The sequence below is a fragment of the Balaenoptera borealis genome, assembly GCF_965194805.1.
Source record: "Balaenoptera borealis genome assembly, chromosome: 5".
NCBI lineage: Eukaryota > Metazoa > Chordata > Mammalia > Artiodactyla > Balaenopteridae > Balaenoptera > Balaenoptera borealis.
Window position 1 is genome coordinate 124,434,277 of NC_138862.1, and position 266,025 is coordinate 124,700,301.

The following is a 266,025-nucleotide window of genomic DNA, read 5'->3' on the forward strand; positions in this document are numbered from 1 at the left end:
CAGGTTCTTCTGAGGAATAGAGATGAAAGCATCTGGCACAGGGCCTAGCTCAGTTTTAGCTGAATGCTGTGTGTTTTGCAGTCCTTATGACTGACTTTATTTTACATCAATGTGTCCTACTAGTAGAGATTATGAGTGTCAACCATGATGTTGGATGTCCTGGGTTTGAATCCAGACTCTGATGGTTGGGGGAGGTTATTGTTAGAAATGTCTTTGCTCTTTTTGAAGACTTTTTTGGGGGGAGGAAAACTTTATTCCATTCAGCATGGACATCTTTACCATCAATTGCAGAGAACCAGCCTGAGACTGAAGCCAGAGGAAAGTAGAGCAGAGAGAAAAGAGAGAGAGAGAGAGAGAGAGAATATAACTTTGCCTGAGCCCTTGGATCCAGTTTTGCTTAAAGCCAACTATTCTGTCTATGGCAATTGAGAAGATCCTGACTCAGTTTCTTTGTTCTTGTGTTGAGACGTAGACATACAATGTACTAGAAACTAAGTCTTGTATTTCCCACCCACTCAGCCCCCGCTGCTCCCCACATGGTCTGAAGGTAGGGTTGAGGAATAAAGGATTGAGGGGTGGTTTCTAAAGGAAGTTCAGGTGCTTTAACGATAAAAATAGAAAGGGACTCAGCAGGAAAACCCATCCACCCCACTTGGAAGGACAGATGGGGGACTCGGGGTGGGGTGGGAGGGGGAGGGAGAGAGGGCTGGGAAGACTGAGGCAGGCCATCACTTACCCTTAGAGTGTACTCCACGAAATGCCTTGTGTGGGCATCTGGAAGCTGCGTGATGAGCTGGGTTCCCCAGAAGTTTCTTCAGAGAAACGAGACTACAGGGGGTCTTTGTGAAATAACTAAAGGATTTTAGTAGGAGTTGCCCCTACTAAAATCCTTTAATTCTTTAAATTAAATCATTTAAATGAATAATTTAAGTATTAAACGGTGGAAACAACACCTTCTTTCAAGGTTCTTCCAAGGAATAAAGATAAAAGCATCTTTAGCCATGCTTGCGCCTCCGTTCTCCCAGCCCAGACCTGCACAGCCTGGCTAGGTTTCTGTGTGGTCTAGAAGTTTCCTCGTGGCTGAGGGGTGGACGGTGGAAAGTCAACAGTCCCATTAATTGTTTCAAACTGAAATTGCCACTTTGTTCTCCTCGTGTCCTGGCCGCTGATGCCCTGTTTCTTTCTGAACAGCTTCTTCCCCATGGGGGTCACCAATCAGCCCGGTTTTCCCAAGACTGTGTCGGTTTAGCACTTCGAGTCCTGCATCTGGGGAAAACCCTCCTTCCTGGATGCACCGGGAGGGCTGGTCACCCTAGAATGGGGACTCGGCGCTCCTCATGTTTGAGAGCGCCGTTCTGACGCTGGAAACGTAGAGCTAAATGAGCCAGCTCTGGGCTCAGCCTGGAGGGGCTGGTTGTCTGATAGCAGGGCTGGAGTTGAAAACGAATGATCTCAGATTGCTGTGTGGGACTGAGGCGAAGGCCAGCAGAGGTCTGAGGGGCTGGGGTTTTGGACCTAGATATTGAGAAATGATTATGCCTGTGGATAAGGCGGGTGGTGGCGGTGGGGATGGACATTTCAATATGGCCCAGAGCTTGTACACAGACAGTGTGATGGAAAGCCAGGCATTTTGAGGAACGGTGCCCAAACATTTGCAGGGTTGAGGGCAAGCACATAGATGGAGGTGTATATATCATATATCAAAATATTTAAAAGTTATAAATCAGGCTAACAAGTTCTTAATTAAATACACTCTACTCTCTTCCCTTGACAAACATACTTTCATAACGAACTGAAAGGCCAGGTTTGAATTTGGAATTCCCATCTCTTTGGTGTTCCGGGCTGGAATGAGGCAGCACAAGAAGGGCTGGGCCCTGGTCTTCCTCCCATACCTTCCTACCCTCAACTCTGCTCCTTCCCACATTGCCGGGGGCCTCATGTGGACCTGAAAACTACATCCCAAACTCTGTCCAAATCCCCTTCAAACAGCTGCCCCTTGCCATCCCTGGGACCTGGCAGAGTGACACTGGCAGAGAAGAGGCCTGAGCAGGCCCCGGAAGGGGACAGGGAATTCTCAGGTCCTGGGTACTCTGAGTGCGGTCTGGGGAATGGCACAGATTCTGGGTGGGCCCATCTCTGCTGGCCCTGCAGACTCTTTGTCCCGAGGGGAGGGGACCTCTGGAGGAGGCCAGGACGGGGCCCTCTCACTTGGTGTCAGAATGATGCTGAGTGGTGAGCAGTTCCCAGTGGCTGGAACGTTGTCACATCAGCACGAGCGATAGCAGAACAGGAGGCTGGTTCTCACTGTGACGAGACATGACAGAAAGAGTGGCCCCGAATTCTCACCTTTGCTCTTTAGGAGGAGAAACGTCAGAAAATACCTGGGAAATGGCTCGCCACTCTTCCCACTCACCACAAGTACACAGGAGCTGGGCACATCCAAGTCAACGTGCGGGACCTGGCCTTTTGACCCAGTAAAACTGAGAAGCTAGAAATTAACAGGACCTAAACTATATACTCTCTCAGGTTGTCAGGGTGAGGGAAACAGGCCACTTGGGAACGAGTCAGCTTCTCTCTGGCAACACCCCATTGCTCCAATGAAGTGAGTAAGCTTTTTGAAGTAGAGATGTCCTTTCCTTGTCCTTCCGTAGAGGGCCAGGACCTGCCTAAAGTAAGCGACGACCCAGACTTTCAGGGCTATGACATTGTACAGCAGGGGGCGCTGAAGGAGCTTGAAAAACCTTTCTGAGGCTGCTCTACACCTCAGTTCTACCTCTCCTGGTCCAGCTACAGGCTCCCCCCATGTCTGACCCTTTTGAGCAGATGTCTAAAAGTTTTAGATTTTAATTACTTATAGGAAAAACAACACACACACAGACACACGTGCGCACGCACGCACACACACACACACACACACACAATTCCATTTCCTGATTGGAGAGAGACAAGCAAAAGTATGAAGTCTTCCATTTGCCTTGGGGCACACAAGGCCGTATTTTCACCCCCAACATAAAAAGAGCCTTGTTTAGATCATCCTTGAAATTTGGCCCAATTTGTACTCTCCTCATTTCTTTCCATTCATAGTATTTTTAGAATTTCTTCCTCTCTCCCAAACTCCTGATAGATAACCCCAGGAACTCTCTGGTTCTACTACGGATAATGCTGTGCTCTTCACCACCACAGCTTTGCTATGAGAGGTTGTGCTGTGCTCTTGGGCTCCGGAACCCTTTTGCCTCTCCTATCAGGCTCTGGAGCTCAGATGCCTGGGATTAACTCCACAGTGGGTAAGCTGTAGGACCTTGGGTAAGTTATCTAACTTCTCTGTGCCATGGTTTTCTCAAAGGAATTATCCCTTGCAGTAGCTTGTCTCTAAAGATGCCTGCGATGGGACTTCCCTGGTGGTCCAGTGGTTAAAACTCTGCGCTCCCAATGCAGGGGGCCCGGGTTGGATCCTGGGTCAGGGAACTAGATCCCGCATGCATGCCTCAACTAAAGATCCCTCATGCCGCAACGAAGATCCTGAGTGCCACAGCTAAAACCCAGTGCAGCCAAATAAATAAATAGATATTAAATAAAAAAGATGCCTGGGGGCTTCCCTGGTGGCGCAGTGGTTGAGAATCTGCCTGCCAATGCAGGGGACACGGGTTCGAGCCCTGGTCTGGGAAGATCCCACATGCCGCGGAGCAACTGGGCCCGTGAGCCGCAATTACTGAGCCTGCACGTCTGGAGCCTGTGCTCCGCAACAAGAGAGGCCGCGACAGTGAGAGGTCCGCGCACCGCGATGAAGAGTGGCCCCCGCTCGCCGCAACTAGAGAAAGCCCTCGCACAGAAACGAAGACCCAACACAGCCAAAAATAAATAAATAAAAAAAAGATGCCTGCCATCAATCCCTTCCCTCCCCGTACGTGCCCGCCTCGCCCCTATCGAGAAGAGGACTCCGTTCCTCCACCCTCTTGGATCTGGGCTGGCTGCGACTGCTTTGATGCCCAGTGCAGTCAAGCCCTTAGTTGACTCCACCCCACCAGCATCTGACTACAACTGCATGGGAGGCCATATAAGAACAGGTTGCACTGGTCATTTCTTAAGTAACTTTAATTCAAAATAATCCATGTGCCATTGTGGCATATTTTGGGATGGCCTGCCCTGAGCCCAACAGTGTATATTGCAAAATGATCACCACGAGAAATCTAGTTACAACCCATCACCATACACAGTTATAATTTCTTTTTTCTTGTGATGAGAACTTTTAAGATCTACTCTCTTAGACCATGTTCTAAGCACTGGAGACACAGCAGTGAAAAAACCAGAGAAAAACACCTAGATAAATATTAGAACCTGGAAACTGCTGCAATTCTAAGCCTTCACTATGCGGAATGTAGATCCTTTAGCCTTTCCTGAGACACCTCATGTCTGACCCTCCCTTTGTGTCTGTCAGATATCGAGGTCTGCACTTCCTTACATTAAACCCAGGCTCCACAATTCTTGGCTACAATCAGTCTCCCGCTAGTACTCTCAACTCCCTTGCCTCCTCATCCTCTGTTCCGCCCTGTTCCACCAGGTGGAATCCCAACCTTCAAACCCTGGTTGCCTTTGTCTGTCTTTCTTCTCCCCTTCAGAGCTAAGCTTCTTGAAAGAAGAGTCTCCCTCACTCTCTCCACCTCCACTCTCGCATCCACCCCTCAGTTCCCACCTGCACCACCACGCTGGAGCCACTCGTGCCAAGATCACCAGCTGAGTCACTAGGGCAGGCACATACCAGCTCTCATGAGCCCATTGGATGCCTCTCTTCCCAACTTCATGTTTACTGACACCATGTTGTGGCTTAAAATCATCTAGGGTGGGAGTATTCACACCACAGACACTGGCACACACTATAAATCGGGCTTTCTCCCCCTACAGGGCTGGGGGTAACCATTTACCAGCACCCCACTACCACTCACCAGTTGCTGAGGGCGAAAGGGCATTTCCCAGACTTTCCCTACTTGGTTTTATCTCCACTCGACACAACTGATCATTCTCTCCTCTCTTAGAGGTTCTTCATCTCTGGCTTCCTAGGCCGCCACAGCCCCCATTTTCCTCTAACTTCTCGGCCCCGTCTCTGCCTCAGCCTTTAAAGGCTTTTATTTAACTCATCTTTCAAAAACTGGTGTTTTCCGGGATTCTGTCTTCTTTTCCTATACAAGCTTCATAGGGGACACCTTACATTCCCATAGTTTCAACAATTCTGAAACCAAAAGGTCATTCTGGACCCTTCCTAGCCCTCCTTCCCATATCAATCCAACATCAAGTCCTGCTGATTTTTTTAAATAGCTCTCAAATCCTCCCCCTTCTCTCTATGTTCACTGCCTGTACGCAATCCACACCATCATCATCTCCAGCCTGCAGTAGCTTCCTAACTGCTCTACTCCCGGCTACTACCGTCCTCTAATTCATTCTCTACATTTCAGCAACAGTGATTTTTCACAATACAAAACTGATGAAAATACCTCTTTGTGTCCCAAACTGCTTGAAACAGTTCAGTGGCTTTCTGTTGCTCTTAGTATAAGATCCAAGTCCTCAGCATGACCTGGGAGGCCTGCATAACCTGGCTCCTGTGCTCCAGTCTCATCTCAGACCTCTCTCTCTTGCACTCTCTTGCACCACTGATTCCAGGGCACTGTATTCCCTCTAGAAGCAGACTTTTGTACATGCTATTCCCTCCACCTGGAAACCCTCTCCCCTTTCAACTCTCATTCATCCCTTAGCTCTCAGCTCAGAAGTTACTTCCTCAAGGATGTCCCTTGGACTCCCAGACTGGGTTAGGTCCCCCCATTAGATGTTCTTATAGCACCATGTAACTCTTCTTCACAGCGTCTATTGCAGTTGTAATTATTTAGCTTTTTATGTTCCCCACTAGATCACAAGCTCCAGGGACTATCTGTTTTGCCCACTCTTGGATTCCCATTACCTAGCTCATATATGTTTTGAATGAATGAAATATAAGTTTCAGATCTATACCTGAAGCCTGTCCCCTCTTCTGAACTTCTGATCCGTGTATCTAGTTGTCTGCTGGTGACTCCATCCTTCCAATTCCTCTGGCCCAAAGCTTGGAGTTATCCTTGACTCTTCTGTTTTCCTCACCCCCTGGGACCTAAACCACCTGCACGTCTTATCAGATTTATCTTCAAAGTACCTCTCCTATCTCAGCTAAACTGTATGTGCCTCCTGATGGATGAACATAACCCAACCTAGCAAGTTGTCTTGCTACTTCTCAGACCGTGAGAAACTCTCCAGGACCTAATTTCCTCAAAAATAAATTGCAAAGGGGGGGGGGGGAAGAGATGTGAGGAACTGAAGATTAAAAGACACTCAGCTGTATCAACCAACTGTAGTGTGGGACCTTATTTGGATTCTGATTCAAATTGCAAAAAAGATTATGACAATTATGACACAATCAGAAATTTTAACGGATGGATTTGATAATATTAAGGATTTATAAGGGGTTATAATGGTACAGTTATATTGAAAACATTTACTTTTTAACAAAGGTACATTCTGAAATATGAACGTATTTACAGATGAAACAGTATGATGTCTGAGATCTACTTCAAAATAACACAGTACAGAGGGGAAGCAGGTGAAGGTACAGATAAAACAAAATTGGCTGTGAATGGTTGATTGTTGAAGTTGGATGACGGGTTCACTGGGGTCCACTGTACTATTCTACTTCTGCATGTTTGAAATTCTTTAAAGACTTAAAAATCATCTATCCAGAACGTGACCTAGTCTTAACGCCTTCGTTATGCCCACTGTTAACCAAACCACTGTCATCTCTCACCTGTACGGCCCCAGCCTCCCATCTGATCTCCCCACCCACCCTTGCCTCGTCCTGTGGTCTCTGCACTGCAGTGAGCGTGATGCTTTAAACACATCAGATGGTGTCCTCTCTGCTTAAGCCCTACAATGGCTCCTCATCTTGCTTGGACCTGTGGTACACCTCTCTGACCTCATCTCCTAGCACTCAGCCTCTCATGCTCTCCCCCCAACGCCTGCCACGGTCCTTCTACCCTCAGGCTAGAGAGCAGGCCCACGAGGCCCTGGTGATGTGTCCTTAACATGCCTCTCCTGATTCACCACCCCACACCCCAGGCTTGCGGGGTCTACACTCACTTGTGGTTTCTTTGTTTTAGTCACAGCTACCTGGACCTGTCCCCACTGGGAAGCCCAGGCTCCATCAGCCCCAGCTAGGAGCTTTGGTTCTGAGCCCCTAGGAGCTCAGGGCTTATCTTGTAATCATCTGTTGCCTCCTTTCCTGGACTCAAGTTCCTTGAAGTCACAGGCTACCTCTTCTATCTCTGTAGGCTTGACAAAATTCCCGACACTTAAAATTCAGCACATTTTGAGTAAATGAATTAAAATTCTTTGTAAGTTAGCATGTTACATCTTTTAAATATACGTACCAAAGTTTCTTGGAACAGGAATAAAATACTCATAATTACACAGAAGTCATCACATAAAGATTATTGAAAAATGTTTTTGACTTCTCAGTATAATATTCTAAATAGAATTACTTGATATCTCAGATGTCAAGAATGAAATAATAAAAATGTAATCACATTTCTGTTATAACCAGTTCTTCCATTAGTTGTCTAAATTTGGAGTGTTGAGTTTTAAAAATTGCACACTGAGTCAACTTGCCTGCTCCCTTGACCATCTTGCTTGAAGAACCAGGGTCAAAGGATGCAAACTGGGGAGGGAGGGAGGGAGGGGTCAAAGGAGTTTGATTAATAGATGTCCAGGATGTGGGGTGGGAGGTGAGTTCTTAGGTAAGGAGGAACTTGAAATGGAAGAATCGCTGCCCCTGCAAAAAGGAACTGATAAGAGACAGGAAGTGGAACCAAATCAGTCAATAGGGGATGAAGAAAGAGGAAGGTGAGCGATAGGAAAGAAAAGACCTGAAATCATTAAAAGAATATGTACAAATAGGACTGCTTTGCGTGATGTTTTTATGCTTTTAATCCAGTTAGTTTCCCAACTGTTACAAATTCTTTCAATATTAATTCTGTTGTTTTGATAGATAATTAAGTTCCTTTTAGCAGAGAGTAGTTAAGAGAATTTTTGGAGAATTCAGTTTGGGTTGCTCTTCAAACACAAAATTGATGCTATGGGCCAGCCATTAGGGCTGGAAATTTGAGTTATTTTCCCTGTGCTGCTGATGGGTTGTGCTGCCTGAGCCACTGGCCCTCCTGTCACATCACCCATCGTGACTGCCTGTATTTGCAGATAATTAGCTAAGGTTGCAAGTGATGACGGCACAGATTGTTTTATGTGAAAAATGACTAGTTTATAATAGCATTATAATTTCACCCTGTATTCAAAAAAAAAAAAAAGGTGTACAAACTCTTACAAACTGAGTTCATAGGGCAATATCCTCAAATATAAGAGAAACCAAATGCCCAAAGTACAGAGGCCTCAGTGAGTAAATGAGAGCTGAGTCCAGGGAGGCTGAGCCTCTTTACAGCTGTCATCGTGACAACTTCCATCACAAGCTGCATCACAAGCTGTCTCTTTTCCTCACTCTCCGTTGAGTTTGCATTAAGCATTTCCCTCTAGGACGCTGAGAAGGAACAAAAACATGGGCTCTGGAGTCAGGCAGCCCTGGGTTGCGATCCTGGCACTGCCTGGCTGTGGGATCTGCTCAATGTCACTATAAAATGCAGACAATGAGGTCTACTTCCTAAGGTTGTCGGGAAAGGACTGAATGAAATAGCCCATGGAAAGAATGTTGTCGAATACCTGGTAGTTAATAAGTGTAATGTGTTTTCTGTGGATGTCTAGAGCAGAATACTTCCAACACTCTGATTTATCGTAAGATCAGGCCTATCCAAAGCACTAAATGATAACAAGAGTTCAGTCTCTTTTATTCTGCTTTTTTTTTTAATGTCATATTCCATTTGAGTCCTAAGCATGTAAGCAGGTACCATGGAATGTAAACAAGAAAGGAAACAGAAATATATCGTATGACTCATATGTGAAACAATGCTGTGACTCACACAGATGAAATAGCTGCTTGGCTGCACAAAATAATTAACACTAAAACGTTTAAAAAGAGACAACATAGGAATAAGCTATTTTAATCAAGCAAAAACAAATTTATATCCATTAGTTCTAAAAATAAAATTAGACTTTTCCAACCCTTAACATCTGTATTTAATAATATCTTCTAACCAAAATACAGATGCTAAAACAGCAAATTACAATATATCTTGTACAGCATACAGTATGTTCACTGTTCACACTTACTTTAATTCTAGTTGGTCGTTATGTACTCAATGCATAAACAGCACTTAGAATAAAATTTTCACAATTAACAAAAAATGCGACAAGGCTGTCTTAAAACGGCTCTGCTATAAATTGTATAGAATATACAGAATTACAAAGTCAAGTATTTTTTTTATCAAAATATACACCCCTCCCTGAAACTAACACAAGCTATCAACATTTTAAACGAATAATACAATTATAGAAAATATTTGCAAAATTATTTTTTCATGTATAAATATTCTGCCATATTTACTTTGGTCTAGAATTATCAGCATACAAGTCCACTTAAAAAATATCCACATGGAAGGGCTGGGAGACATCAGTAGAAGTAATAATTTTGTATTTGGAGTTACCTCAAATCAAAATGACTGAAACACACAGTAATTCTCCTTGATTCATACGCCTAATTGAGATAAAACAAATTAGTAGATCACAGGGTTGCTTATTCAATTTTCTAATTATCAATTCAAATATTCATAAGCCCTTTGCAACTATCTTTTTAACAAAACCCAAATGAATAGTGCAGATATACATATATACAATGTATAAAATAAAGTTGAACTCGTTTGCATTTTTCCATTTTCCTCTATTACATAATACTGTTTGTAAGTGAAAGCAGATGAACAAAAGATAAATGCAAATACAATATTGGGGTTATTTAACAGCAAAGTACTATAGTATAAAAAGGTCAGCTTTGATCATGTCCTTTTCTGGGTGTTTAAATGCTTTCTTGCCCACCCCAATCCTTATTAAGTCTTCTTCATGGAGATATCACAACGCTTGAAGAGAGAATCTGGAGTCCTCTGAGCTACTTCTTCACAATGGTAACCTTGGAACCTTGGGTAATCTTGGGTTTCCAGCTATCACATCCCATGAACATGAAAGGCTGCAGGTCATCCTTGAAACGGGTTCCAGATTCTGCTCATACTGGTCATCAAAGGGTAAGAATGTTCTCTCTCTCTCTCCTATTCTGGCAGTTTAAAAAGTAAGAATCATGACTTCCAGCCTCCCAGGAACCTAGTCCACGTGACGGAATATCCTATAGGGCAGTTAGATTTTGAGGGCAGTGTTGATGGTGTGGGTCAGCATAAAAGAACATTAAAAACGGAAGTGGTTTTTAGCAAGCGGGCTAGATGCCTGCAAACATTAAGACAAGGCATCATCTGGTTTGTGGATGTATTTCTGAGCCATGTAAGTAAGTGATGGAACCTTGTCACTCCACATTCTATCTCCCCACCCCCCAAAGACAAAGCTCTGTTCGAGGCAAGGAAGGTCATCACTCCCTCTGCCCCCTCAAGTCATTAATGGGTGGGGTGGGGGTGTGTGTTTCTCTTGTCCTTTTTTTTTTTTTTTAAGTAGTATGTATTTGTGGGCTGCATAATCTCCAAGAAGGGTAACAATTGTAGGGATTGGGTTCTCTGTCACTTTCAAGTGCCTGGGAATTCACCACCGTACACATGCTTTGCGCTAAATTTCCTGGACACTCCTTCAGTGGCAATGGAAGGCGTCAGGTTTTACTTGAACCCTTGAGACTGGTTAAATCTATCTGGAAAGACCTCCATGTCCATGGCCTTGTGACGGATGGAAGACTGCAGGGAGTTTCAGAAGAATTTGACCTTTCTTCATTTTCTGAAGTGAGGCCACTAAAAAGTAATATACAGCACAGCACAGGTAACCACAGGTAACTTCTGGGAAGGCTCTCCCCCATGGATAAGGCATGACCTATGTTTTCTGTGACTTGAGTAGACCAGTTCTAATAACAACTCAGCCATAACTTCAAGAGAACAGCATTCCATCTAAAAGCATACACATGCTCTTAAGTAATATTCAAGATGCTTTCTACTGATTTTTACATCAGTCCTCATTATTTGCAGATCTATTGCTCATCATTATAATTCACTACAGGGGACATGGACAGTTAAAAGTTAGAGTGATTTATATATGTATTTTACAAGGTTTGTGTTGCAGAAAAGTAGTTCTAGATAATGTATGAATGTCCTACTCGGGTTACTCATTTCACACATATTTTCAACTATATTATTTCATATGTATCCATTAATTTAAACAATTTTAATAGAAGCTGGTTGGGAATAATGACTGTCATAGCTCATTTACCTTTGAACTTATTTATGAAGATGACATTTTCATGACATCTGACCCTTATTTTCTCCAGTGACTAAAGACAGTTCAGCAGCCAGTTCCTATGAGCACTTAGCAGAAAGTTTTAAATTACGCTAAAATTAAACTCTTTTCTTTCCCCCGACTGGCAGAAATATCATAGCTGAGAACTTCATAAACTTTCACAGGACACCTGGGATATTGGAAGATTCAGCTACTTTGTTTTTGTGTACTTTGCATGAAGTTAATGCTAAAACCCAAAGTAGATATTAGGATCCTTTTTCTGGAATTTTCACAAATGAGATTTTCTTTGTTACATTTCACTCCTTCATGACTGTTATGTGAACAAAATTAAACAGAAACAAAAGAAAACGGCTAACTTAAAAAAAAAAAAAAACAAAACGAAAAACTCAAACCCACCAACTTATAGTTTCGAAGATTTTTCTAAGTATCACCATTCAAAGGACATTATCAACAACGGTTTGTCCATTATCCTTTTGGTCATTGTCTTCTGAATCAATGAAATGTGGATTCTCCAGGGGATTTGAGTTTTCGTGGCCCGTGTCACCTTCTGTTTTCTCCCGCTGACTTGGGCTTTTGAATAAGTGTTTCTTCTGGTGCATTCCAAGGGCAGCGGCTGTTTTGCAAATTTTGGGGCACTGGAAGCAGGCATAGCCCTTCCCATTATGCTCCCGGATATGCCTCTGCTCATGATTCCTTTTCGTGGAGAGATACAAAAAACTCTGAAAGCAGAACTGACAGTGGTATCGCTTTTCACCAGTGTGGATTCTTTCGTGGATTTTGAGGGTCTCATTCAACGTGAAGGCCTTGTTGCAATACTGACAGACGAACTCCTTCACGCCCAGGTGGATGCGCTCGTGTTTCTGTAGGTTACCTTGCACCGAGAAGCACCGTCCGCAGGTCTTGCACTGGTACGGCTTCTCTCCCGTGTGACACCTCATGTGCATCTTCAGGGTGGAGGGGCTCTGGAACTGCTTGGAGCAGAGCTCACACGCATAAGGCCTGGCCGTGAGATGCCGGTGGGGCCTCCCTTGATTCCCAGCCCCCGAGGCTTTGTCGCCGTCGCAGAGCTCACACTGCAGCTTGGGCATCTCTTTATTTTCTTCTTCCTCGAAGGCCTTCTCCTGGGGAGCCTTCCCCACCGCGCAGTCCAGTTCGGCCGGGTATTTACATTTGCTGCTCGGGCTCCTGTTTTCATGCTCCTTCCTCCAGTTGGCTTTCCTCATTTTTCTCAACTGTCGGGATTTCTTTTTGGGTTTGTAGTTGTAGTAAGGGCGCCATGGTTTGTCCGTGGAATCCTGGTCACTGGCATCGTCAAACATCTCACTCATCTCCACGCACTCGGACTGGCAGAGCCCGATCGGGCTGTCTCCGTTGGTTTCCTGTTCACTCTCTCGCGGCGGAGTCTCCTCCTGCATTTGGTACTTGGGCCTCCTCCCTCTTTTATAGAACAATTTAGATCCTAGGATGTGCCTTTTCACAATGGCTTCGTTCCCGATTTTCACCGTTATCTGGCAAAGGGGCGCCACGTTGCTGTTTGTGGAGGTTCCCGGGAGAGCAGGCTTTGCGATGTAAGTTTCAATTTTACTAGTTTCTTTAATGATGTTTGTGGTTTTGCTCAATGACCCTCCAGGATCAGCAATGTATCTGGACTCCTCTGGTACTTCTCCCCTGTTACACAGGATGGTTTTCTTTTTCTCCTTCATGCTCTTGGGTCTGCTGACAACCCTCCCCACTTTGTCCGGCTCGGGTTTGCCATCGTCTTTCGGGGTCTGACTGCCAGCCAGGTCTGAAGGGGCTCTGGGGTTGTGGCTGCTTGTGGCAGCAACGGCATTGCTGTGCATTATCACCGATGAAAACTGGCTGCTGTGCACGATGACCGAGGGGGCTGAGCCACTGTAGCTGATCACAGAGGTGGAGTTCTCACTGCCATTACTCACAGACAACACGGGCGCGTCCCCTGCCCGGAGACCTGAACCGACGGCATTTTCAGTGGAAGAAACTGACACCTCCGTTGAATAAAAGTTGTTGTCCAGATCAACTTTCAACTCTCCCCTCTCTCCCCATTTGGTACCCTCTGCGTTTTGCACACTGGTGGAAGTGGGTACATCCTGACGTGCTGGTGTTTCCAGTGGGATGGCTGGACTGCTGGTCAAAGTGTTTACACTGTTCTGGAAATTCAGAGTAGGCAACTCAGAGTCGTGCGGATTCTGAATAACATAGGGGCCGGGTGCAGACTCGTTCATCTGACTGTTTTCTCGAGTATTTTCATAGGAAGAATGTCGGTAGCTCTTGTAAGGAGCCCGCTTGCATTTCATGGGCAGGAGCCTATAAAGCTTATATGGATAGACACTAGGCTTCAAGCCCCCGTTTGCTGTTTTTTTACTGATGGAAAGTCTATGATCGATGGCATGGAAAGACTTCTGGTGGTTTTTGAGTATATAGTAGGTCATGAACGTTTCCAGGCAGAAAATGCACTGATACCGCCTTTCTCCTGTGTGCCAAATCTCATGTCTTGTCCTGTACTCAGCCAATGCAAACACTTTGTTGCAGTAATGGCAAGGATACGTTCTTCTCCACGAGTGAACATTGGCATGTCTTCGGAGGCTGGATAAAGTCACATAACTACGTTTGCATACTACGCAGCTGTAGAGCATTTGCCCGTTAACAAATTTAACCATGTGTTCTGTTTCTGGCAAGGTACTTCCGGGACTGGAAAATTCACCAATCCTATTCTCAGATAATAAAGGTTCTGGACCTGTGAATGCACCTCCATTCTGCCCAATGGTGGGATAGTTTTCTAAGAAGCGCTGATTCCCTCCAGGAACGGGCATGTGGCTTGACCTCATACAGATCTGCTCGTGCCGATCCAGTCTGTTGAGGGTGCTGAACTGTTTGTTGCAATGCTTGCACACCAAGGGCTCCTGGGTTGGCTTGTGAAGCTGCATGTGGGCGCTGAGCAAAGTGCTACTGTCGAAAGATTTGGAACAACAGCTGCAATTGTAAATGAGAGGCGGCACCTCTGTGGCTGGCAGCGTGGGGACATCAGAGGATTTATTTTCATCTGCCCTGGGAAAATGGACCTCTCCTTCGCTGTTGTTGGGAGATTTTGAAAGGGAAAGAATTGCAGCCGGCTGTGGACTTCCTTCTTGATTCATTTCCAAGTTGGTTGCTGGAGGAGGGGGTATATTTTCTGGAGGTGAATCCGAATCCTGGGGTACGGAGAGTGTCTTTGGCTTTCGGCATGTTTTCGGTTTTGCTGCAACAGCTTCGCAGTTTTCTTTACCTGTTTTCCCAGGTGAACTGCTGTCCCGTTCCCGTACAGGCAGACTTCTGTAAGCCTCGGCCACGGAAGACACGGCGTAGGAGTGCTCGGCGAGGGTGCGCACGGGCTCCACCTCGTGGCAGACGTCAGTCCTCTCCAGGCAAAGGCTGGTGGTTCTCATGGAGTCGGAGACCTTTTTGAAACTTGCCCTCAAGTCCAGTGGAGAAAACATGTTATTACTATTTTCTGTTTCGATGATGGAAAATGCATTTGTGATCCTTGGCCCATTAGTGATGGCTGGTTCTTCATGCCTTTTTTCATTTTTTTCTTCTTTAACCACTCCCTTCTCGGTAATGCAGAATACATAAGGACCTGGGGAATTTGAAAAGTTGCGATCGGTAAGATCTTCCAAGAAGGATATTCCCAGCTTTTTTCCTGCAGCTGCAAGATCAGTGACTGTTTCTTGTCTCTTGACGACGACTGTGGAGCTGTAGATATAATTAAGGATTTCTGTAAACACTTCGGCTTTGAGATCATCCAGCTCCAGGACGTGGCTGGAAATACAGATGGTGTGGCTCCAAAAGATATTTTTGAAATAAAGGCTTGAGGCAGCCAGGACATTGCTGTGGGCTTTAAATTTGGTGTCTTCCACAATGATAGTGACATCACATAAAATGCCCCGAATGCGCTGCTCATTCAAGATGGAGAGCACTGTGTCGCTGTGAAAGTCGTCCTTGAGGTCCCTGGAAAGGGACATGACTGTCATCTGAAACAAGAGGAGAGAAATGGTCAGAGACCCTTCCACAAGGAGCTCCTTTATTTGTAGGCTGTTTTCAGTTTCTTTGAAAAACGTTTTTTCTATGAAAATGAATGTTTTTTTTTTAAATCTCATTCTGTTGCTGCTCCCAAGACTTGGAGTCAACCTTAGAAGCTTAATCTTTATCTTGCCCCAGCCTGTTCCTCATACCACTGCTAATAGTTGTTATAGTTGGAAATCCTCCCAGAACTTTTTCTCCTTCTTTCTCCAAAGTTGTAGCTTGGAGAAAGGTTCCCCCGCCAAATGTTAAAGGTCTCATCATCACGCAGGGCTGCTGCATTGAACTCTTAGAGTCGGGCAATTGCCATGGTCCTACCACAAGCCTCCTTATCTTATTTCAGAAGATCGCCCTGATGATCTGATCCAAACGTAATTCATGAAGCAGGAAAACGATTTTTTAAAAGTTTTCCCTAAGTAAGCAGTACCTGTGAGTAAAGGCATTGGCTGCTCGGGAAAGAAGCAAAAACTGGAGGAGCCATTCCTGATTTGTGGCTCTGAAGGGTTTCTCAGCGTAAAGTCTCAGTCTGCATGACCAAGTCTGACCACTAGGGGCACCCTGCCCTCTGGCCCCTCCTTGTGGGGACCCATCCCGTTCCTTCTGATTTCGCTTTTATCACAGCCAAAGTAGACTGGGGTGTTCAATCGAAAAGGAAACAAAACAAAACAAGGAAAGTATATTTCTGAGTTTACAATACCGTGTCTAGTCACAGGTTCCTAAATTAGCACAATTTAAAGGCACTGTGGCTCTTGTTCTGGTCTGAGGATCCTACCTCGGTTGTTCCCAGAGCCCGGGTCTCGTTATCCTCTATGTTCTATAGTGAGCCTAGAACGGCCAGAGCCTACCCACTAATATTCTAGTGAGGGACAATCCAAAGCAGTGGCTTTCAGAGTTACCCACAGTAAAAAATACGTGGTACACAGTGACTTAAGACAGAAATGAAACAAACTTACCCTTACTGTGTGTGATGCAGTCTGTTCTGTCCTGTTCTCTTTCACTTAAAAGATGCTAACAGCAACTCACGAAACTAATTCCACTACACGCTAATGAATCACTCCTGCACTTAAACTGTACCCCACCCCCCACCCCCCAAAATACCCCCTTTGGTCTAAAGGATATACTACCCAGCTGTTCATCAAGTCTATCTCTAATCACATGATGTCCAGAAAGCCATATATCATGCTGCTATTTCTTTCACTCCCAGTGGCAATGTCTTCCTAGCACTGGAGTATAACGTTTAGCCCACGGCATTTATTCAGTTGGAAAAGACCAGATGGCCACATAAAGGATCTCTTTTTACCTTTTTGTAAGGATTATAAGCTCTGCCCATTATGTTATTTAGTGTCCTTTATACAAGAATCCATTCGATAACTTCTTTTTATCTCATTCAGCCATTGGAAAAAGAGCATTTCTACTAACAAATTCTTTATTATTCAGATAATGAGAACAATGTACTCACCACGTTTATTCTCTCTTAATTCTCCAGACGAGGATGCTTAGAACTAATGTTTACCATTGCCTGTTGTAGCCACTGTGAGCCTGGGTTTCTGGTGTGACTACTGTCTCACTTTCTTGATTTAGGGATAGCTCTTTTACTCTTGTTTCCCCTGCCTTTAAGTGGAACCTTCCATGAATCTTTTCTAGGGATGTGGGGGATTAAATCTTTAAATAAAATTAAATGAAAAGGGATCTTTGGGACTTCCCCGGTGGTCCAGTGGCAAAGAATCCAACTGCCAATGCAGGGGACTTGGGTTCGATCCCTGGTCGGGGAACTAAGATCCCACATGCCTCGGGGCAACTAAGCCCAAGCGCCACAACTACTGAGCTCACACGTCTCAATTAGAGTACAGAGCCCCCGCGCTCTGGAGTCCACGCGCCACAACTACAGAGCCCACCCACCCTGGAGCCTGTGTGCCATAACTAGAGAAGAGAAAACCCGCACGCCACAACTTGAGAGAAGCCTGCACGCCACAACTAGAGAGAAGCCCGTGCTCCGCAACTAGAGAGAAGCCCGAGTGCCGCAATGAAGATCTCGCAAACCACAACTAAGACCCAATGCAGCCAAAAAAATAAAGAACATAAACTTTAAAAAAAAGGGGATCTTTATGGCTTCCTCTGTGCCCTGAAGGGAGAAAGGTTCACCCCTGAATGGATCGCAGGAGTCTATCCTTCACTGGCTTATAGATCAATAACATACTTGGCTGGTGGTTGTTTGGCCTTCCTTGAGGTCTCTCTGTTCTGGGCCCCCTGTAGCATCTACTTTCTCTCCTGACTCGTACCTTCTCCTGTTTGGAAGGGTCAGACCGGACCATAACGGGCTCTAGAGGACCCCCCACAGCAAGTTTTATATTGCAAGTACTAGTTATCATTAAAAGTTATCATCAGATTTGGGTTTAAAACAAATCACTCAGGATCACTTAGGCTGCAGTGTGTGGAAAGGATCAGAGGGAGGCCAGCTGGCTGCAAACCAGCTAGCGAGGCCGTCCTAGTGGTCCAGGTAAGAATTAATCCATCCACCCCAGACAGAGTGAGAACCTGGGAAGGAGTGGGTGGCTCCACCCACACCTAAGAAAGTGAGACTGAGGGAGTTAGTATCTGAACTCAAAATTTACTTTAATTCCCTCGACCAATATTTATTGAACAACTGCTAAGTACAAGGCATCAGGCTAAGTGCTACAGGAAGACAAGAGTTCATTTCTCTGTTGAACAGATGTTTACTGAATACCTACTTTATGCTTTGGGACAGTAGTTCCCAAACCTGGTTATGCATCAAAATCAGTTGGGAATGGGCCCGTGAGCCACAATTACTGAGCCTGTGCGTCTGGAGCCTGTGCTCCGCAACAAGAGAGGCCGCGATAGTGAGAGGCCTGCGCACTGCGATGAAGAGTGGCCCCCGCTTGCCACAACTAGAGAAAGCCCTCGCACAGAAACGAAGACCCAACACAGCCATAAATAAATAAATAAACAAATACTTAAAAAAAAAAAAATCAGCTGGGAAGCTTTAAAATAGTACAGGTTTACAGATTCCCCCTACTTTGCCCCTGCAGAGATTCTGGTTTGGAACAGATTCAGCTGGGGTGAGACCCTGGAATCCATATGTACTTTTGTACCTTATTTCGTGAATAAGTAATACATTCATATGATAACAAATTGGAAAGGCACACCGAGTAAACATTGACAAGCCTCCTTCCCACATTGTCTCAGAGGCTCTTCAGGTGGTTTTTTATCAACCAGCCAGAAACAGGCCTGGGAGCTGACACTAAAAGCCAGGGCTGCTAGCAGAACAAAAATACTGCCCCCAAAGGTTTGGGGTATAGCAGGGAAAATAAGATGTGTTCATGAAAAGCCGTAAAACAAAGATTCCCAGGGAAGGTGAAGGATCAAGAGCGCTGGGAGAAGGTTTCAGGAGTCAGGGGAGAATGGCTTGGGAACGGGTGTGAGCCCAGCAAAACCTTGCAGATATGGACAAAGCTGAGGAAAAGGAATTTCAGTCAGAAAAAGGCACACTCGAGAGTTTTACGCCCACAAGAAGCCTGTAATCTAGGAGTCAGTGTAACACTTTATTTTTATTTTGTTGTTGTTGTTGTTTGCTTTTTGTTTTTTGCCACACCACGCGGCTTGTGGGATCTTAGTTCCCCGACCAGGGATTGAACCTGGGCCCTCAGCAGTGAAAGTGCGGAGTCCTAACCACTGGACCGCCAGGGAATTCCCAGTGTAACGGTTTAGGACAAGGAATCCAAATCCGCAAATGTGAAGTGAAAAAGCAGTGAAAGTTGTTGAAGATGCAATTTCAAGCCATATTCTGCCTGTCCAAAGTGCAACAAAGAAATAAGTTAGAAGTCTGTAGACCACAGGGGACCCACCATAGGCCACAAGCACAGCTGGTCCCCACAGGCTGTGTTTGACCCACATGGTTTTTGGAACCATGTTTTTGAAAAACTGAGCTCCTGTTGAAAACCAGTAAGATTTAACAAAAAAATCAACATATCTTTTCTTGAGAAATAGGAAGACTGGACAGCGAAGGGGTTGTTGGCTGCCTGGCAACCGTGTGGCTGTGTCCCTGTGTCACTGTCACCTGCACGCACGTGCCACCTGTCCAAGTACTTACCGCCAAGCGGCTTCTCTCGGTAAAAAGCCCAGCCCGGCCCCTTTAGGCAGTTTGGTTTGTGCAACTGATACAAACATTAGGCAGAATCACTTTGCACCCACAGTTCTGAACAGACATACTTAACGATATCCCTAAAATTAGAATTAAGACATAAATGAGCTCGTGGGGGGGGAGGCAGTCATTCTCACCAAAAATAGTATTCTTTGACTTAAGAAAAATTAAAGTGATCTTCTCCTCTGTTATATTTCTTCACTGAGAGTAAATGAAAACAGAAGTCTTAGGAGTTCCTGCCAATGGAAAGCCCACAACAGACTTCAGAAAAAGAAACAGAAGTTGGAAAGCAGATGAGATTCAATTTACACGTAATCTTCTAAAACGTGTTCAAAAAAGCAGGTTTCGTGCAGTATATTTATTATTTTCAGTAGTACAGCTGAGATGGAATAAATAAGCATGAAAAAGGCTAACAAAAATGATGTAAATGCAAAAATTTTGGTAAGCCAATAGTTTAAAAAAGTAAACTAATTTGTAATTAGATAACTGTGGTCATCTGACTTATGTTACTATTTTCTTGAGTTGGTATTTTAGCTGTAATAGCTTTTAACATACACCTTCTAAACACATAAGTACACATACATATATATCCACGTGCACATATCAATAAATCTATGACTATATAACTATATGAACATATGCTGTATGTAAATATATTTTATAAGCACATCAAACAGGCTGAACTTTTAATTCAGCATCTAAAAAACAGGATACTTGGACTTCCCTGGTGGCACAGTGGTTAAGAATCCGCCTGCCAACACAGGGGACACAGGTTCGAGCCCTGGCCCGGGAAGATCCCGCATGTTGAGGAGCAACTAAGCCCGTGCGCCACAACTACTGAGCCTGCGAGCCACAACTACTTAGCCCACATGCCACAACTACTGAAGCCCGTGCGCCTAGAGCCCGTGCTCCACAACAAGAGAAGCCACTGCAATGAGAAGCCCGTGCACCGCAACGAAGAGTAGCCCCCGCTCGCCGCCAACTAGAGAAAGCCCGCATGCAGCAACGAAGACCCAATGCAGCCAAAAATAAAATAAATTTTAAAAAATAAAAATAAAAAACAGGATACTTGAGAGAGAAAGGGGGTGCAACTAAAAACTATGCCAGGGCAACAGGTATACATTGGGACTGTACCCTGGGAAATGAGGATGAATGATCATCCTGTTTTCATATACATAAATATATAAACAAAATATATATCTCTATATAAATTAAATATAAAATTCTAAAGTTATAATTACATATATGTACATTTATATAAAGTATACTTTATAAATATGTAAATGCTTTTAAGAATTTTATAAATATATGATAAACGTACTTTATAATTATACTTCATATAAATGCCACTGGGAAATTCTACTTAATTAGCATATTTAGAATCTGCTGCTGCTTTTGTCTCCTGCCATATTCCAGCCTTATACAATACACATTCATCTCATGCAAAGGTGGGCCCTTAAATAAGATGCTTTTGATGATTAAAATGACTTTTCTTCACCTACTTTTAGAATTAACTAGTTTTAGAAAAGTAAAATAAATCTATGCTGATGGTAAAATATTCAAACAGTACAGAAGTGGATTAAGGTACAAGGCAGAAGCCCCCTTCCCCATGCCAGCCTCCTCAATACACCCACAGCACAGGGACTCCCTATACAGGTCCTTTCCTCATGACTCGGAAGGATTTCTACGCTCTGTCTGTATGAAGCTTTAGAAGAAAAACTGTATTTCCTCTTGAGGTTCTTCTATCCTCGCCCCTAGCTCCTGTGCCGGGCAATTCCTATCATTCACTCATCTCAGATGACACCTCCTCTGGTCAGCCTCCTTCCTCACGAATTTCTAGTTTGGGGTTCCTACCTTTATAGTCGCGTGTAATGTTGTGCGTCTGTCCACATTTCTATCTTTCCCTGTTTGCTCCTTGAGCGCAGGGACAACCTAGCTCATCTTGGTACCCTCTGCGGCTGTAGGGCGGGTACAACGTACTGTTGATGTTGACAGTGAGCAGAAACGCACTGGCTCCTCAAACCCCGAGCAGCAAATGGCTTAAATAACATATTGTGCTTAGAAAGCTTTCTGGTTTAAAGCTTTAAAAATTAGACCTAGGTGAACCCAAATTCTACTCTAGAGAAAGCAAAATTACCAGGAAAATAAAAATAAATTCCTGTTCTTTTTTTCCCCCCTAGTTTCCTTCTAACCTGGCGGTTCTCAAAGTATGTTTCATGGACCTCTGGGTCTCCCAAGACCCTATCGACAAGTTCTTGAGGTCAAAACTATTTTCATAGGGGCAGGACAGGAATAAAGACGCAGACGTAGAGAATGGACTTGAGGACACGGGGAGGGGGAAGAGTAAGCAGGGACGGAGTGAGAGAGTGGCATGGACTTATATACACTACCAAATGTAAAATAGCTAGCTAGTGGGAAGCAGCCACATAGCACAGGGAGATCAGCTCTGTGCTTTGTGTCCACCTAGAGGGGTGGGGTAGGGAGGGTGGGAGGGAGACGCAAGAGGGAGGAGATATGGGGATATATGTATATGTATGGCGATTCACTTTGTTATAAAGCAGAAACTAACACACCATCGTAGAGCAATTATACTCCAATAAAGACGTTAAAAAAAAAACAAACGATCTTCATGACAACACTAAGATGTCATTCATCTTTTTTATCATGCTGACATGTGCATTAATGGTGCAAAAGCAAAGATGGGGAAAACTTCCGGCAACTTAGCAAACATCAAGCCAATAACACTTGGATTAAGGAGTAAAAATTATTCATTTTATTAAATCTTGACCCTTGACTATACGTCTTCTTACTGTTGTGCGATAAAATGGGAGGTACACATAAAACACTTCTGGTGCATACTGCCTTGAGAAAAAGTACTTGGGTGTTTCTTTGAGTTCTGAGTTGAACTAGACAATTTTCTTTTTCATGTAACACCATTTTTACTTGAAAAAAATGGTAAGACAAACCATGGCTATTCAAACACGGGTATTTGGGCAAACACTTCCCTGAAAATGAACTAAGTGAGTCTGTCCTTTCAAGTAAGTAGCCACTTTGTTGCCAGTAACAGAAGACTTTGAAGCAAGAACAGAATTTTGGAAAACCTGCATCCACCACAATGAGCTCAGCACTCCTCAGTACACAATGATTTTTCTGATGATGTTGGTGGTGATGTAATGAAAGTGGTTTCTGGATACTGAGTAATGAATCTGGAAGATATGCATGGCTCAGTGAACCAACATTTTCCAAATGACCAATGCATATTGCCAAAAAAAATCATGCAGGGGCTAAAAGGTGTAAGAGAGAGCAGTGGATTTAAATGTAACAAAGTACAGAAAGTTCATTGGTATGGATTCCATGTTGCAATTAACCTTTAAGAAATTCCCACTGGTAAGTTCTGGTGTAGTATCAAAGAATATCCACGATTAACTGAAAAGATTATTAAAAAACTTCTCCCTTTTCCAATTACCTAGTTGTGTGAGGCTGGATTTTCTTCGTATAACTCAACTAAAACAACACATTGCAGCTGAATCCAGAAGCAGATTTGAAAGTTCAACTGTCTTTCTCTGAAGTCAGATATTAAAGATACAGTGTACCCTTGAACAATACAGGTTTGAACCACTCAGATCCACACTAATTTTTTTCACTAAGTACATACTATAGTACTACACGATCCGCGATTGGCTGAACCCACAGATGCAGAACTGTGGATATGGAGGAGGGGAGACTGTGCAAATTTTCGACCACATGGAAGGTCTGTGCCCCTAACCCCTGTGTTGTTCAAGGGTCAACTGTATTTGCAAAAACATAAAACAATACCATTCTTCTCACTATATATAGATATAGATATATATATAGATAGATAGATAGATATAAGATATTTTTCATGTGGACCATTTTTGAAGTCTTTATTGAATTTGTTACAATATTGCTTCTGTTTTTTATGTTTTGGATTTTTGGCCAAGAGGCATGTGGGATCTTAGTTCCCTGACCAGGGATCAGACCCACACCCCCTGCATTGGAAGGTGAAGTCTTAACCACTGGACCGCCAGGGAAGTCTCTCACTATATTTTTTGCTTTAGAAAATAGTTATTTTTAAAATACATCATTTTATCATGTAACTGGGTTTATCATAGTTAATTTTCATAAGTTAATAGTTTTTAAATTCTCATTTAAATTTTTGAATATGATAAATATTGATAGATATAATTCAGATAAACAAAAGCTCTTTGGGTCCTTAAAGATTTATAAGAGTGTAAGGGGGTCCTGGGAATAAAAAGTTTGAGAACCACTTCTCTAACCTATAAGACAATGCTCAAAATCATTTTTAAAGAAACTATTTAGAAATTATTTTACTCAATAAAATGAATCATATATAAGCCTAAAGGAACTAAAGACAAAATAAATGAAAGCGTGTTAAAATACAAAGCAGAAACACCCAGGAGACAGAAGGAAAAACCAAGGGATAGAGAAACACAGACAGACACACCTTACAGTCACACATATACACACCCTCTACAGCTGTGTTTAATTTTGCAAGCGTGAAGTGATTGCTATCTATCACTTGAGTTTGAGCAGGGCTGAAAAACAGGTGGACCAATTTGCCTAGTGTGGTCCTTCCACACTACACACTCAGGTGAAAATTGTTCCTTGATTTGCAGGGCTGCCGCCTATATTCTGTTTGCACAATCTATCATTGCTTGAATCCTTGCCTTCTGAGTCTCAAAGGTTAGCTTGGTCACAGCATTCCGTTTGCCCTTACAATTCTATCCATTCATCTACTAAATGAGCCCCTCCCCATTATATCCTGGATACTCATCCTGGGTTTGAACTTGAAATCAAAGGAAACAATTCTTGGCAATGATCCAACCAACAAATTCCAGTATTTCCACCTTAATTAAATCTTCCCTCCCCAAATTTGACAAGGCAATTTTACTGAAATACAGAGAAGTCAAAAAACTTAAAAATGATAGTTTCCATAAAAATTTTAACTCTCACAATGTCAACCAAAAGAAAAAAAAAAAATTGAAAAACCTCAAGTTGTTTAACCAGTGTAACTATTATGTAGAACTTTACAGACCTTGTTAATAAAATCTGGTGTACTTTTATTAGCAAATCTTTAAGACATGACAGATGGAAGGTGAAGTAACCCTGTCCAGCCTGCATTCTTAGTGAGAATTCAAAGTCACTTACTCAAGGCCGCTCTCCAGGGCCAGAATGATTCCCACTTTTCTGTATCTTCTGATCAGAGAAAAAGCCAAGAGCCCTCTTGCAGCACCTTGGCCACTCAATTCCTAACGTACATAATAACGAAACTAAATCAACAGAGCAACTTTCTCCTCTTTCTGCTACAAGTCTTCTATAAAAAGACACTTAGAAATAAAACCCAACTGGAAAAGAACACACTGTATTAGGATACCGACCTGGAATCCTGCAAAAGTCAAACTCACAGTCCGTTCTGGGCCAGCGCGGGGCCCATACTGAAGTGGAATCTACTGCATGGATCTGCTATTCTCTGCAGAAAGTGTTCTGACAAAGGACACTGCTTCAGTGATCTGGCTCCACCATCCCACACACATCTTTGCAGTGCATTTTCTCATAGTCATGTTGGGTGGCTACGTCAGACCTCCTCACGTGACGGGGTGTTAGAAACACACGCATCAGATCTCGAAAACAGATTACAAAACAGTAGCCCTTTATAGAGTTCAGCGACGTCTAAGAAAAGGAAAATCCTCCTGATGTGCCTTCTAAATGCAGCCCAAAAGGAGCAGAGAAGAGCTGCATTTATCAGACTTTCACGCATTTAAGCTATCAGATTCAAGAAGGTGTAGTATAACAAAGGAGGTTTGTTTTTCATCTGAAATTCAGGTGGTTGGAAAGACTAACATCAGGAAGCTGCTAGAGTCCATCCAACAGAGAGGGGGACTGGCTTGAAACACCTTTACTGAATACATTATTTTGAATAGGTAAATGTTTGGTCTCCAGACTTGCAGTTGCATGCATATAGACTGTGAGAACGAGTATTATCAGATTCATGGGTGATGTAATGTGCCCAGTTAAATATTTCTGGTTGCTAGTTTGGAAAGATGAAAGGGGGAAAAGGTGCTTTGTTTCTTTTTTTCTTTTTGAAACACAGCAGTGTTTAGGGTAGCCCTTGGGGTCACCTCACCATCAAGCTTGCCTGGACACCTGCTTGCTTACGAAAGCTGGCAAACGGGCTTAGGGAGTCTATCTCTGAAGCCCTGAAGCGCTGCGTCCATTTCTTGTCTCCACCAAATTCCACTGACATTTAGAGATGCTAATGTGAAAAGGCATTTTAAATTTGAATGCTGTGGGAACTGAGTTACCAGAATGACCGGGACAAGGGGTCTTGTCCCCTGGAACTTCTCATTTTAGGGGTGAGCTTATCATCTAGAGTTGGTTTCAAAAGCCAAATACCATTTTCTTAAAGGGCCAGCTGATCGAATGGCCCTGTTCCTCTCAGTTGACCTCTACCTGTCAGGGAGGGTGGAGGGAAGAACTGTTGTACATTCTGGCTTCTGAACAACAATGAACCTCCTGCGAGTCACAAGATGGGTTATCCTAAAAAAGGACAGAGACCAACTGCTGCTTTGGTGTTAAACCACCTAAATCCACCTGCCATTGCATCCTTGTTCTCCACCCCCGGCTCCCCCTGTACCCCAGCTTTTGGGGGACTCCTGCAAGACAATGAATCACAGTTTGCATGGACTCTTTCTGGACAAATCAGAAATCGGGCAGAGAGGAGTGAACCAAGAAATGCACATGAAAAGCACCACACACAGTGCTTGGCACACAGCAGGGGTTCGATGAATGCGGGCGGGAATCAGCTTGAGAACTGACGGCGTCCTCCTCACCTGTGACTACGGAGAGAACTGCTTAGGCACACAGCGCGCAGGGCGGCCTTTCAACAGCACAAAGGAGATCCAAGTCAGGCCCTACTTAGAGCCCTTCAGTGGCCACCCCCAGATGTTAGGGTAGAATCCAGACCCCTCGCTGTGGCCTGCGAGGCCCTGCACTGCCCACGGGTCCCAGCCACTCTCCCCAGACTCACCGGTCCCTCTGCCCCGTGCTCTGTGCTCACACTCAGGCCTCCCTGGGCTGACTCCACCTTCCGACTCTCTCCTGGCCCTGCTTCCGGTCCTGCCCCGGGGCTGGCTCACTCATACTTCAGGCCCAGCTCAAATGTCAACTCAGAGGCCCACCCCATCTCTCTATTTGCTCCCGGCTTTACCTGCCCTCGCATCGCCTGGTTTATTTCCTTCACGCCACACAATTATCACAAGGTACTTGCCTGCCTGTTAACTGTCCACTGTACCTGCCAGAAAGTAAACTCCAGGAGGGAAAGGACCTTATTCGTCCCATTCACTGCTGTGTCTCCAGGCCACAGGGCACGGCAGGCACTCGGGAAATGTTTGAAAGCACAGAGACTCACCCTGATGAGAAAAGCGACCTGCACTCCTGGCCCCCCTTATCTGTTCTGCTTGTTTCTCGTGCACAGCACTCCTAACAACCCCAAACACTACGCAATGCGCTCATTATTCATTATCTGTCTGCCTGCTAGAACTTAAGCATCACGAGGGCAGCGATCTTTGATTTTCTGTACTGATGTATCTTAAGCACCTAGAACAGTGCCTGATACATCGCAGGCCCTCAGTAAATATTCATGTACTAAATGAACGATCTGTACTATAAACAGATACACGTTTGTGAATCAGCACTATAGATGGACAGGCACTGGAGTACTGCGAATGACAATTTTCATCTGTGTGAATTCCGCCCAATCAATTCTGAATAAAATTGCTTTCATCTGATACATTTCAGGTTGTAAAGCACTTCACATTAACTTAATCCCCTTCATAATCCTGCGAGGAAGGCACACAAGATGGAGATACTACTACGAACTCACAGGGTTAAATGAGTTAACAGAGTCGGTGCTCACCATATGGAAGCTGTTACTCTCATGCCCACAGTATAGATGTGGAAACTGAACCCAGAGAAGTGCCTCGCTTACAGCCGAGTTGTAATTTCTGAGGGCGGCACCGCGCCCAGCCGCCTGCACTCTGCTGCGTCAGGAGCGTACGCGCACACACAGAGCAGGAGGGGAGTCAGAACAGCTGACTCGCTGTCTCCGGCACAAAATGGCTCTGCACCAAGTTCAAGCTGCAGGCCGGTTGTACAGGATCCCCACTGCGGAAGCCCGCGGCCGGGAACAGGCCCAGGTGAGATTCAAGAGCTAAGGCCGTCGGCGGCAGCCTGCCTGGGTCCCATGCCGAGAAGTCACTGGGAAATGTTGCCTGACATGAAGCAGAATCTGCCAGAGGGGTCCCCAAAAAAGGGCAGCTGAGGATCAGAGTTCAGGCAAGCAGACCCCTGACCACGGGCGGCAGTTCCCGGGGCAACCTGAGCATAGCCAGATGATGGGCCGTGGGCTTGGGGCCCATCACGGCTGGCCGGGTGTACAGTAACGGGGAAAAAGGCATTTACAGGGTGCCAGCCGAACACGGAGTCAGTCACGGTGTTTGCCCCACAGCCCAGAATTTGCTAAACACCCAACGCCAAGGCCTTTACGCTATACTCACATGTTGCCAACTTAAAATCTTTAGTATTAAAAAAAAGTTGATTTTTAACAGTTTGTTGCCAATTCAGTCCAAGCACTCGAGAGACAAAAGCCAAGGACGTGCGCTGCCAGGATTTACTAATCTGAAGCGAATGCATCAGGAAGATGAGTTTTCATTTTCATTTCATTTGGGTACTCACCCACCACGAGTACTTAGATTTACCCTTTCATTATGGGCCTGGGGATGATACGGCCTCAGGGATCACGAGGCTCATGCCGGGGACTTGTCAGGCAGGAGGAAGCATGAGACCAGTGGGGATGAAGCATCAGGGGAGCTCTAGAGGAAGAACATCTCCAGGGTGGGGCCAGCTTTGGGAGCGAGCCTTCTCCATGACAGAGAAAAGAGTCTCCTGGCCGACACGGAGCTGAGGCATGGCCAGTGAGGCTCATTAAGACCCTAAGCCCCAATTCCAGTATCTTTACTAAGGCATATAAGGTCCTCTGTGATTTGACCTCATTTCCTGCCACTCCAACCCACACCAGCCTCCTTTCTGTTCCTTGAATGTGTGAGGATCTTCCCACCTCAGGGCCTTTGCACATGCCGCTTCTGAAGCCAAGAATGCCTTTGCAGCAGCCTATCCGGATCTCTATCCAACAATCCCTTCCCCCTCAATCAGGTGCATCTGTCCTATACTCTCAGCATACTCTTCTTTCACAGTACTTACTACTATTGTAATTAAGTATTATTTGACAAATGTGTGCTTTACCACAAGAGTATAAATTCTGTGAGGGCTGTGAGACTGTTTACCACAGTCTCCCCTAGCTCCCAGTACCACACGTGGCACATAACAGTGCTGATAAACCTTTATGAAATAAATGCAAAAACAAAAACCACCCAAACAGTAAGCTCTCTAGAGCCCACCATACCTGGCACTATTACCAAGCTTTCTGGATCCAGCATTAGGTCAACGCGAACTGCCCTACTATTTGTCACCTATGCTAAAAGGGAGAAACACCTTTGTTGAACATTAAAAAAATCAAAAAGGCTGTTCTGACATTGTAAAAGGAAAAAAGAAAAAACAACCACACACACACACACACACACCCCAACTCTGCTGGCCTGAAGCTGAGCTGGATAAGACAAGCCAGGGCCATCCACTGCTACAAAGTATTTACTGCTCACACAAGTTAAAACAATGAAACACAGCTTTGAAACACTGCAATTGCTTACTATTATTGCTTTGGCTCTAAGACAGGAAAAGAACACTCCTTTAAGCTCTAATGATATGCTTTGTTCTGTTAAAGACAAAACAACAGGCCCAAAATGGAGTTGCTTATGCTAAGCCCCATGTCACCAAACGGAAACTTAACTTAAAGTTTTGGCTCTTCCTGCAAAACAATCCTAAACTAGGTATCAGCTTAAATCAGGAATAGACTGATCGGCACGAGTTAGGTAATCTGCCTGACAACCCCCGTCATCCCCTATAAGGAAAGGAACCTTGCAATAATCAACCCACCTTTTTGCCTAGTATAATTTCCTTGTTCTGTTCCCTTCTTCCAATAAAATCTGTCACCTTGTATAGCTCTTTGCAGCTCCATTCTATCTGCTAGACTGCATGCTGCCTGACTCATGAATCACTAAATAAAGCCAGTAAGATCTTTAAAATGTACTCAGTTGAATTTTGTTCTTTCGCCTTTAAGCTCCAGGGATTTGGCCTTTTGTCTACTGAGTGCTTGGACTGAATTAGCAACAAACTTTAAAAAAGTTAACTGTTTTTTTAAATACTAAAAATTTAAAATTGTCAACATGTGGGTATAGCATAAGGCCCTGGGGTTGGGTGTTTGTAAGGACCCTGCTTCTGTATCTGTCCTCCCTTCAAGCACTCCCAGAGGTGTCCACTCTCTGTAACCACTTTTCAGTTCCTTCCAGTGTTTCCCTCACTCAGCCTCCTCTCGTGAGAAGCTGATCTGGAGAAGGTTCTGGGCTAAGTGAAGCACAGCTGGGCTTGTGGCCTGCTTCTGGGTCCCCAAACTGTGGATGCTTGTGCTTCCTGGTACACCGGTCTGTGACCCACTCCAAAGGCATACACAAGCCCTCTTCCCCCATCAGGCAACCAACAGTAAGATGGAAAAGGCATTGTAATGTGAGCTTATAATGGTGGGTCTCAGCGGAGCCGCACCTCAGGCTCACCTGTGGAACCTCAAGAAGAATATGCGCCAGGTGACACTGTTGACACTGAATCAGTTTCGGGAACAGGGTCTGGGCAGGCAGGCTTGTTGCATCCTGCTGAAAATTACCCAGGTATGTTATGCTCACGAGCTGGTCCACGACTTCTAATTACACTTTGAAGAATCAGGTCACTGTGTCCCCTGCTCGTGTTGGAGCCCCTCTGGGCAGCCTTCCTGAGGACTGCTTTAAAGTGACATCGACAACCCGCCACAAATGCGCCAACATCCCCAACTCGACGCATTCTGTGAAGGAGGAAGTTCACCTAAATATGCCAGCCACGTGCCATGCCCGCAACACCAGACGAGCGCATCCCTGTGCCCGGTACTGTTCTACACACTCCGTACACGCCATCCCGAAGAAACCTCACAGCAACCTTATTCTGCAGATGAGAAAACGGAGACTCAGAGAGACCGTGCAACTCGACCAAGGTTATTTAGCCAGTGAGTGGTAGAGCTGGGATTAAAATCCGGGCAGGGTGACCCCAAAACCACACTCCTCACTGCAGATTCAGGAGCACCAAGAAAGAAAGCACTTAGCTTTTCCAGCTCTTTCTTGGTGTCAAAGGCTCCTATGCTCATGACCCCAGCCTACCTACCAGTGTGTGAGCGCTCTGGCAATCGGTAGCCTGGACTTGAGCAGGGCTGCCATGTGCAGGGGGACAGGTCATGTCCTGCGGTACATTGTGAGGGTAAAGGGCGGGGCTGAGAGCCAGTATGCACTCTGCTCGGCCAGGCATGTACCCTGGTGAGGGCTGCATCCCCCTGCCAGGAGAAGCCATTTCCCTGATATGCACAAAGACTCCATATGGACCACCAGATGGCCCTGGGGTGAACACTTCAGGGAAATTCAGAATTTTCCATAAATTTCTACTTTTATTTTCTCAAGAAAAGTAAACTTCAAAGCAATAGCTGGCACTCATAAATATTATCATTTTGATCCACTTCCATTTCAAGGTAATATTTATCGAATGCCTTACCACCCACCAGTTATTGAGTGTAACACAGGGGCTACCACGAGAAGTGGGCACAGAAGGGGCGGAGGGGGGAGATTAAAGCTACTGAACTAAGAGAGCTGAGGGACCCCAGAGTACTGTATTAGTCCACTCCTGAAACAGGGCTCTCCCAAAGGATAATCTGGGACAAGGCAGCCAATGTCCAGTCTGGCACCATGGCTAAGAGCCTGAACTCTGGTGTCAAGTGGCTCTCGTCACATTCTGGCTGTGACCTTGGGCAAGTTTCTTAAACTCTGCACTTCAGCTTCTTCATCTGCAAAATGGAGCTAATAATAGAATCTACCAGGTTAATGTGAGGATTAAATGATAATACCTATAAAGTGCTTGGCTTAATGTCTGACACGAAATCAAGCTTAATAAACATTCGCTATTATGAGTATTACTATTACCAATTAATTATTATTAGTGGTAAATGTCAGCAGGAGCAAGTATTACCAAGTCTTGGCCCCCAGGCCCCAAATCTAGGGAATGTGAAATTCCTCAACGGCAGGGACAAGTATTCTATTTCACTGTGCGCCCAGGGTTCCCCAGTCCCCACCCCAGTGTTTAATACCCCAGAGGGGCTCATTAACTAATCATTCTTCTTTAATGCAGAGAGCAGTTATTACATCTGAGCCTTAGCTCATAGGTGGGCATTTAGTTACCAGTATCATTGAAATGATTTTCTTTTTTTAGTTGCATCATTTGTTAGCATTTCTTCTAAGCCTATGGAAGAAGGCATTAAAATTTTAAGTAAAAATTATTCATGTTGGCTATTTGCAATTTATTAGCAATTCCAGTAAAAAGCTTGATAGAAAGGAAACTAAAATAATGTTTAAGACAAATACTTAAATCATCTATACATTTCCAGTCTGTGCACTTGTCCTTTTAAGTCAGAAGGTCACTCAAATTTGGCTATGTAAACACGGCCAGGTGCTGGCCGTTTATGGGGTCACGTTCCTATTTTAGATGGCGATATTCTTTTATTTCATAAGAAAGCCTCCCCTGGGGCTTCCCTGGTGGCACAGTGGTTAAGAATCCGCCTGCCAATGCAGGGAACACGGGTTCGAGCCCTGGTCCGGGAAGATCCCACATGCCGTGGAGCAACTAGGCCCGTGTGCCACAACTGCTGAGCCTGCGCTCTAGAGCCCGGGAGCCACAACTCCTGAAGCCCACGTGCCTAGAGCCCATGCTCTGCAACAAGAGAAGCCACAGCAATGAGAAGCTCACGCACCACAATGAAGAGTAGCCCCCACTCGCCACAACTAGAGAAAGCCCGCGCTCAGCAACAAAGCCCCAATGCAGACATAAATAAATTTAAAAAAAAAAAAAAAAAAAAAGAAAGCCTCCCCTGTGTTCTGCTTCATCACCTCTCCTGTCTCTTTAGACTCCTGGCAGACCACATTTGCTCCTTTGCCCTCACACCAAGGAGGTTTTGCGGGGATAAAGTCTTGAGACCTCCTCTCTCTTATTTTAAACTAGGGACCTAATAATATGTCAGTTTGGTTATGATTTATTTTAGAGAACATTTTGATGTTTCAGTATTTTGATTTAAAAGTCTTTATAGTTTATGCCTCAGTTTAATGGATTCATTAGGTTGTGGCTTATTCAGTAAAAAAATTTTTTTAAATTTGGGTTCAGTCTGGGGTTTTGCACATTTATGTGCTGATTTTGGATTCTGGTTCAAGCTTCCACTGAAGTCCCTGATTAAAAGTTTTGACAACTGTCAGAGGTAGTCAGTTGTTCCAAGCTTTCCCCTTCCTGTTCCCGGGGGCCGTCCTTTCTCCTCCTGTAGAGATATCTTTATCCTCAGAGGGTAGAGCAGGGCCCCTGCTTACATACCCCTGGGTTCAAACTCCAGCTCTGCCACTTAGTAGCTGTATGAATTTGAACAAGTTAATTAGCATCTCAAGACTTGTTTTTTTTAAATCTATAAAATGGATATAATAGTGCAACTTAATTCTTAATAGGATTAGAAGAGACAGTCCAGATAAAACCTAGTATCTCATTCTATTGCTCTTTTTCGCCCTGATCATTTCCCATGAAAATTCCAGAAAACAAAACAATTCCTACAACCCTTTTCTCTGGCCCACCTCATTATGATAATAGCAACCAATTTAACGCTTGTTGGTTGAAAGGGTGTTGGAAGCAGGGTAAGTGGGTATTTCCCTGGGGCTGAAGTGGCGAGATGAGTGGCCTGGAGTGTCCCCGTCTTCCAGGGAGCCCAAGCAACTTAGCTCTGGGCAGGCTGGACGGTCAGGAGCTATGGGGCTCAGGCCAGGCTGACGCCCAAAGAAGGGAAGTTAGAAGAACATAATTATGGAAGGTAAGTGCAAAAATAAATATTTAGCAAAATAAGGGACTGTGGGGTAATTCACTAAGCATTCCTATACTAAGGTCTTGGGAGCATATGTTAATAGGGGTACGGTAATGTCATTGAAAGAACAAATAACTCACTTTTAAAGAACAGGTACATGCATCACGATGTAATATAATATCAATAGAGCCAATAACTGTGTATGAACAAATGCAAAATCAGTGACTCTATTATCTTGGGGAGCCCTGCATGCCTTTACACATATTCCCCCAACCCCCTTACCAATCCCACTGTGAAGGATAAGCAGAGAAGAAGAGGCTGGGGTTCTGAACATCCAGAGAGAGCTTCTACCCTCGAGTGGCCTCTCTAGGGCCACAGGTTGCTCTTTCCAGTCTGGTAAAGGCACTGAGCAAGACTGCCCTCGACCGTCATCTTAGCCCTGGATAAGATTATTACTCAGTTTCTTCCCACACAGAAATAGCAGGAACATGGATGTGGCTAGCCTCACCAGTATGAGGAGACAGGGTGGGGGAAGGCAAAGCATTTTTCAGCCCGAGTGCTCTGTTCCCTTCACACCTTCAATCTGTTCCATCCTCACCTCTTGGGGAAGGGGGCCTTGAAGCACCATAAGGTAAGTTATATGCTCTGAGTGGCAATCAATACCAGCAAGAAGGAGAGGGGGCAGGGCAGAGTCCTAGACCAGGAGAGGTGCGGCCGGATGCAGGATACAGGGGGAAGGAGGCCAGAGGGGAAGCGGCTCGGGGCTCCCTCTTGAGGCGGCCTCTGTACTGATGCCCCCTGTCCCCCGCCCCGGAAACAGGACCCTGGCCGTACAGTACCACAACTCTGGGAAGGTCCGGCTCACTGTGTCACTGAGCCTGTCCACTCTGCTCTCCCAGGTGTCATGGGCATAATAATAGGGTTAGAGTCATAAAAGTAAACTCCCCAAGGCAGATCCTACCTTTGAAAGCAGGCAGCCTGTCCTCAAAACATGATCCCTAGACAGAGCCTTTCCCAGGCAGCAACTCTTTCAGGATTGTGTCCTGAGGTTCCTTTACATTTGGTGACCAGAGTCCATTCCCAGTTCACAGTACCATGTCCACAAGACGGTGCTGAGTCCACACAAAGAGATGGTCTTGGGTCTTGAGTAACTGGGAATCTAGTCCCCCAAACCTTTCTAAAAATGGCAGATGAGGGAGCCTCCCTTCAAAACAAACAGACCTTGGGTGTTTTAGATAACAAAAAGCAAAGGGAGCAAGCTTCTTCGTGGAGCGCGCCTTCTAACTCCTTCTTAATTTGCCACAGATGGTTTCTAGAGATCCTGCAGACCAGGGGTGAGGACCACTCCACCCAGCGTGGGAATTTCCTCCTCAGGGGAGCAGTCCTCACGGGGGGCCCTCAACTGTAAACTCTGCCACGCGACAGCCCTTGGAAGGTTTGCATGTCCCTTTCCTGGGCTAAGCATCTCCCATTCCTTTGCTATTCCCTAGCAAAGAGAGTTTTATAAGATGAGGAACTTTAGATTGTTTAGTCCAACCCTCTCATCTTAGATATGAGAAAATGGAGGGACGGAGAAGTAGAATGACTTGCCTAAGGTCTCATGGTGTGACCAAAACAGGTTTCTACACTTCTGGCTCCGCACGCCTTACAATGCACCATACTCCTCAACTGGCAGCTGCTGGGACCCGCTCACTGACAGCAGGACTTCAGAAAGTACCTGACCTCCCTAAGCCTCAGTCTCTTCACATATAAAATGGAGCAAATCCTACACACCTCCTGGGGTGCTGGGGGGATTCAATGGGTACAGGAACACCCATTCAGTGCTAGTGCACAGCAAATAGTACGTGCACGATAACTGATTTTATTTATAATATACAGCATTTTTTTTTTTTGGCATGGAGTTCTTCTTTCTGTTCTCGTGTTCTTCTCCCTCTTTGGCTTCCCAACTTCCAAGACTGAATTTTTTTAACTGATACTCAAAAACTCACTCATTCTGGTCAAATTTAATGGTGTTCACTTGGTCCCTTACCTCTAATCTGTGGGAATATTTTAGAACAATTCCATCTTAAAATATACCTACTGATTCCTTAAAAATGATATGCTGACTCCTGCTCCAGAAACTTTCAGGTAAGTTTAGGGTGGTGATGTCTGTGACAAAAAAGCTGTTTCCTATGTTCTCCTCTGGAGAGTGGCAGAATGTGATTCAAGATCACAAGTGTTATACTGATGATGACTTAGAAAATATTCTTCAATCTATTAGAATAAAAAAGATAAAGCGTCAGCTTCTTCTTTAAAGAGGAAGGAGGTTGAAGCCACACAGTCACGAAGTCACCTTGACCCTGTGAAGAGAAACTCTGGTGTCTTAATACATTAATATGTTTGGAATGGAGACGCTAGGACCTCAGGGTAGGTGAGCTTTTGCTCTGAGACCCAGAAAACCTCAGAGTTGCTGGGGGTGAAATTGCTGGGAATAACCTACGAGTAAAAGAACAAGACATCAAGCCCCTGGAGCTGATCTGTGGTCCCTGGGTTGGTCCTTGGTTACAGGTGACCCAACGCAAAACCCTGACCATTACATTCTCTCAGCTCCATTGTATCAATAAGCACAGCAAGACTAATTTCCAACCATCCTTCTCCTTCCACATTCTCCCTAACTAGCCTGGGCCACTTGTTTTTTCCCATCCCAGCATCCTCAGACCCTGCCGCACTGGGGAATTCAGCCAGCCTGCAACTGTTCCAGTGCCCATATCCGCTCACCCAGAAAAACACCGCCTTCCCCGTCCTGACTGTTCCCGAACGCCAACTTTCTGGACCCAAACGCAGCACAAAGACAAGAACTCCTCGCCTTAGTCCTGTTTAGCCCTATACCATTTACAAATCACTTCCATACACACCATCTCCTCTCCTTTCTCATAACACCCCTGTGGGCTGTGAAATAATATTTCCATTTCAAAGATGAAGATGCTAAAGCTCAGAAAAGTTAAGCCAAAATCCCAACACCACATGGCTTGTAACTGGCAAGGTTGGGTTTTCAACCCTGATCTTGTGACTCTGGGTCACAAATTCCTTCTAGCACACTTAAAAGGAAGACTATATTTATGTGATTCCAAATGTTAGTAAATATAAACCACCATCTCATTTATGATTGATATGTTTAGTGGTTGTGTATTTTTTATGCCAAATTCAGCATCGAATGTGTACTTGCCACTCAAAAAACTACACATTAGCTATTTTTACCAATAAAACCAGTTTTTCCTGATCAGTCGATATACCAGACATACTGCTGACCAAGTGGTCATCTACACGTTCTACTTCATATTCTCTGCCATTTTGCATGACCTGACCACACAGCATCTTGTTTAATTCATTCGGTAAAGTGGGAATGATACCTGAGATGATTATCATGATAGTTAAACGAGGCAATGACTATAGAGACCTCAGCTAGCAAGTGTTCACTTAATGGAATTACATACTGCTACCACCACCACTACTGCTACAACTGCATTACATTCATTAAAACCAAGTAGTTAAAAAAAAAAAAAAAAACAAGTAGTTTTGTTTGCTAAAAAGTGCCTGACGAACCATAAGGCAGCGTGGATACAATGATTCAGAGAAACAGAAGAATGATTTTGTCCCCTCGGCCTTTTTTAATCCTTTCTTTCTTTCCCTTTTCAGCAGCCTCCTGGAGCCCACAGTCCGATGGAGGAGACAAGACATGCAGACAAATAGCTCCTCCATGATGACAGCAGTGCTCTAGTGAGCATGACCAGGGGTCTGGAGCAGGCAGCCTTAAGTTGGGTTTGCGGAAGGTGAGTCAGGGAGGGTGAGGTGGAACCGAGTCTTGAGAGACATGGAGCATTATTTTGGAATCCAAGAGGGAAAAAGGCATTCTATTCTAGGGAAAGGTCGAGCAAAGGCAAAGAAGCAGGAAATGGAATGACGCATTTGGGGAAGGGCAAGGAGGTGGGATGTCTGTGGCATGGGGTGTGGGCAGGGCCGGGTGGGAGATGGAGAGCGAGAGACTGGCAGGGACCCAGTCGTGAAGAAAGCATCGACTTTGGACTCGATCCTCTAGCCCAGTAGTTCTCAACCCTTACCTGCATATTGGAATCACCTATGGGAACCTGAAAACATACCAACAGTCAGGCTCCAACTCGAGATTCTGATTTGTTTGGTCTTGGGTGGATGCTAGGTATTGGGATTAAAAAGAAAAAAGAAAAAAAACTCTCCAGGTGATTCTAACGTGCAGCCTGGACAACGGTGAGTCATTTACGAGATTTGAAGCAAGAATCATGTGACACGTTTGCAGACAGGTCATTCTGGGAACAGTCTGATGAGAAGGATGTCTGGAGGGGATCTGGAAAGAAGGTAAGGAGACAGGTGGGGATGACAAGGAGAGAAAGAAGTGAAAGCGATCTGGATGGAAGCATCAACTAGTTGGACATTGGAGGAGAAAGAAAGAGGGGAGAATGAAGGTTGACACACCAGTTCTGTTGCCCGCATGTGCTATTAACAGGCAGGGAACCGGACCAAAGAGCTGGTTTGGAAGGAGGAGAACGAGTCTGTGCTCCCTCTGAGGAGCCCGCGGAAGACGCAGCTGGCGCTCTCCACCAACCGGCCTCCACGACGGGCCGTGATGCTGAAAGGAAGCTGGGGTGGAGATTCATTGGTGCCGTGCACTGACACATCGGAGGTCGCTGCACACACAAGCGTGGCTAATGCCCAAGGAAAGCGGCTAAAAAGGAAATAGGGCAAAAGAAGGAACTTGAGGACTACCAATACTGAGAGGGTAAATGGATCTATCAGAATCACCTGGAGGCTCTTACTAAAAATTCAGTTTCTTGGTGCCACCCCAGACTGACTGCATCAGAACAGCCACAGGGTAAGACCCCAGGAACTGATTTTTCACAAGTTCCCAGGCACTTCCGAATCAATGCTAGGCTTGACACTGTATCCGTTTCCAAACACTGCCGTAACAAACTACCACAAACTTGGGGACTTAACACAACAGAAATTTATTCTCTCACAGTTCTGGAGGCCAGAGGTCCAAAATCAAGGTGTTGGCAGGGCTGAGCTCTCTCTGAAGGCTCCAGGGGGGAGAGTCTTTCCTTGACTCTTCCAGCTTATGATGTTTCCAGGGTTCCTTGGCTTGCGACTGCATAACTCCAATCTCTACCTTCATCTTCACATGGCCCTATCCTCTTTATGTGTCCCTCTTCTGTGTATCTCTTATAAGGACACTTGTCATTGGATTCAGGGCCCACCTGATAACCCAGGATGAACTCATCTCAAGAGCCTTAAAAAATTTCCATCTGCAAAGACCTTTTTTTCCAAAAAAGGTCACATTCACAGCTTTGGGGATTTAGACATAGCTTTGGGGATTTAGACATATCTTCCAGGAGGCTACCAGACACCACAGCAATAACTCATCTGGGTGGATGGGAGAGGGGACTGGGGGCCAGATCTCCAAGCTAAGTTCCCCAACAGTGGCAGGAAGAGGTGGAAGAAAAAAAGAGAGAGCCATTTCAGGAACTGCTAAGTATACAGTTCCACTTCCGAGTCTCATGTAGCCCTAAGGACCCCAGGCCACTAAGTGTCCAGTGCCTCAGGCCATCTGAAAGTACAGTACAGAAAGGAAAAAGAATCACCACAGTCATGAATTAACAAAATGCTAGACCACATTACCCTCAAAATACAGGCGAGAGCTTTGAGGGGCTGAAAAGGCTTTTAGTTAATTCACTTTCTAAACTAAATGAATTTGATATGAAGCTAGGATTTCATCTCTAAGGTCCTGTGGCCATTTTCTCCTCACCACCTTGGTAGCTTCCAGTCCAAACAATAAGCCACCATGGCAGCATGGGATCGGTTATTTCTACTTTTCAAAATGTTTCCTAGGAGCAGGCAATACTCTCGGTCACCAACATTAAAAAAACATTCAGCTACACCTCCCTTCTCATCACCTACCAGGGTCCCAAAATCTTCACTGAGACTGGCTTGCCCCTCATTTTTACACCGATACATGTTCTACCTTTAAGTTCTACATTTTTACTATTTGTGTCGGCTCCCTGATGCACAAAGGTTGTCTGTCCTCTAACATAGGAATTTCCCTTCTTGGCAACAGGGTTTGCATGGCCAGAAGGTCAATGGGGTTGGGGGGTAGGAATCAGGTACTTTGTTGAGGTTAAAGTCACAGCCAGGGGACCGAAGCCTTCAGAATCAGATTCTTAGTGTGGTCAAAACCACCCCATCATACATCCCTACCGTATAATGTAAAAGGCACATCCCTCCCCAGCGTCCACCCCTGAGACCGTCCCAAAGTACCCCGCCTAGTTAGCAAGTCCACAAGGACCAATCTCTATGCAAGCCTGTCTCTGTGCTTCACCACGGTGCCTACAGCAGTGCTCCCCAAACATTAGCGTGCAGGAGTGAGCTGGGGATCACGTGAAGCGCATTTTCCGACACAGTGGGTTATGTGTGCGGGGTCCGTCTTCCTTTATGTCAGGGTGGTGGTGGCAGAGGTACACAACCAAGTTTAAGGTTTAAGGAAACCAAGTTTCCGTATCCACTGGGGAAATGACAAGAGTTATAATGGCGGTGATGACGATGCCAATGACAATAAGAGCTGGTATTTACTGAGCACTTTCTACATGCCAGGCCCTGTGCTAAGTAAGTGCTTTGCAGACATTATGACTCACTTAGCACCAAGAGAGCTGACGAAAATGAGAGTGATTAAAAGATGTTTAGAAAAAAGGGAAGGCATTATAAATTCCAGGATGTGCGGAAGGTCAACAGAGTGTCAACGGAGAGAGAGGACAATTCTCACACTGTCCCAGCCTAGGACGAGTTAGGAAGTTGCTAACTGCCTGATATTTCAGAAAGCAACCTTGGGCCAAGCAGGTCAATATCAGAGACCAGGTATATCAAGATATGCCCGCTGTCCTCTGCTGTCACCCCATGGCCCAATACCATCCAGGTTAGCCTCTGCAGGCTTGGCTCCATTCAGCTGTCCTGGGAGTGACATGGCCGGGTAAGGAGGGGCTTCCATTGGTGGGTCCTTCCTGTTCCATCCTGAAATGGGCACACTGAGCGCTGGGCAGCTTAGTCAAGGCTGTTCTGTCTGATGCCTCTCCAGGTGTCCTCCGACATACAAGGTGTGTTCTGCTACTGCAAATCACTTTGCCTGTATGAGACGGACACGCTTCATATCCAGAGTAGCTCCTTTATTTGCTGTGACATGGAGAAGGTTCAACAGCCATGAATTTTTCTTGGGCTGGGTCTTGGAGAGCTCCACGCCCAATGCTCTGCAGGAAGACTGGGCAAGCTGCCACTGAGGAAACCCAGCCTGGTGGATGGAGTCAGATGGTGTAGCTCTGTAACTGCCGTGCAGAGCAGCAGTCCAGAAGCTGAATTCGGCCTGCAGACCTGTTTCATTCAGCCCCACAGTATTTTAAAACGTTTTAATGCCCTCCAGTTTGCCACGATCTAACCATTCTATCTTCTTATACCCAGCCCACACTGAACATTCATATTACCTTCCTGCCCCTGGATGTATCTGAATTTTAGACCCTAATCTATAACATAAGGATAGATCACTTAAGCCTGGAACATATCAATCTCCATACAGTGATTCATAGCCCTCCTAAAATGTAAATGGTGAGATATCAGTATTCAAGCTTTCAAAACTACCGAAGTACTCCATCTCAATGAAGAAGAGGTGGTGGGAAGCCTCAACACGGAATATATTTGGGTCACATAATATTTCTTCAGGATCCCTCCAGTTTGTTCATTCCCATGTGGGAAATTTCCTACTGAGTCCTGGGGGACAGAGGGGCAGGTATCAAACTCTCCACTTTGCTTCAAAGTCAAATTTGTTTAAAATTTTTATTTATTTTTTTGGCTGTGCCGCACGGCTCGCAGGATCTTAGTTCCCTGACCAGGGATTGAACCTGGGCCCTGGCAGTAAAAGCACTGAGTCCTAACCACTGGACCGCCAGGGAATTCCCTAAAATCATTTTAATGATACAGTGTGCTCAAGCTTCGAGAAGGAGAATGATAACTCCTAATCAGCCCTCCACACAATCAGACTCACACTCTCAGAGGCACCCAGCTCTCCATTTTAATAGAGCGTTCGGTTCCATATTCAGCAGAAGCAGGTGATGTAACGAGGGAAGCAGTAACTGCTGAGAATGCACAGCTGCTCAGTGGGTCAGAGTATTCTGAATTGATACCATGCTCCGTCACAGCGTCACAGAGACAACAACGGTTCGAGAAACTAGATCACAGAGATGGAGCCTGGAGGTCAAACAATGGGGTCAACACAATAAAGCATATCCAGCAAGATCACAAGTGTCCTCAGGGAATCTCAGAGAACTATTCAATGGAACAATGGCGGTCAAGCCAAGGAAGCAAACCCCGCTCTAGAGACGTTGAGGGGGCTGGTGCAGAGCCGACCCAGTTGGTCTGGAGAGCGGTCTAAGCATCTGTCACGCTGGGGGGGACCCTCCTGGAGAAGAGCTGCTAACGCTCTTTTTTTTTTTTTTTTTTTAAAGCTATACTTTATTTTTTTATTTTATTTCCTTGTTGGCCACGCCATGCGGCATGCAGGATTTAGTTCCCAGACCAGGGATCCAACCCACGCCCCCTGCAGTGGAAGCAAGGAGTCTTAACCACTGGACTGCCAGGGGGAGTCCCGAGCTGCCGGTGCACTTGCCCAGCTCTACCACGCCTCTTCCCCACCATCAACAGACAGCCCCACATTCACAGTGGTTCCCCACCTGGATCCAGACACAAAATGCCAATGCACAGAGATCATTTTTATAGACCTGGGCTCTCAGATATTTACTTGAGTCCACGTACATACTTTCCTTGCACACACATTTCCTTCTCCTCTGTTTTCCACAATCCCTCCTCCCATGTTTTCCATCATTTCTCTTCCACCTCCCCTTTTTCCAGTTTGAAGCCACTGCTGGCAATACCGCAATCTCTGGAAAGAGGCCAGGCATGACAGCACAGATCTCTGAGGCAGCACGGGATTGTGAAAGTCACCTCAAACTAGGATTCAGGAGATGCAGGTGACTGGCAGGGGTGTCAAGCTAGCCCACCGGCCAGTTTGACATACAACCAGAGGCAAAGAAGCTTTTCTGTACTGCGGAAAGGCCACAAAAACTCTGGCCAGACACACAAATGGATGCACGACGGTTTAGACAAAAGAAACTGACTGGGGAAAACTGTTGGGCAGGGATGGGGGGCGGGGGAGGGAAGAGTATGAAAGGAACTAAGTTCCAGTTGGCTTTTGCCAATTTTACCCCCCAAAGAAATTTGATTAAAACTAAATGAAGGTTTCTGGCAGTAGATATCCAAATAGTTTCCCTGCTCACCTGTTTCAGACTGAAATTATCTGGGGCTGAGGCGAACAGGGAGCAATTACATCAATAAATATGTTGTCTGCATTTAAAAAAAAAGTAAAATTCCCCAAACAAACCCAAACCCACTGTAGATAAAAACCCACAATAGACTGTTTAGAAAAATTATGCTTTAGATACACTGATCTAAAAAAAAAAAAAAAAAAAAAACATCTAAAGAACAGGCTGTTCTGTAGAACAGCTCGAGTTTCTGCCTGTGCTTTCATTTTAGAAAACAAATGCTCATAGACTCCACAGGGGGAGGAGTTAACACAGGGATTCAAACTCACAGAAAATGGCCACCGGGTTTTAGAAACCTGAACGCAACAAACAGGGGCACTCTGGGGACCTTCTGGGAACACAGGGCACTTACCTTTCACAAGAGTCATTGTCTAGAGACAGATATAACCTCTTTTTCCGACCAGCAACATAAATCATGGCCTCCGAAGTATTTGTTTGCTGAACGCCACAATGACTAATCACCCGACTTTTATTTTCCTCCCTGAGTCAGGAAACCTCATGGGGGGAAAAATAGGTCATTTTTAATGGAAGGTAGCTGCTAGGATTGGATGTAAGACTCCCGTTTAAGCTTCATAAAAGAGAAAAAATTAAAGGCCTCGAAAAGTATTTCCTAAAATAGAGAGACGCGCAAATCATCTTATTGCAAACGCCTATCATTAAATAGAAAAGAAAGTCTTAACACAGATCATTCGAACATGGTACAAAGCTCCTGAGTGATTTCCTGAAAAAAACGTCAAAAAACAAAGATGAATATTAAGAATATTAAATAAACAACAAAACAAGGTAAGAACTCACTTCGTAGTGCATATTCATTTAGAGAAAATAACGTTCTCCCAGGTAATTTCTGAGAGAATATTTCACTCTTTTTCTGTGCAAAAAGTCAACTTGCAGGGTACAGGGGCTAAAGAAACTCCAGAATTGCTAGACCTTGAAAGGAAAAACTTTAAAGGTCAGGGTTTTTTTTTGTTTTTTTTTTTAACCTGATTTAACACAGCACCCGGGGTAGGCCAGTTCTCTAACATCTGAGTAAAACCCCATTCGCGGCTTCATTTCACTGCCACGTCATCACTTTTTCCATGTATCCCAGTGCCTTCTGCTTCCTCAAAGTGGTCCTCCCACCCCTTCCCGTTTTAAAGCAAAGGTGGAACGTGCATTAGTGCAAAGGAAAGGGCAGAACACACGACACGAGGAATCTGCAGCAGGCACCCGGGACGCAGCTGTGACTGGCTACTGCCACTCGCATGAGCACCAAGGGCCACCCGAGACCTTGGCACCCCTGCTCTCCGAGTTCGGGTCAAGGACCACAAGACCAGAATAAATAGGTCTATGCAGGGACAGACCAGAATGCCGAGTAGGTTTTGAAAACAGAAAATCCTCACTTTGGTCTAGAAGCGAATCAGCATTCTATCAGAACTAATCAGAAATCTCCATGCTTGCATGAAAAAATGCTTATACGTTTGGGGAGACTGATTCTGAACGCCAGTCTCTCTTGCCTGGTAAGATAATAAATTCAGCTTTGTTTTTACTGAATCGCTGCTCTTATTATCTAGTGGTAATCAACCCTGCAAATAATCAGAAGTTGTTCTAACACACGAACAGGAAAACTAACACAAACAAAACGGGACCTAGAAACAACATCCAACTCACAAAGCAGGAAGTGGCAGCTCCTATCTCTCTCACCTGGCACAGAGCCGGCCTTCAGGGGTTACTGAAATAACCCCAGGATGTCCCTGTAGCATTTGTACAGCCACTGGATTTCTCATGACAACAGGGCACCCTGCGATGAACACGCACATAGGCATGGCCAGCAACATGGGGTGTGCGAGCTGGGTCTTCCTCTTCATACTCCCTGAGAAAATGTTTCATTCCTCTCGAAACTACATTATGGTAGACCTCAGCGATTTTCATTTAAATGAGAGAGGGAAAATGCTTTAAAAAACAGGAGACAGGGCTTCCCTGGTGGCGCAGTGGTTGAGAATCTGCCTGCCAATGCAGGGGACACGGGTTCGAGCCCTGGTCTGGGAGGATCCCACATGCCACGGAGCAACTGGGCCCGTGAGCCACAATTACTGAGCCTGCGCGTCTGGAGCCTGTGCTCCGCAACAAGAGAGGCCGCGATGGTGAGAGGCCCACGCACCGCGATGAAGAGTGGTCCCCACTTGCCGCAACTAGAGAAAGCCCTCGCACAGAAACGAAGACCCAACACAGCCATAAATAAATAAATAAAAGAACGTGAATTTCTTTAAAAAAACAAAAAAACAAAAAAACAGGAGACAGCCTTCTGCCTCTCCCAGATCAAAAAGAAGTGTTCTTCATTACCTTAGCTGACAAGAATCCAAGGGCTTCGATGGGACGGAAAGTGTGCACTGTAGTGTCCTTTTAGCAATGTCTGTGAGAAGCCCAGCAGGCACGATAGGCTGCTCTCCCCAACAGAATAGTCGTAGAGTGCCGGTGCCTCCTTAGGCTTTGCTTACTGACTGCCGCCTCCTGCTCTCCTGATAATCTGCCTTAGGACAGGACCTACCTGTTTCTGCAGACAGCGTACCAGACGGGCAAGGGACACTGGCTTCTGTTCCCTGTCTGCCACTAGCGGTGTGACCCTGAGCAAATCCTATGACTTCCTTGCACTTCCGTTCCCTTATGTGGAATGCGAAGAGGTTGGGCTAGTTTATTTCTAAGGCTCTTCCTAGCCATAAAATTTCAAACCGTGATTCCCTACCTCCCATTTTGTCACCTTTTGATTGATTCCCAGCCAGTAAAAATCCTTATTTCCTCCAAAGCAGACAATCTCTCTCACTCTTAAGTTCATGCACTTTCCTCAAAAGCGTATGGGGTAAAGGCAGAACCTGAGGTCTGGCCAGTACTAGTATCCCTTCGAGGACAGTCGGAAGAAGCTCTGCAATCCGGGACCCCTGGCATGCCTCAGACATGGAGTTACCATATGCTCGCTTCAGCACCTCTGCTTAGGGGCCTTTGCCATCATTGAGCCAAACCTTCTCCAGTTACAGCTGAGGAAATCAAGCCAGCAAAGTTACATGCCTTTCTTTCCCAAAGTTGCACAGTGGGTCACGGGAAGAACTGCCAAGCCTCCAGACCGGTCTCGTACACGGTGGTCTTTTGACCTCTCCCCAGACCCCCTCTGCAGGGCTCTGGGCTCCTTCCCTCACCCCCTGTAGACTTCCTCAGGGTCTCAGAGGGTAATCAACAAACACTTATTGTGCACCTCCGGGCAATCCCCTAAGGAACTGTTTTAAACTTCCAAAGTGACAGCGCACTCTGGGAACACTCAGCCCCACACAGGGACAGGGATAGCTATAGCAAGACACAAATCTTGATCTTATCAGTGCAGAAATCCATTGGTGTCTTCACTCTAAAAGAAAAGCCTGCAGCAGCACTTGGATGGTAGATAAGAATAGGTGACAAAGATAGGGAGGGCCCACGAGGGTGGAGTCCTGATCTGATACCTGGCACACAGTTCATATTTGTTGAACTAACTCAAGTTTGCACGTTACCTTTGTCCATTTGCTTCTTGTCAAAAATTCTGAGGTTACTGTAATACCAGGGACAAGGGTCTCTAAGCCACAATCAGGAACAATGATCTATTTCATACTCTCAGTATGTGTCTGGGGAAACTACCCGGGGTGTGGAGAGAGGAGGCTGGACTTTGGAGCCAGATAAGAGCCCAGGGTGTGAAAATCTCATCTCTACAACATCTGCCACATTACAGAACCTCTTTGCCTCAATTTCTACCACACCAGGTTATTTGGAGATTGTAATAAGATGGCTGAGATAAGGCACATAAGGTATAGAATGGACTTCATGAAATTCAGTTCTGTCTTCTCTCCTCAAGGGCTATGGGTATAGACGGAGAAACCCTGATTCTAGGCAAGGCTCCAGGACATTGGCATCCTGCTCCAAAAGAAGCAAACCATCAATGGAATGCCAACAGTTATAAAATGACTCAGTATAGTTTTTTAATAAACATATCCCCATTGAGTCATCTGATTTGTAAATTACGTACAAGGAACGTAAAGCGCAATTTACTATACACAAGTCAAATATGTTTTATATTCTCCATACATAGCTTAACATCAAGCATGTATATATGTCTCAATCCTTTCCTGTGAATAAGCAAAGAAGAGAGCTGGGACTAGGAGGTGAAAAAAGGATAAATTATTCTCTCATCTATAAAATGAGGTTGGGAACAACGTGAACTAAAAATTATATGATTCCAAGATGCGGAGAACAAAGGATATATAATGACACAGATGTTTATCAACCAGAAGACACAGAGTCAGATAGACAAATGCATCAAAATATTTTAATGGCGTGATTGTGCACTGTTACTGCCATTAAATATATTATTGGTAACAACATTTAAAGTTACACTGGTTTTGCAAACTCTGGGCATAGCGACAGGGTGTCACCACTTACTCTGCAGGGAAAAGAAGATGATTTGGGGGCTGTATGTCACCCAGTACTGCCGCGGATATACCGCGGATGGCGATAGTGGGGTGCGATAAGACCACCGTTCCTTGACATCTGGGATCCATGTGTTTTTATCTCATTGCAAATATAATCCGTAAACATGAATAACACAAATATAAGAATTCTGAGCACAGGCATATCTCTACGAAATTGAAATCAGCCTATCAAGTCTCAGGTTTACACCCTTCCTCTGCTTCCTAGAAACTGGCATTTGTTAACCTTCATCACAGCAGTGCTTGTTTAAAATGAAGATTCTCAGGGGTCCCACCTGAAATTTACTGAATTCGAATCTCTGTGCTAGGGACCTGGGAACCTACATTTTAATAAATTCCCCAAGGGGATTCTTATCCGTACGAAATTGCTGGTCACTTGAACTCTCACAGGATAGGTTAGCTATCGTGGGAGGTATGTTCTTTCCATGACAAAACTAACACACTAAAATAAATCATAAAGATAAGGCTTTGGGTATAGATGAATATTATGCAAAAATATATATACCTAAAAAAAGTTGTAAGGGGAAGGGAATCAGCATTTATTAATTGCCTACTACGGTATAGATCCTGACCAAATTATATATTACTCAATCTTCAAAATAATCCTATTTGAGTTATGGATGGAAAAAGTTAGGCTTAGAGAGTAACTTTTCTGAAGTCACAACCCTGGAAAATGGCCCAGCTAGGTTGTGAAACTAGATTTATCTAACCCCAGCCTTCTCATTCCATTGTACTAAGCTCATATGCCCATGAAAACACACACACACACACACACACACACACACACACACACACACACACACACTCTCTCTCTCTCTCTCTCTCTGTCTCATGTCATACAACAGCCATATGGTAAAAGGCAAAATACAAATTTAATTACTGTTAGAAACCTTTGCGTCAACAGAAATGTAGTTTTTAAAGAGCTTTCTATCAACGGATCGTCTTTGGTCGATCTGTTGACAACAGAATAAAGTGGATGACTACCATTAAAACCACATTTAACAGCCTGAATTTTAGTAATCAGAAATGTGTTTTGGGGCTTGCAAGGATCAAATTTAACAGTGACTCTTAATTTGCACAAGCTACAAATTTTTTGCAAATGAAACCACTTGATATTCATTCTGCAAGGAAAACACCAACAAAGGAAAGGAAAACACCAACAAATGTGTGATCTACCGCTTGTCAAACCAATGGCCCTCCTGGGCCTCATCCCGCCTCCTCCTGCGTCTAACACTCCAGGCTCCCTCCTCTGGGAAACACCCTTCTTCTGGCTTCTGGAGCCCTCTTCTCTTGTTCTTCCTCACTCTCTTGCCAGACTTTTCTCTAGGTCCTCCCTAGGTCCTTCTTTTCTCATAAGGCTCCACCCTCAAGCTTTGCCTCCCTATAGTCTCCCACCGGAAAAATCTCTTCTCTCACCTCTCGACTTTTTCTCACAACCCAGTGTCTCCCAAACTAGCCCTGGCCTTCCTCCAGGGTACAAAGTCCCTGATCGTCTGGGGGACATCATACTTCAACACTTCAAACTCAGCCCCTCACCTCCTTCCAAGTATCTTCATGGGTACCGCTGCTTTGGAAATCTCAATGTCAACTTTAGCTATTTCTTCTCTACTCAGATTTCCAATTGAGTAGATTGGAAATCAGATGTCAGATTGTGTCAGTTTTTCCCTTTGCGTCTGTTCCTTTCCTGTTTCACTGCTATCACCCATTTCCGGTCTTCCCTGAGTTCCCCCCAACCCTGTCTTTTCCTTGGTGGACGGTGGTACTTGTCTTAACTGGTCTCCCTGTCTCTCGTTTCTGCCCTGCCTTTCCTTCCGATCTCATAGTAGGTACTCGATAAATATTTGCTGTAACATTTATAGAATTCCTAGAAGTTTGCAAAGCACATTCATACTCAACATCTCCTTTGTTCCATTTGGAGCTTAAGTTTATTACAAGTAGCATTCAAGGCTTACAATCTGATTTCTGTTACTTAATGCAATCATTGGAGCTACCTCTAACTCTGTACCTTGTAAATTAAAGTATCTCTTAAATTGCTTTACTTCTGAACATTCAGTGTCTTGTGTGGCCTACAAGCTAAAAGAGGAGAGCATTTCAAGTCAAAGAAAGCCCCCTTGCCAAACTGCTTTCTCCTCTGCCGATAGGTTAAGTGGACAAAGAAAAGGCCTCTATGTAAAGGTGACAGTAACAGCAGAATCAAAAAATTAAAAGAAATTCCTTTCTGAAGATTTTAAAAAAGATTTTCCTACTTATCCAGTTGGAATCCTATTTATGGGTTAATCTCCAACATCCTTGCAGCCAATACTCTAGCACGTTAACAGAAAAATTCTAATAGTTGAACGATAATTCCTTGCTAAGAGAATGCGCATGACCATTATCTTGACTGTAAAAACATAGTCATATGTTTGGTCTTGAATACCCAAGTAAGTGCCTTGTAGGAGCTCAATAAACATTTGTTGAATGAACAAATAAACAAATGAATTCAGAGAAGCCCTTTACTATTGTTTATAAATTGAAAGCGTATGTATTCACAGGTGGATGGAAATGTATGTCAAATTTGAATAAAATGAAAACTTGCATTGAAGGGCCAGAACTATGATGTATCAACTACTCTGGTCTCTTCTGGATCCGCTCCAACTGACTGCCGGGGAAGCAGGTGAAGGGGAGAGGAGCTAATATCAGGCATTGCCCACCTGACTCCACCTCTCTGGAGTTAAGGTTATAAGCTCCTAGAGGGCAAGCACTTTCCCTTGAACTTCATGGTCCTAGCGTTGTGCTTTACATACCGAATGTGCATCCTAAGTGTGGTCTGAGATACAAAGCACTCTATGACCTGCCTGCATTTTCACATTTCAATCCTTCACATCTCTTCTTCCTTATTTCACAGGGGTATTGTGAGGAGTGAGTAAAAACACAGCACTTAAAGCCCTTAACACACTGCCTTGCACTCACACACAGAAGTGCTTGATAAATGGTAGTTGTTGTTATCACTATCTGGGGCCCTCTCTATGCCTCAAAGGTGAAGTTTGGTGTTCTGGGCTGTCAATACTCATCTGTGCAAACAGTGTGTGTCCCGGGGGCGGGCCCTTCACGCTTGTATCCTCAGCGCCTAGCACAGTGGTCACCTGCAGCAGGCCCAGAAGCTGACTGTATGACTGAGCAATCGAGATGCGAGCTCCAGGCCTGTCCCCACCCAGCCCACTGGGTCTCTCTGAAAAGTCATTTAACCTCTCTGGGCCTCAGTGACGTCGGTGGGTCCTTCCGGCCTGAAGAAGAGACCTACAGAAGCTCCCACGACAGTCACTGGCAGAACTGGAATGAGAAGCCCTTAGTTCCCCCTTCATGTCTCCTTAACAACAGCTTGCCTAAATGTCACTGTCACTTTGTAATCCCCAAACCTGGTGGATCGCTGGCAACAAATCATAAGCTCCTTGGGAGTGGTTCAGTCCCTCAGAAAAAAAATTTCCTATTTCATGTAGAGTACGGAGAGATGCAAATTCAGTTACCTCAGTTAGAACAGAGCAGGCTTAACAGAGTTAGTTTCTCGTGCTTTGGAAGAAATCACTTGGAAATCCTTGGTTCTGAGTCCTCCATCTCCACCACATCGAGATCTAAAACGAAGAAAAAGAGCAGTGTCCCATAACTGGGTGCCAGGACTGAATATATCAGCAACAAAAGTGATTGCAATTAGCCTGTGTACTGAACACCTACTGTAAGTAAAGCACTGGGCAAAGTGATTGACACATGCGACTTCATATAGTCCTCACAGGAGAAATTCCCCCATTTTTACAGCTACGTAAAGAGGCTCTGAAAGGTCACGGAATCTGTTCAAGGTCACAGAGCTAGTTTATGTTAGACCTGGGACTTAAATGCAGGTTCAACTGATTCCAAATCCTGGGTTATGAACCTGTTAGTCAGGGTTTAGAAACTTTTTGACAGTGACCCACCGTTTTTAAAAATCATGTTATATAAACTGAAACCCCAAAGCCTAAAAAACAATGCTTACTCTTATTATGTGCAATGCACTCCGATATTTTCTATTCTATTCTATTATTTTTTATATTGCATTATATATTCTATATCTTCAAAAAAATCCGGTAGTAACCCACTAAACTAATTTCACAATCTCCTAATGGGTCTCTACTCTTGTTGGAAAAACACTACACTCAGAGATAGTACCTCACCAGAAGTTTCTCTGAAACGGCGGACTTAATCCTCCTATGCTTTTTAACCATGAGAACCTGACCTAGCAGTTGAGCTTCATAATTAGGAGAAAACTCTTTAACCTTTAAAATATGTATAAAGCACCGTAATACGTATCATCCATAATGGATCCTTAGAAGAGATATTCAGTTTGGGCCAAAGTCCAGAATGGAATTAGTCACTTACCTATAGCAGAGGAGTTATAAAGTGGCACCGCGGACAGACTAAAATCTCAGGTGATTTATAATATACCCTGCAAAGAAGTGGCTAACAGCGGGCGGTCGTGTTGTACCAATAGAAGAGACCTAACTACTGCCGAAGTAGGAGGCTGAGATTGCAAGCCCCTGGGGGCAGGGCCCTGCCTTTGCACGTCCCCTTCAATGCCAGGGGCTCTGGTGTTCGACCAAGTAAATGCTCAGGTTCCCGATGGGTCAGGACCGGGGTCCAAGTCGCAGTCCGGGAGAGGGGAGATGCGGCTGTTAGCGCAGTTCCCGAGCCTGCTGGACCGGCGCCCGTCACGTCCCCAGCCCTTGGGTGTGCATCTGTCCCCGGCCCCCCGCCTTCCAGCACAGCCGCGCAGATGGGCCACTCGCTGCGGCGTAACGTGCCCGACCCTGCGGCTGGACCCCCTCCCCCAGGGCGCGGGCCCGGGCGTCCCGGCACCTGCGGGCGCCGGGTCGCCGTAGCAGCTCGGCTCTCCGACGTCCGCGGAGCTCCCAGCCCCGCGCCAGCGTTTCCCGGCCGGGTTTCGAGGCTCCCTCCTGGGAGAAGAGGGGTCGGGCCGGCCGCGTCTCGCCCACCCGTCCCGCATACGGCCCCTGCGGTGGCACTTACAGGGCTCGGCCGCTGCCCCGCGAGCGCGTTCCCCGGGGGTCCATGGCGCTTCCGGACCCGCGAGTCAGGCCGCGGCGTCTCGCAGCACCGCCCAGAAAATGGACGCCGGCGGCTCGGCTCGGCCGGCCCGGCCCGCCCCCGGCGCGGGGTTGGGGACGCAGCCTGGCCGGGAAGAGGGCTCCCCGGCCTTAGCTGCGGGCCGGATGTCGGAGCATCAACGCGCCCAGGACCCGGCCTCGGGAGGACACGGCGGGGCCGCGGCGGAGGGACGCACCACGGCCCCGCGAGGCCTCAGACCCAACCTGGGTGCGACTGGGGGCGGGGTGGGGGGAACCCACGACGGCCCCAGACGCCAGGAAGGGAGCAGCGGCCTCCGCCTCCGTCTCATCGGGGGAGAACACAATTCAGAACCTGCCGCGAGGGCAGCCGAGTTGGGGCGTCTACGGCCACAGAGCCTAGCCACTATCAGAACCAGGCCTGGGTCCGCAGAGGGGGCCCTGGATTCTGCACCCAGATCCCAGAGAACATCCAACCCTTGCACATTTAAAAGAGGCAGGCTTCAGAGAAGTCAACTGCAGTTTTAATTTAAATTCTCGGGAATCGAGTGTCACCTGCGCTTTCCCACGGCTGACAGGAGAGGCCTAGATTGATTTTCCTAACGTGCTATAAAAGCTAGTTCACGCAAAAGACCCGGGCCTCTTCCTTAAATAAAGCGCACTGACTGCCTGCTGGGATCTCTCGTCCAAGATTCAGGGACTGCTCATTGAGAAAGTATTTACTGAGGCCTGCCACAAACTCGCCTTGCGGAGGAGCTAACAGTCTAGTGCTCTAATGTGCAGGTTTTGTTTGCTTGTTTTCTACAAAACCATCCATGTTCCCTGCGTTTTGGTAGTATGAGTCTTATTTTAAAATTTTCTTTTGAAAAGATTCATTCCCAGGTTACAATTTATAAAGGATAAGAAGTAGGTTCTTTGCACGCCTTACATCCTGTTTTTAGCTTGGAATACAGTGTACACAATTCTGCATCCTAGTTCCTGATCACGTTTTAAGATTGTGATCATTCTGATGAATAAAGGAGATTCCATTAGTGTATACAAAGCAGTTAGAACATTTTAATAATCACAGAGAAATATACTGACTTAAAGTCAAATTAAAGCATCATGTAATTTAAAAATAAAGACAGGGTTTTGAAGGTTGATAGATTGGGCAACCTGCACACACATGTACACGAGCAGGTCGCAATCTCCTCAAAGCCAAGTGCCCTTTATTCTTTCTCCGTGGGCCACGTTCAGAAAGAGCTATTCCACTAAACTGCATTTATTAACTAATGATTCATCTTCGTACTTAAAAAAAACCAACAATCCTGCAATGTTTTTGTATACGTAATTGCCAATCAGAGCTACAAAACCTGAGCGAACACGTTGTTAATCATGGATTCCAAACTAAGGAAATTTGTGGTCTGATTGCAAGTTTATGTGTTTCCACTGAGGCTTTTGGGAAAACTAAGGCATGGGGATTAGGAACTTCTAGCTGGGAAGTGCCAGTATGAGGTGCTGTTCTCTGTGCTGCCCAGCGATTGGAAGGTGGGAGGTGGTAGAGTGAGGCAATTTGGCCTTTGGATTCTGCCTGCCTGGGTTTAAAGCCCAGCTTTGTCAATTACAAGGCTGCTCACTGTGTGACTTTAGGCAAGTTACTTAACCTCCCTGAGCCTTGGCTTGCTCATCTGTAAAATGGGGCTGATTTTCATATTACGCTTATCTCGTAGGGCTTTTTGACAGTTAAATGGGATAACACGCGTGAAGCATCTGCATATGGCTGTCGGTGCTTGAGGTCAAGTATTCAGAGTTCTAAGTTCCTACCATCCAAGCAGTAAGAATCGTAGTTCCCGTATGTAAAGCAACTTTTATACCATGGAAATTTTCCATGGGGAGGCTGCCAGGGTCACATGGTGAGTGACATAAAGGGATTTTAAATATAGGTCTGACTTCACGGTCCACTTTCTGTGCTGCTAACATGTTCCAGGTGGTACCTTGGTCAGATGCTGTCAACAGCTTGTTAAGGGTGAAATCGGCTCTGGCTTTCCTAAGAGGCTTAGCAAGTGAATGGCTCCTTACATCCACTTGGGAATTCATAAACAGTGGCATTTCTTTCTCACTAGGGCCAAATGTTTCTCCAAAAGCGAGTAGATTTCCCCTAAATTGTTATTAATAACTAAAATATCACGGCAACAGTTTTAAACACCACAGCCTAAAACTTACATAATCAGACTGTCCTTCAAAATTTTCCACCCTTCCTCATAACCGGTCACAGATTCTCTCTCTTAATCATTCTTCTTAGTATGGGGAATTATCTGGAAATTTCCAAGAACGTCCCAACTTGTCATAATTTTATTCTTTTCTGTAAAAATTTATTCCTTTCAAAACAACTAAATGTGATATATTTTCATATCCTTATAATATTTTTCATTTCAATGCATTTGCAAATAAGAAAAAAATATCCTAAGACTTTTAAGATTCTCTCCTCTCTTAAATTTCTACTAGTTCTTCAACATCTCCCCAGCATGGCTCCTGATCCTTTTCTAGCGGCCGTTTCTAGGAAGCTGTCCTTGATTTGTACCTCATTTCATTTAATCCCCACATGATTTCTGTTATGTTACAACTGCCTGTTTCAGCTTTCTGACTGAAGACTCTTGGCCAATTTATTTAGTGCCCCCCTTCTTTCTCTTTTTTAAGGTTTCAATGTTATCATTATATAGAAAACAATCTAAGGTGTGTCCCTTTGAAACCCACTTGCTTCCTTTGTTTCCCACCATGGGTTAGGAATCTGTAACTCATTCCGCCTCGCATTCTTCACACACTATTAATTTAATTTATTGTTTTACTTCTCTCTTCCCCTCATCCTGGGTACTCACTCACCAAGTTCTGTCGCTTGGCTTCCTCTTATATGGCTGCTTCTCTCTTTGCCTTTAAGCATTTTAAGAAAGTCCCTGTCCAAATCATCTTCTCTGATCTCCACCACATTCCTGAAAAGCCTCCTGTGATGTCGTGTTGAAAAGTCTACCAAGGGCCTTGCAGAGGCAGTGGGTAGAATGCGGGTGGCAGCTTCCCGCCCCTAGGAGCCAGGCAGGAAGTAGTAGGAACTGGGGTCTGCAGGATCATTCATGTCCCACCTAAATGGGGAATGGGGTTGTCACTACCCAGCCCCAGACCAATTGTTGCCAGGTGGGAATGCCAGATCTGCAGGATTTTCCAATGAAGCCCAAATCAGGATTTTTATATAAAATATATTCTGTATCTTGATCAGGTCTCTAGCTGTAATGACCAATTTACAGAAAGTCTTTGAGACACAGGAACATGTAAAGCAGTTGGGGGGTGGTGGTGGGATGAACTGGGAGATTGGGATTGACATATATACACTAATATGTATAAAATAGACAACTAATAAGAACCTGCTGTATAAAAAATAAATAAAACTAAATTTAAAAACAAAAAAAACAGCACCAAGGAATGTCATCGGAAACTTCCGATTTGAGGAAACTCTATGAGTCAAATTGTTTCTTCAACAAAATGTTTATGACAATAGCAAGGATGAAAGAAAGAGGGGGAAGGAAACCTATAGATGAAGTGAAATTTAAGAGAATATTAATTGCATTGTGTGGACCTTATTTGGAATTGTGCTGTGAACAAGTTTTTTTTTTTTTTTTTTTTTTTCCAAATGACCTAACTGGACAAATCTGAATGCTGACTATGATATTTGAAGTTATTAAAGAATTCTTGTTATTTGTTGGTGTGATAATGATGCTGTGGTTCTTTTTCTTTTTCTTCCTTTTTTTTTTTTTTTTTTTTTTATATAAGCAAGTGTGTACATGTCAATCCCAAACTCCGTAACTCTCCCTACCCCAACCCTTCCTCCCTGGTAACCGTAAGTTCTGAGTCTGTTTCTGTTTTGTAAATAAGTTCATTTGTAAAGCGATATCATGTGGTTATTTTTCTTTCTTACTAATCGACATTTTTTTTAATGTATTTTTTTAGGATTCCATATTTTTAAAACTTTTTATTTAGAACTATTTCAAAGTTATAGAAGAGTTGCAAGAATAGTACCAAAAAATTATATACACTCCAATCATATCTTTTTATCTATTTTTTTTTCTTGAATCATTTGTAAGTTGAAAACATTCTCTTCCACACCTAAATACTTTAGCATTTATTTCCTCAAAAAAAAAAAAAAAAGCGTCTTCTCTTAGTATCCTTGTCTTTTAGAGAATCATACTAAAATATTTAGCAATAAAGCGATATGATCTGGGATTTGCTTTAAAATAATACAGGAGAGGATTTACATGAAACAAGATTGGCCAGCCATTGAGAATGGTTGAAGCTGGGCGAGGACTGTACAGGGGTTCATTAAACTAGTTTTTTCATATTGTACGTGTGTTTAAGATTTTCATAATAAAGTTTTAAAAGATTATGTTAATGAAAGACTTTACAATGATATAAAATGCTTATGATATGATATTAAGTAAATAAAAAGAAGATACAAAATTGTCTATATTATCTCAACTATTAAAAAAATCGCCAGGCATAGATAAAGGACTGAAGGAACGCACGCCAAAATGTTAACATTCCAAATTATTTCAAAGTAGATATATACTACTTTTATAAGTAGAAGTAAAAAATACAATTCAAAAAATAGAAAACAAAGTTGGCAATGGATTCAATTAAAATTCTTGTTAGAAGTCAAACAAAGTACATATATGGGTTGGACTGACCAATGGTCCCCCGGTTTGCAGCTTTTGACTTAGAAAATGGGTCCACAAACTACGTCCGTCCTACAGGCCAATTTCGCCTGCCACCTGTTTTTGTACAGCCTTCAAGCTGAGGATGGTTTTGACATCTTTAAATGACTGAAAAAAAAATTCAATAGTAAAATAATATATCATGACATGAAAATTACATGAAATTCAAATTTCATTGTCCATAAGTGAAATTTTATTGGGACACAGGCACGGCCAATCATTTCTGTATCTATGGCACTATGTGTGTATATATATATATAAAATATATATAATTATTATTATACTTCGTATTATATATTAGTATGTTTTTAATTTCATCAATAAAGAGCTCATACAAATTTGTTTTCTTTGTTGTTATATAAATACCTACATATCATCCTCAGTTTTGCCTTGATCCACAGAGCCTAAAATATTTACTATCTGGCCCTTTACGGAAAAAGTCTGCCAACCTCTGGCTTAGAACTGGGCTTCCCATGTGACCTAAAAGCAGCTTGGTTTAGCAGAAAGTGCACTGGACTGGGAGTTAGGCGTGGCCACTTAACTCTCTGAGTGACCTGGAGAAATCACAACTTCTCTGGGCCACAGTTCCCTCAATGACAGAATAAAGTGAGTCTAAGTTTCACACAGCAACTGAAGTCTGTGCTTCACGTTCCCGTAAGAGCTAAGCAAGAAGTACAGGATGATGGCAGCATTATGTGCTGGTGTGCCAGCAGGGGCGGTGCTCCTGGAGACCAAGGAATTCAAACAATCAGAATATCCACTGGGGATGGTTTACCGGGCACTCAGACCAGGGCCTGGAAAGGTGGGTGAAGAGCAAGGAAGACAGGCTTTGGGGGCTCCAAAAGCAGAGCAGCACACCTGTGAGGGCAACATGACTTCGGGCAAAAGAGTTTCTAAAGTCTGCTGCTTAAAATGGGTATTTTGGGTCTATCTCCAGGCTGAGCTTTGTGGAAAACCAAAAGCATTTGGTCACAACCCATGTAAAAATCTGCTCATTTAAAGTTTAATCCAGATCTAGTCAAGTGACGGCAGCAGGGCTGGGGGGTGGTCTCTGGCATCCTCAGCATGTAGAATAGGAGCCTTGGGATAGAGACTTCATAAGCTTCTGGGATAAATCACCCTTAAGGATGCCAATCTGCGGGCTTTTCATAACAGTCAACGTGGGACAGTTAAGCCCTAAGGCCAACATTGCGGCCGAAGCCAGACAGAACATGAGAGCACCCAGTCCTTACACAGCAGGCCCGCAGCCTGCATCTCAGGGGCTCTCCCAGCCTCCTTTTACTCGTTGCAACCCCTCCCACTCTTTTTCCCTTGTACCCCACGCCCCCAGCTTCAGGGTGCAGCACAGCAGCCTGCTTTCTGACTGCCTGCTTTGTTCCCTCTTTCTGATTTTCCGCACACCCCTCCCCGCCTCCTTGCTGCCCTCTCCCCACTTTGCCTCCGAGATGGCCCTTCCACAGTGTTTCCCCAGTATCCTGCATTTTCTGATCTTTCAGTGATGCCCCTCTCTCTCCCTACTAAAGGTCCCCTGCTTCCCTTCCACAGCTCAAGAAACAAGAGAAAAGGGGAAAAAATTACAAGGGCACTGCCCTTCTGGGATTTAACCACATTCTCAGCTGGTGGCTTTTGTTTTCTCGTCTCACTGACTTGTAAGGCCCTCGGGGCAGGGACTCTACGTCATGCTCGGTGCTGGGGAAGATGGGCAGGACTGTGAAGCCTTAATTAGAGTAAGGCCTCAGACAGGGTAGAAGATTTGAGCAGGCAAAAAAAAAAAAAAAAAAAGGAATTTCAAAATATCTATTTGGCAGCAATGACCACGGGGTAAGGAAGAGGTTTGTTTAATCATATAAAAAGAATCATGAAAGTCTTCACAGCATTTTATGAACGCAGAAAAAATATTTATAGTGGCATTTTAAAAACAAAACCGAACCAGAAAACAAACTTCCTCCACAGGCCAAATATAGTGACTGTAGACACAAATGCTAGTCTCGAACCCTGAACAGGAATAGCTGCAGAAGCAAGAAAGTCATTAAAGGAAAAGATGCAAAATGAATTACAAGATCAAAAGAGCCATTTTCTGGTCAATGAGATGTTTGGGCCATGGCAGTGCCATGCTGGGATCACCTAACAAAGACAAGGGCTTTGGCAATTGGTCTTTGATTTACCTGCTTCCCACAGAAGCAGAACGGCCAGCAGGGAGACCCCCACTGTCTGTCAGGGAAGGTAAAAAGGCAGAAGCATCTTGCCTGCATCACGAATTCAACTTTTTGCATTCAAGGCCTTCTCAACTTAACATCTGCTCATGAATGCGAAAGAGTGGCAGCCGTTATGGAGGTCACCTGCTAGGGCAGGCAGACCAGCTTGGAGAAGGGCAGCCAGACACACGGTGGCTTATTAGGAACCAAGACATTTTGGGAAGGTGATTGAGGATGAGACACAGAGTCCCAGGGAAGAACCATCTTCTCCATTGGGTGAGATGACCCCAAACTGAAGGCTAGCCTTCAGGAAACAGTATAAAAGGCCACTAAGAGAACAGCATGCCATTCATTTCTTTCTGGAACAGAGAGGATATACAATTGTACCTGTCCATACAACCCCCTAGCCTTGTGAAAGTGGACGTGAGCTTCACAGGGAATTTCGTGTCACATTTCCATTCTGCCTGGGTTGTAGTGGTGCCTGTCACAGAGTAGATGCTCAACAAATATCTGAAGAAGTGAACTGAACAGTTGAAGCCCCTCCCCACTGATGGGCAATATTCTACTACAAAGAACTAGAACATTCTTCATGCAGTGGAATGTTTCGTGGCTAGTCAAAACCAAACAAAATGTAAGGAGTCAGCCAGGCCACTTCTAACTTGTGATAAGCAAAGCCCACCAAATGGTGAATCAGTGTTAGAAGGTGCTTCTGAAACATTGAGAAGACTTTGAAGGGTCTTATAGTTTCTAAGGTGTAGAGCAAACCTATCCCTTTGTTCTTGGAGCTTCATTAGCAGACGAACCTAAAAGGCATGAAAGAGTTCTGGTTCTGAAGGATTTCCTTAGTATTATTTGTTCAAATAGAGAAAGAACACTCCAAGCAGTGAGGTCTTTAGAAAGCCACCAGCAGACAGAGTTCTGCAGAAACTGAAGTGTTTGAGGTGTCAGAGGTCAAAGACAATTTACTGGCAAGATGGGACAGACCCTTCCACCTCCTGCCTTTGAAAAAAAAAATTAAAGGAAGTGGCTCTCTCAATGTTTTGCCATGAATTGAAGTTCTGGAGTTCTTAAGAAAAATGAAGCAACAGGCTTCCCAGAAATTTCCTTGCTCGGGGATTCCTTTCTTCTGTGGATTTCTTGGGTTAGCACTGAATCTGTGCCCAAATTTCAATACCACCTAGGACTGCAAAGTCCAGAACTTCACTGCACCTTCTGAGACCGTGTTGCGGTGGGTCTGGGTCAAAGGAAGTGACTCTGCTGGCACTGAGTCCTGGGAATTTGACGAAAACCAGCCATGCGGGCCTGGCCCACCGTCTTGCTTCGCGGGCAGCTTACCTAAGTCAGGCTCAACGCACCAAGTCCTCAGAGCTGGCTCTCATATAATGGCAGTTACTCGTAGAAAGGAGTTTGTGGTCTGAGCATGAACACCCCTCTTCCTGGTAACACTCTCCATCAGCCCTCCACCTGTCTGGATCCATCTCACCACCCAGGTCTCCACCTAAATACCACTCCTCTGGAAGGCTTTCCCTGGCCAACCATTCTAAAGTGGCTCTCCGCCTCCCAACAACACACCCTTGTTTTTTTTAATTTTGTCTTCTCTTTCTCCTTTGCACTTGTCTTCTCCAATTAATTGTTTACATATTTATTTTTGTGCCCCTGGCCCCTACCACTCCACCACACTAGGCGTGGGTCTATGAGAGGCAGGCCCTGGTCTCTCTTGCTCATGACTGTATTTCTAGCCTCTGGAATATGCCTGGTATGTAGTACGTACTCAATATATTTGTTGAATGTTTAATTACCAAGAAAGCCATTAAGAACAGCATTTCCCTTGGAAGGGAGCTGCTAGAATGAACCATATGGTACCAGGGAACTCAAAGGCTTAGCGTATTAAAGAGAAGATCGTCTTTCTAGATCCATCTCCCCATATCAACCAGCCCTAAGACGTGGTCTGGGTACCCATTTCCTCTATGGGGGATCCATGGAAATTGCTGAGGTAGATCAACATCCCTCTAGTAGCAAGAGATGCCATCTTGGTAATCTCACTGAGTTAAGGTTTGGAAAAACAATTCCTATTCTCCGAAAAAAGAGTTGAGAATTTTAGACTACAAATCATTCAGGCAGAAAACCACAGATTTGCCCATTTTGTTTTGGTGAGAACAAGGCAGTTGTTTGCACATTCTTCCTGTCGCACCTGCTCTGGCCTGCCCAGTGTAAACACCTTAGCCAAAAAGTATAAATGGGTTAAGCACTGCCTTTTCAACAATGAGAAGGGATAAGTGCCATCCTCTACAATCGGCAGGAAATCCAATGATAATTGTAAGTGGGTAAGTTTAGAAAAGCTTTGTGCCTGGTGAAATATGAAGGCAAAGCATTAAGGCGAAATACAACAAAGTAATAAATAATAATTATTCTTCCACTCACTGGTCTATTAATTACAATGACAGTGGTACAGTATACTTCCCAACAGTCTTATTTGGCTTTCAAGCTCCTTGACTTGTGTTTAAAATTCTTTTAGGAGAGACCAAGAGCCACATAAATGAATAATGCCACAAAAAATCATGAGGTATGGAAATCTACAAGGTAACACAACCATGCTTGAGTTAAAAACAAAAGGATCGACATTTTACAGAGAAGAAATACACTGTTGAATCTCTCAGGCATTCAATTGTAGGGTAAAACAATTCCATTGAATCCATCTAATCTTGTGATTAAGATTCAAACGGGTTCAAAATGATTAATTTGTACCGGCCTATCAGAATAGAAGACATTGAGTTGTAATCTTTCCGAACAGCAATAGTGTTTTAATTACAAATGCTGGGCTCATTATTTGCTCAAGACCGAATGACAATTAGCTTGATCCTACTGCAACTGTTAATGCTACTGATACTAAAATAAACAGGCAATGCTGAATCAGGGTTCCGACATTTCCCTTCAGTTTACGATCCTCTGATTGATGCTATATGCAAAATGTACTTAGTCTTTTTAAGTCACAGGCAAGAAGGAAAATGGCTCCCAAACAGCAAAAAAAAAAAAAAAAAAAAAAGGTACTGCAGGAAGGCTATTTCATGGCAAGCCCAGAGAGCAAAATCACTGTGAGATGAATCATGTTCTAATATAATTGAACCAGAGAAAAAACTCCAAGCAAAATATTTAAGTTGGCCTCAAAACAACAATACCACCACAACAACAAATCTTTAGTCCATTAGAGGTTTGATTTTATAGACAGTGCTTTGGAATATTAGACAAATTGCTAAGATAAAGCAACTGTTTACACAGATGGTTGTGCAGCTCAATGTTCTACACACTGGAGCAAACCTCAGGGAGGTTTTGGGTTTGGCAGCACCTCCCTCCTAACACACCTACAAAGATGGTTGCCCAGAGGCTCCATGTGCACTTATAGTTGGGGCTGGGGTGGGCTTGGGTTTGGGTCCTTCTCTACTGAGAGCTCGGCGGTTACCAATGGAGGGATCAGGCAAAACAAAAGCATAAGCATTTTCTGATTCTCAGAATTTCTGAGATACCTATTGTTTCAGTGGCGCTGGTGAACTCGTGATAATGAAACTACACCTTTGCACACAAGCCTTGACCAGCATTCCGGAGCACATGACAAAGAAAACCTTAATTTTGAAAGTGCTGAACACAAAGGGGAAAAGAAAAAGCTCTTACTGTGCAAGGTTTCTATGTATAGAAATATGGCTTAATTTTTAAGGCTGGAAGACCGCATGTATAAACGTCTAAAACCAGTTCAGACTCTACATGAGAGGAAAAAGAACTGCAAAATTTTCATGAAACATTTTTTTTTAAAGACTATCTTTTGCATATCTGTTACTGCATTTAAAAATAAGATGTGGTTACTAAAGAAACAGGTTCTGGCCCAGTGTTAATTTGAAACTAAAATATATTTGAGAAGTTAAGCTCAAAGGAAAGAACCCATGAATTTATTTTGAAAAGTGCCAGAATTTGGTGCTTACAGAACCACAGCTGTATGGTTTGCAATGAACCATTCTAGGGACTCTGTTTCATTCAGTGAGGCTATTTTTCTTCTAACAGAGCCACCTATATTTAATATTTCCCCCTTTAAAATTGGAATTCCTCATCTCCCCAAATAATAGATATACAAATAATGCATTTATTCTTGTACATTATCTAAAATTGATTTTGGAAGCCTCTAAGTTTTTATTTTCATCTTTCATATAACACGTTTAAAGACCGCTTCTTAAAATTTAAATATTTTAAATGTTTCTTATTAAGCTTATTTGCGCTATTCAAAATTATCTCCAGAAACCCATTTATTTTTAGTTTCAAGCTAAAATGGAGCTGAATCCACAGACTTTTCAAAAAATTCTTTTGTGGTCTAATGGCGCCACACCTATCATATATATGATTTTTTAGGAGGAATCACCTCACTTTTATAGCAGAATCATTTTATAAGTTTATAAAAGCTATATATTTGTATAGTATCTGAATAGTAAAGGCCATCCAACTGAATACCCTCCCCTCCCAATTACAACTGTCTTATTTAATTTGTTTTAAAAGTCATATTTTAATCTATTTAATGTTCTTGCTACATGGCTCAAAAAAAATCTATAAAACATGCAAATTTCAACCTACCTGTATGTATCACTTAATGCAGTGCTAGCATCACAAGACATTCAGCCATTTTTATGTAAAGCGATGGAGACCAACTGATTTCTCCGTCTTCTTGCTCTCAAGTTTTAGATGCAATTGTCACACACACACAAAACCATACGCAGAACAGCTTGAATGTACTGTGATCACGAGAACTGAATTTATCAACAGGAAAACAGGTTTGAAAAAAGAAGTTTCTCATCCAAGGTTTCTCTGAGGCTGCAACCAAGGAAGTAGCGTGTTGAATTTTTTTCCCTTCCTCCTCTGAGAGTTCAAAGCCTGGAGCTGACCACTGCAAAGGCCACTGTCACATCTGCTGAAAATCAAACCACTGATACCAGCACTGAAAATACAAATTTGAGAACCAAGTTGTTTGTACACCATGGAGTGCATAAGAGTTAAAAATAGATTCCACCTTGCCTCCTACCCGCATAATAAACATGTAAGTTTCAAGTGTTTAATTTGATATTCACATTAATTAACAATACAACATACATTATTTAAAAGACAGCAAATGCAAGAAGAAAGGGGAGACACCATCTGGTAGCAGAGTTTTGTTGTTGTTTTTGTTTTTAGGGGTTTTTTTTTTTTTTTTTGGCTTTGTTAGAAAAAAAAAGGTAAAATCCTATTTTGAATGTGATGAAAAGCAAACATCCAGAAGCAAATGAATCGGAGCTGAAAGGTGATGCTGAAATAGCTAAGGCTGTAATGAGGCAAAAACAAGTCTTCGCTACCAGATGATATGGCATCCCGAGCATTTACATACTCACATCTGAAATACTAGGCAACGTGTAATGAATTCTATACACAGCATGCACACAGAGCACAAGCACGGCTAATCCTGCCTGCCATCTTAGGCTCGCAGAAGCAAGATACGCACTGCAGGCAGCACACGAGCACTGGGGAAGGAGGAGGCAAGGGACAGCTCACCTTAAATGCAGTGTCTGATTAATGTTGTAAGTGACATTGCATATCAGCCTCAGAGTCTTGGTTCAACTGGGTAGGAGGGAACAAAGAAAAATGTCATCAACTGGTGATGCAAGATGAGCCCAATCACTAAACACTGTTTAGCAAACTCCAAATTCTGCAACCAGACAGTAGAAGGCATTTCATACAGTTCAGCAGAGCTGCTGCACAATGAATGTGCCCTTCTGCTTCTGAGAATCAAACAATCCTTTTGCTAAGGAAGAAAATAAGCTGGAACGAACACTGTCATATCTTCTTCTTGAAGAAAGCTTTCAATACAGTATGTATCTGGTTCGGGATGCATTTTATAGACTGTTAATTTCATAGAATGGCTAGCAACAATGACAAACACAAACCTTTTAAGCTACTGCAAAGTAAAGAATAATATTATAAAGGGTGTAGCATTTCTAGATTATTTTTCAGAATCCTAAATGGTGCCGGCAGGCTTGTAGAAGAATGCATGATCAGCTGTCTGTATCTGTGCTATAACCTCTAACCACAAGCCGTGTAAATGTATTCTGCTAAATGTATCTGCAGTACAGAACGGCAGACACCTCCCCAGTCGGAATGGTATTAAAATGTGAATGAATTTGCTTAAACTTAAAAGCAGAATAAAAGCACTTACAGAAAAATAAACTGATGCTGAGTTCCTTTCAATGTATAGCTGACCATCACGAACGATAAAATAAAAGCTGTCCTTAGGACACTGACCTAAATAATGTTAAGTCTCGCAACAGCATACTGTACTTGCTCAGAACCTAGGAAATGCAGAATGATTTTTCTCCTTCCTCCCCCTCCAAAAGCTAGAACGTAAAGTAACAAGCCATTAACAGAAATACCAAATGGCTTTGTGTATATATATTGTACATACTGTAAGGGAAGAAATGGTGTTGAGCTGACATGCAATGTTTCTTTGTTTTACTTTGAGGCTTAGCTACGCTCCCACGATGACATTGACATCATGGAGGTCAGGGCTGACACTGGGGTGCTATCTGTTTTATGAGTGAAATGTTTTCCGAAAATTAAATCTCATCTACTCAAACACCGAATTTCATGTCTTCTTCAATATCCCCTCCCTGCTGCCGCTGCTCAAGATTGATGGGCTTTACTTTGGCTGTATGTAATAAATTGGAATCACCTTCTGTAGAGACTCCAATACATAATCGTAGGAATTAATTTTTTAAACAAAAAACCTTCAAGAATTCTTATACATCCCCTTTCAATCTTTCCTATCAACACACACACACACACACACACACACACACGCACGCGCGCGCGCGCGCACACACACACATAGACAAAGCTCAAATTGCAATGAAATGTTTAACATGTGGAACAAAAAATGTGGAAAGAGCTGCTTATTCAGGATTTTGAAGAAATGCCTAATAAGCAAAGACTGTTTTGCTACAAAACCAGTGTCACCATGTTCCCAAAGAGAGGAAAACAGCATAGCTTGCTAGGAAAATTTCCTCCAGATCCTGCTGGCAGGTAAAAATCAGAAAAGCATTTCATTTACCATGCTGTATAAAACATGAAGTCTTTTATTTTTAAGGAAATGGAACAGATTCTTTTCTACTCTTTCTTCAGCTACAAAGAAACCATACCCACCCCCAGCCTTAGATCCTGGACATAAGCCAACATTTTTAGAAAATGTTATGAGACTGATTTTGAATATATAATACGTACGTTTTTCTTCTTCTTATTTCTCCAAAAGTCTTTAATTGCCTATTGCATCACTAAATATGCTAATGTAAATTAATTTTAACACGTGCAAAAATGAATTAATCTTTTCTGGGGTTGCCTCTTTCTTCTATAAGAACTGGCTGCAAATAATCAGGTTAGCAAAACATTTAAGTTGCCCAGAATTTTTTTAAAGGAGAAAATGTATTTGAACATCTGAACTTAGGTACTAGGTTTCACAGCCGGATCTTTTGTTTCTAGCTCTCATTCTGTCTCCTTCCACCGAACCCAAGTGATTTTTTAGCTCAATGTATGGAAAGTATACAGCCCACCTCTATCCCGTACACTTTAGAGTCTCTGAGCTGGGTTGTCCAGATGGTCGGTCATACCTGAACCACTCCGAGTCCTCTTCGCTTTGGAGCACATCTCTCTCCCACAACTATTCCAGAAATAGACGTGGCTTTAACGGAAACAGTAGCTCCTGGTCTAACCCCGATGGTGGACCCATCTTCCCCGCCCCCACCATCATTGCTCTATGAGCTCTGGTTAGCATTGACAGCGACAGAAAATTAGGATGGAGTATCCCTAGGCTAATTCCTCCTTTACCATGGAGGTTGAGAATTAGTGAGCTTATAACGCTCAGTTGCAAGGTACCAATTTAATATATGGTCGTCTATAAAGCGGGGTCCTTAAAGTGGGGTTGGAGGAGGTTGAAGTGAACACTTAGACATTTGATGCCCTTGGTGTCTGTCCAGATAGTCCTCATTAATAACACTCGAAAGCTAGACATTCACATTAAAATACAAATTATTATCATGCAAGCTAAAGATACACGATATGGAATCTACTCTGACCACATAGAATGAAGTCGCTGCCTCCTCTGCCTGAGATAATAAATGACAGTGACAAGGACAGTAATCCAGATCAGGCTCCCACAAGATGAGTGAATAGTGTTATGTCCGCTTTACAGGGGCAGGGTGGCGAATGCGGTCAGGTCCCTTACTGGTGCTTGTAAGTCGGATGCCAGGGCAAGTGGTTTCCAAACCTCCCAGTGGGGTTCTCTGTCTACCGTCTGTCAAATCGAGCCTAAAAGCCACGTATCGCTTTATGTTGTGATGTTCCAAAATATTCAACGAGCAAATGTGGCTCGTTTACCGAACCTGCTTGTATTAAACAAATTTGAGCTGTAGTTGAAAGCATTTAGATGCATGAGCTTGTTTAGACAGACATTCTCGACTAGTAAATCCTGTTTTGCACTTAAAAAAAAAAAACCATGCTCATGCCCGAATTACTTAAGCTTTGTCGTGATTACAAGTGGCAAGGGTATGCACTCATTTATGATTTTTAAAAATTGTGTGCTCATCAACCTCCTCAGGGCATAGGCACAAACGTTCATTTAACAGACAAATCCTTTTTCCGTGATGAAAATTTTAACCTGTTTTTGCCACTTTGATGAGTCAAGCACAAGGAACCCAAAATAATCCGGCAGGAGCAGGCTGGAGAAGGACAGAGCTAGCAGTAAGGGCTGCCTCTTTCACTTTGATTAATGCCCTTACTTGCTTACAGTCTCCTTCTGCAATCTGAGCTCATTTTATTTTCAGTCCTGTGGGTTAAAGTTAAATTGCATGACTTATGCAAAGTACATAATTCAAGTATGAACAAAGCTTGACTCTCTGTTTAAAAAAAACATAAAGTCAGGGCACTGAGTCCCCAAGGAATCCTTGGTTTATAAACATTTGGATTGGTTTGCACATTTCTTTGCTCCATTCACTGCATTAAAAACTACAGCTGGTTTCCGTTTATACCTAATATAGATATTCAACCTTTGTGGGTAAAATTTGTTATCAGGTTCGGCTATTCTAATCTTGATTTTTTTTTCCTAATCTCAATTTTTAAAAATAAAATGTTTACCAGATGTAACATTTTTGTTTAAGTTCTTAGAATTTAAAAAGTTTAAACATTTTTATGAGGTTGGTTATTACATTTGTTTGTGGGATATTCATGGAAACAACATGGTGACTTAATTTATCAATGACTAAAAATGCCTTTGGATGATATTTTAGCCTAAATTTTTAGGAAAGTCTAATGCTACTTTGAACATCTACATTTTGCCTAGATATCTGGGCAGGGACTTCTGCTTTCTACTTTGATCAGAGCTAAGTCTATAGTAGCTACCATTTATTGAAAACCTACTATGTACTCAATATTTTAGCTATATTATATTATTTAATTCTAACCCAATAATCCTGCAAGGTGGGTATTAGTTATCATCAACTTTAAGTGAGGAACTAATTGAGATTACCAGTCACACATAGCAGAGCTAGGATTCAAACCCAGTCCAATTGATTCCAAAGTCTGGGTCTTTCCAACAATCCTAAAAGGATAAAACCTCCTCCATCCACATTCTGTCCTGATGTATCAATAGGAATCTTCTGATTGTGCAGACTCCTGGTAGAGGGGACCCCTGCTCCCTGGAGCCAGGACTACCCCTGTTTAGATGAACCAGCCTCAACTCTCCAAGCCCTGGGAATTGTGGGTACCAACTGGAGACAGTTTGGACCAGCAGGTGGAAAAGAATAAGAGAAGAGGAATTAACTAGACCATGTTGGAAAGTTAAGGATAGAAAGCAGGATAACAGTTTTGGTCAGAGATTTGTTATAATTTGGAAATGTTTTATCAGGTGAGATAAGTGGAAAAGCTTACATATCCATTTGAGCAAACTACTTCACCTAATGAAGTCCAGTCTTTTCATGGTACAGATGAGGAAACTGAGACTATGCCCAAGATCACACACTTAGTAAGTGAGTTTACCCATTTGCTGTATTAAAATTCTTCTACAAGCCTGCATTTGTGAATAAACTTGTTATCCAGTTGTTAGATTATTCTAATCTAAATTATCAAAGAGGGATTTCCCTGGTGGTCCAGTGGTTAAGACTCTGAGCTACTATTTCAGGGAGCACGGGTTTGATACCTGGTCAGGGAACTAAGATCCTGCATGCCGTGCGGCCAATAAATAAATAAATAAATAAATAAATAAATAATCAAAGAAAACTCAGTATAACAATCAAGACTGACCTGGTTCCAAGTACCATATGCTAACATATATATATGAAATCTAAAAATAAAAACTGGTCATGAAGAAACTGGGGGCAGGACGGGGATAAAGACACAGACCTACTACAGAATGGACTTGAGGACATGGGAAGGGGGAAGGGTAAGCTGGGACAAGGTGAGAGAGTGGCATGGACATATATACACTACCAAATGTAAAATCGATAGCTAGTGGGAAGCAGCCGCATAGCACAGGGAGATCAGCTCAGTGCTTTGTGACCACCTAGAGGGGTGGGATAGGGAGGGTGGGAGGGAGACGCAAGAGGGAGGGGATATGGGGATATATGTATACATATAGCTGATTCACTTTGTTATACAGCAGAAACTAACACACCATTGTAAAGCAATTATACTCCAATAAAGATGTTAAAAAAATAAATTAAAAAAAAAAAAAAGACTGACCTGGTTGCTACTCACAGATAGATTTCTGTCCTGAACAGACAACTTAAGTCCGTATGATGAGTTCCTTCCCCAACATATTTTAAAAATGGACTTTTGAAAAGCCTAACTTTTGAGTAAGAGATTTTCCAAGCTTAGTGTTTCAAATGAATCATTTTAATGATTGCCTCTCTATGTGAACATCTGTACATTCTGCCCCCATTTAAGATCCCTTCCAGCTCTGAAGGTTTGTGATTCTAAAAAATCCAGCCCCGCTTGCTTGCTTTCTAGGTTGGTTAGGCCAAGAGCTGGACTCCAAGTCTCCTGCCTCCTGGCTAGGTGACCAGATGACTGTCTCACTCATTGGCAGTAATGTTAGATGCCAGCCAGATGGCTTGCAAAGGGGGCTTTCAAATCAACTCCATCAGCTCCACCCTGCTCGGAATGTGAGAGGAGGATTATCTCTCTCAGTGGTCCTGAGGCAGTAGAACAAAGGGTCGGGTGAATGGACATGCGTGAGGAGTTTGAGCTCCAGGAAGCCTGCTCCAATTCTTAGACATGAGGTTTCTCCCTTCCATCCATCAGCACTTGTGTAAGATGAGGGCAAGGAGTACACACTTGATGGCAAGGACCGGGCAGCAAGCCTTGGGGACCAAACTGAGGTTACCCTCGAGGAAAGAGTTGGAGGGAGAAGGGAAATGTGAACCATGTGGTTTTCAACCGAGAAAAAGTGGTATGTGACTTAGGGTTGCCAGGGAGACTGTGGTGGACAACATCCCACCCCAAGCTAATTCAGCTCAGACTGTCCCGTGGGAATATCCTCAGCATGGCTCACCACCATTTTCGATGTCACTACCTCAGCTTTAGCAGCAGAATAGTCCCTGCTTTCATTTTGCAGTGCATTGGAAATGTGGCACTAATAAAGACCTTGCGTGCCCATGGAGATCAAGAGCATTCCTGCATCTCTAGTCACACGTTCATTCGCAGCCGTCACTGTTTGCCACTCCCCAGATGGAGAGCAAATGAAACAGCAGGGTCTTCTAGATCCTGAATTGGCAAAAGACATTCAGCAAGAAGGCTGAGTTTCTTCTTTCTAGAGAGATTAGCAGGCAACTAGGTTGAAGAGGGAAGGTGGTGACGTAAATGAAAGTGGAGAAGGAAGAATTCTTACAGATGGGTAAAATCTACCCCACGTGAGAACATAATCCTCTCCTCATACCTTTCTTCATCCTGGGCAGCAAATATTCCAAGACAACCTGGGAACAAATTCATTTGCTTTCTCTTCTCTCAGATGAATGAATTTGTGGTTCGGAAAGGTCACAACCATGAACCTCTTCTCACCAGAGCAGCCTAACAAACCTCAGTGAATCTTCACTTCCTTTGGACTAAAGATAAAAGCACAATATGTTTTTGTTGTGTTGAATTACCTGCCTTTACTCACGTCTCTGGCTGGCATCCTGTGAGATCTCTGTATCTCCCACAGCACCTAGAGCATTGCCAGGTGCAATGGAGGGGCTTATATGGGTAGGATCTTGATTAACCAACACCAAATTAGGGGTCCTTTCTCAGCTCCCACCACTACCAGTGGAATCTTCAGCTTTGTCCTTTGAAACCACTTCCTAAAATTAGAGAACTTGTTCCATGAGTTAAGGAACGGATCTGGAGACTAAAAATACCTATGGAAGTCTTTCAAGTTCGTAATCACTTGTTTACCAAGTCAGGGGGGTGGGGGGACAAGTTGTCTGGCAAGCAGACCGCAGGCTTTGTTTACATCTGTCCCTCCTATAACAGGGAAAGGGGACACAGAAATAAGGGTGGCTTGACGACCACACCACTGTCTCCAAAATGTGCCTCAATGTTTCCTCGGGCTCTCAATGGCATAGCGCATTTCACAGAGTTATAGGATGGGCAAGGCACTTCAGATGATGTCATCTGAACCCCTTCTTTCTTTTTCTTTTTTAAAATAAATTTCATTTATTTATTTATTTATTTTTGGCTGCGTTGGGTCTTCACTGCTGCGCGCAGGCTTCCTCTAGTTGCGGTGAGCGGGGGCTACTCTTCGTCGCGGTGCGCGGGCTTCTCATTGCCGTGGCTTCTCGTTGCAGAGCACGGGCTCTAGGCGCGTGGGCTTCTGTAGTTGTGGCTTGCATGCTCTAGAGCACAGGCTCATTAGTTGTGGCGCACGGGCTTAGTTGCTCCGCGGCATGTGGGATCTTCTTCCCGGACCAGGGCTCGAACCCGTGTCCCCTGCATTGGTAGGCGGATTCTTAACCACTGCGCCATCAGGGAAGCCCCTGAACCCTTTCTCTGAGGGAGGAGAAAATCAGATTCAAAGAGACTGTGATATCTGAAGACCTCAGCAACCAGCATAAAAGCCGTATTCCTTAATTACTAGTATTCTGCTCTTTTAATTCAACACACTGGCTCAATTTTAAAAAAAAATCCACTTTTCACCTAAATAGGTGCCTGACAAATGGTTATAGAATAAGTGAATTAATGAATAGATTCCAGTATAGAGGGTTTATAACTTCTTTACCAGTTCCTCTCAGAAGAAAATGTTATAGAATACTTAATTTTTTTAAAGCTCAACTAAATATAATTTTTAGCAAAATAGTAAATATTAGGCAAAATATCACCTGGGACCAAGTGTTATTTGAGAAGTATCAGAGGTGATAGGCTTGATTGCTATATTAAGTCATTCAGATTAAGTTCAGCCAGCTGAAGTAGGCTTTTGTCCTATTTGGTTTGCAAAGAAAAATCTCATGAGTTAGCATAAGCAGCTAAAAATAAGTTGCAGGTTTCATTTTCTGTTGTTCAGTATGGTTTTGAAACCAGAAGGTGCAAAACTAGGAGATTCACCAACGCCCACTGAAGAGCAACAATTCGAATAGTCCCCGTTCTGGCCCAGCAACCTGATTACAGCTCACAACCAGGCCTAAGACACGTACACCTATGTCCCTCTCACCACGGTCTCTTGAGATGGCTGCCCCTGATGAATAAGGCATGGCAGGAAATTAGGGCCTGAGGCCAGTCCTGGGGGACAGTGGCTTGTGTGTGTGTGTCTTGTCATATCCGGACAGGATGTCACATAGACATCAGTCTCATGTGCGCAGCCTCAATCTTAGGTGGTGCTGGGGACCCCACCACAAAACAAGGGAATAAATAATGCTAGAATTTCACTAAGATGAGGCCCTGAAGGTAGTGAGCACAGCAGGTACACCTCGACCTAAATGCCCAGGGTCTTGTGCGATTCCATACTGCAAACCCAGGGGGCTCACGATAAGTTTAATTTCAAAACTGTCTTCCCAGGGCCAAGTCTGGCAAAAAGGTGTTTGACAGAGGCATAAATGCTTCAAAGGGAAGGCAGCCATCTCACACTGGAGCGTTCAGCTGTGGGCACGAGGCCCGGAGAGAGCAGAGCTGGTGAGAGAAAGCCCTCAGCAGAATGAGATTGAGAGGGGGCAGAGAAGGGTTAATCTCCTTCCATTAGAGGAGGGGCCATTTGGTGAAGGTGAAGAGAATAATCTGTATGAAGAACAGGGAAGACATAGAGCCATTCCAGAAAAGAAATGACCATGCAGGGGTGAGAAGGATGATTTGTCCTCGATTTTTCACCGTGAGACCATTTCTTAGATCTGAGTCTTTGAAGTTACAGTCTCAGGGTGGAGGAGGGGAGAACATTCACACTCAGTGCTGGAAGACGAGCTTTGATTGGGTCTGAGATGGGCTGACTCTGATTGACTCTGAGAAGCAGAGGGTGAGGCCAAAGCCACCAGGATGCCGCCGTAGACGCCTAACCATAAATTAGAAAGCGGCAAAATAAACAATAGGAGTTGCTCATAAAAGAGAAGCCAGGGGAGTGGCTGAATCCCCCTTCCTTGGGGTGAGGAACAACCTCCCCCTTTTTTTAAACCTAAAATAAAACTTTTAAAAAGTTGCTTTTAGTAATTTTTGGGGAAAGAGTTTAAGATTCACAAGAAGTTGCAAAAATAGTACAGTAACTGTATGATGTCATCTGTCTTCCCAGAATGGTATTATCTGATACTACTGTAGTACATTCTCTAAACCAAGAAAGTAATATTGGTACGACACAGTTAACTCAGGTACAGACTACTACTTCAGATTTCACCAGTTTTTACATGCATTCTGTGTGTGTGTATGTGTCTGTGTGTCTAGAGCTCTATGAAATTTTATCACATGTGGAGATTGGAGAAGCCATCAACACAATCAAGATACAAAACTATTCCATCACCACAAAGAAACTCCTGTGCTACCCCACCATAGTCCCACCTTCCACCAACCCTAACCCCTGGCACTGATCTGTTCTCCAACACTGTAATTTTGTCCCTTTAAGAATGTTATGTAAGTGCAATCATGCAGTCTGTAACCCTTTGGAACTGGCTTTCTTTCACCCAGCAGAATGCCCTTATGATCCGTTCATGTTGGATGGGAAGATGTGCCTTTTTACTGCTGAATAGTAATCCATGGTATGGAGGTACCACAGTTTGTTATCCACTGAAGGACACGTGGTAGGTGTCCAGTTTTAAGCTATAACAAATAAAACTGCTATGAATATTCATGTACAGATTTTTGTGTGAACCTAAGTTTTCATTTCTCGCCTGTAAATACCCAGGAGTGGGAATGTACGGTAAGTGTATGTTTAACTTTATTAAAAACTATCAAACTGTTTTCCAGAGTGGCTGAACCATTTATACTCCCACCAGCAGTGTATGAGCAATCTGGTTTCTCTACATTCTCGCCAGCATTTGGTAACATCAGTATTTTTTATTTTAGCCATCCTGATAGATGCATAGGGGCTCCTTTTGATGGTTCCCAGTCAAGATGGCAGTCAAGTGTGGGGCCTTCAGGGCTTGAATGGCATGGCTTCAGATCTCTTTCACTGTTCCAGCTTTCCTAATACTTGTCTACACAGCAGTGTGGGCTGTCTGGCATTTTGATGATGGAAAATGGGGCTCTTAATACGGGGTGAGGTTTCAGGTTTTTCTGGTTCCTCTTGACGGCAGTAGTGGGACATTGCCATCTGGGAATGTTGGGCTTCTTTGAGGCAGTACCTCTTGGCCCAGCAGGCAGACTTGATACCAGTGATACTTGCTCCCATGGGGTAATAAGAAGGCCATGATATGACAGTCAAGGGGCAGTGACGGACTTTGCCTGGGCTGGCGTCCTCCTGCAGCTTTGGCCAGAGACTGTATAAGTGCTTTTTATTCCTAAAGTTGGTAACTTATTAGCAGGATGTGTGTCTGTTCCGGCAGGGTGGTGGTGGGGCGGACATGGAGTCAGCACAGACAGGTAAGGATGGGACCACCAGTGGCACTTGTCAGATGTCACAGGCCACACTGAACAGTTCTTGCCCTTGGACCTCATACTCTGTTGACCACTCAAGACTCTCCAGCAGCATGCGGACACTTTGTCTGGATGTCACGGAACTCTGACTTCCACCTCCTGGGAGTTAGATCTGGAGGCACTGCTGTCACCACCCCATGGATCTTCCTAGCCTAGGGATCCAGGTCCTGCCAGCAATTAGAATTCCATGTGCATAGCAGAAGGTGTCTCAGCCAAGGAAGTTGCTCAGGACACCAGGGAAATGGGCTTTGTAAAGGGCCAGCCTCATAGCGATGACTCGAGTTGGCCCAGCCATGTCTGGAAAGTCACCTTCCATCTGCTGTACCCCTGATTCAAGGGAGGCTGTGGACCTTCCCAGAATCCATACCCATCATGACCCTGACTCCACAGGTTTGGACCAGGAGGCCAAGAATCAGGAGGGCAGTGATCCTGCATGGGGACAGCCAAGAGATAACGGAGATCGTGCACAGAAGCAGGGAAGCTCTGTGATCCTAGGCAAATTCCTTCATGCTTCTGTGTGTAGGATGGGTGCAGTGAATGAAGGCGCTCCTTTGACTTTTGGCTCTTGTGCTTTACCTGGTGTATTCACAGGACATGGACGTGAACTTGGGCATGGAGGAACCTAAATGGTGATATATAGAACCTGACCGTGAACTGGGGACTGTTGGGGGCTGAGCAGTCTGTGGAGGCTGAACCCAAAAGTCAAATGATACGATAGTGACCCTCCAGAAGTTGAGGTAGTATTGATCAAATGAGTGGAAGGGCAGCCAGATACTATCAGGTGACCAGTGGGTATGGTCTGATGGCTTTGAGCAGAGTTATACAGATAAGATGGATAGTTACACTTCCTCTTAGAAGGTGGTGAGAATTTTCAAATTTGGTTGTTGTTTGTTCACTACGTTCTCTGGTGTAACAGAGGATTTTCCAAGTTTCCATTCTTGGGTACCTCTTCTCTGGCCCATTGTCCTCGTTCGGCCAGGTGCTCCTACTTATCTGCTGTCAGAAGGCAGCCCAGCCCACAGCACCTTTCGGATATAATGAGGCAGGCACAGACTGGGGCAGTACCTTGCCTGACCGTGAGGTTGGGTAATGAGACTCCATCCTCCAGGCTGAATGCACGGCAGCTCCCCCCGGCTCTGGCTCGGTCTTTTCAACTCACGCTGCTGCGACCTAACTTTTGCCACAGTATGAGTCTTGCCCTTGCCTGCCCCTGCACTGTTCTCTCGGCTTCTGATTCTGGACCCAACCTCATACTCAGCCCTCATGGTCTGGATCCGTGTGGCTATCCTGTGTCCTCCTTGGTCTAAGTATTACCACCTCGGGGTTCAGGGCCCAGAGTGGTCTCATGAGGTGACCCTTGCAGGGTCTGGGCCGCCCACACATGTCCTGAGGTATGCCCTGCCTATCAGAAGGCAGATAAAAATTCCCTGGTGGAAGCAAGCGCTCACTTCAGGAGTCGGTCTTCTCTCGGTGCCTTGTCTCTACTGCTGTAACAGAGAAGAACAAACCTGACTCCATAGTGGATCTATTCCTTTAGCTCTAACCTTTGTGCTCTGTGGCCTGTGCTTAGTCATGCTGGCTCTGCACGTTCTGTAAAACAGTGTTGCCCATAGCCTGAAATATAAGTGATAGCCCATTCTCAAGGCTCTGACCTTTAAAGGTATAACACTTCTCCATTCACATAGAGATAAAAAGTTGCAGAACAGAGAATAACATTTGTCTTGTTGGAGGTTTATAGGAACATTGTGACCAGACCTACTTGGACAGCTGCAGGACCAAAGGATTCTGACACCAAGAAGTTTGCAACGACTAGCCACACCTCCTCCCCTTTTAGTATAAAAGATGCCTGAATTCTAACTCTGGTAGGCTGGTTGTTTGGGACCCTAGTCTACCATCTTCTCAGTCTGCTGGCTTTCTGAATAAAGTCACCATCCCTTTGCCCCAACACCTCCTCTCTCGATTTACTGGCCTGTCGTGTGGCTACTACTACTGAGCTTGGACTTGGTAACACTACCCAGAGGTTGGGTGGATCCGGGCCCTTTGTTTATTCAAGTTCTAGTTCTACCTTTGCCACTAAATCTTTGGGTAACAACCATAAGTGAGTAAATTAACCATTCTGGGGCTCAGTTACCTCATATTTACGATAAGGTTTCCTAACTCCCTAGCTGATAATCTTTCAACTATACCAAACCACGATTAAGGAGAAATTAAAATTAAAATTCAGAAGCCAAAAAGAGCCTTTAAGTTAAATTCTGGTTTAGATATATTAGCTTAGGGTTAACTATTTTCTGTCTAATAAGTGTTGCTGAAAATGAATGTTTATTGAATTGAATGCAGCATTAACAATAGTTCTCAGGCCTTAATGTGCATAAGGATTGGGAGGGTATATTAAAATGCATATTCCTAGGCCCCCTCCTCAGAGCTTTTGATGCCACTGGGGCCTAGGAGCATGCATTTTAACATGAGAAACTGAAGGGGACTTAGGTTTTGAAATAGACATTGGTAATTTTTTAGAGGCTAATTTATCAATATGCATTAGGAACTTTAAAAATAGGTCGTTTGACCTACTGATTCAATTCTAGGAATTTTGCCTAAGGTGTCCACCAAGATTTATCTACAAGAATATTTTTGTGTTTATAATAGCGGAACACTAGAGGCAATAAAAATGTACATAAAAAAAGAATGGATATATTAAGATATATCCATGCAATGGAAACACAGCCATTAAAAATCAAATTTTCAAAATCATTTAGTGACTTGAAAAAATGTTTACAACATAACGTTAAGTGGGGTGAAAAAAAGCATATAAAATACCATTTCAGTAATGTTTAAAAGAAGAAAAGAATATATATGAAAAATGGAAAAGAAATACATTGACATGTTAATATTGAATTGTTGCTTGGTTGTTGGATTACTAGAGATTGTTGGTTTCTTCTTGATATTTTTCTGTATTTTCCAGATTTAGATTTTGTATAGTGACTAGTTATGGCTCTTTTTACAAATTTTTTAAAAGTAAAGAAAAGGAATTTGCCTCACGTAGAGTGAAAAGAGAGGGAAGAGTGGCCTCTTAGGAGCCCGGCCCAGCCATGGCCTCGCTGCTGCAAGAGGACTTGGAAGACAGATAGACTGAGTCCGGTGCTGGGGTGAATTTTAAGCTACATCCTCTTTTGCAAAGTACCTTGATATAGTCGATGCCAAGGAATTTGGGTCAATGAGAAAGTCCTTTTCACTAGATACTACTTTCCTGCTGCATTTGAAGATAACAGACTATAGGAACTGGAATGTGGAAGGGAATTCACAGTTTCCACAACATCTTTACTGCTCTTGGGTTGATCTCATGCTTGTTGCCTCTGTGTGTAATCCCCCCGGCCCCTACCCAGAACACCAAGCAGAGAGACTGCACTCTGCTTACGGGCTTCTGGACAGATGATGGGCTCTGTTCCGGCTTGGGAGACGCCACCCAGGGCCAGTGCTTCTGTGGAGTGCTTTCAAAATCTCCTCTGGCCAGTGCACTGGGAGCCCCATCGAATGCCAGGAAGCATCTTTTTTTGGCAGAGAGATGGCCCAAATACCCTCCCTCATGGATCTTAGTGAGTCCCAGGTCAAATGTCTCTGAATAAGATTAGAAGCTTCGTGGTTAGGCCCCTGGCCTAGAGTCAAAGCTTTTCAAATGTCCTTGAAATTTTTACACCACATGCTTTGGCTAGTCAGGAAGTGGTGCGGGGGCTTCCCAGGTGGCGCAGTGGTTAAGAATCCGAATCTGCCTGCCAGTGCAGGGACATGGGTTTGGTCCCTGGTCCGGGAAGATCCCACATGCCACGGAGCAACTAAGCCCGTGCGCCACAGTTACTGAGCCTGAGCTCTAGAGCCTGTGAGCCACAGTTGCTGAGTCCGCGTGCCACAACTACTGAATCCCGCGTGCCTAGAGCCCGTGCTCCGTAACAAGAGAAGCCACCGCAATGAGAAGCCCGCGCACCGCAACGAAGAGTAGCCCCCGCTCAGCAACGAAGACCCAACGCAGCCAAACATAAATAAATAATTTATATATATATATATATGTATGTATATATATAAAGGAAGTGGTGCTAAGGATTCCAGATGAAAGTCAATTTAGAGAGACCAATAAATAAATAAATATGATACTTACAGTATTAATAGCAATATCAAAAGCCAAACGCCAATGCTGACCATAACTATGGTACTTGTTTTCATCAACAACTCGAGTTGCCACACATTTTCCTAAGTTGCCCAAACCATTTCACATATATTACCTTACTTATTCTGACAGAATCTCAGTTTTACATTTTTTAAAAATACCATTTCGGAAGCAGGAGGAAGCTATAAAGTTCTGATGAAAACCAGAGGCTTGAGTTAAAAACAAAACCCTGAAGTCTTCAGTGTGGTGTTTTCCAACTGCGTTCTTGACAAGAAGTCAGGGGATTTCAGCATGAGAAATTACGAAGCCCCATTACCGTGAATTCTTAGCTTTGGTGTCTGTGACGTGGCCTGATTGCAAAATCCTCCAAAGGGAGTAACACGACATTCATAATGCTGACCCAGAGCAAGAGGGGAGCTTGTACTTCTGTGCCATGAAAAGTATAAAACCTCTGGGGTTAAAAATAACAAACTGGTCCAGGCACTGCCTACGTCAGCCAGTTGTGCCCAGACCACATCTGCGTATCACAAATCAACAGGGATGACCTAAGCTCTGAAAAGACTATGAGTCCCCAGATTTGAATTCTATCCCTCATATGGAATTAAGAACGGGAAAAAAAAATTTATATATATAAAACTGAATCACTTTTCTATACACCAGAAACAAACCCAACACTGTAAATTAATAATACTTCAACAAAAAAAATTTAGAAGTAAAATAAAATATAAAATTATAAGTTAAGGAAGCTCAAGAAAGTCTAACTTTCCCCGTAATGTCTACTTGGACGCTTTTTTGAAAATGTCAAAGATCAAAATATTTACAAAGTGTGTATTTGTTACCGCTGCCTTGCTGGTGGGTCCGTGGTGTCACCCAGTGTGCTGTACCAGTTCCCTGTGGAGGGTTCGTGCTGGTGGCAATGAAATTTTGATTTGGCGGCCGCACTCCTCTCTCTGCCATGCTAGGCAGCTAGACATTAAAAATCAGCAGGTTGACCCCAGCTAACCCCTTCTACACACACTCATTTGCCAATTCCTGCATACTTAGTGCTTTGAGGAGTCATTATCACATGGCAGTTGAAATTAACAAGCTATGACTAAGAGTCTCCCCAGTGAATGGACCCTGACTCCTTTTCCTCCTTGACCATGGCCTTTGGCCCTGCCCTTCCTGGCAGACTCCTTTAGGCTTGTACATGCAGCAACAGATCGTCCCCACTTGGCTCCAGCTTTTGAAACCTGGTACTTGTTCTCAACTTACTCCTCCTGGCTGCTCCCTTGTTACAGGCACTGTACTCTCCCGTTCAAGCTGGTCTTATCTTTAGTTTACTCCACTAGCCCAGCCAGCTCTCTCCGCCCAGTAGACACTTCTGGGACCCACCAAACCAAGAAAATGGACTTTCAAAGGTTGAAGCACTTTTGCAATAAGTAACTTGTTCTTCTATTCCACTCCTCCTTAGCCCACTCCAGATGTGAGGGGGCTGGGCAGAGGCGAGGCAGCAGTAAGAGGAGATGAGGCCAGACGTTAGGCTCCAAGAGAGCCTGAGAGCTGTGTTAAATCAGCCAGTAGCTGGCCTTCCCACACAATGGACAATGTATATTCTTCAGGGTGTGGGTGTGAGTGCCAGAAGTGTCAAGTCCAGGGGTAAAATATAATCAGAAAACGGACTGTCTAGTCAGATATTGACAACAAAACTAGAGAAGTAGGTACCAGGCAGCTCAGGCAAGGACTGGAGTCCATTTTTATAGTGTGTGTGCTGTTGAAGTGAGCACATATAGTCCATTTTTATTGGAGGTCTTTATGATGCCTTGGGACCATCATAGAGGTACCACCATATGGTTTCTGATATTTACCAGCGAGGGGGATACTGCACTAAGACCAACAATGGTGAAAAGGTTACATAAAATATCAAATTAATTCAGGGTTCTTCAGACAGGGCTTATAACCTTACCACTCATTATTTCAGTAAATGTTTTGCAACTTTTGCTGAAAAGAAAAAGCTAGAATTGTATATCAAATCCTTTGGGGAGCATTAATCTCCCCAGCCAGAGCCATTTTAGTCTGCTTTTACATGTTTCTCTAATAACTTGATTTGAAGATTCCATCTTGTCAGGAATTCCCTCCACTACCTCCCACTATTAAAAAGTATGCCAAGATCTGGAGGAGGGTAGCTTCCCAACACCCACAAGAGCAGACAGAACCATGAGTTAAAGAAACTATGAGCTTTCCTAGTGACCACTGGTGGAACAGAATTCTGTTGGACAATTCCAACAACCATGACTACACCCAGGACCAGGAAACTGAGCCAGAATGGTCCTAGACCAAGAGGACCTTTTGGGGGGTGGGGAAGGGGGAAGAATGTCCTTCGTGGTTCACTGGCCAGTGGTGGCCTGATGGCGCTCATGTAAATGCTTAGGGTCAGAATGGACAGAGGCATCTTGAAAAATCTCACCCACTGCTCCTTGCCCACTCTTTACCTAAGAGTGTCTGTTAGAGAATTCTAAATATCTGATCACTGTTTATTTCTCCCACTGCTTCATTCTGCTGTCCTATCCTTGAGCATCTCTAAGTTCCTTATTATGCTGTACCAGACAAGACTACCTCTTTTCTCCAGAAGCTCTCCTGAGCTGTCACTGGCAAGTGGCTTCTCCCCACCCCAGGGACTACATTTCCCAGACCTCTTTGCAGTCAGATGTGGTCATGTGACCGGCATTTTAGCCAATAGCATATTAGTAGAAGTGTTGCGCACCACTTCTAGGCAGGGGCCATGAAAGTCTCCATGTGCACCTTTTCACACTTTTTTTTTCCTCCTCCACTGGGAAGTGGAAACAATCCCAGGTGACCTTGGAAACCACATACTGCAGAAGGTGGAGCCTCTCTCAACCCATGTCTCTGAATGAATGCATGAAAGAGAGTTGCCCCACTAACCTCTACTGTTACAAGACCAAGAAATAAACTTCTATTATGTTTGAGTCATTATACATTTTTCGGTCTATTACAGCAATTAGCCTATCTTAACTATTCCTATTACCCTCTTTGATACAGCTGTTATCATTGTGTGCAGAAGTCCCGGTGCCTTCTCCCCTTTCCTTAAACCTTACTGCAAAGCAAAAGAATAGATTTAGTAAACTAAATTTAAGCAGCCATTAGGGACAAATGACACTCACCAAATTAATGGTCACAGCATTCAGCTCTTACAGCCAGAAGAAGAGTGGTTTAGCAGAGCCTCACTTCAAGACAACCTGATATATGAAAATAAAACAAAAAGTAAAATGTAAGACCTACAAAACAGATATATTGGTGTGCCATGGTTAATTTCCAAAGGGTGTTTTCAGTTTATAAAGAAATCTGCCACTCTTTTTCAGTAAGCAACGAGCTTCCCTATTGCATTCATAACATAAGATACATTTTAAAATATCCTCCCACCCCATCATTATAAAACTGAATTTATAAAGAACAATTCTTCTCTGCTAAGTAAGCTGTACAAAGACTAGATAGTGACTCAGGAGATGTCTTTGGAAGCCAGGAGAACTGGGTATGATTTCTATGTCTGTGTGCTCTGCAGTTCTTATGTACACGTTAAAACTTTTCTCTCGGGAATTTAACTCTCTTGGGTAGAAACTTCCAGAGCTTGTAAAATTACAAGCTATGCAAAAACTTAAGATTTCTTTAGGTGAAATTAAAACAGACACCAAAGATACATTATAATCTGTCTTTGTGTTTAATATCATCCCAGATGCGATGGCACACGTAGGAATGAAAATAAGCTCTCTGTAAACAGGGCAGTGAGACAGTGGAGGTGTACACACCAGAACAGCCACAGGCAACCAGAAACACGCTGGGTAAAGGCAGCTGGTTGTGGTCGTTTTCTTACCAGAGCTGCCATCTTTTAACAGGTTAGGTGCGAAAATACCATTTGACGGCCCAGGGCACGTATTTGCCTAGAACAGGGTTTATTTTTGTGTCTGATTACTTGGTATAAGATCCAGGAAGCAAATAGTTCAGAACTGAACAAACATTCTGGCTGTCCAAAACAGAGCACTAGGGCAGAAGGAGGAAGAGGAAACAAAACAAGAGGAGTGACGGGGTGGAAGGCACGACATGGGCCATTTTCCCCAGAATTCAGCCTTTTTGTGTGTGTGTGTGTGTGTGTGTGTGTGTGTGTGTATACACAGATACACACACACACACACAGATATATATATATGTGTGTGTATATATATATATATATATTTTTTTTTTTTTTTTTTTTCGAGAGGAAACGCATTCTTGTCTGGTCCTGTGGAGAAGAAAAAGATCAGAGAGATCCCTTTGGTGCCGTATTCGGAGGGTCTCCCAGATGCAGCCCCCATTCCCTCCCTCCGGGCTGGGGCCTGCCAGGCACAGGTGTCAGGGAACAAGATGGCGCCCCACAGTGAAGGGCGCTGAGTGAGGGGGTCTGGGGGTGGCCTTCACTTACGCGGAGGCGCTGGCTCCTCTGAAACCCAGACGCTGCCAACTCCCTGGACTCAGGAGTTATAACCGCCTTCTTGCTCTGGGTTCTTCACTTCTTGTCGAGATCAGCTCCACATATCTTTCTGATGATGTCACCCATTCTGACTTCCTACATTTTGAAAGTTGATCTATAAGTAAAACCTTCCGTGAGGCTTCAAAGAAAAAAAGCAGCAGCAGAAAAGGAAAGAAAGGTGTGCTGTGGGGCGATGGAGAGGAGGAGGAGGAGAGAGGCAGTCGCCTCCTTATTTTGAGATTTGCTGCAGTCTGCGAGTGCCACTCCCCAGCCAGTTTCCTGGCTGCAGAGGGAGGCCAGTGGCCGGGCGTGGGTGACGTCAGGGCCAGGCCTGAGTCATCGCCAGTGGCCGGTCTGCCCTGCCACTCGGTAGGGGACAAAAGGAATCTTTGATGTCCAGAGGCCCTCCTCTCGGGACACTCGCCTGGACGAGCAGCAGGCCAGAACATTCCTGCCGCCTCCCCACCCCCGGCCGCCCTTCCTACTTCCGGAACCGTCCCAGGCAGATTCAGCAAGGCCTCCCCAGGGGACATCGCCCTCCTGCATGGCAGAGGCATGGCCTCTTTCTGCCGAAGAAGAAGCAGGGGAGGGTATTTCTCTGGGGATTTCTCACCTCACCCTCCGGCATCCCCCCGCTTCCCTGTGGTGCCACCTTACCCAGGGAGTTGCTGTGGTACTCAAAGAGATCTGGAAAGGTGGCAAGTGCCCTTGTCACCCACCCTGGGCAGCAAGCAGTGCTCAGTGTCTATTCTCTGCCTTCGTACCATGACCCTGGGCCTCCGCTCTCTGCTCTCTGGGTACCAGTGTAAGCTTGCACATCCTGGATTGAAGGGGGCCCCTCTCTTTAAGAGGGGTATTTATATCCCAGTGCCTGCCACGGGGCGCAGTAAACACATGATGTATAAGTGAATGATCATTTTAAAATAAAATAGTAAAGAACATGTATCGAATACTTGCAGTGAATGTTGGAGCCTCTGTGCTAAGTGCTTTAGAGATTATTTCGTTTATTTTTATCATGACAAAGCTATGAGGTAGGTACTATTATTATTCCTAGTTCTACAGATGAGGTGCTCAGAGACATGAAGACACTTCTCTAAAGTCTCATAGCTAGTTAGGGGCAGAGTCTCCATCATCTGATCTCAAACCCTGTGTTCTCAACCATGTTGCTGAGTGGCTGAGCGAACGAATGAATATTGACCAAGAGTAGCCTGTCCAGGTGAGGGGAAATGAGGGTGATGATGGGGCTTGAAACCACATCCTATGAGGAAATAGTGGAGCAATTAGGGATGATCTGTTTAGGGTAGTAGGCCTCAAGCTCTTTCGATGGGTCAACACGATGTCTGAAGCTTGGATACTCAGAGTGGCCGGGGGGTGGGGCAGGGGGAGGGCAAGTCTGGTCGGGTTCAAGGCGCGGTGAGGAGCTAGAACCAGAAGACAAAGCTAGGGAGGTCTGGTGGTGCGTGGTGGATGCAGGGTCTGAGGGCACAGTGGACAGAGCAGCTCAGAGGCCCAGACTTATCTTCATTGCCCCCTGGCCTCAGGGGTGTGGGTGGGAGGGTGAGTGCAGCTAAAGGCACAAGCCTGCGGCAGACGTGAAGACAACGGGGAAGAATGACACGAGCGCGTTCTCAAAGACCCCGAGACTTGGAGAAAGAGCTGGAACTGCCATGTGGTTTCAAAGCACCAGGAGGGGCTGGAAGTGACAGGAAACGGAGCTGGACCTGACAACGGCAGTCGCTGCCCTGAGCGCTGCCCTACCAGGAATCGGCTGCCTTTCTGGGACGGAGTGAGAGTCCCGTCAGGGGCTGTGCTCAAGCCAAGGTGAGGAGGGTTGGCAAGGGGAGAACATCCGTTTATGGGGGTATCCGGGCCCTGGATAAGAATGACCTTCGAGGTACCTTCTCCCCCTATGGTTCATGATTCTGTGGTTGTACTTTTCCATGATTCCAAGAGGAAGACAAAAGCCAGGACTTTCCAACCCCTTGTGGCAGTGGGCAGAGAGGTTCTGGCCTCCTCAGTGATGCCACTCCGCGGCTCTCCTTTCCACCATGGGGCCGGGTGTCTGGTCACGGGATCCCTCTCCTGGGCTCAGGAAATCAATCCCTCTGATCGTTGGGGACGTCGTTGCTTTGTTCCTGGAACTGCTGCCAGTTGCCACTCTGAGGAGTTACACTTGTGCTGTGGGGTCTGACTCCCCAGGCAGGAGGAATTAGCAGAGGTGAGCTTCAGAAGAGAGAAAGCCACATGCTTTGGATCAAGGCAGCAGCAACCCGGGTCACTGTCAACGTCTGCACAGAGCCTGACCTTGGGCTGAGGAGAGCGCTTTAAGTTCCAGGCATTTCTGGCAAAGGCTTGTTGATTCTTTTCTTCTCTGTGCAGAAAATGCCCCTGGGCACCTCCCTGCTGTTTCCCCAAAGGCTCCATGGCCTTGCTTGCTTCATATACATGGGTATTTATTTCTCTAATTAGATGAACAGAGGCTGATTTTTTTTCAATCTACCTTGTGGGACCAGGATAATGTGAAGAGAAAGATAAAGCAAAGAAGGAGAAATGACGAATAAGCTTAAGTGAGACACAGCTCCTTGCATTGTATGCTCTGGGGTTGATTCTAACAGTGAGGATAAAATCAGAGAACTGGGCAAAACATCTATTTGAGGACACAGAGATGTAAGTACAGCGACACCCCTAACCTCTACGCCATCTGGAGAACCCTCCTCTTTGGTACAACAAATGCAGTTATATACTGGAAATCTAAAAAACAACAACAAAGACTTAGAAGACTTGTCTGTACTTGCTGCCTCCAATTTTTCTCATCTCAATCACTTTTAAAAAAACAATTTATTATTATGGTATAATTTATATGCCCTAAAGTTAACCCACTTACAGTGTACAAGTCAATGGATTTTAGTCTATTTATAGAAGTGTATCATCCAAACCTCATGTTAGAACATTTTTATCACCCCAAAAAGAAACCTTGTGCCCACTAGCAGTCATTCCTCATCTGCCTCCACCTCCCCGCAGTCCTGGGCAAACATTAATCTTCTCTCTGTCTCTGTAGATTTGCCTCTTCTGGACACTTCGTATAAATGGAACCATGCAATATGTGGCCTTTTGTGTCTGGCTTCTTTCATTCAGCATAATGTTCTTAAGGTTTGCCCATGTTGTAGAGTATATCAGTACTTCATTCCTTTTTATGCCTAAATAATATTCCATTGTGTAGCTATAACCACATTTTGTTTATCCATACATCAGCTGATGAACACATTGTTTTCATTTTTGGCTGTTACAAATAGTGTTGCCATGAACACTTGAGTACAAGTTTTTGTGTGGACATATGTTTTCGTGTCTATTGGGTGGATACCAAGGAGTGGAATTGCTGGGTCATAAGGTAACTCTATGTTTAACATTTTGAAGAACTGTCAAACTGTTTTCCAAAGAGCTGTACCATTTCACATTCCCATCAGTGATGTGTGAGAACTCTGATTTCTCCACATCCTCACCAACAATCTTATTGTCTGTGTTTTAGATTCTAGCCATCCTACTAGGTGTGATGTAGTATCCATTTTGGTTTCGATTTGCATTACCCTAATGACTAATGATGTTCAGTATCTTTTCATCAACTTATTGGCCATTTGTATACCTTCTTTGGTGAATTAGACAATTCAAATCCTTTATTCATTTTTTAATTAAATTATTTGTCTTTTTATTTTTTACTTGTAGGGGTTCTTTATATATTCTGGATACAAAGCTTTTGTCAATTATATGTTTTACAAATACATCTCCCTGTCTGTAGGTGTTTCATTTTCTTTATGGTAGTCTTTGAAGGAGAAAAAAATTTTAACTTTGATGAAGTCCAACTTATCTATCTTCTCTTTTATCATTTGTGCTTTTGGTGTCACATCTGAGAAACTGTTGTCTAACCCAAGGTCATAAAGATTTACACCTGAGTTTTCTAAGAGTTTTATAGCTTTAGTTCTTACGTTTAGGTCTATGATTCACTTGAAGTTAATTTTTATGTAAGGTAAGGATCCAAATTCATTCTTTGCACATGGATATCCAGTTGTTCCAGAACCATTTGTTGAAAAGACTATTCTCACAAGAATTCTGTACATCTAAAACTGATCTAGAATTTTAAAAGTTATTTAAATATAGTCTATTCTTTCCCCCAACGAATTGTCTTGACCCCTTTGTCAAATCTCTACTGACCACAAATATTAGTTTATTTCTGGACTCTTAATTCTATTCCATTGATCTAGATGTCTGTTCTTACACCAGCACCACACTGTTTTGATTACTGTAGCTTCATAAAAAGTTTGGAAATTCAGAAGTATGAGTCTACCAACTTTATTCTTTTTCACAGTTGTTTTGGCTATTCTGGATCCCTTGCATTTCCATATGATTTTCAGGATTATCTTTTCAATTTCTGCAAAAAATCCAGCTGGGATTTTGACGGAGATCGTGTTCTACCTATAGATCAACTTGGGGAGTATTTTTCCAAATTTATTAGCTGTATGAGTTTAATGTTACTTAGCCTATACCAGCCTCCTTTTCTAGTCTGAAAAAAAAAACCCCAAAACCAAAAACAACACCACCTCATGGGTTTGTAATGCGGATTAAATAAGATAGTGCTTATGTAACCCTATTAAGACCATGACCCACCTGGGCCAGTGTCAGGATGATGTTATAGTCTGAGAAATCCAGCCCAGTCGTCAAAAAGTAACTTCAAATTAACTTATATTCAATACTTGCATTTCTCAAACGTCATACAGAGCCCCCTGCAATTCTTCTTCACAGCCTTTTCCCCTCATATGCAAGCCCTTTATACCCCACAGCTTTAGCCTCCCCTTCTTTCTCCCAAGCTCCCTACAAAGCTTTTTCTCCAGCCCTAACCAGTGTTCTTCCAGTCCCTCTACTTCTGTCCAGTTCTTCTTCTGATGGGGCAGGAAAAGAAACTGGACAGGCAAAGCCAGAACTCTTCTTAGTGAGCAGGAAGAAAGGAAAATCAGGGAGCACTCAAGCTTAATTTTTGTCCCATCACTCATATAAAGTGCTTAGTGCAATGTCTGATGTATAAGAAGGGCTCAATAAAGGTAGGGTTTTTATTTTTTGTTGTGGTGGTGATTACACCACGCCCATCCAGACTTTACGTTAATGGTGTGGGGTTTCGAACAGGACCTCTGAGAATCGAGCCTGGCGGCTACTGCTCAGTGGCCCATCCTCACTCATTTAGGTGAATTTGGGATTTTTGCTCTTTTTTCTTCCTCCTCAAAGAATTAGCCCCTAGAAAAATGTAAAAAGTTCATCTTTGAGGCTCCCTGAGTCATGTTTGGGGGCCATATCTCTGTTTCTTCCCTTACCCAACACCAGGACCCTATGTTTCCTCCTCTTCTCCCATGAAAACTTCTGGTACAATGCTTTTAAAACTGAAAGTCAAGACCCACTGTCTATTGTGTCAAAATGAGCATTGGTTTCCAGTGACAGAATAAAAGAAAACAGAATAGAAAATTTCCAAGTGCATTACACGTAAGACTTCTGTTTCAGTTTTATAACGTGTGTGAGCTGGGTCTCTCTGTGAAACCTATTTCTTACTGTGGTTCAGGGTTTTTAAAAAGTTTAAAAATCAGTGTTGGAGTAGATTTTTTTTTTAATTAATTAATTAATTAATTTTTGGCTGCATTGGGTTTTTGTTGCTGCGTGCGGGCTTTCCCTAGTTGCGGAGAGCAGGGGCCACTCTTTATTGCGGTGCGGGGGCTTCTCACCGAGGAGGCTTCTCTCGCTGTGGAGCACGGAGCTCTAGGCGCACGGGCTTCAGTAGTTGCGGCACGTGGGCTCAGTAGCTGTGGCACGCGGACTTAGTTGCTCCGCGGCATGTGGGATCTTCCCGGACCAGGGCTCGAACCCGTGTCCCCTGCATTGGCAGGTGGATTCTTAACCACTGCGCCACCAGGGAAGTCCCCTGGAATAGATTTTTCACTTTCATTAAGGTGTATAAATATCTCATAAGAGCGTAAAGTAATACCCCTCCAAGTGGCCTGTTCATTTTGATGGGGATTGAAACCTTATGTCCTGTCAGTAGTAAAAGATTTGGGGACATTGAGGCCTTTTCCTGTAATTTATAACACTTTGATGGAGGAATATCTTCTGTAACCTGTTTGGACCTACCCTCACCCAGTTCCCTGCCCCCATCCTCCACCCCTGCCAGGCTATCTCTTAGCTATCACCTCTTCTCACTCCCACAGTATCTGCAAATGCACACCCTGAACTTGCATGGTGGTTTCTATTTTTCAAAACTCTTTCACCTACTCCGTCTCATTTGATTCTCACAACTATCCCATGAAGTTGACAGGTCAGATCCAAATCCATGCTTGACCATTTAACTCAGTATTTAACCTTAAGTAAGTAACTTCTCAGCCTATCTCCTCAGCTCTCTTATATATAACCAGAAAGGTTAAGAGACTTGGCCAACATCACACAGCCTGGAAGTGGCAGGACCAGGAAGAGAACTAGATCTTTCACCTTTTAGCCTCGTTGTTGCACAGACTCTCCTCATGGAGATGCACAGCTTCTTTTTTGTGGTATGATTCATCTAACTGCCTTACAAAGAATGTTGAAAAAGTAAAGAACATTTTGCACTCTTCCACCATATCTAAAACAACGACTTTTATGGCACAAATCACAAGACAAATAGCTCTTCATGCCTCGTGGTTAAGGGTTATCATCACTCAACATCAAAGGCTATTTATTAAAGGCTGGGGCGTTGGGAACCGACAGCAAAGTCCAAGGAGGAGGGGCAAACAAGTTCCCCCAGGGCTCTGTTTTGGCCTTTGTATTGCAGAGTGCTCCCCCTAGTGGCTATGGAGGAAAACAGCTTCTGGAAAGCACATTTCTAGATTCCATCCATGTCGACGCCATCAGGGAATGCTGGTGCTTCAAGGGATCGTGGAAAGCACTTGGTTCAAGGTCTCCCGTCACTGATGAGAAATTGAGGACTAGAGCAGTGGTTCTCATCCAGGGTCATTCTGCCCCCAGGGGACATTTGGCAACGTCTGCAGACATTTTTGGCTGTTTTTTGGTTGGGGCTGGGGGGATGTTACTGTCAGGGATACGTAGAAGCCAGGGATACTGCTAAACACCCTACAATACACAGGACAGCTCCCCCATACCCCCAGCAAAGAATTATCCAGCCCCAAATGTCAATAGTGCTGAGGTGGATTAGAGAAATGGTGTGACCCTCCCAAGAACTTGCATTTTTTCCTCCCCTCTCCCCCCACCCCAGCTTTATTGAGATATAATTGACACATAAACAAAGACTTGCAGCTTATTCACAGCTTTTGACAGCTCAGGCTAAGTGCTCTCATTCATTCCTTTTAAAGTGTTTTTATTAGAATTGAGAAAAATTCAAAAGCAATACATGCTTATAATTAAAAGCAACGTAATAAAAGATTTTCCATCACTCCTTCACATAATCAATGTTAACATCCTTAGTGGTTTATTAGGTGGGACTATATTAAAATGCCAACTTTGGATCATTTTTGACTTACAAAAATGGCAATGTCCTGTGGTAATACTTAAGATATTCATGGGACTTCCCTGGTGGTCCAGTGGTTAAGACTCCATGCCTCCACTGCAGGGGGCAGAGGTTCGATCCCTGGTCAGGGAACTAAGATCCCTCATGCCGAGAGGCCAAAATAAATAAATAAATAAATAATCATATTTTTAAAAAAAGACATTCATCCACTTCTCCACGTGCTCACCAAGACAAACTTCAATCCATATACGGAGGGTTCTTTTAACTTTGCTTGTTGTACAAAAGCTGGAATTGTCAACAATTTGCTTTTTTTTTTAATTTAGAAAATTGTGAATCTCTCTTCAGATCCTTCAGATAAGGATCTCCTGTATGTTTCCAGAAGTTGGGGCTGCTCGGTACTGTGGGCTCCAAGGAGATTAGATGGCCTATAACAAGGCATTAAATGACACTGCATCACGTGGTGTGTGTCTTTAATATCTCTCTGACACTTGAGAGTTCACTTTTTTGCAGAGAGCTTGGCTCAGGATTAAGATCTTCTGTAGGCCATGCTATCTAACTAGAAATGAATAACATCCTTTTGTTGTTGTCGTATTAATTATTATAGATACTTTCTAGTTACAGCAAGTAATACTGGTTTTCTATTGACTATGGTGCTATAAAAACTTCATTTCATAACAAATTCCCATGTACTGGTCAATTTAATGTGTCAGCTTGACTGGATCACAGGGTGCCCAGATATCTGGCTAAACATTATTTCTGGGTGTGTCCGTGAGAATGTTTCTGGATGAAATTAGCATTAGCATTTGAATTGGTAGACTGAGTAAAGCAGATGGCCTTCCCCAGTGTGGGTGAGTATCAGACAATCTGTTGAGGGCCTGAATAGTACACAAAGGCAGAGGCAGGGAGAATTTGGCCTCTCTCTGCCTTTCTGCTTGAGCTGGGTCATCGATATGCTCCTGCCCTTGGACTGAGACCTATAGTATGGGCTCTCCTGGTTCTCAGGACTGTACCACTGGCTTTCCTGGGGCTACACCTTGCAGATGGTGGAACATGGGACTTCTCAGCCCCCATAATTCTGTGACCAGTTCCTTATAATAAATTCTCTCTCTCTCTCTGTCTCTCTCTCTATATATATGATACTATAACTCCTTTTAGTTCTGTTCCTCTGGAGAACTCTGAAGCCAACTCAAATAAGAATGTTTTAATGGTATAAGGTTGATCCAAGTTTGGGAAAGAGTGATCTAATTCTTGGTATGGCCAATCATATGTTGCTCAATCATTCTGATAGACAAAGAGGGTTTTTTTCCAGATATTTTTGTTCATTTGTTTGTTTTGCCATTAGAGTAATGCTGCAATAAATATTCTTGCACTTATATTTTCATATTTTATTCCTATGGAATAGATTGTCCAAAGTGAGATTGTTGACTCAAATTTTTTGTGTGTATTTTTAATTTTATAGATATTTCCAGATGGTTTTCAAAAAAGCTGAAGCAAGTCATACTCCTACCAGCAATATATGAGACTGAACATTCTCTCACGTCTTTGCCATCACTGTGTGTTATCACTCTTTTTAAGTTTTACCAATCTGATGGGTAAAAATTGGCATCTTGCTTTTGTTTTAATTTGCGTTTCCCTGACTCTAAGTATAGTGGTTATAAGCACAGAGTCTGAAGCCCAAAAATTGACACTTAATGGCTGTATTTCCTTAATCAAGAGTCTTAAGATACTTTTCACATCTGTCAAATGGAGATAATCAAGTACCCCCTTACAGGGTTGCTATGAGGATTACGTGAGTAAATAGATGTAAAGCTCTATGAAAAGTGCCTGGCTTATAATGAGCACTGTATAGGGGTTAGTATTATGGGTGAGTTTGAATAACTTTTAGTAAGTTTATTGACCATTTGTATGTTTCTTTTGTGAATCGCCTTTCCATATCTTTGCCTATTTTTCGATTGATTTGTTTGTCATTTTCTTATCAATTTGTAGGTGCTTTTTGATACCTAATATAGGTATCTTTAGGCACATATTAGCTGTGTGTTGCAAATACGCACTTTTCTCTATCACTGGTCTTTTGACTTTGTGTGTTGTATATATTTACATATACAACACATTTAAATCGGTATGTAGTCAAACACTTTCCTTTATGGCTTCTGTGTTTCATGTCTTGCCTAAGTTCCCTTTTGCTTTTAATGTTAAACAAATGTACTCCTAATTTGGAAATATATTTTTAATTATTTATTTTACTCCACTATTTAAATCTCCATGATCATGACCTATGGTAGTGAGAACAAAAACCACAAATTAGCATCTCAGTAAGTTATCTTGTTATCCACAGGAATCTTCCCATCTTGAAAAACACTTTTCATTTGATCCTGTTGCCCGATTTCTCTCCTGCTTTCTCTTTAAAAGGTCCCATTCTTTTTTTGCCATCTATCTCTTCTCTTCTCAAAACTCTAATTTACTATCTTCTTCGTTCCTGTTACTGGAAGATAGAAATTAAAGGTTACCAGTAACTAACTACGAACCAATTCCATCACCTTTTTCTTGGCCTTGATCCTTCTTGTCCTCACTGTGTCATTTGACCCTGCTGGTCACTCATATCTTCAGGAAAGACTGTCCTTTGTTGGACTAAAGATGCTGGTCTATCTTGACTCTTCTTTGGCCCTTGTAGCAAACATCATTGTTTGCCTACCCAAGAGCACCTCCATCTCCCTTCCTTCTTGCTGGCAGAGACCACCACCCATCACAGAAGATGACAATGTCACATAGGCACATTTTTGGCCTACCTAAGCTAAGGCACGGATATATGATGTGGTCCTGACGAGTGGTCTGAGAGGGAAAGTCTGTTGGGTGGGCTACAGGGAAAAAGTTTGCTCTCTTATAAAACAAAGATGCATATTTTATAAGCAACTATATGAAGAGGTGATACCTTAAAGAGCAACAAGGCATCTTGCAACAATGAGGAGAAAAGTCAGAGCACAAAAGCCACTGCACTAAGATGATAGAGAGAAAGATGGAAGAATGTGCATCTTTGGCAACACTGGTAAGCCATGGATCAAATCTAGAAACTCTCATCTCCAGATTTCCTGTGAGTAAGATAATATGTCCCTGTTACTTAAGCCATTTATAGTTCAGTGTCTTCTTACTCGCAGCCCAAAGCTTCCTTATTGAGCACTCACATGACCCCATAACAGCTACTTACTTTTATGGCCTCGTAATGGCTCTCCTTGGCCTTCCAACCCCCTTCCACCATCCTGCATCTAGAACATCCTCTCTAGAGCCACTTTGATTGGAGAATTCTGTTGCTTACACCATCATTGGTAATATTATACCAAGCAAAAGAAGCTAGTCACAGAAGACCACATATCATACGATTCCTTTCATATGAAATGTCCAGAACAGGGAAATCTATAGGGACAGAAAATAGATTAGTAGTTTCTTAGGCCTGGGATGGGAATGGAGGGTTAGGGGGCGACAGACAAAGGGTATAAGATTTCTTTCTGAGGTGATGAAAATGTTCTAAAATTGACTGTGATGATGGTTTACATATTTGTGAATACACTAAAAAACTTTGAACTGTATACTTTAAGTGGGTAAAGTGTATGGTATATAAATTATATCTCAGTAAAGCTATTTAAAAAAATAAAACCTTCAGTCGTCATCCATTATCTAGAGAATAAAGCACAAACTCATTACCTTGGTATTCAAGGCTTTCCACCCTCCAGCCTCAAACTACCATCTAACTTAATCCTTCGCTACTTCCCTATAAGGCAGACAATCAAACAGATCATGAGTGGTTCCAGAAATACAACCCATGCTTTTCTGCTTCTCTGCCTTTGCTCCTATGTTCCCTTGGCCTAGAATGACCTCTCTCACCACCTTGGTCTCTCAAAATTTAACTTGCCTTCAAGGTCCAGTTCAAATGTTCTCCCTCATCTTCCCAGGCAGAATTGTCCCTTGCTCCTCTGAATTCACAGAATTAGACATACTTCATGTGGTGTTTATCTGTCCCTTTTACAGGCTCATGGACACACAACCTCATTGACTGTATTAGCTCCACAGTTTCCAAATCAAAAGTTGGGTGGTAACAGTGGGTCAGGAAGAAAGAATATTGCAAATCAAGACCATTTCAGAGAGTTTAAGTTATGTGGTTGCCATGATAGTCTTCCCACGAGAGCAGACCATCTCTGTCGGACATAGACTAGTGCTACACGTCCTTTCCTCCCTTGCAGAGTGTTCACCACTGTCTCTCAGGTGGATGAAAGAGCTTGGTTTCCCTTTTTCTCCAGGATGCATGGAAAAATGGGCTTAGGTGCTTTTAATGAATGGTCTGTGTTAATGAATTGTCTGGTGGTTAATGAACCCCTGTGTTATATGCCACATAAATAAAAGCTAGGTTGACTATACACACATTTTTAAAGACTATAAAGGTCTTTTAAAAGAATAAAAGAGAATATTTTTTATAATCCTATGATGGAGGAGACCTTCCTAAATAAATCACAAAATCCCAGGTGCCATGAAGAAAGTCAGTGATGGGGGCTTCCCTGGTGGTCCACTGGTAAAGAATCCGCCTTACAATGCGGGGGACAAGGGCTCGATCCCTGGTCAGGGAAGTAAGATCCCACATGCTGCAGGGCAAATAAGCCCGTGTGCCACAACTACTGAGCTCGCGTGTCTCAACTAGAGCCCGCGTGCCACAAACTACAGAGCCCACGCACTCTGGAACCCGCACGCCACAACCTCAGAGCCCATGTGCCCTGGAGCCTGCGGGCCACAACTAGAGAGAAGCCCACATGCCACAACGAAAGATCCTGCATGCTGCAACGAAAGATCCTGCATGCCTCCACGAAGATCCCGCATGCCGCATCTAAGACCCGACGCAGTCAAAAATAAATAAATAATAAATAAATATTTTTTAAAAAGTCAGTGATGGATTTCTCTCCATAAAAACCTAAGCCTTCTGGATGGCAAAAGATACCATAAGCAAAGTTAAAGGACAAATGACAGACTCTGAGATGATATTTTCAAGAGTTATAATAATTAAAAGATGACTATCAGTACTAACTAAAAAACAACACATTAAAAAGGGCAAAGAATATGAACAAGTGATTCATAGAAAAAATCGAAATGACGAATAGTGTGTGAAAGATGCTCAACATCGCTAGCATCAGGGAAGCGGAGCCAATGCAGTGAAGGTCTTCTGCTTGTCAGATGGACCACCATGGAAAAGACTGAGACTATCCATCACTGTCAAGCATATAGGGAAAAGATCAAACATATAGTGGTGTTGCATATATACTTTAATATGTATAATTTTTAAAGAGCAATTTTGTAGGATCTAATTATTTTCTGCCACGACCAGGTATTACATTCATAATTCCCAAATCAACTTTTAAAAAACCATTCTTGATGGTTAATGAAGGAAATCTCAAATCCTTCCTATCCCAATTTCCCCATTCTAAGAGGCTTATACTGAGCACACTTTTTTCTCTCTCTCCCTTTCTTTCTTTCTTTCTTTCTTTCTTTCTTTCTTTCTTTCTTTCTTTCTTTCTTTCTTTCTTTCTTCTTTCTTTCTTTCTTTCTTTCTTTCTGCGTTGGGTCTTTGTTGCTGTGTGCGGGCTTTCTCTAGTTGCAGCGAGTGGGGGCTACTCTTCGTTGTGATGCACGGGCTTCTCATTGTGGTGGCTTCTCTTGTTGCAGAGCACGGGCTCTAGGAGCATGGGCTTCAGTAGCTGTGGCTCGAAGGCTCTAGAGCGCAGGCTCAGTAGTTGTGGCGCATGGGCTTAGTTGCTCCACGGCATGTGGGATCTTCCTGGACCAGGGCTCGAACCCGTGTCTCCTGCATTGGCAGGCAGATTCTTAACCGCTGCGCCACCAGGGAAGCCCCTGAGTGCACTTTTAAAGATAATATTCAGGTTGCTTACAATACTGAATAAGGACCCCTGGCAGGATTAATCGTCTTGAAAAGCCCTACTCTATTTCTTTAAGTGAGAATTTAATTTTAAAATTCTCCTTTGTTTGCCTAAACTGATATTAGCCATATTACCTGGCTTCTTCTTAATACGGTGCACAACCAAGTGACTGACTCTATGGGGAGGGACAAGGGTGGGGGAGGGACTGGGGAAGAGAGGGAGGAGAGGATGGGGTAGCTGCTGGGTCCCGATTCCCTTCTGCCTGGTTTCCCTTGATCAAGGGTCAGTTGTATGGATGCTTTTCATTTCCCTGCTGTTGGTTTCCCTGCTTTAATATAACGTTGGGTCTCAGTATAGAGTTTTATCATCTTTACAGTCCACCAAATACGCAGACTTTTCCTGAGCCTGGTATATTCCTTTATCCCACTGTCCTTCCTAAATAGGGCCATATCAGTCCTATAACACATTTGATGAGTTAGAAAAGGGTGTCCCCTCAGGCACAGCCCCCTGCCCGGCTGCAGAGCTCTGTGAGTGGAGCACAGGGGGTCTTCAGGCCCTCCTGACCCCCGGGCCACTATACTAGCAGCCCTGTTCCTCACACCAGCCCTAGACCAACGGCTGCACAGGAAATCTTTGCAAATTGCCGTTTCCTCATTTCGAATGGTCACAGGACACAGTGGCACCTGCTACAGTTAATGCTGCGGACACGTGGCTTGGGTTTCTTTCCTGGCTGCTCCTGCTAAGCTGCCCTTTGAGATTTCATCAGGGGCCCAAATCTCCTGCGTTAATGCTTTTAGCCACCCCCCCCAACCCAGCACACACACAAACGCACACCCCACAGGCTCAGTGTTCACCCATGAAACAGAGAGTGACGGAGAAGTCAATCGGTGCCTTATCCTTTTTACTGTTGTGCCCTTATCAGTAAAAAAGAGTGATAAGGTAATTTTCATCTCAGCCTTCAGTTTTAAGTTCTGGGCTTGTCTTCCTCAGGGGAAAAGAAATAGTCCTTTGTGCTTCGGAGTCTTAAACAGAGACATTTCTAGGTCCCAGGTTAAGGTCCTTCACTCAGATCTTCGGTTGGAAACCAGTCATATGAAGAAGAATTTTTCAGGATGGCGGAAACAGTTGCTGTTTTGAAAGGAGGGATATTTGGCCCAGGCTTATTGGTGGCGTCCCTGAGATGGAGAATTCTGTGTGTGTGTGTGTGTGTGTGTGTGTGTGTGTGTGTGTGTATGTGTGTGTGTGCGTGTGCATGTGTAGAGGTAGTGGGTGCAGGTTTCCAGGGTGGCAGGAGGGTCTGTGTCCCACCATCCCTGCAGGAACTCAGGTGAGAGGCTACCTGAAAGCCAGTGGGGGCTGGACACCACACACTCCTGCTTTGAGAGCCTGGATGGGGGTTTCCATGGATACCTGTGGCCAGTGGCAAGAGGAACATAGCAACAAGAAGCCTCTGCATGGTCCTCCAAGCCAGAAAAGGCCAGCACATGGGGTAGCAGAAGGAGCAGTGGTAACCATGGCGCCCACCATGGCCTACGAATGAGGATATCCCCTCTTTCCTGGGCCTGTGAGAGCCTGGGAGCCAGGGACAGGGAGACCCAATAACCATGATATTGGACTCTTCCCCAACCTTGGTGAGTAAGAAATTTGAAGCCAAGTTTAATTTGATTTTAGAGAAATAGAAAAATGTAGCATCCTTTGCACCTGGGTCTGGTGGAGCAATTCTTACCTGTCACCCGCATTTCTCTCTATAATGTAATCTATGGAATTTCCCCTTGGAATGAGAGGGGCTCCTACATTTTGACCAGAGCTTCCTTAACTCCTTCCTCTGATCATAATCTTCACCTCTTAGAAATTCTCTTTTGTGTGAACAACATGCAGGGGACTTCCCTGGTGGTCCACTGGGTAAGACTCCACGCTCCCAATGCAGGGGGCCTGGGTTCTATCCCTGGTCGGGAACTAAAATCCCGCATGCCGCGCAGCGCGGTCAAAAAAAAAAAAAAAAAAAGAGAGTGAGAAGAATCATGAAAATGGGGTCTGGAATTGGGGACACCAGCCTAGACCTAGATCTCGATGACACTAGTAACTCTCCCACTGCCCAGGAGGTACAGCTGGGGACAACTGGATGAACTGCAAGTCCCTACACAAAGGGATTTAGTTCCTTTGAGTCAGAGTTTTAAATTAACACTCACTGCACAAAAAGGCAATGTAGTACGCACTCTGCAGATACAGAGAAGTAAAAGATACGGTCCTTCCAGGAAGAAGGCACCAGCTCGCTGGAGATATAAGACTATGGGCCATGAAATGCAGAATGGGGCCGAGGTGATAGGTAAAACACAGGGAGCCCAGGGAGCCACAAGGACTGGATGAGTCAGGGAAGTCTCCCTGGAGGAGGCGTCCTGGGAGGAAACCCTTGTCCCATCCAGTTTCCTGATTTCAGTTGGCTGGAAGAGAGAAGTGGAAGGGAAGGAGAAGTTTCCAGGGACTTGAAAAAGGGACAGAGGTGAGAATGCTCACTGCTTGGTTGAGATAGATGGTGATGTTGGGAGTAACAGGGGAACACAGGGAGTTCCATCTGGAGGGTGGGACCAGATCGTGGATGGCTTTCTGGGCAGCAGAGTTCAGACATGAGGTGGTTAAATTTCCAGCACGAGAATTACATGATGAAAGCAGAGTTTAAGGTGGATTAGCAGGCAGCTCCCATGAGAGATGCCAAGTGTTAGAGGTTCTCTGGGTTAGTAATGATTTTTTTGTAATGAGGCTTATGGTATGAAAAAGAAAAGTTGACTTTGAGATGCAAGCATTGTGTGTGTTGTGCATAGAACTTCTAAAGAGGTTTATTCCTTGATGTGACTTAATCTGCACTATTAGTAAAGGAGAGTAAAGGAATTGTTGATTTAGGAAATCAACAAGTCCAATCAGGAGCGTCTGGGTTGGAGAAACCTGGGAACTAGCCTAAGACCAAGTGCCCAAGTGTTAACTTCAGAAGGTGGTCATGAGAAACTGCGGAAGTTGGCTGATGACCATGTTGTTCTGCAAGACCACACTTGAAGGAGGAATAAAGAGAGTGTCCCTGAAGACAACTGCTGGAGTCCAGCACAGCTCCCAAGAAACCATCCCAGCTAAAGGTGACTAAGTGGCACCTGGGAGCAACCTCACTGCACTCAGTGTCTGATTTTGCCATGTGACCTTGCTCATTCACTCATTCACTCAAATGCACTCCTTCATTCAGGTATTTATATGCACTAAGGCGCTATGGAAGGTGCAGACTCCAAGAATGAGACAGACGTGCACAGGAATGATGGTAGCTCAGAGCCACTGTTCTCTCTCTCCTTCTTCCCCCTCTCCCTTCCTCACCATCCCCACCCGCTGGAAAACTGAAATCGCTCTTGTATTGGTAGGTGATTGGTTCCCAGTTTTCTTCCATGAGTTCCAATGTCAACTCTTGCTTTCTGTCTAGTAACATAAGTGAAGACATTCAACAAGAAGTTTCTAGAATTCCTTCCTTCTCTGTTCCTTCTAAGGGGTGTGGGTTGGAGGAAGGGTCCTTGGTTTGTCTGAGCTGAGGTAAGGGATGCAAAATGGAACAGGCTGGAGAAGGGGGGAATCACCCTTGGGGGAATGGGGTCAGAGCTCCCTGAAAGAAGAGAGGATTAGGGTTGGGTAGAAGAGGGAGAGGAAGGAGGGAGGAAGAGAAACATTGAGGGTGATGGAGACAGAGAGCTTGGTGGGGAGAGGAAGAGAGAGAGGGTCTGAGTAGTCCTGGTGAGTGAGCAGACGGGTGGGGGAAGGGACGGCTGTCTCTTTGGAGGAAGCTTTGCTGTGTTGTGCTCCCTCCGTGGCCTGCACTGGGCTACTTTTCAAGGCTCTTGGGTGGGGAGGAAGGTTTTTCCATTGTTCGGGGGGGTTTTTTTGGCTGCAAATCAGTACTAAGACTGAAGGCAGCTTAGTCTTATTTGGGGGTGTTCCTGCTTCAATTATGTGGTCAAGTTTCCTCAGCCTTCTCTGTGCATGTTTGACGTCTGAGCCCATTGGCCTGTGGGCCTGTAGTGACTACAGATGTGACCTTTATGACGACAGCATGGCTTGAAGTTCTTCCCCAGGCCCCTCACACACCGATACTGTTGTTTCTGCCATTTTTTTTTATCCCTTCCCTCTGCTCGGTCTAGCCAGCCATCCCTTGATGAATGTTTCTTCCACTTCTGTTTCCTTCCTCATCTTTCTTTCAACTTGAAGCCCTTCCACTGACCTTCTCCTCATCTATGTATCTTCACTCTACAACATACTTTGAATCCTAGGATTCCATGAAATTTGGATTCTGAGAGGTCAGAAGATCACCCGGTTCTTTCATAGCCTATACACACCTCGAGGACAGAAACATAGACGTTTCTGTGTCCCCAGAAGCAGGCAAGGTGCTGGGAGGATTCTCCTTCCCCAAGATAACCACAGGGCTCCTCTCTCACTGCATTCCGGTCTTACAGGGAAAAGCAGCCCTCCTGCCCACTCCCCAGCTCATTTTCCTGCTTTATTTTGCTTTATCACCTGATATATTATACATTGATTTATTAAATTGCTGAATATCTGTCTTCCCTGCTCCCCTAGAATGTAAGCTCTATGAGGGCAAGGACCCCGTCTGCACCTCAGGTCTAGAATCAGGCTGGCATAAATATTTATGAGTATGTGAATTCCTGGTAGTTTCAGGTACGCAGTCAATGTGGAACTGAATTAAAGAATTGGAAGTCTACTTCCTGAAATATAACCTCATAAAACGAGGCTTTCACTTTGTGTTGAAATCTTGAGCAACCTGCATCTTCTCTTTGTTTTCCATGGAGATTTTTAAAACCCTCAAAAAATATCAGCTTAACTCAGATAAAAATAATACATTGTTAGATGAAGATTACACTTAATATTTTCAGTTTATAATATTGCATCTGAGAGAAACAAAAAGGGGAGATGGATGTTATCTATAATTTTTTCTAATTGTTTTGTTTTATATATTGCACTTGGACTATGTATTTAAATTGGCCTTTGGAATGAAAGTATGTCATATGCCTTTTTAAAAAAAAAGTGTGACTCATTCGTCAGAAGAATTCATGAAACATGTAAGTGTAAATGTAAAGCAAAGACTTTATACTTATAAAGGATAAGTGTAAGGCAAGCAACTGGTTAATCGCCCCCCAAGTCAAATGGCAGTGAGGTCAGCTCTGCAGGAGCCCCCAGCGTCCCCTTCCTGAGTCCTGGGCACAGCTCTCTCCCTGACCCAAAGGTAACACAATTCTGACTTGTGTGATCATCTTTCACCTGCTTTTCTTTATAGTTTTGCAACCCATGTCTTATAATTTTTAAAGCTTTGTCCAAATAATCATGCACATTGTTAAGAAAAAAATAAAAGCCATGGTTTTCTGTCTTTCCCAGTCCCACTCTGCAGAGGCAACCACTTCTTACCTTCCAAGACATTTCTTCTGGTAGACATCTCCATACCTTTTAACAATATGCTTATGTTGCTATTGCATGATGTACCCATTTTAAGAGGGTGAGAGTAGAGGAGAGAAGTGAGCTTAGCAACAGAACAAAAATTTGAATTATATCTGACCTGTCATTAGCAACACTGGATGCTAAAAGACATTGGAGCAATTTTTCAACATTCCCAGAAAAAAGATTTCAACGTAAAAATCTCTTCCTAGCCAAGGTATCAATTAAATGTGAAAACTGAATACAAGGTGGAAGAAAACTGATTGCCTACACATCCTTTCTAAAGAAGTTACCTGAGGATCTGCTTCAGTAAACCAAGGGAGTAAGACCATAAAGAACAAGATGTGGGGTCCAGGAAGCAATTGAATCCAGGGAAGATACCAAGTGATTCTGGTGCAGGAGACTAGAGAGCAAACTGTCCAAATAGGAGTGTCTCAGGAGCAAAGAAGGGGATTTGAAAGAAAGCCTGACCAGCTAAGGAGATTAGGTAGACTTGAGAATTAAATAATGGTGAAGATTCTCACAAAGGCAAATACAAACTCCAGGGGGGGAAAAACCAAAAAGCTATACAGGAAAAGACATGTAATCAGAGTGATTACTAGCCCAAAGGCACACAATATTTTCATGGTCACAGTAATGTAGACCCTGTTACTCATTTTCAACTTCTAGACTATTGAGAGAGCACGAAAGACTTAGTTTTGGTCTCAGAACAGATTATAAACATCATAGAGGACCTCTTCTACATCCTCGATGTGTAAACTTTATGATTATATGTCTAGAAGACTCATGTCCTTCACCTCTGGGAAACATCTTATATTTCACATTATCTAATTTTTCTTTCTGTAACTTCTGTTGGTCAGATGTAGGACATCCTGGATTAGCCTCTAAGACTTTTTTCTCTTATGATTTCCATCCCTTTGTCCTTTCTCTGGGAGATTTCTTTGAATTTATATTCTAATGCTTCTGTTGAATTTTTTAATATAAATGTGGTTTTTAATTTGAAGGGGCTATTTACACTTCCCTGATTATTTCTTTTTCATTCATTGTATCCTGTTCTTTTACGATGAAATATCTTTCCAGATTTCTCTGAGGACACTAATTGGAGGTTTCTTTCTTCCTTTGTGTTTCGTGTCTTTACTCTTTCCTCTGGGTCATGCCTGTGTTTATTTCCATCTAGCTTTCATGTTGTGACCTTTCTTCACAACATCCTCATGAGGATGAGGCAATAAGATGCTAATTGGTACTTTTTTTTTTTGCACATGGATGGGGCTTATTAGTTGCGCATTTACATTGTGGTGATCTAGCTCTGCCAGTTACTTGCTGTGCGACCTTAGGCAAGTTATCTAACCACTCTGTTCTTCAGTTTCTCCTGGAGTTGTTGTGAACATTAAATGAATTAATATGTAATGTATTCATTACAGTGTTATATGACTATTTACTGCTTCTATTACTTTTACTATAATTACCTGGCAAAGACCCAGCTAGGGAACTCCTAAATCCCAGCATGTCAGGGTCTTATCTTTGGGGCCATTACATTTTGTAGAGAGAAGAACAGGTTGTTGTTTTTTTATTGGAAGGGGGAATGTGTCAGGGGTGGCCTATCTGGCTGCCAAGTGGGGTGAGAGGCCAACTGCTCCTTTGTGCCATTTTATCAGTCACCATAGTTTCAGCCCCATCACTCTCACAGCTGCTGTTTATGAATTGCCTAGTATCCCAAGTTCTGTCTTGCAAAAGATTTCCTTCTCTGTTCTATCTGCCTTCAAATTCCCACTCACATAATAGAAGTATAGCTTCCTCTATTCTCTTTCTTCTGCCATCACTCCTCTATCCACTATCTACCCTCCAGAGATTCTTTGAAATCTCTTATCTGCTGAGAGAGTCCCTTTGCCATTACTGAGTATTTACCACTTTTTAAATGTCATTATTATCATTTTAGTGGGGTTTTTGGTGAGGATAAAATCAAGCATGCTTCATCTGCCATCTTTAAGCAGACATCCATATACTCTCTTGATAGGTACAGTGCCACTTTCTGTGTTTGAAATCCTGGCTCATTTATATGCGTTTCTTTCACTTGTAGGGTCCTTTAAACTTGGGCAAGGGACTTCCCTGGTGGCGCAGTGGTTAAGAATCTGTCTGCCAATGCAGGGGACAAGGGTTCAAACCCTGGTCCGGGAAGGTCCCACATGCCGCAGAGCAAGTAAGCCTGTGCGCCACAACTACTGAGCCTGCGCTCTAGAGCCTGCGAGCCACAACTACTGAGCCTACATGCCATAACTGCTGAAGCCCGCATGCCTAGAGCCCGTGCTCTGCAACAAGAGAAGCCACTGCAACTAGAAGCCCCGCGCACTGCAATGGAGAGTAGCCCCTGCTCGCTGCAACTAGAGAAAGCCTGTGCACAGCAACGAAGACCCAACACAGCCAAAAATAAAATATAAATAAATAAACAAATTTATAAAAACCAACCAAACAAAAAAAACTTGGGCAACATGCAGAAGGGAGGGAAGACAGGAAGTGGTAGCCAAAGTGACTTGCTATAGTTGAGGGCTCTTAGAAGATAGTCTACTAATGCGTTCCCCTCCTGGAATGATACAGTCGATCTGAATTTGCAGTCAGCAGCAGAGAGGGTTTTAGGCAAAGGTTCAGGAAAGATATTGCAAGTAATGATAAACGTAAATCACTTAGAGAGGGAGATATAAATTACTTCCCAGTTTCAATGTAGTTATTATGAGTATTTCTTTTACTGAAACTACTACCAGATCATTCCTCTGTGATATTATTGCTGCAAGTCAGTATGTACATTAGCTCAAGAATGAATGTGAGCTATTTTTGCAAAATACAAAATAGTGGTAGTTCTATTTTGAAAAACAATCATTCGTGGGCTCATGATGCACTATTTCCATTACATTTATCCTGTGAATGTACTGAGTAAAATTAGGCCACTGCTTTGAAGCTCAAGTTGGTAGAATTCACAACCATTTATTTATTTAAGCATTTTAAAATGCTTCTTACTGGCAAATGCTTATTACTGGCAATAATAACTTCAATAGATTCTGAACTGCTCTTCAAACAAATAATTACAGATAATAATACATTGGTAACCACAACCCTAATTAAAGAATTTGCTAGTGGCTAACTTACGTTAAAGAAAAATACTTTTTTTAAATGGAAGTATAGTTGATTTACAATGTTGTGTTAAAAATACCTTTTAACCATGACATATGTTATCAGTCAGGGTCTACCCAGAACAACAGAAATTACCACACGTATTTATAACAGAGGGAATTTAATGCAGGTAATTGGTTACACAGTTGATGGACAATCTGAGAAGTTTAGATTAGTGACCGTGGAAGTCACTGCCATGCTTGGGCCAGAGGGAAAATCAGAGGAGGTGTTGTTACCAGAGACCAGCGACTGGGGTCACTGATGTCGGCTGGAAGCACAGCTAGCCCTCCTGGCAGGAGCTGGAGCCTTGCTACAGCTACTGTCAGAAATGTCATAGAAGGGCCGGAGGCTTCCTGGGAGAGAAACACCCTGGCCTTTCCCTTTCCCCAGCCCAGTGCTTCTCATTGGCTGAGCCCAGCTGGAACACAGGTGACCTGGCAGCCTGGAAAAACCGCAGTGGCCAGTCCCCCTGAGACACAGAGCAGAGCAGGGGAAGGTAAGGGATGGATCTGAAACCAATGGGCCCATGACCCGAGCAACATGTACATAGCATTATACATAGTATGGACATTCCTTAGGTTAAATATATGTGTCTATGTATAATATAAATATATATGTGCATACCTCTGCAGCTCTGTTTGCACTCAGATTAAATTGGAGCCATAGTCTTGGCCAGTTGAGCCAGGGTTATCTTAATGGGTTAAGATCAGGTTCGAATGAGCCATAAACTATTGCTAATATAATAACTATTGCCAATTAAACGACACTTTTATTTTTTAAATCAGAAAACATATCAACCAGCCTTTGGACATGGAAACCATTTCTTTCCTCTCATTTTATCTCTAATCCTAATTCTAGGAGCATATCATCTAAGATGCACAACTACAATTTCCATGATGGCATAAATGCCCACCCACACAGAATACATACACCGTATGACTTCTAAACCAGCACCACCAAGTTTAAGATTCTTGGGGCTTCCCTGGTGGCGCAGTGGTTAAGAATCCACCTGCCAATGCAGGGGACACGGGTTCGATCCCTGGTCCGGGAAGATCCCACGTGCCGCAAAGCAACTAAGCCCGTGCACCACAACTACAGAGCCTGCACTCTAGAGCCCACGAGCCACAACTACTGAAGCCCGAGTGCCCAGAGCCCATGCTCCGCAACAAGAGAAGCCACTGCAGTGAGAAGCCCGCGCACCGCAACGAAGAGGGGCCCCCGCTCGCTGCAACTAGAAAAATCCCACGCTCAGCAACAAAGACCCAACGCAGCCAAAAATAAATAAATAAATAAATTTATTTTTAAAGAAAAGCTTCTTCGGTAAATGTCATGAGACTATGAAAGAATAATATTCTGAAACCCAGGCTTTGCAACAAAAATGAAGAATAATTCTTTGATTCTTCCTTTATAAAAGCTAGTAGTGGAAGTGCTGAGCTGGCTGTTTTCCCACACTAATTTCCTCCTGGCAGACAGCAGAATAAAACATTCACAGTAGACAGTGCCTTCTTTCAGAGATTCTGAAATCTACCGGGTATGTGTAGGAGCCTTGAGCCTTAGTCTCCTTCAGACCTGAGCACTACGCCATAAAGGAAACCCCAAGAGTTTGAGACATGCCCTTGGCCTGTGCTTTCTAGAAAGTCGATGTTTGGCTACATGGAGCAGACCAGGCTGGGCCAGACTGGACATTGACTCATTTCCTATTTACCCTGAGTCTGAGCGTCTCACCCCAACTCCCCTCTGCTCCTTCAGCAAGACTTTCAAGCCAAGAGGAAATAAAAACGTTAAGAAGCTGTAGACTGTGCTGCCTTTTTTCATCCTCGCCCTTTGTTGCAATGGAACAACAGCTTGGATGAACAAAAGGCAACTGTACAATGAATTCTAAGTAATTATAATACAAATGGGTAGAAGGGAGAAAAGGAGAAAGAGTAGAATAAATGAAAGGGGAGGAGCTAACAAAGAAACTTCCCAGCTAGTGGGAAACGTTTATTTCAACGCTGCTACCCTCACCCGCACCCCAGCCTCAAGGTTATTCACAAAGAAAGTCTCCTGGTAACTGGTTAGCCCTGCCGGCTGATCCCAGGAAGCCTTAGCCAGGCCAGTTAAGTGAGAGTCTCTGGGGTGAGAAGCCAGGTGTCAGTAATTTTAAGGTCCCTGTGATTCTGACGTGCAGACAGGATTGAGAACCTCCGAGGTGAGCCCCTGCCTTGGGCAGAACGTGGTCAAAGGGTGAACGGCAGGAGTCTGGGAGGTGATTGCTCTCACTGGTGAAAAAATCAAGTCACTATTTAGAGAACTGGCTGCCAGTCGGGGGTTGTTCCAGGAAATATCTTCCCAGACAGTGGCCTCAGTAAGCCAGAAACTGCCACCCCAGCCCCTGCAGAGGACAGGCACTCCCTTCTGCTCATAGGCTCTGAGCACAAGTTCTCCATGCAGCTGATCTTGTCCCCTGAGAGGCCTTTGGGAACTCCACGGGGGTGTTTTCAGTTGCCACCAAGATCGGGGCTTGGGGAGGAAGGTAAGCTGTGGGAGTGGGTAAGGGAGGGATGGGGAAGGAACTAATGTTGGAAAGCTACTGCGTGGCAGGCACGGGGACGGGCACCTGGGAGAGGAGCGGGATCCCACCCTCCCACGTCTCCAGCCCCCAACACGCACGCACGCACGCACGCTCACGCACACACCACGCCCTTCGACAGATTTTCTGAGTTCAGGGAGAAGTAATATGCCAGCGCATGCCAGCTCAGAGATGGAACCCGAGGGGGAGATGGGAGAATACTCTCCTTGCACAATAAGACAGGAGAATTAGTTCACACGAAAGAAGCTCAAAGTTGAACGAACAGAAGCACCGTGAGTCGCACATGCAGGCAGATGGGGCTGGGAAAAGAGGACTCTCTCCTCGCACCGTGAGGTCTGCTTGGCTTTAGATCTTGTGGGACGGAAGAGTGGCAGCCGGAGCAGAACTCCACCTTCTTCAATGCTCACATCCCTGCATCCTCCACGGGCCAGTGTTTACCTCTTCCCAGCACAGGTGGTCCAATATCAGCTGTCCAGGCCCAGACCTTCCATCCCCAGGGGGCACCTCTGTGGTCACTCCACACCTGTGTCCCCAGGACTGACTCTGACCAACCCTCTCAAAGCCTTCTATATATATATATATATATATATATATATTTTTTTTTTTTTAATTTAATGTTCTGCTTTCCTAGGAGCACTGCATCTCCCTTTCCCACAGAAACCACCAGAGCTTCTTCCCAGACCAGACATCTATCCAGAGTGGCTGCCTCGTCTTTTCAACCCACCCAAATACAGTTTTACCCAGCTACTTTCTTTTGCAAAAGTTCTCAGAAGCACATCTGGGGTGGGGGGAGGCAGTTGCTAACTCTTGGCAATACTCAGTAAAGTCTAGACCCTTGATGACAAGAAGTGTCTAGATATATACCAGGCCTAGCTACCTTCTCGGGAAGATGGGAAATCACTTTATTTCTTCCCTAGGATTGACAGAAGGGCTTCTGGCCTTACCAACTCTGGTAGGCAGGATAATGGCTCCCCCACAAAGATGTCCACGTCCTAATCCCTAGAACCTGTGAACATGTCACTTTACATGGCAAAAGGGGCTTTGCAGAAGTGATTAAGGTCATGAACCTTGAGAGGGGGAGATTATGCTGGATTATCTGGGTGAGCACAATGTAATCACAGGAGTCCTTCGAAGCAGAGCGCCAGTGAGAGGGGGGCGTGACTATGGAAGAAGGGCCATGCGGACACAATATCACTGGCTTTGAAGATGGAGGACGAGAGCCACGGGCCAAGGAAGGGGGCCAGCTTCTAGAGCTGGGGAGGGTGGGGAAAAGGGTTCTCCCCTGGAGCCCCCAGAAAGAAACACAGTCCTGCTGACACCTTGACTTTAGCCCAGTGGGACCCATGTCAAACTTCTGACATGCAGAACTGTCAGATAATAAGTATGTATTTTATCAATGGTTGTTCAGCAGTTAGTTGTGATTTTGGTGTTTCCGTAAGAAGAGGTGAGCTCACGTCCTTCTACTCTGCCATCTTGTCTCCTCTATCAATAAGTATGTATTTTAAGCCACCAAGTATGTGGTGATTTTTACAGCAACAGGGGAAAACTATTACAGAACTGACTAAAATGTAGCCAAAAGTTGACCACAGTTTAAGGTCTCCTGTCCTGCTATTACTAGAATACAAAGTACACCCGGGTTCCTAAGGTAAATGGAACACATGAAGCAGATTTTATGCTTTGGACGTACAATTTAGAGCCACGTCTGCCAGAGTTTCCAGGATCCAAGTTTTCTCTCCTCTACTGTTAGAGGTTCTTGGATGGAAATGTTTGAGAATCGCTGACAAGAGAATCCATTGGCCTCATTCATGGAATTCACACAAGCGAGCATGCCATGGGGCATAAAGACAAAGGAGACAACTGCCATGAATTCGAGCCACGTAACCTTCTCAAGGTCACACCGCGTTTGAGGCAGAGCTTTTGTGAATATTCTTTTCCCAGAAGGAGAATCATACTTTGAAATCTGCCTGGCCCTGGCTCCACTGTGGTTGCTCAAGATGTCAGTCCATTTCTTTCTCGGCAGTGGCCCCAGAATCTTCAACCTGCTCTGCCCTGGAATCGTCAACCAGCAGAGGACCTAGGCTACCACCCTCTGCTGGTATGGACCAGAAGACTATGCGTGAACTAGAAGCCTTAGCATGCTGTGGTCTTAGGTGCCATCTCCCAGCATCTGTGGCCACCAAGGAAGAGGCAATCCACCTGCTCGGCCCTCTTCACTCTGAGTCCTTCTCCTCCACCATCTTCCCTCCCCTACTCCTGGGAGTTGGCCAGCCTTGCGGCCTGGTCAGCTCATGTTCTGGCCTCATGTCACCATCTAATCTCCAAGGGCCCTGCGACTGCTCCCGCCACACTGACGTTTATGACTTAACACCAAGCCCCAAGCTCCCCAGTGATGCTGCTGCCCTGCTCCTTGGACGGAACCCCCTGGAAGCTGAGGAAGGTCACAAGATTACACTGGAGTCTGACCCCACTACTGGGGTCGTGGATGCTATGATTTGCCCATTTTTTTCCCTTTGCCAGTTTTTTAATTGGGTTATTTGTCTTTTTATTATTAAGTTGTAAGAGTTTTTACATATTCTAGATACAAGTCCCTTCTCAGAAATATAATTTGCAAATATTTTCCCCTATTCTGTGGGCTGTCTTTGGATGCTTCTTAATCATCCTTACACCCATAGTCTCCAGCACAGTAGGTATTTAATAAATCCTTATTGAATTCAATTGAATTCCTCTTAGGTCTTTTAGGCAAAGTCTTTCACCATCTTTTTTACTCTCCACTCAACTTCAACTTTCTTTCTTAGAGTATAAGAAAATATAAATAAAAATGAACAATACGAACAATGTGGACAGGACATACGCATCTTTGGAAAAAATCTAAAATGTAAGCGGTGGGTTGTTTTTTTGTTTTATTGGCCGCACTGTGCGGCTTGTGGGATCTTAGTTCCCCGACCAGGGATCGAACCCGTGCCCCCTGCAGTGGAAGCACGGAGTCCTAACCACTGGACCGCCAGGGAAGTCCCTTAAAATGTAAGTGGTTTCTACACAACAGATTTTAACAAAGCACTTAACCTCTCCAGGCCTCAGTTTCCTCCGCTGTAAATTGGAGAGCGCCTTTGGGAGCTTGAACTTGGTCATCTCTAAGCTGGCTTCTACTCTAACATTTAACAAATTTAACAATAAAAGAGGTCAAGACCATTCCTGGTGGCATGCTGGGCTTAAAGCAAGTCACTTAGAGTAATTACCACGTCTGTCTTGCTTGCTGCTATATTCCAAGCACAAAGCACTGTGAGCTACACATAGTAGATAATCAGCTAGATGAATAGTTCTACTCAATTCCCAGTAAACTCATTAAGCGCCACACCTGTAAATGTATCAATGACTCCCAAATGTATCTCTAACGTGGATTCTTTCTGATGTATCCATTTGCTGATTCAACACTTCTGTCTTCAGGTCTAACAGTCATCACATGCTAATGCCAAAATAGAACCCTTGATTCTCCACACCTCCCCAGATTTGCTCCCTAACTCCCTGCCCCATACCAGGCTTTCTCATTTCAGTAAATGGTACCATCTCCAATGAGGTGCTCAGGCAAAAACCCAGGAATCGTTCTTAAGTGCTCTTCTTCCCCCTTAAGGGTTATCCAATTCATCAAAAAGCCTTATCAGTTCTACCTTCAAACCATACTCTTAATCAGACCACTCTTACCCTCTCCCCAGCTTACCACTCTGGGCCAAGCCACTATCTTGTTTTCCTGGGATTCCTACAGTGGCCTTCTAACTGATGTCCTTGAATCTACTCTACCCTGCCTTCAATCTTCCTTCCTATAGGAGCCTGGATGATTCTCTAAAAATTTAAGCCATGTCATACTACTCCCGTGTTCAAAACTCTCCAATGACTTCCTATCACACTTGGAATCCGTCCAAAGTTCTGACCATGGCCTAGAAAGCTCAAGTGATCAGGGCCTGTCTTCTCGCTGATCTGACCTCCACATCTCCCTGCCTCGTTGCCTCCAGTCCAGCCTTGCTGACGTCCATATGCTCCTTAGACATACTCAGCACGCTCCACCTCAGGGCCTTTGCACCTGCTGATGTCTCCCTGGTTCACCTGAGATTGCAGCATGGCTCGCTCTCTTGCTTCGTTCAGGTCTCTGCTTGAATGTCACCACCTCAGGGAGGCCTTATCCAACACCCTTTCTAAAGAAGCCCCTTCTGGGACTTCCCTGGTGGTCCAGTGGTTCAGACTTTGCCTCCCAGTGCGAGGGTGCAGGTTCCATCCCTGGTTGGGGAGCTAAGATCCCACATGCCTCGCAACCAAAAAACCAAAAAATATAAAACAGAAGCAATATTGTCACAAATTCAATAAAGACTTTAAAAATGGTCCACATCAAAAAAAAAAATCTTAAAAAAAAAGAAACCCCTTTTGCAACTCACAGTCCCCTTATTCTGCTTTACATTCATTCACAGTACTTAACGTCCTCTAAGTTACAGTATCTGTGTGTTTACTTCTTAATCGTCTCCCCGACTAGAAGGTAAGCTCTATGACGGCAAAGATCTCCTCTTTGTTTATTGCTTTGTTCACTGCTGTGTTCCTGGTGCTGGGTACCATTTCCAGCACATTACAGACATTCAATAAATATTGTTGACTAAATAAGTAAATCATTGGTATCACAGTTTATCATCTGAGAGCAAGCCCTGGGTTTGTGCCCCAACTCTCCACTCGACAACTGAACAGCTTGGGCCAGTTGTCTAACTTCTCTAGGTCTCAGTTTTCTCATCTGTAAAAATGAGCTAGTGATACCTATTGTGAAGGATGTTGTGGAGCTTAGAGATAAGGGATGAAAGTGCCTGGTATTAGGTACTCACTGCATAGACCTACAATCACTCATAAAAATAAACATCCTTCTTCATGCATTGCTTCGTTCAGGGACAAAGGTGATCATCAAACCTGCTCTCTTAGAACCACAACTTATTGATGGAAAATGGTACATTAGAGGCTGAGGAAGGAAAGGAATCCATTGCAGTGCAGGAGACTCAGAGAGCTGGGCTTATCCACTAGCCAGAGTAGCCAGGCTTAGAGATACTACTTCCAAATTCAAGTCAAGGCACTGCTTTGTCTTGCGGACAGCAGCAGGGTTGGAGACAATGATTCAAAACGACTTCAGCCTTTGTCTCATCTGGTCCTGTGGTCTGATCACAGGACCAGAGCAAGCAGTTTCCTACGCTGCTGTCTGCTAAGAGGCCCATCGACACGGTGAAATACTGCGAGCCGTTGCAATGGAGAAGGCATTTCTACGTGTGCGGACACGCAAAGAAAGGCCTTCAACACATGTTGCCGAGTGAAAATCTCAAGTTGCAGATGAGATGCGTGTGTACAAACACACACCAGCAACACTCTACTAGACTTGTATACAGGTTTCTATATATGTATGGAAGCACATAGAAACCGATAGAAACCATTACCCTCATTTTCACAGAGAAGTGGGCAGGCGACTAAAACTGGAAGTAGGTGTCAAAAGAGACTTCAGCTTTATCTAAAATAAATTTCTACAAAGAGACGATTACTTCTCTAATTACAAATTAATTTTTAAAACTTCCCAAACAAGCTGATGCTAAAATACCACATTTAAGGTCAAATGAAGCAATTTACTTTCCCCAACTAGCAGTTCTCAAATGGGTCAGTCTTAGCCCCAGCGGGTGTTTGGAAATGCCTGGTGGCACTTTTTTGACATCCAGGGTATTGTCATTTAGTTCCCCAGGGACGAGGGATATTAAATGTCCTAGTGGGTGAGAAAGTCCCACACCACAGAGTAGGATCCCGGCCCAAATGCCAACAGCGGTCTTGGTGAGAGACACTACAAAAGCTTGGATTGGTTGTACTTATAAATTCATCTGTGACTCCCCATTAGGAATTTTCTGTCTTTGATTTGAGCTACCGAGATACCCAGCCCATGATCCATCTGGATATATAAAACAGTAAATTTTATACCTGACGGGCTAGGGAAGGAAGTTGAAAAGCATGCCAGTTGCTCTGGCTGGGAAGCCCAAATGGCTTGGGTTTTATGTCTCCATGTAGAGCGTGTGAATATTTCTGAGAATAAGGGTTGTCTAAGGCACCAGCCAGTGCCACTGTACCTAGCTGAGGCCTGAAGACAAATGTCCCACCGGTCTGCAGTCAGGCCAGGGCTGACAGCCTTCCAGGGAAAGTTGGCAGGGGTCCTTTTCCAGTGGTTAAGTGTTCCCATACAGGACGGGCTGCCCTCAGATGCCCAGCCCTTGGGAAGCAGCTCCCAGCTCACAGTAATGAGAGCTAGAAAGATAACGATAGGCAAAAAAGAACGAATGTGTTATATTTTCCCCTTCAATTCCTACTCTCTGACACTGTTGTGGTACATGCATTCATAAATATTAATTGGGCATCTACTAGGTGTCAAGCATTGCACTAGGCGCAGGATATAGCAGAGAATGAGACAGCTATCCTTACGTTCTATCTGGGAAGACATCATCACTAAACAGATATACGTAAATCAGATCATTTAAAATAGTGATGACTGTTAGGATGAAATAACATGGGGTAGTGTGATTGACAGAGACTAGGGGTGGCGTCAACATATCACAGAGGCCAGCAGAGACCTCTGTGGGGAGGCCGTCTGAGGAGGTGAGCTGGGCCCTGGGAAGAATATCTGTGCTGGCTTTGGCAGCCGTGGAAGGCCTGTGTCTGTAGGGGCTGTTCTTCCAACCCAGCTGCCTAGGACAGCAGATGTGGACCACACCTTTACCTGCTCCATGGCAAGGAAAATTATGATGAGTAATATTCACACTTCTTATTTTGTTTCCTAGCTGTCTCCACCCAGGATTTCACCTGCATCTGAGAAGCTGATTTCATTTGTTTAGGAGGTGTAGAGGTAGAGTGTACTGGCAGACAACTAGCGTGGGATTTTACAAGTTATTGTCACCTAAAAACACTTGTATGGCACTTATCTTGTGCTTCACAAATGTTAAGCCATTTTGTCCTCACAACAAACCTATATACCAGGCCCTGGGGAAGAGTATTATCCTCAGTTCATGCGTGAGGATGTGGGGCTGTTTCTCCCATCACAGCCCCTTCCGTGACGGTGCGGTGTGGTCCTGCATCAGCACTGGGCTGGGGAACATGGCAGCAGCAGCCGTGGTGTCAGAAATGCAGATTCTTGACCTGCCCAGGCTACTGAATCAGAATCTTTTCTCTCCAGTGATTCTTACGGATGGCCAAGTTGAAGACCACCGATCCAGCACATCTGTTCATTTTTAGGGAAATGACCTAAAGGGTGAGCCTTCCATTGTTAGCTAATTGTTCAACATCAGCTACGTGTTTTGTGTTAAGGTACCTTTTCCCTTCCTTAGTTAACGTTCACTTCTCAGGTAGAGGAACTAAGCATGGGTGGAATCAACCAGTTAACCAAGGCACGTCTAAGCAGGACATGGTACATGCAGATGGCCGGGGTTGCTGGTGCCTGGGTTGGGGAAGGTACAGGGGAGAGGCTGCAAACTACAAGATATTGTTCCTGCCTCAGAGAGCACCTAGTCCCCGTGCAGAGAAAAGTTAACAAGCGCCAGATGGGGAACAAATAGAGGTACTGTGCTTCTACAGCGACATCCCATCCCAGGAACAAATAACTGAGGTCAGTGTAACCATAATATATCCTTGGAGGAAAGAAAGAAAGAAATGAGGCAGGGGGAGGGAGGGAGAAAGGGAGGGAAAGAAGGAAAGAAGGAAAGAAAGAGAGAAAGAGAGAGAGGGAGGGAGGAAGAAAGAAAGACAGGAGGGAGGGAGGGGCAGGCAGGGGAGAGGAGGCTGGGGAAGAGAAGGGCAGGACAGGGGGATGATCTTAGGTTGTGAAGTATTCCCCCCACATTCCTATGAGGAGATGCCTCAGAGAGAACATGCACTTGCCCATGGAGCTCTCTAGCTGAGAATGGATCTAACATTTAAAGATTTTTTTTCATAACACATGGCTCCCTGAGCACACAGTAATCACATCCCCTGGTTGTCAGCCAAAAAACACAGTCTGCTCTGGTGCTAAAGGAAAAACCGGCTGTGCCGGGTTTGCTGAGAGACGTATGGGTCCCATACCTTATGGGTGATTTAAGGGATTTTCCAGAGATGTTTTGATGACATGTATTCTCATCTTATGTGCTGGCTTCAGACCCTGCCCTGTACGTAAGATACCACACTGTGTAGGAAGGTCTCCTGTGTTCTGACTTCCTCTATTGCCAAAGCTGAGAAGTTTGTTAAGCAGACCCTGTCCCACGCTGCAAAGTCCACCCTGGGGGAGAGGAAGCGAGGCTGCAACCTCCGGAGGAAGCAAGAGGCTCACAGCTGTTGATGGATTCTGACAGTGCAATTCCCCCCTGCGACACCCCTGTGCTCGCACAATGGACATGTGGGCTCAGAACCCCTGCAAACTACAGCACAGGGTCTGTTAGCTGCTTGCCCTGTTGGGCTTCCTGTGGCCAGCCTGATGCCCTGGCGACCCCTCGCCTCCACTCAGCGCCGGCTGGACCCAGTCACCCCAGGGTCTCCCTCTTACAACGTGACCTGCGGGGCAGTGGGTCAGAGGCCCGCAGGCTCTGGCGCCAGGAGGACCCATAGACTCTGGGCTGGTGGCCACCTTGAGGACAAGGAGGGGGTGACAAGCAGAGGCCGGCAGAGAGAAGTTGGGGTTGAGGGAGGCTGAGCTGAGCAACCAAGCGGGTGGGTGGCTGCCCCAGCCTTCCTCCGCCGAGCCTCACACCGCCCGCCCCTCTCACTGAACCGGTCCGCTCCGTTCTGTCTCCCGCATCCACCCAAGGCTTCACCGGCCCTGGCTTCACGCCGACCCCTGCGGGCCTCCGAGGCCTGCACGGAGGAGACAGGTGTAACCACGTGGACGATTCACGTCAGAGCTTCCATCACTTGTGACCTCTGGTGACCCAAAATGCAAACTTCTAGAATTTAGATGGTCTCAGCAAGTTCATTTGTCTCTTTCTTACAAGTCAGATTTTTTTTCCTGGTTCTGTGTAAAATGCCCACACTTTGGGCCAAACCCTTCCTTTTCTGATGGTTTCTCAGTGTTACAGGTGCACTGTTCAATGGTGGGCATGAATTTTTTTCCTACTGTTTATCACATGAGCCATGGAAATAATAACAGTGGGATGCAATGGTTTTCAAAGTTTCAGCACAGATTTTTTTTTTTTTTTTTTAATGTTACTTGAAACTTCCATACAGAAGAGCTATAAGCCTAGTTAGCTCTGGGTTCCTTCTCTCTGCGCCCCTCCCCTACTCTCAGCTGCAGGCTCCCCTAGAACCCAAGGGGCCTGGGAACAAACAGTAGGTGCAGTGCTCAGGGCGGCAGCTTGTTTCATCCTTATCTCAGGCAAACATCAAGGAGCACCCGTTACATATTATAGACATACTATAGCCTGCCCCAAGCTCTGGAAATGCTCTGGAAACACAGCAAAGTGAAAGACCTGTCCCCAGCACAAAGGGGAGGCAGGGCAGATAAGATGCCAGCAGCCATCAACCCGGCCTGGTACAAGGGTGTCACAAGTACACTTAGGGCTATGGGCTCAGAGATGGGAGGAGAGACCAGATGGGGCTTGGGCAGGGTTTCTGTGTATTTACATAAGAAGAGAAAGTAAAATCTGAGGGGTGGGAGTGATGGGTGCATCCAGACAAGAGGCGCGGGCAAGGGTGGAAATGTCTGTGAGGTGTCCAGGGAGTGCTTAGCTGATGAATTTGGTCGGAGAACAGGGCGTTTGGAATGGGAAAATGGGAAGGAGGCAGAATTCGAATGAAAGGCCAGGAAAATTCAGCTCATTTCAGAGGCCATGAAGAGCCGTGAATGATTCAACTTAGGAGAAAAAAACATTAGGAAAAAGAAAAACAAGATAAGAGCAAGAATCAGACGTCGAGCCGCTCAGATGTGCCGTTTGACACGGTCTGCAGGAAAAGAGAGTGGTCACCAACGGGAAACGATGACACATTTCCCGCTGCTGACCCTCCCCCAAAAGGGTCACACGCCTTGAGATCAGTGAAGGCAAAATGCATTATCTCCACTTATTCATCAGACATCAAGCAGCATGGTGACTCATGTGAAGTCACCCAGCTGAGGACTCCAGGGGTCTTGACTCACAGGCCTTCCCAGAAGAATCCTCTCCAGTAAGAACACATGATCTCCAGACACTTGTGCAGCGGCCAGTGAGAACTAGTCTAGTCTCCCACTAGATCTGTGCTTCTCAGACCTTACTCTTTCTGCCCAAATCCAGGAATGGGGAACACCCAAACTCTCTCCCAGCTCAGCCTCAGCTTATAGCCTCAGCTTACGACACACAGCCAAAGGAATTCAGAGGAGAACAGCCTTATGTTGAAACCTCTCCAAGGTCATCACAGTGAAACACCCACTCATGACATGCACACACAGGCATTCTTGGAGCAGACATGAGCAACAGTGATGAATGGGTCCTGGAAAGGTGCAGGCTGCACTCGGCCTGCCCTAAGGGAAGGGCCCTGATGCTACAAACTTCCCTGGGGATGACGGTTTAAGACGCTCCCTCACCAGGCCCAGTTTGATGGTAAAACATTTGGTCTGGCCAGCTCTCTCTGCCTCTGTGTCCCCTACGTAATCAAGAATCCACAGATGTGGGGAAGATGGGAGGGAAGTGAGGTATAGAGTTGAGCATCCTGCACAAGGTTCCCGGACAAGGCGGTACGTGGCCCCCCTCTCATCCTGGTCCTCCAGGTGCACAGGCTGTGCTCTGTCCAACAGCTCCACAGGATGGACGAGAATGACATCATCAGAAAAGAGGACAAAAAGGAAGGAGGACGGCACCGTACATCCCCCATCGGGTGGAGGAAGGCTTTCCGGAAGGTTGTGCTAGACTTCCCAGCACCTGTGCTGAATTCCTAGGAGTCTGTCCCTGAGGCTCTGGGGGCCGAGGGGGGGCCACCATGGTGGCCTTAAAGTCAGGACAGCATGTCAGCCTTAGTTCAGCCAGTGACTCAGCACTGATGGGAAGGCCAAAGCTCCCTGAGGTCACCGGCTGCAGTCAACACTGGGCTCGTCCCCCTCCCAACGCCCGTCCCCGCGAGGAGGGAGCACAAACCCCCCCTCCTGGCCACTGTGCATTCCACGCACACAGTATACATGCCTCTTCCACAATATGCATGCCATCCCTTCACTGGTTTGCTAATCCAATTAGTTTCCTAAATTTACAAATATAATAGTGTGCACCTTATTTAAAAAAAAAAAAGTCTCAAACAGTACCACAGGCTGTCCAATAAAAAGAAGCAACAGAGGTTTAAGGATAATTTTCTAGTTCTTGACACATCGGCGCAAGGCAGCTTCACGACACTTCTGCACTTCCGGTTTTGTAGCCGAGGAAACTAACCCACTTTGCCTGTCCTTCCACTTCTGCTCTCTTCCGCCCCATCCCTAAGCTCTGGGCCCCGGACTATCATGGTTCCATGGCAACAAAGTTTATAACGTCTTTGTTCTGTTCTAGAAATAGAATTGTTTGTGCTTCATCTAGAGCTTGATTCTTAAAATTAAAAACAACCAGCATTTATGATATTCTGATTGTGTAGGAATTGTTCCCTCCAGAGGCAAGTGGACACCCTCAGAGAAGCACATGCAGACGCGCCACTAAACTGCTGCTGCTCTAAGGGAAACGAAATGAACTAATTGGGAGGACTGGGGAAGTGATGGAGTGAGGCATTCAAGTTGTTTTTCCGCGGCACGATGAAGGCATTCCTCTAACTCCTATCCTTGAGTTGGCATGAAGGATGGGAGGAACAAAATCACGGGCCTTCATTCATGGACTATTCATCTGTGTTTTTTGAGCACCAATTATGTGCTGCGTACTATGCTAAGTATTTAAGATGCATGTAAGAGCAGTTCTCGCCTTCAAAATCTCCCTAGGGAGAAGGAAAATCAGAGGCAGTGTGCAAAGAGTGAACACTCCAAGAAGACAGGGTTTTTTGTTCTGTTTTCTGTTCTGTTCACTGCTGTATTTTTAGCCTTTAGACTAGCCAATTACTGAATTAATGACTGAGCTCGATGCCTGAGTTATGCACAGTGGGGGTGGAGTGGCGGGGGGGAACAGGGACTGGATTGGTAGGGGGGCACTTAGAACGCTAAGGAGGATCCCTTAAGGCGCCTGCCTCAGGCTTGAAGTCTCAGAGAACGTTGCCAAAGAGAATTTGGGTCGGATATTGAAGCCCAAGTAGGAGGAGGGCACGGAAAGAAATTGGGCAAGAGAATCCCAGTCATATGGTAGAAGCAGAAGGTGAGTTTGGGAACATGGCATGAGATGAGGGGAGAATGACAAGCGGAGGCTTGTCATTCACAAAGGGACTTGTGTGCCGGGCTGACGAACCTGGCCTTTATTCCAGGGGTGACAGGTAATCTTGGAGGGCATCTGCAGGGGAATGGCACGGTCAGGTCTGTGTGTTAGAGACACCCCTGTGTGGGCAGGGTGAGGGGTAGATGGGCTGGAGGTGGAAGTCTGGCTAGGGGACGGAGGCTGTCTCTGGGATGAGACATGGTAAGAAGCCGAGCTAAGGTTCTGAGGTTGGAGAGAAGGGCTCAGCTCTGAGAAACATTTAGGAGGTAGAATCTGCACAATTCGGTAGCTGAGGGGCTTTGTGGGATAGCTCAGCACAGGGTGAGCTCCTGATCGGGGTGGCTGAGGGGTTGGTGGCATCATTCACAAAAAGAGGGATTAAAAGAGCAGAGGCTCAGCAAGTTTTGAGGAGCACTGAGCACCCCTGCGTGTTGTGCATGTGGGGACATTTTAGACACATGGATCTATTTACAGGTGAGAGAATTACGGCAAGTAAGTGGTAGATGAAGCCGAGGACAGAAAGACGTAGGGCAGTAGGTACATGAAAGTGTATGAGAAACACCACCTGTAAGGATGGATAGACACAGAGAAGTCCATGGAGACTGGGAGAGTTGACCGGGAAAGAGAGTGTCACTGTTTCATTGCAGGGGTGTGTGTGTGAATGAATGAATGAATGAATGTGTATATTAAATGATTTATCCCTGCCTTTCTTCCTGGCTCCTCCCTCTTGAGGTAACTTCAAGCACTAGACTGTACAACTAGAATCTGTCCCCATTAATCTTGGGGTAACAGCCACCAGAAGCAGCACCTAATTCTTTTTTTTTTAAATTAATTAATTAATTAATTAATTTATGGCTGTGTTGGGTCTTCATTTCTGTGCGAGGGCTTTCTCCAGTTGCAGCAAGCGGGGGCCACTCTTCATCGCGGTGCGCGGACCTCTCACTATCGCGGCCTCTCTTGTTGCGGAGCAGAGGCTCCAGACGCGCAGGCTCAGTAGTTGTGGCTCACGGGCCTAGTTGCTCCGCGGCACGTGGGATCTTCCCAGACCAGGGCTCGAACCCGTGTCCCCTGCATTGGCAGGCAGACTCCCAACCACTGCGCCACCAGGGAAGCCCCAAGCACCTAATTCTTGATGTGATTACAAAGTTTCTCTTGGGTTTTCAGGAAATATTGGAAGTCACGAAGAGTCTCAGTAGTTTTCCAACCTGTGGTTTCTCTGGCAGTTAGTTAGCTTTTTTTTTTTTTTAAGTAAACTTTTTATTTTAGAATAGTTTTAGGTCTAGAGAAAAGTTGATACGATAGCAGAGAGAATTCCCGTGTACCCAACACCCAAGTTTCCCCTACTGTTAACGCCTTACCTTAGTGTGGTACATTTGTCGTAACAAATGAACAAATACTGATACATTATTATTATCGAAAGGCCATACTTCATTCAGATTTCCTTAGTTTGTAGGTAATCTCCGTTTCTGGTTCTAGGGAAGCATTCAGGATACCGTATTACATTTAGTTGTCATGTCTCTATAGGCTCCTTGGGCTGTGATAGTTTCTCACACTTTTTTTTTTTTTTTTTTAATGACCTTGACAGTTTTGAGGACTACTGGTCAGATATTTATAGAATTTCCTTCAGTTTGGGTGTGTCTGATGTTTTTCTCGTTATTAGACTGGGGTCATTTGTTTTGGAGAGGACGACCGTAGAGGCCAAGTGCCATTTTCATCACCTCACATCAAGGTGCACGCTATCGACCTGAGCTATCACTGCTGATGCTGACCTTGGTCACCTGGCTGAGGTGTGTCTGTCAGGTCTCTCCACTGTAAAGTCACTCCCTGCCCGCTTCCATACTGTGCTCTTTGGAAGGAGCTGTGCAGCCCACACTTAAGGAGTGCAGAGTTACGTTCCTTGTCTTTGAGGGACGAGACAGTTAGCTCTTGAAATCTTATCCTGCATTTCATTTGAAGAAAATCTCTTCAGCTTCCTTTCCTGTCTTTCAGATACTCTTTTAGGAACACACAGACCTGTCAACCTGTCAACCTGTCCAACTTTAAAGGGACCTTTTCCAGGACTTGACATTTCTACGTACGAGGCTAGAATAAGTGAAAATCCCCCACAAGAGGGAAGAATCAGAAAGGAAGTACTTGAAACGAATAATGCTGTTTCATTGTATTATATAGAAAATGTCCTACTTTGTTACAATAACAGCACTCACATCTATAAACCAAGAGTATCACAGTAAAGACACACAACATGGTCAGAGATTGCATCATACAAAGGAGGTAAGGTAAAGAATTTTACACCAAGACTGTAGAAAAGAAGATTATTATTTAAAGACATAGTGAAACTCCAACAAGAATAAGTGCCACATGAGTCAGGAAACACAGCGCTTGTATCTTAGCATAATAAATTTTTATAATTTAATTAAAAAGTACTGTACTCTGGTAAGACAAGACCCCATCCCCCTGCTTTGGTTCTCTCCAGTGTCTGTGTGCTGCTGCCCCCTGGGGCCTTGCTACAGGGTAAGGAAAAACAAGAAGTGACAAGCCAACTGTTTTTCTCTCTCTCTCTGTTTTCCTCCTTATTGCCTGGACTTTGAAGTTCAGTGTCATATAAACATTAACTTGCTTCTTAAATAAAGCCGCAAAAAGCAAACTGTAATCTGAGCATATGATTTATCCAAACTCTTTCCCATGAGTTCTAAGGATTCTAATTTCTTCTCTACCAGTATGTCTCTATCTCATAGAGTTAGTTTTGAAATAGTCTTAAATTATTATTGTTATTAATTATTATTATTATTTTGTTATTGAAGAGTTCTCCAAAGAATGCCTATCACAGATGACATTAGGTGGTAATATCCACTAAGTTTCTTTTTAAATATATTTAAGTTAAAAAATAGTTTAATTTAAAGGAAAAAAAACATGTTAAATGGCGGTACGAGTGGCAAAAAAACAGGACAAAAATGATCACTGACTGAAGTTTGGGACCCACTGAGCTCTTGCACTAATCAGTTTCACAGGTGAAATTTATTGACACAAAAGCCTGAATCATCTTATTATAACTTTGGGAACACCCCACAGCAGCTAAGATAGTAAATTTTTTTTTTCTTTTTTTTTTGGCAGTCACCAGTCATCATCTACCTACATTACCAACAGTTTTCTTTTATAATACAGTTGTGCTGATCATAATAGTCTAAATCACTCTGGCAAATCCTTCAAAACAAATTACATGCCTCATTAATACAATCTTTGCAAGACTGGTGTCAGAATGGATGTTTCTCTGAATTTGTTTTGGAAATGTTTTTAGATTTTTCTCCTATGTTGTATTTTATTTTCCCCAAATTAAAATGACATAAAATTATAGTGACTTTTTCCTAACATTGAGAACTTTAATATACGTCACTATCTGAATTGCTGAAGAAACAATCCCTTTTGAGATCTTGATTTTATAAAAACGATAGAGCTTAATTATTCCCCTTCTACCTCCATCACGGTGGTGTGTTCTTTTGCCATGTATGTGTCATTTAGAGTTATTTTGCTGGACCTGAACTTTGTAGCCTGTATGATCTTAAATAAATGAAAGATTGATACTAAAAAAAAATGCTAATTTCCATAATCTTTTTCTTTTTCTGCACTGAGATGTTTTTCCTTGACACATAAGAAAATACTTTTGAGTGGTTAATCCCTCTCAACAGCAGGAAGTCTAGATATTTGTAAATTTATTTAATGCACATTAGTTTCTGATTAGTTGACCTTTTCTAAATACCATACTGACCAGTTACAGTCAATTCTCTCACCTCCATGATTGGCTTGCATTTATCCATAAATAAAGTCCTTGATTGTTTTAATTTGCTTTGGAGAATTGGGCATAGACAGAACAAATGGCTATTACATTACAGAGTTTTGAATTTATCTTAAAATATGAGCAGTGCTGTTTATGCTTAAGTTCCAAAGAGCACTTTTTTGTTGTTGCTATTCTGGTTGTCTACTATTTATTTTATCTTTATAAATACATCCTTCAATTTGTAAAGTGATTTAATTTGTTTTATTGATTCTAAAATCAATAAGATGCAAGGTGTCAGTGATAATGCAACTAATTAGCTTTGAAAACACAACTATGTTATCACCATATTATTTCTAAATGATAAATTAGCATTCTTTCCATTCATGGCAATCTCCAATCCTTTCCTTTTTCTCTCCTTCCCTCCTATCTTTCTCTCCTTCCTTCATCAAACATTTATTAAGTATCTGCCTGTCTGGCACTATGCTAGATGTTGAGAATCAATGATGGATAAACTCTCAGTGCCCCATCAAGCTTATTCTGTTGATTTAAAATTTTTTCCTTCTTGTTTATTCCAAAGGTCATTTGGACAAAACACACTAATGAAATGCATGGGAAAGAAAGCAAACATGGACAGCTTTCACTGAGTTGGAGGAAAAGTATGTCACCAACCTTTAGCTGTTGCGGAGAAATCTTTCTTCTTTGGGGGCTCGGGCTATATCAAGAATTCTTCTTTTCCCCAAGAACTGGCTCTGGGGCGGGCATTCTTCCTCCTCTAGCATAAATAACCTTGGCTGGGAATATTTGGATGGACACCAGTTGGATGAGACCCAGAGCAGCAGGAGAACCCTCCTGGAAACCTTAGGTGTCCACACTCGTTTGGTGTGGCCGCATGAGGCCTCTGGTACAGAGCTCCTGTAGAAAACCACAAATGCACAGGAAATTGGGGAAAATCAGATAAAGGCAAACCATTAAATGACACATGAACAGAAAGGAAACAGTTAAGAATTAACCCAAATTAATTTAAGGCTATAAGAGCGAGTGGTGCAACGGTTTAGTTAATAAGTAGCTGGTCTCCAAAGCTAGGGCATTTGAGCCAAATGACTAAGGGCTTTTAGAGCCATCAGGGGGCAGGTGGAAGGAGAAATGGACCCACCACAAAGAGAATCACAAATTGCTGTGGGAAGTAGGAGCAGGTACTGCATCTTAGACCCAGATAGATTCATACACACACTCATCTATCCATACATACATCTATTGATCCATTCAGCAAATACTTGTTGAGTACCACTGTTCTAGATGATGGTGCTGAGGATATAGCAGTGAGCACAAGCTTGAAATTCAGGAGCCTGCTGGAGGCACAATGAGCAATTGGCTGGAATTTGGGTAGGAATTATACAAAGAAATAGGCAATGCTGAAACTCGAGAATGGGAGCAAATATTTGCAAATGATGCGACCGACAAAGGCTTAATTTCCAAAATATAGAAACAGCTCATACAACTCGGCAACAAAAAAACAAACAAACCAATCAAAAAATGGGCAGAAGACCTAAAGAGACATTTCTCCAAAGAAGACATGCAGATGGCCGAGAGGCACATGAAAAAATGCTCAACATCACTACTTATTAGAGAAATGCAAATCAAAACTACAATGAGGTACCACTTCACAACAGTCAGAATGGCCATCATTAAAAGGTCTACAACTAACAAATGTTGGAGATGGTGTGGAAAAAAGGGAACCCTCCTACACTGTTGGTGGGAATGTAAGTTAGTGCAGCCACTGTGGAAAACAGTATGGAAGTTCCTCAGAAAACTAAAAATAGAATTACCATATGATCCAGCAATCCCACTCCTGGGCATATATCCAGAGAAAGACATGGTTCAGAAGGATACATGCACCTCAGTGTTCATTGCAGCACTGTTTACAATAGCCAAGACATGGAAACAACCTAAATATCCATCAACAGATGAATGGATAAAGAAGATGTGGTACATGTATACAATGGAATACTACTCAGCCATAAAAAAGAAGAAAATAATACCATTTGCAGCAAATGGATGCAACTAGAGATTATCATACTAAGTGAAGTAAGTCAGAAAGAAAAATACTATATGATATCACTTATATGTGGAATCTAAAATATGACACATGTGAACCTATCTATGAAACAGAAACAAAATCAGGAACATAGAGAATAGACTGGTGGTTGCCAAGGGGGAGGTGGGTGGGAGAGGGTAGCAGTGGGAGTTTGGGATTAGCAGATGCAAACTGGTATATATAGAATGGATAAGCAACAAGGTCCTACTGTATAGCACAGGAAACTATATTGAATATCCTGTGATAAACCATAATGGAAAAGAATATGAAAAAGAAGGTGTATATATGTATAACTGAGTCACTTTGCTGTACATCAGTAATTAACACAACATTGTAATTCAACTTTACGTCAATAAAAAAGAAAAAAAAAAAACCCTTGAGTCTGCTGAGTTTGGCTAGTTTCTTTGGAATAACAGGGTTCAAAGAACCTTCTAGTGGAACAAGCTGTCACCTACTCCCTCATCCTTTCCCTAGTCTGAGGTTGTCTCCCCCTTTTTTCATTCTCTCAGCCTTGCAAGGCCATATCACTATCCACATCTTTAGGCTCAGGACCATCTATACTCAGGCCTCCAGATGGCTAGCTTCTTGCTGTGTCCTTTGCTCTGTGTGTGCACATCCCTGTTGTGTCTTTTGTGTGTCCAAATTCACTCTTCTTATATAATAAAACCAGTCAGATTGGATTAGGACCCACTCTAATGGGCTCATTTAACTTAATCACCTTTTTAAAGGCCCCATCTCCAAATATAGTCACATTATGAAGCAACAGGTGTTAGGGTTTTAACATACGAAATTTGGGAGGATATGATTCAGCCCATAACCCCACGCCTCCACCCCCTGAAGATTCTTGCTGTTTGGTTGCCCTGTGATTCACTGTGTGGAAAATAGCATGAACCACAGAGAAAGCCAGTGACCATAGGGCCCTCTACTTGTTAAAATAATGCATGACTCAAACCAAGAGAGAAGAGAAAGAGATCTGCACGTCCTTATGCGTACTTACACTCTATTGCAGAGAGAGCCTTCATTCATGCCCTCCCAGGATCTGAAGCAACTTTCCAAGTTTTAAGAGTGACAGACGGGGGACTTCCCTGGTGGCGCAGTGGTTGAGAGTCTGCCTGCTGGTGCAGGGGACACGGGTTCGAGCCCTGGTCTGGGAAGATCCCACATGCCGCGGAGCAACTGGACCCGTGAGCCACAATTACTGAGCCTGCGCGTCTGGAGCCTGTGCTCCGCAACAAGAGAGGCTGCGACAGTGAGAGGCCCGCGCACCGCAATGAAGAGTGGCCCCCGCTCGCCGCAACTAGAGAAAGCCCTCGCACAGAAACGAAGACCCAACACAGTCAAAAATAAAATAAATAAATAAATAAATAAATTAATTAATTTAAAAAAAGTGACAGAGGAAGTTTCTACTAGAGGCAGCTGAAATGTCTATTTTGTACCTAGGATCACGTGGGAAAGAGTCACACCCTTGACGGTCAGACAAAGGAGTCTTCAAAGATCTCAGCTGATTTAGAGGCAAACTACAAGGTAATAACAGAGCCAAAACAAGAGGAAGTAAAAGAACTCTGCAAGGCACAGTTGGTAGAATTCTGAAAATTAGTGTTTCCTGTTTGCGTCAAACCTCCTTCTTCCACAGGACCCTTGCTCAGTGTTAACAGGTCCTGTTTGCCAGTGGCTCTGGGTCAATTCACTGAAAGCCAGTTGTTTCCATTTTACCTTCCTAGTCCCTGCCAGTTCCACCCGTCCCCCTGAAGAAACGAAAGTTTCTTCAGTTGTTTCTAATCCGTCTCAGTCCTCCCACTGCCATTTGTTCTCACTTCCCCCAGTCCTTTCAAGCACCTTTTGGTTCCTCCAAACCCTCGACCCTTTCCCCCTCACCCATCAATCCCAGTCTGGTCAAATCACTCCCAGTCCCACAGATCTCTCCCCTTACACTCCAGCCCTTTAGCCCCTCCCACTATGTCATTCCCTAGCCTCGTCCACTCTGTCCCCCTACTAGTAGCTCCCCCTACTACCTCAAAGGAAACACAAGTGTTTTAATGGTGATTTTTTTAAGGTTTTCTTGTTTTTTTAAAAAAATTTTTATTTTGTACTGGAGTATAGTTAACAATGTTGTGTTAGTTTCAGGTGTACAGCAAAGTGATTCAGTTACACATAAACATGTATCTATTCTTTTTCAAATTCTTTTCCCATTTAGGTTATTACAGAATATTGAGCAGAGCTCCCTGTGCTATATAGTAGGTCCCTGTTGGTTATCTATTTTAAACATAGCAGTGTGTTCATGTCAATGCCAAACTCCCCAACTATCCCTCTCCCCCACCCTTTCCCCTAGTAACCATAAGTTCGTTCTCCAAGTCTGTGAGTCTCTTTCTGTTTCATAAGTTCATTTGTATCATTTTTTGTTTAGATTCCACATATAAGCGATATCATATTATATTTGTCTTTCTTTGTCTGACTTACTTCACTTAGTATGATAATCTCCAGGTCCATCCATGTGGCTGTAAATAGTATTATTTCATTCTTTTTAATGGCTGAGTAATATTCCATTGTATATATGTGCTACATCTTCTTTATCCATTCATCTGTCAATGGACATTTAGGTTGCTTCCATGTCTCTGCTATTGTGAACAGTGCTGCCACGAACACTGGGGTGCATGTATCCTTTTGAACCATGTTTTTCTCCAGATATATGCCCAGGAATGGGATTGCTGCATCATATGGTAGCTCTATTTTTAGTTTTTTAAGGAACCTCCATACTGTTCTCCACAGTAGCTGTACCAATTTACATTCCCACCAACAGTGCAAGAGGGTTCCCTTTTCTCCACACCCTCTCCAGCCTTTACTGTTTATAGATTTTTTGATGATGGCCATTCTGACTGGTGTGAGGTGATATCCCACTGTAGTTTTGATTTGCATGTCTCTAATGATTAGCGATGTTGAGTATCTTTTCCTGTGCCTCTTCACCATCTGTATGTCTTCTTTGGAGAAATGTCTATTTAGGTCTTCTGCCCATTTTTGGATTGGGTTGTTTGGGTTTTTTTGATATTGAGCCGCATGAGCTGTTTGTAAATTTTGGAGACTAATCCCTTGTCAGTTGCATCATTTGAAAATATTTTCTCCCATTCTGTGGGTTGTCTTTTCATTTTATTTATGGTTTCCTTTGCTGTGCAAAAGATTTTGAGTTTAATCAGGTCCCACTTGTTTATTTTTGTTTTTATTTCCATTACTCTAGGAGAGAGCTCAAAAAAGTTATTGCTACAATTTATATCAGAGTGTTCTGCGTATGTTTTCCTCTAAGAGTTTTAGAGTATCCAGTCTTACATTAGGGTCTTTAATCAATTTTGAGTTTGTGTATGGTGTTAAAGAATGTTCTAATTTCATTTTTTTACATGCAGCTGTCCAGTTTTCCCAGCACCATTTATTGAAGAGATTGTCTTTCCTCCACTGTATAGTCTTGCCTCCTTTGATGTATATTAATTGACCATAGCTGCGTGGGTTTATTTCTGGGCTTTCTATCTTGTTCCATTGATCTATATTTCTGTTTTTGTGCCAGTACCATACTGTTTTGATTACAGCCAAATTGCCTACCAAAAATTCTGTACCAATTTACACTCATATTAACATGGAACTCTATGAAAATTCTTGATGTCAGAAACACCTTCACCAACCCTATTACTCTTTCTAACTATCTGATAATGTTGTAAAAATAAGCATATTCCTGCTGTTTTACCTTGTATTTATCTTGTATTTTCTACTACTGATGTTGAAAACCTTGCCAAATGTATTTCAGTCAACCGTATTTCTGAATCTGTGAATTGCCTATTCATATTATTTGTCCATATTTTAACTAGGTTGCCTTTTTCTTATTGATTTACATATGTGGGCTATGGCTTTTATCTTTTATACGTCTCATGAATATTTTCTCCTAGACATCTCTTCTCTTCTAACCGGGCTGTGACAGACTGAAGAGCCCTTAAAATGCTGTTATGCAGATATAATGGAATACTGGCCTACTTAGATTTTGGCCAGTATTCCAAAACCTTAGAAATGTTCAAAGGTTGTTTTAAAAATTCCATCCACTATGAATTGCTGTAAATTGTATAAACAGGCAAAAGCAGCAAGTAAATAGGGTGCATTGATCAGTAAATTGGGTTTCAGCAAATGGGTCTGCTTCCTCTAAGCATATCTGTCTCAATACCTCAAAATGTGGCTGCATTTCTTTGTTTTATTTGTCTATTTCCCCTTCATATTCATTACCTTTATTCATTTTCTTTTTTAGTCACACAGCAATATACTTTATTGTGGAAAGATTTAAAATATACATATATATGTAGACAATCGTAGCAGACATGTTTTGTACCTGGCCAATAGGCATTCCCCCTTCACCCATGATAGCCAAGCCCAGATTTCGTTCAGGTATCCATTCAAACCTAATTGGATTGTTGAATTCTCTCATTTACTACTTGATTCATGAATTTCTGAGAAAGTTACATTAAGAGGAGGGGTAGGAGAAACCCAGAAACCATTGTTTCATAGCTCTAGGTCCTTCAGTGTGACTGCGGGTTGCTGGAACCACATGGGTGACCACACTGGGAGAGGGTCCACTCACTCAACAACGGTGTAGTGAGCCTGCCTTTGTACCTGTTGTGGGTTCCATTTAGATGGTGCTCATACAAATTCTAAAAGGGGTCTAAAGTGGATTCAGTGTGTGGTAGTTTGCAGAACTGGTGAGCTGGCAAGCCCAGTTGATATCTACTCTTGTAAGGGCCTTAGGTGAGAGAAGTTGGCAAAGATGTGATGCATGACAGACCTTGGTATCCTGCTTGACCTTAGGGGAGAAGGGACTAAACCAGAGCAGGGAAGGTCTTTTTATGAGGGACTTTGTACAACTTGAACTGACAGCCTGGTGAATGTGGTGAGATTGCGTATGTGGCGAGAGGTCTGGGGACTCTCAGGTTACAAGTCAAATATCACAAATATGTTGTTGATACAGGCTCAGAGAGCCATGAAACACACACAAAATTCTTCAGAGCCCAACAATGCACACTTAGGCCCAATATACCAGACGAATATGCTGCAAAACAGACACAATGCTTACAGAGGGGAAGAGGAATCTTCTCTTCCATGTGTTCTTTTAATTTTTTTGTTATAAAATATTTCACATACAAAATAATTTAATATGTAAGAGATAAAGAAGGTGAATAAATATCACATATCAATCATCTAGCATAAGAAACAGAATATTACCAATCCCTTTGAAGACCCTATGTATGTTTCCATTTAATACCCTGAACTGAAAACTGAACACAATGCCTACACCCCACTTCATACATCATTGGCCAGAACTGCACCGCATGCCCATACTTAAACATGTCATTTCAAGGGTGACAGGACCATCGTGATTGCTTAGACAGTGGTTTTCAAACTTTTTGGTCTCAGAGCCCCTTTACACTCTAAAAATTATTGAGGATGCCAAAAGGCTTTGGTTTATAAGGATTTTTTTTAAAGATTTTTTTGATGTGGACCATTTTTAAAGTCTTTATTGAATTTGTTACAATACTGCTTCTGTTTTATGTTTTGTTTTTTTGGCTGCAAGGCATGTGGGATCTTAGCTCCCTAACCAGGGATCAAACCCGCACCCTTTGCATTGGAAGGCAATTCTTAACCACTGGACCACCAGGGAAATCCCCTGTTTATATGGATTATATCTATCAGTAATGACCATATTAGAAATTGAAACTGAGAAGATTTTTAAATATTTAATTCATTTAAAAATTACAATAATAAATCCAATACTTGTTAATGCAAACACACACACACACTCACTTTTTAAGAAAAAAACAAAAATTAATTACTGAGAAGGGCTGCACTGTTTTACATTTTTGCAAATCTGTCTAGCCTAATAGAAGGCAGCTGGGTTCTCATACTTGCTTCTGCATTCCAGTCTGTTCTAATATCGTTTTGGGTGAAGTATATGAAGAAAATTTGGCCTCACAGAGATTAGTTGGAAATGAAGGTAGTATTTTAATAACCTTTTCAGATAATTTTGGATATTCTTATTTGATACTATACCAAAACTCAACAAATGATAGCTTCTTAAAGCTTAGTAGCAATGTGGAATCTAACACTACATCAATGAACTTTTCATACTCTGTTACATTAAAAACCAGTTGGGCTATCTTGCAATCGAAATAGATTTTTTTTACCCATGCATCATGGTTTTGTAACATCATGCATTGGGCATTTGGAAAATATTGGTTCACTAAATGTAGTGCTATTAAAATATGTCCACGTGTTCTTTGGTCCTCCTCCCTTTAGGAGGTGGAGATTAATTTCCCTCTTCTTGAGTATGGGCTTTACACATGACTCATTCCTAATGAATAGAATGTGGTAGAAATTACAGAATGTGACTTACAAGGGTAGATCATAAAAGACATCAATGCCTCTGTCTTGCTCCCTCTCTCCTGGATCACTTGCTCTGGGGGAAGCTAGCTGCCATATTGCGAGGATACTCAAAGCCCTGTGGAAAGGTCCACATTGTGACAAACTGAGTCTCCTGCCAACAGCCATGTTAGTGTGCCACCCTGGCAGCAGATAGTCTAGCTCCAGTCACACTTTCGAAAATGTGAAAAGGTGAAATAGGCAGTGGGGCTCATACAGGCGTTGCTGGGGTCTGAGGGATGAGGCTGGGACTGGAGGGTCTGAAGAAGGAGGCTGGCTTTCTCCAGAATCCAAGCAATTAAGGACATGTGCTGGACGGACCCTATATAGCCATAAGGCTGGGGCCACAGGAAAGTTATCCTCTTGGGAACCGGGACAGCAGGTCAGGAACCACAAATTTCCACCCTCCCTGCTACTGTCCACACCTGTCCCCACTGCCCACAGCTTCGACTCCTGCAGCTACTGCTGGAAGAAGCAAAAGAGCTGTGGGACCCACAGGGGGAGCCCTGTGGGTTATGCCCTTACAGCCAAGGTTTTCACTTCTTCCCAGTGGAAGATAGGCAATGCAGGATTGGGAATAAGAGGTACCTGAGACCATCTAGCCATTGGCCTCTATCCCCAGGGACGCCCAGAGGTGGGAAGAGAGCACGCAGCAGCGGGAGGGCGACAAAGCCGCAGCGGGCAGAGTGCAAGGCTGCAGCGGGCCTGACGGTGCGCGCCAGAGGGAACGGAACAATGCACTGAGGAATCTCGCCAGGTCCTTTCCTTCTGAAGTCCCGGTTTCTCTGACTCACGAACGACCCCTGGAGGTAGACAATACTCAAAACCTCGCACCGTTCTACTCCCTCCGAAACCAACTCCACTGCCGTACTCACCCTAACTTCCGCTTTCAGGAACAGAGCGCAGTTCCGGGGTGGGCCCCGCGAGGCTTTGTGGGAAATGGAGTGTTGGTCAGGAGGATTCTGGGGGGGGGGGGGGGGTCGTAGTTCCTGCTGGTCTTTATGCGCACGCGCATTTCCGTCTGCACGTCCCGGCTTCCAGTGCTCCGCGGCGCGGGAGAGAGATGTGTGCGTGTGTGCGTGGTGGGCTTCTGACCTACGGCGGCTTAGGCTTTGTCCTGTGGGTAGGGGTCCCGAGGTGGGACGTGACAGACGGACTTGGGTTCTCTGTCAATTACAGTTGCCAATTGTAACTGGGCAGTTACAGCAGCAAGTGATAATCTCCGCGATGTGAGGGTTAGGAGCAGCGCCTAAGGGCCAAAGCTCGGGGTGTGGCATAGGACCAGGCCCAGGGGCGACGCATCTAAAGCCCGGGGCCTGAGAGAGGAGAGTTCCCAGTGAGCAGGGCTACGGCCACGCAGGGACCCTCCAGTCACACGGAGGAGATGGGCGTTATCCCCTGACAGTGTAAATCTGTTGTCGGTTTCGGGTGGGGCGCGCTGCCATCCTAACTCCATTTTTTAAGGTCACTGTGGCTGCGGTTCGGAGGGGTGGCGAGGGGAGGGCATTGAAGACCGAATAGTAGTCCAGGGAGAGGTGATGGGAGCCGATGGTGACCGTGGACTGAGGGGATGACGGGGGTTCAAGGAGGGGGAGGAGTAGAGGATTCCCAGATTTCTGGTGTGGGCTGCTGGCGTGTCTGTAGATATTCTCACTCAGTGAAATTCTTACTGAGAATCTGTTTCAACCTCCCCCAAAGACTTGAGGGGGTCCACAAGTGAGCACACATGTGTAGATAGTCACAAAACTATTCAGATGTACACTGACCCAAAGGATATTCACGCACATAGCAACACAGCTCTGTTATGCCCACCCTTGTGAGCACACTGGTGTGTAAATACACACAGCCACATAGTTCCTCGTAATCACACGCTCACACATACTCCCTACCCCAGACAAAGGCCCTAGTAAATGTATCCTTTGTCTCAGCTCAAAGAGTCTCTGCCCAGAGCAGAGGGTGCCCAGCATCTTGGGCTAAGGGTAGCCTACAAACCAAAAGGACACACATTGATATCCTTGGGCCTCTCTCTGGAAAATTCACACACAGCTCAGCCTTCATTCTTCCACCCTGCTACATCCATGTCCACTATGACTCTCCCAGTCTTCCTAGTTACCTTCTTGCCACCCTGGCCCGATGTGAGAGAGAAATGGGGCTTGAATTTAGGTAAGGGCTTTGCCTATCTGAATGTGTTTGCTGAGGATCTTCCCCGAGCAGTAGTTCTGAAGATATTTGTGTATGCTGGATTCTTTTGAGAATCCTGTGAAAGCTGTGAACCCTCTTCCGAGAGAGCACACATCTTTATAGCCACACTGTTTGGAAAACAGAATTGAAACCCATCTGTGGAGCCCTGGTTAAGAACCTCACTAGAGGTAGATCAGAAGGTCAGTTTCCTGGTTGCCCCCTCTGCAGTCTTGAGGTGGCTCTGGAGGGAAGACGAGTAGGCCCCCAAGCCCGAAGAGGAATCAAGGTATGAGGAAGGGGGCAGCCTCTCCTCCCATCCAAGTGTTAGCCCTAGTTAGAGCCAGGCTGTCAGTCTTGCCAGTCCTCTGCTGGTTAGTGAGTGAGTCGGCCAGGCAGACAGTTCAAGCTTATCAGGTGTAGGGACTTCCCTGGCGGTTCAGTGGTTAGGACTCTGTGCTTCCACTGTAGGGGGCCCGGGTTTGATCCCTGGTCGGGGAACTAAGATCCCACAAGCTGTGTGGCCTCAAAAAAAAAAAAAAAAAAAAAAAAAAAACTTATCAGGTGGTGTTGAGTTATTTAGGCTTAGTAGGTCAGTTAGACTGTAGGTCAATCAAATGATTTGTGATTTCGAAACTTAATCAGCCAGTCAGTTAGGATTAATTTTTCAGATGGACAGTAGTCCATCAGGATCCATCAGTGAGAAGGTCAATTTAATGGTCTGTCCATCAGGGAGCCAGTTATGAGACTGCTAAACAGCTGGTTCATCAGTTAGACAAAAGGGCAGTTGGGGCGAGACAGTATGGAGACAGTGTGTCTCTACTCACATCTTGAAGACAGCGGACACAGGTGGAGAGAAGAGTTGACTCCTAGGCCACCAGAGGGAGCTTCAGTTTGCTGGGAAAGAGGCCTCATCTCTGTGGGGAACAGGGAAAGAGGGAAAACTGCAGAACAGGGCTAGACGGAGTTGCCACTAGAGGGTGGTGTGGCGCCCGTTCACGGGCACAGGGTGCCCCTGACCATTTGTGGAAGCCCCCGTCTCTGGGCAGCTTCTGAAGAAAGGCTCCTGAAAGGACTTCTCATGTGGGGAGTGCCTAGCCAAGACACACTTGGCTCCATGCTGGGAGGAAGCAGCTAGCTGCTCACCAGGAAAAGGATTTGCCGTTCCTGAGCACTGGGGAGGAGGGAGGATGGAGGAGGAGTGCCTCACTGGTGGGCCCCAGGAGCAGGGAGGGGTGCAGCTTCCTACAGCGGAGCCACCCAGGGCAGGATCTGCCTTCTGTCGAGGTGCACGTCACTTCCCGGGCTGCTTCTCCTTCAGTGCCTCGAGGGGCCATGGAGGGGCCAGACCAATGGCCTAAAGCCTCCAGACTCCCGTTCCTTTGCTGAATGCTGTGCTCAGCTGCTGCTTCTGCAACGGACAGCCACTCTAATAACTAAAGCAGGAAGCTGGAGGTTAGACATAGATGATGACAGAAACATGAGGAAAGGACGAGCAATGAGCTTCCTTTCCCTTGAGAAGTAATTGAGATGTTTATGTAAGGTGCCAAATACGACACTGTCACAAAGGCAGGACTCAGAAGATTCAAGTTCTTTCCTCTCCCAAAGAGAAGTGCATGAGCTCAGGGAGTTGTATCTCCCAGTTACGCCTAGAGCATGATGCTGTGCCTCCAGGTGGGCTTCCTGGCCTTAAAAAATGGCCAGGGGGGGCTTCCCTGGTGGCGCAGTGGTTGAGAGTCTGCCTGCCAATGCAGGGGACACGGGTTCGAGCCCTGGTCTGGGAGGATCCCACATGCCGCGGAGCAACTGGGCCCGTGAGCCACAACTACTGAGCCTGAGCGTCTGGAGCCTCTGCTCCGCAACAAGAGAGGCCGCGATAGTGAGAGGCCCGCGCACCGCGATGAAGAGTGGCCCCCACTCGCCGCAACTGGAGAAAGCCCTCGCACAGAAACGAAGACCCAACACAGCCAAAAATAAAAAAATAATAAATTAAAAAATGAAAAAAAAAAAAAAAAGGCCAGGGGCAATATTCTGGTTCCAGCTGGTCTCGGTGACTCTGCACAGTTGAAGCGTAAGTGGGGGCAGTAATGGAGGCGCCATTGTGGAGGTGACCCACGTGCGCGGGGCTTTACCTGCGCTCTCTCGTGGGAGGTGTCGTCCTGGTTTACAGGTGAGGAACCTGAGGCCTAGAGAGACTAGATACCTTGCCTGAGCCCTCATAGCTGGGAAGTGATACAGAACTGGATTTGAACTCGGTCTGTGTGGTTCCAAAGTGCTTTCCTTTTCTGGGATCTGGGGAAGGGGACACAGGTGGGGAAGGGGAGGAGGGTGAAGGACTGGGGGTTGCTAGGTCCTGAGGGAGAGTTGCTGGGGGTGGCTCTGGACAGGACTGTGCCTTTCAGAGACTCTGCAAACCTGACATCCCACATGGTGATACAAAGACCCTTTTTCTGTCTCCCAGGTGTGCAAAAAAACACATCACAACTACCATCTGTGGACAAGCCCTTCAGTCATGTACTATTGCAAGTAATAAAGCTGAAGTGGTAAGTGGGAGCCAGACCATGAAGGGCCTGGTGAGTCACCTTGGGGAGCTTGGATTTTCTCTAGAAGGCAGTGGAGGGTTTTTAACAAGGAGTGGCATGATTTGCTTTGCACTGACACAAAGGTACAATCCATATATGGCAGAAATTGAGTATGTATTTAGTGCATATTAGTAAGCGCTCGCACATACTTCACGTGGGGCTCCGGGAGGAATGTTTAATATAATGGTACAGTGATCCCGAGCGAGGGCTCAGGGGTCAGGCTGGTTTGACTCCCGGTTCTGTCACTTCCTGCCTGTGAGACTTTGGCAAATGACCTCTTCTCTCTGTTTCTTTCCTCCTCTTACAAATGAGAGATGAGAACGATGATTTCTAAGCCACAGGGTTGCTGTGAGGATGAAACAAGGTTATGCTTATGAAACACAGCACAGCGCTTGGCACGTTAAAGCGCTCAACGAACGCTGGCTTGTCCTCACCCTGTGCATCGCCTGCTCCAGTTCCAATCCTCTCGGCCTCGTGTCTTTTCCCAGCCACTGTGTGACCACCAGGCCCCACAGGCTTTGATCTGCAGCATCTCCTTCTCTTGCTTCCTGCCCGACGGCTGCTCAGATGCTCAGGTGGACCCACTCATGCATGTTCCACCCAGAAGCGAGGGAGACACAGCTGTGGACAGAGCTGAGGGATAAATGTACCCCCCTTCCCCCAGGTGACCAGTGAGGAGGTGCATTTCACAAGGCTTCTGGGAGGCCCCTCGGCTGGATGGCCTATCACCACGGTCAGCTCAGTGTGCATCCTCGCGCTGGCTTTCCCCTCCCTTTTCCCCCTCTCTGTCCTTCACCTTTGCTCCTGGGGACCACATTTCCTATTGAATACCTACACTTAAGGTTTTTTTCTCAGACTCTGCTTTTCAAAGGAACCCAGGCTAAGATAACCATTATAAGATGATCCTAATTTCTTTGAAATGCTGCATTAGAAACTGCTAGAAACATGAACATCTGGAGCAGCGATCATTCCCTGGGGTTGGGTAAACTCTTGCCTACACCCCAAGTTCCCAGTTTTACTTATTCACTTGTGTGAGGGTAGAGGAAGGGGTGAGCTAAGGAAGCTGGGAGAGCTCTGTAGTCCAGCCCAGGCCCGAGTCTGCTACTCACTAGTGACTACGCCATCCTAGGCAGGTGTCTGCCTCTGAGCCTCTGTTCCTTACATGTAAAACGGAGATCATAGATGCCTACTCATACTCTGAGACAGAGACTCTGTCAGTTGAGTGCTTGGCCCAGTGTCCAGCCCCTAATATGTGTTCAATAAACGGTGAGTTTTACTGTAACAGCCCTCTGTGTCTCCTGTTGCTTCACGTGTGCTTACTTAGCTTCCGCATTGAAATGGTAAGCCTCTCACAGGCAGTGATAGAAGAAATTTGTGATCAATAGCTACATTGTCTCTTTCAAATAAACGACTCCAGCTTTACTGCCCCGACTAGCAGAGGCCTTAGTCCCTAGGATTTGCTTGCCTTCCACTGCAGCTCGGTTCCCAGGAAGCAGACTCTGAGACAGACGTGGATGTAGGAAGTTTATTGGCGAGCGTTCTTGGGGTCGACACTGTGAAGGAGGGGAAGGAAGCAGGACGGGGCAGAAGAAATGGGCTGCGTTGCAGTCACAAGGCCTCAACAGACCCCGTGGGGAGCGCCAAAGCTGGGATGCCCCCAGGGTTGTCCCCAGGCCTTTCAGTCTCTGCGCTGCCCCGTCAGTGGATGTGGCTGCCTGGGAAAGAGGCACCGCCAGCCTGCACACCCCCAGCCACTGGGGAAAGGACCCCTGAAGTGGGGAATCTGGGTGGGGTAGTATCCGCCACACTTCAGTTCTAAGGGGTGGCTTTGGAGAATGTGACAGTCACTGCTGGTTCTCTAACCAGTATCCACTTTCCCCTTCTTCCTTATTAAGAAGGCCTGATTTGCTTGAGACAGCAATGTGCCCAATAAAAATACTCCCTTTCCTAGACTCCTCTGCAGTGGCAGTGGCCTACGGGGACCCCATTCCGGCCAGTAAGATGTAGATAGCAGCCTGGGTTCCTGATGACATGGTGGAGCCACTGGAGAAATTGGAAGGCTTTATTAGCTTAATCACTGTAGGCAGTTTTCTGTTGCATGTGACCAAACAGTCCTGGATGGTTCAGAGATGCGTAATCATATTCTGCTTGAGAACATGGGCCTTTGGGTTAATGGACGACAGCTTTGAGCCTCAGCTCTGCTGCATACTAGCTAGAGAAGTCACTCCATCACACTTCCCTTTTTCTCTAAAGTGGAAATGACAGTACCACCTAATGCATGTCTCATACAACACTAGGGTAACCAACTTGTCCCTGTGTGCCTGGAACTTGCCCGCTTTTAGCACTGAAAGTCCCTCATCCTGGGAAACTCCTCAGTCCCAGGCAAACCAGGACAGCTGGTCACCCTATTAAAACACTTCCCGAAATACCTACCTCCTTTACAAATGGAAGACTGGTCCCAAAGGCTAACAATTATATTTGATGCTGCCCCCTAGTGGCTGAGTATAATATAACATCACTGCAAAAACGAGTTTGTAAAATTATTCATGTAAGTAGTTTTTTCTTAACAAAAACTGTAACCACAGAAGGTCAGAGGCAGAGTTGGAATATTCTCCTAACCATTTAGATTTAAATTTATAGCTGTTGTAATCCCACTATATTTTAGTACTCACTGATACTCGCCAGCAAATATGGTATATTGTAGGGTTACTGGGAGGATTAAATGAGTGTAGGAAAGCCTCTGACACGGTGCGAGACAGTCCAATGTGCTGTAAGTTTCACTGATGTCATGTAAACTTGGGTTAGACTCTGCACTTTGACTCTTCCTTTGAAAAGTGACTGTATCCTTTTCTCTCCCTCTCTCCCTGTTTCCTCATTGAATTAGGAGTAATAGGACCTCCCTCGGAGGGTTAGGTTGATAGACGCTTGTGGGGCGCCCCCCCCAGGGAAGCAGGACCCCAGAAATATTGCCTTTACTACTGAGTTCTCCAGAAGCCAGGCCTCAGGCCACCCCTCGCTGAGGGGCTTTGCAGCCCTGGGAGGGGCTGTGCCGGGGACACCTCCTCCTCCTCAAGGCCACGCTCAGCTGCCAGTAGGGCTTCACAGGCCCGGAAGGCCTGACCAGACACTCTGATGAAGTCAGCTGGCTCCTCTTAAGCCAAAGCTCTGACCACTCCCCTGAGCTGGCCACTGGGCAGGCACTATACAGGGGCATGACCCCACGTTCAGTTCAGTGGCCTTGAGCAATGCGAGCTAACTGGTGCCCAGGCCAGAACTCTGAGCGAGCCCCGAGCCACGCCAGACCCACAACGTAAACCCCAGCTGTCTTCTGCTTTCTACTTATGTTGTGTTTAAACACGCTTAGACTGCTCAATCTGTTCAGAAGGCTTTCTAAAGATTCAGAGAAACGGAAGCATCTCTGCCTATCCCGCGTCAGTCTCTATGAGTTCTAGAAAAAGGAATCACTCAAATCTTTCAAACATCTAATTCTGCTATAGCTACAAAGACCCTCAAATAGGCTTAACAGCAATATTGGATTAAGTTCTTCAATTCTATTTCTAAGTGAATTTAGAGGAAGAATATGTACTCTACTCATATTAATCAACACATACAATTGCTGGTCTCTCTACTTTGTTCTGTGTATCTCAAAAGCCTTGTAGTCCTATTTTAGTACCTTGGTGTTACATTTCAATTTCATTCATTTTTAATTTAAAAATATGTCTCATCTATATCATGAAATCATGAATTATGCCTATAGCTATAAAAGAGCTGCCTGCCTTTCTTTCTCCTTCCTTCCCTTTCTTCCTTCCTTGCTTTTTCTTTTTCTTTTTCTTCCTTCCTTCCTTTCTTCCTTTTCTCTTTCTCTCTCTCTCTCCCCCTTTCTCTTTCTCTTCCTCTCTCTCTCCTCCTCTCTCCCCCTCTCTCCCTCTCTCTCCCCCTCCCCCCTCGCCTTCGTCACTCCTCCCTCTCTCCCCTTCCCCATCTCTCTCCCCCTCCCCCTCCTTCGTCTCTCTCCTCCCTCTCTCCCCCTCTCTCCCCCTCTCTCTTCTCCCCTCTCCCCGCCCCCCGTCTCTCTCTCCCCCCTTTCTCTCTCTCTCCCCCCTCCCCCGCCCCACCACCCTCTCTCAATGTGGAACTCTCCAAGATAGATATACTGTTATGGGAAACAACTTAATGAGAAATATATCTAATACATATTGTTAAAGGGAACCTCACCTGGGTGCTCAGTGTTTGTTTATGGAAATGAAATGTCTCAGAAGTTGATATTGAGGAGGATACTTTAATGCCATGCATACCCAATGTCTTGGGAGGCAAAACCTCTATCTACACTTTTAATGTTGGCCCGTATGCAAAATATCCACCTTTACCAACAGATGTTGCGAACTGATTTTTAAAACATCTTCTGATTCACCTTTATTTTTAAATCTTCAAGCTGTGTTTAGCAGTGCTGATTCAGATAGATTGTGAGTAGGAACAACAACAAAAAAACCCTGCTTAGGCTTTAAATACTCGAGAGAGGATAACACACAATTTTCAGCAATAAAAGAAGCTCTGGGGACACATTTTCACCCAGTCCAAGGCCACCAGCTGTGACACATCCTCTCGGCCACCGAGCCCTGATGCTGCTGTCAGAGAAGGAAGCTGCAGCCCCTCTGTGGCCCAGTGCAGGACTGCTGTCCCTTCCCGTCACCCCTGAGGGCCCAGCTTGGCCTGCGGCTGGCCACACTAGGCTGGGGCCTGGCCCTCCCTTACCCACGTGCACTGTAGCGCAGCGGTCCCCAAGCTTTTTAGCACCAGGGACTGGTTTCGTGGAAGACAGTTTTTCCACGGACAGGGTGGGGGGACGGGGAATGGTTCAGGCGGTGATGCGCGCGATGGGGAGCGGCTGTAAATACAGATGAAGCTTCGCTCCCCTGCCTGCCGTTCACCTCCTGCTGTGCGGCCCGGGTCCTAACAGGCTGCGGTCTGTGGCCTGGGGGTTGGGGACCCCTGCTGTAGAGCTTTCTAATTTAAAATGTTTTTATTTATTAAAAAAAAAAAGATAAATTAAAAAAACATATGAACTCACTTGAAAGGAAATAGAGTGACCTACAGGTACAAACCATGAGTTGTGTGTACGAGTAATCTTCAAAAATTTATTAATAGAAACGGATGTACTCAAATGCAACACTGGACAAAAAACAAAGAGAAAAGGCTGGAATACCAGCGACATCAGGGAATCTCACTTTATATTTCTTCGCACAGAACTAGCACCATTTTAGTCAGAAATCACAGATTTAATTATAATTGCTTCTAATATATAAAATACCTTATAAAGATTATTTAACTATCTAGTAACAAAGTTCTTCCAAAAACTTATTTAAAAATCAATTCGAATTTACCATTTGAAACACGAAAATGGTTTAAAGGTCGATCCAATTCTACTGCTTGTCGAAGGCAATGAGCCATAATTGGTTTTATTGGAAGAAAGTGCCTGAATTCAGCTTCTGGCTCCCTTCTAACCCCCAGGCAGATACAGTAAATTGAATATTTCATAGGAATCAGAGCACATCTAAAACTGGTCTTAGAAAATATTTTCCTAGACTATAAAAATACTAAATGGAATACAAAAATTTCAGCATGTACAGCAAATAGACTACAGCAGACAAATATTTAAGACATACTCAAAACTATCTTATACCATAATCATCATGAACATCAAGTATTATTCTAATAATTTTTCTATGATTCATTTTGATTCAATGTTTATTTCCCCTCAAGTTTTGTTATAATGTCGGATACAGACACAGATTCTGTGTTTCTAGCAGAAGTTACTGGAGGCACCACTGAATAATTCTGGGTATTCAACTGGTTCTCTCGCAAAGTGCTGGAAGTGCAATTGTAGTAGAGCCTGGCTTTTAGAACAGGGGTCAGCAAACTACAGCCCTCGGGCCACACCTGGCCCACCGCCTGTTCTGTGCGGCCTATGAACACAGCCATGCTTATTCATTCACGCGCTGTCTGTCGCTGCTTTCAAGTTACAAGAGCAGAATCGAGTAGCTGTGACAGACGCTATATGTGGCCTTTTGGTCCACAATGTCTACAATATTTACTATTTGGCCCTTTACAGAAAAAGTCTGCCTACCCCTATTTTAGATAAATCACTTCAGGAAATTGTTCACTGAACAAGGACAAGGTAAGATTGTCCCAGATTAAGAAACTTCTGGCTGAGGTTTGCTGGTTCCATCATACAGTACCAAGGCAGATCAAAAGAACACACATGTGGATTGGCAGTTTTGGATACTGAAGTGTTATTCTAGCATCCTAAGCAAAGTCTGGCTATGATAAAGTACCTTCCTTTCTCTGTGAACTGGCCATTGTGTACCAAGTAATTCACGTACCCAATTACAGCAACATACTCACTGTTCAACCCTAAATCTATGTGGCCCCCAAGCATGATTTCCGGCCTTTAGAAATCACCTTGTACCCTTAGCAACCGAAAGAACTAGAAGTGGACCTTTGCCATCCCTCTGTATTGGCATAGATTCTGTTAGCGCCACACCACGTACCTTTTAGGATCCTTCCCTGTGACACGCATCATAATAATTAGTGCTACCACTACCCAGGGCCACGAACATGTCCCTTTTGACAAAGCGGACGAAGTTTTCGAGGGGGCACATGGGCTTGGGAGACCGCCTGTGGTGATCCTGGCAGAACGAGGTGTGGAACGTGACGTCGACACCGTCGTAGAGAATCCGGACGGAGTGCTCGCCGGGCTTCTCCCTGTCTTGCCAGAGCTCAAAGATCAACCTGGCCGCGAACCTCGGGAACCTGGCTTCGGTAAGGCCCAAGGCACTGAGAATCGGGGCCAGAGTGACGTCGTGAGCAGAGGAGAGAGCAAAGAGCTCCTCCTTCCGGCCCTCCACCGCGCGCCGCATGCGGCCCACGGTCTGGTTCAGGATGGGGTGGGCGCTCAGGAGCGCATAGCCCAGATACAGTTTCTTCTCCTGCCTCTCTCTCTCGTCCTCTATCTGATGCCTCTTGATCACCTTGAAGTGCTCCATGTTAACACAGCCGTTCCTGGTGCAGGGGAAGCTGACGTTGTGGCAGAAGAGGCAGAGCATGGCATCTATGGGGTTGGCAGCCCGGAGCTGCTTGGTGGGCGCGTCCACGATCCTGGCCATCTCCTCGTAGGTCCTCTCCAGCTGCCTGTTTTTCAGACGCAACAGGTACTGCCGACGCTGCTCCTTTTCCAGGTACTGGTTCCTCAGCGGGCAATAGCAGTTCCCAGAGCAGAACAGAGCGCTGGGCTGGTGCCGGAAATAAATCTTCTTCCAGTCAAAATCTGGGAGAAAGCCATAAAGCAGAGCCAGCCCACTCTGCAGCGTCCGGCTTTTGCCAGTGGTCTCCAAGTGAAGCTGCTTTGTGGACCAGTCATGGGGCAGGAGTTTGTGTTTCTTCAGATAGATGTCCCTCAGCAGCTGGCCATTCTGCAGATGCTGCACAACCCCTGAAACACAAGAGTGCCACCCGCTTGCCTCACCACCAGCTTAGCAAAAGGAACAGCACGGGGAGTCGAGGCCCGTGCAACTCTGGAATGCTTTAGACAGCGAACGGTGACATCCTCGAGCCTGGCCCCCAGTGCGTGGAAGCCCCGAGAACGGGCTCACGTCAGCGCGCAGAGGGAGCCCCTCAGGGTTATCCACAAAGGGGCGAGCAGAGTGGGGCCCTGTCCTCTGGACCCACGCCTTTCTGGGAAGCACAAGGACCATTCATCTGCCTTGATCCCTCCCTTTTGACTGGGTCCCTCCCCTGGAGGAGGGTTGTGACTGGTGGGGCTCAGAGGGTAGGAACCATCGCACTGGTGGACGTCTAGGAGGTAATTGGCAGGGGCCTAAGGAGAGCTTTCTCCCTCCTGCCCTGGGACAAATCATTCCTCAGTGTGCCTGAGGAGTTCATGGAAAGCTGTCATGCAAGGAGAACAAGTCACTTGCTGGCTGCCTAGTCCCCCCACTTCGGGGACGTTCCCTCCTTCACACCATCCTCCCTACTCTCCCAGCTGAAGGCTCTCTGCTCACCTTCTGGGTACATTCTGCCCAATCCTGCTAGGGCTTTACCTGCTCATCAGCAAGGACACTGTCTCTGTATGGATCTGGAATGATCTCCCAGATACTCAGAATATTTGGGGGAAAAAAAAAGCAAACTGCAGAACAGTATGTTTATTATGCTGCTTTTAAATAAAAATGAGGGGAAAATAAGAACGTGTATTGGCAGCTGCCTGTGTTTTGCATAGAAAAATTTTGCAAGGATGCACAATGGTTACCTGGGGATGATGGGGGCTCAGAAATGGGGGAGAGGTGGAACATGGGTAGGAGCGTGAATTTTAAGTTTACCTTTTAGTTGTTATAGTTTCAAACTACACACAGGAACTATACCACAGTATAGTATCTTGAAAAAAAAAACATCCAGAATCTGTGTCTGCTCCCGTTCCCCTCTGGACCTACCCTGTATTCTGAGGCTATGTACATTAAGGTTGGCGCACTTACTGTGTGCCAACCTTTCTCCTTTAATCCTTACAAAAACCCAGCAAAGAAGGCATATTATTATTATCTCCCTTTTCCTTATTTTACAGATGAGGAAACTGAGGCCCAAGCCATTCACAGTTAAGACGTGGCCGAGCAGAACTCCAGCCCCTGTCGCGGCCCAACCTTGTGCTCTTTAGTCCCTGCTCACAGCACCTCCTCCCTACACGTTCCTGCAGAAACACTACCCATTCGGGGCTTCTCCTTCTCTCCAAACACAACCTGCATCTTCATGACTCTGTTCACGCCCTTCCCCCCTTCCCTTTCTCTTCCCAGTGAAATCCTCATCCTGGCTCCAATACTACCTTCTCTGTCTCCCTCCTCCTCCCCCGCTCCCCAGAGGTCCAAAATTAATCATTCCCTCCTGTTCGCACAGGCCGCTGGACCGCTAAGGCAATAGCTGCGTTCACTGAGCCTAGCATATGCTAGCACCGTGCTAGGCGCTTTACACATGCTGTCTACTGCAGCTTGCCACCAGCTCTGTCGGGAAGATGTAATGAGCCCCGTTTCACAGGTCTGTCTACTCCAAAACCCGTGTTTATTCTGTAAGAGCCTGCGACTCGCAGCAACACCCTCAGGGGTCTCCATGCGCTGTACCACTGCAGCTGCAGGTTCCTTTAGGACAGCATCTTAGTTATGCGGCCACCCCCCCCCCTCCCCTACATGCGGCAGCTGCCAAAGCATCTGGGACAGAGTAGGCACTAATGATCAGTCGCATTTTACACAGCTCCTGTGGGGTGCCCAAAGTGTGCCACTTACAAACGATGATTCTAACAGCGATGTGAAATTTCAAATAGAAGATAAAAGTGACCACTAAACGAGAACGAGGGAATAGGAGCAAACAACCGCAAAAATGATTTCTAGGGTAATACTAATTCAGAAAACGATGATGATCATAGGTCAATGGAGAAGAAAGGTTAGAATGAATAGCTGCTCGATGCAATTACCCTGACTTCCTAGCCAGCTGACGGACACTGACCCTCAAGGACCCCATTAGATTCCCTCAGGAACCTGAACATGTAAATTCATCTCTACACGTGGCTAGGACTGTCTCTGCTGACAGACACACAGCAAAACCATAGAGGCAGGGACAGACAGCTTCTTTATTGCTGGCACCAGTCTCTGGAGGTCTGGTCATATTCTTGCCCTTAAGAGTCTGTGAGTCACCCTGAATCTTTATAATAAATGTCCTTTTTTCGCTTGAGTTGGTTTCTATTACTTGCAATCAGTGGTTCTAGGCAAGCACGGTTCTGTCCTCAGGGAGGGTTTGGTCTGTCACAATAATATGGGGAGGCACGTTCCTGACCCCTAGTGGGTGGGGGCCAAGGGCCAGACAGTCTTCACAAGGAACTGTTTTCTGTTCCACGTAACTTTTTTTTTTTTTTTTAAAGCTAGGATTTTTTTTTTTAATTAATTAATTTTTTTTTTTTTTTTTATGGCTGTGTTAGGTCTTCGTTTCTGTGCGAGGGCCTTCTCTAGTTGCGGCAAGCGTGGGCCACTCTTCATCGCGGTGCGCGGGCCTCTCACCATTGCGGCCTCTCTTGTTGCGGAGCACAAGCTCCAGACGCGCAGGCTCAGCAATTGTGGCTCACGGGCCCAGCCGCTCCACGGCATGTGGGATCCTCCCAGACCAGGGCTCGAACCCGTGTCCCCTGCATTGGCAGGCAGATTCTCAACCACTGCACCACCAGGAAGCCCCCACATAACTTTTGAATGTACAAGACATTCCCTCATGTGAAAACCCTGTTTAAATACTTCAATCTCAAATCTGGTTTTTTGTGTCTATAAACACAAAACCATTTTTGCATAACATTAACATCCACTGAATTTTCCAGAAATGCAATATAAATTAAGGGACACCTGTCTTTTGTTCTGATCACAACTTGTCAAAAAAATCATGTCCTGACACGGGGTAGCAGAGTCACCAATACGCATCCCTTGATCGGTCTGCATTTGTAGCTGTCACACACACCCATCTACACTGAAGTGCAAGCAACTGATTATTTCATCCTATTTTCTAACAAAGGTGCGCTCAGGCATTTATATTGAGATATACAGAGTTATATAATAAATTAGTTTCCTGTTGTTTCTACTTCATATTACAATTAGAGTGCCTGATATAACTGTTTTCTAAAATTATGTATATAGAAAAGTTATATTCGAATTTCAGTTCAGGATAGTTCAGGGAGCACCACAAAACCCTTGTTAATAAAAGGGGGCGCTGGATCTGGTAGGCAGAGAACTCCTGTTTTAAACTAATGCAGAGGGGCTTCCCTGGTGGCGCAGTGGTTGAGAGTCTCCCTGCCAATGCAGGGGACACGGGTTCGAGCCCTGGTCTGGGAAGATCCCACATGCCGCGGAGCAACTAGGCCCGTGAGCCACAATTACTGAGCCTGCGCGTCTGGAGCCTGTGCTCCGCAACAAGAGAGGCCATGATAGTGAGAGGCCCGCGCACCACGATGAAGAGTGACCCCCGCTCTCCGCAACTAGAGAAAGCCCTCACACAGAAGACCCAACACAGCCAAAAATAAAATAAATAAATATTTAAACTACTGCAGAGCTTGTGCACGTGAACTAATTAGCAAAAGCTTTTGACAAAACTCCTTATTCAAGGCTAGTCCTCCAGAGACTTCAGCTCACCCCACTCTGTCACTCAGTATCCCCAGTAATGGGGAAACCAACAGGGCCAAGTACAGGACAGAGACCTTCCTTCCATCAAAGCTGAGGTCCTAAGATGCTGGTGGATCAAGAAACAGAACGTGGCCAATTGGTCGCCTTGATTCCTCCAGAAAGGCTGGTGACCACGCAAAAGTCCTTTAAGGTCCCAGACTGAAGAAGTAGGAAGCTGGAACCTCTTAGGGGACCACCAGTTCCTTCTCGTACCGACAAAGGTGACCCCACCGTTAAATCACCAACCTACGCTGACAGTGAACTGGCTGCACAACGTTTCGAACAGGGCTGCAGAGGGAGAGATGGGCTTCCGTGAGGAACACACAAGCCAGACAAACTCCATGCTCAGTGGGGCTCTGCCATATGCGTGTCTCCCTGAGATCTGGTGCATTAAAACCTTTCAGCTGCTTTGTCTGAAGTAGCTAAGAACATGGGACTGCTTACATAAATCATGGTCCATTCACAGTGGAATAATATGCAGCTGTCGGAAATGACGTTGATGAACATTTATTGATAGGGAAAGATGATCTCAATATATTGTTAAGTAAAAAAGTAGGTTACAAAACAGTGTTTAGGAAGATACCACCTGTGAGAACGAGCGTGTGTGCGTGTGTGTGTGTGCGCGTGTGCCCACGAGTGCATGCAGATATAAACACAGGAAGAAAGATTATTAATTTCTTTGGTGGGATTGTGAGTGCTTTAAATTTTCTTCCTTTTGCTTAATTGTCTTTCCTGCTTTCTCTTCCATGAACATATATGGTTTTTGTAATAAGAAAAAAGGTTATTTTTAATATTTAGAAATCACACGTTGAATTAGATAACCTGGTGGGCACACAGCTGCTTGAGGTGCTGGCCCTACTCACCCCTGCGCCCACAGCGTCTTTCCCAGGAGGCCCCGATACACGCGTCCGCCAAATCCAGGAGCGGGTGGGAGACTGAGTAGGGGAGGGGCAGCCCCACATACCTGTCTGCGTGAGCTCTCCCATCTCACACAGCTGGTGACTGGGGTAAAGAGGCAGGGAGTGCAACGGGCTTTCGAAAGAGGCTCCGGATCCTTTGGACATGTGACTCACGAAAGCCTCCAGTTTAGGGTGATACGGTTTCCTAAAGAGGCAACACAGAGAGAGTTAGTGGTTAGCGTGCTCCAGAACCGTCCGTGACGATTTCAGCCTCAGCAAGCAGGATCCCAAGTGAGCCAAGCCCTTTCTCACCCACAATAATAGTACATTCCAGTTTCACGATTACCTGCCCGCTGCCACCTACGCATAAAATCCCCACTCCGTAAGGCCAGCCCGAGACCCCGCCCTCCACCCAAGTGCCCATCATCCTCAGCACCGTGGGAGTCAGCGCTGACCTCATCCGCCCGGTTCCCCAGGCCTGCACCACTCCTGTCTCCCCCTCCCGGAGGCCACCAACCCCCCGACCCGAGGCAGCCAAGCCGAGGCTGGGGGTCCTCCTCGATTTCTCCCTCCCCTGCGCCCCCTCTCCTGTATCCCTGCATCCCTGAGCAGGGTCTGCCTCAGTCAGCTTCTGTCTGGATGGCATGGGCTCCTCCTTGGCCTGCCTGCAGTCTAATTTTGCCTCCTCCACAGCCAGTGAGGTCGACGTAGAAGGCAAGCCCGACTGTCACCACTCTTCCACGGTGCCACCTTCCCAAGAAGCCACGCACAGCCGTCAGTCTACTCTGGCCCTGCCTCACTTTGAGGCCCAGGGCTCCCTAATGCTGCGCTCTGGCCACGCACAGCATCTGCCTTCTGTGGGCCCTGCACACCTGTTCTTTCATGCTTCCAAGACTTTCCACATGCTGCCTCTTCCTCCTAGAAAATGCATCCCGACCTTCACTGGGGTAACCCTTAATCCTTAACCTATGTGACCTCTGGAAAATCTCCTGTGAAGAAAATTAACTGATTAAGATAACCCAGATCTCTACAGCTCACTATGCATTTTGCACATATGGTATCTCATTGCATGTGGGGTAGGGATGAATAGTGGAAAAAAAAACACACCAGGTTATTTATGAGATCTGACATTATTTATATTTCTGCCATGTAGTACACATGGTAAATCAAGATTTATTGTTCTAGTCACTAATACACAATTTCCCTGAATAATGAAATGACCTATGAATATATACGCAATTTCTCTGAATAATGAGATAACCTATGAGTATACACACCTTTTCTTTAAATAATGAAATGGCCTATGAACGTTTATACACTTTACAGCTGAACAGAGGTGGACAGATAGAGTAGTTCCCAACTAAACTAAATCAGCACGAAAAGAAGCGAAGATAAATTGTTTAATGGCAGACCCCTGCTGTCTGAAAGCCTAATTTACTTTGGCAGTGCTTTTACAATGGCTGCCAAAATGGGTTTATCTTTCAAAAACATAAAGCTAAAAAAAAATCCATTCCAGAAATACGTTTTAAAATTAGAGAATGCTAATCCTGACATACAGTATATAGTCTAATAAATCACCCTGGATTGCTATAGGGCATTATGGCTTTCCATAAAAACAGAGAATGTGTTATTTTCCCTGAGGCTAAAACACATAAATATTTGCAAACTGGGAAATAAAATGTCCAGACTGATAATGAGGCTGCCAGAACAAATCCACATAAACAAAGGCTATCCATCAACAGGAGTCAAATGTTCTGCTCCAGGCCATTATTTCAGGTTGGTGATGTTTGAGGATCTAAGAAAAGCTTTGCTACCAGCTTTAGAAATGAAATTTCACTACTGAAAGTTTTCAGGGAATCTGACTCATTAATGATGCATTAATATCTAACTGTATTCATGGAAACTTGTTTTTGATATGGAAAGATGACGATTCATGGAAGAAAAACTTCACTTACGTAAGAGAATAACAAAAGACTTTTAATCAGGAATAGGACCAGGTAACCTCAGTCCCTGGGCCTGTCCTGGATCTGAATGACCAGATCCTGAGGGAGGAGATAGATGGGTTCCAGGCTGAGCAGCTAGAATCTGTCCCCTGTGGACAGATACTCCAAGATAAAGATAATGGCGGGAGCAAGGAGGAGCTGAGTCCTGCTTGGATAAAAGACAAAGAGACCACATATTTCTCATTCTTGAGGTCAAGGAGACCCCCAAGCTACACATGCGCAGAAAGGATCCTCAGGGGAGGGGGTGCTAGACCATAATATGTTCTGTCAACTTCTCAGGGAACCTAGCGCCTGAGTCCATCTTGGCTAAAAGATGCACGTGCACCCAGGGTAGGGCCCTGAGCCAGACCAGATATGGACTCAAAGCCAGACAAAGCAAGATGATTGGAAACCCAGAACTGCCTCCCTATAAGTGATTTAACCCACCCCAAAAGCCCACGGCTCTCTCCTTCTCTCTCTCTGAGCCCGCCCATGCTTTCTCCGCACGTATCTTCTCTCCTAATAAACACTTTACTTGCCTCACTACTTTTTGTCTCTTTGCTGAATTCTTTCTTCAAAGCAGACAAGAGCCAGGGCAGCACTGTGGTCTGGGTTCGACCCCTGGTCAGGCAACTGAGATTCCCACTTCAAGCTGCCACAGCCAAAGCCACCCGAGATTAGTCCTGCCTACCGCATCTACTGCTCCAACCCTGCAGCGGAGAGGGTACCCAGCACACGGTAAATACCTCAGAAGCACACAGAAATGATTTCAACTGGGAAGTGCCCCAACCTTCGATGCTTCAAGAAAAGTCCAAGCCTTCTTAATCTGTAGCAATGAATATGGCAAGTTCCCATAGTGTTTATTAAAGTATCCAGATTTTGATGGAAATATTAAAAATAAAGGCTGTTGTGAGTGAGACTGTTACTTGTAACAGACTCTCTTTGACCAAATTTTAGTCTCCTCCGAACCCTCTTCCCAACCAAGCCTTGACCTCCGGACTTTCATGTTCTTTGGATTTATATCTGTCTTTGCATTCCCCATTTTCAGCAAAACTCCTGCTAAGTCTGTTTAGCCAGAATCTCCCACTTTTGATATCTGATCACCCTTGATACATGATCAAATTCCTCACCCCCAGTGGTATCTGATCACCCTGGTCTGCCTTCAGCAAGAATCCTGTGGAGTCAGTTTAGCCAGAACCCCCTGACCCCTGATGTCTCCTCATAGTAATTTCCCATCCACTGACCCACACCCTGCTCCTCGGCTATAAAACCCCACTTGTCCGTGCTGTATTCAGAACTGAGTCCAGTTCTACCCTTCTGCATTAACTCCTGAATAAGATCTGTTTTTACTACTTTATCTGTTCTCTGGCTCTGGTTTTTCTTTAACAGCTATATACTAAAATCTATTCTCCTCTTCTTGGGAACTTGGTTAGAGCCCATTTCTGAAGTCCTAGTGGTCAGGTAGAGCCACGTGACTAAGTATTCTCCAGTGGAATGGAAGGATGTATGCCAATCTGTGTTTAGGCTTTCAGATCACGGGCGTGCCCCCTTCACACTCTCTTCCTTCCTTCTGGCCACTATTCAGGCACTGCAGCAACCCAGGTTCAGTCACGTAGACATGCCTAGGGCACGGTGGGAGCAACAACCTGGAAGGAACCTGGGGCCCTGAATGACCAGGTAAAGCCAAGTTATACAACCTGGAACACTCATCTCAGACCTTCATGCAGGAGATAAACTTCTATTATCTAAGGCAATGCATTCTTGGTCCTCTTTTTTATTTTTTGGGCGCACCACGCGGCTTATGGTTCACGGACCAGGGATTGAATCCAGGCCCACAGCAGTGAAAACGCCGAGTCCTAACCACTGGACCACCAGGGAATTCCCCCTTGGTTCTCTTTATTATAACAGCATGCAGCCTAGCCTTACCCTGACCAACACAGAAATGATTATATCTGTGATGATGAATTTTTCTTCAGGAAAAACCCACGTTACTGTATTCTCATTGGAAATCTATTTTCATATTGAAAATGGAAAGAACCAGCAGTGCTACCATCTTAAGCCTTCAAACCATTCACTTCAGAGGTCTTGTTTACATTTTTATATGCATTTTTCACACCTATTTATGCCACAAAACATACATGGAACCCCAAGGCTCATCTACACACCTGCAAGAAAATTTATTGTGCTTTAGCCATAATCTGAGCAATTACTGAGTTTTGTACAGATCATTAAGACAAGCAGAGAAGAGGTATAAGACCAGTGACACTGTTACCAGAAAACACAATTCAAAAAAGCTTATATGACTAGAAACCATAATAAGTTCATTGCACGGATTTTTACAATTTATGCTAATTAAAGAATTTATTATTTTATATTATTAATAAAATGAAACTCTAAAAAGATAAGCTTAATATACTCTTCTCAGTCTTTAGCTTTCTGGACCTTTCTGCTCTGTTTGACGTGACTACCCACCCCCTCCCCCTTCCTGAAGCTCTGCTTCCTCAGCTCTCATAACATCACTCTCCTGCCTCCTTCCTGCTGCAACTTCTCCATCTCCTCCTGGGACCCTCCTTTCTCTCTGTGCTGTAACTGGCTGGTGCTCTTATAGGGCTCTGTTTTGGGCCCTTACCTCCCTCCAGAGGTTCTGTATGTGATACCGTTCAAGTCCACAGCTTCGGCTGCCATCTACATGCTCAACTCTCAAGTCAACCTCTACCTGCCAGCCAGACAATGTTCCTGAGCCCCACGACTACTCACGAAGAGGCAGCTTCCACTACAAAGACTCTGAGAGTCGTGGAAGGTGTCCTTATGAAGGGAAACACTGGGGTGTCCGGCTCCTGCTGATTCAGCTCACTGCGTGCCCGCCGCCAGCCCAGTGTCCTTCACCAGACGGGAGTAATGGGCACAATTCAGGACGCTCCGCCTTTGAGGAGGCCATGAAAATTAATAATTCGTGAAGCCGAACTGGCACCTGGGAAGGCAGCAGGCACAGCTGGTGACCCAGATCCCACAGTCCCAGGGGATTCGGAGGCCCAGCGTGGGTCCCCTTAGCTGGGAGCCCTGCTCACTCTTACACTAAACGTGTGTTTATAATGACAAGTCAACTTTTATTGTTATAAAAGATGGAATTCATTAAATGCCATTAATTAATTAAACATGCATACTCCACCCACTTTCTATAAAGGATTGAAAGTAGCTCCTAAAAATACAGAATGTACTTGTATGAAATAGAACTAGACCAAAAGACCAAGGCCAGGGGAAATGAGGCAGAGGCAGCTGGGGCAGCTGGTCCCCAGGAACTGCACCTCTCAGGTGGGAGCTCCAGAAGTGGCCCCGTCAGGGCTGTGGCAGAACGAGGGGCCCCGGGACCCGACCTGGCCCTGTGACCAGGACCACTCAGAGAGGAAAAGAGGCCGGGCCTGGGAGATTCCAGGCTGCTTTGGTAAATGAAACACCATTTCTCAAGCGCTCAGTGGGGACCAGGCTCAGCACTTTACTCCATCACCTTAGTAGACTTCACAAGGATGTTTTAGGGAGGTGAGATGAGTCCCCTACATACGAACCTTCAAAGCTTTCAAAGATGCGAACATACGTTCGCATGTCCAATCACGTAAGTTAGTTCACGTGTCTGGTGTCATCTATAAAAGCTGGGTACCTCGGCTAACTCTGTTGGACTTACAACAAACTGGACTTACAAACGCGTTCTCAGAATGGAACTTGTTTGTATGCAGGGGACTTACCATATTACTATCCGCACGCTCTCGGACAGAATACTGAGGCTCAGAGAGATGAAGGGATTTGCCCTACATCAAACCGGTGACAATGGCCTCAGAGGATTTCATGGTCAAGACTCTAATCTCCTACGATAGATACATGATAGGCAATGATGACCTGTGATTCTCATTGGGCTCCTGAATTCATTCTGCAACCAACCCAGTCCAACAACTATTACATGTCAGGCTCGGGCTGGGCACCAGTGATATGGAAGGAATAAGACCCAGTGCCCTGAGGGGCCAGTGGTGCAGGCAGAGCACAGACAACGATGCTGGGAGGACAAGTCGTAGAGCACCAGCACGCCCACTGGAGGCCTGCACGCCGCCCGGCGGCCCTGCCCACGGGGCCCTTCCCTGGGAACAGCCAGGTGGCCCTCAGAGGCCTCGCGGGGACCTCTCCAGCAACAGCTGACTGGCCTGGGGGCAGACCCATTCTCACGCCCGGGAACCTGAAGCCCAGCCAGAGAGAGGGGAGCAGAAGCTGCGAGCTGCCGGCTGAAGCGTGGCACCTCCCACAAAGCCCTTGAGGCTGCTCTGGGTCCGGCCAGCTCAGCGGCCTAGTGGCCCGCCTGTCCCTGGGCTGTTCAAAGTCCTGTACAACGGCAGGACTGTGCCAGTTGTTAACACACCGACACTCCGCTGCGCCCGAAGGAGCAAAGCCACCCCTCCCAGCTGCCCCCCCTGTGTCCTCCCGCCACCCTGGGTGCTCCAGCCCAGAAACTAAAGGGTTAATACCCAGTACAGCAAGTGGCCTCCACCCTTGCCTAGTCCTAAGCCAGTTAAGGTCTGGTCATTAAGTATTTTGTTCTGAGATTCTTCCCATACGTCCCCCTTTTTCAGGTTGAGTGAGGCGGTGGCAGTGTCTGATACAAGCAGAGAATCCCAGCTAATGCACTGGGAGAGGTCTCCTAGAAGGCGTACCATCTCAGGGGGCCTCGAAGGAGCTTTGGAAGGGGGCCAGCAAGCCAAACGGCAGGTGCAAAGGCCTGAAGGGTGAGGGGCTGGCAGGCAGTGGTTGGCAGGGGCCGAGGGTCCCAGCAGAAAGGCCAGCACAGAGGGCTAGAGACGAGGAAGAAAGCCAGGGACTGCCTGGTGCTCTGACACGGGCTGGACTCCATCCAGGGTGTTTCCCAGCCCATGGGACACAAGGACATGCATCCGTACTTGCTGAACACAGAAAAGAAGACGTAAATCCCCGGGCTGCGAGGTTCGTGGCCTCCAGCAGGAAATGAAAGCCTAGAGTCACGTGGCATTTCGTGATGTTTTTACATAAAATGGTTCACTCCATCTTCCCCTTGGTATTAGACAATAAGAAGGCTGAGATGCAAAGGGTTAACCTGGAATTCCCGGGTCCACACTGCCGTCCACCGTGAAGGGACAGCCCTGGCTGCAAGGAGGCAACCCATGGCTCCACCAGGCTGGCGCTGCCCGGGCCAGGCTGGCACCCCAGGCGTTCCATCAGAAGAATGTCATCCCCACCGAGCACTTCCCCCGCCTCCTCTCCTCATTCAGTAAACGCTGCTTGGGAGGTTACGCGTCCCCTGACACATTTGCTGAGGCCTGGCCCATCACTTTATTGCTAACTGTGCCTCTCATTTTAGAGCCACGCCATGTCCACATGCACAATTTCTACTCTCTTTTCAAGTATTTTTTCATCGTAAGGGCTCTCAACCGAGGGCAGGCTGTCTCTACTCCGGTGAAGAATGAAAAGGTTGAAGTAAATGTCTTCCGGTTGTGGCTTTGCAGCTGGTAATGTGCATCGTCCTTACCATCCCACTTATTCCTCACCCCATCCCTGTCCGGGCAGCAGCGTCATCCCCATTTTAGAGACAGAAGGCTGAGGCTCAGAGAGCCTAAGGGACGGATCTGCTCCCCTCAATGAAACGGGCACGCCAGGGTCCGAGGACTCCTAACCCAGTGCTCACTGCACCCCGTGTCCCAGCTGTTCCTCAAACTGAAGAACAGCAGGGTGGGAGACTGCAGAGAGCAGGCTGGCCTGGGCTCAGATCTCAGTTTATCTGCTGTGTGGCCTTAGACAGGTGTTCTCACCTCTCTGGGCCTCTGTCCTCTCAACTGTGAAATGGGATTCACCTGCAGGATTGTTCTGACGATCAGACTCCTGGCAAACAGTACTCACTGGATGAGAGTGTAGGCCACTCCCCGATTCTGTAATTCTCCAGTCAGCCTTTTGATTTCAACAGAGGCAACAGATTCTTGAAAATGACTTTTAGGAAAACTGCAATTTACCTGTTAGCCACCAGAGTGCAGTCAATTTCTGGGCGCTTCGTTTTGGGAATGACATACAGTGGGTACCTGTCCCCGTGTCGAATGAACACATGCACTGAGACCAGCTTAAAATGATGCGGGGCGTGACCTGCGAGAGAGAAGCACACTGTCTGGTTATCACCCAGGAGATGTCCATGCCTTGGACCTCGCAGACCATGGTGGAAGGGTGCTGTGCTGGGTGGGAGGCCTCTCACTAGCCTCACAGGGCAGAGGAACATGAGAGGGCTGGCTACGCCCCAGCCCCCTGGAAGTCACGGGGAGGCTCTGGGGTATGGCGGGGGTGAAGGTCACACCTGACCTCCAGTGAAACGTGGGCAGGACAATTCATGTAATGGATAAAGAAGATGTGGCACATATACACAATGGAATACTACTCAGCCATAAAAAGGAACGAAATTGAGCTATTTGTAGTGAAGTGGATGGACCTAGAGACTGTCATACAGAGTGAAGTAAGTCAGAAAGAGAAAAACAAATACCGTATGCTAACACATATATATGGAATCTAAAAAAAAAAAAAAATGGTCATGAAGAACGTAGGGGCAGGACAGGAATAAAGATGCAGACGTAGAGAATGGACTTGAGGACACGGGGAGGGGGAAGGGTAAGCTGGGACGAAGTGAGAGAGTGGCACTGACATATATACACTACCAAATGTAAACTAGATAGCTAGTGGGAAGCAGCAGCATAGCACAGGGAGATCAGCTCGGTGCTTTGTGACCACCTAGAGGGGTGGGATAGGGAGGGTGGGAGGGAGACGCAAGAGGGAGGGGATATGGGGATATATGTATACGTATAGCTGATTCACTTTGTTATAAAGCAGAAACTAACACAACATTGTAAAGCAAAAAAGAAGACTATTCATGCAGCCTCACGCACATCCACAGACTAGGGGAGGCCCACAGAAGTACCGGAAACAATGACTTCTGCTTTAAATCTGCCTCTTGTAAAACACAGCAGGGCACAAACAGATAAATATTCAACATGATTCTTTGATACACTTTCAAAAAAGCAAAGCTCAACACAGAAATCACATTTTCCTACACTTTCACTTCAAGACACCAGCAGGGCATGCTGTGGTCCTAAGCCCGGAGAGAGCCCGCCCGGGAAAGGAGCTAGCTGAGGATGACACCCTAGCGCCAGCCAAGGCCACCTTTCCATCCCACTGTTGTCTCACTGATAATCAGGATGATGGCAAACATTTGTGGAGGGCTAATCATGAGCCTCGTGCTGCTCAAGGAGGTCACTTAATCCTCCCAGCAGCCCTGTGAGTAGGGACTGCTAGCTATGCCCATTTTACAGACAAGGAAACTAAGACCTGGAAACTCATTCAAGGACACAGCCTAGTGGCAACTGCAAGATTTGGGCCCTAGCCGTCTAGCTCCTTAGATGCTGCCTGAAGATGGCACCACGTTGGGCAGCGCAGCCAGGCCTACCTTCCATGCTGCGCTCGGCCACACGTGGAATGTTGCAGTACAAAAGGGCTTCGTAAACGGGGTCCATCACGGGGGGCTCCGTCACCGGGTCAGGCATGATCCTCTTTCGATTCTTGCTAGTCACTCCATTCTTAGCTGCCGACACTGGGATCAGGTGGACTACAGAGAAAGCAAAGCAGGTCACGACACACGTGGTCCTGGGCGGGGGGCGGGAGTTAGGGGATAGGGTGCACAGGCCAGCTAGACGGGCCCAGAGGGCAGCTGGATTTTCACCGTAACTACCGACTCCCTCAGAATTAGGCTGGACTTCAATGTAGCAAAAAGTCAGCTTCAGCTGTTTCTTGAGCCCCCTCCAAGCCCTGCCTCTTTCTCTCAATGCCATTATCCTTTCCTTATCAATAATTATCTATGCAACACCAGGTGGGTTCCCCAGAGAGAGGGGGCCTCACCCGTGGTGGTAAAGGAAGAACTTACACACTAACTTCATGCAACCCGATTACTTCGTTCTGAACACCCTCTGAATTCTGGTAAATACTAAGGAGGAAAACCATCACCTACTGAGTGCCTACAAAGTGCTAGACAGGTGTCTGACGTATCTCATTTAATATCATCTGCTTTGCACTTTGTGGGCCCTTGAGCCCAAGCACAGGCAACCGCTCATTAATCCTCAAGAGACCATTTTACAGAGCAGAGAGCCAGGGATCCAAGGGGAGGTTGAGGCAGCTGCCCAAGGTGTACATGGTGGATGGAAAGCCATCTCCAGTTCACCCCTCTGCCTCCAGACCAGGTTCTCCCCCACTGTCTGCTGGATATCACGGGTGGGCCCTGCAGTCTGTTCTGTTTGTTCATCTACTGCTCTTTCTGTTGGTGAACCACTCCTCCCCCCGCATGTGGTTGGGTTGAACTGTCAATCACATCGTCCTGCCGCCTTGAGAGAGGTACACTACAGACACGGGGAAAGGGGCTCCTTTTCTCCTGGACGCTGATCTCTAAGAATGGAAACCTGGGGCTGCCCCAGCCATCTGTGGCTCATGGGCAGCCTCTGCAGTGGAAGAAAATGAGGCTAAGTAGAGATAAGCCAGACCAACAAATGAAGAGAGTTATCAGAGAGAAAGAGGAAGGAAGACCTGAGGACATCCACCCTTTGAGCCCCTGGGTCCAGATGTGGTTAAAGTGTCCATTAGACGTTCCAGTTCTGTAAGTCGAGAAAGTCGTCTTCTTATTTCAGCTAGTTTGAGTTGGGTTTCTGTTAGTTTCAACGAAATGAGTCCTGGTCCGTACACTTTATCAATTATTTATAAGCAGTTGTAAGTCCATCTTCTGGGTCAGCGGTCCCCAGTCTTTCTAAGAGTTCCCAATTTGGAACGCCCCACATAATAATAGTTGGATGTTTAGCATCGCCAACTGAGGAAATACACGGAAATATGTGTGCCCATGAATCATTTAACTTCTAAAAGGCTTATTAGTCATCATATAATATATATGCATACATTTGAACAATAGCTAAAACAGGGCCCAATCACCAGTCTAAATCCACTTAAATTCCCTAGCTACTCCTACAAATTCTTCTGTAAATATTTAAAACTTCCCTTTGGCAAACAGATGTTATAAACAAAAGTAAAAGATAAGCAATCCACTGAGAGGAAAATATTTGCAACATATATTACAAATTATTAATATCCAAAGTGCACAGATCTCCTACAATCAATAAAGGATATAAGCAGGCTAATTATAGAAAAATAAATACCAGTGGCAATAAACACATGAAAAAATGTTCAACAGTATACATACTTGAAGAAATATAAAATAAAACAATAGGACGTGATTCACCCCCACCCCACCAGACTAAAAATTCACATTTTAACAATAATATCAGTACTGGCAAGGGTGTGAAACCTACATTTCCATATACTGCAGGTGAGAGAGGAAACTGGAAGGACTTTGCGGAAGGAGTATTTGGCAGTTGCCACTAAAATGTTACATGTGCTTTATCCATGACCCCATTATTCTACCTCTTGGAATCTATTCAACAAAGATATCAATTCCCATCACCAAGACGTATGGCCAAAGAGATTCACTGCAGCGCTGTTAATAACAACAACAAAAAAAGGGAAATGACCTAAATATCTTTCATCAGCAGAACAGAATGTTACATCCACAGTGGAATATTCTGCCACAGTTAAAAAGAATGGAAAAGGATCAAAGATAAATGAAATGAATAAACCAAGTCACTGGATATTTATGTAAGTCTTTTTGTGGAAAGAAAAAATTAACCATAAATGTTATGAATATTATGTAATATACACTCTTATTATGTAAATGAACAGAAAAATGTCTACAAGGACATCCATCACAATGCCTTTGGGGAATGGGTAGAATGGGGTGCGAAGAAGTATTTTCACTTGTTTTTCTGTAACTGTCTATATTGTTTTACAAATCCACACACATACATATGTAGATATGGATTTACAACAAGCATATGTTACATATATTCTATAGGTATAGAAATATATGTATATTTCTATAATGTCTAGATATACTTTTTTTTCAATAAGCATATTTTCGTTCATTACTTATGATAAAACAACAACCACAGAGCTAGAGTTGGCCCTTCACCAACTCAAATTAGCCCTTTGATTGGTCCTAGAGCCACTTTCTTCCTAACAGCTAGAAGGGCCCAGAACTGCTAATACATAGCTCCGGTGTCCAGAGGTCATTTACCATGGGAGGATTTGTGCCAGATCAAGAGAATGATGAAAAGTAGATGTCCTAAGGCAGTATGTTAATGACCCAGCCCCTCCGGCTGTGCGGCACCCCTCAATCCTTGACTCTGCTCTGTTATAAAGTGGTACCAGGTTCTGGCCCCTTGGCCATGCCTGTGGGCACACTCCCTTTGAGTCTGGGCCAGGGAAAAGCGAAGCTAAGGAGACAAGATAATATGAGTGACACAGGGACAGAGGGGCATGGGTCCCTGCACATCCCAGAGTCCCCACAGTTTGCTGGCTTATCTGAGAGCACACGGGGTTAGGCTTGTTGGGGCTGCCGCCTGGGAACTGCTATAAGCTGAATGTTTATGTCCCCCCAGATTCACATGTTGAATCCTAACTGCCAAGGTGATGGTATTTGGAGGTGAGGCCTTTGGGAGTGATATGGTCAAGAGAGTGGAGCCCTCACAAATGGGATTAGTGCCCTTATAAAAAGAGACCCCCAAAGATCTCCCCCACCCCCATTTCTGCCATGTGAGGTTACATCAAAAAGATGCCTTCTAGGAAGTGGGCTCTCACTAGACACCAAATCTGCCAGTGCTTTGATCTTAGACTTCCCGGTCTCGAGAACTGTGAGAAATAAACTTCTGTTGTTTATAAGCCAGCCAGTTTATGGTATTTTTATTTAGCAGCCCAACAGACTAAGATAGGAACCACCCACAACTCAAGGAAGCAATGGTTTGAAAGCCACAGGTAAAGAAACCTTCCATCCAGAAAGTTTTTATCTGCTGCTTCCTCTGGCATCTGGGCCTGTCAGCCTCGCCCACTAGCTGTTGAGATTACCTTCCACTGTTTTGCACCTTCCTGAGTCACCAGGACACAGAGTCAGTCCATGTGGGGTCCTTTGAAGGGTCCTCCAGATACCAGACAATCAGGGGAAGTTCTGATGCATAGAGGCCATGGGGTGAGACGTCTCCCCAGCTCCATCTCCCTGCGTCCCCTCCCCTACCTTGTTCTCATTGTCCTGAACTGCTCAGAGCTGCCCCCACTCCCACAGGATGCTTTTCAGGATGTTTCCCTCCCCTTGCTTATGCCTCTAACCTCACTCCAACCTCTGTTTCCCAGATCTGGCCAACTCCGTAACTCATCCCAGGGGTCACCTCCTCCAGGAAGCCCACCCCGAATCCCCAAGTAGTTTGGACATCCCCCTTCTATGAGCCCACCTGGTTCTTGCTGCTCTCCTAGCTCACACTACAGTACATGTAAGCAGAGGTGTCCACAGGTTATCAACTCGCCAACCCAAATGTCCAGAGGGCCAGAACTATGTCTCTTTCAAGTTTATATTCCCCCAGCAACCAGCACAGGGAAGGCCCTCCATAAATACTTGTTGAATTAAACGTCTGCCCTGAGCCAGGCACTGTGCTCCATGCTTCTGGTGAAATACCTTCTTGAATCCTCATGTGGGAACACTAAGGGAAAGCAGTCACCTGACCAGCCCTGGGGGTGGGGATCGTCCAAGCAGGTTTCCTCGAGAAGACACCCAAGCTGGGACTGAAAGGCAGAAATGAAGCTGGCAACACGGGGAAGAGGAGAGGAGGATGAGGGAGGACAAACACAGCAGACAAGAGGCAGCAAGCTGGCTCTAGGTACCACTGACGCCCGGTCCAGTTGGTCCCACCAGGGCTGATGCGCAGGGATCCGGGGAAAGGTTGGCTGCAAAGGAGCAGACCTGGGCTGGAGGCACCTCTGCCCCGGCTGCCGCCTGACTTGCCCATTAGGAGTCCTGGGCTTGCCTTGTTCATCTCAAAGCGGGCTGCGGGGCAGACTCGGGGGCTGGGGAGCAGACTCCACACCTGGGGCCTAGCGCTGCAGGATACTGCTTCTCCTGGCAGGCCTCCCCAGCTCCTCTGATGCCCTCAGGACAATTAGGAACTCTGCTGATCCCACGCAGATGACAACAGCTCAGAAGAAAAAAGGACTGTGGGAGCGTCAGAAGGAACAGTGGGCAGGCAAAGAGATGGAAGGATAACAAGTTTCATCATGTAGGTGTAAAAAACCCCATGAACCTAGATGAGTGCCCTGGGACCACAGTATTACTGTGGCCAACATGAATTACAGAATAGGAGACGCCTTTAATTGATAATTAACTCAGCACCAATGGGCACGCAATTTCTTTGTGGTGTGATTTCCCAGCAGAAGAGAACACTTCATAAGGCACCCCGTGGATATGAGTCTCTCCCATTTATGTCTGCTTTACTTGCTCATCTCACCTACAGTCATTTTCATCCTGTCCTCACATCCATAAACCTTCTTGTATAAAAAGGTGCCAATGAGGTCTCAATGTCAAATAATGGCAGAGAACATGAGCTCTAAAGCAGTTCCTCGGGCCCCCTCACTCGTAACAGCAACTAGCAAACTTCTTAGAACCACAGAGTAAAAGAATCAGGTGCTGTTTCACGTAGGCCCTCCCCGTCTCACCCGCACCCTCCCCAATGTACAGAGAATGGATCCATGTGCCTCATTAGCAGACATCCCTGTAGCTGTGACTAGAATTCGAGCCAACTGGCCCACACTGCTTTTTCCAGCCTTGGACTTCATCCTAGGAAGAGCAACCATCAGCCAGGCAATGGACCGCAGGCAGAGGCAGGTCAAGGGACTGGCCTGGAGTTCCACAGCCTGTAAGCCAGGCCTGCTGACCTGCCAGGCCGGGTATTTATGCATCTCCCACCCAGCCATCCAACATTTATTGAGCACCTGCTGGGAATTCTTCAGAGAATAAAATACCAAGGTCTCTGCCCTTCTGCAGGAGCTTACAATCCAGTTGGGGATGGTGTTAAGATATTAAGTAAGAAGAAGGGAGCAGAAGGGCGTATGGTCCTTAGAGGGAAATGCCCTCAGTCATGGTGCCTCTGCACACCCTGGTCGTTGGTTTGGGGGTACAGGTGCAAGAATAATACAGGAATGACTTGGATATAAAGGAGATACTGGGAAGTACCACAGGAGTGCTCAAGAAGAGCCTCAGGGGACTTCCCTAGTGGTCCAGTGGTTAAGACTCCACGCTCCCAATGCAGGGGGCCCAGGTTCCATCCCTGGTCAGGGAACTAGATCCCACATGCCGCAAATAAAAACAAAAAAGATCCCGCATGCCGCAACAAAGAGCTCGTACATGGCAGTGTGGATCCCGTGTGCCACAAGCAAAGACCCGGTGCAGCCAAATAAATAAATAAATATTAAAAACAAAAAAACAAAAAAACAAAACTATACCAAATGTTAAATTCAAAACACAACACAGTAGCATTCATATAAAAAAAAAAAAAAGAAGAGCCTCAGGTGAAATACGGCCTATCAGGTAGTCTCTGCTCAGCAGCCAACGCTATGAACATGTCTGAAGAGAGACGTTTCATCCAATGATGATTCGCTTCTTTTAATTTTTATTTATTCTATTGACGGCCCCACGGAAGAGAGGAAAGGAGAAAAACAAAGAGTCCAGGGTCAGGGTCAGATCATGGCTTAGCACAGGCCGCTAGGCAGAGAGCGCCTTCCCGTCTGGCCCCGGGCCTCAGGCCCCCTTAGTTACTTCCAGACGCCCAGTGATGCCCACAGTCAGCGGGTCCTGTTACAGCCAGGTGTGTGCAGCCAGCTCACTCCCTGGGAGTCACTCTGACTTGCGCGAAGACAGGCCAGTGCCTCTCCTCCAGGGCACTAAGCCGGTGCCCACAGCCTGCAGCTCCTCACTCCATATGGGGGCTCTGGCCCAGGGCAGAGGACAAGGATCCACCTGCTTCCTGGCCTCCTCCCAGCAGCTCTAGCCTGAAGAACCCGCTGTATGCAGGCCTTTACAGGAGATTTTGATGGAGCACCGTGGGCCCACGCCTGGGTCAGAGCACCGCCCCTCCTTCCCTTCTGTGGGTGACTCCTCTCCCATGCCAATCCTGTGCTGTGGTGGGCGCGGTCATGCCCCTCCTCCAGGACCCTCCCCTTGCTATCCTGACGGCCCCAGGGATGGGATCTGGCAACTAGCCCACTGTGCCAATAAAGGCCCTTTTCAGGAGAGAGAACTTCTCCATGTGCAAGAGTCAGTTTTACAGGGGGTCAGGTGACCTCGGAACCCGCACCTCCTGCCATCTCTGCCCTAGTTGTTTAGTTATCCTGCTGTTGTTTAGTTGTCAGCTCTTCCTCTGATTACACAGACACGCTGGCAGGTTGCAGACAGGTGTCAGGGACACACACACAGGCGTCCCAGGGCAGGTGGGCAAGTGTTGGCTGACCTCTGTCTCCTCGGCTCTGTGCTCAGCTGCCCCAGAGGTCTCACCACTGACTGCGCCGGCAAAGAACCTGGTGGGGCCGACGTGTGGCCCCAGCACCTGCTTTTCACCTTCCTAGCTCCACAGCCTGCCTCACGCTTGTTGGGACCTCAGCCCCGGGCTGGTCACCTCCCTAGGGGACTATAGTCACCTCTTCCTTGTGCCACTCAAGTCTGTCCTCAGTCAGCCCTGGGGCCACAACTCCCTTAAATAATTCTGCTTATCCAAGATGGTGCCTTCTCATAAGTTAAACACCCCTAGTCCTGTCACCTGATGTCTCCGATCTCTTCCTCCCAATAGTCCAAAAGGCTCTTGAATTCTCTCCTTCACTGGCCTGCCAAAGAATAATGATTTGCTCTGACAGGTAATTCCAACAATTCCCTTTGTGTTCCTCAATCCACTAAGGCGTCTTGAATGCCCTTTCTGTCTCCAGCCTGCACTGAACATAAAAATGTGTGTAATTCTCAAATAAAAACCAGAACTACACCACCAGAGCCCCCAACAGGGTGGGCCTCGTGCGGCTGAGGACCCAGTTCCTGTCCTAGGCTGTCTGCTAGCTCTTGTCTCCTCCCTGCCTGACCCCCGTCTGACAACTGAGACCCAAGTCCACAGGACGGCCAGAGTGCAGGAGCAGGAGACCCACCGTGACCTGAGCCTGAGGCCAGCTGCGGACTCGTGGAGGGGCCAGGAAACCTCACACTCCTATGGGACCACTGGTAACTGGCCTTGACCTAACCGGGTCCCTTGGGTTAGACGCTGCGAGCACCAAGGACTCCAAATCATGACAGAGACTAGAAATCAGAGAGACGTTCAAGACAGGTCCCCAAAAAGAGCTATGAAGAGAACCTCAGACATCCTTAACCGTCTCAGGGCCTGGATCCCCTCTACCTTACCTCTGAGAATCCGATAAGAGCTACTGATCCTCAGCCCTGAAAAAGGACTGCATACACTTACTTTTAAATTTGATTTCTCGGGGTTCACAGCACCCCTGAAACCATGTGAGACAATGCAGATGTCCATGAACTCAGGCTAAGAACTCAGTGTACCTGGAAATAGGTTTCCAATTTCAACACCCTTGAGAAGAGATTTTTTTCTTTTTTACAAAATGAAAAGGGATCTTTACAATTCATATAAACACGTGTTCATCCTAAAATAGCCATCAATACTAAGGTATAAAAAGAAGTGAGTCATGCATATTCGTCCCACCCAGAGAACCCACAGTGAATGCTGCAGTGTGTGTGTGGCTGGATGTCCTGGCAGAGGTGAAACTGTTCTCCTGTCCCTGCTCCAGTGGGAATGGTGACAGGGTCACTATGGCCCAAGGGCATTGTTCCTCCTTCCCCAAGAGCAAAAAGTTTTCTGTCTCAAAGGTCTGCACCCCATTGAGGCCACCAAACCAACGGCTCAGAAAGGTGGGTCAAGGCTGGTCATTTGCTTCTGTGAAAAGGGTCCAAAGGAAGAGCGGTCAGGTGGGTGGGAAAGCCTTGGGGAGGCCACCTCAGTGAGAGACCACGCACTGCGGGGGGCAAGGGGGCCTCAGGCATCTGGACGCTGTGAAGACTGGCCATCTCACTCTCTGCTAGATACCTGAGACTGGGGAGAAGCAAAGCGGGGTTCCAGGTTCCCCAAGAGGCAAAAACCCCTGGCCAGTGGGGTCCAGCCCCTCAGATGGCATAGAAAAAAGAGGGAGGGAGACAGGGAGGGCAAGAGGTGATGCCGGAGCCCAAAACAGTTAATTCAGAGAGGGCCCTGCATTGTGGCCAACTCCCCGTCCCTCCCACTCCGGGCGGCCTGGCTCTGCTGGGCCCCAGTGAGGCATCGTGTGCCGGGGCCACACTGGCAGGAAGGATGGTGAGACGGTTCCAGAGCTCTCTCTGTGTGCATTCCTGACTTCACCTTCTTATTCGGGATTCAGATTCTGTCCCCCAAGACCCCACTGCTGATCAGTCTCAAAAACCTGCCCCTCCAACCCCTTCCCCCTGGTGGGACGCTACCAAGACCACAGGGCTCTGCCTCTGATTACAACTACCTCACTTCAAGTTTTTTTTTTTTTGTTTAATGTCATCAGCTTGGAGCACTGTTGCCAAGACAACAGGAGTTGTCCAACAGCCCAAGCTGATGAGTGCAAACTCCACCTGGGCAGACTCCCACTGCATCCCTCGCTCGCTTCCACTCAGTGGGTGCTCCAATGTCAACATCCTGCAGCTTCCTTTCCTACTTTGTCTCTCTCTTCATACAGTCTTGGCGATTGGCACACGTTATCCTGAATTCACTGACTCATTTTTACTAACACTTCCTAGTTTTACTAACTAGCCTGGATAGTTTCCTCTCCTCTAAAACGGGAGATTCCCCTTCTTAGCAATATTGCTGACTACACACACACACACACACACACACACACATAAAAGTACATGTCCTTTTAGTAGATATATTATGGACAACCTTCCAAGTCAATACAGACAGGTCTATGTAAACATGGTATAATGGATGCAGCAGTATTTCCTGTTGGACACTTTGGTTGTCTACCCCTTTTTCCTATTATAAGCAGTGATGAAATAAACATCTCTGAGCATACATCTCTGTCCTCCGTCTATTCTTAGGAGAAATTCTCTAAGATCAGAAACAAGGAAGGAGGGAAGGAAAGAAGGAAGAAAGGAAGGGAGGGAGAGAGGGAGGGTGAGGGAGAGAGCGGGAAGCAGGGAGGGGGGAGAAAGAAAGAAAGAGACAGAGACAGAGACAGAAACAATGTCTCCATCCTGGAAGAAAACTAGAAAGAAGCCACGGACATAAATGTGTCCCATTTTTAGTTCGTGGAAGGGCCTGCGTGGTACATGATACTCTCACCTCCTCCAATAACAACTGTGACATGAGCTTAAGACGTTATGATAAAAGCTGATTTGTCAGACTTAATTTTGTCACTTACCTACAGAGTTTTTCCTACCCAAAGATATTTAACTCTATGTGGTAGCTGGGCATGAAACATTCAAAGAAAAAGCAAAATTAAAACTCTCAGAAATCAAAGAAAATAAATCTCCAAGAAAAGGATCAAGATTAATTAAAAAAATACTAAATAAATAATTTATTTAGAACCTATGAACCCTTAGGTTAAAAATGCAAGCCCTCATTTTAAATTTCTCGTTTTTTGGACTTCGACTCACCAAAATAAAGACCCAGGAGGAACCTTACTGTGTTTTTTAAATACACAGTACATTAGAGCCTTGGCATCCTAAGGGTTGCATCCCCAAACCTTTGCCACCAAAACATATTAAGATCTTCATGAATCCCCAAATTTACACACGTCACCCGGACACATGCTTTCCTCCATAAAATGTACACGGGACAGAGAAGAGAGAATGACAAAGCCCCGCAGCTTTGCAGGGCAGGACGCAGGACCAGCCCAAGGTGCCCACTCACAGCTATGATTACGTGCATTTGTGCCTCAGCAAAATCCCCGCCACCATACGCCACAGACCTTCGGGGGGGCCCACGAAGAGCTGCAGCTGCAAATGCCAACAGCCGACCTCGAAGGGCGGCAGGCGGAGGCCCCAGCTCTTCCCCCTGCTGCGCTCCCACCCGGCTGCCGGGGCTTGTCCTGCTTCTCTGCTTGCTCAGGGTGCTCTCCCCGGGCCTCCTCATCCAGGGCCAACAGCTCCACGTGGTCGACCTCCCAGAATGTGCGCCGGGTACTTCCTTCGGCCTTCGGCACGCTTAAGCCAGGTGGAGGGGCCGTCTGTGTGAGCGGCTGCGTGGACGCGTGAATGAAGGCAACATCCACTGAACCACCTGAGCCAGAATCCTACACGGCGTGGCAGAGCCTTCCCTTCTCTTTCTTCACCCCGGTCCCGCTGCACCGCCCCATCGTTTAGCTGCAAGTCCACAGAATCACCTGATGCTCTCAGCTTTGCTCCTTCCTTTCGGGGCCAACACCTTCATCGGAGCCACTCCCAGCCTTTAACTGGAGGAGGAAAGTGGCCCCGAGTTGTCTCTCAGTATCAGCCTCCCACCGGCCTCTGAATGGGCAGCAGCCAAACTCTGTGTACATTAGAACCCCCAGGGAGTTCTACTCCCACAGTTCTGATTCTATGGGGAGGGGCACAAATGTGCTCTTTTTTTTGTTTTTGGAACATGCCTTTTAACAGACGCCCGGGGCTACTCTGATTAAACTGCTCAGGAGACCACTCTCTGGCAAACACTGTACCAGACTGTGGTCTTTCCCAGACAAATCTAATGATGTGCTGTCTTCCCTGCTTCAGTGGCTCCCCATACTTTCAGGATATAACACGGTGATGGAGGTGGCCTGGGCCTTTGTCCACCTTCACAGCTACACACCGGTGACTAACCTGGTCCGGCTCTCTCCTGCCCTGCCTTTGCACACCCACCTCCATCTGCCAGGAATGCCCTTCCCAGCTTCCTCTTTGGACAACTCCAACTCATCCCTCAAGGCTGAAGCGTGGATGTCACCTCCTCTGGGAATGAGTCTTCCCTGACCTCCTACGCTGGATTGGCTTCTTGTCCTTCATCCGCCCATGTCACCCTGTCACGAGTCATCTCTCGTTCATTTTATTTAACAAACGTGCATAGAGTGATTATTATGTGCCAGGAACTGTTCTAGGTGTGTTATAAATACCCTTTACCAACCCAATGAAATAGGAACTCTCATTATCCCCATTTTACAGATGAGGAAACCGAGGCACGGAGAGGGTAGGTAACGTGCCTGAGCTCACATAGCTGGTAAGTGGCAGGACAGGGACTCGACCCAGGCAGTCTGGCTCTGGAGTCCACGTTCTCTCCCGCTTCCTCGTGGGGCTGCCTCTTTCCTGTCCTAGCATATTGTACACTGTGTTCCAAGTATCTGCTCGGGATTCTCCTCCACCAGACAGACAGCTCCTGTGGCTCCTAGGAGATGAAACGCCCAGCCCTGGCCCAGCACACAGTGGAATGTTTGCTGAAGGACAAAGCTATGCAAACTCATGGCACTGCATCAACAACGAAAGGTAAAATTCCCAGAACCTCAGAGTCTGAAGAGGTTTTAAATGGGATCAGGTCCAGTGACCTGCCTACTGTCCTATTCTGCACAGAGCGACACTCCAGGGTGTGCGCACAGCCCGCTCCACCTCCGCCTGACGATGGCATTCAGGAAGCGTCACTTGACGCTTAACTAAAATGTGTCCCCCTGGCCACCAGGCCACACAGAGCTGGTCTAACTCCTCTTGCAGATACTGGATAGAGATAGGGCTCTTCAGATATTGAAGACGGCCTTCACTCTGGCTTTCACTTTGGCAGGTTAATAACCCTCCCCTCTTCTACCTGGGGATCTGACTTTCCAGTCCGCCTTGGACATCTCCCTTAGGAACCTGCTCTGGTCAACCAGGGCCCTGCCCAAGATACAGGTGCCCAGTGTAGACTGACCCCTATCATGGCCAATGAACCCTGATCAAAAAGAAAGAAATGCATGATATGCTGTTTCCAAAGCTCTCTCCACAAGTGGCTGAAGCAGCCTTTGGGACACCAAGAGCCCTGGATTCTGGTGATGATGTATCATGACAGGACTCTACTGTTTACATTGACTGTGCTTCCCCGAGCCAAGGGTTTTCCCACAAAATCTCCGTTCTCACGCCCATGTTTCAAAGTAGCAACAAGGAACTCCATTTTACAGAAGAAGGAATAGAGGCTCCAGGAGGCCACACCTGCCGAGGGCACACAGCTGCTAAGTGGCAGAGCGGCATTCAAACCCAAGGCTGTGGTTCCAGGGTCTGCGAGCTGAGCTTCTGCCACGCTGCTATTCTGGGAATGGTGGTTGGAATGTGGTGAAAAGAGCACAGGATAAGTATGAAGGAAAGGCTGGGTCAAAGCAGGAAAATGGACGATTACAAACGAGCAGAAAAAGCAGCAAAATAACAAATCATCCACAGGTTTTCGTAACCCAGTGGTCTTTTCCTGTCGCACTGAAGGAGTCCCTCAATTTGAGAAGTTATTTTTCCACTTGTACACATTTTAACTAGAATAACTAATGATATATATATACCTTACTTGTTCCCTTCTTCGATTTGAATATCGGGAATTTCAGAATCCCTCTATTTCCAAACTCAAAGACATCAAGGACTTGAAAACACAAAATGAATGATTTTCATTAATGTCTACTAGCATACAGGGAGTCATTACTACCATTTAAAATAAACGTAGTTTGAGAAACTATGAACTGTATTTTAATCTTTTTTGTATCCTTTCCCTACCACCTCTACCCTAACAGTGTAGAAAAATATCCAACACACATAAGCACTTAATAAATATATGTGGGTTCACGTACACACTTTCTGTACTGAGAGGAAGAAATGCTTTTTTAAACAACCTGATTTTTTTCATTGTAACCTGGGTCTTAACTTTCTCATATTCAAAACATGAATATGAAAAAAAAAAACTATCAACAAGACAAAATAAAATATACAGTTATTTCAGAAAACAAATAAAACAATATTGTTCATTTAAAACATGAGAAAACGAAGTTCTATTTGATTGCCTCAAATATATCACCTAAAACAATTATATGTGCTAATCCGGTATTCAAAAATAAGTCAAAAGAAACGGTAAAGAAAAAAGTCCATATATTTTAGGGTAAGGATGAAAATATAAGTGTTACTTAAGCAGACACCTTTGTATTACGAATTAGTCCAGTCTCTTACACCATAATAATTAGCAACCAATAAAGCGACTAAAAAATAAAGCAATTTAACTCAATTTTCACACGGAAATAGTTAAATTCCAAAGTTACAGTTTACCTAGAAGCAGAAGAGCAGTCAGAATGTTCATATCTTAATGTCTTCCCGAACTCCAATGTATTCAAGAATAAAGACCTCAGACCCAGGCAGGCCAATTTACCCTGCAAAATTTTCCCGAAAAACAGGACGGCTGAAAAGTGGCTCTCCTAAAACAGAAGGTACTTTCAGAAGAGTTATATAAGCGAAACACACAGGCCAATTCAGGGATGCGGAAACCACCCCATGCAAGAGAAACGCAGCAAGCACAAGTAACCCACATTCACGTCTCAGAACCTGTCAGGGTCTCAGAATAACAATCAAAGTTGATTGTAACATCCTGCCTCTCCAGTGACAGGATGGAAAGTTTTTAGTGAAAAGTTATAAACAAGTAAATAAATGACAGTCCTAACACACTTTCTGGAAAAGATTCTTTTTTTTTTTAAACAGTTTATTAACCATCTGGAGTATCTTTAAACTTTAAACAAGTATCTTCTCTTGACCTCTTTCCTTATTCTGGAAGGACAAAGTGAGTATTTTTAATTCTCTTTACTGTTTGAAGTGCCTGTCATATGCACTAGATGTGTGCATGGAATATGTCACAAACCGGAGGTGAAGCGGAGAAACTTGTTCAAAGCCGCTTCCCTTCAAACCACTTATTCCAAACGCCAAGTCTTTCCCACGTCCCCCAGCACACTCAGAGCACCCTGCTCTCGCAGCCGCCTGCCCTTCCTTCCGTCAGGCAGACAGTGACAGCAACGCCACCTCCTCACAGAGATGTCCCAGGCGGTGATGGGGGCCAAGCCCTTGTCTCCCACCCATCGGGGTGAGGTGGAAAGTGGAGGGCAGGTAGGTGGCAGCAAAAACACAATTGCCGGCATTGCCCAGATATTTTCTCGGCTTCAAGTACACAGCACCAGAAGGATAGGGAATTAGGGTCAGCCTGCTTTCCAGAGCAGGTGTAGATTCATTCATTCTCTTAAACATTCCTGAGACACCTCCTGTGTGGTTGGCAGTGCTGATTCCCGTGATAAAGAGGGAAACAGATGTGGGTCCTGCTCTCAAAGAGCAGACAGTCTTGTAGATGGAAAAGACACAGGAACTGAAAAGTATGATACCGCACGGCTAGTGTAAGGAGGGGAGCAGGTTCAGGGCACCCCGGATGTACAGCCAAGAAGCCCAGACCCAGTTAGGGAGTCATGAAACGTTCCTGAAAAAGAAAGGGCTGAGTGAACCATGTGGAGGAGAAGATGGAAGGGAGGTGAGGAGGACAGTCCAGGCAGAGGGGCCGGCAGGATCTGGGCACAGAGCACAACCTGGATGTGGAGAGAATGCCAAGCCACTCGACAAGCCTCTGGTGTAAAGTTCAAGGTGAGAGAGGGGCCCCAGGGAGGCAAGGGGCCTCCCGGAGACCCACCACTGAAGGGTTATAACCAAGAAGGTACCAGACCAGATCTGTTATTTGAGGACAACCACCCTCAGGGAGCAGTGGGGCACATAGATTTGGGGCCCAGCCTGAGCACGGGCTCCCAGTGAAGGGCAGAGTACAGGCGGTGAGGCCCACGGACTGGCTTCCTCAGCTGTGCTCGCCATGTGGGGTTTCCCATGCACGGTCCCTGCTGCCCAGGGGCTGAGTTTGGGACTGGGACCTAATCCCCCTCCCCTCCTTAATAACGGACACCCAACCCCCAAAGAACCAACTGGTGGGCCAGGCACCTCTGCTGTGTGACCTGGCACAAGGACACGAGCTGACCACTCACTGTCTTTGCCTTGGGAACCTGAACTAAAGATCCAGGAATAACCAGGCAGTTTAGGAATCCAGGGAGAAGCCAAAAACGAGTCACGAAGCTTAGTGATTGCCCTTGTTCCTCACAGGCACAGAATCACAGCCACCCACCGCCCGGGCCGACAATAAAAAGACCGGGTTGTCTGAAACCTCACTGTTCATTGAAAGAACAAAGGCTTTGGGACCTATGTGCTTCCTCCCCATGGGGCCTTCTATTTCAGAGAGAAGCACTCCCCCTGCCTCCAGGACCCGCCAGCCCAGCCACACTCACAGAACTGGAGGCTGAGGCTCACGAAGGCCAGCAGCGCAGCCAGGGCCAGCAGCAGCACGAAGCGATTGCGGAAAAGCATTATTATTTGTTTTATCTTCTCGTCATGGTTTCACCTCGAATCAGGAACACACCCTGTGAAGAGAGGAGAGGCGAGAAACATGTGTTCCAAGGTGGAAAACCAAGTCTGTCAACTGGAAATAATCTAATTAGCCCCGTCCTCCGGCAGGGAAGCGTGAATCCCCTTCGGGGAACATTCGTGCGCTGTTGCTGATGTCTTCGCCCCCAAACTAGCCCAGCTGAGAAGGTACCCTTCAAATTAACAAGTGGGAACGGTCTGTGAATGCTTCGTTTATCTGACCTCAACAGAGAAGGAGATTTTACAGCATGGTCTTTCCAAAGAAAAACGGACAGGATGTTTATTGAGCACTTACAGTGTGCCAGACACATGAAGTCTTTACAAGGACCAGCAAATGCTCACCCCATTCTGACCCCCAACTTCCAAATCTTCAACCGTTTCTGATGAACACTTCGCTACGATGACGCTGCTTCTTTAACTTCGATCGTTAGCCTGAATGTCAGTCACTGCCTCATGCCCCACTTTAATGCCTTTAGGGACAGCTGGGCTGTGTCGATGACCTGTTCCTACACCAAGTAGGAACATGTGCTAATTAGAGACCTCCCCCGATCCTGGACCACTGGGCCTATTTCAGCTGCATCCATGGGTCTTCCTGCAGCCCCACTCACCATTCTAATTTTCTCTGACCATATTAGACCTGTGCAAAAGGACTTTAAAAAAACACTGAATGAGGCTCTAAATGTCCCTCCTGTGAAAAAAGTGAATGGTTGCTATGGGTTTTACCCCATCAGTCTTAGATACCCAATTTATTTCCTGATTCTCATTGGGGTTTAAAATAGAACTTGAAAATCACAGCCTCTTCACAAAAGGTTCTTAACCACAGCAAGATTATAACAGTTACTTCAAACCTGATTTTAGTGGCAGAATCTTTTTCTCCTTCAAATACAATAGAAAAGCAATCAGATAAAAGCTCACCTGCTAATGCGGTGAGGGCTGCACAACTCTATGAATATATTAAAAGCTATTGAATTATACCCTTCGGGTGAGCTGTTTGGTATGTGAATTATACCTCAACAAAGCTGTTAAAAAAAAAAAAAAAAGCACATGTGCAGGGAACAACGCAGGAGCCAGAGCCCTGGGGTCTCTTGCTTCCCAGCTGCCCTCCCCCAACTCACCCACCTCCACACCCAGGGCCCTACAAGGGGGTTTGAGAACCACTTCTTTAAAAGACCTGTCAGACTTTCTACCACAAGAGAACAGTGGCTAAAAGACTGACGAAAATACACTTGCACCTCACAGCTGAGCCTGTATGTCCAGCGTCCGGCAACTCTGTTAACAAATGGATCCCAATTTATACCTTCAAATGAGCACTGCTTCTGTCCCTTTAGTTACCACTCCTATCCAGGGGCCAGTACTTCATGTCCCAAGGTGATCTATCCTCCTGGGGACACTCACCTCCCTGCCCTGGTGGGGACTCACCAGCCTCACAAGCTCTCTGGCGTTTCTGGCTAAAACAACACACAACCCTGGTTGATCCCACCCAGGATTTAATATATTTAGGACCCCAAATAAATGTTTTCTGTTTCCAAAACTCAAACTCCCCATGGCCTCCCCCTGGGGGTGTTTGCAAGGACACCCACAGACCCTGAAAGCAGCCCACCAGAATCTACCCTTGGTGAGAGGCCAAGGCCAGGACTTCTGCACTGAACCCCCAAGGTGGCTGAGGTCACAATGAGAGACAGGATGTGGGCCCATCTGACTGCGGCCCTGTAGTTGTTCCCTCCTGAGGCAACAAAGAGGGTGAAGCCTTCATGTGGACAAACCCCAATCCCAGATATAAAGCATCAAGCCTGGGTGGCTCTGGGCCGCTGATCCAGGCTGGCGAGTTCCTTGCCTGGGGTGTCTGGGAGGCGTCAGAGTCTATTCTCTCGTATCCTCGACCTTGGGGGTGTCCTCGGCAATGCTCATCTGATGGTTAGACGCAACCGTCCCCCTCCCCGCCCAAAGGAAAACAGCCTAAGTCAAATCCAAGTCACAGTCTCTCTACCCCTCACCCTGGACAGGTTCTGCTGCCTGGCCAAGCTCCCCAGGGATGAGCATGGAAAGCACCGACACTGAGCTACGAACACTGGCCAGTATTTCCAAAATACACTCCACCCGGGTGGAATGTCAGCGTTCCCTGGAGCAGCCTCCCCTGGGCAGCTTCCAACCTTTGCTCCACTCCTCCAGGAACCAGGAACTTCTAACTGCTCAAACCCATCCATTCCCTTAGGATTCCCGTGACATGCCCTGAGGACAGGCTTGGTAATTCCTAACATGCAAGCAGAAAATCGAAACTCAAGGGCACAAGGTTATTAAGTGGTGATGACAAGATACGAAATGAGATCTGTGCCTCTAAAGCGCTTTCTTATGCCTTACAGTGTCATCCCCACATGTCCACATACTTGATTCTAGTTGCAACCCGTGTATCTACGCAGAACAAGTTAACTCTTGGCCTGTGCCAGCTTCTTAGCTACCTGAGGACGGCTGGCTGCTTCTGGCTCACTAGCCTGCGGATTTCAGAACCCTCTCACTAACTCAGTCGTTCCCGATTGGATTTATTCTACTTTACAATGACCCTCTTATAAGGGGATCCTTTTAATTTGGGGAAGGTGAGTGGGGTGTGTGGAAGGAGATTAGACCACAGAATGTGGAGAAGGTTCAGAGCAATGTCTCCCTTTGGGTGTCCCTGTTCCCCCAACAATAAATATCCTGGGGCTTTCCTTCATGCCTTCCTGTCCCTTCTGTTATGCTACCACCTTCTTTTGAGGCTAATACCACCTTTGGAAGGGCTCCATTTCCTTTACACGAACATCTTCAAGTGTTCCTGCCCAGCAGATGGCCTTTGGGGCCTTTCAGAGTTCTGTTAGGTGGGTTCTGCTTTTCTTGCTGCCTGGAGATGCTTCTCTGTGGGACCACATCAGCAGCACGTGCAGAGAAAGGGCACACGGCACTCTGGAGGCAGACAGAGCTGGGTCAGAACCTCAAGCTCGGCGACCACGGGCTAAGTTACTTAATCTCTCTGACACTCAGTTTCCTCATCTGTAAATTGGGACTAATTACCCAGGGATGTTGTGAGCCTAAGTACAATCCCCAGCGTATGGTAGACACTCAAAAGAAAATGGTTGTCAGGAACTTCCCTGGTGGTCCAGTGGTAGAGAATCCTCCTTGCAATGCAGGGGATGCGGGTTCGATCCCTGGTTGGGGAACTAGGATCTCACATGCTGCAGGGCAACTAAGCCTGCGCGCCGCAGCTACTGAGCTCGCGCACCTCAACGAGAGAGCCCACGTGCCGCCAACTACAGAGCGCACGCGCTCTGGAGCCCGCGGCCATGACTAGAGAGAGAAAAACCCACACGCCACAGCTAGAGAGAAACCTGAGCAGACCGCACACCATAACAAAAAGATCCCTCTTGCCTCAACAAAGATCCCGTGTGCCACAACTAAGACCCAACGCAGCCAAAAAACATAAGGAAAATAAATAAATAAAATAAATAAATATTAAAAGAAAATGGTGGGCTTCCCTGGTGGCGCAGTGGTTAAGAATCCGCCTGCCAATGCAGGGGACATGGATTCGAGCCCTGGTCCGGGAAGATCCCACATGCCGCGGAGCAACTAAGCCCATGCGCCACAACTACTGAGCCTGCGCTCTAGAGCCTGCGAGCAACAACTTCTGAAGCCCGTGTGCCACAGCTACTGAAGCCTGTGCGCCTAGAGCCCGTGCTCTGCAACAAGAGAAGCCACCGCAATGAGAAGCCTGCGCACCGCAACGAAGAGTAGCCCCCGCTCACAACTAGAGAAAGCCCACGTGCAGCAACGAAGACCAATGCAGCCATAAATAAATAAATAAAATAAATAAATTTTAAAAAAGAAAGAAAATGGTAATGAAAATGGCTTCGTTACCTACTCATCTTCTGTCAGTTCACTCAGCTGCTTCCTCCCTCCTCCTGGGAAAGAGGAAGAGTTTCTTAACCTGTTTGCTGGTTCCTCCAGCTATGTGAGTGCTAAAATGGTCACCTGTTCTCATCCCCACCCGTCCCTCTGTCGCTCCGGCTCAGATGCCATCTTCAGCCTTGCACTGTGGGCCTGGGATGCAGCCTTGCTGCCCGGGGGAAACCACCCATCACTGATTTCTGAGCCTGGTGGTGTCTCTTGCTTTAGAAGCTCGGGAACCAGACTTGCCTCTTGGTTGCCCTGCATTTGGGTGTGGGTGGTGAGAACTTTCTTCTGGTGCTGGGCTGGGTCTGACCTTTAAGCACTTCCTGCCTCCAGGCTCTCGAGAGATTTTCCACCACACTTACTGACAGATGAGGCCACTAGAACTGCCTCTTTGCACGAGGGTGAGTCACAGCCTGGTTCAGAGTCGTCTTCAGGTGGGCATCAGGTGGAAACAACTGCTTTTGCTAAGTTAAATCTCAGACTTATAGACAGGTTTGATTTGTTGCGGTGACGGCCCCCAGTCTGTTCATGCCTTTCTGTATCCACGACCTTGTGTAGATGCCTCCCAAACCGACTCTAAGCTTGGACAAGGTATATATGCTTTGGCCAATGGGACGATAGCAAATAAGCTGCAAACAGAGGCATGAAAAGTACTTATGCATTAGGGCTTGTCCTCCTTGGCTGCTTTTAGAACACCAAGACCACCGTGTGAAGACGCCCAGGCGAGCTGTTGGACAATGAGAGACCACATGGGGCCAAGGCAAGCAGTCCCGGCTGAGGCTCTCTTCAAACCACCAGCCTGCCAATCACCACACATGTGAGCAAGGCCATCCGAGATCATCCAGTCCAGCCATACCACCCGTAGATGGAGATCAGGAGAGTCAGCCCAGACTAAAAGGACTGCACGGCCAACCTCCAGATCACAGCAAATATGTAAAGGTTGCTGTTTTAAGCCACTAAGTTTGGGGAGCTTGAGACCTGTAAAGCAAAAGCTAACTGATCCAATAAGAGAAAATACCCTGGGTTGTTTTTTTTTTTTAAACTTTGGATTTATTTATTTATTTTTGGCTGCGTTGGGTCTTCGTTTCTGTGCGAGGGCTTTCTCTAGTTGCGGCGAGCGGGGGCCACTCTTCATCGCGGTGCGCGGGCCTCTCACTATCGCGGCCTCTCTTGTTGCGGAGCACAGGCTCCAGACGCGCAGGCTCAGTAATTGTGGCTCACGGGCCTAGTTGCTCCGCGGCATGTGGGATCCTCCCAGACCAGGGCTCGAACCCGTGTCCCCTGCACTGGCAGGCAGATTCCCAACCACTGCGCCAGCAGGGAAGCCCCTACCCTGGGTTTTTACCAGGAAATTCTAAGCCAGGGTCTAGATCCCTATATCCTCATTTTTTTTTTTGCAGGCACCACATACCAAAGCTCCATCTCATCTGCATTCTTCAATATGCTGAGGGCTTTTGGGGAAAGGAGCTATATTTAGTTCCAGATTTAAAACACCGAGGATACGTTGGGTTAACCAGATGGCTGGGATCATATGACTGCCGTACTGCTTTTAGTTTTGGGCTATTGACGTCTCCACATTATCTGTGGCTTTTCATTTGATGACACAGGCCTCCATCTAGGGACACCCACCGTTTCCTCTTGATATGTTCTGGGTTTCTGTGCCCCTACCTTCTGACTCTCCCTTGGCAGACTGCAAATGGCAAATAATGGTCAGAATCTCATTACTGCCACTGTGCTAGGACCAGCCTGGTGGCACAAAGCCTAGGGGCCGGGAGGAGGGGGAAGGGGGCAGCACATTAACACCGAACCTGGGATAAACATATACATGCCTTCTCCTGGAGTTAATTTTCCTAGAATACTTGGAAAGGAAGGTCATGTTCTGTTCTTTTTTTTTTTTTTTTTTAATGGCTAAAGAATAACGATATAACTACATGGCTTTGAAGTTTGCATTTGCAGCTGGAGCTAGGACCCCAATGTGAGAACCCGGTGTATGGCTCCGCCCTGGGGTGTTTCTTCACTTCTTCAGTGGAGGAGATCCGGGGAGCCCTGATATAGTGGAAAACATGAGGCTTCAGAGACCGGCAAATCGGTGTCAATTCCCTGCTCTGCCGCTATTTTCTTCTGTGTCCTCCTGACAACTTCACTTTGCTGAGTTTCAGGATCCTGATCTTTAAATAAGATTAGGGATAAGCGCATAAAAGAGCAGGAGTAGGACTTCCCTGGTGGCGCAGTGGTTAAGAATCTGCCTGCCAACACAGGAGACACGGGTGTGAGCCCCGGTCTGGGAAGATCCCACATGCTGCAGAGCAACTAAGCCTGTGCACCACAACTACTGAGCCTGAGCTCTAGAGCCCGCGAGCCACAACTACTGAGGCTGCATGCCACAACTACTGAAGCCCGCGCGCCTAGAGCCCGTGCTCCGCAACAAGAGAAGCCACTGCAATGAGAAGCCTGCGCACCGCAACGAAGAGTAGCCCCCGCTCACCCCAACTAGAGAAAGCCCGCGCGCAGCAACGAAGACCCAATGCAGCCAAAAATAAATAAACAAACAAATAAATAAATTTATTAAAAAAATAAAATAAAATAAAGAGCAGGAGTAAACATAATACGCAGAGCACCTGGCGCAGAGCAGGGAGGTGCTGTGTGCGACCCCCAGCTCTGGAGGAGCCACACAGACCTCTGCCCACCAACTAAACACAAAGAGTCACCCTTTCCTGGAGCTGCTGCTTCTGCCCCATGCTGTGGCTCCCCTTCCAAACCCTGGCCACGGGCCACTGCCTTATTCACGAGCCCAGCCCCACCCGTCAGGGCGGGCGGCCACGTTTGCAGCCCGTTCCTGGCCCACCCCACCATGCCAGCCTTCCTTGGGGCTGACTCAGCTGTGGTGTCCCGCCCTGCCACAGGTTTTCCAGCCTGGAACATCTGTCTCAGCTTCTGTTGGGACCCATCCTAAGAAGACAGGATTACCAGCCAACGGGCTCTCTCCATCTCTCTGGCCCAAGCTCCAGCCCCATTCTCCACAGACCCTTTCTCCTTTTCCATCCCTAGCGGGGAGGCTCTCAGCCACTCAAGAAATCAAGCATTCCTTGGGTCTCCTTCTGGTCACATGCCTGCATATTCCCTCCACAGGAGTTCGGAGCATGCACGCCCCTGGGATCTACTGCAGCTCCTCCAGATAACCCAGAGAACTTGTCCAAGTCATGCCAAGAGACAGCCAGGACTGGGCCCACAGCAGAAACCCCACAGCCTGCTCACAGCCCAGAAAGCAAAGTCCACAGGAAGAGTCACTGCCACATCAGCCGGGTGAGATGCTGCGGGATTGCGACCTACTTCAGTACAGCTCCCACCTCCCCTAGTCGTCAAACATCTCTCAAGTCCCATCACCTTCCATGGAAGATGCTCTTGACTCAATATGACATCATGACCAAATCCAATCCCTGTAAATACTTCAGTGGAAACCACTGTTTCATGTTGCAGGCTGAACATATTAACAGTTACCAATCATCAAATGTCTACTGGGCCCAGCCTTAGTCCCCACTGCTGAACCCACATGGTAAAAATATCTTAAATCCAGAAATAGAATTATTACGCTGAATCCCTGAGGAAGCAGCGAGAAAGAAAACAAACAAATAAGCAAACAGAAAACTCAGTTAACTTAATTCAACTTTACAACAGATTTGAATAGTAAAAGAAAATATTTTAGAATGTAATTCTGAAAAAAAGCACTAGTAAACAGGCAGTTCCCATTACTGTATTATGGTAAATACCATTTCTGAATTAAGAGAAAAAAGGAATATATCAAAGGCATTTTTACAAGCTACCATTCTACCACCAGAGATTTCCAAAGCCCAAGCCCTGGCCTGATTTTCACCTTGTAAAAGCTGGAAATGCCACGTCTGGTGACTCCGGTCTCAGAGTCCCCTTCAAAGTGTACAGAATTTAGGGTTTTAAACGTGACCATGACCGTTTGAAAGAAAAATGTGCTTTCAATTATCTCATATGTGTAGTTAAAATATCATTACCAGGAATAGAAAGACGGCATTAAAAAAAATGCTTTAGATGTATTCTATACTTTGATATATTTTTTTTCGGTCCTAATCATTTTGGCCTAAGTAAATACAGCATTATAATTAACAAAAAACCCTCAAGTCTATAATTGTGAACTAAATATGAACCAAGCAAAGGTAAAAGCTGCATCTTCGTAGTCCTCCCCCTCCAAGGTCACCTCAAAGTGGAGTTTAATTGCAAAATCAAAGACGCCTGGCTAAGAATAAACCAACCTTAAAGTCTGATGAGTGAGAGCCTGATAGATTCCAGAACCTCCTGGAAAGCACCAAGGGGGCTGTGAGCTCCCAGCAGTCATTCACCTTCCAGCTATTCAAACTCCAGCTAACCTGCAGGCTGGGTTCTAAAGGCCGAAACCGATTCATTCATCCAGTCAATCAGTTGATTCAAAACAACATATTTCCCCAAAGCCAATATGTGTCGAGCACCATCCAAAGTGCTGAGGACACAGGATACAGGACACAGTTTCTGCCATCTTGAAGCTCACAGCTGAAATGTACTTATGAGAGAAAGGATATGAGATCTAAGAATTGCTTTAAAATATTCTGGAAGGGGGAGCGGCGGGGGAAGGTCAAGGAGGAATTAGTGAAACAAGATTGGCAAACTGTTGACAAGTGCTGAAGCTGGGTGATGAATCCTAAGGGCACATCATATGATCCTCTGTGCTTCTGTGTATGTTTGAGGTTAAAAAAAATAAAAAAAAAAAAAGGAAGCTCACAGTCTGGTCAGTGGAGCAATGAGTAAATAGAACATTTGGCCTGTGAAACCAGTACCATGATGGGGAAGCAGAGCGGGGGAGGGGAGGGGACCCACCTAGGCCCAGAGCGGGTGGTACCGTTTCCTGTGGAGAAAGCTGGGCCCGAGCTGAGCTCAATCTTCAAGAGCAGATTGGAGCTGACGGGTTCACAACTGCATTTTAGGAAAACATGTGCGTTTTAGGAACGAACCAAAGAAACAGCACCAAGTAAGACTGTCCTGACTCTAGGAGGGTTTGCATCTCTGTGAGTGAGAGGAGCCAGAGCAGGGAGGTGGATTGGTCCAGGCATCACCCCACAGCTGCACCTGCAGTGAGTCTGCTGCACCCGGGGACAGCCGGCTGCCCAGACGCCCCACCAGGGCTGGGCCAGGGAGCCCTCACCTCATCTGGGTCTGCTCCGCCACGGGGAGTTTGCCTGTGGTCTGGCGCCGACAGGCAGTGGCTACAAGGGCCTCACTCCCCCCACCTAGGCCAGCCTATCAATGGACCCCAAGGAATCCCACCACCACGGGACTGGACTGCTCGCCCACTGATGCCCACTCCCTTCCTGGAGTCCCCCTCAGGGCCCAAAGCCGCTGACCTCCAGTTTGGAGCAAGAGGAGGGGTCTGATCTCAGGAGCCAGGCCACCAAGCAGTGCCAGCTTGAGGGACAGGCCTACTTCGTGGGCTGACCCTCATTTTCTAGGGCTGGGATTCTCTATCTCTTCCCAGCACCAGCCTCCTCTGGGAATATAGGACAGGAGCAGGCCCTGAGGCCTCCCTGCCCCTCTCAGCAGGGGTGACACGTTAAAGGATGCTTGAGAGCCACGCAACGTGCCTCCCCTGGAACATTCTGCGCTGTGCCTCACACCAACCCTCCCGGACGCCGCTCTCACCCACATTACTCTCCTCCTGAAGGACAGCCTGTCTTCTACCTTGGGCTGGGGAGGGGTGATGTAACCCAAGACAGTGTCATGCCCAGATGCGACACGGAGTGGCAACACAGGGTCACCTTGGCTACAGGGTCACCAGTCGGGGGCGGGGAGCAATCAATGCTGCAGATCACGCCCGAAGCTGGCCCTGGATAAGGGCAGCATCAGGCCCAGCACTCTCTGGCCCTGCTTTCCGGGCTCACTGTGACCTGGCCACACCCCACAAGTCCCACTGCAGGCCCCAGTCCTCCTTCCCATGACGTAGAGTTAAGTATGTGGGCTCCGGGGTCAGTTGGCCAGGTCTAGAGCCCTTCTCTAACACTTCCTGAGCCACAGCTGCCCCATCTATGAAATAGGAACAATCCATCTCATAGGGTGCGTAAGGCTCATGGGGTTAATCCTTGTAAGGGACACAGCCCGGTTCCGGGCTCCTAATAAGCTCTCAGTAAGTGTCAGCAGTGACTTCTCTTATGGCTTTAACACCCACCACCCACATGTGGGGTCTTCACCCTGCTGCCACCTTGTCTCTGTGCCCACCCTAGAGATAAATGCCCGCACTGCAGCAAACAGACCAAGTCAGTTTGAAGAGGTTGTAAACACCACCTGGTTCAAGTCCCCTGTTTGACTGGAAGACAGGCCAAGGGCAGGTCACGACCAGCACAAGGCTCCAGGCTGCTCAGGGAGCCCGGCCCTCCTGGCACGCACTCCTGCTTCACAACCAGAGAGTGGCCGCCAGCACTCTGCCTTGGTCACGTTCTTCCTCTTCACTGCAGAGGGCACATATGTGGCAGACACTCCTAACTGTCGCCCAGTGTCTATTCTCGCCTTCTTACTAGCAGAATCCTCTAGGTTTTAGCTGGACACGTGGCCACCCAGCTAGAGATAGCTATTTCCCAGACTCCCTTGCAATTAGCTGTCATCATGTGACCAGGTTCTGGCCAATGAGTTGTGATTGGAGGTAATATGTGCAATGCTGGGTCAGAAGGAGGCTGCCTACACTACCCGACTCTGCCCTTCCTCCTTCCCCCCCTCCCACCCTGGCATGGTGGTGAGCCAGCTTTCTCGATGCCCAGGGAGACAACATCCTTGTAGATGACAGAGAAGAGCCCTGGGTGACCCCGTGGGTCATCCATCTCCTTAACTGCCTACCAGCTCAAACTGTTTTGGGAGAGAAAGATCAATCTCACAATCTCTTAAAGTCATTGTTATTTCTGTAATAACCTATATGGGAAAAGAACGTGAAAAAGAATGGATACATGTAGATGTATAACTGAACCACCTTGCTGTACACCCAAGACAAACACAACATTGTAAATCAACTATACTCCAATATAAAATAAAAATTGAATTTAAAAAGAAAAAAAAAAGTCGTTGTCATTTCTGTTAAAGCAGCCAGAGCAACCCCCTAACTAGAACTCACCACTAGCTCTAAAGAACATGGGTCCTCTCCATGGGGGCTCCCTCTGCGGGGTGCGATGAATGAGCACACACACATTCATGACGAACTGCATTAGGCTCACCACTGCCCAGGCTGAACATCACTCTGAGATGTGATCTAAACGAGACATGGCTGGGGTAACCTTTGTTCTTTTTGAGTTACATTTTTTGTTTTATCTCAAACAATTCGTGTATCTATGAAGACGGCTTGGCTGCAGGTAATAGAAAACCCTGCTAACGCAAAGGGACCCATCAACGTTCTCACGTGAGTCACAGTGCTAGGAACTGTTGCAGCAGAGTTGCTTAATTCAGCAACTCAAAGGCATCATCAGGAAGTCAGGATCTTTCCATCTCTGGGCTCTCTGCCATCCTCCGTGTTTGTCGTGTCCCTAGGATGGCTCCACTCAAGGATCACAGATGGTGAGCACTTTCCGGGCATCACCCTTGGCAATATGCAGAGGCAGAAGGGATGATCCTGCACATTTCTACTGGACGCCAGGACGCCTTTCCCAGAAACCCTCCGGCGGACTTCCCCAGACGTCCAACAGCCAGAACTGTGTCACATGCCCATGCCCCAGACTGACCACCAGCACCAGGAAGGGACCGCCGAGACTGGGTGAAACCAATCAGGATTCACCTCCTGGCGGAGGCCCACGCAGGGAGGGAGATGGTGAACAGCATCGGAGTTCTGTTAGGACTGAGGGAGGCAGGGGATGCCTGTTAACAACCCACAGCTGGAGAAGATTTGACAACCCACACAATTACTCTAAAAAATTATTCTCAAACCCAGTCATCTGATGACAGTACCAGCCCTTTTCAGATCTAGCAACCAAAGCACATGTCGTTATAATTACACGTTTAACGAGCATCAGTTTGCTTGGGTACAACCAGCAGAGCAGTATCCCTCAGACTACTGACTACATGTTCTACTGACAAGACTTTTTTTCCATATTTCACATGTGCTGAAATATGCAGCATGAAGTATTTAACTAGCGTTTCTTTCCAAAAAGGATTTTGAGGCAGATAATCTGCAGACTTAGTATTTTAAAATCCCTGAAATGGTAAAGTGTTTTTTTGCCCTGCATTCGTGAGCTACACATGCCCACCACTCTTCCCTTTGAGGTTTTTTCCAGCTCGACAAAGGATAAACTTGTCAGGGCTACTGATCGTTTCTCAGGACCAGAAGAGACTGAAATAAATAATTCAGCAAGCCAGGATCTTCACTTTTATGTACTCTTCAGTGATTTTTTTTTCCTGACATTTGGGGAGAAGTCTGGGTGCCAGCCAACTTGGCTGCTTTGCTCTTTCTTAAGTTTTAGAAGCAACACATCTGAAACTGGCATTCTTATTTTAGAATGTCAAGAGCAGTGATAAGTACCTCAACAAAAAAGGGAGAACACGCAGTTGGCATGCCTTACTCACCACAAAGCCACTTACAAAAACACAGCTGATTCTTTTTATTTTGCAAGCAAACTGTGTCAATTAAAAGTTTCTTAAAATGTCAAGGAAAGCACAAAAGGAAAGCACAAAAGGCAGGGCTGTAAAACTGGAACTATAAGTGATGTACAATTGAAGATTTCAGTGATGAAGTCAAAATTTTAAAGGAAAAAAAAAAACAAAAAAGCTCACAGTGTCCTGAGAATCTCAGCTGTCCAAAGTGAACCAGGCACGCCTGAAAGTGCAGGTTGCCAAGGCCACTTATGCTTTCTGAAAGCTGCATTTTTTTCTATGTTAACAGTACTACGTGGAAATAGAATTTTGCTCTGGGTGGATACATGAATGGAGCGCTCATCCATGCAACAGATCAAGGCTTTTCTCCCAGGGAGGCCTTTTTCAGGCTGGGAGCACACTCACCTACAGAGCTTTGACAAAACCTGTGCTCACTGCTGGCCCATCCCGTGACTTGGTCATGACAAGGCGTGGGGCCCCAGGTCCTCTGTGTGTCAACATCACTGCCAGCGCTGGTGGGCAGGAACTCCATGCCTCTAAAAAAACTTTTAGAAAACTGCTGGGTGAGTCAGTGGGAGGCTGGTAGCATCAATGTCAATACAGAATGAGCCCTCCTGCCCAAGGAGGTGGTCAAATGGGCAGTTACCTGCTGGAGGCGCTGTGGAGGGGCTGGCATGGGTGACCTGTAGGAGCATCCATGTGCTGAGATCCAAGGATTCTCTGATTCAGATGTTTTGAGAAACTCTCAAAACTGGTGTTTTTTGTTTTTGTTTTTTTGGTTTCTTTGCATGTATAAAGAGACAGGTAGAGCAAAAGCAGAGCTAAGAACACGGTCACAAAGAATCACAGACATTTATCTTGGAAGGAATCTGAACTGCTATTTAGTCCCAGCTCCCTTCCCATAAAGCAGGGAATAACACTGTAATAAGCTCCATTTAGATTGATTCAGCTTAAAGTTGTAATGAAATACAAGCCTCAAGGTCAATTGTACTCATATATATAATGGTGAAAAGCTAAAAACTTTTCCTCTAAGATCAGAAACAAGATGAGGATGTCCACTCTCGCCACTTTTATTCGACACAGTACTAGAAGTCCTAGCCAGAGCAATTAGGCAAGAAAAAGAATTAAAAGGCATCCAAATCAGAATGGAAGAAGTAAAACTGTCTCTATTTGCAGATGATGTAATATTACATACAAAAAACCCTACAGACTCCACCAAAAAACCTGGAACTAATAAACAATTTCAGTAAAGGTACAGGCTACAAAATCAATATGCAAAAATCAGTTGCCTTTCTATACACTAAAAATGAACTACCAGAAAAAGAAATTAGGAAAATAATCCCATTTACAATTGCATCAAAAAGAATAAAATACCAGGAATAAATTTAGCTAAGGAGGTGAAAGATCTGTACACTGAAAACTATAAGACATTGATGAAAGAAACGGAAGGGAAAATAAATGGAAAGATATTCCATGTTCATGGATTAGAAGAACTTAAAATGTCCATCCTAACCAAAGCAATCTACACATTCTATCAAAATTCCAATGGCATTTTTCACAGAAATAGAAAAACAACCCTAAAATTTGTAAGGAACCACAAAAGACCCCAATTAGCCAAAGCAATCTTGAGAAAGAACAAAGCTGGAGGCATCACACTTCCTGATTTCAAGCTGTATTATAAAACTATAGTAATCAAAACAGTATACTACTGGCATAAAAACAGATACATAGATCAATAGAACAGACAGCCCAGAAATAAACCCATGCATATATGATTAATTAATTTACAACAAAAGAGCCAAGAATATACAATGGGTAAAGGATAGCCTCTTCGATAAATGGTATTGGAAAACTGTACAGCCACATGCAAAAGAATGAAACTGAATCCCTATCTCATACCATACACAAAAATTGACTCAAAATGGATCAGACTTGAACATAAGACCTGAAACCATAAAACTCCCAGAAGAAAACATAGAGGGTAAACTCCTTTGGCTCCTATGGACACCATAAGCAAAGGTAACAAAAGCAAAAGTAAACAAGTGGGACTATATCAAACTAAAAAGCTGCTGTACAGCAAAGGAAATCATCAACAAAATGAAAAGGCAACCTATGTGATGAGTTAAAATATTTGCAAATCACATATCAAATAAGGGATTAATATCTAAACTATATATAAAGAACTCATACAACTCAGCTGCAAAAAAAAAAAATCTGATTTAAAAAAGGGAGAGGAACTGAATAGACATTTTTCCAAAGAAGACATCAGGTACCTGAAAAGATGTTCAATACCACCAATTATCAGGGAAATGCAAATCAAAACCATAATGAGATATCACCTCACACCTATTAGAATGGCTATTATCAAAAACGCAAGAGATGACAAGTGTTGGCGAGGGTGTGGAGAAAAGGGAACCCATACGCACTACTGGTGGGAATGTAAATTGGCGCAGCCACTACAGAAAATAGCATGGAGGATCTGCAAAAAATTAAAAATAGAACTACTATCTGATCCAGTAATTCCACTTCTGGGTGTATGTTTGAAGGAAACAAAATCACTACCTCAAAGAGATATCTGCATCCCATGTTCACTGTGGCATTACTTATAATAACCAAGATATATATCTATATCTACATCTATATACATATATTACATTTTCTTTATCCATTCATCTGTTGATGGACACTTAGGTTCTTTACATACACACACACACATACACAATGGGATGTTATTCAGCCATGAAAAAGAAGGAAATTCTACCATTTGTGACAACATGCATGGATCTTGGGGGCATTAAGCTTAGTGAAATAAGTCAGACAGAAAAAGACAAATATGGTATGATCTCACTTATATGTGAAATCTTAAAAAAAACACAAAAAACAAAAAACTGAACTCACAGAAACAGAGAACAGATTGGTGGTTGCCAGAGGTCAAGGGTGGGCATTAGGCAAAATGGGTGAAGGTGGTAAAAAGGTATAAACTTCCAGCTATAAGATAAATAAGTTCTTGGGATGTTATGTACAGCATGGTGACTATGGCTAACAATACTCTACTGTATATTTGAAAGTTTCTAAGAGAGTAGATCTTCAGAGTTTTCATCACAAGAAAAAAAATTTTTGTAACTCTGTGAGGTGATGGATATTAACTAGACTTACTGTGGTGACTATTTAGCAATATACACACGTGTCAAACCATTATGTTGTACACCATAAACTAACACAATGTTGTATGTCAATTATATCAATAAAACTGGAGGAAAAAAGAAGAGAGGATATAAATTGATGTTGAGTAAATATGAATGTACAGTGTTAAAAAATAAAATAACCAAAAGAAAAGAGAGAAAGGCAAACTTGAAAGTCACATGCTATAGAAGCAGAGCTTCCACAAGCTTGGGGCCCCAAATCTGTGTGCAACAGAGCTCCCACCACTTTCACACACCACCATCCTTGATCCCATTGTCCTGGAACCAAACTGGACCATTTTTGTAAGGGAAAAATAATCTATTGTGTTAAGCCACAGAAATTTGGGGGTTTATTTGTTATAGCAGCTTAACACTAATCCTAACAGTTACTTGTCCATATACATAGGCTTTTTTAAAAAATATTTATTTATTTATTTGGTCTTAGTTGCTGGGTCTTAGTTGCGACACGTGGGCTCCTTACTTGTGGCATGCGAACTCTTAGTTGCAGCACGCATGTGGGACCTAGTTCCCTGACCAGGGATCGAACCCAGGCACCCTGCATTGGGAGTGTGGAGTCTTATCCACTGTGCCACCAGGGAACTCCCATACACATAGGCTTTTGATAAAGATTAAGCAAAATATTCACGAAACACCTGAGTCACAGTAACTCAGTAACAGTTAATTCCTTTCTGCTCATGGGTCTGCTACCCACCTGAAAATACACCAATAAATTTTTTTTTTTTTTGCTTTGGAGCAAGCATTTTCTAGGAATATTTAAATGTACAGATTAGGGCTAACCCCCTAAGCTTAGTATCAGGCAACATTTTCTGGAGAGTTCTGACTATTTACACCTTTAAATCACTCTGTGATCTGGAATATGATGTTTGCCTTGAACCCTAACTTGGAGCTGAGAGAGGGAGAGACCTCGGAACAAAGACAGCCACCTCACTCAGTGGATGGCAGGTCCTTTCAAGTTTTCCAAAGTGAGTCATACTTACTTGTACTTTACTAGGGGTTCTAAAAAAAAAGTCAGCGGTGCTTAATGAGAAACATGAAGGAAGAAGCTGTCGATGCAAGAGCTTTTGAGAATGCCAAGCACGGGGATAGTCACGATCCCTGTTTACTCACCAGTTTCCACAAACTCAGGCTAAATGAGCAAATACCTATTCTGTATTCTCACCATAAAACTGAGTTTCTAAATTGAGTTTCTAAGTATGTCTACTAAACAGGGCAAAGAGCTATCCTGTAATATTTAGAGCCTTAATAGTCATCTTCCGAAATCTGTGGCGTTATTAGTTGGGCACTATTGTGTGTATTACAGGACATCACGGTGGTGGGAATGTTTGCTGTGGATCGTGTTCAGTAACAGTGCTGTGAACTGTTGGTTATGGAAGATTGGCTTTGCCCACCAACCTTGTGATAAGTAACTGCAGACTGCCATATCACTAGTCTTGTTATGACTGATCGAATCAGGATGGAGATCTGTTTCTTTTTCTCAAGTTACGAACATACCTGACATCTTCCTTTGTAAGAAAAACAAACCATTCTAACAGATTCATTTAAAACCATGTTCAGCCAAAATCTTGTTGCCCCCAGAAGGACGGTCTTCTATCATTTTCCCAGCAGGTGGTCATGAGAACTCTGGCCCTTTAGTGGTTTCCCATAATGCTCTTGGGATGATGACCAAACCCCGCCCGTGGCCTGCAGGCCCAGCCTCACCTCAAGCCCACGCACGAGAGCCCTCCAGCCATCCTGGCCGTCTCTCAGCCCCACAGAAGAGCCTTGCACCTTGGAGACTTGGGACCTGTGTCCATGCCTGTCCTCTGACAACCCATTAGGAGGTGGGGCAGCTGGGCAGATGCCTGCGGTGCTAGTCCACAAGGGGCACAACCCCTCACAGGAAAGAACCTGAGGTGGAGAAAACTGTACCCTTCTGAAGCTGCTCGGGCAGAGGAGGGAGATGGAACCCCCAGGGGCCATTAGGCTGCCTTCTTTCAGGAAGACTCTGGTGAGTGAGCCATGGCAGGCAGGTAAGTTTGAAGCCAAGGCTGAAACGTTCAGGAGAGCACAGCATGAGAGCATGGTGGTTTTAACGCCATGTCCACAAATTCTCTGTCACATCTCCCACCAGGAGTAGGTTCTAGGTCTTGGGCATAGGCGTTGGACTGCCTGGAGGAGTAGAAAGGCATAGAAACGATGCTGTGTGAGCTCCAACACCAGGTCAGAAAAGTCTATGCAGATTCTGCCTAGCTCGCCCTCTCCTGGGTCACTTGCTTCAGAGCTCTGAGGCCACGACGCAGGAGAGACCACATGAGAGGCCAGCCGGGGATGGGGATGCCTAACAGCAGACGTGTGAGTGAGGGAACGTTCAGAAGATTCCAGACCAGCCACTGCCTGGATGACTGTGTGAGAGATCTGAGTGAGAATCACCGGCTGGGCCCGGTTCACCTCCAAACCATGAGAATGAGAGTAAAAGGATGGTTGTTTGAAGCATCCAGTTTGAGGATGATTTGTTTTGCAGCCAACAGTGAGCGGCATGAGGCTAGGGACTTTAGTCCTGCTCTTGTATCCCCAGTGCCAGGAACGATGCCTGGCCCAGAGAAGGTCCTCAGTCAATATTTGTCGGATTAATGAACGAATGAATGAACAGAGAATAGGCTCGCTCCAGCCACCAGCAATCTATCCTCCCTGCCTTCCTCCGGCCGGCACGCTGCTTCTCCTGTCCCTCCCTCTTTCCTACCTTGCTGACTCCCAATCAGCCCTTGGATCACTTTCTCAGGGCAGCTGCCCTTGAACTCCCCTATCTAGATCAGCATCCCGTCTGATACTGTCAAGTCACCCCGTGCTTCTCCTTCATGACACTTCTCAGCACTGTCATTACGCAACCAAGCACGCTGAAATTCCTGGCTGGCCCGCTGTCACCCGTGATTGACTGTAAGCCACCCGACAGCAGGGATGGGGTCTGTCTGTTCACAAGTGTGTCTCCAGCACTGGACAAAGCCTGGCACAGAGCCGGCTGACGGCACGTCAGAACATTTCTGGAGAAGGACGATATTCAGCTCAGCTGTTTTTACTCACAATAGTTGTGACACCAAATGTGTGGGACTTTTTTCGCACACCAACCAACTTTCCAATTCTCCGGACACCAGCTCTGGGTGTCCCACAATTCAATTCGCTTCTGACACTGACCGCCCAGAGTTAGCTTCAGACCCCACACGTTTAAGGGCTCAGTCCCAAAGACTGCCCCACTTCAGATGCCAGTCACAAGTCTTGGTCCCCAGGCTGCCCGCTTCTGTCCTGCTTTGGCTACAAAGCCAGGGGGGTTCCTACAACCCCCTACTTCAGGTTTGATCATTTGTTAGGACAGCTCACAAATCTGGAAACAGAATAAGTAACTCTGTTACTTACTATAGATTTATTATAGAGGATACAACTCAGGAGCAGCCAAATAGAAGAACTGCAAAGGGCAAGGTATGGGGCAAGGGCACAGAAGCTCCACGCTCTCTCCAGGCTTGCCACCCTCCCGGCACCTTTCTGTTTGTCAACCTGGAAGTTCTCTGAACCCCGCTGTTTAGAGATTTCTATTGAGGCTTTATGTAGGCAAGAGTGATTAAATCACTGGCCACTGATGACTGAATTCAACCTCCAGCTCTCTACTCTCCCCTACCTGGAATTCCGGGGTGGGGCTGATCATTACAACCCTTTAGTCATTTCTCGGTCTTTTAGACACAGGCCCTCAGCCTGAAGCTATGTAACCTCCCCACCACAGCCTGTCATCTCATTAGCATAGAAAGACACTCTTGGCACTCGAGATTCCAAGGGTTTTAGGAGCTGTGTGCCAGGAACCTGGGACAAAGACCAACTATTAAGTTTTTTATGATACCACAACAGCCAATCCCATTATTAGAAGCCGCAAATTCTTAGAATTCTCATTAATATTGAGCTAGAATTGGCCTCTAACTACTAGCCTATCTGCCACCAGGCTTTCCAAATCTACTCACACCCTGGTCATCCTCACCATACAGATCCCGGGAGACCCAAGAGGTTGAGTGTCTTCTCCAGGTCTACACAGCAGTCAAGGGAAGAGCTGGAATCTGGAACCAGCAGTTCAATGCTATTCCCATTACACTACACTGCCTCCTGGATATTTTCACGGATGTTAAACGCTCTGTAACAACAAACAAAGCCGGGCGCTTTTTATAATGGAACATATGAAACCGGTGAGGCTTCTTAACACTGAACACATGGTGTTCGATACCTACATGAAACAAGAGCTCATGGTGATTCTTTAGGCACCTCCCTGCCAAATGCCTACAGGGTGAACCCCTGAGCAAACATCGAATTCAGATTTCAATTTGGCTCCAGTTTACTGGACAGACCCTGTGTCAATTCTCTACAGAGGGTTTCTTTTCTCTTCCTTGTCATTCCCAGGGTCTTTGGAGATGGAGGACAGAAGTAAACTCCAGGTGATCTGCAACAGTTCAGTTAAGACACCACCCCCAAACAACTGAGCTTTTGAGGACAACGCAATGACTGGGAAAAGAAAATATGAAAATTTTAATGTGACTTAATGTGAAAAAGAAAAAAAGCACACAGAACCATGCACTGCATGACGCTAATATATATGTATATGCTTGGAAAACTAGGAGGGAAAGATACACAAACTTTAAAATGACATGGCATTTCTCACCCTTCGGATAAGCAAAAAAATAAAAGATTGTTCATCTCCAGTGAATGCTAGTCTCGACAGGGATGAGTTCTTTCACATACTGTTGGTGAGAGGGTTAACTGGAATGGAATTTGTAGAGAACCATTGGTCTTATTAAAACAATAAACAGGGCTTCCCTGGTGGCGCAGTGGTTGAGAATCTGCCTGCTAATGCAGGGGACACGGGTTCGAGCCCTGGTCTGGGAAGATCCCACACGCCGCGGGGCAACTAAGCCCGTGCGCTGCAACTACTGAGCTCACGCGCCTCAACTAGAGAGCCCGCATGCCACAAACTACAGAGCCCACGCGCTCTGGAGCCTGTGTGCCACAACTAGAGAGAGAAAACCCACACGTCACAACTAGAGAGAAGCCGGCGCACCACAATGAAGAGACCGCGCCCCAATGAAAGATCCCACATCCCGCAACTAAGACCTGATGCAGCCAAAATAAATAAATTAATTAATTAAAACAAACAATCTCAAGACAGAAGACTGGCTTACATTTCTTTAAGCAGGTGGTGGGATCTTAGAAGATTTCTTTTCTCCTTGGTAATCTTCTGCATTTTCCAAATTTTCTTAAGTAGACATGTCTTACTTTTAAAATCAGAAAAGAAAGCAAGCTGTAAAATTTATTTACAACGTAGTTAAGCAAGAAGTCACAAGGTGGGTACAGGATAAATATAAAGAGACCAGTGGTTTTGAAAGAGTAACCCCTTTCAAAACACAATGCATCACACTGACTGATTTGCGTATATTGAAGAATCCTTGCATTCCTGGGATAAACCCCACTTGATCATGGTGTATGATCCTTTTAATGTGCTGTTGGATTCTGTTTGCTAGTATTTTGTTGAGGATTTTTGCACCTATGTTCATCAGTGATACTGGCCTGTAGTTTTCTTTCTTTGTGACATCTTTGTCTGGTTTTGGTATCAGGGTGATGGTGGCCTCGTAGAATGAGTTTGGGAGTGTTCCTCCCTCTGATATATTTTGGAAGAGTTTGAGAAGGATAGGTATTAGCTCTTCTCTAAATGTCTGATAGAATTCACCTGTGAAGCCATCTGGTCCTGGGCTTTTGTTTGTTGGAAGATTTTTAATCACAGTTTCAATTTCAGTGCTTGTGATTGGCCTGTTCATATTTTCTGTTTCTTCCTGGTTCAGTCTCAGCAGGTGCATTTCTAAGAATTTGTCCATTTCTTCCAGGTTGTCCATTTTAGTGGCATATAGTTGCCTGTAGTAATCTCTCATGATCCTTTGTATGTATTTCTGCAGTGTCAGTTGTTACTTCTCCTTTTTCATTTCTAATTCTATTGATTTGAGTCTTCTCCCTTTTTTTCTTGATGAGTCTGGCTAATGGTTTATCAATTTTGTTTATCTTCTCAAAGAACCAGCTTTTAGTTTTATTGATCTTTGCTATCATTTCCTTCATTTCTTTTTCATTTATTTCTGATCTGATCTTTATGATTTCTTTCCTTCTGCTAACTTTGGGGTTTTTCTGTTCTTTCTCTAATTGCTTTAGGTGCATAGCAAAGGAAACCATAAACAAGACCAAACGACAACCATCAGAATGGGAGAAAATATCTGCAAATGAAGCAACTGACAAAGGATTAATCTCCAAAATTTACAAGCAGCTCATGCAGCTCAATATCAAAAAAACAAACAACCCAATCCAAAAATGGGCAGAAGACCTAAATAGACATTTCTCCAGAAAGATATACAGATTGCCAACAAACACATGAAAGAATGCTCAACATCATTAATCATTAGAGAAATGCAAATCAAAACTACAATGAGATATCATCTCACACCTGTCAGAACGGCCATCATCAAAAAATCTAGAAACAATAAATGCTGGAGAGGGTGTGGAGAAAAGGGAACACTCTTGCACTGTTGGTGGGAATGTAAATTGATACAGTCTCTATGGAGAACAGTATGGAGGTTCCTTAAAAAACTACAAATATAACTACCATACGACCCAGCAATCCCACTACTGGGCATATACCCTGAGAAAACCATAATTCAAAAAGAGTCATGTACCAAAATGTTCATTGCAGCTCTATTTACAATAGCCAGGACATGGAAGCAACCTAAGTATCCATCAACAGATGAATGGATAAAGAAGATGTGGTACATATATACAATGGAATATTACTCAGCCATAAAAAGAAACAAAATTGAGTTATTTGTAGTGAGGTGGATGGACCCAGAGTCTGTCATACAGAGTGAAGTAAGTCAGAAAGAGAAAAACAAATACCATATGCTAACACATATATATGGAATCTAAGAAAAAAAAAAAGGTCACGAAGAACCTAGTGGCAAGACGGGAATAAAGACACAGACCTACTAGAGAATGGACTTGAGGATATGGGGAGGGGGAAGGGTAAGCTGGGACAAAGTGAGAGAGTGGCATGGACGTATATACACTACCAAATGTAAAATAGATAGCTAGTGGGAAGCAGCTGCATAGCACAGGGAGATCAGCTCGGTGCTTTGTGACCACCTAGAGGGGTGGGATAGGGAGGGTGGGAGGGAGGGAGTTATAAAGCAGAAAGTAACACACCATTGTAAAGCAATTATACTCCAATAAAGATGTTAAAGAAAAACAAAACACAGTGCAACATGGAACTTGATGTGTTAGAAAGATAAAGGCAGAGTATGCTAGGAGGGGCCTCATGCCCCACTCAGCAGAAGCCCCATCACACTGCAGAATTCAGGGTTCTAGGAACACCATTAGGAAATGCACTGTACAAACAGACTGGGGCTGCAGGGGGATGGCAGTGGCTTGTGCTAGAATGGCCAGAGAGGGCTTCAGGGAAGCGGCAGAAACTGTGTTAAAACTAAAAGGGCAAGGAGGACATCAGTGGGCACGCCTGATGTGAGCAGGCATTTGGAGGAGGATAAAGGTTGTGTGCAGTGGTACAGAGCCAGGGGGGCGGGGGTGGGCAGCCAACTCCTCCCTGAACTGTCGACTGATGACAGGCTTTACGCAGTGACTCATCAGTGAACAGGTGGAGAACTGCTGGGACCAGACTAGGTTCCCGCAGGAGAAAGTAGCCATGGGAGGTTCCCGAACGCATCCATGACAGGATGAAGGTGGCATTATGGAAACGTCACTCTCTGCTGATGGGTACATCCTGCATATTCATCCTACCCTCGAGTTACAAGGCACTGGCAGAAAGAAGACAGACCACCTTCCAGGCCACTCAACTCAAGGTTTTGTCACGGTTGTGCTGCACTTGGTCAGCGTTATCCTAGAAGTAATCCGTATTCCAAGGGCAACAGGGCTGGGAACCCCAAGCCGCAGCTCATGATACCTCCCCTGGGATTGAGATCCAGGCTGTGGCACCTCAGGCAAGTTGCCTTACCTCTCTGAGCTGCAGATTCCTCACCTGTAAATGGTGATTCAATTATTTATCCCACAGACAGTTACTGAGCATCTGCTATGTGGCAAGTACAGTCATAGAAACTGGGGATGAGTAGTGACCAAATCAGTCCAAATTCCTACCCGCGTGGAGCTTACATTCTAGGGGAATGTAAAATTCCCCATTCCTGGGTTTGTGGAAGGGATTAGATATTTCCTGGAAAGCACTTAGGGTATTAATGATTCTTCATCTAATTCCAATGTGTGTGGGGTTTTCTTCCCCACAGCACAAAGCATTTCTCCAACACCAGCTGGTTGTTCACCCCACCCCCCAAGGCGCACCCTGAGGAGACTCAGGATGAGAAAGCACAAGATACTGGCCCTAGATAGCTGAGGTGCATATCAAAGGAATGATTTCAGTGAGCCCTGACTTTTGCATCTTCCCATACATAGAAAAGCACTAAATTCTTTAACTTGAGATATCTGGTTTTCTTTAATTAACAGTAATCTTTTGATGTTCTGACTGTGTGATCTTTGTAGCAAAAATTCCTATATATCCCGGCTCCTCCCTTACCTCTGCAGAAGCAGTCTCTCAGAGCATCTGAGATGCTGTGTCCTGGGCTTAAGTCCTCAGTTTTGTCTGCCAAATAAAACATAACTCTCAAATTTTAGGTTATGCATTTTTTTCAGTCGACAAACTCAACTCTGACACCATCTACCTGGAAATAGCCTCGGATCTCACAAGTTATGGGCTTAATCCCACAGGACTGTCCCCTTACCACTTCAGATGCCAACCGCAAATCCAGGTTGTCACCTGTGCTTCTAACTGGCTATAGATTGAAGGTTCCAACGACCCCCCTCCCTTTGGGTTCAATTAATTTGCTAGAGAGGCTCACAGAACTCAGAGAAACAATTTACTTACTAGATTACCGGTGTATTACAAAAGGATATGACTCACGAACAGCCAGATGGAAGAGGTGCACATGGCAAGGTATGTGGGAAAGGTGTCATAGCTTTCCCACTCTCTCCCACTCTCCCTACGTCTCCATGCGTTCACCAACCTGGAGGCTCTCCAACCTGTGTCCTCTGGGTTGTTATGGAGGCATCATTGAGGGAGGAGATAGATGGGTCCCAGCTGAGCAGCTGGAATTTGTCTCCTGAGGACAGATACTTCAAGATAAAGATAATTCTCTGCAGGAGCTGATCCCTGCTTGGGTGAAAAAGGAAGCCACATATTTCTCATTCCTGGGGTCAAGGAGACCTCCCAAACTACATGTGCACAGAAAGGTTGCCCAGGGGTCAGGGAAGGGAGGAGGTGCCAGCCCATAATATGTCCTGCCAGCCTCCCAGAAACCCTCACACTGGAATCCATCTTGGCTAAAAGATGCGCGCACACGTTGGGCAGGGCCCTAAATCAGATCAGATACGGACAACTAGCAAGGTGATTGGCCAGGGGAAACCTGGAAAAATGCCCCATATAAGCAATTTAAGTCACCCGAAAAGGGCAACTCTCCCTCTGAGTCCACCCGTGTGTCCTTTTCACGCGTACTCTGCTTCTAATAAACACTTTACCTGCTTTACAATCTCCATCGCTTTCCAAATTTTTTTTTCAAAGAAGACAAGAACCAAGGTCATCACTACATAGGCATAACTGATTAAATCACTGACCAAAGGCAACTGATTCAACTTCCAGCCCCCAACCCCTGCCCAGAGTTCAGGGGTGGGACTGAAAGTTCCAATCCTTTAATCACAAGGTTGGTTCTCCCGGCAACCAGCCCCCATCCTTAGGTTCCCTGGGGGCTTTCCAAAAGTCACCTCATTAACATAATAAAAGACACCTTTCTGGTCTCCTCTAGGAAATATCAAGAGTTGTAGGAGCTCTGTGCCAGAAACAGTGACAAAGAACAAATATGTATTTCTTATTATAAATCACAACATCACAGGTTGTAATGATCCTCCTTCTCCTCGTTTTATTATTATGCACATTCCCTACAGCACTTGGCTCCAAAAAGGTACCCAATAAACACCATGGGACTGGCCTACAGATTGAGATCCCTCTATCTGGAAACAAAGTGCCCTTCATTCAGCCCTGAGCTCAGACTAGCATGAAGCTTCCTCTCTCTGCACTCCGCACCCCGCCCCCAGCACTGTCAATTCCACCTTAATAAACAGGGCTGGGAAGGGAGAATGAAAGTACCACGCTTGCGCCCATTCGTCACAGAAAAGGCAGCTGACAGCTCTTCCAAACCCTGGCTCAGCCCTCATTTCCTTGGGGAGATGAGCAAAACTTTTCAGGCTGGTGAGAGCTGGTCCCTTCTCAGGTAGTGCTGACCACGGTCCTCACCTGGACACGAACCCTGGATTGACTGCCCTGTGGAGATGACTCAGCCCCTCCGATCAGGCCGGCCCAGGGCAAGGCCAGTCCTCACTTGGTGGATTTCAGCATTAAATGTTCATTTCAATGAGCTCATAGGTGGGGAATCGGCACAACCAATACATATTCATTCTGAGCCAAGTGGCCAGAAGTTTTGGTATGAGTTGAAAGGAGAAAAAAAAAAATTGAAGCAAACTTTAGGACCTTATCCTTGGGGCTCCAAGAATGAGCTCCACCAAAAATCTAGCTGGCGCATATCTTGATATGTAGCGACAGTTTCCAGCTTTCCTCACCAACTACACGCTGATGTTCTGGTGCCAGCGTCTATTTTTATAGCTTGTGTAATGCAAAGGACCAGACGGCAGTTGGAGACAGAGGGAGAGGGCACAAGAGGCGATGGCACAAGCAACGGGGCCCACATCCTACTCGGCCTCCAACAGCAAACCCTTCCGAGCAGAGTCTAGGACAGCAGCCAAGCCCACCCTCCTCTGCAGTCTCATCCCCCATTAGAGCCCAGACCTCGAGCTCCCTTGGGGCTGGGACTTTATCTGCCTTGTCCACTGCTCTAACCCCAGGGCCTGGAGCACAGGAGTGTGTAATGAGTGAATGACGCACGTCCCAGTGAGCCAACTCCAGTGCCCTGCACTCCTCACTGTTCCCCCCAACCCCAAGAGCCCCTTCCGCCAACTCAGCATCTGTGCCATTTCACTCTCTTGGCCCAGATGCCTTCTTGACCTTGTTAACTCTCGCTCATCCTTGAACTCAGCTCAAATCCCACCTCCCCCCAGAAGCCTTCTCTAAACCCAAGGCTGGGTGAGGTCCCCCGACACTGGGCAACCACAGCCCTCCCACAATACTCCTCAACGCCACAGGCTTGTGTCAGCTTCCTTGCCTACCTCCCCCGGGGCTCGGTGGATGCGGAGCTGAGAAGGCAGCAGGTACTCATTAGGTGTGTGCGGGAAGAAGGAAGGGACGGAGGGAAGAAAGGGCACCAAGAAGGATGCTGTGGATGGAGAAGCACCTGTCACTGAAACCTACAGCAAACTGAACAAGAACAAAGCACTGAAACCCAATAGATCAATGAACCATTGACCAACAAGGTAACCGAGAAAAGATAGCAGGAAGTGGTAGGAAAATGCTTCTCAGTGGGTTTAAGTGGGAAGCTGAGGTCCCTCTGCTGTGGCCTCTCCTCCTCTCTGGAGGAGGGCTGGGTGGCGGATGGAGAGGAGGAGAAACGTTGGGAGGCTGGGTGAGTGGGGGCACTTGGAAGGCTCATGAGCAAGCAGTTCTCACAGGCTCGAGTTCTCAGAGGCTCCTCTGGTCTCGAGGAGGCTGAAGGCCGTTTCTTCTGGGGTAACCTCCAACTGCTAAAGGGAATCCACTAGGACTCACTCCCTCAAAGCTGTTAAGAACATGGCCTGAGTCAAGAAAGAGGGATAATGAGGGCTTTCCATTGTCCTGTTAGTCCAGTTCCCAAAGGCGGGAACAGAGGCCAGGATTTAAGACAGAAGATCTGGGAATAGAGACTATTTTTGGCTGGAGCTTTCTTAGCACAGCATTTCTTTCCAAGACAGACACCTCCAGTTGCCCCTCAATATTCATTCCTTCCTTGCCAACAGAATCTTGACTTGGTGGGGGGCAGGGGAGGGAAAGTGTGGCAGAGATGGCCAGCTCACCATGAAACCCATCTCCTCTTCCTCCTAGGCACAGGGCTGGACCACATTTCCCAGCCTCCCTTGCAGGAGGTGTGGTCATCTGACTGAGCCCTGGCCAATGGAATGTCAGTGTCTCCTTCCTGCAGCAGCCATCTTGCCATCATGAAGAAAAGGCCAAGAAAATAAGAGTGTCAGTCCAGACAGACATCAGCTGTTGAAACCAATGCCAGCAACCACCTACCTTCAAACATCTTGTTACGTGAGAAAAATAAACCATTATCTACTTAAGCCACTAAGGTAGGGTTTTCTGTTACTTTGCAGCCAAACACAATCCTAACTGCTATGCAACCATTCATTCATTCATTCACCCAACCTTTATTGAGGCCTATTTCATGCCAGTTCTTGGGCTAAGGATGAAGATTCAGGGGTGAGCTGGGTGTAGCCCCTACCCTCCAGAAGCTCCCAGTCAAGCTGGGGAGAAGGTCCCTGAGCAGACAATCTGCATGCAATGGGAACGGATGCTGCAGTGACACACAATGTCCTGCAGGTGGCGGCAGTGTGAGCACTGGGCGGTGGGTGCGCCCTGAGGCAAGGAGTTCCCCACTCCCCTTCTGGCACTGGGCACACACAGCAAACACCCCTCAAGCTAAAAAAGCAAGTAGCAGGAACGTGCTATGCTCAGCCAAGCCAGCCAACTGCAATTACTTACTGAACGTTGAGTCCCTAAACACCATCAATTAATGCAACTGTTTCAAGATAATCAGCAATCATTAGAGCAAGATGCACAAGAGGAGAACATAAAAACTCACACACCGCTAACCTAGAAATGCTGGAAATTATGTGAACCGAGGATGAGGCAGGCTGGCTTAGATCCTCCTGCCTGTTGATATTAGGATCTCCTAAAATATACTCTCTTTCTCAAAGACAGAGTAATTTTTCACCTTGAAGACAGAGCCAGAAGAATCAAACCTCTAAGCCATGACCTTCAACCATAAATGTCCAAGCTCCGATTCTCAGGTCTGTGTTTCCTTTAAGAACTGTGATGGAGACAAACTGGTGACAGAAGTCAACCCCATCTGGGAAATCAAGAGGCAACCAAACCAGAGAAGTTAGAGCAGCTAGGGAACAAATCAGAAACTAGAGAAAAGGTTTTCCTCCTTTTAACTCAATGCTGCCTACACACAAATTTTTTTTGTTGTTGTTGTTAATGAATGGCATTATTTGCCATTTCTTTACTTTCCAAGAATGGGGAAAGTGTTTTAAGAAAAAAAGACAAAGCCTCATTGACTTCAGATTCCAGAAGTTTAAAAACGAATAAAATAAGCAGGCTCTCCAATAAGAGAACTGATTATCAGGTTTCCAGTCTGCTGACTTATGAGTACAAAGAACTCCAGTGTAGAACAGCGGGTGTGCAAATCACGCAAGGCAGAGAAGTGCTCAAGTTCTGAGGCAGCAATCACAGGTTTCTCTAGTCCTCAGCCCACCGCTGGGGGCCACCGCAGGATGGCAAGGGCTAGCTGGGCAGGCTGCCACACTGGAGTTTCTCTGTAGGACACATGGAGCAAGGAAGGGTGAGGTCTGAGGTGGAAGGAACCTCCCTTTCCAGGACCTCTTATTAAACCCAAGCCTATCAACAGTTTCCCAGAGACCTTCAGATGAAGAAGATTCCAGCTATGGCAGACACAGGACACATGATAGTGTTAAAGAGAAAACCACAGGCCCAAAATGGCATTACTTGTGTTAAAACCCGTTATCATGGGTTTTAACTCAAACCTAGTTTTATTACCGAACCTAACTGCAGCTTCAGCCTTCCCCAGAAATGTAATCTTAATTGGCCAGTCTGGAATTTTCTGGCCAGCACCAATGACATAATCTGTCACATGGGTCCCCTCTATCCCCCCGCATCCCCCAAAGGAAGTAGAGGTAAACGACATGATAGACCCTTGACCCTCACCCAGAAGAAGGTGACCTGGCCTGAAGCAACCCTTGACTTTCTTTTACTAATAGCCTCCTTGCCCCTCCCTCCTTCTATTTATAAAAACCTTCTATTTTGTGCAGCCCCTCAGAGGGGGCTTCTATTTACTAGATGAGATGCTGCCCAATTCAATTGAATAAAGCCAATTAGATGTTCACATTTACTCGGTTGGATTTTGTGTTTGAGCAGTAGTCTGGCCTCTGCCTCAGGTTAGTCCCCTACCCGCCCTCAGGAGCAGCTGTGCCATTCCTCACTCAGAGAACTGGGTCTCTGATAGAATCGTGGGCTTCCGGGGCTGCTAGAGAGTCAGCCCAGAACAGTGGTCAGGGCATCTGGTGCTGTCGACCAGGACCAAGAATAGCGCTGGCAAACCAGGTGAGTAAACACTGGGTTTACAGTCTCTTATCACGCGTCCCACTAACAACCTGAGGCCAAGAGTGATAGTTAAAACGTGAACAACCAGCGTGTGTCAGACACAGACCAGTCAAATGAGTGCCTGTCTTCAACAGCTGGCAAGGCCACGTCACCACTGTGTACCAGCTGAAGATCATCTGGTAGCCGCCTGCCACCACCCCCAGTCATGGTGAACCCTTTATAGGCTACACCGCAGCCTCTCATGGCCATAAAAGGCTGCCTGGAGCCAGGTGAGTGCCTGGGAAATGCCTGTGCTATTATTCCTGTCCTTCACTGTGAACTTAAGTATGATATCCTCCATTTCATGAGGACAGAGGCTATGCGTATCTTATCCGTCATCCTATACCCACCATCTCAGTGCAGTCGGTTGGTACCAAAAATGTTTTTTGGATGAATACGTTAAGGAATGAATGAATAGTAAAAAAAAAACAAAAACAAAAACAAACAAAAAACAGCTAACGTTTAAGCATGTACTATGTATTCTAAGTCCTTGTCATGTACTATCTCATTTCAGCTTCACAACAATACCATGAAGTAGGTATTATTATCATCACCTCCACTTCACAAAAGAGAAGAAACCAAGGCGTAGAGAGGTTAAGTAACTTGTCCAAGGGTACAAGTTTAATAATGATGAATCCAGGATTTAAAGCCAATCCGGCTTCAGAGCCCACACGCTGAACCACTGCACTGTGCTGAGTACACAATCACAGGAACTTCTGTATTAGGAAGTCATCAGAAGAGAACCTCTACACAACATTGTAAATCAACTATGCTTCGATTAAAAAAAAATTAAAGTAAAATAAAAAGAGAGAACCTCTGACATCCACAAACCCTGAAAAATCCTTCCAGACAGTTTCTGATGGTGCTAAGCATACACTGTTTTTGTTTGTTTGACTTACAGAACATTGTAAAGATGTTCTGTAATTTTCAAATAACTATGTAACCACACTGAGTTATCAAGCAACTGTAGCAGGAACATCTAGGTACATAGTATTTCTCCACTCAAGAGATCTGAATTCTAGGGAAACTCTTATAAATACTCTGTGGTCCAATGTCTCCACCTCTAAGAAGATCCCAGACTTGCTAGAAGGATTGAACAAGATCATGGACATAGTTGCCTATTTAAATGGTAAGCTACTACATAAGCATAGTATAGGATCATAATAATTAATATATTTCAATAAAATGACAGACCAGAATTTCTATTACCTATCAATCTATACTTGTCAAAATTCTGTACTTGCATATACTTCTACAGTAGTTCCTATTTATATCTCTCCACATTTCAGTAACAATGTTTAAAGCTTAATTTATTTCTGTAAGACTGTGTTCCTCTGTTATCACTTCTGAGTTTCCAGACATTTCTACTTTCTCTACCTTAATCCAACTGCTCCTTTCATTTCAGAAGCATAAAAAGTTAACAAGGCAGTGAATGTCTTATTCTAACTTCAGATTCTCCTATATTAGCAGCCGACACAATTAGCAAATAGAGCTTCATTTGAGCTTTATAATTAAAAAGCTCAAAATGATACTGCTCTATCTCTGAAGGCCTGAAGTTTGGTGTTAGATCCAAGAATGAGGTGGGTCTAGAAAAGTAAGCTGTGGTTTCTGTTAGCTGGAAAGACACATGTCTCCATGTAATTGAGGGGCAGTTCAAATAGTATTCAAACTATTTGTAAACTGGGTGTAAATGATGACTCTGACCACACACAGGAGAGGAGAGGAGGGGGAGGCAGTGTCAGAACCCGGTGCAATAATTTTCATCTTAGTCTGTTCTTTAAAGCTCTGGTTTCTATGCTGTTGATTGTGGCTCCCTCTAAGGAAGTGGGTTACACACAGAGACAGAGAGAGTGGTGAGCAGATGACAAAAGGATGCCTCATAGTACAGAAACATGAACACATACGTTGGGGAAGTGACTACGCAAATACACACAGAATTTGCAAGTTCCTAAGTTGCTACCACTAGATATTTGAGTTGCCCAACCTCTCCTCCACCCTAGTACCAGCACAGAGGTGGCTCGATCAATGTGTGCAGTGCAGGAGGATGGGGCTGAGGGACGAGGAGGGAGGGAGGGAGGGGCCGGAATGCAGGGATGAATCCCAGATACTCCTTGCGGAGTAGAGGACATGGGTGAAGGCTGCCTCCTGGCTGCAGGAACCACACAACTAGGCTCCTCCAAGTCCTTTCTCAATGCCTTTTTTTTTTTCTTAATAAATTTTATTTATTTACTTTTGGCTGTGTCGGGTCTTCACTGCTGTGTGCGGGCTTTCTCTAGTTGCAGTGAGCAGGGGCTACTCTTCATTGCGGTACGTGGGCTTCTCATTGCGGTGTTCTCTTGTGGAGCACGGGCTCTAGAGCATGTGGGCTTCAGTAGTTGTGGCACGAGGGCTCAGTAGTTGTGGCTCGTGGGCTCTAGAGCACAGGCTCAGTAGTTGTGGCACACAGGCTCAGTAGTTGTGGCTCGCAAGCTCTAGAGCACAGGCTCAGTGGTTGTGGTGCACGGGCTTAGTTTCTCCGCGGCATGTGGGATCTTCCAGGAGCAGGGCTCGAACTCATGTCTCCTGCATTGGCAGGCAGATTCTTAACCACTGCGCCACCAGGGAAGCCCTCAATGACTTTTTAATCATTAACATCCTCCATGCTCCTGCGATGTCTCCTCTCTTCATTACTGATAGCCCTGTTTCTTTTCCAAAGCCAGTGGGCTCCCTAACCAAGGCCCAAGAAGATTCGGAGCAGCCTCCTGGTTCTAGGGATGAAGGCTGCTTACTATCCTGGAGTCTGTGGCTCAGTTAGGCCGCCCTGGCCCTCCTGCCTTTTGCACTCAGAGCAGACGTACAGGTCACTCCCGGTTCACGGGTGCCTCCTCATGGCTGCCTTGCAGGATCTCCAGGTTGAGGGGCCTTAGCAGGCCCTACTCCATCTTCAAGGCGGCCCAGCAGGCTCAAGAAGAGTCTGTGGGAGGCTGCTTCTGCCAACAGACCCACCGTCCTACCAGAAGGCAGCTGTTGTCTCTCCTCCACCCCCTAAGTGCAGGGGCACAGACCCTCCCAGCCGCATCTCTTTTGGCCACACCCCTGAACGCTCCCCCACACCGCATCTCAGGTGTGAGCTGGCTCCCCCAGGCCAGACCCCAGACCACTGTCATCACTCAAGCCACCTTTTCCAAAGGGGCACAACCCTCATCCAAAACTTCAAATGGCTCAGTGCTCTCCCACCTCACTATGTCCAGCCCTCACCTGGCTTTCAAGGCTTTCTAGGAAGCAGAACAGTGGGCCCAGCACACCTTATTTCAGGTAACTGTGGGGCCGTTTTTCCTATCACAGTGACTTTGCTCCGAATGGCAACCCCTCCACCTGAATGTGGGCCCACGTCCTCATCCACCAACCCAGAGCCTCGTCCCAAGGCTGAAGTCTACCTCTGTGAGTTTTCAGGACCTTGGCTATTCTGCGACCCTTTTTCCTACCCCCTCCATAGAGCAAGTTCTCTCTCTCTCTTCCTCTCTCCCTCCCCCCCTTTCTCTCTCACTCACAAACTGCAGGCATTAATTAAATGTCTTCTAGAAAACAGATTTTCACCAGCTGCAGTTATCCTGGGTATGAGCCAGACCTGGAGACACAGACAGTCCAGGTGAGGAAGATAAGCCCATGACAGCTGTGAACCTGTGGGCAGTGCGGGTTCCCGCATCAAAGTGACATTCTGAATTCCAGCCCTATCCATACTCCTGAAAAAAGGGGACACAGGTTGCTCCCACCCCTTTAGCCTCTGGCCGTTCTCTCCAGAGCTGGCCTTTGACAGAGGCCGAAGAGCTAGACTTTGATCTACCTGCCAGTGGGTCACGGCCACCTCCCACAGACAGAAACACCTTCCCCAAACACCAGCCTCCCCCCACCCCAACAGCACAGCAAATCAGATTGCCCGAAAAGCGCAAGAAGAGGTGCTCCCAGCTCTGCCTGGGGCGGGCAGCACCCACTGGAGTGAAGATGCTGTCGTCTGAAGCAGCCAGCGGGGCTCCACGAGTGGCTTCCCCCACCATGCGCGGGGATGAGGGATGCTGAAGGGGGCTGCGGCCACAGCTCAGGGCCCTAGAGGTTAAGCTGTGGAGGACTCACCCCTCAGCAGAAAGCCTTAGCTCTCCACAGTGCCCATCACCCTCTCACCCCAACTGTGGCATGAGGACAACTGCTTTTCTTCGTGGAAATTCTGGAGTGCCCCCTGAGGTTAGAGACCCAGTGGTCAAAGCCTGACCCATAAATTGAGCTCTCTGCCCCAAATACACACAGAAATGAATGTCTCTCTTGAGATAAGATATTTCTTTAAAATCTGATGAATCGAAGGATAATGTTTTGGAAACAGTGCAGCACAACGGAAAACCACGGGTAGTGGACTCAGCCTGGATTCAGGAAAGACACCCACTTCTTTACTAGACAAACACTGAGCACCTGTCACTTACAGGGTGCCAGGCTGGGTGCTGGGGCCACAAAGATGGTTCCACCCCACCGCTGAAGGTGACCCTGGGCAGTGGGGCATCTGACGTTCAACAACTCATCACACAGCAACCTGGCGAGGGCTGAGGAGATACCCACAGGAGTGTGTGGGCACTCAGAGGGAGCCTACCCAGCCCCAGTGTGACCTTGGGCTAATTACCTACTAATTCACTACTCAACAGTGAACGAATATTGAGCTAATTACTCTTCGAGTCAATCACTAAAAAGAAAGAGTTGCAGATATCGCAGTTCCGCAAATGCTCCAAATGCAGTGCTCCGAAGGTCAGGTGGCCCGTCTAGGCCCTGGTGCCCAAAAGTAGGCTCCCAAGCGTCATCAGTGAGGGCGGGCTGGCCAGGAGCTGATCTGTAGAAGAGACATGACTCCTACAAGCCCTTTCTCTAAAATAGGCAATTAACTTAATCCAAGACTTACTGAAAGCCAGGAGAAGCGATGGGGCAGGTTCATGCACTGGCTTTCTGGCTGTCACCCTGCATCTCTACCTCTCTCCAGGGAACACGAGGCTTTTCAAACCACCTGCTTTAGGACTTCCCTAGTGGCGCAGTGGCTAAGAATCCGCCTGCCAATGCAGGGTACACAGGTTCAAGCCCTTGTCTGGGAAGATCCCACATGCCCCGGAGCAAATAAGCCCGTGCGCCACAACTACTGAAGCCTGCGCACCTAGAGCCCGTGCTCCACAACAAGAGAAGCCACCGCAATGAGAAGCCCACGCAATGCAATGAAGAGTAGCCCCCGCTCACCCAACTAGAGAAAGCCTGTGCTCAGCAACAAAGACCCAACGTAGCCAAAAATAAATAAAATAAAATTAATTAATTAAAAAAAAAAAACCCACCTGCTTTAGATCCTCTTCGCACAGATGTCCAGACGGGGCACCAACACCTCCGAGGAGGAGTTGTTGCCAAGCTCCGTCCGCAGTTACGTCACGTCTGTGAGGCTGGCTGGGCACTGCCTGCTCCACACTCGGGTTCACCCGCGGGCCTTCTGCAAATAGCAACAGATGTCCCCAAGTTGTGGAGCCTTCTTGAGGCTCCTTTGGCCGTCCACCCCACACTTGCCCATTCGCACGCGATCTGATTCCGCAACTCTCCTGATTTTACTTTTCGAATGCTTACAAAGCATCCCTGTCTTCCCACGAAGGCACTGGCCACCCAGGCGGTGATGTCCTCCCTCCACACGAAACGTCCCGCCGAAGCGGGAAAATATGGCTCCACACCCTCCGGCACTGCTAATCCTTTAGCCGCCCACACTTACACCTTGAAAGACCGCTGCAGCCGCCAAGAAGGCCACCAGCTCGAAGCACAGCCAATTTCGTGTGTGTAACAAAGCCGGCTTCTTTAAAAGACTGCGACCTAAGCAGGTTCACGAGCAAAAACAACGCCGGGGGTTGTAAACCACGCAGTCCTAACCTGAGCATCCCGGAATGTTAACCTGCGCACGCAGCGGCCCCCTCCGCTGGGCCCCGGGACTCCCGGGGGCGCCGGGCGCAGGTAGCTGCCGGCAGAAGCCGGCCCCACCCCCGAGGAAGACGGCAGAGAACTTGCCGTCACCGCAGCCTCCTTACCTGGAGACCAGCCGTCTCGCCACGGCCGGGGAAGGGGGATCCTGCGAGCTCCAGTTCCGGCAGGAATCAGGCGGCAGGAGTGCGGGGGCCGGGCAGGAGCGGGCTGGAGGGGCGGGACCGCGGATGGAGGCTGGCGAGGTGCGGGGCTGGAGGTGGAGAAGCAGGACGCAGCGCGGGTGAAGGGAGGCACCCACCGGAGGCTGCGGGGCAAAGGCCTGCGGAAAGGGCGGCGGAATCGTAGGCCGGGTTAGGGGGCGCTGGGGCTAGGAGAGGGGGCGGTGGATGAGAAGGCGGGGACTGGGATCCGGGCGCGTGGGCGTGGGGGGGCGGCTTGGGGAGTGGAAGCGAGTCGGGGGCTGGGGTTTGGGGAAGGGGCGTGGATGGAGGAGGGAGTTTAGTAGCCGCGTTCAGACCCGGTGCTCGCAAGCGCGCCCCCGACCCCCCACCCCTCTCCCACCGGAGTCACGCCCGGTCGTCCCGGCCTTGGCGCGTCCAGAGGACCCCTTCGGTCTCCGAGACCGGCACCCCAGGACACCCGCCCGCCTCGAGCCTCCGCGGGAGGCTCCGCTCAGCCTCAAAGGTAACCACCCCGACCGCGGCCCGCGCCGCGCTCACCGCCCATGGTCCCTGCCCGGCCCCGGCTCCGCCACAGCGCGCCCGGTTCGGCGCTCGCCGCCCGCTCCGCCTGGCGCAGGGGGAGGCGAGGGCGGCGCGCAGCGACTTCGGGGCAGCGCGACGGCCCGCAGCGCCCCCTAGTGACCTCGCCGCCCTCGAGCTCCGCCCCGGAGGCGGCGATGCGGTGCGGCCCGGGCGGCCGGAAGGGAGCAGAAGGGGCTGCGGAGAGGACACTGATTGGAGGAGGTCAAACACAGGCCCCAGAGACGGGCCAGTCTTCAGAGATCCCAGCGTGTGAAAGTCACGGTCACGGGCACCCTGAGGGCGCGGGGACCGCGGCCACCGGAGCGCAGGGCCTCTGCGCGCCTAACAACGCGGGACTCGGGATCAGGGATGCGTGGACGCACGTCTAGGCCGGGTACACAGACACGGCCTGGAGCCCTAGTGTGGGTGCCTGTGGACAGTGTGCCTGACCCGGCGCCACCCGGGGGCCGGTGCTGAGCTGGACGCGCGTGTTTGGGGTCCACCATTGCCGGTGACTGATCCAAACTGTCACGATTCTCGCCACCTTGCCCCCTCCCCCCTCAGGCTACTCCACGTTTCCCTTCCGGCTCCCACCACATCCGGCCCTGTGTGTCAACTCTAGACCTTCACGCTGCTGTCTCTGGGTGGCCTGCCGGCGCCCTGGCGAGGTCGCGGTCCGGGCAGCGTCTCTCCCCACCCCTTCACCGTCCCGTGGTTCTCAGCGTTCTCGGAGCTACTGGAGAGCCACAGAGCACTTGACTGATTTCTGTAACTCCCTGTTAAGACACCCGAGAGACGTGCAGTTGAACTTGATATGATATCGTGTTGGGGGTCATTTCTTTCAAATGTTGGGTCCCAGCTGTGGTGATTCCTACCTGATTTCTCTGCGCGAGATGATCTGACCAACTGCGACTGTCAGAGAGGACTTTGGTGTCAGTTCAAGATCTGCAGTGACCCCTACGTGCCCTAGAGCAACTGGTCTTGCGGAAAATAGGCTCCTAAGTATATTTACCATTGACCTCCCGGGCGCACTTTCTGGAGGAGTTTCTCACTTGGCCTCTGCTTTCACTCCTGTATTGATGGCTCCCAAATCCACACTTGACACGGAGATACTTTACCCATATTTCTACCTACTCTCTGGTTTTCCGCTTAGAACTTTCCATCTCAGTTCAGCACTCCCAGCACCAAATTCTATCTCTTGCCGGCTCCCAATTGCATCTGCTCTATGGTCTCACCATTTACGCAGCCCCCTGGTTTGCCTTCCTCAGCTGAAGGCTCAATGTCCAGGGAGGCTTTGCTTCTAAATCCTGATAACCTGCTTTTCTCAACCCGTTTCTGGGATGCCACACTGTGCTCGGCTCCTCCCTGCCCTGACCACTGACACAACCCCTCCCAGTCATGAGCCGCACCTCCCAGCACAAAGTCCTTTCACTGTCCGCCTTAGCATCGCCCCAGACTCTCCCACCTGGCTCTCAGCCCACCGCACCCCACCCAACACCTCTCCTCCTTCCCTCCACAACCCCGCTGACTGTCCTCTCACTAATTCCAGGCTCTACCCCTCCCTTCCCTGGTGCTGCCTCCTCCCTCTTCCCTACAAGAGTTAGGGCGCTTCCTGCTCTAAATGACAGGCAACCCAATTCACACTCGCTTAAACAAAAAGGAATTGATTGACTCACATAAATTAAAAGCTCAGGGCACGTCTGCTTCAGGCCCTGGAAACCAAAGCCTTCAAGGACTCTCCATCTCCCAGCTTTGCTTCCTTCCATGTGAGCTATACTCTCAGGCTCCATGCGAGACCCCAGGCTCACAGCCTCGCAGCAACAAGGCCAACAGAAAAACGGCTTCTCTTTGCCCACTGTTCCCGCAAGCCTGTGTCCCGACTCTGCTTGGCACGACTGGGTCACCTGTCCATCCTGTTCTCCCAGCCACGGCGACCCCTCCCTCTCTGCTACCTTCTCATCCCCCACAGGGAACCAGTGCCTGCTCCTGGATCCTTTGTCTGTCACAGTGGGACTGAAGGTGACACGGGACACCATTGCTAACCATTTCCCCACAAAATATACCACAATACGCTTCACCTAGCTGCAGCCTTCCTGTGTTGGCACAGGGTGTTTTGTTCCAAACCAGAAGTGGGGCACAGGCCCTCTCTGTTTACAGCTTCCTTCTCAGCCTATCTGGGATTTCTCTCTTTGTATCATACCCCCTCCGTAAGTCAAGACTTGGTACGGAGATGGCCTCAGGCCCCTCAGGGAACCAGGTGTCATATTCTCCCTAGACTCACCCTCTCAGTCTCTTTCCTCACTTTCCCTGTTCTCTGATGGCTTAATCCCCCCTTCCATTCTGAAGGAGGTGTCCTCTCCCTCCTCCCTGTGGACTTTAGGTTCGGAACGGTACCCACCCTTCCCTGCCCCTGGGGCAGTAACACTTCTTGGCTGAAACTTAAAGGAGGAAGGGGCTACAGGAAAGAAAAAGATTTCCACAGGGAAAATATATATTGGGAAGCATCTCAAAACCATTCCCCCCATTAAACCTCTTTCCTCTGTTGCCGTTGAGGTAAGATGGGGCCTGAAGCAGCTGGTGACTTTCTGGCCAGCACCAGGGGATGCCATGCCAAAGCCGACACAGAGGAAAACAGAGTCGAGAGACAGGCAGCTTTCTGTTGCTCCTAAAACCAGGACCTGGATTTTTCAAGTACATGTCCAGTAAATCCCCACTTTTCCCCAAGCAAACTGGAATTGGTTTTACTATCACTTGCAGCCAAGAGTCCTGAGTAGCACAGACCCATAGCACAGCTCCTGGCACATTGGTCCCTGCAAAAGAGTAACTATCAATCAGCATCATTGTTCATCAGATACAGGAGCAAGCTATGCCCATCGATGACCATAAAACAGAGTAGAAAGAAAAAAGCATGCTGCCATTTGTTCAAAACCTTAGTCTCCCCTTCTATTCCCAGCCTTTGTCCTTCCCACACACACATTTTGGCCCCCCCAGGGAAACTCAAAATTTGTTGAAAGTCGAACCCTCCCATCTTATGAAAATAGTCCCAGACTCAGCCAAGTCATGAATATTCTGCCAGGCAGCACTTGCTGTCGTTTTATGCAAGCAGTCCCTGCCTGAGCAGCTGGGAGCAGGTGCCATCTTCAATTCAGTTTCAATCCGTTGAGCGAAACAAAGCCGAGCAAATATTTGTACAGCCTCCTTTGTCCTGCACTGTAGACTTAGAGAAACAATGGGCTACTGCTCCCACCCTGAAAGGGTTGACTGGGGGAAGACAGTCTCTGACGGAGTCTGAGGTAACTTAACAATACCAGGGAGGCCCCTAGGGGCCCAGGTGAAGTGGTTTTTAGCAGCAGGTTCTAAGTTCCAAAGGTCTGTGCCACCCGCAAGCCTGCCTTCCCCCAGAGTTACACATCTGTACAAAACATTTCTTTTGTGACCACCACAGTATCTAGATGACAAATATTATTCTTAAGTTCCATGTACCATGGGTTTTGTTTCTCTGATTATAAAAGTTCCCATTCATTGTGAAAACTTGGGAAAAGACAAAGTACACATAAGGATGAAATTTTTAATTATCTGCAATAAATTGGTGTCAAGTAATATAGTAAACATCAAACTAAGATTTAAAGTCAGAAGACTAATCCATACATGTTTCCATTTCACCACTGGCCACCCCAGGGCCTCAGGGAGATAAATATCCTGCAAAAGGTTAGGGGTCATTTCTTAGGTTCTTTTAAAAATCCTGCACTCTCCCTACCACACGTATACTTTTCAAAACTGCAATCCCGGCCTCCCAGCTCCAGGGTGGTCTGCGCTCTATTATTTATGTGTGCATGATTCATTGTACTTGCTACCAGCTGCAACCTCTTCTCCCCACCCCAGCAGGCTTATTATACAAGCCCCTGCCCCTCCTAAGAGCAGCCAGGGAGCGCAAACTCATTTTACCATATATCTGGGTGAAATCTAATTAGAAAGGCAAATCTGGAAGAACAGAACACAAAATAACCACATTAAATAAAAATAAGAGATGGCTTCAAACCTGACCTTGAGCCAAAAAAATGACAAAGAACTGAAGTAATCTGCTGATTCATAGATCTAAATATTCATTTTTGTCCTCTCACCTCTGAGCCCAACCAAAAGATGTTTCTAAGGAAAAAAGAAACAAACAAGCACTAGATGAGCTCACACAAATCTTATTTAGAAATCATAAAAGGACAACAAGGATTTCGGCTGTCTATTTCATCTACAACAGTGCCAAAAGTGCCAGAAACAGACGTATAAAAATTGGATGCATGGATGAATGGGCCAGGAGCCCATCCCTCTCATTTTACAATTAGAAGCCAAGCAGAAAGGAGACAGGAGGAGAGTGGGAATCTGGTAGAGCTTTCTGCGATCTCACGGCCGCTTGGGAGACAAAAAACGGGAGGTCAGTGTCCATGAGAGAAGTGGGGCCCAGCTGACACCCCAGACTTCCTGTTAGGACCCAAAACAGAAAAGATGGAAGCTAGGAAACAGCCTTAGAATGCTGAAAGGAAGTCATTGCCAATGTAGAATTCTATGCTCAGAGAAAACGAGAGACAGAGGGTAATCAATTTGCCCCAAATCAATCACAGTAATGGAAAAGAATGTATATTCTGCTATTATTGGGTGGAGTGTCATACAGATGCAAATTAATTCAGTAGTGTCTTTCAACACTTCCAGATCCTCACTAATTTTTTTTTCTACTTTTCTATCAATTATTGAGTGAGAGACTTCCCTGGTGGTACAGTGGTTAAGAATCCACCTGCCAATTCAGGGGACACGGGTTCGAGCTCTGGTCCGGGAAGATCCCACATGCTGCGGAGCAACTAAGCCCATGTGCCACAACTACTGAGCCTGAGCTCTAGAGCCCGCGAGCCACAGCTACTGAAGCCCGCGTGCCTAGAGCCCGTGCTCTGCAACAAGAGAAGCCACCGCAATGAGAAGCCCGCGCACCGCAGCGAAGAGTAGCCCCCGCTCTCCGCAACTAGAGGAAGCCTGCGCACAGCAATGAAGACCCAACTCAGCCAAAAATAAAATTAATTAATTAATTTTTAAAAATTATTGAGTAGTTGACGTCTACTATAATTACTATAACTAATTTATTTCTCCTTTCAGACCTATTAATTTTTGCTTCATGTTTTTAAGCTTTTATTAGGTGCAGAAATGTTTTGGATTTTTATGTACACTTGATGAATTGCCCCTTTATCTCTTTATCCCTTTTAATATTCTTTGATGTGAAATCTACTTCATCTGATGTTAACATAGCCACTCTAATTTTGTTTTGGTTAGTATGGTACCTCCTTTTCCTTCCCTCTTCCCTTTAATCTATTTGTGTCTTTATATTTAAAGTAGTTTTTTGGTAAGCATCAAAAAGTTGTACATTGCTTTTTTATTCAATCCGACAATCTCTGCCTTTTATTTGAGGTGTTTAAACTATTTTTATTTAATGAGATTAATAATTTGGTTGGGTTTAATGGTATCACTTTACTATTTGTTTTCTGCTTGTCCCATTCTATATTTTTTTGCTTCTATTTTGTTGAGTATTTTTTATTATTTCTTTTTACCTTCTCTGCTTATTTGTTATATCTCTTTGGTTTTTTATTTCCAATGGTTGTATTAGGGTTATAGTATACATTTTTAGCTTATCACAGTCATGCTAGTTTTGTTTTACCACTTGATGTACAGTATCAGAAGCCTATTAAAATATACTTCGATTTCCCCCTCCTGCTCTTGGCAATATTGTTTTCATACATTTTACATCTACATTTGTTACAAACTCCATAATACATTGTTATCATTCTTGCTTCAAAACATCAACAACCTTTTAAGGTGATTTTTAAAATAAGAAAGAGTCATTTTATACTTACATACATATTCACCATTTCCGGCGATCTCCATTTCTTTGTGTAGACCCACATTTCCATCTAATATCATTTTCCTTTTGCCTAAAGGACTCTCTTTAACATTTCTTGTACTATATGTCTTATGGTGATAAATTCTTCCAGCTTTTCTATGTCTGAAAAATATCTTGACTTCGCCCTTGTTTCTGGAAGATATTTTCTCTGGGTATAGAATCCTAGGTTGACAGTCTGTTTCTTTCAGTCCTTTAAAGATGTTGCACCACTGTCCTCTGATTTGTATTGTTTCCGACAAGAATCTACTGTCATTCTTCTCTTTCTTCCTCTTTATGTAATGTGTCTTTTTTCCTCCTGCTTGCTTTTATAATTTTCACTCTATCACTGGTTTTAAGCAATTAGATGATGATTTGCTTTGATGTAGCTTTCCTTTCATTCCTCCTGTTTGGGGCTTAGTGAAAAACCTCTCCACCTGCCTTTGATGAGGGCTCAGAAGAGTCCTTCCACTCTTTATTTTCCCAAGAAACTAAAGCACTATTAGATCTAGCTGCTCCCTCAATACCCAGAGCACCCAGTATATTCTCACACATCTTACAGGGAGCAAGGAGCTACACAGCCTTCACCCTCCCTCCTCTGCCCCTTCTCTCTATCCATCCTACCTGCCTCCAACACCCTATCCCACTCCCTTGTATCCTCCCTGGGTTGCAAAATGGTCCAAAGGAGAGAAGTTGAGTTGAACCATATCTGGGGTGGAGTGGAAAGCAGGCCTGGGACAACTGGGGTGCTCCCTGCTGTTCTGGAGAACCAAAGAGGGGATGGACCCAAGTCCCTTTGGAAGAGTGAGTGGCCAGCATAAGGGCAGTGTGGAGGGGTGGGCAAAGAATGGAGAGGTTACAAGAAGCCTCCACTCCCCATTCATTCATTTATTGAGTGCCTAGGACATGCCCAGTACTGTGCTGGGGGCCTCGAAGACAACAGTGAATCGTCACTGCCAGAACAGCTTCCAAGGCTTGTCTGAGGAGACATCTGGCCAAACAAGCAACAGATCGCAATGTGATCACTGTGGGTTCAGCAGGAAAAAATGTAATCCCATTTTATGTAAGGGATAAAAGTAATGGCTAGAGAGGTTAAAGGACATGCCTGGGTGACCCAGCAATCTGGTGGCTGAGTTTGTATGAAATCAAGGCCCAAGGTAGGTTCCCCCAACCCTCGCATCACTGCAGCCCTCCCCCAGAGATCAAGATGCCCCTCGCAGAGCAGAACTGTCCAGCATGCATGTCATGATGTCATGATTCTTCACCAGGGTCCTTTGTGCAGGTCCCAGGTCCTTCAGCAGGGTCTGTACAACCCAGAGGTGGGCCCCACGCAGCTCCTGATGCCCCACGCGGCTGTGCCTTGTCACTGCAGTAGGCCTGTAAGCTTCTCAGATGGTGATGGCGCTGAATCCCCCAGAGTTTCTCGCACATGCCTGGCGATCAATAAACGTCTGCTGATCAAGTTCCTGTTAATGAATGGCAACGACTTCATCAGTAAATATTGATGGATTTGAGGCTCCTGCTCACTCTGGACAACAAGCCAGGGCTTTTGCCAAAGGAGGCAGAAAAGAATTTCCAATAAGCTGGATGTATTCCAATCTCTTACATGGACAAATCTGTAATTGATTCAGAGGGGTGTAGAAGGGGGGTCTCTCTGTTGTCATGGTGACTCTGAAAAAATTTTTTTCTTTAACGGCATCCCAGACATCAAGACTCTGAAGCAATGGCCCTTTTAAAATTGAATCATATTAATAAGATCTACCCAACTGAATGATGTTTCTTTCTTTCTTTCTTTTTTTTATTAGATGCATTATTAACTTGGCTAGCAGCAAGACCTCATAAATGCAAAATGCCTATTCAAGAAGAACACCACTTCCAGCACAGAATAAATAAGATACAACTCATTAATTCCAGAGATCCTGGCGTATAAAGAATAAGCTCTGTGAATGGTGGTCTTCGGGTTGTAGATTCTTGAAGGGACCGGGTTGTGTGTGGGTCACTTCACTTGAGTGAATCCTCAAAACCTGGGGCAGCCCACACAGGCTAGCAGACCAGGCTGATGACAAAGTATCAGAAGGAAGTTGGGGGGAAAAAAACAAGTAAATTTCACAGAAGTTCTACATTGTGCAAGAGAGGAATTGCAAGAATATTGAATCTTACAGCCCTCCTGCCCAGTGCCATCTTTTAACATTGGATTTAGTAATATTTGGCGTTTATTGAGCAAGTAATTTGGCAGATAGACCCTAAAATGTCCCCCAGTGATCCCCACCTCCTGATATTCACACCCTTGCATCACCCCCTCACCTTGAGTGAGGGCAGGACCTGTGACTTGCTTCTAAACAATAGAATAGGGCAAAGGGGATGAGATGACACTTCTGTGATTATGTTACATAAGACGTAACTTCTGTCTTGTTAGCTGACTCTCTCCCTCACTGGCTTTGATGAAGCAAGATGCCATATAGTGAACTACACTATGGAGAGACCCCCTCTGGCAAGCAACTGAGGGCAGACTCTGGCCAACATCCAGAAAGGAACTGAGGCCCTCATTCCAACAACGCTGAAGAAACTGAATCCAGCCAACACCCACGTGAGCTTGGAAGTAGATTCTTTCCCAATCATACCTTCAAATGACTCCATCCCTGGCCAACCCCTTGATTGCAGCCTCATGAGATATCCTGGAGCAGAAGACTTAGCTAAGCCATGCCTGGATTCTTGACCCACACAAACACAGAGATAATAAATACGTGTTGTTTTAAGCCACTAGCTTTGTGATGAGTTGCTGCACAGTAATAGATAACTAATACAAGCACCTACCGATGTTCTAAGTGACATGGACACACTGGTAGACAAGACAGAGAGTTCGCTGTCTTCATGGACTTTCCCTTCTAGTTGTAAATTAATAAGTAAAGTAAATTAATAAATTATTAATAAGTAAATTAATAAATTACTGCCATGAAGAAAAGGAAATTAAGGCAAGAGAATAGAGGAAGAAGTGGATGGTATTTTAGATAGGGTTAATGAGTAATGTTGTCTGAGCGGAGGGAACATTTGAGCAGAGAACTGAAGAAGTGGGCATATCAGAAGGAGGAGCGCTACAGGCAGAGGAAAGAGCAAGTCCACAGGTCTGGGTGGGATCAAGATTGGCAGGTTGAATCCCAGTTAGTACAGGGAGTAAGAGCTGAGCTCAGAGAGTTAGTGGGGTCAGATCACAGATGGCCCTGCAGGCCGTGGGGAGGGCTTTGCTTATATTGGCCACGTGAGAGGACGCTCCTTGAGCCTTCTGAGCAGGTAAGTGACATCATCTGCCCTGAGGGTAAGAGTCTCTCTGGAATACCCAGAACATGAACTGCACAGAAGCTACACAGGGCATGGAAAGTGACAAAGAGCCTCTCATCTATTTTTCTTCAGGGATTCTCCCAGAAGCCCTTTGGAGTAGATGGGGCAGGTACAGGAATTCCTCCCAAATTTTGCATCCCTCTAGTTCAAAAGGCTGATCTATATGGTTGGACTCTTGAGTCCTTTTCCCACACTCAGGAGCCCCATTAGAATGGAGACAGAACAAATGGTGAGTCACTCCAGACATGACTCAGGGGCCCTGATCATAATGTCAAGAAGGTTGTGAATATTTGCATGGGAGATGGAACAGATGAAAAACAGTGCTTTTCAGATGCACAGTATTTGCAGCAAGGCAAGTAGATGTATAGAAAACTTTTTTTTTTTAATTTACGAGTATCTTTTTGAAATTATCCAGAAAGAAGATTCTGAAAATGTTTCCTGTGAATGAACTATATAGGACACATTATTGCTAACCTAAAATGTTTCAAATGCCATTAAGATGTGGGTTTTTTTTGTTTTTTCGTGTTTTTTTTTTTTTGAGTGGTACTCTATTGTGTTCTTTTAGAGGCTATATAAACATATTAGACTTTTTAAAATTTTATTTATTTCATTTATTTATTTTTGGATCTGTTGGGTCTTCGTTGCTGTGCACGGGCTTTCTCTAGTTGCGGTGAGCGGGGGCTACTCTTTGTTGCGGTGTGCGGGCTTCTCATTGCGGTGGCTTCTCTTGTTGGAGAGCACGGGCTCTAGGCACGTGGGCTTCAGTAGTTGCAGCACGCAGGCTCAGTAGTTGTGGCTCGTGGGCTCTAGAGCGCAGGCACAGTAGTTGTGGCGCATGGGCTTAGTTGCTCCGCAGATTGTGGGACCTTCCTGGACCAGGGCTTGAACCCATGTCCCCTGCATTGGCAGGTGGATTCTTAACCACTGCGCCACCAGGGAAGTCCCTAGATGTTTTTTATACTCACATTTATTATTAATCCCTCAACCTTATTTTTTGTAAGGTTTGAGTTCCACACATACAATATTTTTGTTAAGTAAACATAAAACTCAGGTTTGAAAGAGAAATCTGTATTATCCCTGAACTTAAAGAGTTTAAGTAAAGGGCCTCTATGTTTTCTCAGTGGGTCATGCTGGCTTGGGCAACAGGAGAGGGAGAAGGCAGCAAACCTAACCGTATTGGAAAACAGGTGACTGAAACCTCACCCTGCCCTCCATCCATCCCCTCATCCATCCACTCATCCACTCATCCATCCATCCACCCAGCCATGCAGCCACTCATCCACCTACCCATCCATCCATCCTTCCACTCACCCGTTCATCCACTCATCCATCCATTCACCCATCCATTCATTTATTTATTCACCCATCCATCCATCCAACAAATATTTAATGAGCACCAAACAGAACCAGACGTTGTAATAGAAAGCTGGAGACGAGGCAGACACTGCCCCTGTCTTCATATAGTCTAATCTTTGTTCTCCACACAAATTTGGGTACCTTTCCTCAAGCACCGAGTCCTCCACTGCTCTTGAGCTCCATTTATGCAATCACACATCTCAGCCTTGCTGGCGGATGTCCAGATAAACTTTGCTCTCCAGTCTTGGGGACCAGAATCCAAGAGATTCCCTCAAATCACTCTCTGAGACGGTTGTGGGCAGAGTGGATTAGCAGAGGTCTCAGAATCTGGTCCAAAGTCCTTCTGGTGCCTAATTCACAAAGAAGCTTTTCTAGGTACCAATACTAATAGCACAAAACCTCTGAAACAAATACAGTAAGTCCCCTACATACAAACCTTCAAGTTGTGAACTTTCAAAGATGCAAACGTATATTCATGTGTCCAATCATGTCAGTTAGCTCTATTTGAGGAGGCACTGTTAGTTTTTGAGGCACAGGACCTGAACGTAAAATGGTACACAAAGTTTGCAGCACCCATTCAGAATGCAATCCAGTGCTACCGTGTCATCTATGACAAGAAAAAAAAGAGCTACTACCCAGACATCACTGGACCATTTTTTTAAGAGGGTAGGTAGAATTGAATCCAGCAAGGAACCAGAACCTGTGCCATCAACGTCAGGCATGAGTGAAATTGCAGCTTGCCCTCCGTCTCCTATTGCTGATGATCCTTCAGCTCTACCATCTCCCACCTCCTCTCCCTTCTCCAGTCAGTAACTCTTCTTGCCTGTTCACTCGATGCCAGCCCCTGTATGCCAGCTGTTGTACTGTACTACTGTACTTTTCAAGGTACTGTACTGTAAGATTAAAAATGTTTTCTTTTTTTTGTTTGTTTTTTATGTATTATTTGTGTGAAAAGTATTATAAACGTATTACAGTACAGTACTATATAGCCGATTGTGTTAGTTGGGTACCTAGGATAACTTTGTTGCACTTACGAACAAAATTGGACTTATGAATGCACTCTTGGAATGGAGCTCGTTTGTATGTCGGGGACTTACTCTATTCAAATGTGTTGAATAATTACTACATGCTAGCAGCATTGATGAGTATATTCTTATTTTCAAAAACTACATGGTTCTTCTAGGTCCTGCTCCTCTCTACTGCTTCTGCCCTAATTTTGATGTGTTCCCCAAGGTTAACTTCTTAGCCTTCCCCTTTATGTACCCTGAGTGATCTCATCCACTTCTTTCACCAAATCTGAATCCTGATCCAACTAGATTTCCTAAGCTCTTGACTTGCTTGTCTGTTTTCCTGCTGGACCCACATGTCCCAAGAGGACACAAGCTCATTGTGTCCTAAACCAAACTCTTATGGCAAGTACAAAAGCAAGGTCCCAGATCCCTAAGATCTGATGAATGAAATCCATAGGGAATGTCTCCTGGACTGACCAGAGTCAGAGAGACTAGAGCTATTCAGGGACATGAACCCAGCTCAAGAAACAGGCATCAAAGAGAGGGTGAGCTGCGAAGAAAACCAGGGGCTCAGGGAGAAAACTATGTTATTGTCCAAGGAGGTGAGACTCTGGATAGAGGGGTTCTGGGCAGTCCTGCCATAGAAAGAGACCTTGGCCGTGGGGTGGGAGATTATTTTAGGACTCTCTGGTTCAGGGTCCATGCTTCCTAAGCAACTGAATGATTAAAATGTTACCTCCTAAGCCCATTGATACCTTCAGAACCTTTATGACTCCAGATCAGGAGCCCACTCTGTGAATACACCCCCTTTCAGGGGAGGGGGTACACCGGTCTCCTGTGAGTATGGTTAATGTGAGCCAGATGCTGAAAGACATCATTCTGAGTGGGCTGAGAACCCTAGCCCAGCCCGAACCTGGACTCCCCAGGTTCTGGTGGCCCAGGGAGTCACCGTCTGTTTTGTACGGCATTAATGACATCCAGTTGATACACATTTGCACCAGGTGGGCAAGACCACCTTCTTGCTGTGATTTCCAGGACTATCAGTTCTGCCATTTCCCTTATTTATTCAGTAACACCTGAGCGTTCACCCATAGGCGCCATCACTCCAGTGGCTAAGGTTTCCATGCTGTTTAAATCCAGTTTGCACATGAGTATAAATTTGTTCAATTTGGGGAGTATTTGCTAAAGATAAACACCTACTCCATGATCCAGAAATTCCATTTCTAGGTCTATACTCGAGAGAAATGAGTGCATACATCCAGCAAAAGACATATATAAGAATGTCCATCATAACTTTTTCCATTATAGCAAGAAACCCAAATGTCCATCAATAGAAGAATGGATAAAACACTGTGGATATCCGTACAATAAAATATTACACAGCAGTAAAGAAGAAGAAAGTAGTGATACATGCAGCAATATGGATGAATCTTACAGACATACAGTGAGTGAAAAATGTCAGACACAAAAGGCTCCATACTCTATCGTTCCATCCATATGAAATTCAAGAACAGGCAAAATTAACGGTAATAGAGGTCAGAGTAGAGGGGACCTCAGGGTGGCGGATACTGACTGAGAAAGGGCACAGAAAAGCCTTCTGGGGGCTGGACATATACTTTATCATGATCTGGGTGGTGGCGACATGAATGTATTCATATGTGAAAATTCATTGGCTGTACATTGAAAAATAGTGCACTCTTGGCAATTTACTTCAGGTCACCCTTTTTCAACGTCAAAAAAGAAAACAAAAATAGGGAAAATTTTAAAGAATGCAGTTAGTCCTGAGCAGGGTATTCCTCGAATCCAGGAAGGACAAGTGTATTTAATCTCTCATTCAGGCTCTAATCAAGCTACATTTTTCTTAAGAGGCAAATAGTAAATATTTTCGGCTTTCTGGGCTATACCAGCTCTGTCACAATGACTCACCCTTGCCCTTGCCCCAGAAAAGCAGTCACAGACAATAAATAAATGAGCTGGTGTGGTGTGTGCCAATAAAACTTTATTACAGAAACAGGCAGTGGGTCAGATTTGTCTGCAGACTGTAGTTTGCTGACCCTTGGTCCAATCCATTGGTGGTGACTTTCTGGGAAAACTAGGTTGAGACCCCTTCAGGATTCACCAGAGAAGAATGCAATGATCCATTAGTCGTGTCTGTCAAAAGAATGAATATATATATATATATATATATATATATATATATATATATATATATATATATATATATGTATAACTGAATCACTTTGCTGTATGCCTGAAACTAACAAACATTGTAAATCAACTATACTCCAACAAAATTAAAATTTAAAAACTAAAGTAAAGGGCTTCCCTGGTGGCGCAGTGGTTGTGAATCTGCCTGCCAATGCAGGGGACACTGGTTCGAGCCCTGGTCTGGGAAGATCCCACATGCCGCGGAGCAACTAGGCCCGTGAGCCACAACTACTGAGCCTGCAAGTCTGGAGCCTGTGCTCTGCAACAAGAGAGACCGCGATAGTGAGAGGCCTGCGCACCGCGATGAAGAGTGGCCCCCGCTTGCCGCAACTAGAGAAAGCCCTCGCACAGAAACGAAGACCCAACACAGCCAAAAATAAATAAATAAATAAAATATTAAAAAAAAAAAAAAACTAAAGTAAAAAAGAAAAAAACGACAGAGCAGTCAGGCAATCACGTGGCAGTGGGGACCAGCCAGTTCCTCAAACTGAGCCCCCGGGAACCCTTGCTTCACAGAAAGCAACCCCTCTTTGTCCTTCCCCTCTAACCCAAGTCCTCCTCCAGCATCTGCCTTCACTGTCCAGCCCCTGGGCCACTGCTCCCCCACAGGTTTCCTCACTGCAGGTAACTCACCTCCTTCATGCCTCATAACCCATCTTCCTACTCCTCCTGCCACGCCCAAACCACATGGCATGAAATCCCCTCTCCTTGGGGTTCTGCCATATAACCACATCGCCCTCTGCCCCTGCTTAGGGCTGACTTGTGTTACCCTCCGGGCTGACTTCTTCCTCATCCCAGGTACTGTCACTAGCCCGGGGGCTCCAGTGCCTACAGGGCTGACCCTCCCAATATCCTAGCCTCTCAGGTCCTAGACGGCTATGTTTCCCAGGACCTTCACCTGCTCCTACCTGAGCCTCCCATTCCCATAGCCACACTGCAGACCTCCCGTCACGTAGCCTTAGCTGCTCTCCACGATGAGCATCCTGAATCCCCCTGTTACACGTTCTAAACCCAGCCCGTCTTCAGCTCTCCCTCCCTCCTCCCCCCGTACCTGCCCCTCACCTCTGCGAGATCGGCACGCATTTAATAGACTCCCGCCAGGCTTCACAGCTCTTCATGCAAGCTTTCCTCCCTCTCACGGTATCCTCCACCTCCTTGCCCCTCTGTAATCATATTCAATCCCCCAAATCCCCAGTTCTGAAGGAATCCAAGTGTCTGCTCCACTGTGCCCGCCTCCCCGTGGCTGAGAGCTTCTGGGGAACGTCCCACAATCTCTGGCTGGCAGCATATAACCCCATGGATGCAACTCAGCTGGGTCCTCAATGCTGCAGGAATTCTGCCCCCAAAGTGCCACAGCAGGTCTTTGTAAACCTCTCCAAAGCTCCAGCCCCGCCCCTCCCCTCACACTCTCAGCAGGTGACTTTGCCCCCACTTCTAAGGGGGAGGGGTCTTTCAGCATCCTGCTGGCACATCATCAAATGTTAACCCCCTTCCCACATTCACCCTAAGATTGTCTGCACATACCTGGGGGCTTATATCCCCCCATCCCTTCTGGTCCTGAGTGCCTGCCTCAGTGGACCCCTCAGCCTTACTCCCATCCCTCCTGCTGGCTGCCCCCTCCTCCCTACTCCATACCTCCCCTTTTTTGATGCCCACGTAAAACCACTGTTGGGAAGAAGACTTTTCCTCTTCCAACTTGTGTCCTATGATTGGGGGCCTGCAAATTAACTGAGAAAAGCCAGACTAACAGGAGAAAAGACAAGGTTTATTTTCACACGTGAAAGCAGGAGCTCCCAGTAAAGGAAAAACTCACAAAATAGTTCAAACTAAAAGTTTATATATATATACTTAACAGAAGTGGGAGCTAGTGCTTCAGTGGGAGAGTATGGTGGGAAATTCTACTGGGCTTTTTTTTTTTTTTGCCGTGCCGGGCAGCATGCAGGATCTTAATTCCCTGACCAGGGATTGAACCTGTGCCCCCTGCAGTGGAAGCACAGAGTCTTAACCATTGGACCTCCAGGGAAGTCCCTCTACTGGGCTTTTTGATGCTATGGGGAATGGGCAGTTGGTCTTCTAGGCAGCTGTATATTCGTAGGAAACTCCCTGGGAGGGGATTCAGCAGCTGTGTTTTGGGAGGCTCTACTTTAGTCAGATAAGGTTTCTTTCTACATCTTCTGTAGCTCAAATGTTTTCAATTTAAAATAATCTTTATACCAACTCTGGGGATCTGAGAGGGAAGTCATACCACTCATACAAAGCATCATGGGTATGGTAGATTTTACTGATCATTTTGGCCACCAATGGAGTTTAGATCATAGAAGTACAAACAACCTAAAATTGAACGTTAGAATTTCCTGTTTGTAAAATTCCCTCAGTCTAATTGACTTTTGCCAATTAGAGTATGTCGCCGGGGCGCCACTCTCCCTTGCCCTCTGCTTCGCTTTTGTTCACATCCCAGCAATGGCAACACTCCTCCCCCACTTCTTTTTCAGGGCACTGTCGCCCTCCCCAGCCTCTACACTTAAATCACCCCAGACCTCCTTTTACGTGGCCAAAGACCACATATTCAGCTAAGCAATGGGCACCTCCTGTGAGTCTCTGCAGTACCCCAGTCTCTGCCAGGCTCAGGAGAAGGAGAGAAATTCCTTCCCGCTCTGACCCTCTGGTATGGAGAGTGGTGGTGGGGAAGAAGCCACAGCCAGTTTTGACTTTATTTATTTATTTATTTATTTATTTATTTATTTATTTATTTATTTATTTATTTATTTACATCTTTATTGGAGTATAATTGCTTTACAATGGTGTGTTAGTTGCTGCTGTATAACGAAGTGAATCAGCTATACATATACCTATATCCCCATATCTCCTCCCTCTTGGGTCTCCCTCCCACCCTCCCTATCCCACCCCTCTAGGTGGTCACAAAGCACCGAGCTGATCTCCCTGTGCTATGCAGTTGCTTCCCACTAGCTACCTATTTTACATTCGGCAGTGTATATATGTCAGTGCCACTCTCTCACTTCGTCCCAGCTTACCCTTCCCCATCCCCGTGTCCTCAAGTCCATTCCCTACATCTGCGTTTTTATTCCTGTCCTGCCCCTAGGTTCATCAGAACCATTTCTTTTTTTTTTTTTTTAGATTCCATATATATGCGTTAGCATACGGTATTTGGTTTTCTCTTTCTGACTCACTTCACTCTGTATGACAGACTCTAGGTCCATCCACCTCACTACAAATAACTCAATTTTGTTTCTTTTTATGGCTGAGTAATATTCCATTGTATATATGTGCCACATCTTCTTTATCCATTCGTCTGTTGATGGACACTTAGGTTGCTTTTGTGTCCTGGCTATTGTAAATAGTGTTGCAATGAACATTGTGGTACATGACTTTTTTTGAATTATGGTTTTCTCAGGGTATATGCCCATTAGTGGGATTGCGGGGTCATATGGTAGTTCTATTTTTAGTTTTTTAAGGAACCTCCATACTGTTCTCCATAGTGGCTGTATCAATTTACATTCCCACCAACAGTGCAAGAGGGTTCCCTTTTCTCCACACCCTCTCCAGCATTTATTGTTTGTAGATTTTTTGATGGTGGCCTTTCTGACTGGTGTGAGGTGATACCTTATTGTAGCTTTGATTTGCATTTCTCTAATGATTAGTGATGCTGAGCATTCTTTCATGTGTTTGTTGGCAATCTGTATATCTTCTTTGGAGAAATGTCTATTTAGGTCTTCTGCTCATTTTTGGATTGGGTTGTTTGTTTTTTTGATATTGAGCTGCATGAGCTGCTTGTATATTTTGGAGATTAATCCTTTACCAGTTGCTTTGTTTACAAATATTTTCTCTCATTCTGAGGGCTGTTTCTTCGGCTGTTTATGGTTTCCTTTGCTGTGCAAAAGCTTTCAAGTTTCATTAGGTCCCATTTGTTTATTTTTGTTTTTATTTCCATTTTTCTAGGAGGTGGATCAAAAAGGATCTTGCTGTGATGTATGTCATAGAGTGTTCTGCCTATGTTTTCCTCTAAGAGTTTGATAGTGTCTGGCCTTACATTTAGGTCTTTAATCCATTTTGAGTTTATTTTTGTGTATGGTGTTAGGGAGTATTCTAGTTTCATCCTTTTGCATGTAGTTGTTGAGTTTTCCCAGCACCACTTACTGAAGAGGCTGTCTTTTCTCCATTGTATATTCTTGCCTCCTTTACCAAAGATAAGATGACCATATGTGTGTGGGTTTATCTCTGGGCTTTCTATCCTGTTCCATTGATCTATATTTCTGTTTTTGTGCCAGTACCATACTGTGTTGATTACTGTAGCTCTGTAGTATAGTCTGAAGTCAGGGAGCCTGATTCCTCCAGCTCCGTTTTTCTTTCTCAAGATTGCTTTGGCTATTTGGGGTCTTTTGTGTTTCCATACAAATTGTGAAATTTTTTGTTCTAGTTCTGTGAAAAATGCCAGTGGTAGTTTGATAGGGATTGCATTGGATCTGTAGTTTGCTTTGGGTAGTATAGTCATTTTCACAATGTTGATTCTTCCAATCCAAGAACATGGTATATCTCTCCACCTGTTTGTATTGTTTTTAATTTCTTTCATCGGTGTCTTATAGTTTTCTGCATACTGGTCTTTTGTCTCCCTACGTAGGTTTATTCCTAGGTATTTTATTCTTTCTGTTGCAGTGGTAAATGCGAGTGTTTCCTTTATTTCTCTTTCAGCTTTTTCATCATTAGTGTATAGGAGTGCAAGAGATTTCTGTGCATTAATTGTGTATCCTGCTACTTTACCAAATTCATTGATTAGCTCTAGTAGTTTTCTGGTAGCATCTTTAGGGTTCTCTATGTATAGTATCGTGTCATCTGCAAACAGTGACAGTTTTACTTCTTCTTTTCCTGTTTGGATTCCCTTTATTTCTTTTTCTTCTCTGATTGCTGTGGCTAAAACTTCCAAAACTATGTTGAATAATAGTGGTGAGAGTGGGCAACCTTGTCTTATTCCTGATCTTAGAGGAAATGGTTTCAGTTTTTCACCATTGAGAATGATGTTGGCTGTGAGTTTGTCATATATGGCCTTTATTATGTTGAGGTAAGTTCCTTCTATACCTACCTTCTGGAGAGTTTTTATCATAAGTGGGTGTTGAATTTTGTCAAAAGCTTTTTCTGCATCTACTGAGATTATCATATGGTTTTTATCCTTCAATTTGTTAATATGGTGTATCACATTGATTGATTAGCATATATTGAAGAATCCTTACATTCCTGGGATAAATGCCCCTTGATCATGATGTATGATCCTTTTAATGGGCTGTTGGATTCTGTTTGCTAGTATTTTGTTGAGGATTTTTGCATCTATGTTCATCAGTGATATTGGTCTGTAGTTTTCTTTTTTTGTGACATCTTTGTCTGGTTTTGGTATCAGGGTGATGGTGGCCTCGTAGAATGAGTTTAGGAGTGTTCCTCTCTCTGATATATTTTGGAAGAGTTTGAGATGGATAGGTGTTAGCTCTTCTCTAAACGTTTGATAGAATTCACCTGTGAAGCCATCTGGTCCTGAGCTTGTGTTTCTTGGAAGATTTTTAATCACAGTTTCAATTTCAGTGTGTGTGATTGGTCTGTTTCTATTTTCTATTTCTTCCTGGTTCAGTCTCAGAAGGTTGTGCTTTTCTAGGAATTTGTCCATTTCTTCCAGGTTGTCCATTTTATTGGCATATAGTTGCCTGTAGTAATCTCTCATGATCCTTTGTATTTCTGCAGTGTCACTTGTTACTTCTCCATTTTCATTTCTAATTCCATTGATTTGAGTCTTTTCCCTTTTTTCTTTATGAGTCTGGCTAATGGTTTATCAATTTTGTTTATCTTTTCAAAGAGCCAGCTTTTACTTTTATTGATCTTTGCTATTGTTTCCTTCATTTCTTTTTCATTTATTTCTGATCTGATCTTTATGATTTCTTTCCTTCTGCTAACTTTGGGGGTTTTTTTGTTCTTCTTTTCTAATTGCTTTAGGTGTAAAGTTAGGTTGTTTATTTGAGATTTTTCTTGTTTCTTGAGGTAGGTTGTATTCCTATAAACTTCCCTCTTAGAACTACTTTTGCTGCATCCCATAGGTTTTGGGTCGTCGTGTTTTCATTGTCATTTGTTTCTATTTTTTGATTTCCTCTTTGATTTCTTCAGTAATCTCTTGGTTATTTAGTAGTGTATTGTTTAGCCTTCATGTGTTTGTATTTTTTACAGTTTTTTTTTCCTGTAATTGATGTCTAGCCTCCTAGTGTTGTCGTCGGAAAAGATACTTGATATGATTTCAATTTTCTTAAATTTACCAAGGCTTGATTTGTGACCCAAGATATGATCTATCCTGGAGAATGTTCCATGGGAGCTTGAGAAGAAAGTGTATTCTGTTGTTTTTGGTTGGAATGTCATATAAATATCAATGAAGTCCATCTTGTTTAATGTGTCATTTAAAGCTTGTGTTTCCTTATTTATTTTCATTCTGGATGATCTGTCCATTGGTGAAAGTGGGGTGTTAAAGTCCCCTACTATGATTGTGTTACTGTCAATTTCCCCTTTTATGGCTGTTAGCATTTGCCTTATGTATCAAGGTGTTCCTATGTTGGGTGCATAAATATTTACAATTGTTATATCTTCTTCTTGGATTGATCCCTTGATCATTATGTAGTGTCCTTCTTTGTCTCTTGAATTAGTCTATTTTCAAGTCTATTTTGCCTGATCTGAGAATTTCTACTCCAACTTTCTTTTGATTTCCATTTGCATGGCATATCTTTTTCCATCCCCTCACTTTCAGTCTGTATGTGTCCCTAAGTGTGAAGTGGGTCTCTTGTAGACAGCATATATTCGGGTCTTGTTTTTGTATCCATTCAGCTAGTCTATGTCTTTTGGTTGGAGCATTTAATCCATTTACATTTAAGGTAGTTATCGATATGTATGTTCCTATTACCATTTTCTTAACTGTTTTGGGTTTGTTATTGCAGGTCTTATCCTTCGCTTGTGTTTCCTGCCTGGAGAAATTCCTTTAGCATTTGTTGTAAAGCTAGTTTGGTGGTGCTGAATTCTCTTAACTTTTGCTTGTCTGTAAAGGTTTTAATTTCTCCATCGAATCTGAATGAGATCCTTGCTGGGTAGTAATCTTGGTTGTAGGTTTTTCTGTTTCATCACTTTAAGTATGTCCTGCCACTCCTTTCTGGCTTGCAGAGTTTCTGCTGAAAGATCAGCTGTTAACCTTATGGGGATTCCCTTGTATGTTATTTGTTGTTTTTCCCTTGCAGCTTTTAATAGTTTTTCTTTGTATTTAATTTTTGATAGTTTGATTAATATGTGTCTTGGAGTGTTTCTCCTTGGATTTATCCTGTATGGGACTCTCTGTGTTTCCTGGACTTGATTAACTATTTCCTTTCCCATGTTAGGGAAGTTTTCAACTATAATCTCTTCAAATATTTTCTCAGACCCTTTCTGTTTCTCTTCTTCTTCTGGGACCCCTATAATTCGAATGTTGGTGCGTTTAATGTTGTCCCAGAGGTCTCTGAGACTGTCCTCAATTCTTTTCATTCTTTTTTCTTTATTCTGCTCTGTGGTAGTTATTTCCACTATTTTATCTTCCAGGTCACTTATCCGTTCTTCTGCCTCAATTATTCTGCTATTGATTCCTTCTAGAGAATTTTAAATTTCATTTTTTGTGTTGTTCATCATTGTTTGTTTGCTCTTTAGTTCTTCTAGGTCCTTATTAAATGTTTCTTGTGTTTTCTCATTCTATTTCCAAGATTTTGGATCAAAATATTTACTATCATTACTCTGAATTCTTTTTCAGGTAGACTGCCTATTTCTTCTTCATTTGTTTGGTCTGGTGGGGTTTTGCCTTGCTCCTTCATCTGCTGCGTATTTCTCTGTCTTCTCATTTTGCTTAACTTACTGTGTTTGTGGTCTCCTTTTCGCAGGCTGCAGGTTTGTAGTTCCCGTTGTTTTTGGTGTCTTCCCCCAGTGGGTAAGGTTGGTTCAGTGGGTTGTATAGGCTTCCTGGTGGAGGGGACTGGTGTCTGTGTTCTAGAGGATGAGGCTGGATCTTGTCTTTCTGGTGGGCAGGACCAGGTCCGGTGGTTTGTTTTGGGGTGTCTGTGACCTTAGTATGATTTTAGGCAGCTTCTCTGCTAATGGGTGGGGTTGTGTTCCTGTCTTGCTAGTTGATTGGCATGGGGCATCCAGCACTGAAGCTTGCCAGCCGTTGGGTGGAGCTGGGTCTTAGCGTTGAGACAGAGCTCTCTGGGAGAGCTCTCACTGATTGATATTACATGGGGCCAGGAGGTCTCTGGTTGTCCAATGTCCTGTACTTGGCTCTCCCACCTCAGAGGCTCAGGCCTGTCACCAGGCGGGAGCACCAAGACCCTGTCAGCCACATGGCTCAACAAGGCCAATTCGAATCCTTCTCAGGGGTGGATAAGGCTGCTGAAGAAGAGATGTTTTTCTCCCTTTCTGTGAGATCATATTATTTGAGGACCAGCTTATTCTACAGCTTCCAGGAGCCACTGACACCACCTGGAGATAGTCAGAGAATCGCACTTGCAGAAGAATTTTCATTAGCAAAAAATAAACGCTAGGAAAAACTGACATGACATCTTCAAAGAGCTGAAGGAATTCTATACTAGTTCAACCATCCTCCAAGAGTAAGTGTGAGGGTTCTCCATCTGGCAGTGTGGCAGACTCCAGTTTTGATTTTAGAAACCACTCCTTTCCCTGGGACACCAGTTTCCCATGTCCTGCTCCCCCAACACGCCCGCCCCCTCCCCCAGTCAGTCCCCCTCAATGGAAGAGATGCTCTTCTCCCTAGAATCAAACCACCTGAGTCTGCTGTTCTCACCCCTCCTGCCTGCTCCCTCCTCCCTCATCTATTTTTCTCCTCTTTCTCTGCGTTTGAACTACTATCTCCATTGGCTTCTTTCCATCTGGATTTAATGACTCTCAATTCTCTTTCAGTCTTTGGGGGAGAAAAAAAAAGAAAATACCCAAACCCTCTTTAAATCTCGTCTTCCATCTCCAGCTGCTGCCCTGCTTTTCGCCCCTAGTTCTCAGCCAAGATCTGGAAAAGTCGTCTCTGCTCACGGGACAGGCATCCCCAGTCCCAGGTCTCCCATCAGGGCGCCGCTCTCTCCACTCCACAGAAACCTGCTCCGTTTACACCACAGGCGACTTCTCTGCTGCGAAATCTAGCGGCCACCCCGCAGCCCCGATGCTCTCTCTCCGCTGCGTTCCGTGCTGGGAACATGCCCTACGCTCCAGACCCGGGTCCTCGGGCTCTGGGACCGTACCCTCGCCCCGCTGGCTTCCCTCCTGCGTCTCAGCTCCGGCTGCCCCTCCTCGTGGTCCTCCCTCGCCCGCCCCTGAAAAGGTAGTTCTGCCTGGCTTCGTCTTCAGGAATCTTCCCACTCTTGAGTGCTCTCGCTGAGCAAGGCTGGTGTCATAACCATCATTTGTCACACCACGCCTCTCCCTGGAAAGTTCTGGTTTCTTGGGGATGATGATTATAGCAGGATTGCGGGTTGCATCTATTCTCCCCTTTTTACCTAGTAACGGATACCCGATATTTACCTGAGTACGTGGTGATCCGCAATAAAGACGGTATTTCCCAGCCTCCCCTGCATGAGGTTGTGGCCATGTGACTCGGTCCAGCTGATGTGAACGTGTTATGTGGGATTTCTAAGAAGACTACTTCAAAAAAGCTCACTTCACTCGGGGTCACCTCCCGCTTTCCTCCTTTGCACAGACTGGAAGGAGATTTCATGCCTGACTCCACTGCCATCTTGGATCATGAGGCGATTTTAAGGATGGCAGTCCCAAGTGGTAGATTAAAAAGATGGGAGCAGCCTGGATAACTTGGTAGAGCCTCAACACCTGCCTTGCATGCCCACCGGGACTTCTTTTATGGGAGAGGAAAACAAACACACAGAACAGAACACTTGTGCAGTGTGTTTAAGTCCCTGTTGAATCTGTTGAGATTGGGAGTCATCAGGAATCCTGATACATCTCTCCTCCTCTTGCCCATTAAGTTGATGACCTTCTCCCATCCCAAACTTGCTCCTCCTCCTGTGTGTCCTCCCACCCCTCCCTCCCAGCTCCCTTCCTGGCTCACTCTTTGTCCAGACTAGAAACCGTGGTGTCACGTTCAATTCCCTCCTATCTCCTTAGACCCACCCAGTGATCACATCCTGTCATACCTGCCTTGCCACTGCATCTCAGGATACACACTGCTTCTAGGCCCTGTTTCAGGCCACCATAAACCACCGCTCCACGACCACCCACAGCTCTCAGGATCCTGGGATGCTGGGAAACTGCTGAACGCAGGCAGTGATCCTGGGAGCTAAGCCTGAGACGAAAGGGGAGACGGGGAGGTGAGAATGCCTGCGAGCTACGAGGGTAGAATATATTAAAAATTACAAAAATTTGTATAGGCAAACCATTTCCTTAAGTTGATGGCCAAATGTTAAAATGTTATTTTTCATATCATTTATAATCTTGTCACAGTCTACTTAACGAAGTTTGGTTAGATTTCAGTGAAAATTATCTTCCAGAGTAGTTTTCCCCTTCCCAGGAAGTGGGGTGGTAACTTTACTATGATTAGCATATATGGTGCAGAATTTCATGCAAATGAGATGTGCCAGCAGTGTGATAATTTAAATGTATTTAAAAAAAAACAAAAAAAGGACAAATGCACAAACTTGCATGGTTGAGGGTGCCTGGAAGCTAGGCCTGGCCCGCCTGAGACAAAAGGGAGGAGGAGCCCCTGAAGGGACGTGAGGTCCCAGAGACAAGCCCCGTCTGCCCCACCATTTCTTCCAGCGCCAGCCAGCTGGGATTGTGTCACAGGCAAAGGAAGAGCCAGGCCAAATCTCAACACTGGCTTTTTAGCTCTGCTGCAGCAGGCCCTTCCTGGGGACTTCCCTCTTTCACTCCAAAGTCACTTCTAGCCACTTCTTCGGGAGACTTATTATCAACTCACAGGCTGTGTGTGTGGAGTCGGTAAAGGCAATCAAGGCCCCCGGCATTCCCAGGTTTAATCTTCCATCTACTAAGTACCTGCTGTGAGCCTGGCACCATGCTGACAACCTCCACCACCCTTTGGGAGAGTTTTTCATGCCTATTTTGTAGGTGGGACACTGGGACTCAGAGTGGTGAAGTGACTTGCCCAGGACAGCCAGGGCAGCACAGCTCGAAAGGAATGGGCCTGAGATTGGCCCCTGGGACTGTCTGACTCCAAACCACTCCTCTTGTCCTGCTCACCAATTATCCTAAGCCTGGATAAAGATCTCCATCACCTGCAGAGCTATTAAGAATTTTGATTCTGGAGCCAACACCCAGAGATTCTGCTTCAGCTGTTTTAGGCTGGAGCTGGGGATTTGGGTTTTCACAAGGGCACCAGGTCTCCCAGGTGATCCTGACACTCAGCAGGCCCAGGACTGGCCCTGCATCAGGTCCCGCTGCCTCTAGGTGATAGAAGCTGCCGCTTCCCCAGTGCAGCAGGGAGGGGAAGCCACTTGGTTGGCCTTGATGAGGCAGCTGCTGCCCTGCACAGGGGTCTGGCCAAGTATGAAAGAAGTGTACTCAGCAGTAGGCCCAGCAGAGCCTGCTGAAAAGTGCAGAGGCCAGGAGACAGCTGTGTCCCTTTGTTATTCCTCCCCAGTACCGGGCTCAGGGATTGTTGCTTTGAGTTCTTTGTGCATTTGACCAAATCTTGTCTTTCTTCTTTCTATCCCCCCTACACAGAGATGCCAAGTTAAGCTGCTGGGCACAGCAACTGCCCGTGTCAGCCCGTTTGAACATTTTCACGGGCTCCTCCCCATCCAAAGGATCCAGATGAAGCTCCTGGTCCCCAGGTGGTCTGACCTGACCTCCTGCTCCTGCCTTCTCTCTGGCTGGTCTCCTTCAGGAAGATGCTGGACCCTTTGCTCTGCTTCCCCCTTCTCCCCCTCCCTGGCCTGGAATACCCCCTAGAGCCCTTCTTCACTCTCCAGATCCCCCTCCAGCTTGAATATCCCCTCCTCCAGGGAGCCCTTCATGACTGCCCTGGCCAATATTCCTTCCTGGAAGACTTGCTGTCATTTATGCCTCGGATTCTGCTGTGTCCTGTGATCTCTACGTGTTTGTGTCCTAACAACACAAGCAGAGGTCACTTATCAAGGTCATTGGCTGGATCTTGAATGTCTTCTGGACTGTGCACCTGCACTCCCCAGCTATGCCCCAAGCCCTGGATTTTCCTAACAATCTCCTTTTCCCTCCTTCCCCTGTCCTCAAAACTGACCTTCCTTGTGGCCCTTTACTCTGTCATAAAATCAATAAGCCAGTTTGTGATAATTCAATCATATATTTAATTTTTTCATTTTATTAGAAGAGCTAAACTTTACAGCACATCTGCCCTTTTCTAGGTGTTTGGCCTCAGTTATTTATTCATCACAAAAACTCTTTGAGGTAGGTGTAGTACCCAATTTATTGATGCAGAAACTAACGTTCGGGAAAGCTAAACGATGTGCCCAAGGTCTCACAGCGAGTGAGAGATGGAGCCCGGGAGTGAGGTCCAGGCAAGGCCTGTTCAATCATTTCCATAACAGCACAAACTCCTTTACCGCTCTGCAGTGTTAACAAAAGCCGCTAGGTGGCGTCGCGAGGCAGTCTCGAGCTTGGCTGGCCTGCATGGCACGTTGGTGGCATGCCGAACCTGTGGTGCCCACATTTACCACTAGGGGGCAGGAGGGGAAAAGAAATGGCACATAGGGCCACACAAGGGGGCAAATTAGCCCCTAGACTATAGAACCCCCTTATCAAATGACTAGTGAACCCCATTACCTTAGGACTGGGGAAGGCCACAGAAGCTCATTGATTATTTTAGTTATTACAAACATTACAAGTTTAAAAATGTGTTAACTGAAATCTTCCTTACATATAATTGAAGCACCATAGCCTAAGCCGAACTGTAATCTTTTTTGTTGACTTAAAGGCATCAGCATGGTTGGTAGAAAGAACAGAATTCCATCTCTGCAACTTCCTGGCTTGGCCAACAAAGAGAACCACCATTAATTGTCTCCTGTGTGCCGGGCGCTTTACATGCTTTATCTCATTTTATCTTCACATCTTTGAGGGGTTCTGAGAGGTGAAGTAACTTGCCCAAGTTTACACAGCAGAGCCAGAATTTCAACCTCAGTGGATCCAAGTTCAAAGTTTCTTAACCTCTCTGAGCCTTAATCACCTCATCTGTTAAAGGGGCATAATTATAATACCTATCCCAGTGTTGAATAAGGTAATGTACGTGAAGTGCTTCAGAGAGGGCAAAGATGTGGAGTGCTAACATGGGTGAAGTAAAAGATGCTGATTACCTGAGGTCTGTCACGTGGTGAATTCTAAAACAGGTACCCAAGCACAGTCTCCCTTCTCTAGCACCAATAGCATTAGAAATTCCAGTGGCAGGTGTTTTCATATCTGATTTACACAAAAAACTGAGGCCAAAAGGGGGATGAGATTTGGCTGAACTCTGTGAACTGGCTGGTGTTCATTAATTCTCCTTGATTCACATACTTGACAAACATTTATTGAATACTTATCACGTATCAGGCCTGTGCTAGGCAGTAAGATATTGCCCCAAACTTCAGGTATTCACATTCTAGGGAAATCAGGACTATGCTCTCATCCCCGCTGCATTCTGTGAAGTCACCTCACCCATACATTCATTCATAGACCCACCCACCAATTCACCCAGTCACTCAGTCACCCATCCACCAACCTATCCATCCATCCATCCACCTATCTGCCCACATATTCATCCACCCATCTATCCACCCACCTATCTATCAATTCATCCACTCACCTATCAATTTATCCACTCACCCATCCATCCATCCAACCATCCAACCATGAATGTACCCATTTATCTGTACATCCATCTAAACAACTGTTTAGATGTTCCTTCCTCTGGGTGAAGGAACACCCTCTTTAGTGCTCCTACAGTCATTTGTGTTCCCTTTATCACATCACTGATCACTCTCTTATAATGGTCTATTCTCTAGCCTGTATTCCCTTCTAAACAGCGAGTTCCCTGAGAACAGGAAACTGGAGAAGGGAAACTGTAAGACATTCAGTAAATGCTTGTTAATAAAGCAGTGATGCCCAAAGCAGGAGCTGGGCACTCAAGATTTGTCTAAGATGATCCACTGGAATGCAGGAAGACCATTTTAAAACTTCCGTTAGTATTTTAATTTTTAATTAAATAGCAAGAACATAATTAATCCTCTCCTGATATTTGATATCCAGATTGACAACGGTGTCACTGATGTACTGGGTAGTCCTGCCTCACTCCTAGTAGGTGAAGCATCCTGAGAGGAGGATGGGAGTTTCCACCTGTGGATGGACTACTGGGAACCCCTCTCTTGTTCACTAGTTTTCAAGCAATTGCAAATACAGTCATTCTTCAACTGTGGTGTCACTGATGTTAATTTATATAAGCGAGATCTTCGAGTATCAAAATCTTTGTGTGACTTTGTACAAGATATTGAGTGATTACAATTTTTGAATTAGTTGGTGGTTAAATATGTTTAATATCATCCCCTGAATTGAATATCAAATGGCAAAACTGGGCTTTATGTTTAGCAAAACAAGGGGGTCGACCAAGAAAGGAGACATGGGATTTGGGACCCAGGGCATCCCCCATAGCACAGCAGGGCAGGGGATGTCAGAATGGCTGATGGGCATCAGGCCCAGAAAGCAGCCAGCTCAGATGGAGCTGATGGCTGGAGGACTCTGGGGAAAATGACTTGTTGGCAGGCCTGATGTTTAGTCAGGATGTGCTAGTTTAAGTACTTCTGAACTGGATGTTAAATAGCAGCTAACATGAGCCACCCTTCTTCCACTGCCCAGCCTCTTCCCAGCAGCTGGACCTCACCACGATCCAGATCCAGACCCCAGGAGTACGCCTGGCACGACAGGGGGCTTCTAGCATCTGCCCCTGGCTTTGGTGGCTAGTGCTTTGTCCATTCTGGTTGCTGTCTGCTATGAATCATCCCCATATACTGAATTAAATTGGCTTGGTTGGTGATTAAATCTTTTCAGCATAATTCTCTGCTCATTAGAATATCTGATATGAAGGAAGGTTTGGAAACAAAAGTGAGGATATGATATAGACAAACAGTACAAAGAAAAGAAAGGCAAGTAGAAACTCCAGGACAAACAAAAGGCTTACCAGAAAGATAGCTTGCTCATAGTATGTTACAGTAGCTGGCTGAGCCACCATCAATATTTGCCTTATCATAATCATGTAAACATTGCTTCCCGATTTTCAATTTTTAGACTCAGCCTGTAAACAAAGAACAGAAACCTTATTTGTAGTTGTGGAACAGAACAGTAATCATGAAGAAATAAAGTAAAGCTTACCAGCGCAGGGAGGACGGAATAGAGAGGGAAATTGGTATTTTCATCTAACCAAGGGAAAGTCAAAAAACACTGGGGAAGGATGGTGGGCTTAGGAGTAGAAATATAAAGGTAGTATTTATACTGACAAAGTCATCCAAACAAGGAATGCATATGAGTATCTGAACTCAGATTAATCAGGAAGCTAATAGGTAATACCTAAAATTAATAATTCTAGAAAGCATGTTAAAATCACATTATCTTGAGACACAGAGTGAACCACCAGCAAAGCAGCTGGAAGAATTCAGAGTGGCCCCACTGGGAGCCCGGGAGGGTGACTGGGGCCTTTCCTTACAAGCTCCTTTGTGCTTCTTGACTTTTTAACCAACCATGTGCCTGTGCTAAAAACTCCAAAGCAGTAAATGGAAGTTTTTTGCGATTAAAATGTATGAGGTGAGGACTGTTTGACAATATTCCATTCCATGACAGTTCATGAGATCTAAAATTTATTGACAGACAGCTTTGATGAGAAATCTGTTGCCATTCAGACTCTCCCCGAAGAAACTGGGCCTCTCTCCTCTGTTGGACCTCATTGAAGGAGGCCCGAGAGAGGTGACCAGGTGGGGTCCCAGGGCTGGAAGGCTGCCGATGGGGTCAGAAGGGGACTGAGGGCTCTTCAGGTGGGGCTCCCAGGTGGGGTGTGGCAGGGAAGGAACCAGACCAGATCCCAGACAGCAGGAGCTTGGCCATCCAGGGCCCTCATGCCTCCTGCACACCCCTGACTGGGATGGAGGACAAAGGAATGGTGGGGGGGAGGTCATTCCTGCCTGATGAACTGGGTCTCAGGGCCACTTGCCTGCTGGACCAGCTGCCCCCAGCCCCTGGGCCATTCTGCATTCCTCCCCGAGGACAGATGGAGGCAGTGTTGTCTGCCAGACACATGCACAGGTGGGAGGGCGGGTCCCAGGAAGGCAGGCCTGTCCTTCTCATTCCCCTCCTCCCCCTCTGCCCCAATCTGAAGAGCTGAGAATACCGGTCTTCAGTGTACCCTCCTGCCCCTCCTACCACTCCGCTTTCTGCCCACCCCAGACCCCGCCTGGACCCCCAGATTCCTCCCACCTTGCACAGGGCCCTTGATGCCATAATAATGCATCACTCCTCTCCATCAAGCCCCGACTCTCAAGGTCCTGCTCCCAACTGACCCGGATCCTTGCTACGCAAAGCGTGGTTCTTGGACCAGCAGCATGGGTGTCACCCGGAAGCTTATTGGAGATGCAGAGTCTTGGGGCTCCACTTCAGACCTCCTGCTTCGGAAGGTGCGTTTTAAGAAAACTTTCAAGGAATTCACATGTGCTTTAAAGTCTGAGAGGCAGTGAGTTAGATTACACCATCTGACAAATCAATTTATCCAATACTACTAGTTGACATTAAAAAAAAAAAAATCCTTCCTATGATCCAGGCTGTGTGCTAAGACTTTGCATGTCTTGTCTTATTTAACTTTCACACAACTTTACAAAGTAGGGACTCTGCTGAATCCGTTTTCCAGATGAAGAAGCTAAAGTTTGGAGAGATCAAGCCATTTGCTTACGGTCACACAGCAAAGAGCAGAAGTGGGATTTGAAACCAGGCAATCTGGCTCCAAAAAACTCTGAGGTCTCAAGACAGAGGTCAGCAACTCTGTTATCCATCCTGGGAGGCTTTGTGTTTATTTTAAAAAAGAAAAGCAGGAGAGGGTGTCCAAGAGCTGGGAAGAGCTAGGGACAAAGTGGGAGGGGACTTGGGTTCAAGAACCACTTTTGAAGAGGGTGACTTTGGGCCAGTCACTTAGCCTCCTCTTTGGAGTGAGAATGATAATGACAGTTTCTGTTCCAAGGCGGCTGGCTGGAGGGTTGCGGGGGGTGGTGAGGGGGCGGTATTTGATTATTCAGTGAGAAGGTATGCAAATCCCTCTATAAACAATTTTCCAGGCCAGTGCCAGATGCCGGGGATGTAGAGATGGGCGATGACACCCTGCCCTCTGAGAGTTCAGAGCCCGGGGATGGGCGGGGTCGGGGGACTGATAGATCCGCCCATATTCAATTTCCAACAACACGGGGAGTGTCTGTTACTACATAGAAGCGCGGGGGACTGTGGGGACCAGGGGAGAGTTGTGGGATCTGCTATGAGCAAGAGGAAATGTTGCCCTCCTTGAGGTGCCCCCAGGATTGAGTTCGGAAGCAGTCAGCCTGGTGGAGGGAGGGGCACAGGGCCAGGGCTGGGATTCGCACAGGGCACTGCCCAGCAGCTAGAGGGCAGGAGGGTCTGGGGAAGGCAGTCTCCGCAGCACAGAGCAGGGCGTGAGAGGGCCAGGGATGGGTCAGAGAGCCAATGGGCAGTTTCCCTGCCCGTCCCGGACAGATTGCCCCAAGCCCCTCCCCCACTGCCAGCCTCATCTGACTTCATGTCTCTTGGCTTCCAGGCTCTTTCTGGCTTCAGACGAAGGCTTCTGATCTTTTCACTGGCAGGAAATTGCTCTCCCCTCTCCCTGCTGCTGGGTTTGGAGACTGTGTTTTGGGCTAGCACCTCAGACCCCCACTGTTTGGCTGCCCAGCTTCCTCCTCAGCTCTGACTCAGGTCTTGGGAAAACCGTCCCCTGAGTGTTGCCACTAGCCCACAGTGTGGTTTTGTGCCTCTTCCTCCAGGCAGACACAGCCCTGAGCCAGGGTTCACAGTTAAGCAAATGGAGTGCTGATTGGACTTCAGTCCCACTCGCCTTTCATTTGGGCCCTTTGTGCAGTGCTCAACCTGCACAACCGTACATGGTGATCCTGTTGCTTAAGAAACTGCCCAGCTTTCTGCTCAGACTGGTTTTGGCAGGGGCGGCGGCATCGCACCTTGGGAACAAAGACACTGTTGTACTCATCTCTGACAGCCCAGTGTCCAGGAACAGGGCCTGGTGGGATGAGTGAGTGGCCTCACACCCATGTCCTCCAGCTCAACTGTCAAAGTAAGGGCAAGGGAAGCCAGGAGCCGCACTGCACAGCTGCATTGCACAGCCTGCCTGGTGGGGCCAGGGCTACACCTTCTGTCTCTACTTCTCCTCAGCTTGGGCTCAGGGCACCCTATTTCTGCCCTCCAGTGGGACTCAGTCTAGGCAAAGTATCTGAGTCTAGAGGTGGGAGTAGTCTCTGAAATTCTTTTACCCAAAGGAAGATCTGCTCCCCAAGGAGGGATAAGAGACAGGTCCTGCCATGAGGGAGTTATAACCAGGGTGGGGAGATATCACATTTATCACGAGAACAAATAATGAATAATTCAAAGCCACGTTTCAGGGCCACACTCTGTGGTTCAGGCCTCCCAGACTCCACCAGTGAGCGGATCCACTGAGCTCCTGCTGGGGCCCCTGGGAGTCTGGAGTGAGCCTGTACTGTCTGCTACAAGCTCAAGGGCTCTTTGAAAATTACCTGTTTCATCTTAAAAATTCATGAGGATTTTGCACTCAACTTCTGGGCTTGTTTTAACGTAATGTTGTGTGTTAAACTTCTTTCCAGGAGTAAAATAGAAGCTGCAGAAAGATGCCCGCGTTTCCCTGTGACTTCACATCCTGCCAGCACAGTCTTGGAGTGGAGACAGCTGTTGTTTATCCTGCCCTGTCTCCGTCCCTTTCTGGTACTGATGGCTCAGTTTCCCTTTGGGAGAAACATCCCTCTCCACTCTCTGTCCACAGTCAGACTCTGCCCTCTGTCCCTGGCGTTGGACCCCTAAATCAGGTTACGTTCTTCTGAGCCCAGTGTTTGCTCGGGGGTGAACACGTGGCCCGAGTTGAAGCAATAAGCATCAGCCTTAGGACTTCAGCTGCTACTACTGGGATGAGAAGGCTTATTCCTGCTAGGATGGCTAAACTGTTGCAAGATAGCCTGGAAGTTTTGGGGCCGCTTAGTAGAAAAAGCTGCCTGGGAATGAATCAATCCAAAGGATAGCAGAGCTGAAACATGGAAAGAGGCAAAGTCCCAATGGGTCATGTAAATCTCTGGATCTAGCTATACCTGAAGCCACTTAATTTTTGGGTTAAACTGGTTTGCATTAGGTTTCTTTCACATGTAACCAACAGAGTTCTGACTAATTCAACCAGTGGACACATGCCCCAGTTTAGCGGCCCAGTCTTACTGGAAAGAATTTCAGAGCTTTGGCATGGGAGCCAGAAGACTGGATTTGGGTCCCAGCTTTCCCACAAACTTGCTGTGATTTTAAGGGTTGGATTAGGTCATCTCCAGGGTTGCTTCCAACTCTAAGATCTTCCGCCTAAAAATTTTGTACAAATTTAATGAAAGGCAAATTTACCCTGGACTTGGGGTGGGATTCCTGGGCTGCAAATCTGGAGATTCTGACTCTGTGTCTGGGTGGGGTTTAGAAATCTGTATTTGTAACGCAACGTCCAGGTGGTTTTGATATGTAGCCAGGTTTGGAAACCACTCAGATTCTTAAATTCTTCTTCCTAAAGCAGCAGTTTAAAGGTGCATCTGATAGGAATTTACTGAGCACCTACTATATGTCAGGGGCACCTTTTTCTGACAATGGCCTTCTTGCTGGGCGGGGAGGGTACCCTCCATCCTCATGCTGGACTTGGTGTAAAATCCTAAAGCTGGCTCTGAGAATGAACATACCTCACTGGCGACACACTTCCTCAGTCATTGAATTGCTTCATAAATGACATTTAAAACTTTTATTGATGAATAAGCTATTCACTCTCCACTTGGTTCTTTTATAAACAGCAAGAGGTGAACACGTGTATTTATGTCGCTGTTGCTGTTGACGTCTTGTGTAAAACCTTAACAAGACCGGGCCATGACAACGGTTAACTCCCACACTACTTGAATTCAAATGGTTTATTATCAAGATAAACATTTATTCTATGAAGGTATGCAATTTGAATGTCATATTTTATACATGGTTACTTGTAACATAGTTCAGCTCGGGGCCAACACCATATTGAATTATTTAAAACCATTTCTCCATGGGTTATTAAAAAGTTCAGTAAAATATATATTAGTGTATAAAATTTTAATGCATAGTTCTCATTGCAGTATTTGCAAACTCTTGGTCTTTAGAAGAGGAAAGCCAGGGAAGGCTCACTCCACACAGACTGTGTCTTTGAGAAGTTGCTTGACCAAACACAGCCTGCGCTTTGTCTCAGCAGAGACTTTCAGCCCCGTCAGGCTCTTATACAAGTTACGGGTGAGGAGTCCACAATAAGTGGGCAGCCATCAACAGTGGCCCGGAGAGGACTTTGGGTCCCCAATTTCAGTGACTTTGACCCTTGTTGACCTGGGTACAGAGAAATGTCCACCAATTCTGTTATGTGTGACCCCTATAGCACCTGGGTCACTTAGGTGGGCAATGAATCAGGTGTTCCCTGCACTATTGTTGACCTGTTTCATGAGTGGTCATTTTATCATTTATCTAGAAGGGTTAGGTGGGCCTGGAGTACATGATTTTAAAATGTTCAGCCAAGGCAGAGAAGCTGGCCTCAGTCATGTCAAATGTGGGACCTGCTAAGGCCAACGTCCCTTCCTTTTGGCCCAGAGCCCCCATATCAGGGCAGTAGACTCTGCTGGCCAATGTCTGGTCACATCAAGGTGGGACAGGGTGACCTTCAGCTTGAGCAAGTCACTGCATTCCTCCCAGCCCCAGTTTCTCTAATAAATACCAGGGGCGGTGAGTGTAACACACAAGGTGCTCCCCAAGTATTCATTCCCACCCACAAATGTTAATGTTCTTCTCCTGATGTCTGGGTCATCCATGCCTTCTCAGTTTTCTTCTTTTTTTTAAATAATAAAAAAATTTTATTAGAGTATAATTGCTTTACAACGTTGTGTTAGCTTCTGCTATATAACAAAATGAATCAACTATATGTACACATATATACCCCTTCCCTCTCATTTTTCTTCTTTATTCCCCCATGGATGGCCATGGATCAGGCTGGACGTGAACTAGATGTTCAGTAAGTAATTGTTCTATGGCAGGAAAATGTATTGGTTGTTCCTTTCTTATATCCTTTTTGCAGCAGGTGACTCTCCAAAGGCGGAGAAGGTAATTTTCCTCTCTTCTCTTGCCTCTCTGAACAGATAAGGGCAGAGCGGGTCTGGACTTCTTTGCCTCTGGACATGTTGATGCTTTGGGGTTTCAGAGCCCAGAACTGAAACTGCCAGGAGTCTTAGGTCAGGGTCCCCAGAAGCAGACCCCAAGACAAGGATTTGGGACAATATGGGAAGTGATCCCTGGAGTCAGAGGTAGGGGAGTGAAGCGGGAGCAGGAAGGAAACCACTTGCCACCCCGGTCCCTCACTGGCCACCTGGGAGATCGTGGGAAACACAGCTCTGCTTTGTCCGCCCCAGGGGCCAGGAGCTGGCGGACTTATGCCCCAAGTGCTATTCGTCATTGGTTGAAGTTGCTCCCAGGGTGTTGGCATCTGGGCACTTCTGGCCTGCACCCTGGGCCCTGCACACTTCTGCAGCTGGAGAAGTCCTCAGGCAGAGTGTCGGGGGCTTTGTAGGAAGGTGCCGTCGGCTTCCCCAGAAAGGTGAGTTCTAGGGTGAGGAGTAGAGCACCTCCAGGGACCCGGCACCCAGAAGACAGTGCCACGTGGAGGGGGTTAAGCTCGGCTCTCTCTGAGGGGGGCAAGTAGAGGCTGGAGCTGGGGTGTGACTTTAGGGGGTGAAGGGGAAGCTGGCGGCGGTGAGTGCATGCAAGGTGAGGATTAACCTTCACTTTCATGGCAGGTCCTCTGAGCGAAGGCACAGATGTTGGGGACGGGACCCTAGGGTGTGTGACATTGGGGAGCAGCAGTGAACAAAGGCTGTGCCCAAGCTAGGCAGGAGGAGGTTACACCACCCATTTTAAATGGACCACATGATCAATGAGAATCTCAGTGGTGGTTGTGATGACCCGAAGACCAGAGATATTTCCTCAAGTTTTCAGGACTGTGCAAATCCCACTGGCTTCTTGGGTGACCCTGGGGAAGAGAGGGTATCCCCAGTCACGAGTTATGTTGGGCATCTCACTGTCCTGCTAAGTCGGAGCTGAGAGCCAGACTGAACTTGAATTAAGAGAAAAGAAATTACAGTTGTCCCTCAGTATCTGAGGTGAGTGGGGGGATTATTTCCAGGGCCCTCTGCAGATACCAAGATCTGGGGATGCTCAAGTCCCTTATATAAAATGGTGTAGCATTTGTGTATAACCTACTGCACACTTGAAACACTGTGTACTTGAAATCATCTCTAGATTACTTATACTACCTAATACAATGTAAATGCTATGTAAATAGCTGCCAGCACGTGGCAAATTCAAGTGTTGCTTTTTGGAACTTTCTGGCTTTTTTTTTTTATCTGAATGTTTGCTATCCGTGGTTGTTTGAATCTTCGGATCTCTGGATACCAAGGGCTGACTGTCACGTGGGCTTTGTTGCCCTTGAGTGTTGTGGAGCAAATGCAAACCTATTTCAGTGGTTGGAGTGAATAAAGTTTTGAAATCAGAAAGGAGAGACGCCTGAAAGGTGAGCCCTTGTACTGAAATCCTGTGTGTCCAGCACAGACACAGGGAGAAAGGTCTTTTCTACAGCAAGTAAAAATAGCGTCAAGAGGCTGGAACACAGAGCAGAGAATGATTTTTAAGAGACTGAGACCCCCCAAAATGCCTCTTCATCTTTAAAGACTCACAGAGTGTGTTGAGTCATGGAGAAGATGAAGAATAGGACTTGGGTCTTATGACAAAGTCTAGACATTCAGGGGGACTTTAAAACAGAGCAGGGGACTTCCCTGGTGGTGCAGTAGTTAAGAATCCGCCTGCCAATGCAGGGGACACGGGTTCGAGCCCTGGTCCGGGAAGATCCCACATGCCGCGGAGCAACTAAGCCCGTGCGCCACAACTACTGAGCCCGCGTGCCACAACTACTGAAGCCTGTGCACCTAGAGCCCGTGCTCTGCAACAAGAGAAGCCACCACAATGAGAAGCCCGTGCACCACAACGAAGAGTAGCCCCTGCTCGCTGCAACTAGAGCAAGCCCGCACTCAGCAACGAAGACCCAACACAGCCCAAAATAAATAAATAAAATAAATTTATAAGAGCAGGACATCCTGTTCCCCAAAGGCAGCCTGTCACTTTGAGAGACAGCACAGGTGGCAAATGGAGACAGGTTCAAGAAAGGCTAGGAGGAAGTCACACCTGACTCAGGCAGGTGCGTTACTTGGGGAATTCAAAGACTGGGGCAACTGTGCCTGATAAAAGGACTCTCCTGAACTTCCCAAAACACCATAGCCAGCAAAGCCATAGGGACGGGCAGGCCAGAGCGTGTGGGGTGGCAAACCACAGAGCTATCATTCTACATCCACGACGAAGATACCAGTGAATACATTGAAAACAAGTTACCAGTAACTCAGACGTCCGCACCTGACAGAACATACTGTGGTCCCACTTCTGTGGAAGCACACGGCACACTGGAGGGGAAATTAAAAACACCCAGAGTGCATCCACCTAATACACATGGAACAAACATGGTTAAACTATCGAAGGGACGCCACATTTATTTATAGCCTGTGTGAGGCATGCACATGCCTCAGGCCAGCCCTAAGGTAATAATTCTAACCTTTGAGTGATGGAGGAGGTGCCTTTATGAAATCAGGGTCTGAAAGGCATCCCTGATTCCACCAGAAGCAGCCTCAGCTGCAGGGGGAGGTGAGAAGCAGTAGAGTCGGCAGGGGAGGGCGGGGAACACAGGCAGCTCTGTGTGGCAGGAAGTGCAAGTTGGAAGTTTCAGGACAGGAGTTGGAGACATAAACAAATGTCAGATCATGGTGGTTCCCTATAATTATAATAACCATATATTATTCTTTAAATTGGGACACTTTAAAAAAATTAAACATTTTGTTTTGAGATAATTATAGATTCACATGCAGTTGTAAGAAATAATCCAGAGAGGTCCTGAGTACCCTTTACCCAGTTTCCCCCAATGGTAATGTTTTGCAAAACTATAGTACAATGTCACAGACAGGAGATTGACATTGATACAGTGAAGATACAGAGCCTCACCACCAGGATATCTGCAGCTGCGCTTTTTAGCAACACCCAATTCTCTCCCACCTACTGTCTCTTTAACCCCTGGTAACCATTTTTCTATTTCTATGATTTTGTCATTTCAAGAGTGCTGTATAAATGAAATCATACAGTACGTAACCTCTGGAATAGTTTTTTTCCCTCAGCATCATTCTCTGGAGATTCATCCAGGTTGTCACACGTATCAATAGTTCATCCCTTTTTATTGCTGAGTAGTATTCCATGGTGTGGATGTGACACAGATTGTTTAACCACTCACCTGTTGAAGGACATTTGGATGGTTTCCAGTTTTTAATTTTTTGAGGACCCTCCATACTGTTCTCCACAGTGGCTGTACCAATTTACATTCCACTAACAGTGCACAAGCGTTCCTTTTTCTCCACATCCTTGCCAGTGGCGTTGTCCCTCATTTTTATTATATCCGTTCTGATAGGTGTGCAGTGATATTTCATTTTGGTTTCAATTTGTACTTCCCTAATGGCTAATGATGCTGAACACCTTTTCATGTGCTTATTTGCTGTTTGTATATCAGTAAAGTGTCTGTTCATGTCTTTTGCCCATTTTCTAACTGCATTGTGGTTTTTTCTTTTAACTTTTGAGTTTGAGTGTTCTTTACATATTCTAAATACTACCAGTCTTGCTGAATATGTGGTTTGCTAATATTTCTCTCACCCTGTAGCTTGTCTTTCTATCTTCCTTACTGAGCCTTTCATGGAACAAAAGTTTTAAATTTTACTTAAATCCAATTTATCATTTTTCCCTTTTATGGATCGTGCTTTTGGTGTCAGGTCTAAGAACTTTTTGCCTAGCCTTAGATCCAAATGAGACACATCGGGAGCAAATAGAAATAACAGGAACAAACCACAACTGTACAGGGTGTCTGGTTACACTGTGTACATGTCGTGATAAATAGCTGTACTTAATCTTGCAGGTAAAGGAAAGTAACAAGATGAGATTTAGGTAGAAATGGATTGGCAGGGCTGAAACTGGAGGAGTGAGCCCCTTAAGGAGGGGCTTTTAAAATTCAAAGAACCCAGAAGGTCAGGGTGGGAAGAAGCCTCAGAAATCATCAAGTCCAACCTTCTCAATATATGGATGAAGACACTGGGGCACCAGTGACGTGTACCCCCATCAGCAGATTCTTAATCACAAATCATGGAAACCTTCAGTGGAGGAGTTGAGAATTCAGGCCACTGGGGATCTTGTTAAAATGCACATTTTGATTCAGTAGGTCTGGGGTGGGGCCTGAGAGTCTGCATTTCTAATGATTTCTCAGGTGATGCCTGTCCTGCTGGCCCATGTAGCAAAGTTTAGAGAACATTAAATAGCTCTCAGAATTACCAGGTGAGTCAGAAAACCAGGGAAAGTGGCTTCAGGTCAGGAATAATGCTCAGATCACACGGGAAAGTAGGAACAGGCACTGCGGCGCCCTGCTGGCACTGAGACCCACACTGCTGCCACCCTTGCTGAGTGGATCCCATGGGGGCCCGTTTCTTCACATCATGAGCTTCAGAATCACAGGCTGGCATGGGGCATCTGACTGGCAGAGTGGGGTTCAGGCTGGTCTCTCGCTGCAAGGGAAGCTGGGAAAGGGAGCTCCCCTAGTCCAGCTGGCCTAACCCATACAGTGGGGTATCCCCAAGCTCAGTTCAAAGGGGATAGACAGCCAGAAAGAATGACTGTTGTCCACTACATCCCTCTCTTGGGGACAAAGTCTACAATCTCCTAACAACAAATAAGGTTTAAAGTGCTGAAATCTGGGAGGCAGAACACATTAACTCAAGCATGTGAGGACCAATAATAATTTTTTATTCCTCTACCTATTAAAGAAATGAGCGGATATTTATTGCCTACTATGAGCAAAGCACTGAGGGGAAAATATCCTGTGTTCATATTTCCATCTCGTCAGGAACTAGGTTCCAAATATCTCTGCAAGTTTCTTCAGGCTTATGACTTTTCTCTGACCTGCAGAAATCACAGAATGGCCTCTCTTCAGGAAAGAGAAGTTTCCCTGGTATCCATGATCCCTTTGAACCTCTGTTCAGATTTCAATTCATTTGCACTAAATTGTTAAACTCCATTTACTTATTTTACCAGCAGGCTCATGGCACATTCTTCTTCATACAGAGGGGAGAATGGGCTGTCTTTCTGGAACATTCCAAAGCATAGTTGAATGATGATGATCTTATAACAATCAGAGAGAGATATGACACACCACAGATGGAAAAAGCCTCAAGATGTTCAAAGCTTGCAAAGTAACAAACGATGGAAAGGAAGGAAGATAGAAGTTGTATTTGCTAACAGATGGTCAGTATGAAAATCTGCAATCCTAATTCAAATATGCAGATATGTACATTTATGAAGAAAACTGGAAATGGTAACTAAGAGTAAGTCTGTAAGATTTTTTCTTCTTATTTAAATCTCATTGAAAAGATAATTGTCTAAACAACAAAAACAAACCGAATGGCTTTTGGGGGTTATAATATATATATAAGTAAAATATATGATAACAAAATCAAGAAGGCTAGGATGGGTGAAATGAAAGCATAGATTGTAAGGTTCTTATACAATATGAGTAGTGAATAAAACATCTCTTGATAGTATAACATGATAAGTTAAAGAGGTATAAACCTTAAAGCAAACTACTAACATAACAAAACAAAGAGCTATAGCTTATAAGTCAACAAAGGAAATAAAATGAAGCATAAACAATACACAGTTCATCCAAAAGAAGGCAGAAAAAGAATAAAAAGGGAACACAGAACAGATGGGACATGAACTCCCTTTTTTTAAAAAAAAGTATTTGTTTTAGGCAGTATAAAGTTGGGTCTTGCTTTTTTATCCACGTAGAAAAATCCAGGCACAGATGACTTGACTGATGAATTCTGCGAAACATTTAAGGAAGAAATAACATCATTTCTACCCAAACTTTTCTAGAAAATTGAAACGGAGGGAATCCTTTCCAACTCATTCTACGAGGTCAGTATTACTCTGACACCAAAACCAGACAAAAGACATTACAAGAAAAGAAAACCACAGACTATATCCATCACTAAATTGATGCAAAAATTCAAAACAAAATGTTAGCTGATCAAATCCAACAATGTGTAAAAAGGGATTATACATCACCGGTGAGTTTATTCCAAGAGCAGGGTTGGTTTAACATGTGTCAGCTGATTAATACAATTTATCATATTAATGAACTAAAAAAGAAAAACCCTACAATCATCTCAAATATGGAGAAAAACACTTGACAAAATCCAACATCTGCTCCAGATAAAAACTCACAGCAAATAGCAGTTCTTCTAAAGGAAACTTCTTCAAATTGTTGAACCGCATTTATGAAAAACCTAGAGCTAACATCTTAGTTAAAGGAGAAAGACTGACTACTTAAGATCAGGAGCAAAACAAGAATGTCTGCTCTCACTGCTTCTCTTCAACATTGTACTGGTGGGTCTAGCCGATGAAAATAAGGCAAGGAAAAGAAATAAAAGACATTCAGACTGCTAATAAAGAAGAAGAGCCATCCTTATTTGCAGGCAGCATGATCTATTATGTAAAAAATCTGATGAAATCTACAAAAAAGACACTGGAACTAATAAATGAGTGTAGCAATGTTGCAGGATACAAGAACACACACACATACACAAATCAATTGTATTTCTATATACTAGCAACCAATGGTCCAAAGTAGGAAATATTTTTTAAAATGTACAACAGCAACAACAAATAATACTTAGAGGTGAATCTCACAAAATTTGTGCAAGACTTATCCACTAAAACTACTAATCACTAAAATTGATGACTGATTAAAAAAACAACAAACTACTAATCACTACTGAGAGAAATTAAAGAAGACCTAAGTAAATAGAGAAATACATGTTTTACACAAGTTGGAAGACTTAATATTGTTAAGATATCAATTCTTCCCAAATTGATCTATAGATTCAATGCAATCCCTATTGAAATCCAAGCAAATTTTCTTTTGGAGAGAAATTGATAAGCTGATTCTAAAAGGTATGTGGAAGTACAGAGGACTGAGGATAGCCAAAATAAATTTCATAAAGGACAAATTTGGATGACTAATGCTAACTGATTTCATGACTTATTATAAAGCTGCAGTAGTCAAGACTGTGTATTATTGGCATCAAGACAGACAAATAGATCAATAGAACAGAATAAAGAGTCCAGAAAAAGTCCACACATATATAGACAACTGAGTTTTTACAAACGTGCAAAAGCAATTAGGTGGAGAAATGTTAGTCTTTTCAATAAACGGTGCTGGGACATTTGGGTATCTCTATGCAATAGCATGACTTTCATCAATGTCTTACAGAAAACACAAAAATTAACTCAAAGTGGATCAAAATCTCAAAGTAAAACCTAAAACTATAAAACTTCTAGAAGAAAACATAGGAGAAAATCTTTGTGAGCTTGGGTAAAGCAAAGATTCCTTTAATAAGACACCAAAAGCACAGTCTATAACAGAACAAATGAATGATTTGGACTTCACTGAAATTAAAGATACCTGCTCTTAAAGGACCCTGCTAAGAGAATGAAAAGACAAGCTACACACTGGGAGAAAATAAAGCATACATCCGAAAAAGGATATCAGATGCAGAATATGTAAAGAACTCTCAAAATTTAATAATATAAAACAAGCCACTTAAAAATGGACAAAATATTTAACAGATATTTTAGCAAAGAAGATATATCGGTGGTAAATAAGCATATGAAAAGATACTTAACAGCATTAGTCATTAGGATCTGGAAATTAAAACCTCAGTGAAATACCACTTCACACCTAAACTTATAAAAAAGCTGACCCTATCAAATGTTGGCAAGGATGTGAAGGAACTAGAACTCTGACATACTGGGAAAGTAAAATGACACAACTTTGGAAACAATATGGCAATTTCTTAAAAAGTTAAACATACACCTACCATATGATCCAGCATTCTACTCCTAGGTATTTACCCAAGAGAAAAGAAAGCACATGCCCACACATGAATATTCATAGCAGCTTTATTTGTAATAACCCCAATCTAGAAGCGACTCAAATGTCCATCAGTGGTGAATGGATAAACAAATTGTGGTGTATCTATCCAATGGAACGTTACTCAGCAGTGAAGAGGAATGAACTATGGCAGCACATAAAGATATGGACGTTTCATAAAATAATTATCCTAAATGAAAGAACCTAGATTAAAAAAAAAAAGCACATAAAAATCAAATATGTTCATTAGTGATCAAAAAATGAAAATAACAAGCTATTAAACTCCAAGTTTAGACTCCAGTCAGTGAAGAAGACAATGATGATAGGAAATGATTAGTGACCTGGAGATCAAATGAGGGGATTTTATTTTCATTTTCAAATGTTGATGAGAAATGGCAAGTTGATTTCAACAATCAGAATCTCCCTGATTATTAACTCATGTGATCAGATGTAAATGTCCATCCTTCCAAATCAGTTCACCTGCAGAGAATCCGTTCTTTTTATTATTACGGACAATTTTAAACAATGAATAGAATGAACAGTATAATAAACTCTCATGTTCCCATTACTCAGCTTCAAAAATTTTCAACTCATCACCTATCTTGTTTCATCTATGTGTCCCCACCCACCCCCTGTGCCTGCAGCCCCCAACATATGCTATTTCATCTGGAAATATTTGTTTGTGTTCCTACAAGAAGAGGATTATTTTCAGTCTCTGTTTCAGATTTCTAGTAATTCAGAATGAGTGCTGGCAACTTCATCTGAAAATCTTGGAGGGGTTGGGGATGAATATTGATCACATTGACTAACCTGCCAAGAGATTTTTTTTTTCTTTTTTTTAAAAATAAATTTATTTATGTATTTTTATTTATTTATTTATTTATTTACTTACTTATTTATGGCTGCATTGGGTCTTCGTTGCTGCGTGCAGGCTTTCTTTAGTTGCATCGAGCAGGGGTTACTCTTCGTTGCGGTGTGCGGGCTTCTCATTGGGGCACTTCTCTTGTTGCGGAGCATGGGCTCTAGGCGTGCGGGCTTCAGTAGTTGTGGCTCGCGGGCTCTAGAGCGCAGGCTCAGTAGTTGTGGCACACGGGCTTAGTTGCTCCGCGGCATGTGGGATCTTCCCAGACCAGGGCTCGAACCCGTGTCCCCTGCATTGGCAGGCGGATTCTTAACCACTGCGCCATCAGGGAAGCCAAAGATTTTTCTTAAGAAAATTTTAAAATAAAAGATTTATCTTCTCTGTTTACAGAAAGAAGAAGAAAAAGTTGCCTTTTCTGTAGCTAGCAGGCAGTGATATCTTATTAGACTCTATGTGAAAATCCCAGGAGCTGTTGTGTAATGTGACCGTTATCCAGGAAAGCAATGTGCATTTTTACATGGAAATGTGAAATTCTAGAGCATATTCCCTGTGGGCAATGAGGCTTCTAAGGGTATCCACACTTGCTTTACAGGCGGCTACTTGATATGGGAAATCACCGAACAGATGTTGTGCTCCTGTGAGTTCTTCTGAGACATCAGCTCCCTGGAGATGATTTCACAAGACAATGAGATTCTTTGTTCTTCAAAACCTTCAAATCTCTCAGCCCCCTTTTCTTTTTTCTTTTTCTTTTTCTCTTTTTTTTTTTTTTTCTGCTGTGGAACCATCTCCCTTCTCAGATGCAATAGCTCTACTAGTTGCTGCCAAGGGAAATACTGCATTGAATCCAAAGTATTTCTAGTGGGAAGGAAATAACTTTGAAAACAGAAATATTAGGGATACAGCTTCTTCCCTTTTTTTTTTGCATTTAGATATGTTATTCATAAAAGAAGTACATGAATCCTTAGCACATAGCTTGATGGATTTTTACATATGTACGTATTCATGTAACTGTCACCTGGATACAAATGTGGAACTTTTCTAGGACCCCAGCAAGCTTCCTCATGTATAGTCCCAAGATCAATAACACACCCCCTGCCCCCTCCAAAGCAACACTCTTCTGACTTCTACAATCAGAGCTCGGTTTTGTCTGTTCTTGAACTCACCTAAATGGAGTTTTGTATTCTCTTATGTCTAGCTTCTTTTAGTCAACATTGTCATGAGATTCATCCATACTGTGTGTAGCAGTAGTTCATTCCTCTTCAAAAAAAAATTATTATGTACTATTCCATTGTATGAATATTGCCCCAATGTATTTATCTATTCTCCTGTTGATGGATATTTGGGTTGTTTCCAGTTTGGGCCTGTTAGGAATAGTAATGCACACCCTGGTCAGTTATGTGTATGGTAACCATCTTCCCCCAGACTATGCCCTTGCCTTTTCACTTTCTAATGTGTCTTTTGATGAAGAAGTTATTAATTTTAATGAAGTTCAATATATTTAGCTTTTTCTTTATGGTTACTGCATTGTGTGCGCTGCTAAAGAAGCCTTGCTTACCCCAAGGACATGAAAATTTTTTCCTATGTTTTCTTCTAGAAGATTTTGTTGTTGTTGTTGTTTTACATTTCATGTTTAGGTCTATAATCACTTTCAATTTAATTTTTGTCTGTGACATGAGATAGGGGGAAAACTTGTATTTTTCCACCTGGATATACAATTGACAGAGCAATACTCGTTGAAAAGACCATCTTTCTCCCACTGAATTCCAGTAACACAATTTGACGATGTAAGCATGGTCTATTCTATTCTATTAGTCTAGTCTAGTCTAGTCTAGTCTAGTCTAGTCTAGTCTGTTCATTGGTCTATTTGTTTATCCTTAGGCAAATCAAACTATCTTAATTATTATATCTTTATAGTAAGTCTCAGTATCTGGTAATAATAAGTTCTCCTACTTTGCTTTTCTTTTTTTAGATTGTTTATAATTATTTTAAGTCCTTTATGTTTCCAAATGAATTTAGAATCAACTTGTCAATTTCCACAACACAACTGAGAAAAATTTTATTGCTATTGTATTGACTCTATAGATATTTGGGGAAGAATTGACATCTTAACAATATTGAACCTTTCAATGGACATGGTATATCTCTCCATTTATTTAGACCTTCTTCAGTGTCTCTTGACAATATTTTGTAGTTTTCAGTGTAGAGGTCCTGCACATCCTTCATTAGATTTTCTTATTTTTGTTACTGTAAATGGCACTGTTTTATACTTCATTTTCTAATTGTTGCTAGTATGTAGACATACAATTTTTAAAAATTGACCTTGCATCCAATGACCTTTCTAAATTCTTTTATTAGTTCTCAAATCTTCTGTAGATTCATTTCTATGTATACAATGATGTCATCTGCAAATAATGTGGGTTTCATTTCTTCTCTTACAATTTTTAATACCTTGTAATTTCTTGTTCTTTTCTTATTGAACTGCCTAGATTTCCAATATAATGTTGCATAGAAATAGTGAGAGTGGACAGTCTTTCTTGTTTGTCAGCTAAGAGGAAAGCATTCAATAATTTATCATTAAGTGTGATATTAGCTACAGGTGTTTTATAGATTTCCTTTACTAGATTAAGAATGTTCCCCTCTTCTTAGTTTTCTGAAAGTTTTTTTTTTAAATCATAAACAAGTATTGCATTTTAGCAAATGCTTTTACTACATCTGAGATGATAATGTTTTTTCTCTTTTACTTGGTCACTATGATGAATTGCATCACTTTTTGAATTTTAAATCAACTCGTGAAACAAACTGACTTTCATCATGATAAACCTTTTTATATACCCCTGGATTTGCTTTGCATTTTCTTTAAGATCTTGCATTTCTATTTTGAGTAGTATCTGGAAATGTTACGTGCATCGTGAGTGCTCAAGAGTGGCATAAACTTCTGATTGTGCCTGGGTCAGACTCTGGGTCATTGATGGAAGGGCTTCATCCAGGCATGGTTTCCTCACTCCTGTCTACTCTAAACCACTCCTGTCTACTCTAAATCTCACTCCTGTCTACTTTAACCTCATCACTCTGCAAGGGGCACTTCAGGAAAAAGACCATTTTAATCTTAGGCCAGTCAAAATGTGCTCACATTTGGTGGATCAGAATGGCACTGGGGTAATTCCAATCCCGGCAGTCTGGTGGCATCCTGGAGCTGGCTCATAGTGGCTTGCAACAGCTGGTGGTTAAAATTTCAGGAATTTTGAAAGATGGTTATTGATTACAACAATTATTAAAAATAAATTATATAAACTTGCAATTAAGTAAGTCATATTTTTAAAAGGTAATAGATACCCTAAACTCATCACTTTTAATTATATTGCTATCATCTTTGTCCTATGGGTAATTACATTTATTGTATGTATATTGTGGAAATACTACAAAGGATTGGTCACTGATCATCTTTTCCCAACTCTGTATTTAGTGACATCACGTTGGAGCTTGAAATCAGCCGTGGTGGGAGTATCTACATTATGGAAAACAGCAAACACTACAAATCAGGGTTTTTAATTTTTCCCCAGAGAGCTGGTTGTTAAACTTTTGCAAGCCCACCACTGTAGCAACTTCCCCATCTGCTCCCTACGTCTTTTCCCTGTTTGGCAACATCCAGCGTACTCTATATTTACCAGCTTACTTGGTTTTGTACTTTTCCTACTAGAAGATAAATTCCATGAGGGTGGAGAGTTTGTTTGTTTTCTTCACTATAGTATCCTTAGCACCACCCGCAGTACCTGGCACATGGCAGGCCTAGATACACAGCCGCTGAATGAATGAACGAATGGATGAGTGAATGAATGGATGGCGAGTGTCCTCCCATCTACCCCTGCCTAACTCCTGCAGGCTCCCAGTCATCAAGCCCCAAGGATGTGGGCCTTCTGCACTGGCTCTCTCTTCCCCAGCCCCTACTCCCAAGGGTCCCTGGGACCAACAGCTTTGCCCTTGACTTCCCCACCTCTACTTTCACCTGCGTGCTAAGTCCCCTTCCACAGACCCTCCAGGAAGGCTGTACAAAGACACAGACTAACCCTCATCATTCCCGCCTCAAGCCTGCTGTGATTCCTGCAACAGCATTTAAGAAATCTAGTCCAGGCCCTGCCCCTGCTGCTTCTCGTTACTCAGAAGGATATCATTTTGACGGTAGCCTAAGGCTCCTTGGAGATGCTTCAGCTGTTTGTCATCTGATGTTCAGGTGGGAGAGGCAGAGGGTTGGGCTTCAAAAGCACCCCCAACACACACATCTGGAACACACTGGCTTTTATCTATTTCACTAAAGTTTTGGATCTTTGCAACTGTGTTTGAAAAAAGAATTTTGCAGATCTCTAAGATAAAGTCTATGGACTGTTCTCTTGACACCCATAGATCCACATTCTTCCTTCTCTGCCCTGCTCTGTAGGACTTCTAAGGACAACACCAATCAGGTTCCCTTGCCTGCTGTGCTCCCTGGGGTTTCAACCAATGGGGAGGCATGGATGGAGATGGGAGGAGGGACAAGAGATGGGTCAGAGTATTTACGCCCCGGCTCCCTCCTTGCCAGACGGTGGTTGGCACAGGCTGTGTCCCTCCATCTAAGGCCATAGCTCTCTTCTAGCTGCAGGTCCCCTTTTTCCAGTTACCGTTCCCCTCTTTTAGCCCTCTGAACCTAGTGACGTAACAACTTTCCCCTCCCACTGATTCAAGGTGCTTCACTCTCAATGGTTGGATTCCCCGAGCCCTGCCCACACCTGTGTGTGCAGTCCTTTTATTAACTCTCCTCAGCCTCCCGTTTGAGTGTGCTGGCTGTGTCCTGGAACCCCGACCCCTTCCAAGCCCTTATCCCTGAGTGTGACTTACAAGCCCTCATTCTGCATCACTGCGCCCTGCCTCCACACAGCTTGTCCTCCATCACCTGGGCGTTCCCTACCACACTCTGAGCCCTTTCCCACCTCCACGCATTGCTTCTGCTGGGCCTTCTCTCCACTGGGCCCCTTGCTCACACCATCAGCAGGCACTGGGCTTTGCACCCCCCAGTTTGCGTGTCAGTCCCTCTGCTGGGGTGTGGGGTGCCCCTGGCGGCAGGAGCAAGACACCCCTTGGGGCTGGCACAAAGCCTGGCGCACAGCCAGTTGTTGACTCAAAGTGATGACTGAATGGCAACTTTTCCCTTCAAATGCCATCCCTGTGCAGCAGATCATTAGCATATTATCTCTGCTGGATGGAAAAATCCCCAGGCACGGGGACAGTATAACTGAGGTCTCTGTGCCAGTTGGAAGAAATGGCACTCACCCTGATTCTCCCACACAGGCTGGTGGGCTGGGCGCTCAACCAATGCCAGGGATCCTCAGGAAAAGAGTCTTATTTGTTGCATAGACAAAGCAGGTAAGGACACGGTTGCCAAGCCAGAGTTGGCTTGTCACTGGCTTATTTACTCCCAAAACCCATCAAGAAAGTGGAGGCGGCATCATTATTATTGGCCAAATTTATCAGCTTGCTTAAGGAAGCAAAGTTTGGAAATATTAGGAACCAAACCACTCTTACAGCCAAGTCTCACTGTCTCAAATTCTTCTATTCAAAACCAAATCATCTTCAGTCTGTCCCATACCTTTTATTCTACAGTTATTCTGATGGACCATGGCAATGCTCTCTGAGACATTCTCCACACACCTCCAGCCCCACAGGACAGGAGCGGGTGGGGCTAGAATCAATCTATCCTGAATTGTGCAGCATCAGGGCAGAAGTGGCTGGTCCTTCCTCCCTGGTTCTGGAGAGCAACCAGGTCAACATCACTAAAGGAAGGAAGAAGGTTGGGAAGGACTCCCTGCCTTTGGACTTAATCACATTGGTGACAAGCACCATTCAATATCTTCTCCTCCTTGAGAATTCTGGGTGGGCTGGGGCAGCTTTCTCTAGTCTATGATATACAGTTGGCCCTTCGTGTTCACTACCTCCGCATCCTCCAATTCAACCAACCAGATCGATCTGCGGTTGGTTGAATCTGCAGATGTGGAACCTGTGGATACCAAGGGCCAACCGCACTATGCCATTTTATACTATAAGGAACTTGAGCATCTGAGGATTCTGGTATCCCTGGGGCATCCTGGAACCAATCCCTCATGAATACCGAGGGACGGCTGTACCTTCTAACATCAACCGTGTTTTCACTGAGATGACGTAATTCAGCACCTTATCTAGGGGAGCTCAACCCTGGCTGCACATTGGACTCACCTGGAGAGCTTTAAAAACTATCAAAGCAGGGACCCCAACCCCCAGAGGTCTTGATTCAGTTGGTCTGGGGAAGGACCTGGGCCCTGGGACGTTTTACAAAGTTCCTCAAAGGGGTTCTAATGTGCAGCCAGGCTTGCCTAATCATATCATCCAGCTCATTAACAGGAGGACCCAAGAATTCTTGTCTTCGTGCTCAAGTTCACCGTCTAACCACAGGTCATCTTTGGTGTCTGGGCACAGATCCTGGGTGTCTGTGAGCTCCTTGGACACCAGTGGCTGGGCATGTGAGATATTTCAAAGTCAAGTCCAGAACTCCCAGACTCCCCTCCTGAAGCCTCGCTTGGTTGGGGTATGCGTGTGCGTGCTTGTGCGTGTGTGCGTGCGTGTGTGTACGTGTGCGTGTGTGTGTGTGTTTACCAGCTGATGTATGTCCTGGTAATAGTCCAGAGAGGCGAATGCAGAAGTCTTGATCCAGACCCAGACAGTTAACGCCCGGAGAGTTAACGCCTGATGTGACTTGGGAGGGGGGGACCCAAGGGTGGATCACAGAACAGAGGCCCTTCTCAAGGGGCTGTCACTGCTCAGCCTCTGCCAGCATCGCCATCAAGGAATGTGTGGTTGGTCTTACCACACCTCCCTAATTTTCAAGAGGAGTCAGAGGCTTCTGGATTTTCTGTTCAATTACTTGACTTTTCTGAGTTGAGCTCAATTTTATTAAACCACACACACACACACACACACACACACACACACACACACACTCTAAGTTGGACAACAAAACACATCTGCAGTCTGGGATGGGACCCAGGGCCCCAGAACTAGAGGGAACAGCAGACCAGCTCCTCGTGTTTTGGATTAAAAGCGGAGATTTCCACTCCTCGTCAAGGACCTGAAGAGCAATGCCGCAGAGTCTCCTGTCCGTTTGCCGAGGCACAGATGTGCCTTCTGTTGCAGCCAGGTCCCGGGGAGCAGGCACAGCTGTCCTGGCGCAGATCAATCGCCACGTAACTGTGCTACTTGCCACCTGCTGCCCTTTTGGCTGTAACATCGTGAGGTGATGAAATCTGTTTCTTCGTGAAAGACAGCCCCCTAAAGTAGCCAGCGGCATGGCATGAATGATGATGGGGAGAAAGCCAGGGAAAGAGGGACGGCTTTGATCCAGAAACTGGGAATGTGACATTGGGGTAAAGTGTGAACGAGGGGACTCAGCAGGGCTCAGATCTGTGGGGGAACCGGGCTCACCATATGCTCTTCTGCAGACCATTAAAAAGCGATTAGCAGGACTGTTTCAGCAGGTGCCGCTGTCAGGAACCTCAGAGAAGATGCCGGGGATGGGAGGGTCTGGGGCTGGGTGATGATGGGTACTGGCCCTGGAGGGTCATGAGGTGTCCAGGATGTCCGCCAGGGAAAGGCCATCAGTGTGTGTGTGTGTGTGTGTGTGTGTGTGTGTGTGTGTGTGTGAGGGTACTGATACACAAGGAACCCTGGACGTTCGTTGCACATACACAGGCAAACTGAACAGGAGCCTGGGCAGAGTGTAGCGCAGGGCTTCTGACCTCAGCTCAGCTCATCGGGGCACAGAACTCCCCGCTTTGAGCAGGATGGGACAGCCGGAAGTTCCCCCTACTGAGAGACCCCTCCACCACTGCCTTTCACGTGTTTCGCTCCGTCTTGTTTTTTTCAGAACTCAGCATCTCCCCAGAGGCCTTCCTTGATCACCCTCAGTAATGGGGTCCCTCTGCCCCCTGCTCTTAGCCCCCGGCCCAGCTCATCTCTTCCCTCTGATGTCATCTCACAGTTGTTTTCTTCTGAGTCATTGTCTCCCCCTTAGAACGTGAGCTCCAGAAGGGCAGGGCCACATCTCCCTCTTATCCCCAGGCAGCGCTGGGCGCGTGCAAATGCCCAACAATACCCGTGGAATGGCCAGGGAGTCAGAGGCGTGGTGCCCCGGAGGATCCAGCAGGAATTCCTCTCTGCCCCCAGGATTTTCCTTGCAGGTTTCATGGGCACCCCAGCTATAAAGGGGGTATCTTCTCATTCCCCGCCACCCCCAGGCCTTCGCTGAGTCCATGTGTCTGGCCCCAGGGCTGTGTGGGAAGAATGGGCACAGGTCCTACCGTCCCAAGGCTCACAGCCTACTGAGCAGATGAGGCCACAGGGCAGAGAGGGGCTCCATTCCAAGTGTTTGGGTGAGGGTCCTGGGTGCCAGGAGAGGTGTCATCAGCCCAGGAGGCGTGGAGCTGGCTCTCAGAGCGGGCAGAGTTTGGTGGGTGGTGAGGGAGGGCTTCCTGGAGGAGGGTGGAATGAGGACTGGGAGGGCACTGCTGGGGGGAGGCAATTACATAAGCAAGGCGGATGCAGCCAAGCTGGAAAGCTGGCGCTGAAACTGGGACGCTATGAGTTGGGAGAGGAAGGGTCCTTATCCACTGGCCACCTGGTTCATCCCCTACACTGTGTAGAGGAGGTGACTTATCCAAGGTCACAGCATATATAAAGCTGGGACTCAAACCCAGGCCTCCTGACCCTGAAGCCTGAGCCCGCGCCTATGCAGGAAGCTGCCCTTCCACAGCCCAAACCTGCCTGAGGCTGAGCCCAGGTCAGAGGTCAGAGTGGT

The 266,025-nt window shown here is 45.6% G+C and overlaps 2 protein-coding genes and 1 long non-coding RNA gene across 27 annotated transcripts; 1 reads left to right on the top strand and 2 right to left on the bottom strand.

The window, feature by feature from the left end:
- Window positions 1-8,893: 8,893 nt before the first annotated feature.
- ZBTB38 (zinc finger and BTB domain containing 38) lies at window positions 8,894-126,077 on the bottom strand. 9 transcript variants are annotated; one of them, XM_082392360.1, is made up of 7 exons: window positions 125,941-126,077; window positions 83,164-83,238; window positions 65,278-65,343; window positions 64,330-64,690; window positions 52,732-57,631; window positions 51,201-51,305; window positions 8,894-15,473 (listed from the first exon to the last, which is right to left on the bottom strand). In XM_082392360.1, the coding sequence occupies exon 7, from the start codon at window positions 15,471-15,473 to the stop codon at window positions 11,880-11,882; it is 3,594 nt and encodes a 1,197-aa protein (XP_082248486.1). In that variant the 5' UTR covers window positions 51,201-51,305; window positions 52,732-57,631; window positions 64,330-64,690; window positions 65,278-65,343; window positions 83,164-83,238; window positions 125,941-126,077; the 3' UTR covers window positions 8,894-11,879. The 9 variants fall into 9 exon arrangements, with proteins under 9 accessions (XP_082248486.1, XP_082248494.1, XP_082248489.1 ...); XM_082392368.1 differs by lacking the exon at window positions 125,941-126,077 and adding an exon at window positions 84,456-84,842; XM_082392363.1 differs by lacking the exons at window positions 52,732-57,631; window positions 125,941-126,077 and adding an exon at window positions 84,456-84,840.
- A 454-nt stretch (window positions 126,078-126,531) lies between these two features.
- LOC309628887 lies at window positions 126,532-145,771 on the top strand. The gene is made up of 4 exons (XR_014244768.1): window positions 126,532-134,879; window positions 138,444-138,525; window positions 145,170-145,383; window positions 145,633-145,771. It is a non-coding gene; the product is annotated as an uncharacterized lncRNA (long non-coding RNA).
- On the bottom strand, window positions 142,939-221,855 carry PXYLP1 (2-phosphoxylose phosphatase 1). 17 transcript variants are annotated; one of them, XM_082392382.1, is made up of 11 exons: window positions 213,004-213,121; window positions 212,389-212,603; window positions 211,660-211,808; window positions 200,967-201,112; window positions 200,480-200,545; window positions 197,049-197,141; window positions 175,987-176,118; window positions 160,169-160,327; window positions 158,697-158,823; window positions 150,760-150,899; window positions 142,939-146,053 (listed from the first exon to the last, which is right to left on the bottom strand). In XM_082392382.1, exons 7-11 carry the CDS (start codon window positions 176,063-176,065, stop codon window positions 145,116-145,118), a joined length of 1,443 nt encoding a protein of 480 aa, XP_082248508.1. In that variant the 5' UTR covers window positions 176,066-176,118; window positions 197,049-197,141; window positions 200,480-200,545; window positions 200,967-201,112; window positions 211,660-211,808; window positions 212,389-212,603; window positions 213,004-213,121; the 3' UTR covers window positions 142,939-145,115. The 17 variants fall into 17 exon arrangements, with proteins under 17 accessions (XP_082248508.1, XP_082248498.1, XP_082248510.1 ...); XM_082392372.1 differs by lacking the exons at window positions 197,049-197,141; window positions 200,480-200,545; window positions 200,967-201,112 and adding exons at window positions 180,005-180,048; window positions 180,403-180,669 and having other exon boundaries at window positions 213,004-213,122; XM_082392384.1 differs by lacking the exons at window positions 197,049-197,141; window positions 200,480-200,545; window positions 200,967-201,112 and adding exons at window positions 178,883-179,056; window positions 180,005-180,048.
- Window positions 221,856-266,025: the final 44,170 nt, after the last annotated feature.

What these genes read in the sequence shown, in the direction of transcription:
- PXYLP1 (XM_082392386.1), bottom strand. Translation starts at nt 176,065, where the DNA reads ATGCTTTTCCGCAATCGCTTCGTGCTGCTGCTGGCCCTGGCTGCGCTG. An exon ending in GGCCGAGCGCAGCATGGAAG is followed by an intron (nt 158,824 to 160,168) that starts GTAGGCCTGGCT and finishes TCTCTCTCGCAG; the next exon opens with GTCACGCCCCGCATCATTTT. An exon ending in GGGAGAGCTCACGCAGACAG is followed by an intron (nt 146,054 to 150,759) that starts GTATGTGGGGCT and finishes CTTGTGTTTCAG; the next exon opens with GGGTTGTGCAGCATCTGCAG.
- ZBTB38 (XM_082392360.1), bottom strand. Translation starts at nt 15,473, where the DNA reads ATGACAGTCATGTCCCTTTCCAGGGACCTCAAGGACGACTTTCACAGC.